The sequence below is a fragment of the Vicugna pacos genome, chromosome 21 (genome assembly GCF_048564905.1).
Source record: "Vicugna pacos chromosome 21, VicPac4, whole genome shotgun sequence".
Taxonomy (NCBI): Eukaryota; Metazoa; Chordata; class Mammalia; order Artiodactyla; family Camelidae; genus Vicugna; species Vicugna pacos.
Window position 1 is genome coordinate 3,206,705 of NC_133007.1, and position 255,484 is coordinate 3,462,188.

General features: G+C 41.5%; 2 protein-coding genes, 2 long non-coding RNA genes and 2 pseudogenes across 22 annotated transcripts; 5 read left to right on the forward strand and 1 right to left on the reverse strand.

Annotated features, from left to right (window-relative positions):
- The first annotated feature begins 5,184 nt into the window (after positions 1 to 5,184).
- Positions 5,185 to 134,736, forward strand: LOC140687922 (succinyl-CoA:glutarate CoA-transferase-like). 18 transcript variants are annotated; one of them, XR_012062545.1, is made up of 7 exons: positions 5,185 to 5,354; positions 10,774 to 10,845; positions 17,137 to 17,234; positions 46,931 to 46,982; positions 116,125 to 116,219; positions 127,941 to 128,091; positions 134,240 to 134,736. XR_012062545.1 is itself a non-coding variant. In XM_072945862.1 (6 exons), the coding sequence occupies exons 1-6, from the start codon at positions 5,235 to 5,237 to the stop codon at positions 107,492 to 107,494; spliced, it is 429 nt and encodes a 142-aa protein (XP_072801963.1). In that variant the 5' UTR covers positions 5,185 to 5,234; the 3' UTR covers positions 107,495 to 107,693. The 18 variants fall into 18 exon arrangements, 15 of the variants coding, with proteins under 15 accessions (XP_072801963.1, XP_072801960.1, XP_072801969.1 ...); XR_012062544.1 differs by lacking the exon at positions 134,240 to 134,736 and having other exon boundaries at positions 127,941 to 128,281; XR_012062546.1 differs by lacking the exons at positions 127,941 to 128,091; positions 134,240 to 134,736 and adding an exon at positions 120,627 to 120,987.
- LOC102544701 (lamin-B1 pseudogene) lies at positions 125,313 to 126,566 on the forward strand (annotated as a pseudogene).
- A 4,061-nt stretch (positions 134,737 to 138,797) lies between the features above and the next one.
- LOC107034321 (uncharacterized) lies at positions 138,798 to 200,521 on the forward strand. The gene is made up of 12 exons (XR_012062642.1): positions 138,798 to 138,986; positions 147,100 to 147,189; positions 148,697 to 148,844; positions 150,054 to 150,782; positions 155,707 to 156,506; positions 159,186 to 159,334; positions 167,659 to 167,849; positions 182,917 to 183,002; positions 184,553 to 184,700; positions 186,118 to 186,222; positions 186,917 to 187,038; positions 200,145 to 200,521. It is a non-coding gene; the product is annotated as an uncharacterized lncRNA (long non-coding RNA).
- On the reverse strand, positions 197,380 to 223,600 carry LOC140688001 (uncharacterized). Of its 2 annotated transcripts, XR_012062644.1 has the most exons (6): positions 223,506 to 223,600; positions 221,346 to 221,506; positions 209,312 to 209,397; positions 207,763 to 207,851; positions 198,406 to 198,551; positions 197,380 to 197,945 (listed from the first exon to the last, which is right to left on the reverse strand). It is a non-coding gene; the product is annotated as an uncharacterized lncRNA (long non-coding RNA). The 2 variants fall into 2 exon arrangements; XR_012062643.1 differs by lacking the exon at positions 207,763 to 207,851.
- LOC116284894 (U1 spliceosomal RNA) lies at positions 198,398 to 198,542 on the forward strand (annotated as a pseudogene).
- A 153-nt stretch (positions 223,601 to 223,753) lies between the features above and the next one.
- On the forward strand, positions 223,754 to 229,813 carry LOC140687926 (spermatogenesis-associated protein 31A5-like). The gene is made up of 4 exons (XM_072945874.1): positions 223,754 to 223,939; positions 224,693 to 224,744; positions 225,317 to 225,377; positions 225,653 to 229,813. Exons 1-4 carry the CDS (start codon positions 223,754 to 223,756, stop codon positions 229,752 to 229,754), a joined length of 4,401 nt encoding a protein of 1,466 aa, XP_072801975.1. The 3' UTR covers positions 229,755 to 229,813.
- Positions 229,814 to 255,484: the final 25,671 nt, after the last annotated feature.

Sequence of the window (255,484 nt, forward strand, 5' to 3'; positions counted from 1 at the left end):
CGGGGGAGGGGTGGGGGGGTGGAGAGCCAGAGTGACAAAGGCATGGAGGCCTGAACCTGCCAGGCATTTGGTTTACGGAGAGGATGGGGGTGCAGGCGAAGGTGACAGAACCTGAAGCTAGACAGGCAGGCGGCAGTCGGAAACTGGAGAGTTTGCATGACTTTGCCCTAAAGTTCTGATGAATCACTGAAGAGTTTTAAGAAAGGGGGTGGATAGCATGATTAGATCTGTGTTCTAGAAAGATCACACACCGTGGCAGCCAGCACAATGCACCATAATGGGAAACGAGAAGATCAGAGGAAAGGAAAACTTCTCAAAGGCCCCAGCAAGGAAAATTCTAAGGCGATGGTAGTGAAGATGAAAAGGAGAATGAGTCAGAAGGCAGATTCACCTGTTTTAGTCGACCAAATAGATGTGGGGGTTCAGGAAGTAGGAGGAATCTGTTTATTTCTGGGTATCTGGTATAGTCCAGGATGTGGCCCTCATACTGAGATACACAAATACATACGTATATAAAATCACTATATTGCATACCTTAATATATGTAACGTTATATGTCAATTGGATGTCAAAAAAAGCTGGAAAAATACTCAAAATATGCTCAGGTAGACACTAGTATGATTTCTATTGTTAGGACATAATACAGAATTGGGATTTACCCCTGGGGAAGAAATAAGCAACTGAGTAATTTTTAGTAGCGAGTGGTCATTCTGACAGCAGTAGGGAGAGTAAACTCTAGTTTGGTAAGAGAGAGCAGGCAGGGGCAGCTGGTGATAATCATGGGGGCTTTAGACACAGGAGTGGTGAGACTGAAGGTCTGCCTTGAAGGAAGCGCCTCAAGTTATCAGTCAGAAAGGAAACAGAAGAACCAAGAATGGCTCCTCATGATTTTGGGTTTGTTTTTTTGTTTTTTTATATTATCCTGAGAAACCATGAGCCTTTTCAGTAAGATATTAATATAATGAATGTTTATGAAGCATTATATATATGTATATATGTATTTTTTGACTCATTTCAATCTCACTTAACCCTGTAGGTTAGCATTTTTATTACTCCTAGTTCCTAGATAAAAAAACTTAGAGCGGTTAATAGCTAGTCACTAAATCAAAGAACATTCTTATACTTTATATCATTTTGATTTAAATTCTCACATCAACTCTACAATGTCTTTAATGCAGATATTATTATTCTTACTTCAGAATGAATCTAACTTGTCCTCAAATTGATTAGGACAATTAACCTGAAAATCAGTTGCAAAGATGAGATTGTAATTAGAGTTTCTTCAGTTCATATTGTTGTCTTTTCCAAGGGCTTTAGATACAACATTAGAATTGAGAGTTCTGTTTGAGTCTTATACATCCAGGTGGCAGCATCATGACTCAACGTAGCTTAAATGTGCACTAGAGTATCTTAATGCATGATTCCTGAAAGTTTAAGGGGATATCTGACAATACTGGTTGAATTTATGGTTGGTTGTCATGCATACGGAAGAGACAGGGCTAGCCAAACTCGATCCCCAATCACGTCTACGACACCCACAGGTTCTCAGTAGGAAGGAGTGCCTGACTGTGGAGCCTAGGCACGGGTAGCTTGTTTAATTCCAAATTCTCAGCCTTGGCAAGTAGCCTGGGCTAGGGACAAGCATTGACCTTATTTTTCCTTTTTTTAAACTTGAGAAAATAGTTCACACAATACCTTTCTAGCAATGCATCCCATCCTGATTGAGGGAGAAAATCATGGCTCTTTTGAAGTTTTTCTTCTAGGCAGGTTTCCTTTCCTGTTAAAAACAAAGAAACAACACAAATTTAATTTTAAAGAAGATGTGTCCAAAATTCTCTTTTAGGAATGAGGAAGTCCTATGTTACAGTTCCACGGCCGTGCAGTCCAGTTCTTGAGAATGTGAGCTTTCACTGCAGACCTGGATTTTAGTCCCAGCTCTGTCACTTGGCCAACTGGTTAACCTTTCAGAGGCTCAATTCCCTCGTGTTTAAAATGGGAAAACTAAAATTCAGCTATATTTTATAGCTGAATCTGCAACTAATGTCTTCTTTGTTTTGTAAAAACTGAGCAAAAAAAAAAGGGAAAGGGGAGAAAAAGGGAGCCCAGACAGCAACTGAATGGAAACCTGCGCACCTACTTGGCGAGGAGGAGGTGCTATCAGGAATCTTAAGTTTTAGTTAATGCTAATAAGCACATCTTGTTGGATTGACTTCTTGTTTATTAGCCAAAGATAATAATTGCATTTTAAACTAAAAGTGTATTACAACTGTCATTAGCCTTGTCAAACTGCTAAATTTGAAAAATGCTAATACAATTTTCACTTCAAAAATCACGTTATCTCCTTGATCCTTCCCCCACATCCTTTCTCTTTACTGCTGCTTGCTGAACGGCATACTACCTTTTTAATTCTGCATCTTTGTTTCATAGCACTCTCATTTGTATTCCTAAAATCAGATGTTCCTTTCACAGAACACAATATCCTAATTAAAATATTAAAAGATGCTTTTTGAATGAAGAGAATTCACACTGCCATAAAAAATGCTCAGAGTGATGCAGGATTTTTCCTTTTTATATTTCAATGATTCTCTCTAAATTATTTCTAGTTATGGAATTAACCCTCTTAGCCTTCAGGGTGCATTAAAACTGTGGAAGAGGAACAGGCAGCAAAATGAATTCAAGCAAAAAGAAAGTGTTGAAATCATAGTAAAATTCTGAAAAAATATTTTACATTTTTATTTTCTAATTAACCCCCACCAAGGTGTCTTATTGTTTTGATTGACTGTTTCATTTGGCCTCCTTCAATTTGCAGGGCACGGCTAAGCACATTTTGGGTTCACAGCTCATTGTTTTTCTATTTGTGGAAATCCAGTCCCTTGTGTCATTTGACTTTCTTTCCTTTCTCCATTCTCCATTCTCATCCCACTCACTTTTACTGAGGTGTTTGAAATCCTTACAATTTTCTCTTAAATATCTTTTGTAATTATACATATTTTAAGTTAGCTAAATGATGCCTTATTCTGTTTCCTACTCTCGACTCAACACTATGACTTTGAGGTCTGGATATTATTGCTGAATGTATCTGTATATTCTAGATATATTTGTGAAACATTTGTAGACTTTTTTTTTATTCTGTATTTTACAATTACCTCTATTGTGTCATTTTATAAATAGAAATTTGGTGGGTTTTTTTTTAAGTCTAAGTTATCCTTTGTCTTATTTAGTTAATACTTCCTTATATGGTTAGACCTCTGGGTCTTCTCACCCTACAAGTTGACTGTGTGGCCTCAGCCAATCAGATATTTTCTATTTTCCTCTTCCTTGCTCTTTATTCTTTATCCTATAAAAGTTTCTTGCCTTCTACCCATTTTGCAGTTCTCCGCAATAAGACAGTCCACTTCATGAAATGTGAAATAAAATTTGTTTATATCATCTAAATTGTCTTCTTTAATGATTTTAACAGCAGAATGAAGTAAAAAGAAACAAATTTAGTTTAACGTGAATCTACTGTATATTATAGACATTACCTAGAACCTTTAAATGATTTCACCAAGTACTATCTTGTTAAATTTGAAAGAAATTTCAAGTCTGAGTAGAATGAATAAAACTTTCACTGAGGTCTAGAATCTCATAATGCCAATTAAAATAAAGTAAGTAGAGAGAGCAAATCAAAAATACCTGTGGGGAAAAATATCTTTCTTGGTAGATTCTTCAATTTATTTGGACAAGGGTCAGGCAAAATATTAACCTGTAGTATGTGGGTTTTAATTTTGAGGTTTCAGATTCATTCAAAACCACAGTAATTTACAAGTAAGAGGAGGAAAATATATAATTCTTTTGATGATTAAAAATTTATGAAACAAAGTCAAGAAAAATACATAATTAGGCCTTCTAAACCAACTGGAGAAATTTAATTCATTATACTTCCTCAGACATTGAGCAACTTGTTATAAATCTGATATTAAATCAAAGAAAAAACAATAATATATTCCTTTATAATCTTAATCTCCTTCTTATACTCCCTTTTTTGGTTAATGTTACCAAGTCTATTTAGGGAACCAGACCAGAAATAAGGAAGCACTTCCATTTCCCAAATCATAAGTATCTTTTAAAATGCATATTTGAAATAGGTCCTCACTAAATCACACTTGTTAAACGAATGAATAAATAAATAGAAGTCCATCTAATTCTACTATTGGAACTAGATGAAGACCAGAGAAATAGTCTGTCATTTTTTTTAAATTGCCCCAAGAATTTGAGAATACATAGACCCACAAGAAAATACTTTCTTCCTCAGTTGAGTAATTAAATCAGGTAATGTATGTAAATCAACGACTACCTTGTCTGTGCGACATTCGACCTCCGTTCTCCCGCTGAATTTGGCGCCGAAAGCTCGGGATGGCGGCAGCTTGGGCAGCGGCGGCGGCGGCGGCGGCGGCAGCGGCGAGGGAAGCAGCGGCGGCGGCAGCGGCGAGGGAAGCGGCGGCGGCGGCGGCGGCAGCAGCGGCGGCGGCCGCGGCCGCGGCAAAGGAGGCGGCGGCGGCGGCAGCGGCGAGGGAACCAGCGGCGGCGGCGGCGGCGGCGGCGGCAGTGGCGAGGGAAGCGGCGGCGGCAGTGGCGAGGGAAGCGGCGGCGGCAGCGGCGGCGCCCGCGGCCGCGGCAGAGGAAGCGGCGGCGGCGGCAGCGGCGAGGGAAGCAGCGGCGGCGGCGGCGGCGGCAGCAGCGGAGGCCGCGGCAGAGGAAGCGGCGGCCGCGGCGAGGGAAGCGGCGGCGGCAGCGGCGGCGCCCGCGGCCGCGGCAGAGGAAGCGGCGGCGGCGGCAGCGGCGAGGGAAGCAGCGGCGGCGGCGGCGGCGGCAGTGGCGAGGGAAGCGGCGGCGGCAGCGGCGGCGCCCGCGGCCGAGGAAGCGGCGGCGGCGGCAGCGGCGAGGGAAGCAGCGGCGGCCGCGGCAGAGGAAGCGGCGGCCGCGGCGAGGGAAGCGGCGGCCGCGGCCGCCTGAGCGCATGCGCGCGGACTCCCTCCCCCGCCATCGCGCCTGCGCAGTCGCGCCGCCACAGCTTCTGGAAATTTTCGTCTCACCTGCAGAGGGAGCGACGCCGGGCGGAGTTGAGGAGAATCCGTCCTCGCAGTGTGGAGGGCCGAAGCGGACAGGAACCGCTTCCCTTTGAAAAACGTCTCAGCAGAGTACTGTGACCCTATTACGGCTTTAATGAAATGTCGTGAAGGACTGGGGAGAAAATGTACTTTCTTTCTGTGAGGAAACAGCACGCAGGAGGAGCCCGGAGGGGAAGGCGCCGACATTTCAAAGGAGCCGAAACTCAGACGGCCTGTGGGGGAGGATGCGCTGAGCCTGCTGAGGTAAGACGCTGCTTTTCTGTTCTGGGTTCCTTTCTACTTTGCACTAAAAGTACCGTCACTAAGTTATATACGTTCTCAGAGAACTCTTTGGAAAGCAAAATCTTAAGTCTTAACAAAGTTCATTTTGCTACAGACTCTTATTTTTTGCTGTTTAATTAGAAGGTACTTCTGACACATTTGATCCAAAGCTCTCATTAAATACCAGCAGGAAAAGCTTTAATGCCAATCATGCAGAAACCACGTGGTTTGACAAATTCTTTTTAATGATCTCCTAAACATATTAAAAGCAGTATCATGGCCAAGAAATGTAAATAAGATGAACCAATTTATACTTACGTAAACATATCATAAGAATTACATTAAAAATTAAACACCATTAAAATTATTTTTATTAGTAAAGTTATGCCCCTTGTACATTGAACTCAAAGAATTATATGTATTTTTCCTACCAAATGTTTATCACTGTTCACAGATATAAATTAGTAAATTCCTGTGGTTTAAAACTCTTAATTAAACTTTAGGATATTTTCTTCTTTTAAAGTTTAATATAAAGTGATAAAAATGTACATATATACAAAGAAAAATGAAATTAGCTATAATTTTGAAATTATAATGCATTTTCTTGGCTCTCATCTGAAAAATATCGTGGAATGAAATATTTATATCAAAATAGCAACACTTTCCTCCATCGTTTATTTCGTCAGGTATATTTGTGGCCCAGTAATTCAACCTTGAGACATTTTTCCAATTTATGTATGTAATTTAAGGAGTTTAAAATTTACCTAGTGACTATTTCAATACTTGTCACTTTATGAATTCTGAGGTGATTTATTTACATGGAAAGAAAGTTGGTGAGTCATTATATTATAAAAGCCGTAATTATAAACCATTAACTTAAAAGTAGTAAGTATAACTTATTCTTTTGAAAAACTTTAAGAATCCCTAATGTACCACCATCTTTTAAAAAAAATTAACGAAGAACATTTTTGAGATAATTATAGATTCACGTGTATATTTAAGAAAGAATAGACATGGTGCCTGTGTTACCCTTAATCCAGTTTGCCCCATTGGTAACATCTTGCAAAACTACAGTATAGTATCAAAACCAGGAAGCTGGCACAGACATGACTGAGATACAGAACAGTGTTATCACCACAAAGATGCGTCTCACTCTCCTTTTTTTAAAATTAATTTTTTAGAGCAGTTTCAAGTTCTAAATTGAACAGTAGGCATAGAGATTTTTCCATATACTTCCTCCCCTACACATGCCCTGACTCCACATGTACAATTGATATACCACCTACATTGACATGTGATAATCACCCCAAATCCATAGTTTACTTTCAGGTTCGCCCTTGGTGGTGTCCTTTCTGTGGACTTGGACAAATGTGTAATGACATTTATCCACCATTATAATATCATACAGAGCATTTTCACTGCCCTGAAAGTCCTCTGTGCTCTGCCTGCTCATCTCTGCCTCCCCTCAGCCTCTGATAACCACTGATATCTTTTTGCTGTGTCCATAGTTTTGCCTTTTCCAGATTGTCGTACAGTTGGGAATCACACAGGATGTCGCCTTTTCAGATTGGCTTCTTAATAGTTTGCATCTAAAGTTCTTTCATGTCTTTTCATGGTTTGATACCTTATTTCTTTTTAGCACTAAATAATATTCCATTTTCTGGATGTATAATAGTGCATTTACCCGTTCACCTACTGAAGGACATCTCCTTATCACACGGTCACTTTGATGTACGCTTAGTGTTTTTTTGTTTTTTTTTTTTTTCTGACCATGCTTTCTCATTTTTTATAATATGGATAAGCTGAGAATATTCCAGGTCTTTAATTTCTGCTTCCTTTTTGCTTGTCTTTAAGTTGTTTCTCTTTTTTTCACATTGTACCATAGTCAGGAGAAGCCAAGTCGCATCTTAAACATTTTGCTTAGAAATAGCTTAATTTCATCACTTACAAGTTCTACTTTCCACAAAACACTAGAACATGAACACAATTCAGCTAAGTTTCCTGCCACTTTGTAACAAGGATAGAACACCTTTCCTTCAGTTTCCAATCACATGTTCTTCATTTCTGTCTGTGACCTCATCAAAATGACTTTTACCACTCATATTTCTACCAACATTCTGTTCAAGATTACTTAGGTATTCTCTGAGAATATTGAGGCTTACTCTACAACTCTCTTTTCTTTCTGAGCTTTCAACAGAATTGCCCCTGCGGGTCCAATGACAGCAGTGGACTTTTTCTAACATGCATTTCAAAACCCAGGCGTTACCCATTGCCCAGTGCTAAAGCTTCTGCCCCTTTTTTAGGTATTTGTTACAGCAATTCCCCACCTCTCAGCACCAATTTCTTAGTCCATTTGGGATGCTATAACAGAATATCATAGACTGAGTGGCTAAAACTGCAGACATCTATTCCTTGCAGTTCTCAAGGCTGGGAAGTCTAAGATCAAGGTACAGTAGGTTTAATGTCTGGTGAGGGCCCACTTCCTGGTTCAGAGAAGGGTGTATTCTTGCTCCTGATACCTTCACATTGAGGGTTAGGATTTCAACATATGAATTTGGGGGGGGCTGTGTGTGGATAAAAACATTAAGTTTACAGCAAAATGTAGTACTTAAAAAATTCGTATTTAAATATATTTGTTAAATAAACACTGTAGCAATAATAACAGGGATAAGTAATAGTTTAAAGAGCGCATAATCTTACCTTCATCTTAACAAATCTGTTTGGAGAGCCTTAGTCTAATTATATTCTGGTGGCTGAGCTATTATTCAGTATGTACTTTCCTATGATCATTAGTTATCTCTGCTCAAAATTAAAAAAATAATTTATATCGGTGAAATGTATATTTCATCTCATGGTTCAGGCTGAAGGAAGAAGCAGGCATTTCTTTATTAATTAAAAGGAAATGAACACCCCCAAAAACATAAATTTGTTGAATGTGTCACTGATCCAAAATTTTGAAAATCGTTCTTCATGTTATCCTTGGCAACACACGTTATTACTTCACATTACTTTTCTACTCCCCAACTCACGCTTCCCGGACAAAAAAGCAAGCAAACAACTTGTGTAACTTCATAATTATCAATGGTTTGTTGAGACATCTCTGCTCAGAATCTGTGTCCCTCACTCACAGCTTTGTTGCACATTCCCTTTCTGTAGTTTGAGAAATACTGATGCATTATGTACAACACTAATTTTGCTTTTGCCTGGTGAATAAGGGAATATAAACATTTAAAATAGTTTATGTAATATCTTAGTAGCATTAATTTCCAAATCAAGCAAAAATGTAAATAGAATAAAACCCTGTTATAGTGTTTTGCTTGAGATCCATCCATTTTAACCTCTACTCTATTATACGGATGCAATCATTTGAGTGATTTATTAACATCTTACAACCATTTATTAATTGCTTCACATTCTTCAGATGCCACGTAGTAGGAAGAATAAAAGGAAAAGTACAATTTACCAAGTCCAGTCTACTAGCCCTGTACAACACAACTGTCTGTGGAGATGGAAATGTTCCCCATCTGGACTCCCTCACGTGGCAGACTCTACCCACGTGTGGCTATTGAATGCTTAACATGTAGCTAGCGGAACTGAACTGTTAATTTAATTTTTTTTAATAACAGCTTTGTTGAGATATAATTCACATACTATACAATTCATCCATTAAAACTGTACAACACAATGGTTTTTACTGCATCCACAGAGTTGTGCAGCCATTACCACAATCAATTTCAGAACATTTTCATTGCCCCAACAAAAAAGCCGGTGCTCGTGCAGTCACTCCAGATGTCCCACCTTCCACACAGCCCTAGGCAGGCACTAATCTTTCTGTCTCCATGGTTTTGCCTATTTTGGATATTCCATATAAAGAGAACCACAATTTGTAGTCTTTCGTGACTGGCTACTTTCATTTTATTTAATGAAATTTAAATTTAATACTCACATGTGGCTGGTGGCTAACATAAGAAGCAAGTGAAGTAAGTAAAAGACCAAATACAGATGCTTAAGTAATGCTGAAGGCTAGGAGAAGATAATCCTGTAAAAGGGACATGTGGAAAACATGTCATAGAGATTGGAGATGAACCCAGACGGAGCCTAGAGATAAGACAATTTCCTGAAGGAGGCGATGGTTAACAGTACCAAATAATACAGAAGGGTCAAGAAAGAATAGTTTCAATGTGGTGATAGGAAGGGAATCCTGTTAACAAAGCACATTGATATATAGTACTTGATGAAGAATTTTATACTATTTAGAGACTGAATGAAGGAAGAAAATTTCAAGATCACTTAAGAGGAGTGTCAGGATTGATGTAAATCTTCTTTTGTTTCTGTTAATATTTTTGGTGTAGGAATGAGCTTATATGTAGGCAGAAGAAAAGGATCCAGTGGAAATGAAGAGATGAGATGATTGAGCAGCGTTCTGAAGAGTGTGAGTGAAGGCAGTACTAAGGTCATTCATTAGCTTAGGAGTAAACCCTGCCAAGGAAGATAGATGTTGTCTTTCTCAGAGGCAGGAGTTAAGTGGAGAAAAAGTAGGTGAAGATACAGAGCAATTTTTACACAAAATGAAAGGAGACTAAAGGAACTCATTTACTTAAAGAAAGTGGGAATTAGGTCTTCTGAGGGTCAAGTTTTGTTCCTTCCACCATCATTCTAATCAGATGTGGAGAGGGGAGTGCTGAAAAGTACTCCAGAAGGGCTAGGACTATGGCAAGTAGAAGCATCACTTTCTTGTACATCTGTGGGTGCCCAAATGAACATGTCTCCTAAAAGGAACAGACATTTTCAGGTACATAAAGCCACATGAGGTCCAGCGATCCAGATGTGCCATTTTTCACTTACTAGAAAGTGAAAAGTATCCAAAAGTTTATATGTGAGATTTTCAAGGACAAAATATCACTCCATTACTCATCTTCCCTCCCTCCCACTCTCTTTTCTTTTCTCCCTCTCTCCTCCCTCCCTTCTATCCTTCCTTTTTCCCGTCTATTTTTTCTTACACTTTGTAGAAAACAATGTACCATCTTTCTCTTTGCCCTGCAAGAAAAACTGGAAGCAAATAAATCACAAAGCTTTGGGAAAATCCAACATTAATCCATACTGTAATGAATATAGAATTTCATGTTATAGGTTGTAATAAAACTTTAGTATTCTCTTTATTTTTCTAAGTCATTCTTTTTTCACCCTGCCTCCAGTTTTATAACAGTTAGTGGAAGAGGCAGTAAGTGCTTTGAAAACCTGAAATGGCAACTATGCAAATATAAGAGAAAAAGATACTAATTAGTTGATATTGATTTAATTAATAACATTACTTTAGAACAGGCTTTTTATATAAAAGTGTGAGAAATTAAAGCCAATTTTTAAGGTATTACATATTTATGCATGTCTTTATTTATTTTAGGCTTTTAAAACCCAGGATGGATATCTTGTAGTTGGAGCAGGAAATAACCAACAGTTTGCTACTGTGTGCAAGGTAATCTGTAATATTTGGGTGGATGGATAATATATACAACAACTCATTTTGCACAAAGCCAGGAAAATTCAGTTTTCCCTAGGACAATGTTCTGTACTCACCTCAAGACTCCTTGCATTAGCACCTACAAGTATGCTCTTTTTATACTTACAAATGCGAAGGACAGGGTCTAAATTAGCACTCTGGTTTTATTTTAGTTGAGGTATCTGGCTGTATTTTGAAGAATTATAGTAGCTTAAATTATTCTAAAACTTGACCTGTCTACCAGCTCAAACAAAAAGGGCAAAAAGATCATTTTAAAGGGATTTATTTTTAACAAATTCACATTTTAACTTTTTAGCAATGGTCATATTAATATATGTTGTTCCTTCACTAGGCCTTAAATATAGGCCTTAAATATAGGCCTTGGGATCATTTAAAGTAATTTTATGTTGAAGATATTCTCAATTTTTAGCATTGCTTAGACTTTTTTTTATTTGATGTTTTTACCATTTATCTAGATTCTGGTCTTTTGTTTTCATCTAAGACTTTAGGTTTTGGTTCTTTTTTTAAGAGTTCTAATCCCAGGAGTATAATCTAGTTAAAAATATATATAGTTAAGTTTTGATTTTTCATATATAGGGAAAGGCCTTACCTGTTGAGGACTTTTTTGTGATTGGGAGAGGTTTTTTTTTCTTTTCATATTAACCACACTACCATGAGCTTTCAATTTGATTAAAGATGCCTGTGAATTCCTTAGAGGAACCTTATTTATTGCAGTTAACTTATTATGTACGAACATTATTTATTACTGTGCCTCTTTTGTATGAGAGGTTAATGAGCACAGCTAAAAACCACAGCAAAGGGGTGGCAAGTACCGCAGAGAAGGTGACAAGTGGAGATAGTTACAATTGCAGGAAGGGCTGGAACATCTGAGGTGGGAAAGAGGGGAACTTTTATAATGGTGACTCTGAGTAAGCGTAGAAAAAATTGATTCAAACATTTCATCTGGGATCAAAGAACCTTTATTATGAACGGTCAATGTTAAAAATATGAAACATACGGAAGCTGTTGCCTGTGAAGTCACTTGCGTACTCTCGCTGCAGAGATGTAAAAGCCAGTTCATTGCTATAAATGAGTGCAGATTTTCTTCCTGGGCCATATGTTTTGGAGTTTTCTCTCTCCAGAATTGGGGTGGGGAGGGGGTAGAAATTACTGGTTGAGATATTCTTCACTGTTGAAAATAACTGTACTGAGTTCTTTTTATTTTTGATTCATACTGCTGATCATTTTGAAACTTTGGAACCTCCTCATAAATATCCATAAGACCATTTTTTCTTGAAAAAGATTTTTATTTCAAAGCAGAATATTTGCCATAAGTTTTAGTACTAAAATATGACTTTTTGTTATGGTGTGTTATGACACATTTTTTAAAAAGGAGACCAGCAGAGGGCCTTGGAGAATGGCGTACTTGACCTTGTTTTTCCCATATGTGAGTTAGGAATGATAATCCCTGTTATGCGCCATTAAGGCAATGTCTATAAAACTGTGAGATCCTCAGAAGAAAAGTTTTATGTGTACAGGATTTTAATGCTATCTACATACTTTACTAGGCATCTTGAGCAAACGTTGGAATCCGATAGACTTTTTCATAATTATATCCTTACATATAAGCTCGTCCTAAAAATCTTTTCTTCTAAACGTAAATGTTTCTGTATTTGATTCAGGGTTCTCCTCCCTCCCATATATACTGAGTTTTTTCTAAGTATTTGTGTTCACATCTATCTTTTACTGAGGGTGCTACAATTCAATCTGGCCGTGTAGAAGATGAGGGCCCCAGGTTTTGACAGCGAGACTCTCAACTTGTTTTTGTTTTTGTTTTTTGCCAGTAATGTCCATCATGAAAGACAGGGCAGTTCTGCCTCCTGGGGAGAAATGTAGCAGTATTGTTTGCAATGAATGAGTAGAATTTGTTTCTGTCCAATCTGTTTCCAAAATAGAATTTGATAATGCTGGTTGCCTAGTATTTCCTGGGGAGGGGTCCCATTAGGATACTCTTATTGTCAGGGATGAGAGTGAGAGTAAGAACCTTGGGTTCAAGGCTTGGGGTTCAGAAAATCTTCCTGCATATAACGTGAACCTTGGCTTGTAACAAATCCTATTTTATATTCCTTAACATGATACAGAAGAGTAGGGAATGTGAGCATATGTAAGCTATTTTAAACTGATTGATGCCAACACTAACGGGTATTCCTATCTGAAATACATGGACATCCTTTTAAAAATCATATATACTGAAAGTTCCTTTTTTGGAGGCAATATACATTGGTTCTCAACTTCAGCACACACTGGAAATCTCCTTGAGCCCCTTTCCCAAAGATTTTTGACTTACTATGCGAGGTGGGGCACAGGAAACTTCAATTTTAATAAGCACTGTAGTTGGTTTTGGAGCAGGTGGTCTGAGGGCATTCTGTGAGTCTGGAAACCAGTCAGGTGATCTCTGGCGAGGTACTTCATCGTTGCTGAACATCTGCGCCTTCATGATAAAATGAAGATTATGATACATTACTCTACTAATATGTAACTTTTGGGGTTTTGTAAGAGTCAGAAAGGTAAAACAGTACAGTCCTGGCTCACAGTGTGAACTTGATAAATGGGCTTTCTAACAGTTAGGCACAGAGATTATGATTCTGGGTAAAATGGAGTAAGCACGCTTCTCCCTGTCTCTTCCATGGAACACAGTGATGAAACTGCTCAAAATGTGTGGCGCATCTATAAGAGGACTCTGAAAATGAGCAGTAGCAGGAGAATTGGGGAAGAACACCAGAATTTGAAGTACTTGTAAACTGGCAATAAATTGACCATTTTCCCCCCTCTGATTATTCCTTTTCGTAAACACAGTGGAAGCCTGAAATCTGGAAATGGGCACAGGGGAACAGAGCTGAGCTCCAGGAGATGCCCTTCCTTCCTGGTGTGAGAAGCAGGAAAGCGAGCTCTGTCTAACGTCAGAGTGTGGAAATCCTCCATTTTTTCCTTCCTCCTAATTTCCTTACACCGCAGCCTATAAGCAGTCCTGTAATAGCAGCAGATGACCAGGAGCCAAAACTCTGAGGAAGGGGAGCTTTCTTCTTTATCACTGAGCCGGGATCCCAAAAGAGAGGGGTGAATCCTTGTTGCTTTTTTCTCTGCCCTCCCACTGACTGGCCTTTGCCCTGGAAGTGTGCTGGAAAGTGGGGTAACTAGAGAGGAGCACTAGGGAACTGGAAAGAGGTTGTACAGAAGGAAGAGCTTCAGAAAGCGGTCTTTAAAGTTGTTTGTGAACTCCTGTGCTCACCCCTGAGCTGTGCGTGCATTGATCTGATCCTAACCAGGACACCAAAGATGCTGAGAACTGTGTTAGCAAACAGACGACTGCCCAGGCTGCAGCATGACCACGAAGTGGGGCACAGGTGGGCCCGACTCAAAAAAGCACTGCAAAGGCTTTGAAAGCTGAACTAATCCTAGAACCAAAGCACACAGAAAGTGGGTTGCGACTTGCAGCCTGGTGAACTGCTTGCTAAAAACAATTACAACAAAAATTTTCTGTAGGATTTAAACAAGCCCCAGAGGCTTGTAACATAATACTCAAAGTGTCCAGGATACAATCCAAAATTACTCAGCGTATGAAGTACCAGAACTTGTATGAGAAAATACAATCAATAAATGCCAATGCCACGAGGGCACACATGTGGGAATTAACTCAGGAAAACTTGAAAACAGCCACTATGAAAATACTCTAACAACCATCACAGACCCTGTTGAAATCATTAGAAAATGTCCAGCAAAGAAATAGAAGACATGAAGAACAAAGTGGACATTTTAGAACTGAAAAATACAACCGCCAAATACAGGAACAAACACCTCACTGACTGAGCTCAATAGCGCAAAGGAGGTGACAGAGGAAACAGGGAACATGGATAAATAGAAATTACTCAGTCTGAACAACAGAGCGAAAAAAAGATAACCCCTTCCACAAAATGAAAGAGCGAGCAGCTCTTCAGGGACCTATACGGGACGAGAACAAAAAAAGTCTAATATTTATGTCATTGTTGTCCCAGAAGGAGAGGAGAAAGAGAACATACTGAAAACATTGTTGAAGAAATTATTTCTTCCATTATGGCTGGAAACTCCCCAAATTTGGTGAAAGATAAAAACCTACAGATGTAATAATTTCAGCAACCCTCCCTCAAAAGATAAATCCAAATAAATAACATGCCCAGACATGTCAGGATACTACTGCTGAATGCTGAAGACCAAGAAAGATACGAAAGTACCCAGGGGAAACGATGTGTTACTTTTGGGGGAACACTGACTCAATTGACTGCACACTGCTGGCCAGAAACTACAGAACCCAGTGAGGGGTAACACAACATGTTTAAAGGGCCAAAAGGAAGGCGCTCTCAACCCAGAATTCTGTATCCAATAGGAAGATCCTTGAGAAATGAAGGTTAAGTGTATATTCTCCCTTACCCTTCCCACGCTTTCCCATCCTCCCTTTTTTTTTTTTATAATAGAATTTTTTACTTTGCATTCTTTTTTTATTGAAGTTTGGTCAGTTTATAATGTTGTGTCCATTTCTGGTGTACAGCATAATGTTTCAGTCGTACATATACATACATGTATTCCTTTCATATTCTTTTCCATTATAGGTTACTACAAGATATTGAATATAGCTCCTTGTGCTAGACAGTATAAACGTGTTGTTTATCTAGCCAGCCTTTTTTGAACAAACACATGCTTTCTTATTTCTGTTGGCGGGGAGGATAGTGCCCACTTGGAATAATTCACACTTATTTAGTGCTTAGTATGTTAAGCACTTTTACTTGCATTGTTTTATTGGGTCCCAAGCAACACCCTTTTTCCAAGTACCTAAAGCACAGTTAGGACCACAGCATTTGAAACAGTCTCCCTAGAAACATTTTGAGTGTTGGCAGAACTGAAGACAAAAGGCTGATTACTTTGACCCACTATTTAACACCAACTTTCAAAAAGAAAGGAGGTCCAGTTAAGTCCAACTTAGTGCATCACAGTCACCACAGAGGGCAAACACTAAGTACTCTTTTTGTAGCTTATAGTATATTCAGGGTGAGACCGCGTTTATAAAGTTAACACGCGATCTACTGAAGGCACTTGCTTTTTCTTGAAATGACTTATTCCCTCGTAGGGAGGGAGAGTGGGTTTTGATTCCTGGATAAGCCGAGGCCATTTCAGGGATCAGGCATGGTGACAGGGAGGTTTTAAGAATGGGCACTGTATGTGGTGTCACTTTCTCTCTCCTTTTTAAAATGATTAATGGATTGATTTCATTTAAACTGTGGGAAACAAATGAAACCATGAAGTGTTCGTATTTAAAGCTAATACATTAATAGAGGTAGAGAAGCTTTCTGTAGGCCACATGGCCTGCCCTTAGCCCATAAATGCTCCTTCTGACTTCCCAACACAACTGCCAAACACTGCCTCCACGCGTTCTTTTTAAAAGTTCTTTTCCATCCCAAATCCACTTGGTACTTTCATTATGGTCTTGTTAAAATTGCAAGATGTCCACTGGGGCTTGCAAGATAGATTTTCTCTTTATTGAGGAGGAGCAAAAGAGGAAGTATATAAAAGCTTTTCTGTTTATTACTCCTTCAGGGAGTCGTATTAAAGAAAAATAGTGACACTTCTGTAGGAAGAATATCTTTTAATTTGACATTGTTTTAATGGTGAGCATTTGGGGCAAGTGTGTATGTGTTCCCTTTATTTTAGCACCTTGCACAACATCCCGGATAGGACTACTGGGACAGATAGTATTATTTTATTTACATGTGGAACAAATAAGTGAATGTACTTGCAAAATATATGTTGATCATGGGCTTCATGTAAGTGCAGACATGCACTTATGATTTGGACTCTTAGAATTAGGTCAGTTTTACCCACTTTTGTATGTCTATCGTATTTTCTCTAGACAAGTTACTGTGGGAATCTGGTAACTCTTTCCCTATATTCTTATAAATGAGTACAAGACATTTTGGGGGCTTGATAACTCATTTTCTGTGTTCCTAGATACAGACACATGCTTAAAAGTGGTAAAAACTTATCAGTGACAAACCTCGTTGCCAGCATGACCCATCCTAACTGCATGATCCTTCCCTCTCTCTCTGTCCCTTTGCTTAGAAGTATAAAGACCAGCAAGGCATGGTCTTGGGGATGGACTGACAGGCCCCGAACACTCGTGCCCACAAGCAGGGACACAAAATTTGTGAATTACACCTTCAAATTATTTTTCTCTTCTAGATCTTGAATTTGCCTGAGCTGATTGATGATTCCATGTATAGAACTAACCACCTTCGGGTACAGAACAGAAATGAGCTTATTAAAATACTGTCTACACGGTAAGCTTGGCTCTGCTATTTGTACATTGCAGAATTAATATGTCATTAGCATTTATCTGGTATTTTGTGGTGTTCCTTTTGGCTTATTTACATTAACTTATTATTTTTCATTTCACAAAACTGGTTAGTGGAAATATATTTTAAAGCTATGTTGTTCTTTCTTGAAAGCATTTTATATGTCTTATTAAGTACTGAATCATAACGATGATATAAATAAGAAAGTCATAATTACTTAAATTTCGTTTCTTCTCTGGGCCATGTATGTGTTTGGGTTTAGTCTGCCATAAATACTACAATAATAATTTAACATCTTTGTGTTACATTTACGGTAGTAAATGCTCACATACTTGACCTCGTTTAACTCTTACAATCATTCTGTAAGTTCTGTTATTCCCATTTTACAGGGAAGGAAACTGAGACAAGGGAGGTTCAGTCAAGAGTTTGCTGGCTTTTCTGAGCCTCCCCTGCGTAGCTTGTGATTATGATGTTTTGAAAACTGAGTTATGGGTCATAAAGTATTAATGCTAATCAATTAGAGCATTTGATTGCCAAATTATTCCATCCATATCAGGTTATGCTTTTGTTAAAACCTGTACCAGTTTTTCAAGTCTGCCTCAGTAAGAGGTAATAAATCTAACTCTTTCCTATCAGTTTCACTTTTGTTTACGTCTAAGCTTCTCAATCTGTGGAAATAGGCATTGTGGTTTTTGTGGATCTAAATGCCCACATGAACTGTCTTTCAGTGTGGAACTTTTGCTCTCATTGCACCAAAAAATTAAGCACTTTTGTTCAAACATTATATCTTGTCTTTTGGCAAGCATACCTATCTATCTATCTATCTGTCTGTCTATCTATCTATCTCAAAGTTCTTAGAAAATAAAATTCTGCTGATGGTACATTTATTTCTGTTCCCTTCATGTTTGTGAATCTCCACATGAGTCACCATTCATTACCTACTCTCTCTTGCCTGGATTTTAAGCACTTCTCTACGCTGCCTGTATCTCCCCCTTCAGTCAATAGGGGCTCTGTGTGTGGGGCTTTCATGCAGAGGAGAGGGGAACAAGTACTGGGCTCCCCTCTTCTGGTCATCAGTTAAATAAAACTCAGATTCTGCTTCAAAGCCAGAGGGCCCTCAGTCATTAACCTTTCTCCACATGAGAATTGGCCACTTATTTCAGCTTTTTGCCTCTTTGCCTCTCAGGCAGTTTTTAATTCATTTAATTCATTGATACGACTTTTTCCTTTGACACCAAGGTTATCAAGTTTCAATAACAGGCACTAGTAAGAACCTTATCAAAAGCTCTTTGATGGTCTAAATAAATCATATCCATGCTGTGAGAAGAATGGACCCAACAAAAATACAAAACCCAGGCAAGATACAAGTGTCATCTTGTTGTTGAGTTGCTGGGACTTTTATACCTTTAAGAAGCACAAAGTTAAGCAATTGGTTTCATGTCCTAAAACTTGTATTCCTTGCTAAATTCTGTTATAGAAATCTGCTGTGGAAAGACTTTCAGTAGCATCCGTAGCAGGTTAATTTTTAATTTCTCTCTTTGGGGTTAATCAGATAACCTGACATTTTCTTCTTTCTACTCTTGCATACCCAGAAGTGAGAGCGTCAGCATCTTGCAACCCATAAGGTCCTATGTCTTTGTTCAGACTTAAGGAGTCAGACTTGTAAAGAAGAGACTAAGGGTTAGTTTTAAGAGAGGAAACTTGATGGGGGAGGCCCCATCATCATTTGTCCTGCTGTTAAAACACAGACCGCAGAGAGGCCCTCGGTTGCTTGTAGGCCAGGGTCCCAGCTCTCTTGCCCTGGGGTGTGGGTGTGCTGTGCTGTTGTCTTGTGAGATGCAGGTCTTCAGTCTCCTCCAGCTCAAGTCTCTTCTCCTCTGTGGTGGATGGAAACAGTGATGACCAGGGAAGATCTGGGTGTTGATTCAGTCCCATTGACAACCTTATCACTTGTTTTTCTGAACACAGTCCCTGGACTCATTAGTACTGTTAAGTGCTCGGCTTAAGTCTGTTAAGAAGTCTCTGTGAATATTGTAAAATGTATCGTTTTCATGATATGATTCTGTGTTTTTCCAATATTCAAAATATTAGTGGCTCTGTGTTAATCATAGGATTAAATCTGATCTTTTTAGTCTGACTTCATGGCCTTCCACTATCTGACATGACCTTTCTCTTCCATGTTTTCTCAATATAGAGAAATCATATAGGGAGTTGGGTCTAGAGAGAGAATAGGGAAGGGCTGGGAAGGCAGGAAAATCGTGCTGTTAAAGTTATGACGACTTTATTATAAAGGAGTTTCTTAAACTTGTGAATCAAAGGAAATTTTTTGGTCATAAAATGAGTTTGCTTATCAGCAACTTTTATTTTCTATCTAACCTGACGTTACGTCTTTCTTTTTCTTCTAGTTTTATTGAGATGTAATTGGCATATAATATTGTATTAGTTTAAGCTATACCATATGGTGATTTCATATGTGTATCTATTCTGAAATGATTACCATAGTAAGTTTAGTTAGCATCCATCACCTCACAGTTACAAATCTTTTTTTTTTTCCTTTGTGATGAGAACTTTAAGGATCTACTCTCTCAGCAACTGTCAAATATACAATACATTGTACAGTATTGTTAACTGTAGTCACCATGCTGGACACCACACCCACAGGACTCACTTGTCTTATAATTGGACGCTTGTCTTGTTTGACCGCTTCCACCCATTCTCCCTGCCCCGAAGAGACATCTTGAAGGGAACACTCTACTTGGTAGAGTTCAAAAAGTTTTCCAGCAGCTTATAGTGGGCAAAACTTCCTCACCTGAAGAGACTTGAGGGCCCCAAGAGTTCCAATGGTATATGCTTCTCATTTGTTCATTCTCTTCTCATCTGTTTAACAGATATGTATTGAATACCTACTATGTGCCAGGGACTGGTGTGAGCACTAGGAAAGGAGCATTAAAAAAAACAACAAAAATCTCTGCCCTCCTGGACTGCCATTAGAGCAACCCTTACACCTTTTTAGATTTTTCTTTTAGACTTTTTCCATAAAAACATTTGTTTTGATATGCCTAAGAAGTTGTCCATATTTTTCATATAAACTTTTTGTAAATTTTGCTTCACAGATGTATTGCAGCTATAGGCTGTGCCTGTTAATAATTTATGATCTTTTTGTCTTTTTTTTTTTTTGAGGATGTTACAATGCACATGCTACAATTTTTGGGTGTGTGGTTTTCCAGTCATTTCTATAGAAAAGCATATTTTTGGTAACAGTAGCTGTATTGCATGTGAATATACCATATTTTCCCTGTTGTCTGCATTAAACATTACATCATAATACTTTCCTTTAATGCTCATGGACAGTTTCCTTGGCCTACATTTTTATTTTAGAAAATCTTTAAAATATGTAAAAATGTAGAAGGATTTGTGAGTGAATTTGCACTGCAGACTTAAAAAAAAAGACTCTAGGAATGATGGACTTACAGTGTTTATTTAAAAAAAAAACAACACCTCTCAACCCTTTCATCCAAAAGTGAAAACAGAACCATTTATGGGTTTTTTTGGGTATATATGTATTTTTATTTAAGTCTAGTCAGTTTACAATGTTGTGTCCATTTCTGCTGTACAGCATAATGCTTCACTCAAACCATTTATGGATTTTTACAAAGTCTGCTCTCCTAAATACACATCAAGTATTCCTCTTGTATTTCAAAGTCTTCCTTATAGTATTTTTCCGGAGTAACTTTTGCTTAATTTCCTGAGTAATTTCCCGAGTAATTTCCCGAAGTAACTTTCCTGCCCATGGCAAGAGTTCATTAAAGTGTTTTAGAATCAGGTGATTCTCTTTGCGTTCTCCTATGAAATTCGTAGACTCTTTTGAAAGTGCCTACCAGAAATGTCAGTCACTTACCTCACTTTTCAGTTATTCTTGCTAAATTCAGTTTGTTGCTGCTGTCTGAGAGCAGGCTGACTCACTCAGGAAGGCAGCTGCATGTTTTTGTCATCAGCTGAGCTTTCCACAGCCAGCACACACACATTTCCCCTCAAGTGCTCTCAGGTGTTGCTATTCCCAAACCATGGCCGGGAGCAAGTGTTTCTTTCTTTCTTTTTTTTTTTTTAATTTAAAGGTGGAAGACTTTCCCCTTGAGCTTGACATTTCATCCAGGGTGTTGCAGAGAGTCTGTTTACCCAGCTGCTAAGACCAAAAACCTAGGCAAAGCAAAAGCACGTTAAAAGTCCCCAGCTAAAACCCAGAAGAAGAGATATAATAGAGACTAATCCAGGGCCTGTTTCAACAAACGCCTTCTTTGCAAGGCTGAGGAGCAACAAACGCGTCATGCAGTGCTGTTCGCACACGGGGCCAGCATTTTTGCAATAGTTAGGACCTCTCGAGGGAGAGACTGAAAATCATGATGTGCATTGAACTAAGAAGAGAAGGATTAAGATGATATATTAGTAGTTGGGGAGAAATAATAGGAAGACATGAAATGAGGATGAAGGAAAAGAGAAATAATGGGTTAAATAGAAATACAGTTCATCTTATTCCTCCCCTTCCCCTCTTCATCAATGTTAATGGCCACTAACTGTGCGCCTTGTCCTGCAGATACAGAGATGAAAGATGAGGTCGATTCTTAGTCTAAGCAGGAAAAGAAACAAGTAAAGCAATGAATTAAGTAGCATGTATGAAGTGCAGCTGTAAACGTTCGCACAGGGTGCAGGGAGCCCAGAGAAGGGGCAACTACTTCAATCTGGGCGAGAAGGCTTCCTGGAGACAGTGTCACCTGAGGTGAGTCTTAAAGGACAAACAGAATTAGGCAAGTGAAGAAAAAAGACAGTTCAAAGAAGGAAATATTGAACTGAGTGTAATTTTATAGGGAGAAAAAAATTACAGAAGAAGAAAAAAAAGTAGCTTGGAAAGAAACTGATGACAACTTCTAAACTGCTTTTTGAAAAATGCTATACATGTTAAGGAAGTGAATGTCAGTATCGTCCTAGTGAAGGCATTGCTAAAAAGTTGGTCACACGAAGTTGTCATAAATAAAACCAACAGAGTAAGATACATTTACCTTTAAAAGTACTGTGGCCAATCCTTTAGTAAAATAAATAATTACTTTCGGTTTTGAATGATCTCAGTTTTTCTTAAGTTTCTGGTAGGTAATTGAATATTTACTTTTGGAGTGTACTATCTTAAAATACTGTGAAATTAAATGCCTTCTAAACAGGACCTTCTAAACATAGGTGCTAATAAACAAATATTTGTTGAATTGAATCCAGAATTTATTAAAGAGCTTCATCTCTTCATTTTTGATGTCAACTTATTTTTAATAGGCTTGTTCAGAATATTGGAGAGTTGGACCTAGAGCATTTTGGGCTGTTGATGGAGGGGTTGTGACTTCAAAGCTGCCTAAATACAATGTTAATTAAAAAAAAAACTGCCATTTTGGTACCATCAGGCAAATTTGGTCACTCCACTTCCCTGGCTAGGTCTTTCAGGGAGTCTCCATAGCTTTGAAGATAAAGTTTAAACCATTTATCTTAACACATGTAATTGCATCTCCCACTTTTGCCTTTGAACCACCTACAACTCCTTATAATTTGGTCTGGTCTTTTAATCCGCTGTGTCTTCCCACATGCTCATTGCTTTTCACTAAAATGATGAAGCTTCTTTGGCTCACTGGCTGCTACCAATCCTTTAAAATGAGCATGAGTTTTGGGAGGTTTCCCTATCTCATTTGTGTATTTTAAGCAGCTCTTCCCATGTTGCTGCATCAGAGCATCTGTTGCACTCAACTGTCATCGATCGTCCTCCTTGACAAGACAGTCAATTTCTTAAGGCAGAGACTATCTTTTTGTTTTTAAAGACATTTTTTAAGAAACCCCATGTCGGGTCAAAATAAAAAAAGAGGAGAGAAGTGATAGCTGGAAATGAGCACTTTTTGCAAAAGTAACCCAGGAAGCCTGTATTATGATCTCCATAATGTCAAAAAGACCTGAATTTGAGATCAGAGTCTTCCACTCACTCACTCTGTGGTCCTGAGCGAATCAGAGGAGCACATATAACATATATAAATCAGAGGATTTGCTCAGGACCACATATAACATATATAACGTATATAACAGTGCATATAACAATACCTACATCACTGTCAGAATTAGAAACCAGATCAGGCATGAAAACAGCTAGCACAGCCTTCAGCATAACAACAGTGCCCACTGCATTTTAGGAGAATCTCAATCCTCAAGAATCACAAATTACAGCTTGCAAAGTTCTCCTGTATCATTTTTTTAATTCATGGATGCCATGTTTTTGAGAGATTTTTCTCTCCCAAAGGGTAATTATTATATGAATTAGTGTGCACAATTTTTATTCAATTAAGTTCTATGTAACTGCCAATCAAATCCCAATTAGGATGATAGAAACAGTGTTATTGTACTGATTTGATTTAATTCTAGCAAGAGTAAAGCACAACATTCTAGTTGCCCTCTGTGGCCTTGTTGCAGCTAAATAAATGATTTCTGTTTGAATTTTTTAACAAATTAAAAATAGCTCACAAGAGTTAGGAATACATTTAACTTTGTACAGTGCCCTTAATGAAGGCTATTAATAGTGCTTAGTTTTTTTCTTTTTTTAAGCCCAAAGTGGACCTTAATGGCCCATGTTCTATTCCCTTTCAAGAAACACTATTTCTCAGTGTGGGCAGTGAATTTGGAACATGCGAACATTCCGCGTAAGCTATTCCATGCATTTGTGGTTGTGCCCTCATAAAGAATGAAACACTTGAGTGTGTTCCTGAGCTGCTGCGCTGTGTTAATAGCCTCTATGAGAAGTTTTAGTCAGGACCTTTGAACTCTGAAGTAAAACACATCCATGAGTTCTCCTGTGTCATTTTTATGGTTACATTTTTCAAAAAGTTTTAATGGGTATCTCTGGCCTTCCTGAAAGCTGTTGACTTTACTTTTCTCTTAAATAACATCTATAATATCCTTAATTTTAATTTTTAGTAGAAAATAAAACTACCTCATATTTCATCTCTGACAGCCCCCTGTCTCTTGCCCCTCTTTCTTAAATCTGCATTTAAGTCCTCCCTCCTGCCGCTTTCCACGGCCCCATCTTCCTGTCCTTACCCTGTGTTTCATAATTTGAGCCCTACTGCAATTAAGTAAGTCATGGCTATTATGGACCAGCTTCCTGGCTGGGTTTTACCTATTTGCAGGAAAGCTTCATTGAACAGGTGGTTTGCTTAGAGATCCTGGAGGCTTTTATCAATGGCTGTCTATATGGTATAATTTAGAAGGACTGGAAGGCACCTCTTGTGAAGGGAATATAACCCTTCCTGACACATAGCTCGCTGATTTCAGAAATTCTGCGATTATAGGTTTTAGGGGCTTGAAAGTGTGTCCACCCTTCAGTTTCAAATAGCACAGGGGGAGTTGAAGCACTAACTCTTTGAGTAAGTAAAATTCCCCCAGGCCCTTTCCTCAGACTAGATTTTTTAACTGGAGAAATCACCAAAGCCCTGGCTGCCTAAGGTGGGCGAGGAGCAGAATAAAAGGCTGAGAGCAGTCAGGGGCCTCAGAGGTTAAGCTGCCCTCACTGACACTTTTGCCAGGGCTGGAAGGCTGGGAAGTCTCTTTTAACTCTGCTTAATTCCTCCCCTCTCTCAGCCTGGCAACCTTCGACTCTCCCATGTCTACATGGTTTTAATATACATAGAGAAACTTACTGTTTTCTCCCATGGAAACTTTTTTTGTTGGTCTAATATTCTTTTTCCCATATGATCACATTTTAAAATCTCTTCTGCCAGCCTTTCCCCCCTCCCTGCTGACTTCTATTAGCATCTTATGAGGCTGCATTTCATGTGATTTATATATATCCTCAAACTACATATTTAGTTTATTGTAACCTCCCCCCAGACTTTCATAATGCCTTGAATCATATCATTGTAGGTTTATCTGGCATCCACTGCAGAGGGCTGATTTGGATAAATGGGTCTGACGTTCGGCGAGGGTCACATTTGTTTTCTTATGCATTCCGTGGCAGCTCTGCCATTATCAGCTAATAGATGGTCCCTTGTAAAATGTCTACATTTTATGTGGTACATTTTTCTGAATGTTGGTTCTTTGGAGATAGATTTAAGTGGCTATGTGTTGTTACTATAAAATCAGCCTGGAGGGAAAAAGAATGAAAGAAACCCAGCCCTGGGATGCATCCCTTTGGCTTACAGAATGCAAAAGGAACCACTGCAACTCCAAACAAGCTCCACATGACCAGGGCTCTTTCCACGCTGTTAAGAGAATTCTTTGTGACTGAGAATCAAGTGATGTCTTTAAGTGAGTCAGGATGGAATGGAATGTCATCCCACTCCGTCCCTCCCCCTTCTTTTTTCCAGGAGGGCTATAAACCATTCCACACTGCCTTTTAGTAGAAAGAATTAGGTGGTAGTGGTGGGATATTTATGTGCATGTGCAGGGGGGGATGATGGTGGTGGGAGGCAGTCCAGTAAACTCTGTTTCCCTGGATAAAACATTTAATACCTTTGGTTCTCCATTGGAACTTAATGTATATTTTTAGATTTATAGAATGTTAGAGTCCTAAACACTTGGGGAGCTGGATAGAACTTTGTATATCATTGAACTTAACCCCTTCCTAAGTGTAAGAACTTAGAATTTAACAGCATCATAGCCAGAGACCCCTTGAAATCTGGTGGGAGTTTCCACAAAGCCAACTCGAAAGGCCTTCCTTTTGGGAGGGTGTGGGCACAGCTCTCCAGACTTTGCTGGCTGACCTGCTTTTGCTCTTGACTTTTGAATTGGCTAGAGAATCTGGAGTTTGACTGGGTCTCCTGAGACTCCAGTTTGCTTCTCGGACTCCCAGACTCATTCCTGCCCTGCCCAATTTCCTGCCGGCCTCTGGCTTGGACTGAGTTCTGGTCTGCAACTATTTCCCTGCCCCACCACCCCCTGACCCCACTTGGGTTCTATTCTTATCTTTTAACTTCGGCTTTCCAGCTTGGGCCATCCTTGGGCTTTTGATCTTACATCAACTGATGTTTCTGGTGAGAGCTGACTCCACCGCTCTCCCAGTGCTGACAGCTGACATCCCTGCTGAGTCTTGATTTCCACCAGCTGTCCAGCATCCTGGAACACTCCCTAGTGATCAGCTGCTCCTGGCCGTCTTCACCTGGACAATCCACAGTAGTTTTGGCAAGCAACTCACTGCTTCCAGTGCCAGACTGGACCTACTTTCGATCTTGTTTAACATGCTTTCCCCAGTATCACATCAATCACTGGTAAGGCTCAAATTGGAATCTTCTGAATATGAAGGCGTTGTCCACAGTACTCACAGGTCAGATGCTTATTTCTCTTTTCTCTAACTATAAATTTTGTGTTTAGAATAATCCTGGCTAGGAAAAGAAAATGGGTGAACATTCTGCACCTCCCGTGCCACCACACACACACACACACACAATCTCTTAATCTTTCAATTTATAAATTTGCATTTTTCTTTCATAATGATTTTTCTTTCCCCTATTGTGAATTGTTTTTCTTTTCTCATTTGCTAACTTTGGAAAAAGAAAAATCCAGACATTGGAATGTCTGCGTTTGTTTAAGTCACAGTACTCTGTTCAATTTAATGAAGGGAAACAAAAAAAGGAAAATCAGAATGCTGGCCTAGATCTTTGTGGCTCTGGGATGGCCCCTTTTGGTGGCCATTGATATATACTATATTTGGAAAATAAAAGTAATTGGTGGTTCCACGCTATTTTTAAACACATCAAAGTACAGAAACATGTTCTACAATAAAAAAAATTTAGATCTATGAGAAAGAGAAATTGTGAGTAACATAACTGTTTTGTAGTGATTAACATACTATTTTCTAAAATAGTTAAATAAAAAGAGGATTTATTTATATTTAATGAGGTGGCGGTAATAGATATATGTCACACGGCATACTGTGCCAACAGAGAGCTTTTTCTAGGGTCTATAGAACATTTACAAGCACTGATTACAAACTAGGCTACAAAGAAAATCTTAGCTTCAGGAAAGAAAACTAACCACAATGAAATATTTTAAAAATTAATAACAAATTAAAATATTTAAATATAGTCATAACTACAAAACATAGCATGCAAGCCAAAGAAATTTAATATGGGGTGAAAATTTAAAAATCATAGTTAACTATCATGGTGTAGTAAACCATCCTAAAACTCACTGCCTTAAAATGTGTCTGAAAACTTTTTCTGAAAAAATGTCGATAGTAAATAGGCTTTGCAAACTATGTGGTTTTCCTTGTAGCTACTTAACTCTAGCACAGTAGCGAGATGGCAGCCATAGACAATACTTAAATGAGTGAGTGTGACTGTATTCTGAAAGGCCTTTTTCTATGTATATTGAAGGTTGAATTTTCATGTTTTTCATGTTATGAGATATTATTCTTTTGCTCTCTTTCAACTATTTAAAAATGTTACATCCATTTTTTGTTGTTGTTGAAAACTTACAGGATTCGCTCTGTTAACAATTTTCTTGCACATTATACAGCAGTGTTAGCTATAGTCATCATGCTACATCCTTAGTAAAAACTTAAGTATTTTATAACTGGAAGTTTGTGCCTTTTAACTATCTTCTTCCAATTTCCCTTCCTCTCATTCTTCACCTCTGGTAACCACAAGTCTGATCTCTTTTTCCTATGAGTTTCTGTTTGTTTGTTTGTTTGTTTTATTTTTTATTTTATTTTTTTTTACTGCCACATATAAGTGAGATCATATAGTATTCATCTTTCTCTGTCTGACCTACTTCACTTAGCATACTGCCTTCAAGGTCCATTCATGTTTTCACAAATGTTAAGATTTCCTTACTTTTTAAGGCTGAATAATATTCCATTGTCTAAGTATACCACAACTTTCTTATCCATTCATCTATTGATGGACACTTAGTCTGTTTCCATTCCTTGGCTAAAGCAAATGATATATATTCTTCTGAACATGGGGATGCAGGTATCTTTTTGAGTTAGTGTTTTTGTTTCCTTTGGGTATCTTCCAGAAGTGGAATTGCTGGATCATGTGGTAGTTCTATTTTTAATTTTTTGAGGAACCACCATACTGTTTTCTGTAGTGTAGCACCAATCTACAATCCCACCAGCAGTCTCCAGCAGTTTCCTTTTCTCCACGTCTATGCCAGCATTTGGTTAATCTTTCCTATTGTTTTTCTGTTCCCTATTTCATTTGTTTCTCTTCCAATCTTTATCATTTCCTTCCTTCTGCTATCTTTGGTCATGGTTTGTTCTTTTTCTAGTTTCTTAGGCATCGAGTTACATTGTTTATTTGGAATCTTTCTTGCTTTTCAATGTAGGCATTTATTGCTGTGAATTTCCTTAGAACTGCTCTTTGCTGCATCCCATTAGTTCTGGTATGTTGTGTTTTCATTTTCATTTGTCTCAAGAATCTTTTTTATTTCCCCTTTAACTTCTTCTTTGATTCAGGAGACTGTTGTTTAATCCCCATGACTTGGTGAATTTTCTAGTTTTCCTCTTGTTACTAATTTCTTGTTTCATGCCATTGTGTCAAAGAAGGTACTTGGTATGATCTCACTCTTTTTGAATATGCTAAGACTTGTTTGTGGCCTAACGTATGGTCTATCCTAGAAAATGTTCCATGTGCACTTAAAGAGAATGTATATTCTGCTGTTGTTGGATATATTCTGTATATGTCTGCTAAGTCCAATTGGTCCTTAGTGTTGTTCAAACCTCTTGTTTCCTTATTGATTCTCTGGGTAATCTATCCACTGTTGAGAATGGGGTATTAAACTCCTCATCTATTGTTCTATTACTTTTTATTTCTCCTCTTAGCTCTGTTAGTTTGTATTTTATATATTTAGCTGTTCCAATATTGGTCACATAAATGCTTTTAGTTGTTGTAGCTTCTTTGATATATTGACTTCTTTATCATTATATAATGACATTCTTTGTCTCTTTTTATCATTTTTAGTTTAAAGTCAATTTTTTTCTGATAGACGTATAGCGACCCCTGCTGTTTTTGGCTACCATTTGCTTGAAATTGCTTTTTCCATCCCTTTACTCCCAGTCTACATGTGTCTGTAAGGCTAAAATGAGTCTTTTATAGGCAGCATATTGTTAGATCTTATTTTTTAACATTTAATTCAGTTATTCTATATCTTTTAATTGGAGAAATTAATCTTTTTACATTTATGGTAATTATTGATAGGTTAGGAATTACTATTGCCATTTTCCTTATTGTGTTCTGGTTGCTTTGTAGATCTGTTGTTCCTTATTCCTTATCCTGCTATCTTTTTTGCATTTTGATGTCTTTTAGTATCAGTGTTATTTGACTTCTTTATTGTATTCTTTTGGGTGATTACTACTGGATTTTCCCTTGTGGTTGCTATGAGCCTTACATAAATATCTTAAACTTACAACACCCCATTTTAAACTGATAATGACTTAACTTCTGTAGAATTTATAAACTTTACAATTTACTTCTCCTTCATCTCTCATTTTAGGTAATTACTGTTACAGTTTACATGCTTTTTATACTGTGTAACTAATAGATTATTGTAGTTATGGTTGTTTTTACTATGTTTTTAAAAATTTTTTTTAAACTAGCCCTTGTATGTGAATTATGCACCGCTATTACCATATTGCAGAATCTACCTATGACTGTATATTTACCAGTACCAGTGAGATTTACACTTTTTGTGTTTTTCTGATGTTAATTAGTGTTCTCTTACTTGCACTCGAAGAATTCCCATTAGCATTTCTTGTAAGGAAGGTCTAGTGGTAATGGACTTCTTCAACTTTTGTTTGTTTGAGAAAGTCTTTATCCCTCTTTTGTTTCTGAAGGACAGGTTTTCTGGGTATAGAATTTTTGATTGGCACTTATTTTTCTTTGAGTGTTTTGAATATGTCATCCCATTCCCTCTTGGTCTGGAGAGTTTCTGTTAAGCAATCCAGCTATACTCTTATGGGGGTTCCCTTGTATGTAACTTCTCTCTTTTCATTTGCTGCTCTTTAAATTCTTTCCTTGTCTTTGACTTTTGACAATTTAATTGTAATGTGTCTCAGTGTAGTCCTGTTTGGGTTCAACCTATTTGGCGAATTTTGGGCCTTGTGTATCTAGATATCCATTTCTCTTCCTAGGTTCAGGAAATTTTCAGCCATTTTGCTTTAAGTATACTTTCTGTCTCTTTCTCTTTCTCTTTTTCTGGAATTCCCATAATGCAAATACCGTTTCTTTTCATTCTGTCCCATAATTCCTATAGGCTTTCTTCACTCTTTTTCTCCTCTGACTGGGCATTTTCCAATGTGTTATCTTCCAGGTTGCTGATTTTTTTCTTCTACATGGTCAAGTCTATTTTTGAAACTCTCTATTAAATCCTTCCCTTTAGTAATTATATTTTTTAACTCTAGGATTTCTGGGTTTTTTTGGGTTTTTTTTTGGTGGTTGCTATTTCCTTGTCAAACTTCTTGTTTTGTTTATGCATTGTTTTCCTAATTTTGGTTAGTTGTTTGTGTTTTCTTGTAGATTACTAAACTTCTTGAAGAGAATTAATGTTGGTATTTGTGCATTTGTGTAATCAAGGTCCTTTTCCAGACTTACACACATTAGCTTTGGGAGAGATAGTTCTTCACCTGTTAGCTCAGTTTGGGTTTCTGAGTGTGTCTACTGGTAATGTTCTTGGGCAGGTCAGTCTTGATATTATGGTCTGTTTCAAAATACTCATCTTGATGCCCTAGTAAGTATCTTTAGAGCAGTCAAGATAAGTACACTTGCAGAGTTCTTCACAATAATGATATACTGCCAAGCCCATAAACATCTAGCATTAAGAAAATAAGTGAATACTTTGGCATATTGTACATTCATCAAAAATTAAATTTACTGATAATTTTTCATAGGAAGGAAAATGCTTGTTACGTAATATTAATTTGAAAAGTCAAAATTATAAACTGTATTAACAAGGACAACATAAAGGAATGGCACTAAAAGAGGAAGTACATTTGACCCTTGAACAACAGAGATTTGAACTGTGCAGGTCTACTTATATGTGGATTTTTTTCAGTAGTAAATACTGCAGTACTGCATGATCTGTGGTTGGTTGAGTCCACAGATGCAGAACCGAGGATATGGAGGAATTGCGAGAGCCCTGCATCATACTGCTTTGTGAAAAATAAATATATCCATGCATTTATACATACACACATTTAGGCGCAGTCTGACTTGTTCTCCAACACCTTCTGAAGTATGACTGGTCTATTTTTAGTTCAGGGTCTCTATCTGCATGATTTGGAGATAGTAGAGTGTGGTCTGGAGGTCAGAGCTCACCTCTGTTAATTTATATTTTCCTCAAGATTATCAGTGTAACTGTTATGAGATAGGCAGCTGGTAAATAGAGGACCTATAAATATGAGCCATGAGAAAACAATCATGAGATATATTGATAAGGGTAAAAAGAGGAAGATAAAGAAGAGTGGTCATTACTGTGGCATTTGGCTTCTAGATCATAGATCATGGAATGTTAGACCTGTAAGGAATTTTAGAGATTACTTAGCCCAATTTCCTCTCTTACTTAAATGGGAAATGAGGTTCAGAGAGATTGTGATTTCAAGGTCACATGGCTTGGTTAGCGGCTGAGTTAACACAATCACCCTCATTGATTTTATTGTTTAACTATTTTGAATCAATGTTTGTTAATAACACATACAGAGAACAAATTCTGAAGCCAGACTGCTTAGGTTCATATTCCATCTCTGCAATTTACTAGCTGAGTGACCTCAGGCAAGTCACTTAACCTCTCTGTACTTCAGTTTCCTCATTTGTAAAATGGAGATAGTAATAGTTACAGGATATTTGTGAGGATTAAATGAGTTAAAATATGTAAAGTGCTTAGAACAATACCTGGCATGTAGTAGGAGCTATATATTTGCTATTTATTTTTCCTGCAGAGCTCAATGGTATTAGTTATCTACAGAGTCCAACCTTATTAGTTAATATTAGGTTAACAGTATTTTTGTGAGAGAAACTGAGCCTCAAATTTTGTCCCCCTGGGATTGTCCAAGTTAGAGTTTCTTGGAATGTGGCTTTGTTGATTTTAGCTCTTACTCCTGTTGTTTGTGATATTTATATTAATAAATTGTCTGTGACCTTTTTATATAGAGGAAGAAATCCAGGTGGGAACAATTATATGGTTTTGAAATAAATTAGTTCTTTTTGGCTACTTGTAATTCATATTCATTTCACTTATAGACTGCACCTGTGTATTCTTTTCTTTTTTTAAAATTGAGGTGAAATTCACATGTGTATGTCTAAATAGCTAAAGTGAATCATTTGAGTATTAGTGGATATCTAATTTTAATTCTTTACAGTTTTCTAATGGACATTTAAATTTTAATACAAGAATTGGTTTTAGAGTTGAAAAAGATCTTCTCAACCTCTCTGTTTCACAGATGAAAAAATTGAGGGCAGAAAGGCCAAGATATGTGGTCAGAGTCTCACAACTATCTGATAGCAGAGCCTGGAATAAGAATATTGACCTTCTGCTTACTGCTGTTACCTCCCTGAGACTTATCACTGCCAAATAAAATTTCTTTGCTTTAAATTATAAGAATGAATTTTCTTTGTGAGAGTCTATATGAATTTAAATGTTCTTGTTAACAATTACTTAAACACTCTGCATTAATATATTTTTCTGAATCTAATCCATTAGTTCATATTAAGAACCTAAAATAGTTCTTGTGTGTGTCAATTAAAAGACTGAGTAAATTAAGAGACTCAAACCTTAAAAGTACTGTTTATTCAACTACAGAAAATTAGCCATTGCCCTGTCTAGGTAGAAACCTATCTTAGGTGAAGAGATAGGATCTAGGAACTATGATAAGGCTTGAGGAGTTAGGTAGAGATGAGAGTAAGAGTCAAGAAAGCTGAAAAATCATTTGGTTATTTCTCTGTAACATATCTGTATTTGAATGTTAACACAGGTGACATGTTACCTGTAGATGAAGAGTATATCTCTCCATCTCTTAACACTCTGTCAAGCCAATGTCAGGGCATATCTGACTAGAGAATACCAGAATATGTATTAAACCAACTCATTAAGTGTTCATGAGTATCCCCTTCCTTTTTATTTTTAATTTTTAAAATTTTATTTTTTGTACAATTTTTAAAGGTTATACTGCATTTACATTTATTTCAAAATATTGGCTATATTCCCCATGTTGTACAATAAATCCTTATAGCCTGTCTTATACCCAGTAATTTGTCCCTCTTACTCTCTCATCCCTATATTGCTTCTCCCCTGCATTAGTAACACTCGTTTGTTCGCTATTATCTGAGTCTGCTTCTTTTTTCTTATATTCATTAGTTTGTCATATTTTTTTAGATTCCACATATAAATGATATCATACAGCACTTGTCTTTCTCTGTCTTGACTTGATTTCACTTAGCATAATGCCCTCCAAGTCCATCCATGTTGCTGCACATAGCAAAATTTTGCTCTTTTTATGGCTAAATAGTATTCCATTGCATATGTGTACCACAGAGTGGCTATTATCTAAAAGAAAACAAGTAACAAATGTTTGCAAGAATGTGGAGGAAAGGGAACCTTTGTACACTGTTGGTGGGAATGTAAATTGGTCCTGCCTCTGTGGAAAACAGTATGCAGGTTTCTCAAAAAAGTAAAAATAGAACTACCATATGACCCAGCAATTCCATTCCTGGGTATATATCTGAACAAAACAAAAACACTAATTCAAAAAGATACAGTTACCCCAGTGTTCGTAGCACATTATTTACAATTGCCAAGATATGGAAGCAGTCCAAGTGTCTATCAACAGATTAATGGATAAAGATGTGGTATATATTATATGTATGTACCTGTATATGTATACATACATATATATATATATATAAATAAAATGTCCTGTTCCTTTTAAAAAAAATAATAAAACAATGATGAAAATAACACAGCTAATGTTTATTGAATGTTTCTGGTGTGCCAGGCATTTTACATTTAATTCTTACCCACTAAGGTAGGTTTTGTTAATCTCTGTTTTAAAAAGACACTGAATCATAGTAGGTTGCCCAAAGTCACATAGCTAAAAAAAAAAAAAAAACAAAAACAAGAATTCACACACACAGGTGTGTCTTATTTCAGAGCTTCTAACATGGTGTTATCTGGTAAGGATTGTGTAAGGAGCTAGTGATGTAAAAAAATAAGTATACACCTGTCCTATCATACGCCACCTATCACAACTTGGGTGGTCTCCTAATCATAGTATATTGTGATTGTGTTACAGAAGAATGGCCAATTGGTTTTGCTCTGGAGGTTGTCAAAGGTATTTATCTTGAAAGCTTTCATAGAGGTGGTGTTTGAACTGGGTACTAAAGATTGAATGGGGTTTGATCATATGGTGAAGAAAGTACAGGGCATTGGTAGCAGTGTAGGCAGAAAAGGTCATATTGAACAAAGGTATAAATGGGTGGAAGTATCCAAACATATTAATAAAATCTGGTTTAGTAGGTAGGTCGGAGACCTGATAGTGTGAGTTGGAAAAGTTGCCTGGGAGGGTTCAGGGGGTGAATGGCTTTAAATACTATGCTGTGGAGTTTATTATTTTCTGGTTGTGAACCATTAAGGATTTTAAAGAGATGGGGAGGGATCCGTGCAGAGTGAGATGCATAATTTAGATCTTGGAGGATGCATTAGAGAGACCAAGAACAAAAACAGTAAAACCAAATAGTATAATCAAAAATAATGAGAGCTTGAATTAGTACCTTATTTAATCAGTTTTAATATGTACTTTTCCCACATTTTAACATCTGTAATCAGGATACATCTTATAATTAATGCTGTGCCATAGATTTATTGGCAGACATTTTTTTTTCATTCTTAGAAGCACATGAAATAGTGGTGTATATTACTACTAGTGGCATCTTAGATTTGATGAAATATGATAATAATAATATATAATATTTACTGAATGCCCACTGTGTGTCAAACAGAGTGAAGGAGAGATTCAGAAATGTATGGTTGAAGGCAGTGAATGGAGAAAATAAAAGTTCATGTTTACTCCCTACAGATTGTGGCTAAAACCCTGGGAATCAATTACTTTGGTATCAATTTAGAGAAGTTGATCTTATTCTTTTGTTTATTCAGTGAGTGCAGATTTAGACCTTTTTACTTAGTTTTATGTAATACCCTCAAATGTGATCAGTGATGACAAAATTGAGACGATACTCTTTCCCTTGTTTTTCAAAATTTGTATAACAGCATATAACAAAACTGTTGATAAGCAGGTGAGTAACTGCCTCTAATCACAGAATTTAAACATCTTTTGATTAAACCTTTCTTTTTGTATTTGAAATATGTGTATTTCAAATTATGCTGCCATCAGCTATTTGCTAAAGAGGATTGCTAAATATTTTCTCCAGAATTTGTTTGCTTAGCATTGTGGACTTTCAAAAATTCAATTCTTGATAGATTGAGGAATTAGAAAATATGTTGACTTAGAGGCCACTGAAATTGAAATTATAATGACCCTGTGAGTTTGGGCAAGTCATTTAGCCTTTCTGTGCCACAATTCTCTTGTCCTTAAACTGAGGATAATAACAATTTCTACTTTAGAGGATCACGTGAAATAAAATGAATCAATAATTGAAAAGCACTTAGGACAGTAAGTATCATAGTAAGTATTAACCATCATTACAAATCTGTCCCTAGTGGTTTGAAACTAATAATTGAGCGGTATCTTACTTGATTCATTTCCTCTTTTTTTTACGTTTTTTTTTATTGAGTTATAGTCATTTTACAATGTTGTGTCAGATTCCAGCATAGAGCACAATTTTTCAGTTATACATGAACATTCATTTCCTCTTGACATAACCGAGGTAAGGAGTCAGTGACACAGTACCTAGGTAAAAATGACTTACACTGTTTATTCATTTATTGAACAAATGGAAGTTGAAAGAATTTTTCCTTTCTAAGAAAGTCTGATATTTCATAGAACAGAAAGTTTATGTTACTATGTGTTGATGGTTATTGATGAAAGAAAGAGTTTACATCTTTGAAAGTTTCTTTGGTTTGTGGTAGAGAGAAAAAAACTGGGAATAAAATTGGTGACGTTGTCCTTTTTTCTTTTGCACTTTCATTGTAGAGCCTTACTAGAATTTCTGGATTGATTTGTAAGTCTAGAGTATTAGAGAAGAAAATGTTTTAGGGAAAGAGATTACTATCAAATGCAGAATTTTGAAATTCCCCCTTGACCTTTCTTACTTCCATTTTAGAGACAATATTATTTAACATAAGATCTATGTAAGAAGCACTTATTAAGCCATTGTTTAATCAACTTAAATTATGATTTAAAATTTTAAACAATATATCAATAATTAATAATACTAATTTAATGCATATTTTGTGAACCTGTCCTGTTAAACACAGAATATCTTGTTAAAGTAACATCTCCCTTCCAAGTTGTATAATTGGAGGCATACTTTTAGTAGTTAGATCTTTTTTCTCATTAATATTTGAAATTAAATAAAAATATCATTAGTAAATGTAAAGTAATACTATTAAACATTTTTTAACCTATCACTTTCTGTTGCTTAGCACAGTGATTTATGTAGGTGCTTCAATATTTATGCTTTAAATAACAGAAGTTGGATGAATAGCCAGATATAGGGATTGAAGAAGGGAAGAATTTAATATAGTGATTTAAACTTAGGGAAACTGGTAGAGAATAGCTACTTCTGGAGATGGTAAATTCATGAAATTAGATTTAAATATGCTGATTTCATGCGTGAAATGTCTATATGTGGAGATAAGTAGGTAGAATTAGAAAAATTATAAAAAATTTATCAAAGATAGGATTTATTATAATTGAGATAGTAGTTAAAGAATTAATTCACTAAGGGAAGGTATATGAGGCAGAAAAATAGAGACACAAATAGAGGAAATCTTGTAAAAAACACTGTCACAAGAGTTAAAGATCTTAAGGGTAAATGGACCATCAGCAGTTACATATTTTGTAGGCAGGTCAGTGAGAATGAGGATTAAGGATAGGTCTTTGGATATGACAAAAGTTGCTTATTAGTGAATTCTGAACATAAATAAATTGTCTTCTGCTAACTTTATTCTAGATTTTAAGAGGTTAAAGTCATTGAGACAATACATGTGTACTTTTCATTTGAGAAATTTGACTATTAACAGAGTGAGGAAAATAGGATAGAACCTTTAGGAATGTGTAGGATAAAGTAGAAGATATTTTGAGGATATATGGGGTCCATTCATTTTGAAGTAGAGAAGGAACCTTTAATTTTATCTGAAATTTTTACTTGAATTGCATTTCCCTTATTTATTGGCTGTGAGACTTTTAAACAGTTATTTTATTTCTCTGAACCTCAGTTTTCTTGTGTGTAAAATGGGGGTAATATTTACCATTCAAGGTTACTTTGAGAATTAGAGATAATAATATATGAAAGTGCCAGCAAGGGCTTGACCTGTAGAAGATATTTTTGAGTAAAGTACCTGTTAATTTCTATCATCATTAAAAATAAACCATAAGAGTAACTTTTATTCATTTATTCAACAGGCATTTATTTTAGGGTGTTGGTATTCAGTCTTTTAGTATAACAAGACCCTCTTTTCAGTGTCATGAAATTTCTTGGAAGCCAGGTGATGGTAGCCGAACTTTTAGAATCCAATGCTTGAGAAACTACATTTTGACCAAATGAAAGACTGTATTTTATAGATTCAAAGATGCACATTCCCTGTTCCTGCATTCCAGCATCTTTGAAACAGATTCATTTTAGACATATCATATGGTTAATTGGTAATGTTTTTCTTAACGTTCTGTGAAATAATGATGCATGTTAACAACTGATGGTATCTTAGACTCAATGAAATATGGTAGTATCTTAGTAAGTACAAATATCTTCAATTTTGACAAATAGGAATATGTATGTGGGAAACATTATTTAGCCTGTACGGAATACCTAGTTTATTTGGGTTTTACAGTATCCAAACTGGAGCTGTGAAGTGGTCTGAGACTCATGAATTAGAATTTTTATAGATTTATAGGAGACAACACTGCAGAACCTTTAGGTTCCTTTTTGTTTTCTTTCAGATAAGCTGGCAAACTGTTACTAACAGCAGAGTGAGAATTTTATGTTGCCATAACTATTATATTTGGGAAGAATTCAACATGTTTTTACCTACCTGTATAAACCGTATATATTAAAGAAGGCTGGAAGCCAAAAGCACTAAGAACTTTTCTTGGGACAGTAAATGAAAGAGGTTTGAGGTTTTTGTAGAAATAAAAGGTAATGAAAATTGGGAAAAACAAGAAAGGAATTCACGTTTTGATATTTCATGACAGTAGAAATGCTATAAAATAGTTCAGTAAAATAACAATAACTAACACTTAAAAAATTAACTGATGTACTGACTTTAGATATTTAGGTTTTGTATTACAAGGTCTGTGCAGTTTACAAACATATTTTGAACTTGTTCTGTGCTGGATGCTATGGCCTATAAGAGCTGACCTGAGATTGCTCTCTGCCCTCAGAATTTACATCTGTTACCACAATAAATGTAAGAATGAGAATGAGCCATGCAGATTTAGTTAGAAGACAGCATTTGTTACCAGCTTTTTTTTTTTTTTTTTTTTTTTTTGTCAGAATAGGATCTTTAGACAAGGAAGATGCTGCTTTATTCTGTCAGACCTGTTCCGGCTCAGAAGTGCGGCTGTATGACTTTAAGGGCGTTCAGTGTAACTTAAATTACAATGTTGGTGACTGTGGGAATACAGTTTTGCTTATTATCGCTAAGTAAATCAGTTACTTGAAACCTTGTCGTAGTCTTCCTTTCCATAATTTTTGTATTTTTATAGGAATAAAAATTTTAGATACTTTGAACAAGACCAGCCGAAGATGTTGGTTATTATTTAATAATGTTATATTCTGTAATACAAAAATGATTTTTGAATCTAACCTCATGTATTAATTGTTTATTGCTATATAAAAAGTTACCCAAAACCTAGTGGCTTAAAACAATAATAAATGTTTATTATCGTACACTGTTTGTGTAAAGAGTTTGGAGGTAGCTTAACTGGGTGGTTCTGGCTCAGGATATTACATGAGGTTGAAGTCGTAAGATGTCAGTAAGGGCTGCAGTCATCTCAAGGCTTGAATCAGGCTGGTCTGATTCTAGGATGACTCATTCAGATGGTTGACAGCTTTGTGCTGGTTTTTTTCAGGAGGCCTTAGTTCCTTACTACTTGGACCTCTCCATGGGGCCACTTCAGTTTTTTCATGGCTGGCTTTCCCCAGAGTGGGTAATCCAAGAGAGAGCAAAGGTGAACACTGCAGTGCCTTTTATGTCCTAGTCTTGGAAGAAGTGCTCTTTCATTTATGCAATATTCTATTGGTTATGCAGTGATCTGTATGAGAGGGAATTGCATAAGAGCATTACTACCAGGAGGCAAAAATCACTGGGGGCCATTTCAGAGGCTAATTACCACACCTGATATAAAAATTTAATGGTTTAGGAAAATTTTGGAAATAAAAGGGAGAGTATCAGAAAATTGAGAGGCCAAAAGTAGAGGTAAATCTTAAAAAGTAAGATTTCACTTGAAATAGAGGGCCATGTGTCTTTTTCTCAAAGAAAGATGGATTATAGAATGAGTAGTACTTGGGTAAGATACTTTAATAATTTTCACATCTCCAGTGGTAAAATGAGAATCATATTTGCATCAGAGAGTTATGGGCCTCTATTAAAGTAGTGTGTTTAAAATACTCTAAACAATATCTGATAGTAGGCATTCAGTAAAGGTAACTGTTACTACTTTTATAACTGACCAGTATTTGTGGCCGTCAATCTTCAGCACTCATGTGTACTCAGCCCAGTCTAACCTAGCTTCTGCCCCATCACTTGACTGAAACCATTTTTTTGAAGGTCACCAGTCTCTTCTTGATCTCTAAGCAGATTTTTATCTTTCTTCCCTTTAATTTAAGATTATATTCTATTACTCTTACATGTGGATACTTTAAGTTATAAGCTCTAAAGTTGAAAGTCAGAGTTTAGGCATTGTAATGTTAGCTATTTTTCTTTCTTTGTAGTTCAATTGCAGCATTCCAATTAGATAGATAGATACACAGATAGACAGACAGACAAATAGGCATCTATATTCACCATCCAGCTCAAGAAACAGAACAATTATTAGTATATGGAATCCTTCCTTGATTGCTGTTTTAACTCAAATGTTCTTAGTCTTTTTTAAATCAAATTTTCAGGAATTTTATCAACATTATCAGTGTCGTGATGATGAACAGTCTTTTTAACTTTCCTAGAATCTTCCTGTGTACAATTCTCAGGTCGTCTTGAATGCCAGGTTTCTCTCTATCATTTCTCATGATAAAGCATGCTTGAATACCATTGCAACTGAAGAAGAAACTGTTGGTAATGCATATTTAGATACACAAAAAAGTGTGAGGACTGTTTCTTTCTTTCTTTTCCTTTTTTTCTTCACCCAAATCCTGGACTTCCAAAAAAAAAAATTTCCCCAGTTTTATTGAGATGTAATTGACATATAACATTGTTTAAATTTAAGGTGTATGGTATTTGATGTATTTGATACATTTATAGATTACAGATCATTACCTCTGTAGCATTAGCTAACACCTCCACCCCATTACATAATTACCATTTCTTTTTTTGTGGTGAGACCATTTAACATCTACTGTCTTTGCAACCTTTAAGTATATAATATTGTATTATTAGCTATAATCACCATGCTGTACATTAAATGATCAGAACTCGTTAATCTTGTAACTGGAAGTTTGTAACCTTTGACCAGTACCTTCCCATTTCCCCCACCCTCTAGCCTCAGGTAAGCAGCATTCTACTGTTTCTTTGAGTTTGGCTTTTTTAGATTTCACGTATAAGTGATATCATACAGTATTTGTCTTTCTCTGATTTATTTCATTTAGCATATGCAGGGTTTATGCAAGTTATTGCAAATGGCTGGATTTCCTTCTTTCCCGTGCCTGAATAATATTCCATTGTGCATGTGTATCTCACAACTTCTTTATCCATTTATCTTTTGACCGACACTTAGGTTGTTTCCATGTCTTGGTTATTGTGAATAATGCTACAGCAAACATGGAGGTGCAGCTATTTCTTCTCTAAGCAGCTTTTGGTAATTTTTAATATATCTTCCTTCTTGAAATGCTCCTTTAATTCTTGTGGCACTGCATACATCTGATTTTTTTCCTTATTGTCTTCTCTGTTGTTTTGTTTCCAGAAGATTCAGATCTTGGCCCACTTCTCATTTCCTGAAAAATTTCGTTTACTTAGAGCCTAGGCAGTTTCAGATCACCTTTATATGGATAATTTCCAACTCTTAACCACTAGCTCTGACCTATTTTCCAAATTGTAGGTATCTGTTTTCATCTGTCTGCTGGCCATCTCAGTTGTCCCCTGGATACCTAAAGTGGTTTGCTAACCCAAACTTCTATTTTCTCTTTGCCCTAGTTTTTTCTTTGGTTTTTTTGTACCTTGGTTAATTGTATCACTAACCATCCTTCTCGTTACCTAGGCTCACAATCTTGGTGGTCTTTAATTCTTAGTTTATGTTTAGTTGCTTGTCTAATCTTTCTATTTTGCTTCTTGGTAGCCCCTTCTTTACTGTATATCACCTACTTTTTTCTTTTTTTCTTTACTGCTACACGTTAGGCCTTCAATATGCTTTGATCATTTTTAAAATATTTAACATATTGTATTAAAATTTATCTATGTATATGCCTGTCTTCATGTTTTATTCTTCTTTCTTTCTTCCTTTCTTTGTTTGTTTCTTTCTTTCTCTATTTTAACCATTACTTTTATTGTGGTGAAAAAACATATACATAAAATTTACAGTCTTAACCATTTTTAAGTGTAAGTGTCAGGAAAACATAAGTGATATCCAGATGATGAGACAAATAAACCCAGTACAGGAGTATTAAATATATGCACACTGTTCTATAACAGATCTCCAGTGCTTTTCATCTTGGAAAACTGAAACTCCATACCCATTAAACAGCAACTCCCCATTTCCTCCCTCCCCCAGCCCCTGGCAACTACCATTTTACTTTCTGTTTCTAAAAATTCGACTACTTTAGATACCTCATATAAGTGGTATTATGCAGTATTTGTCTTTTTGTGACTGGCTTATTTCACTTAGCATAATGTTCTCAAGGTTCATCAAGTTGTAATATATGACAGACTTTTCTTTTTTAAGGCTGAATAATATTCTGTTGTATGCATATTCTCCCCCCACCTGCAGTTTTACTGAAATACAATCATTACTTCTTTAGAGCCTGGCATAGTGCACAGAGTAGATATCCAACAACATTCATTGAATTAATAAAACATAGGGAATTCTTTCATGATGATATGAAATAATGTAGAAATATTTATAACGTGACTCTTTTATACGAGTACAAGCAAGGTGGCTAAAACCCTGACTTTATAGTCAAATGGGGAACAAGTGACACAAATAATTAAAACATAAGGTGGAAATATTAAGTGCTATAAGTGGTTTCAAATAGAGTACTGCTCTAAGTACTCTTCATATATAATCATGAATCATAATTAATATGAGGATTTGTGTTTTAAGTTTTTAATTCTCCCAATAGACCTGTGAGGCGTATGTGATTACTATTCCTGTTTTACAGATGAGGGCACTGAAGTATAGAGAAGTTAATTTTCTAAAGGTTACACAGCTAAGGTGGTAGCTGTGGCAGCGCTAAGTGTCTAAGCTGGTAGAGTTACGCACACCCCCTGACACCATAGCTCCTTACCAGTGTACTGTGTAGCCTCACGGTAGTTCCCGTCTGACGCAAAGTCACACAGGCATTCCAAACTCAGAACAGGTGAATTGGCAGTCAGCACTGTATTCCTGTTACCAGTTGAGATTTTGTTTCAACAAACATCTTCTTTCCTGCCATGTGAATGTTGTTGATTGAATAATACTGGTTTTGTGGTTGTGTTTGGATTTAATTTTTAAGATTTTACTGTTTTATGCATTGTTATGAGCGCTAAGAGTTTTGTCCTAGTTTATATATATATTTCAGTAACATTATAAAAAATAATTTAATACTCAGAAATTACAGTAGAGATGCTGATATAAAGGATTGCTTTGAATCCTTTGGAAATCAAAGAAATCTTCTATAATGCACATGAATACATACTGATTTGCATGAATTGAGGAAATTCTTCGAATTTGTTGTTTTGTGTATTTGGAGGTACTGCTCTCAACCTAGGCAGGTGTTCTGGGTGACTCATATTATAGACAAACAGTCCATAGGTACTAATACAGACAATACTTTGTAGGCTTTTTCCCCCCTAGTTTCCAGTTGGGGGGCTATTCTCTTGTCACAGGCAGGGAGTGGTATCCTATTTATGGAGTTCTCTAGAGACTGTTACTATGAAAAACAGAGGGTTTCTTTTCAGAGGAAAACTCGTAATAAGTAGTAAAAAGAGTTGTCTCTGATTTCACCAAGAGTTGTCTTGATTTAAATGAAATTATGATTTAGTTTTATAATCAAAATGAAGACTATCATAATTTTTCATTTTATAAAATTTAAATCATCTTTTAAAAACTTAATTTGGTAAGCCTTCCTTTTGCAAATTATTTCATTTTCATTACATATCAGAGATTCTTAGTGTGCTTTTTCAATGTGCTTATTAGTAATCATCTTTAAAGCAATTTTCTCCAAAGAAGAAACCCTCTTGAATTCAAGAACTATTTATTGAGCTCCTACTGCATACAAGCCACTCTGCTAGTCATTGGTGGTTTATTTGGTTACTGATAATATTACTTGATTTTGGTACACATGCCTGTCAGATTTCAAAAGTAGAAGAACTTCATTCAGACATTTTGAGTCTCTGATATTACCTACTCCAATGATAGATTTATTTCCTTAAGTGTTCTTTGGCTGGAGTTTTTTGTTCCTTCTTAAATTTTTCTGCTATTATAGGTTTACTCTGCTCTAAGCAATCTATTCAGTTACCCCCTTAAAATATTCTATGGAAGAACTATAACATAACCACCACTCTGTACTTGTATAGGACTTTAATATAAAATTCCAGTCTGTGAGCTGAAATAAAGACTTTCTGATGTTTGATAAGATCTTCTGAACTAAATTCTTTTTTTAGACTAGATGTTAGTGGTCCCTGAAACACCTGAAATTGTAAAGAAAATAGTGAGTGTATATACATGTTTCTTAAAAGAAGTTCTATACCTTTGTCATACTCACTTAGGGCTTTTGCAAACACATAAGTTTAAGAATTAATGGTCAGTAAACATGAGGCTGAGTTGCAAACGTAGTCTTAGAAAAGGTGTGGCCCACCATTAAAGGTTTTCCAAAAAGATTTCTGTTTGGGTGTTTTCTGTCACCGGTTCTGACACCAGATGTAGTTCTTTTTTTCTGACACCACTGACCATTTCTCTGACAACAATTGGGTGTCTTAATGCAGTTCAGTTCTGACACTCTAGAGTGTCAGTTCCTGTCTGACCCCGCAGACTAAGGGCTTAGCCTCACAAGACTGCCCCAATTTAAGGTGCCAGTTGCAAATCGGGTATGCAGACTACCCACACTTCTGCCTGGCTGATTACCAGTTTGGAGGTTCCCATGAGTCTCCCTTCCCCAGGTTTGATAATTTTCTAGAATGACTCACAGGATTCATGAAAGTGCCATACTTGGTACCAATTTATTATAAAGGATACAATTTAGGAACAGCCAAATGGAAGAGATGCGCATAGGGCAAGGTATATGGGGACAGGGGTGGCACAGAACATCCGGGTCCTCCCCCAGCACATCAATGTGTTCATCAGTTTGGGAGGTCTCTGAACCCTGAAGTTTTTTGGAATTCCTATGGAAGTTTCATTATATAGGCATGATTGTTTAAATCTTTGGCTGTTGGTGGTTGAACTCAATCTTCAGCTACTTTCTCTTTCTCAGAGATCTGAGGGGTGGGGCTGAAAGTTTTAACCATCTAATCACATTAATCAGGTGGTTGGTTTTCTGGACAGCAACCCCCTTCCCCCTATCCTGAAGTTATCTTAAGGAACCCCTCCACCCTGTCCCCACACCATGAGTCATCTCATTAGTATACAAAAGACAGTAAATTGCAAAGATTTTCAGAGCTTTATGCCAAGAACCTGAAATAAAAAGCAAATATTTTTTATTATACTACATTGCATTACTGTATTGCCTCAACTTCTATGTAGTGAATCTTACTGAATATTTTTGGATTTAGATGTGTATGACATTAAAATTTTTATATGTACATAATTTCCCTATAAATTTTTTATAAAGCGTGGGCTAAAATTAACAAAAATGCATTGACTTAAAATTTTTAATTTTCCTTATTTCATTGGAAGTCTTTTTGACTTTTTATTGTCAGACTTGTTAGGGTTAGTCATGGAACTGACAGGTTGGCCACTAATTTAAAGTAAATGATAAATTCACTTCGAAAGAATATAATTTACTAGACTTGAATACAGAGTGGGTTACCCTGGAGGTTTATTTCTTCTTTTTTGGTTTTTATATGCTGGAATGACTCTAGGCCAGTATTTCTGGGGAAGGGTGATTTTTGTCTCCCAGGGGACAACTGGCAGTGTCTGGAGACATTCTTGGTTGTCACAGCTTTGATGGTGAGGGAGTGGGGTAGGATTGCTTCTGGTATCTAATGAATCTCTAAATGCCAGAGATAGTACTAAAAATCCTGTTATGCACAGAACAGCCCCCCACAACAATTATCTGGCCCCAAATGTCGGTTGTCCCGAGGTTGAGGAATGCTGGAGGCCAATTCAGGAATCACCAATGGTTAGATGGTATTTGAAGCTTTGAAGCTATGGGGCTGGATAAAGTAACCTAAACTTATGACCAGCTCTTCTGGTCTGGAGCTTATCCACTTAATTGATTCTTCCATTTTGATAGGTTTGGAGAAATGCTTTTCATCCTGTCCCAGAAACACTTATTGAGAGACCAAACTGCTACCATTTAACTACCTAAATATGGTTGTTAATTAATTTACTGGTTTGGAAAAAAATAACCTGTATCTTTACGGTCCTAAGCTCTCATGGAGGACTTTCCAGACCTCCATTAAAAAGTGTTTATATCTAAGATAAAGAGAGTTCTGGAGATTGTCTACACAACAGTGTAAATGTACTTAACATTACTGAACTGTATGCTTGAAAATGGTTAAGATAGTGAATTTTATTTTTATGTATATGATATCACAATTTAAAAAATCTGTATCCAGTGTTTTGTATTTTCTTATGCAGTGTTCTGTTGTATTCCTCTAGGACCATTCTCAGTTTCTGTCACTATTTTTTTTTTTAAGTTAATAGAGTTTATGATCTCTCAGGTGATTTTTCATTCTTTTCCAAATGCCCCTTAATTTTTAAAGTGTGCACATTAGCCCTCATCTTAAAAATGGGACAATACTAGATTGATATGAAAATACAATATTTGGGTTTTAGCTTATTAAAGTTAATTGAAGTTTTAGCTAAATTCTTAGTTTAGGGACCCATATGTAGTCATTGTCTGGATATTAAAAAAGAAGTAATTGTTTAGCTCAGAGTGCTTGTATTGTAAAGGTTGCTCATGGTTTTATGTATTTCTTTCCTTTCTTTCTAATAGGCTTTTAAGGATATGCTGTATTCAGCTCAAGACCAGGCACCTTCTGTGGAAGGTAAGATGCATTAACTTCTACGTTTAGCCACATAAAACCTCTTTTTAAGGAAAGATATTTTAAACTGAACAGTATAAAACTAATATAACCTGCCTGATTATATAAATCTTTTTTGTTTTTTTTATAATATTTACTATGATTACTTTATATTTCAATAAAAATTTTGTTTTGTTTGTTTAGCTCATGTTTACCCTACAGTGGATCTCTTTTTATGTCCTTAAATCACCTTAGCATTGTGAATCACAGATAATGATTTAGAGTTAAAGTTCTTATCTGTGTCTTATTCCATCTCCCCCAACAATGTATTTTTATATCTGTTTGTCTATTCATCCATCCATCCACCCATCTGTGAATCCTTAGTCCATAATTCGTCTGGGCAACACAGATTTGTCTTTCTATTTCTGTCTTGCCTTTAGCCTGGGACTAGTAAAACAATGGAACATATTTGCTCTAAGTGTGTGTGTGATATAAGCATGTATATGTATGCATGTGCACATTTTGGCAGTTATAAAATGACTGATCTAAGGGCAGTGGTTATCTTTCCAGTTATCTTTATTTATCCTTCCTTTTCTGTTACCTCAGCTTATGCTCACCAGCTCATTCTTTATATTTCACCTTTGATAGGTTTGGAGTGTTGTAAGTTAAAGTTGTAGGAGTTTTTATATCAGTAAATAATTAAGCGCTAATTCAACAACTATTTCTTGAGGGAGTGTTCGTATTCTTTTAAAAATTTGCATAACATTTTCAGGAGAGATGACTATGCAGTTATTTCTTAAAACTATAGATCTATAATTAAAAACTCATTGTCTTTAGTGACATAGAAATGTGTGTCTTTCATCCCTAACCATTCTGAATTCAAAATGTACTTCGTTCAGCATCTCAAAATCTTTACCAGGGTGTTGGAACTTATGTATTAGTTTTGTAATTTGTCATTGAATTTTGGATTATCATATATTTAATTCTTTAATATCTAACAGAAAACACAAGATTTATCAGACTGTTTAGTTCTTTATTGGTTTATTACCTCTTTATGTGTCTTAAAGAGTACATCCTCAAAATATTTTAAGAATGTAAGAAAAATGGAAATTAAACTGATTTCCTCACTCTGTGTAATGTGCTTTAATATTGATTATTTTAATTTTATTCTAAGGTTGGTCTACATATCCTTAATTTTTTTTTTAAGTTTTGCTGCCTGGTTTATAACAAAGATATACTGAGATGTGTTGAGCTTTATAGTAATATTTATTCATCCTTCCATGCTGGGTCATGTTGCTAGTAATTCTTCTACACGTTTAGCTGACATTAGAGAAAAACTGAATTCTGTCAAAGTATGCTAAAATGATAGGTATTTATAATTAATAGCTTTTTCTTTATCTCATTGCCCAGAGACATTAACTTCTTTGGACCCTGTTATAAAGGGAGTATTGTAGGCTGATCATGAAGATTTATGTGCTGCTTTCCTAAGGGAAATATTCTGCACTTTTTCTTTCTTTCTACTCTGTAGATAAATAGACTAAAGCCATGTAGTTTTTATCTTCTTAAAATGAATTTTTCTCTTTAGAGGCACTGAAGAATTGAAAGTGGTTTACAGAAAGTGGTTTACGGAAACATTGTTCTGTGTAGTACTGAGGTTAGGAAAAGTTATTAAAGGAACTGTAATTTATCTCTTATTTGCATTGTAATGCTATGTTAATTTACTATCTTTTATATGATGTCAAATCAAAGTAATAATCATTTCTGTCATTCCTTTATTCTTGCTATTGAGTTTCTATTTCTGGGTTTTTATTTAGCAGTTATCTATAAAGTAATGCAATATGAGCAGATCACAAAGTCCAAGATAGGACTTTCAACTTTTAACATTTTTAAGGAAAAAAATGTTTGCTGGACCTTGATTATTTTTTGAATATTGTCTTTTCTTCACTCTCCTTTTTCCTATACCTTAAGTTTTAGTAGACTTAAGACCTTTGGTACCAGCAAGCAAGGCTTTTCTTTTTTTTTTTTTTTTAAATCTTAAACTGGAGTATACCATAAATTGGTGATTCTAAAATCTGCTGTACAATTAACTTAATTTACTTGTGTTTTGTTTGTATGTTTGTTTTATAAATACTGATACTTGCTACCCATCTCAGACCAAATAAAATAGGAGCCTAGGCATTGATAGTTTTATAGATCCCCAGAAACTGAAGTTGAGAACTCTTGCCATAAATAACCTTTAATAATTTTAGATCAATATGGTTAATTATAAGTTTTTTTAAGGCAGTAATTAGCCAGTAGGTTTATAGGCTTCTTAAGTTTAATAGTTTAATAATAATTATTATTATTATTTTCTTAGCATCTGTAGGATATTTATTATTAAACTGTTCATTGCATTGAACTGCATATAAGTAATACCTGTATGAATTATTTACATATATTAAATGGTTATAACTTAACATAATTATTAGTATTAAAAACATTTTTGTCGATTTAAGATGAGTAGAAAATAAGTAGCTTATCCATATTTCATAGTATTTTTGTTTAACATGGAATGGGTTTATAATTACAGTGAAAGAAAAGTATCTTGAAATGGATTCTTAAAGAGTAAAGTGGTTTATTTGATAAAAGTGAATTAGATAAAAGGCACAGTATACGAAAACTTTTGTTGATAAGGAATTGACTGCTACGTTTTACATTAGTGGATTATTTTCTTCTGATTTCAAGATAGTATCTTTTATTCTTCACTGATGAGTTGGCTTTTTTTCCCATTTAAAAGTAACCAACCAAACAAAGTAATTTCAGTGTCTTAAGAAATTAAGGAATGTTTTATTATTCAAATAAATGAACATTCAGATTCTTGGTTATTTTGCTTCATTCATCCTTTGAGGATGAATTTCATGAATCATTTATTTCTACATTGATTCATGGAAAATAAAGGGTTTCTACATTTATTTAAAAATAATTGTCTTATGATTGTAACTAGAAAGTGCTGATATTGTGAAATAATATATATAAAATGCTTAAAGACGTATTCTTAGGCATTCCTTATCAATTTATATCTCGTCTCCTTTGATATATATTATTACCTACTCTTCTGTGTGACTTCTTTTATTTTTGGTAGCCATTTACATTTGGAAGTATATGACTAAGAAAGGGACTTAAAATTCTATGTTAAACTTTATACCACGTTTTGATTTTTCAATAATGGCGTAATTAATTAAAATGTCTACTATTTTTCTGCAGAAAGAATTGTAGAGCATACATGACAGTAGAATAAGGGTATTAAAGTGACTAGAATTATGTATTTTTTTTTTAATGTGGAGAGGCAGACACACACTTAGGGCCCTTAGAGTCAGTCTTTCATGGAATAATGTTTTGATAAATTTTTGGAAATAGTACTAAAAACCTTTAAACTATATAAGCTTTTTACAAATCCTGGTCTCAATGAAGTATTGGATATTTGGGACAGATTAAATTAAGCTGCAGACTTTTAGAGGTCCCTAACATCAGTGAATCAGTCCAATCTTAATAATCAAGATTGTTTTGAGGCAAGATAATTTGTTATAGATATGAAAACAGAACTCTTAAATTGTGGTACCCATTTGACATAGTCTAATTTTGTCAAATTCACTTGGGTAAATATTCACGTCTGTTTTGGGGGAAACTTGCCCCTTCCTTAGGATAGTTTTGATACTTTTGATACATAGGATTTTATATATATATATATATATATATATATATATATATATATAAACTTGGACACTTTATACATTATATTAATCAATCTATTTTAGTTTATACTCTGAATTAGTTTCAAATAAAGCTTCAAACTTTATTTTACCATCCTCTTTAAAATTTATCTTATTTAGAAGCATTAATGTTTCCACTCTTTGCTTGTGGTGGAAAAATGAGAATCTGACAGTTAGCCTAGGTCATAGAATTAAGAGATCGATATTTCTAATTGAAAGGGATTATAAAAGATCTTTTTGCCTCACCCTCATCTTAGATTTGTGCCATCTGAGACCACATTAAGGTTGCATGGCTCAATAAGAACAATCAGGATTACTAACGCTGTATGAGACAACAAAAGGAGAATTCAAGAGATTAAACTAAACGGAACGTTTTACTAAAACGTGAAAATACTTTTTTGTATTCATCTTACATTTTTATCCAAAATGATATCTTTGAAAAGCATTTTTAATTGGACATCTCCTTGAGTCTCTGTATTTTTAAAAGATTTATAAAGTGTTACTACATTGAATAATACTGCACTGATTGACTTGGGAAAAAGCTAATTGTGTCTTCCAAGAAATATCTCTCTACTAATTTTTTTATTACTCCAGAAGTATTGGGAAGGGTGTATAGAATTAGATAAAATGTTTTAGATAACAGTAGTTATAGAGGTTAGAAAAAGAGGAAAATAAAGATAGAATAGTGAGATAAAGTTCCAGTAAATTTAATATAGAGAATAGATACCATAAAGACCCTGGAAGAAAAAGAACATTGGGTAAAATTAAGGAATTCTGAGTAAATTATAATATAATTATGTGTAATTATTGGCTGATTGTGTCAAATGTACCATATTCATCATGTAAGATGTTAATGATAGGGGAAACTGGGTGGGGGATATATGGCACTACTTTCATAACTTTTCTGTGTATATAAGACTACTTTAAAATAGAAAGTTTATTTTAAAAAATAGATGCCATAAGGTTTATACAGTTGCCAGAAGCTAATAGTAAATTCAGCGTTGAATTTGCTGGCGTTCGGAGGATAAAGAGCATGATTAATTTCAGAATTCATATCAGGTAAATTTATACCAGTTCCTCAGAAAAAGATCAGCTTTTACTGAACATGAGATTTGAGAGAAATTTTTCCTTTGGACCGTCATGAAGAGCATGGTGTGCTGAATAGTATCCCTAACAGCTATTTTATGAAAAGCATGACATTAAGTTTCATGAGGCTGCTGCTTCTGATCCAAGGATATAATGTAAAAATGTATTGCTCTGACTTAACAAGGCCCTAAATAATCTGGTGCTATGTCTGTTACCTCACCTTCTGCCATTTTAACCCTTCTTTACTAGACTCCAGTTACATTGCCTTTCTTTCTGTACCTAAATCATGTCAAGCTTGCTCTTACAGTAGGATCTTAGTTCTTACCCTTTTTTGAGAATCATTAGATTATTTCATGGTTGTGTCCTTCAGAGACCTTCTGAATACCCAATCTTATGTAGCCACTTGGTCACTTTATATTACATCACCCTATTTTATTTATTTCTTTGCATACAGTTTGTTGCTTTTAGATATCTTGTATTTTTCATTGATTTATTAATTCTTTTGAAACAATGTAAGTCCCTTGAGACCAGAGATTTTGTTTTGTTTTTAATACTGTTTTATACCTAGTATCTAGAATAGGCACATACCTTACATATTTACTGATCACATGGAGTAGGAATTAAAATGAATCTTTTCCCTCAATCTTCCTTGAAGCCAGAGTACCATTTACAAAAAAAAAAAAAAAAAAGAGTGAATTAACCTAGCTTCCTCCTTTATTTTTATTTTTGTTTTTTAATTTTTAACTTCTCCTGATCTTTAGATGCAGAATTTTACCTGCTGGTTAGATGGCTAAGCATATTGTTTGTTGTCATTTCATGATGCTGACTGTAATTTCATAAGATACAGTCTGAGGTGACAAACGTAGCATTTCTTTAAAACCAGTAGAGAAACAGGTGATATGAGACCCTGATACAAAGATTTTCTTGGCATTGTGTTGTCTTGATGTCAAGCATAGTTTCCTTTGATTGCTAATGAATCATGTTTTATAAGCTATTGGGTGATTGTATATTTCGTGTTAAGACGTTAAACCACTTCTTTTTGTTTTGGTATGCGTCCTTTCAAAGGTACATGAAATAGGCATGGATGTGAAAAAAATCACATATGAATTGTTGGAGAATTTTTTTCATTTATGTCTACTTAATGGAATATATGTTTTTGATTATTTTGATTAAAAGACCTACAAATGCCTTAGTTGTTTTTCTTTCTAATTTTGCCTCTTTTGTTATCTTATAAAATATTCCTTTTGATGGGGAGTACATGTAGCTAATGTTAGCCCAGTTTAGCTCTCTGATTCAGTTAGCTTACTACAGCTGTCTGACTTTCTGAAACGGAATTAATGGGTATAGTTAAGGAGATAGGTCACTGACGACTACTGCACTAGTCTCTCCTGTTTCTGCCATTCCTTTTTTAGTTCCCCAACTTCTTCTCCAATCTTATGAACTGGTTTTATTGGATCATTTTTGCTTAGGTCTCCTCTGCTTATTCAGCTTCGTTAGCAGATGTATTACAGTCTCCCTGAGCTCCTTAGAATTCAGCTCTTAGTGGCACTGAAGATGAAAGTATGCTTGTAAATTATTCATTCTGATTATATGCTTGAATGGACAGAGTCCACTTCAGGCATCTTCTTCCATCCCACCTCTGTTCCCAGGTCTTTGTTTTTTTGACAGATGTGAGCTTGCTTTTTAAGTTCAAGAGGATGGAAGACTTGAATTACATTTCTAAAATTCATGAAGTACTTTTTGCTTGTATAGGATTACTGTCAAATCTATGCATTCATAATAAATTACTTTTCTCATGTTATTTATAATCTTGTGTCTCCCCTTCCCCCAGTTTTCCATTTAGTTATCCTGTATCGCCGTTTCTTTAAAAAATTTTTCTGACCTAGAAATAAAATTATTTGATATTTGTAGTAGGGAGAACTATAATGCTACATTTTCAGCTGGGCAGTAGCAGGAGATTATCTTTTCCAAGTCTTACTTTGCTATTACTGTTGTTTTGTTTAGTCATTTATTGTCGATTTTCAAAAATCCTTCTTCTTGTAGTGGGTTAATTTACATGAGAAAACTGTACACCAGGGACTAGTAGAGAGTTTAACCCCCAAAATGAAATGCTATATATAGCTGTAGCCACTGTAACCTTGTTTTGAAATCAAGGAATACAGATGACTAAGAATGGAAGTTGAGACACGAGCCAGGCCAACAAGATAATTGTCATCTCCTTAAGAATGATGTATTTTCTATTCTCCATTAAGACTTACTTTAGAAAGGATCAAAAGACCTGACTGATATTCAAAGACATGTAATGAAGTTATTTATTTTGATGGGTGTGCTTATTTCATGTGTACATTGGAAAACGATTGCATATTCACTTGTATCGTGGAAATTACAGCTTCTAGATAAAAAAACACTATTGCTCTCAGAAATAAACTTGTGTATTCTTTAAAGATGCCACTAATTTCAAACTAGTTCACTAATAGGAAAGATGGGCTTCTGAATAATAAATAGCATTGCTATTCTAGTTGACAAAATACCGACTTCTCTTTCATAGGAGGAGATTAAACAGAATTTAATACTGTTAGGACATAAGATGATGACATAAAAAGGTAGTAAAATTATGTGATAAAAATATGGATCAACTTTGAGTAGCATACAGGTAGAAAGTTAGAAGAAATGCTTCAAACAGGCTTGTAATCCTTTCTTTGTGATAGTGCAGACTATTTAAAATATTTTCAGTATTTAAATTTTTTCTTTGTGAGTAAAAATCAATAACACATAAAAACATTGTGTCATCACACAGTGTTTTTTCTGTTTTATTAGAAAGTTTGAGGGAAAGTCATAAAGTACAGAAGGGATAATTATAAAACATTAAGTCGTGAAACAAAAACGCTCTGGGAATTATTGGTATATACTCTACATTGTATAGGAAAAGGTAACATACCACATTGAGGAAAGTGATGATTTGAGATACAGTTTCCTAAGTTAGCTATTTGAAAACTGGAACAATTGTTAAAGGTTAAAGTTGGCAGAATTTAAATTAAGGGAAATTCTCTACTCTTTTTGTTTTCTTTAGGCAGGACCACTTTAGGTGTTTAGTGAAAGAATGCCAATGAGAAAGGTAGAAAGAAGCATAAAAAGTTATGATCAGAGAGTAGTTTTCCAGCATTAGGTATATATCATTGAATAAAAGAAATAAGAATTCCTGCCCTCAAAATGGAAAAGAAGCTCTAAAAGTCATTTAGATTTGCATTAACTTCTAATTATTGAGGCAGTATGAGGAGGAAATAAGGTATTCGATAACTGAAAGAGTAGATAATCCCTTTTGTTATAGTTTCCTGTGGCTGCTGTAACAATTTACCACAAACTTGGTGGCTTAAAGTAAGAGAAATTTATTCTCTCACAGTCCTGGAGGCCAGAGTCTGAAATCAGTGTGTTGGCAGAGCGGCACTCCTGGAATTTTGGGGGCGTAATCTGCCTCTTCCAGCCTCTAGTGTTGCTGACTTCCTTGGTTTGTGGCCACTTCACTCCAATCTCTGCCTTTTCACTTTATCTTCTCCATATATTCTCCTATGTGTATCTAAGGAAATTTGTCATTGGACTTAAGGCCATCTAAGTAATTTAAGATGATTTCATTTCAGGATCCTTAATTATGCTGTAAAGACCCCTTTTCCAAATAAGATAACATCACAGGTTCCAGAGATTTGACAAGGATATCTTTTGTGAGGGTGGGCTCATTTTTGTTTGAGCATATCCCTAAATCTAAATTGAGAAAATGCATTGTAATTAATGTTCTTTCTTCAAATTTTGAGCCAGAGCTAGAGGTACAACCAAGGCATTTGCTTTCATATTCTAATCTACCCACTTTGAAAGGAACAGTCAAATGAGTCAAAGAAAAATTCAAGTATGATACTCAGAAAGTGAAAAATTGTCCAATGGATAGTCAGACTTGAGTGTATAAAATATAGTATAGGACTGTTTATTTATCTCTAACCAAATTATCCTTCTTAAGAATTTCTTTTATATGTTTAGTATCCTTTCTGGGAGAAACAAAGAGACGAACCTCCTCCTAGCACACAGGTTAAGTGTCCTCTCCTCCCCCCATAATTTTTATTATAGAAAATTACAAAGATATACAAAACTAGAGGGAATGTATACAGAATCTAGTTTACCCATCACGCAGCTTCAGTGTTTATCAATATAATGCCTAATTTTGTTTTATCCCCCTTGATTATTTTGAAGCAAATTCCGGAAATAATATTTTATCTGTAAATATTCCTAAAGGATAGCTTCTGCTCCCATTACCAAAATACAGTTATCACATAAAAATATTAATAGTAATTTCTTAATATTGTTAAGAGTATCAGATAGATATTTAATACTGTTAAGAAATTACTGCTGATACATATTTTTAAAGAGTTGTTAGTTTGAATAGACTCAAACAAGTTCCATCATATATATTGTGATTGATTAAATTCTCTTAATTCTCCATTGATCAGTAGCAGCAGCATTCATTACAGTACCCGTGAGCCACAAGTAGCTGTTTAAATTTAAATCAATCACGATTAAAATGAAATAGTCTGACCTTCAGTCACACTACCTATGTATCAAGTGCTCAGTAGCCACATGAAGTTAGGGGCTGCCACAGTGGGCAGCACAGAGCATGTCATTCATTGAAGAAAGTTTTATTGGTTAAAGCTGATCTGTATGTTTCCCCTCCAACTCTTTTATTTTTCTTGCATTTTCTATTTTCTTTTAAAAATGTTTATTAGTATTATTTGGTGGAACAGACTATCTCATTTGTTTTTTGTTTTTTTAATTTATCTCCCAGAATCTGGATTTTACTGCTTGTACTCCTGTGGTGTACTGTAACATGGTGTATGTTCTCTATATTTCTGTGAATTTGTAGTTAAATCTAGAGATTTGATCTAATTCAGATTAAATATTATGTATATATACTTTTTCCCAAGAACACTGTGTAAGTGCTGATGTGTACTTCTGTTAGGAGGGGTCTGTCACATCGGATTGTTTCTCTTTGTGGTGGCACTAGCTATCGACGACTATTGCCTGACCCTAGATCCATGAATTTGTTAAGGTTTACAAAATGGTGATATTCTAATGCTCTTGTGTTCATCAGCCAGAATTCTATAAAGAGAAACTTCCCTTTGTTAATTCTTTGATTGTCCTTAGCTGCAGACTGTATAGGAAGGGTAGGATGATTGCCTAATTCTTTTATTTTAGTTTTCAAAATAATATTGGTTCGCTAACATTTTCCAAAGATGACCAGTGAAATGATTTTAAGTGTTTTAATGAATTAATATGTTTAAACCTGTTTAGTATGTTATGGTCCAGAGTAATTTTTATCCTTATTAATGGTCAGATTTTCAACTTTGACCCAGCAGAAGCCTCTTCATGTGGTTTCTCCATTCCTTTTGATATGACCCTTGAAGTCTTTGATAGCCTCTTTTCTGTTTGGTATGACCATATTTTCCAGACTTATCTAACATATTTCCAGCCTGGTACCCAGAATTAGCCATTTTTCTAAGAAGTCTTGATTCTTTTAGTGATAACCAACAAGTCTTAATTCCTTTAGAAGCCACACACTGGCGCTGCTTTCAAAGTATCATTGCTACTGAGTTATTCATTGTTTTAGACTATTTCTTTCCATTGGGAACAAATGCATATATGTATACCCACACATGCATACATATACACATGTATGTATGTGTGTATATATTGTTTTTAAGATAAAAAGCTTAGATTCTTAATATACTTTGAACTTGAAAGTGTCTGCTCTAGCTCAAAAGGTGAACTGTGATGATTTTTAGAATTGAATGATACTCCTAGGCATGGTAACCACGAGTACACTCTTGGGGATTAGAGTGTTGGGGGTAGGGAATTTACCTATACTGATTAAATTTTCATTTTCTTTACTGAAAGTTGAGAGGTGAAACATACTTTATCACCTACAAGACTGCCAATTTGTGGTCTGTGATGAGAAATTGATCAGCTATGTTCTTGTTACAAAAGGTGTAATCAGTGAGATTGGAAAAGGAAATTGAACTTATATTGGTATGTTATCACATGCAATTAATTTTACATGTACACCCGAGACACATGAATCTTATTTGAGGTTGAAATATCTGACTTTGAATCAGGTCATTGCAAACCTAGTGTGATTAAGTATACTAAAGAGTTTCTCTTTGTTCCACAATTGCTGTGCAATTCAAAAATATGTTACTAGGCTGTTCACAAAGGAATCTTTTGGTCATTATAATGAGAAACAAAATAGTTAAATTTGTGTATACCTTTTACAAAGGATGGAACAGAATAAGATAATTTATATTGTAAGATTTATTATTTTTATACTCTTGTTTTTTATGTATGAGAACTCTGTCATCTTAGTAGTTCAATAGGTTGTTATCTTTTTAAAAACACTACAACCTACGACTAATCTTTCTTCTTAAGGAAATATACATAATTCACTCATGACGTGGTAAATAAGTTGGGGTATTTACAGCAGAGAGTAATTTTTAACAATACAAGAATAGCACAGTACATTAGGCAGATATCCTCAGGAGCAGTTTATCCACATTGTCCACAGAAGAACCTTCATAAATGAAGCAGTAACAGAATGATTAATGGAGGAGGTGAGATTTGAATTGGGTTCAAATTCAAAGCATAGTTATAGCTGATGGAGAGGGCCTTCTAGCCACAAAGAAGCAGCAGGACAAAACCAAAAGGGCACAAGTACATAAGATCAGGGGAGATTAAGTAGAGCACTTTAAATGAAGCAGAAGGTTATTACAGTAGAAGAGTGAACTGTAAGGATGAGGCCAAATTTCCAAAGGGCTTAAATTTTTTTAAAAGTTGGATTTTATTTGGGAGACCAGTATACCTTAACATTTGGGGGCTGTTAGTTTAATGCACTTGAGGATTTCAAGATCATTGTGAGTTCTTTTTTTTCCAGTTCTGCATCTTTCCAAAAATAGTCTTGGTGCTATTCTGAGCTGATTTCACAATTAGAAGTCCAGAAGAATGCAGACTTTAGGTATATGGTACCATCCAGTCTTCAGCTCTGCTATTTTTGTGATTCCTATAGTTGTCCTCTGACATGTTGGGGGTCTTCCAGCTGTCTGCCAGCAACAGTTAGGGCCACATGCTCCCTTCTTCAAGAGTATTGGAAAAAGCAGATTCATAATTTTTTAAAAATTGCTATTGAAATATAGAGATATACAATATTGTGTTAGTTTCAGGTGTACAGCATAGCGATTCAGTATTTTTGCAGATTGCATTTTATTATAGGTTATTATAAGATAATGCCTATAATTCTCTGTATATCCTTGTTGTTTATCTGTTTTGTATTTATTAGTTTGTGTCTTCTAATCCCATACCCTAATTTGTCCCTCCTTCCCTTTCCCCTTTGGTAACCGCAAGTTTGTTTTCTATAGCAGATTCATAATTTTTAATTAGCTACGTGACCTGGAATATGCACGGAAGCATTTCTTATTTTCTTTTTTTAGATAAATTGACATAACATTAAATTAACAATTATAAAGCGTACTAAAATTCAGTGGCATTTAGTTTACTCAGTGTTCAACTATAACTTTTATCAAGACAGCATTTTAAAGTAGAATTTACTTAAACTGAGAATAGGGTTTTCTATAAAGTAATTTTGGCATATGTTTTTGCTTGCTAATTTTTCAGTCAGTCTGTATCATTTGTAGAAATATATTTCTTTTTAAATTCTTCCTTGCATTCATATTTGTTTTATAATTTGGGGGAATCAAAGAAATAACTGTCAGGGTAGAATTTTTCTTGTTTTTATAGGAGTTGGAAAAGTAAACAATAAGTTCAGAAAACCTGAATAGATTTTTTTTGTTGTTCAATTTTGAATAGAATGGAGTAGTTTAACTTACTTAATAGTGGAATTGTTTTTCAAATTAGAACTATGCATAGAGGCATTTAGATTTGGGAAATTCTGCCTTTAAAAAGAGTGCCTGTACAACACTTACCTGAATAGGGCTGTGGGATATAGGACTTCATTCTCCCCTGTTCCTAATTATACGTTGTTTGTTACGGATCTAGAAGAGTGAAGGTAGTGGTTCCTGATTTTAGTGTTCTTTCTCTTGTTTTTAACCCTAACTCCCCAAAAATCTACACAGTGTTTATTTGGAACATCCCAGTAGAAAAGCAAAGTGTTGATTGTTGCAAACATAAGTTCTGGGCATTTATGCAAAATATTTTAGATTTTAACTTTTCTTTCTTAGTAAGAAGTCTTTCAGGATAATGATTTTGCTCATAAATATCAATCTGTATACTAGTTTTTTCCCATGGTCTCTTATTCTGTTTGTGGAAGTGGTGGATGGCAGTGGCATTTTTAATTAGTGTTTGTTATGTAGGTCTTTTAGAACTCCTAGTGAGAAATTAGAATAAAAGAATTAGGTCAAATTAATTTAGAAAAACTAAGTAGACTATTTAAGGTACTATATTCAGTCAGTATGACACTTTTTTAGACTAATAAGTAAAAATGCAGTTTAACTGAACATGTATTACAAATACGAATTTTCAGAATTATCACATGGGTTTTTTTCACTAGCCAGTAGTTTTTGCCTATTGTTCTTGTGAATAGTAGCATCTGAGTTTCACATCATCTGTGATTTACAATACTGGTTTTAGAAGTATCTTTAATTTCCTGCTTTTGCTCATGAACACTTAGTGATTATCTACTATGTGCATATGACGTAATGAAAATATTTGGAAATAGATAATGGTGATGGTTGCACAATGTTGTAAACATACTTAATACCACTGAATTGTACACTTAAAATGGTTAAAATGGTAAAATTTATGTTATGTTATTTTACCACAGTAAAGAAAGAAAAATCTAATCAGTAAATACATTTTTCTGGAATAATTTCTTTGCAGTTATGACATTTTTTAGTGGAGGCTTTATTACAAGATGATTTTTAATCCTATACTCCTGGTCTGACTCCTACTTTTAGGTATAAGTATTTATAAGAAAAACAAGAAACTAGAATCTAGTTATGACTTTTCTAAAATTTTTAAATGAATTTATTATTCAAAATATCATGCAATGAAAAATTACAAACTATTTTATAAAGATATCATTTAATTTTCTGTGTTACAAAATTAAACATTTATACAGAAATGTCCCTCCAAATGGAATGAAGTCTAATTTGCATTTTTAAAAATATAATCTTCTAATACCTGTAGCCTTACAGGCATGTAAAATGACAGTTTTTCTCTTTTTCCTGATTAATGTATGTTTTTAACAGCTCTATTGTGGTATAATTGATATTTAAGAAACTGGACATATTTAAAGTTTACAATTTGATGTTAACGACATTTATATACACCAATGAAACCATCACTATAATCAAGATAGGGAACATATCCATCACTTCCAAAAGTGTCCTCATACTTTTTCATAATCCTTCTCTCCCACCCCATCCCATCCAACCACTGATTTGCTTTTTTTCACTATCAATCAGGTTGCATTTTCTAAAGTTTTATGTAAATGCATTTACTCATACAGTATGTACTCTTGTTTAGCTTCTTTCAGTCAGCCTAATTATTTTGAGATCCAAAGTGATTGTTCCATCTTACATTCCCACTTACAATGTATAAACATTCTGTTTTCCCCATGTCCTCACCAGTACTTGATATTTATTGTTAGTATTTAATGTTAGCTATTTTAGTAGGAACATAGTGGTATCTCATTGTAGTTTTGTTTTTTTTTTTTTCTTGATTGAAGTATAGTCATTTACAGTGTGTCAATTTCTGGTATACAGCATAATGTCTCAGTCATGCAATATTCTCATTGTGATTTTAATTTGCATTTCTCTAATGACTAATGATCTTGAACATTTTCCTTGTGCTTATTTGCCATTTGTATGTCTTCTTTGGTGAAATGTCTGCTCAAATCTTTTGCCCACTTAAAAAATTAGGCGTTAGTTTTCTTATTCTTGGGTTTTGAGAATTCTTTTTATATTCTGAATACTAGATCTTTATCAGATGTAACCTCTGCAGAGATTTTCTCCCAGTCTGTAGCTTGTCTTTTCATGCTCTTAAAAGTATTTTTTCCAGATTGGAAGTTTTAAACTTTTGATGTAGTCTAATTTATCAGCTTGTTCTTAAATGGATCAGATCTAAGAATTGTTTAATTCAAGGTGCTATGGACTGAGTGTTTGCATTTCTCCCAGTTTGTGTGTGCTCATCTTCTAGGAGTACATATTGGTTCACAAAAGCAAATTGTGCCAAATGTATGTAATTTTCTTTTGCAGTTAGTTCTCATAATTGAATAGGAGAATGCCGTAGGTGTAAAATTTCAGGAAGACAGTTCTTTTTAAGCCTGCCATGTTATACTTGTAAACAGTGGGAGAATGTAAGGTGTATGATAATATAGTTGGGAGGATTTGTAGCTAACTGAACTACTTATAATAAAGAGTATTGACAGACAGCTTTGTGCCAGCTGTAAGGGGAAGTTTTAGTTTAATATCTTGTAATCAGTTTAATGAAAACAAGGCTTGGTTTAAATTTTTTCTTTCATGAAGCAATTTAAAAAGTGTGTTTCTCTTGACAGAAGACACCTCAAAAAAGATCTTGATGAGTTAAAACAATGGCTTGGGAGTGTACCTCAGCACCACCTGGAGTTTGTTAAAAATATTGAAATACTTGAATTCCAGTCTATTTACATACTATATCTCAAAATCTTCAGGGTTCAGTGGGTTGGGAAATATATTTTCAAAATGGGGTTCTAAAGATTGTGGTGGGAACTTCTGGTTAAGAATGATGAGTTACATTTAGTAGCCTGCTGGAGCTGTCTCATCTAGGTTTGTGATGGTTATCTGCATCTCTTCCCAACCATGTGTTCAGTGTTGGTAGCTTGAAATTGGCCATAATGGGGGTATTTACATTACAGTAATTGGTAAATGCTACAGATTGGTTCACCACTTTGGAGAACATTTACCAAAATGCTACTAATTAAATGTAATGGTTTGGGATAGATGTGAAGTTTAAAAACGTGTAGGAGGAAGAATGGGAGCATAGTTACAGTTAACATAAAAATCCCTAGGGATTTACTTGTTCCTTTGGTATGAGCCAATACTAAAATACAACTTTCAAAAAAATTTAATGCTCTATATTAAGTTGTATACAATGAAAAAAGTGATAATACTAATATGAAGCATTAATCAGACCATGTTTTCCCTGGAGTATTGTGAATGGTTATAGGTGCTGTGTTTTTAAGAGGATGTTGAACTTTTCTAGCAATGAACCACTGGTATATATGGGAATGAGTTTGAAAATTGTTGCAAGGGTGAATGATGGAAGGAGGGTTTAGCATAGAGTACTTAGAGTAGCTTTGATGATGGACAAGAATAAGAATTATATATGACTGGATACGGTAGAACTTGAATCAGTGAGTATGGAGTGGCATGTTTTGCTTATTAGAACTTTCAAGTAATTAAAACTGTCCCAAAGTTAAACTGATTGAGCTGTAGTGACTTTGGGAATTGGTTGTCAGGTGGTTACTACACAAGGATGTTGAAGGGAATTTTTGCATTTGGTAGGAAGCCAGAGCAGATCAGTGATTTTTAACCCTGGTTGCACATTAGAATCACCTGGGGAACATTAAAAACAAAAACAAATACCAAAAAACCCTCAGTGTACGGGCTGCTTCCTAAACTGACTACATCAGAATCTCAGGACTTGGGCATCTGTATATTTTAAAGCTCTTCAGCTCATTATAATGTGAAGCCAAGTCTGAGAATCACTGGATTAGATAAACTGTAGTGTATTTTCCAACTTAATTTTACAACATAATTCTGACCATAAGTTGGAAACACTTTGGTTTTCTGGAATAGATTTTGAATAATCTACATTTGTAAAATACTTAGAAGACCTGGGATATATAGGTGCTCAGAAAATGTGTAGACATAGAGTCTAAGAACAGAGGTTCTGATTCTGGAAACACTACTTAAACTTTTGTATGATAATTTCATAATGATTAGCAGTAAAATATTTAAAGTCCAATATGATTAAGTCAAAATGCATTTTAAAATTATGGAACAATAAAGAAAAAAGCTGTGAATGTATTTAGAATTATAGTTCTTAATGGTAAAAATGTGGCAATGATATTGGCAAGATGTTAAGAGTTGTTGAAGCTAGGTATTGGGCATGTTGGGACTTGTATTGTTCTCTACTTCTTTCTTTATTAATTTTGAAATTTCAATAAATAGCTTAAAAAAAAGACCAAACTAATGCTTGTCTTACAATATGCTGAAAGGGTATGCATAGCTGGTGTGTCCTGAAAATACAAGGCCTTAGAATTGAATAGTTTCCTCTTTTAAAATTGGTTCCTATGTAATTTTATGTGATTATAGTCTTTCTAAGAAAAATGAATTATTGTTACCTTCGATTGGTTGCTTGAAGCAGAGATCCTTAGAAGCTCACAAAGCTATGAAATTCTGTCAATGAGAATATTAGTATCTGAAGTAAAAGAGTGTAGCTTGTATTTACTAATACTATGCAGAGAGACTGTGTTTCCCCTATGGCCATAAAAGCCCCTGGAGTGCAGAGCTCAGCATCATTAAGAATGGTTGTGCTAATTCCTGGGGTTTTTTTTACACACTGGTAGACTGTAAGGATCATGCCTTCAAGTAATGAATTGATGAATAAAATTCCTGTTCCCCTGAGTGGAGGGGAAGCCTCTTTTTTCCTTCCCCTTCCACCCTCCCTAAGTTCCTTTCTTTCTTCCTGCCTGCTTTCCTTTCTGCTGTCATTGTGTGCCCACTCTGTCTCTCAGTCTTTTTCCCTTTTCCCTGCCCCTTCTCTGTCATATCTGTGTAACCTTGCCTATCTTTCTTTCTTCCTGATAGTTTCTCCTTGTATCTCTCTCACTCTTCCCCCTTAATCTCTCTGTGTCTTTCTAATGCTGTCTTACCTTTCCTGATCCTCTCTTCTGTGTTTACCCCCATATGTCCATCTGTTTCTGTCTGTCTGTTTCTTTATCTTCAGTATCTCCCTGTCCTTGACTGTTGGTCACTCTGTTTCTCCTTTTCTCTGCCTTTTGGTCTTTCTCGCCATCTGTCCATTTGTTTCTCTTTTCATCATTTTTTTCTCTCCGTATTTGTCTTTCTCTCTCTCTTTGTGCATCTATTTCCCCCTGACCATCTGTCTCTCTCTCTTCCTGTCTTTGTTTTTCTCTTTACTGTTCTCTTTGCTGTGTTCTGTTCTAAACTCTCTTGCTTGCTCACTCTTGTTCTGTCAAACCTCCTGTCTGTCCCTCACTCTCTTTCTCTCCCGTGTTCATTATCTGTTACTTGTTCAGTCTCTGTTACTACTCTGTACTACTACTACTACATTGCTTGACATCTTTTGGAAACTGTTCAAACTACTAGCACTAGGTAGTTCACAATTTCACTGTTAGATCTCCCTACATCCCTTTTGATGTTATATATTTACGTAGATAAGTTTTCAGTGGCTTTTGAAGTAAAATGCAAGTACTGTATGAAAAATAACTGATATCAGGGAATGAAGATGGTAGTGTCCAGTGTGATTTCAGTGTTTGAGAAGTTATGCATTGCCCAGCAGGACATAAATGCTGTTAAGTTATTTTGACCTAACTACTTAGTAAATGCAAATTCTAGGTGTTTTTCTTGGCCTGAGATCACCATGAAGAAATTAGTGGGACAGATTGTGTTGTGATGTAGGTAGATTCTGAAACTGTGTCCCCAGAGTAGATAAAACTGAGGTATATTATGTGACCAATGGTTATAAGAGAGGATTAGATAAAAGCATAAATTCCTTGTGTGGAGGACACTTCAAGTTAGAGGTGAGAGTATTTCCTGAATATAGTTCCTAAGTAGGAAAACCCACTTCTGTGTATCTCTCCTTTACTACTGACCCAAAACACTTCATTTCTGACACTTCTGGTCACAAATGTGTAGGGTTTTTTCCCCTCACCAGGCAATTGTCTGTGACACCGGCTAGGTGTCCTATTCAGTTATGACACTATCTGCGTGGAGTTCATGTCAGATCCCGCAAGTTAAGGGCTCAGTCCCACGAGACTGATCCCCTACTCCTATTTCAGACACCAAACACAGGTTGTTATCTCCACCTCTGACTGAACGGCTATAAATTAGGATTTCTGTGACCCCCTCCTTGGGCTTCATAATTTGTCATAGTGGCTCATAGAACTCAAGGAATCACTTAATGTTTACTGGCCTAGTATGAAAGGATATAATAAAAGATACAAATGAACATCCAGATAGAGGAGATATATAGGGCAAGGTATGGGAGAAGGGTGTAGAACTTCAATGCCCTCTCCCAGCACACCACTCTCCCAGCAACCTGGAAGCTTTCTGAATCTTGTACCTTTGGGGGTTTTATAGAGGTTTTGTATCATGTAGGCATGATCGATCATTAACTCAATTTACAGTCCCTCTCCCCTTCCTGAAGGACAAAGGATGAGGCTGAAAATTCCAGTTTCTGATCATGGCATGGTCTTTCTGGTGACCCACAGCCATTTAGGAGCCCATCAAGTATTGCCTCACTGGAAGAAATGTGCTCCTGTCACCCAGGAAATGCCAAGGGACTTAGAAGCTCTGTGTCAAGAACCAGGGTCAAACAAACATTAGAACAGAAGATGCTCCTAGTGCTCTTATCACTTAGGAGATGCAAGAGTTTTAGGAGCTCTGTGCCAGGAACCAAGGACAGAGCCTTGTATATATATATTTTTTCCTGTTATTTCACAGTTCTTTAAATGTATCATCTTAAAGTTTTTCTGTTGACTTAGAGTAGAACTTTGGTAGTTCTATGACTCTAAATTGCTCTTAGTTCTTCGAGTACATCTATTTTTTTTTGGTTGTGTATGTGATGTGCTACTCTCTATACCCAAAGATTTACAGCTGCTTTTCCCCAGTAAATGTCCTGGTATACTAACCATCAGCAGTGGTTCTCTTTGGATCAGCTCTAATCAGACACCAAATTTAGGGATGTCCCAGTGCCTGTGTGGCTGTGGAATAAATGTGTATCACCACCATTCTTTCCTCTTGGTTATAGTATTAGACTGTCTTTTTTCAGGTGACTCTCCCAATTTTGTGTTCTTTCCTTTTATGGCTGTCAACCTGAGCATATCTGTGTTATACTTACAGCAGCTTCTTTAGTTTTACACCTGAAATCTTTCTCTTAGGATAAAAGGTTTCTACTGGACTTTTACTCCATCAAATTTTATTAATTTTTGCAAGTTCACATCAGCAGTCATTTGTTTGGCTTTGAGATTGTGCTTTATGTATTATAATTAAATCTGAGCTGCTTTCCAATTATATAATTTATGATTTTATGATGGCAGACCTTTAGCATTTGCATTTTTCTAGAAACTGATAAATATTAAATTTTTAACACTGATGATTACAGAATGTATTCTTGCATTATTAACTCTAATACAATACAAATTATTGTTTTTATCGCTTTCCCAGTAGAATTTTAGAATCTTTGACTTTATCTTTCACCCTCTGTTTTTACATACTGTTTTTATATATTTTAGTTCTACATATATTTTAAATTCTGCAAATAATTGTAATTTTTTATAGTTAATAGTTATTTATCCCATATTTATCCTTTCTGGTATTCTTCATTTCTTTCTACATTTCTGTTTTTCCACCTGGGATCATTTTCCATTTTCTTAAAGAATTGCCTTTAGTATTTCTTTCACTGGAAATCTGCTGGCTGAGAATTCTGTCAGGTTCTGTTTGTCCAAAAACCATTTATTTCACCATCATTTTTAAAGGATGGTTTCACAGGAATATAATGCAAGGTTCAGGTTTTCTTGCAGCACTTTAAAGATGTCATTCCATTGCTTTCTGGATTCTTACCCCTGTGGATCTATAGTGGTGAAGACAGTGGTATTGTCAGTTTAATTCTGAGGCAACTAGAGGGATCCTTCTATTTGCTGTTCTGTCTGTATTCTCTGTAGGGAGACTCAGTCCAGCCACTTATTGTTGGGAGACTGGGGAGCTGTGGAACACTACTGCTAGGCTGATGTTGATCTTCTCCTAGGATTTCACAGTGTTCTAAATGCTGAGTGGCCTAGTTTTTCTTCCTTTCCTAAGCTCCACAATTGCATAACCTGCCTATGAGGGAGAGGACCACTCCAGTGATCTCTGCAAGGATCTCAACAGTTATCAAGTCCTCAGTTACCCTTAATTGCCCATGGGTCACAATAGTCATATGTTTCAAGAAGGTCAGCTTGGTGAAAAATACAATATATGAAGTTAAGAATTCAATAACTGAATTTAATAGCAGACTGGACATGGAAGAAGCTAGGATTGGTATACTGGAAAACAGTTCAGTAGAAAACACCAAGCGTGTTAAGAAGAGAAAATGGGAAAAAGTGTTAGAGATGTGTGAGGGATGCAGAAACTGATAGGAGCATCCAGCTGTCTTAGATTAAGCCAGGCACTGATGAGATTTGAAAAAATATAGTGCTACTATTCTCACTAAATTTCTTTTGTTTTGAAAAGTAGAATTATTTTTCATACAACATTTTACTTATGTCAACATGTTAATGGGTTTGTTATTTTTTTCTTTTTAAATTGAGATATAATTGACATATAACTTTGTATTAGTTTTAGGAGTACAATATAATGATTTTATATTATACGCGCGCGCACACACACACATACGCACATGCCCATATACAGTGAAATAATTACCACATTAACTTTAATTACCATCCATCACCATATTAAAATGAATCAATAGCTAAATATTATTAATGTCTGTTTTAATTTCTAGTATGGTATATGTCCATAGATATGATCCATATAAACAAAAGGAGTTTGGGGTCATCAGTCATTTTTAAGGGTGTAAAAGGGTCCTGAGACCAAAGAGTTTAAGTATCACTGGCTTGGATGATGTAATGTAGTATCCTGTTTAGGTTTTCTAACTTTGCCCTGTTGCACTTCCCAAAACCAATCTTACTGCTCTCTTGCTCAAAAGCTTTTTATTATCTATCAGATAAAACTCATACTTGTTTACTTGGCTTTCAAATGAGTTTACCCCAAATTAACTTTTTAGCCATACCTCAGTATTCTCTGAAGCTAAACTAGATTACTTGCTGTTCCTTGAAAACTCAGCATTTTTTTAGTGAGTTGATTTTTTGCTTATGCTATGTCTTTTTCCTAGAAGGAATGCAGTTGTCTCCCTATATCTGCCACTAGAAATTTTGTCCAAGTTTATAGATTCTTTAAAATGTTACTATTTCCCTAATGCTTCCTTTAGTACTCCTAGTCAGAAGTACTTTTCCTAGTATTCCTAGTGTTTGTTTTTCTTCATGGCACTGACCGAATTCTAATTTGTATTATAGTTAACTAGGTAAATGTCTTATTTCTTTTAATAGTTTGTAAGATATTAAGAGAAAGATAGATTTGTACTTCTTCCCAATACTCCCTGCTTGTATGTAGTAGGTGCTCAACAAATATTTATTTTATGAAGACTGTTACTTTATGTTGATTATAAAAGGACTTTTTTCTTCAAGCCTGATAAATAATTTCAAGGTTTGTTTTTTTTCTTGTTTTTAACCTCTTAAATCACAAGTTGAACATATGTCTTGGTAAGTGGCTTTGAATTTAGCTAAACATGTTTTAGAGCAGTATTTCCTAAAATGTGCTAGATATACATGATAGGATTATTTTAAGTAGTACATTCTTAAACATTTTCTATTATAATACTTGCATGTTAATTGAATTTGCAGCAGAAGAAATAATACCAACACATCATGAATTCATTGAGAGTTGTATATTTTTTTTTAAACAAACGAGTTCCAGAATTTATTAATAGTTTTAATCAGGTTTATCCTTTTTTTTTTCCAGCATACGAGGGTAAAGAAATTATGGCAAAGAAATAAGTATTTTATGATTACCATATTTCCTTAGCATATCAGACACTTTAAAAAGCATAATACATTGATATGAAACAGTACAAACAAGGAAGAAATGTTACCTTTTGTTTTAAAATGCTTGCTTATTATTATTATCTCTATTGTCATCCCTTCTTTATAGAGCAGGGAAACTGAAAGGGCGTTACATGTAAGAATGGAAAAAATGTCATATTTCTTGCAGACTTTTACCCTTCTTCATATCAGGTACTTTGCTCTGTAAAACTCATTGCAACTTTATTCCCTAATAGTCAGATAAGACACATGTGGTTTTTTTTTTTTTCCAGCTCAGTGACTACAACACTTTCTTCATGATGTGCAATGCATTTGGTAACATACCAGAAATTGTTTCTTTTGTTTCTTTAGTTCTTTATTAATGTGATTTAATTAATCTCCTTTTGCTCTATGAGGTACAGACAGTGTTCCTAAATGGACTATACAGAATAGGTTAAACTCATATCAGAAATAAATGTATTGAAACAACTGTATGGCAACAAATTGGACAATCTAGAAGAAAAGGACAAGTCTAAAAACATGCAGTCCACCAAACCTGAATCAAGAAGAAACAGATCATTTGAACTGATCAATCACTAGATGTGAAATAGAATCCACAGTAAAAAACTTCCCTGCAAACAAAAGCCCGAGACCAGATGGCTTCACTGGGAAATTCTACCAAACATACAAAGAAGAACTCATACCAATTTTCAAACTCTTCCAAAAGACTGAAGAGGAGGGAATACTCCCAAACTCATTCCATGAAGCCACCATCACCCTGATACCAAAACTAGACAAAGCCACTACGAAAAAAGAAAATTACAGGCCAGTATCATTGATGAACATAGACGCAGAAATTCTCAACAGAATATTAGCAAACAGAATCCAACGACACATAAAAAAAATCATACACTATGATCAAGTTGGACTCATCCCACGGACACAAGAATGGTTCAACATATGGAAGTCAATCACCGTGATACACCACATCCACAAAAGAAAGGACAAAAACCACATGATCATTTCAATAGATGCAGAAAAAGCATTGATAAAATTCAACATCCATTTATGATAAAAACTCTTACCAAAGTGGGTATAGAGGTAACATATCTCAACATAATAAAAGCTACTTATAACAAACCCACAGCCAACATAATACTCATTGGTGAAAAGTTGAAAGCCTTCCCACTAAAATCTGGAACAAGACAGGAATGCCCACTCTCACCACTTCTATTGAACATAGTATTGGAAGTCCTAGCTGTAGCAATCAGACAAGAAAAAAACATAAAAGAGACCCAAATTGGAAGAGAAGAGATAAAACTGTCACTATATGCATATGGCATGAATCTATATATAGAAAACCCTAAAGGCTCCACACAAAAACTACTAGAGCTGATAAAAGAATTTGGCAAGGTAGCAGGATACAAGATTAACATACAGAAATCAGTGGCATTTCTTTACACGGCAATGAAATATCAGAAAAGGAAAGTAAAGAAACAATCCCTTTTAAAATCACATCCAAAAAAAATTAAATACTTAGGAATAAACCCGGCCATGGAGGTGAAAGACTTATCCATGGAGAACTATAAAATATTGATTAAGGAAATTAAAGATGACTTAAAGAAATGGAAAGATATTCTATGCTCTTGGATTGGGAGAATTAATATTGTTAAAATGGCCATGCTACTCAGAGCAATCTACAGATTTAATATGATCCCTATCAAATTACCTAGGACGTTTTTCACAGAACTAGACCAGTTATTCCTAAAATTTATGTGGAATCACAAAAGATCAGAATTGCCAAAGCAATACTGAAGAAAAAGAATGAAGCTGGAGACATAACCCTCCCAGACTTCAGACAACACTGCAGAGCTACAGTAATCAAAATATCATGGTACTGGCACAAAAACAGACACATGAATCAAAACAGAGAGCCCAGAAATAAACCCACAAAACTTATGGTCAATTAATCCTTTGACAAAGGAGGCAAGAATATACAATAGAGTAAAGACAGTCTCTTCAGCAAGTGGTGTTGTAAAGACTGGACAGCCTCATGTAGATCAGTGAAGTTAGAGCACTCCCTCACGCCATACACAAAAATAAACTCAAAATGGCTTAAAAACTTAAACATAAGATTAGATACTGCAAACCTCCTAAAAGAAAACATAGGCAAAACATTTTCTGACATAAATCTCAGCAGTGTTCTTCCAGGACAGTCTACCCAGGCAATAGAAATAAAAGCAAAAATAAACAGATGGGACCTGATTAAATGTATAAGCTTTTGCATAGCAAAGGAAACCATAAGCAAAACAAAAAGACAACCTACGGAATGGAAGAAAATACTTGCAAATGATGTGACTGACAAGGACTTAATTTCCAGAATATATAAACAACTCATACAACTTAGTAAGATAAAACCAAACAACCCAATCCAAAAATGGACTGAAGACCTAAACAAGCAGTTCTCCAATTAAGACATACAAATGGCCAATAGGTACATGAAAAAATGCTCAACATCACTAATTTTCAGAGAAATGCAAATCAAAAAAGGTATCACCTCACAGCCAGTCAGAATGGCCATCATTAAAAAGTCCACAAATGATAAATGCTGGAGAGGGTAGGGAGAAAAGGGAATCCTCCTACAACCCTCCACTGTTGGTGGGAATGTTGTTTGGTGCAGCCATTATGGAAAACAGTATGAAGATTCTTCAAAAAAAACTGAAAACAGACTTACCATATGATCTAGCAACCCCAGTCCTGGGCACATATCTAGAGGGAACTCTAATTTGAAAGGATACATGCACCCCAGTGTTCATAGCACTATCTATAATAGCCATGACCTGGAAACAACCTAAATTACCATTGACAGATGACTGGATAAATAAGTTGTAGAATATGTATACAATGGAATACTACTCAGCCATAAAATAGAATAAAACAATGCCATTTGCAGCAACCTGGATATCGTCATTCTACGTGAAGTAAACCAGAAAGGGAAAGAAAAATACCATATGATATCACGCGTATGTGGAATCTAAAAAAAAAAAAAGACACAAATGAAATTATTCTCAAAACAGAAACAGACTCACAGACAGAACACATACTTATGGTTACCAGTGGGAGAAGAGGGTGGGAAGGGATAAATCAGGAGTTCAAGATTTGCACATATTACTATACATAAAATAGATAAACAATGTTTCTTTTGTATAGCACAGAGAACTATATTCAGTATCTTATAGTAACCTATAGTGAAAAAGAATATGAAAACCAATATATTGTATGTATATGTATGACTGAAGCATTATGGTGTATATCAGAAATTGACATGATATTGTAAACTGATATACTACAAAAAAAAAGAGAGAGAAATAAATGTATTGGCTCTGTTTTGTAACTTGGTGCATTCCCATGTTTTTTCTCTGATCTTAATAGGTGAACTGAGGTTTTACTCTCACCTCATAAACGTTATAAATAAATTTATATCAGCTATCACACTTACTAGCTTTTCATGTTGGAGATGCTGTCAATTCTTATTTTATCCTGTAGTGGTTTTTTTGGCTTAGTTAGGTGTAGCTAGTTTGAAGACAGTAAATCAAGAATTACTTCATAGTCAAAAGAGCCCTTAGTTTAATCTCAGCTTCGCCTTAAACTAGCTGTATCACTATCAGTGGACCTCAGTTGCTTCATCTGTAAAAATAAGAGGAATGGATTAGATGATTGATAAAGTCCATTCCAGATTCAGAATTTTATGTTTTAACTGTTCCATCTGGAGAGCTGTGAGGGTTGTGAGTGTGTAGTTCTAGCTATAAGCCTTGAACCTCTTAATCCATAATAATTATAATGAGGACCCTTATTAAGATTGAATAGCCATCTGATTGTAGTGCACTGGCAAATATACATGTGGGCATGACTGACTTGGTAACATCTTAGAAATGACCTGTATAAATTAGGTATAATTTAGAGAAAATGGTAATATAACAATAATAGTAGTAATCGTAGCTTATATATTTAGCCATTCTATCTCACGTTGAGTTATTATAAATATTCTCCTTTGATCAGATGAAACAGGAAGTTTATAAAGGTCTCTAAAGTTTTGTTTAAGTTATTGCTTTTTTATACCTCCTCTCATATACATATTTCTTTCTCCTAAATTTATTTTAAAAATAATTTTCTCTTAGCCCTCAGATGACTTATCTGCCATGAACACCCCTAAATAGTCATCTAAAATGAACTGAACTGTAATACCACAAATAAGCTTTTGCTCTAAGGCTACTTCTTAGGTTTTATCTAACCAGTGGATGGTGGAACTTAACAAGTTCCTTGAATACATTCTGGATTTCTTCACCAACATTAATGTAAAAGTTTTGGGGAGATGGGTGCATTTGAGACATGCTCTACCGATACAATAGAGTTTTATAGTTTCCTCTGCAATAGGGGGTGATCTTTTAGTTTTTAACTTCTTTACCTTTAGAAAGGCATTAATTTTTGTTAGGAACATTTTATCTTGGTGATAGCAGTTAATAAGGCTAGGAAGCTAGTAAAGCTGAGGGGCTGTAACAAAAAAGAAAAGAAAACTAGGGGGAAAATACTTTTCTTTTAAATTAAAAAAGACTGAGCAAGAGTAACACTGGTAAAAATAATTTGGTCTTTCCATAAGGTGCTGTGTTAGGATATCCTAGTGTCCTTGCTGATACTTGCACATCTTAGATAGCATTTTAATTTTTTTACTCCATGTTGGTTTGTATGTTTGAAATTAATTTCCCCTTGAGGAAAGGTTTTTTTTTTAAACCAAAGATTAAATGATTTTGATGGTTTGAATCAGAATAGGTACACAATTGGAATTGTTCCTAGTTCATATTTTCTGTTATCTATATAGCAAATGGGGTGTGTGTGTATGTGTGTAATATAATTTTCAAGATAGTGGTACTCAGGTGACTATTGAAATGTTTTGACTATTACTTTATTTTGGATCAGCATAGTATTATGGGACATGATGGCATAGGTAATGTGGCTTAAAAGTTAAGATTTGTTCTCTACTAGTGGAATCAGTCTGTTCTATTACAGTATTAGTTTTTCTCAGTTTTATTGTTGAAAAATTTACTTTGTCTGCATAGGTCTTAGAAGTAAAGCCCTCATGAGGGGTTTTGTTATATAGTGTAGTTCTGTTTCCAATATGAATGAAATATTATATGTTCTTTTTAGTAATAAACATTGTGTAAGAAATGATTTTCAAATGAATTTTAAATGTCAGAATGTATCATCTATGTCATACTGTACGTAATCTACTGTAATATTGAACATAGTGAAGGAACATTGGTGAATTAATAAAGGCTATTAATAGTTTCACGTTGTACTTAGGACAATGTACAGTTAAGCTAAATTGCTGGGAAATTGTAGAAAAGGATTTCTTTAATTTCCTGAACATTATTGACCATATTACTATCATTAGTGCTAGTTTTGTATCATATCAACCCAAATTTCAGTGACTTAACATAATGAAAAGTTTCATTCTCTGTCATACAAAATCTAATGTGGAGGTATACCCGATCAGGACATTCTCCAAGACAAATTTCTTCCAAAAAGTGATTTAAGGATCAGGCTCCTTTCATCATGTATTTCTACGATTTTCAACCTGTGACTTCAAAGATTGCTGCAGAAACAGAGCGTAGGATATTGTGTGGGAGATTTTTATTGCCCAGGCCTAGAGTTAGAATATATCACTCCCATCTGCATTCTGTTGATCAGACTCTGTTATTTGGCCCCACCTAATTATGAGGAACAGGAAAATATTGTTTATTTTTGTCCCAGGCATAAGAGGAGATAAATTATATTGGTAAGCACTAACATTCTCTTCCACGTTGATATTTAGTAAACTTGTTAATTTGTTAAAGTTGTGATATTTAGTAAACATTTATTACACATCATCGTATATAGAATATAGTTTTCTTTAAATGAAGAAATCAAAGGAAATCAAAGAACTTAATAGTTTTTTGGAAAACAAGAAAATATACACTGAATGACTGAAAAAAGCAGTTTTTTGAAAGATATAAAACCATATAATTCAAACATAATGTGTGTTTGTAGATCAAAAATGACTGGAATGAATTGAAGCGTTCAGGGGAAAAAAGAATACCTGATTCAAGCTGTTTTAAAGGCAATGCTAATTGAAAAAGGAGAGCATAGAACTTTCTAGTTGTGAAGGATGAAGTCTGGTGGAAAGTTAGCAGATAGACTTCCAAGAACAGGGATTGTGTAAGAAAATCTGAAAGATATGGTGGGAGAGGTTTGTTAGGGTCCTGTCTGGTGTATCAAAATGTTTGATTTTGATATTTAATAAATACTGAAGCATTTTAGCATCTTTCTAACAATTTTATTTCTTAGAGATCAGTAGAAACAGAGTATGGTTATGAAAAGATAAGTGATTCTGACAGAGGAGAAAGTGCTGGGAGATAGGAGAGGAGCTGCTTTTTTATGGTAATAAAGTTTATTAGATTATCTTTCAAGAAATATTAAAAGGAAAACAAATTTAATTATCCAAACCAAACCTAAGCTTAGTGTCTTAGAGAATAAGCCTGATTAATGAGGAATGGCAAATGTAATTGTATAGTGACATAGGATAGAATTTCTGAAGACTTTCAGGTTCCATTGTCTTAAAGCAGTAGGTGATGTGATAGACCTTTAGCCTTTTTGTTAACTTTTCTTTTTTGGTAGAAATGAAACGTAGAAAAGACTTGAGGAAGTAGGTCTCCACAGTGATTATCTATGATCCAGTAAAAGAAATTTGAAAACTGTTGGCATAAAGTAACATTTATAAATTAATGAGTTAGAGCAAACTGAGATACGATTTTGTGTGTAGGAAATGAAAATGCATATTTTAATTTAACATTATTGGATCAGTGAATTTCAAAGTATGGTCCCTGGACAAAGAGCATCAGCGTCACCTAGGCACTTGTGAGAAATGTATATTCTAGGGCCTTACCTCAGACCTACTGAATCAGGAAATCAGGCTTGGCCATCTGTTTTAATGAGCTCTTTATGGGATTCTGATGCATGCCAAAGTGTAAGCGCCACAGACTTAGAGTGTTATTGTCCTTTCCTGTACCAGCCAGTAAGCAAAATTCTACATGTGTTACTCTGTTCAAGAGTTGTTACACTCTCCGTATCAGTTACACTATCCATATCAGAGTGTTTAAAAGGTAGAACTGAACAGAGTAAAATCAGAGGTGTGGTTGCTAGGTGTCATTAGAATTTAGAAGGAATTTCTCCATTCAATGCCAACAGGTTGTAAGATTTCAGTGTTGTTTTTCTTTTTGGTACCATTTGTTTTCATTTAGCCAATATGTATGGGAATGCTGAGTTTGATAGACTGAGGGTAGACTTAGGTAGCTGTTAGTAATTGGTCTGGATTGTTACTTGGGATAGTATCAAAGTAGGTGAGGTGAGGAAAGGATTTGTGCCTGTCTTAGGTTAGGCAGGGGTTGGATGTCATTTTGCCATTGGTTATGTCAGTCATAATTTGGAAGTCGTCTTAATGTAAGTAAAATATGTCTTTCTAAGACACATTATTAGGGCTTAGACTTTTGTTATTATACAGTAAGCATCTAAACAGAAACATTTAGAGGAGAGAGTTAAATCTTAAACTAGAAACATTTAAAATGTTACTTTAATTAATAATTCAGTTATATGTTTCATATTATTTTAGAACTCTCGTTTTAAGATAGGACTAAATGAAATTTAGGATTCGTTGAGAGATTGGCCTATGGTGTAAAATGATCTGATGTATACTGTAACTTAATTGAACAAAAATGTAATTTTATTTTGTTTTTAACTGATTAGTTCATTTATGCATATTATCCTGGGATTTGACTGTTCTTTTGAAAAATTCTGCCTAAGAAAGCTAAATGTTTGAGCATCAAAACACTGGTCCCAAAATAGAGTTCAGACTGTTTTTCAACTGGACACAGTTGTCTCTGTTACTTTGCTTTCTCTTGAAATGATGTTTCCATTTTGGGGATGGGAAGAGCTATGATTATTTATAGACTAGTGTGTTTTGGACAGGTGGTGTGTTTACACAGATCATTGGAATTATCAAATGTCCCCCAAGACCTTTAATGCGAATACATTTAATTTTATCATCACTCTTTGTATTTAAAAGAAAATAATTATGTTTGGTGGATGGAGAACATTCTCTTTAATTTTATATTTTAACACAGCAGGTGTTCTGTATTAGGAATTTTTCAGTTTTGGAATGATCAAATTTCTGGTAAACTATGAGGCTCTGTCACTGAAAATTTTTAAACACTTCTTTTTTAATCTTCTTGAACATACAGATTATAAACATCTTTCCCCCTTTTCCAGTTTCTAGGGTTTGACAGGAGTTTTTTAGGGAGTCAGACCCTGTAGGAACCTAAAGCATTCATAAATTATTGAAGCTTTCCATTTCATATAATTCTAAAATTACAATAAAGTCATAAAGTAACTATTGGTAATACTACATAGCAGAAACATTACAGCTTAAAAAAACTCCTGAAGTTTAGCATATGCACATATTTTTCAGCTCTAAAACTATTGTTATATCATTTATGTAAGTAACCTTTGAGTCAATATTCCAATTATTGTACTAGGGCCATTGTGCCACCAAAGGCACCAAATAAAATTCAGTCAATGAATGTATGATAGCTGTCATCCCTAGTAAGAGTGTGCATAAGGAACTGCTGTCACATTCTTCTTGCAGAAGGCAGGGACTACGTTCATTTTATTCCTTTTTGAGAGCCCTTACCTCTTGAGAAACTACTCCTGTCTGCTTAGAGAGACTGCATAATATAATACAGCCCCATTCAGAAAAATATTGATAGTAAAACAGTCTCCTCCTTTTTTCTTCCCCTTACCTGTCTTCAACTTGTTTCTGGAATCTCTGTGTTCTATATCCATTAAGCCCTGATCATCCAAAGCCATCTTCAGTTTTTTATGTTCTTCGTTATACTGAATTAACAAGTCACTGTAGGATCATCCAGGTACTTTGTCTGTGAGTAGTTACCATGCCTCTTGAGACATTGGCTGTTTCATGATCCGCCATCATGTGGTTAAAAACCTCTTTTCTGTCTGGTTATTGTGTGCGACCATGATGCTCCATAGTCTTTTCTGTTCTTACATTTCCTATTTTACCCTTCTTTCTACAAACATGGAGAGAAGAAGAGTGGATTCTGTCTTGACTATGTTAACAGTTTAATAAAAAGATCAGAATTGGTTTTTTATTAACCAAACCAAATCCTGGTGGTGAGGGGTAACAGTGGGGAAAAGAAAGAGTAAGCCATAGTAGGAGAGAAGATTCTTAAGTGTCTAATTCAACAAGCTAAATATTATAAAGAGAATCAATTGCTATGAAAGTAAGAAGGTTACATTCTGCCTTGAGGCCAAGTTTGGGAGGAGATCAGAGAATATCTAAAATGGGTGACATTGAAGCAGAGCCTTGAAGTAGGGCTGATTTATCCATTAGGCCTTGTGAGGACGGTGCCTAGGGCCCACAGTTCTCTGAGGAGCCCACCAAAAAATTTGTTTTAATTTGTTTTAAAAATCAGAATAAGAAGGAGTATAAGAGTTGTAGTTATGTAGTAATTAATCCAGCCTGGATTATATTCTATTTCTACTAATGCAGTTATAAAATATAACTTTCTGTATTTTTGTAAATGGAGGTAGTGACTTACCAAGGCAGAACTGTCTGGGTAGGATTTGCAGAGTTATGGCCTGCCTTGAAGGGTTAGTAAGGGTTTGTGGGTGCAAGAGACTGATATTAGCAAAATCTTGAGTAAGAAATTGATAATTAAGCCACAGATTCACTTTAAGGAACTTTAATAAATATGATTTCTCTTACCTATGCTGCTGCTAGTTGAAGTGCAGTGATGACAGAGAAGTAAGTAGTACTTAACTAGAATAAACATCACTTGATATGCTAAACCCCAAATAAAGATGCTATTAATTAGTCAATGAAATAATCATTATGTTGAGAAGGTAAGATCTACCTTAATATTTCCTTAGTTATCATCAATTTAATATCAGCTTTTCAGAAAAGATATTTTAAGATGTACACATCATTGATAACAGAAATGTGGTCAAAATGTGATGGTGTGGAAAATACGCCTTTGATTCTAAGAAGCACTGTAGTTTTTTGGTTTCACAAACCCATTATCATAAAACTCGCATCTCAGCATAGCATGAACCTCCCTGGTGAAATTAGGATTTACCATTTCAGATCCTGATTTTACTCACTGTTATGAACTATAGCCTATAGGTGTGGGATAGTTAAAATTATTAATTCTATTTTACAGATGAGAGAAACAGTCAAAAAAGATTGGAATATCTTATCCAGGGTCAGACATTTAATAAGAAAGAGGCAAGGCAAGGATTTCAACCCAGGTAGTCTTGACTCCAGAGCCTTTGCCTCCTAACATGATACTTCCAAGTTGCTAAATTCAGTTTTGGATATGTTGAGTTTCAGGTGTTTGTGGGAAAGCCAGTGGCAGATGTTCAGTGTGGTGTGTAAGTTTGGAGCTCAGAAGTAAGTTGTTGTTGAACCCAAGTTCACATACCCGACACACAGTGAGACCAAACAAACCAAAACATGGAGTTTAGAGTGGAGAAAGGCCCTTGCAAGGAGAGTGGGGTTCAGAGTGAAGCAAGGGCCATGCAAGGAGAGTGGGGCTGCTCATGCTCAAGGAACAGGGAAGAGTTTTAAAGGGGAAGGAGGGGAGTTGCAGGGTGTGTGTGATCAGCTTGTGCACAATTCTCTGACTGATTAATGGTGAGGGTGGTTTCACAGGGGGTTAACATTATCAATCCTCAGGCTCCATCCAGTAGGTCTGAGGGCTACATGCTCAAGGTCATCAGGTCGTTCACTTCTTCGGTTTGGAGGGGGTTTTAGCGTCTATGAAATAACAGTTCTCCTGGCCCACCTGCTGTTTTTTGTCACTACATGTTCATGTCCTTTCAGTCGTTAATTCTTGAGCCAGGCTGTTGTGACTCAGGGGAGGCCTGGGAGGCTACAGCTTCTCTTCAGACAAGAGGCAGGCAGAGGACGTGTGCGAGGCTTCTGTTGCAGGAAGGCCTCACAGGGTCCTGCTGGGTTACATATGGGCCAGAGATAAGGAGTTTGGTATTTTAGTCATGTGGGTGGTAGACTTTAGTAGGAAGAACCAACCATGAAGATCAGTATCTTGGAAACCAAGATGGAAGGATAGGTTGTCAAGAACTATGAGTGGTCATCATTGTGAAATGCATCAGAGGGAGTCTCATAAGATAAAGACTGAAAAAGACCTATTGCCTTAGCAACAACAAGGATGTCATCGGTGGCTATGGAAAAAGTTAAAGTTTTCTTTAATCAGCACTGCCTCTTCGTTTTAGAGGGGAAATTGGAGCACAAAAAGATTAGCTTCAGAATGTGACCTTATTTGGAAATAGCCTTTTTGCAGATGTAATTAGTTAAGGATCTCGAGAATCTTGTCTGAAATTCTGTAACTGAGAATCTTGTCTGTGATGAGCCAGTGAGGAATGGCAGAGATGTAACTTGGTTGCCTTGACTACTCATAAGGGAGAGTTGATCTTTAATGTGTTTTTATTGTGGCTTCATTGAATAATGGCTGTTGAAGTGCGGAAACACACTTAGATTTGGAAATACATACTGTCAGGCAGAATGTGTCTGTTCTGTATTTAATGGTCCAAGTCTATTTGAAAACTGATCAAATAGTGTCTTTAATAAATGATTTTAAACAGATTTGGGTACTACATTATGACTCTCTCTAGACATTTAACTTGTTTAGACTTAAGAAAAATTGATTTCCAATTAACACCAGATTTCATGAGAAAGAAAATATTAGCTAAATAATTAATTCTATGAAATGACATGTATTCCAAACAAAAACAGGCAACATCTGTTAATTCAGTTGGGAGGACAAGATTGAGTTTGGTTCTTTAATTTTTAAATTAAGTATTGTTCAGAATTTTTATTTTAAGCTTATTTTAAGCCGTTTAGTAACTAGTACTGTGTCACACCAGAACTTGAAGTGTGTGATTTGTGACTAGTCATTCAGTATTTTATTGATTGATCAAAGGGTGAGAGCTGGTCAGCTGATACTCTCTTAACTTGAACTCCCTGTTAATGATTCCCTTCATCTACAATACGATGATAATTAAATTATCTGAACAAAGTAACTCTGAGGCACTACTGTTTTTTTTAATTGACTTGTAAATAAGATGGCATAAAATAGATTATGCTGAAAATAGTTTAATTGTATGTTCATTTGTATTCTAATTATTTGAAATTTTGGAATTCACATTATAATAAGATATTTCAGAGGATTTTGAAGGTCCTCTACTTTCGGCTCCCATTCTCTGTGTGAATCCCATTTACATTATTACTGAGATGGTCCTGTAACCTTCTTTTCACACCTTCAGGGATAGGGAGAGCATTACCTCTCAAGGCATACAACAACCTGTCTTGTGTGTCTACTGTTTACTAGACACCAGAGATACGACATGGCAGAGAACAAAATAGACACTTCCCTGTTCTTCATGGAGTCCATAACCTAGCAGTGACTGAGTAAGTAGTGGAAAGTAATGTAAGCACTGTGAAGAATGCAGAGTGCTATGGAAGAGTATGACAAGAGAATGTAACATAGTCTGGGAGGAACAGACAATGTTGCTTTAAGGTATTAATACTTTAGCTGACACTTGTAGGATAAATTAGCCTGGGAAAAGGTAGGGAAGTTTTTCAAATTGAGGAAACAGCATGTACCCAGATCTTGAGTTGAAAACATGACATATTCAAGGAACCTAAAATGATTATGAAGAGGACATTCTTCTCATCTCAGCAGGAACCTAGCATGTCTCTTATGTATTGAGGACTAAAGGAATTCTTTAAGGATTTGCAGGTTTGGAAGTTCAGCATTAGCAATGGTGAAGCACTTCCGTTAAACGGCTTTATGAGAATCAGACATCAACAGAACAGGGACAGGATGTGAAGAGCATAAGAACACCTGTGAGACATCTGTGGCCTCCCATAAATAACTGGAGTTGGGAGTGGGGTGGGGAGTGGAGGCCAAAAGGAGATATGAGACATTATACAAGTAAGGGCAACAAGCACTGAACAGTGGAGTTACCACTAACACACTTCAGGCTGGTAAGGCTGGAGAAATACAGCATTTTCTCAAACAAATGATTAGACTTAAACTGTTCCTCTTTGTTTCATTTCCCTCTTTGCTGGGAAATGGCCTCTTGCAGTAGTGTCTGTATATAAATGAATATTGTCATTTGATTGCTTAACATTTTAAATTTTATTTTTTAAGTTAGCATTATAGTAAGGCTGACTTTTTTGGGTATACAGTTCTATGAATTTTCACGCATGTGTAAATCCATGTAACTATCACTGCTTTTGGAGTACAGAACAGTTCCATCACCCCAAAAAACTCCTTGAGCCATCCCTTTGTAGTCACAGTCTCCTTCTACACATAACCCTCATCAGCCACTGATCTGTTTTTCCATCACTATAGTTTGTCTTTTTGAGAATGTCATATACATAGAATAATATCGTATATAACTTTTGATACTGGCTCCTTTCATACAGCACAGTTCCTTTGAGATTCATGCAAGTTGTTGCATGTATCAATAATTTATTCCTTTTATTGCTGAATAATATTCCACTGTAATGGATATATTACGTTTGTTTCATTCACCTGCTGAAGGAAGTTTGGATTGTTTCCAGTTTTTGGTGACTATGGAAAAAGTTGCTTTAAATATTTGTATACAGGTTTTTGTGTCAAGTTTTTAATTCTCTAAATACTCAGAAGTGAGGTTGCTGGGTCATTTGGTTAGTCTATGTTTAACATTATAGAAACTGCCAAACTGTTTTCCAGAGTGTACCATTCTGCATTCCCACTGGCAACATACGAATCTGAATTGTTCTGCATCCTTACCAACACTTCATATTGTTAATATTTTTAATTTTAGCCATTTTAATATGTATTTAAATAGTATCTTGCTATAGTTTTATTTTTTAGTGTCTTACTATTATTTTCTTACTATTGAGTTTTGGGAGTTTCTTATACATGTATTATGGATACAAGTCCTTTGTTGATTATGTGACCTGCAAATATTTTCTCTAAGTCAATAGCTTGTCTTTTGAAAAATTTTCTTAACAGTGTCCTTTGCATAGCAAAAGTGTTGAATTTTGAACCCATGGGGTTGGGGTGCACTACCTTCCTGGCATGTGGCATACTTATTTATTTATTTATTTTTTAAAGGAGTCCTGTAGATTGAACCCAGGAACTCTTGCATGCTAAGCATGTGCTCTGCCACTTGAGCTATAGCCTCCTCCCCTGAGCTAGCTTTTGATTTCACTCATTTCTGTTAAATTTTTTTGTTTTCAATTTCAGTGATTTCTGTTTTTATTTTTTCCTTTTTTCTGGTTGCTTTAGGTTTATTTTGTTCATTTTTTAAATTACTTAATATGGAAGTTTATAGATAGTTGATTTGAGACCACTTTCATTTCTCATTTGAACATTTTATACTGTAAATTTCCCTCTAAGCACTGCTTTGTTGTGTCGCTCAAATTTTGACATGTTGTATCTCATTTTCATTCAGTTCAAAATATTTTCTGATTTCCCTTGATACTCCTTTTAAACCTATGGGTTATCTAGAAGTATGTTTAATTTCCAAGTGTTTGGAGATTTTGCTGTTATCTATTATTGATTTCTAGTTCTTTTACAGTTTAGAAGAACATACTTTGTGTAATTTCAATTCTTTTAAGTTTGCTAAGGCTTATTTTATAACCCAGGATGTGGTCTCTCTTGGTGAATGTTTCATGTACATTTTGAAAAGAATAAAAATGTATATTTTGATGTTAATTGGGTGGCGTGTTCCCTTTAAATTGCAAAGACCCAGTTGGTTGATGCTGTTGTTCAGTTCTTCTCTATTGTTGCTGATTTTCTGTGTACACATTTTATTTATTACTGAAAGAGCTGTGTTGAAGCCTCTAACTGCAATTGTGGATTTGTTTATGTCTCCTTTCAGTTTTGTAAGTTTTTGCTTCATGTATTTTCAATCTCTCTTGTTAGGTGCATACACATTTAGGAATTGATGAATTCTTGGTGAATTGACATATTTTTTTTTGTGTGATGTCTCTATCCCTGGTAATTTTCTTTGCTCTGAGTTTTACTTTGATATTAATATAGCCACTTAATCTTCCTTTTGTTTAGTGTTTGCTTGGTATATCTTTTTCTGTCCTTTTACTTTAAAACTATGTCATTGTATTTCAAGTAAGTTTCTTATAGACAACATATAGTTGGATCATTTTTTAAAACCCATGGTGACAGTCTGTCTTTTAGCTGATGTGTTTTAGATAGGTCATTTACATTTAATGTGACCATTGTTATGTTTGGATTTAGATCTATCACTTTATTATTTGATTTTTGGTTTTTCTTTATGCTTTTCATTCATTTTTCCCTTTCCTGTTTCTTTTTGGGGCAGATTATTTGAATATTTTTACCATTTTGTTTTAATTTATCCATTGTATTTTTTTACTATATTATTTCTACAGTTTTGGTTTTTTTAAATGATCACTCTAGGAATTACAGCATGTAAACTTTGCTCTTCGCCACGTGCTTAGAATCAGTATTTTACAGTTTTACTTGGAATGTGGAGACCTTAACACCAAACAGTTCTCTTTCCCTTTTCCCCTTTGTGCTGTAGTTGTCTAATTTATTACATCAACACACGTTGAAAACCCCTTCAGACAAGGTTGTAATTTTTTCTTTGAAGTGTCAAATATTTTAAAGAGCTCAGTAGAAGGATGGTTTATTACATGTACTTGGCTATTTATCACTTCTGTTGCTTTTTCTTGATTCCTCATGTTGTCATTTTCCTGATGGTATTATTTCTTTTGTGTCCAAAGAACTTCCTTTAGCCATTTTTTTCTGAGTAGTCTGCTGCTGACAGATTCTCTTAGTTTTTCTTCTGTTAATGTTACTTTTATTTCACCTTCATTCCTGAAGAATATATTTGCTGAATATATTTCTGGGTTGACAGTTAGTTCTCTTCTTGGTGTGCTTGAAAATATTAACCCCCTCCATGGCTGGTCTCTCTGGTTTCTGATAAGAAGTCTGCAGTTATTCAAATTATAGTTTCACTATAAGAATCAGTTGTTTTTTTCTCTGGCTACTTTTAAGAATTTGATCTTTAGTTTTCTGCAGTTTAATTATGGTCTGGGCATGGATTTCTCTGAATTTATCCCATTTGGGGTTAAAGGAAAACTGTTTTTCTACTCACAACTCCTGTCACCAAATGTTTGGGTTTCCCCACACCAAGCAATCCTCTAATTCTTTGTGAACACCACTGATTCCCAACAATTTAATTCAGTTCTGACTCTACCTACGTGGAGTTAGCACAAAACCTACAGATAGGGCCTTAGTCCCACAAGACTGTCCCCACTTCAGATATCAGTAGCAGGTAGTGGGTCCCCAGGTTACCCACACTTCTGTCTGACTTGACTACAAATCAGGGGTCCCCACAACTCCCTTCTCAATTTCAATAATTTGCTATAATAGTTCCCAGAACTCAGGGAAGCACATTACTTACTATCACTGCTTTATTATAAAGGGTAGTATAAAGTATTCAGATGAACAGCCGGATGAAGTGATCATAGGCCAAGATCTCAAAGCATCCTGATCACAGGAATTCCCCTGGGGTTGGGGTGCACTACCTTCCTGGCATTTGGATGCATTCACCAATCTGAAGCTCTCCAAACCCCTTCATTTGGGGTTTTTAAGGAGGTTCCGTTATAATGACATGTTTGATTAAATCATCAGCCATTAGTGATTAGTGCCCAGTCTCTCCCCATCCTAGAGATCAGGGGTTGGGTGGAGTGAGACTGAAAGTCATAACCCTCTAATCACATGGTTATTTCCTTTGGCATCTGGCCCTAATCCTAAAGCTATCTGGGGGTCAGCTACCAGTCATTTTATTAACATAAACTCAGGTATTGTTGTAAGAAGTTTGGTATAAATTACAAAAGATGCTCCTCTCACCCCTGTCACTCAGGAAATTACAACAGTTTTAAGAGCTCTGTGCCAGGAACCAGGGAAGAAGACTAATTCTTATTATATTCTTACTATATCACAACTTCAGATATATGTTTTTGTAACATAATTTCAACATCTGTGTCATCTTGGAGTTTGTATCTGTTGCCTTTGCCTTTCCTATGTGTAGTGGGATTTTCCTGGTAATTTGTATGCAAGGTAATTTTGGATCACGTCTTGGGCATTTTGACCATTATGATGCTTATTATCCTGTGTTGAATGATATTCCATACAGAATACTAACTCTTTCAGATTTAGACACAAGTTCTAACTTAGCTTCTGTGGTTTGTGATTTTTATGTTAGTGCCTTTTTTAAAGCCTTTGTTGTGCTGTTCAGATATGTTCTGTATGTATTGTCAACCAGTGGCCAAGTTGGTACCTGAACTGTTCTCAACGTGTGTGGTATGCTGTTTAGGTTCAGATCTCCACACATACAGCTTAGAAGTGATCCGAGAAATTTATAAACAACTTTATGGGCTTGCCTTCTCTTCTCTCCATACATTTTCCTTGGTTCTTTTCAGTTCTCTAAAGTGCCCCCTTTGGTCCTCTTGCCAGATAATTAGGGCTTTATTTACCACACTCCGCTGAGCAACTTCTGTGACTTCATCTGCACCTGGGGCAAAGTAGTGGAAGATCAGAAAGAGAGAAAAATAGCAGCAGAGGTCCTTTCTTTCCTCAGTGTTTCAGGTTCTACAAGTCCCTGTTGTCACCATTGTCACTGCTGCCACTACTACAGAATTTCTTAGGGACTAGGACTGCAAGAGAATGGATGAAAGGAAAAGAAAAGCAGGGATTTTCTCTACTGGATGTTAAGAGATCCCTTTCCTTCTCAAATCAGATTTAGAGGATTTTTGGATCTCAATGTGTCTAAATTGATGCCCACTTTTGGGTTTGGGGTTGCATTGAGTCTTAGGTGAGTGGGTATCGAAGAGGGGAAAAATGGTAAACTGACTGTTGGTTTGCTGATACTTCAAACTCTGTGCTTTCTCCAAACTGTCTGCTCCTGTTTAACTTTTCAGAGCCCTTCAATAACTGCTGCACACATTCTGTTTAAGTTTTATAGATGAATTCAGTGAGAGACAGATGGTGTGTGCTTGCTACATCTTACCAAAAAACAAAACTTTGTTTGCTTGATTATTTAATGGGATGTTTAAAAAACTATCCTCTTCGGCTCTAAACAAACAAATAAAACCCCAGACCTCTCTAGAACTGAGCTATTCTTTAATACATTTCCTTAGGTACTCTTCATAAGTCTCTGAAAGAGGATTTTTTTGTGTGTGTGTGGGAATATGAGTAGAAGAGTTACTTAAAAGTTTGTTATTTTGTATTTAAAATGCCCATCTATTTAACTGGTTTTAAAATTTATTTTATGCAGCATGACTGAAATCAGCTTTATGGTTCATATTTCAAATTGAAATCTAATTATATTTTTAAATGACCAGTGGTCTTTTATTCTTAATCAATACATGCTTATTTGCAACAACTATTTCTTCACTCACAGCCTAATTAGTAGATTTGATGAAGGAATCTGTTTTGTAATTTCATTGCCCACATCCCAAGCTTAGAAATTGGTGTGTGTCTGTGTGTGTATTTTTTATTTTTTTAAGGAATACTAGTAATCTTTTTTTTCAGTGGAGGTACTGCGGGGTTGAACCCAGGACTTTGTGCATGCTAAGCACATGCTCTATCACTGAGCTATTATCTTGCCCCCTGAATACTAGTAATCTTAACAGTTTAGCTTCATGGGGTTATTTTTGTTGCCTATAAATAGCTCTTGTCTTAGTTTTGTCTTCACTATCAAGTTATGAACTGGTTTTCACAAGATACAAAGAGTATAAGGGAAAAAAAGAAAAACTGATTTTAAGGCTCTTATTGTTCCTAGATCTTATCTGTTCACTTGATAATGAATTATTTATTTGTACTTTTAGCCCATAACAGTTACAAGTGAATCCATTATTTAATTTATAATTTAGTTTGCTTTACTATTAGATTTTTAATGTTCTCATATATAGGGAATATGTGTTGTTTCTTTAATACTAACAATTTCCCACTCAGTAGATACTCAGTGAATAAGTTATCTAGAATTTGGATAGGTTTTTTTTTAATATATATATATAAGTTAATAGGGAAGGCTTTATTACTTATTAAATGAGATAATATAGAAATATTGTGATTTTAATTGAACTCTGCAAGGCAAAGACAATTAGATAATGCAGGTATCTGTAGTGTGAAAAAAGCACAAGTATATAGAAAAAGAAAAGAGACTATATAGCCATAAGAGATAAGACTGGCCAGTCCCTCAGTTGTCATGGCTTCCCAAATCCCATGAGGCACACCTCTATCAAAGATTTTAATGGGTGGGTCCCTAGCTTTTCAACCAAAACTCTTATGTCCATGCAGCAAACCTTCCTTTATTAAAGTGATTAGAATGTCTGTTCTTTGAAATCAAAAGAACATACCAAAACCAGATTCCCACTTAAGAATTTGCAAAAAAAAAAAATCCTTGTACGAATTTTAATATTAAAATTTGATATAAAGTATATCTCTGATAACTTGGTAAGATAGAGCATAGATTTAGAGTCAGTCATATCCCATCTTGAATCACAGTAATTACCGTTTACCAACTGTGAGATCTTGAACAAATCACTGCTGAATTTTAGTTCCCTTGTCTGTGAAATACCTGTACTGTATCCAGCCAATAGTCTACTGGAGCTGGCTTATACCAGATCATAAGAGTCGAGTAAGTTTTTAGAAATCTTATGAGCTGATTGTTAAATACAGCCTTCATTATAAATTAAATTATATGAATTTATAATTAAATAAATTATATTAAAAGCAAAGATGATAACTGCTCAGAACTCATCACTTCCCGATTATTTTGCTACACCATGCTGTTACTTATGTCTGTCATATCTGGTGAAATATATAATGATGTGCTATTGCATGTCTCTTCCCAACTGTGTTTGGTGCTTTCATACTGATAGCTTGAAATCTGTCGTGATAGTACTTATACCATGGAAATTGGGAAATACTATAAACCAGAGCTTAATTTATTGTTTTGTTGATTGTCTGGATTTAAGAAAGTGATAGAGAAAATGCCAGTAAAGCAGATTTAATTTTAACAGTCTGTTCCTTGTTGTGAATAGCACAAAAAATTAAGGAAATATTTTAAACTATTATCTAATTCAGCAAAGAAGTTGCTCATTTCATTGAACAAGAGTGAGGTTATGACATACATCTTTGTTGTTTCACTTTCCTCCTATTTCACAGAAATGAAAATATCAGACAACATTAAGGTTGTACACTCATTTAACAGTTGCAACCCTAGGTTGGCTTCTCATGACTTACAAAATCAGCAAGAATATTTTGTCAGAATCATTTGGCTCTATAGAATTTACAATAAAGAGTATTGTATATTTTATTATAATTTTAAATTGTGTCCTGTACATCCTTTATATTGGTAAAATTTATAATAAACACATATATTTCACACACACACACAGACTGAGAACTGATTATTATTTATTAGCACAATACTGTGTCTGGCACAGAGCAGACATTCGTTAAACACTACTTTCCCCTTTTCTTTTCTCCCCTTTGGCCTTTTCAAACAGAATCAAAATACCTGCCATACTTAGTGTAATCAGGGTTGTTGAAAGAAAATCTTAACACTGGCTTTAAGTTCAAGGCTAGTGTGTCCTCCGGTATTATCACTTTCACCAGTATTAAAAACATACCTTAGTTTAAAGGACAAATGAAGGGATGGTTTTCTTTTGAATTCCGTATGCTGGGAGCTTTCAGGTCTACAAATATCAATACTCCATTATATTTCAAAGAGGGGCATTAGAACCTTAAAGAATATAATATTTATTGAATATTGAAAAACTACAATGAATCATAGCACTTAGCAACATTTTCTTGAAAATGTTTTCCCAAGAAATGGGAGTAATTTAAATTTTGGGTTTAATTTTGAAACTTTTCATTCTTTTTTATCCTTTATCCCCCTTCCGATATTAATAAGGAAAGATTTTATAAAAAACATTTTAACGGTGGGTACAGCACAGGCTGATTCTCTTTTTCAGTCATTCCAAAGATATATTATGGATTCTTTGACAACATTACATTTTCCATCATTAAGATGGCTTTTCTTTCCATTTTTTAATCTGGAATAAAACATTTTTAAAGCTCCTATTTGACAGGGTTTTGTTTTTTTTTTAAATATGTGCATTCAGAATATATCCTAAGGATCATGTAGTCAGTGTTCTCATTTCCCCTACCTTTCTCTAGTTTAAATAAGAGAAAAGCAGCTGTATTTCTGTAGTGCACAGCTGATTGCGTTCCAGCTCCCCAAGGAGAGGAACTAATTGCTGAACACAGAGAAGATGAAACATTGAGATACCTTTCTGTGTGGATTTAATGTGTTACTAATCAGGGAAAACTAAGCCGTTACACGTTTTAATCCTATTATTTCCAAAAGAATAACATGGAGTAATATTGTTTCCTCCTTACGTATGTTTGAAAATATATACAGGAAGGGTTGAATTATATTGGTATCTTTTTGGAAAACCAATTAACCATACATATGTGGGTCTATTTCTGGGCTTTCTGTTGTGTTCCATAGGGTTTGTCCTTAGGCCAGTGTAACGCTTGTCTTCATTACTATAGCTTCACAGTAAGTCCTGAAGTTGGATAATATAAATCTTCCAGCTGTTTTCTTCATTTTCAAAATTGTTTGGCTATTTTGGGGGGGATTGCACCCCTAAATACATTTTAAAATCTACTTGTCAAGTTTTGCAAAAAATCCTGCTTGGATTTTGTTTGGGGTTGCATAGAATCCATAGATCATTTTGGTGAGAATTGACATGTTAATGTTGAATATTATAATCCATAAACATGATATATTTTTCCATTTATTTAGGTCTTCTTTTCTTTGTCTTTGCACTGTTTTACATTTTCCACATAGTGTTAGTTTTCCACATTTGTATGTTAAATATCTTGCGTATATTTCACAAAGTTTATCCCTAAGTATTTCATATTTTTGGTGCTATCATAGATAGTAATGTTTTAAAATTTTATTTTCTAATTATTTGTTGCTAGTATATAGAAACATAATTGAATTTTGTATATTGTCGTTATAATCTAAAACCTAATTAAGTTAACTTATTTCTAGCAACGCTTTTGTAGATTTCTTAGGATGTGGTCCACACATATTATATTATCTGTGAATAAAAACAGTTTTAAGTTTTTTCATTTCTGATCCATATGCTTTATATTTTTTAATAATTGTTAACCGGTAAGTTACAAGGCATTTCTTATTCATTTGTGTATTTTATCTAATCATTGGTAGCTTCCTTAATTTGAGAGCATATGACCAGATTTTCTTGATATTAATAAATAGAGGAGCTGTTTGGTATAGCTTTTCTAATAAGGACAGTCATTCAAAATATGACTTTCATATTAGTACCTAATAACTAATACTTAGAATGAACTTATTAGAAAATAGAGGTTTCTAATTTTTCAGAAAACTGAGGCTCTTTTAAGCTTCTTTTAAGCTATTTTACCTGCTACTGTTTAAAATTTTAAGACATTTTGTATTAGATTTACTTTGTGAACATTAACATTAGTTTTCTATATAAAATAGAAATAAAAGGGAAGCCAGATCTGCTGATAACATTTTAAAATTTTGTACGTTCTTCCATAGTGTTATGGTTGTCACAATGCATTACCGTTTTCTTCATTTCCTGGAAAGTTAAATATAGGTCACTTTCAGAGGTAGAATAATTAAATGAACCAATAGTTCAGTTTGCAGTGGCAGACCCTCTTTTCTGTAGAATAGAAAGAACAGATGGCAATAATCATTGAAATAAATCTCACCAACATGTCTATAATTTTAAGTGTGTAAGAGATGGTGAGCTCATCTTTCACATAGACTATTGAAAATTGTTTCCATCAAGAGGAAGGAGAAAGGAAGAGTTAATGTCTAAAGGGAATAAATGTGTTGCCCATAAGTCTGGGGTTATGAGCTTGGACCCTTATAAATACAGAAAGCAATGTAATGATAGCATCATCTGCGACACTTAGTAATGGAAAAAGAGGAAGGAGATAGTATGAGTATGAGTGAAAATAAGATTGACGCTTCAAGTGGAAGTTGAATGTTTATGGCATTAATTAACATTTACTCGAAGACTCAAACACTCACCATGGCTGGCAGAAGATATAGTGGATTGGAAAAGGAACTTTGGTTATAAATAAGAACAGAAGAAATGTAACAAAACAAAGGGTAGTAGTTAGCTTAGATGACTAAATTTTTAAAGGATTATTTATTCTTTTCTCTTTTTGGAATTGTATGGCTAAATTTCATGTTCTCATTGGTATAGTTTCATTGTAGATGCTAAAATTATTTGGGTATTGAAACCCTACCAAAAAACATTAGGCAATATTAGTATCTCCCTATTCTTCATCTTTTCTGAGGGTTTTAGCAATAGCGACTTTCACCAAAGTTTTATATGCTTGATTTTTGGCATTTGAAACTTGCCTGATTTTCATTTTTGTATGTAATTATTACTGTCATTTTTTCTTTGGAGTTTTTAGGAATTTTCCCATTGCTCAACTATACCCCTTGGTTAACCAACTTGATTGTGGTGAAGAGTCTTGATTGACTGTAATTTTAACCGAAGATTAACTAATTTTGATTTAACAGATCACAGAGGAAGAATGCTCTTCCATGAACTGCCTCTGAAAAGTCTGTGCAGGAAAATTGAATATTCAGTTATTATTTTTTTGGAAATACAACAGTTTCCAAATCACAGGTCTTCTGGCTCTCACTAGATCATCATAGATGGTCTCAATGTATTTTTAAAGAGTACTCAAAAATATAGAGGTATGGTATACTGATAATGATTTTAAATAGGTACTATGAATCATAGAACTAAAAAATAATTCTCTAATTTGATATTGAAACATTAACTCTCAGAAATTTGATAGAAATACATAGTAAGTAAGCAGCATGTTTCTAAAACTTGCTTTTAATGATTTTAAGAAACAAAGGCAGAAGATAGTTTTGCTGTACATTATGTGGAAAGAATATTGTGCTAGCTGCGGAATCTGAATTTGAATTTCAACTCTGCTTGACTTTTGGCAGATCTCTTTGAGCCTAACTTTGCTCTGTACAAAACGATAATTGGAGTTCTGACAATTCAAGATTGTTGTGTACACAGGCCCTAGCACAGGACCTAGCAAATTGTAGACACTCAAATCATAGTTGAATCTCTCCTAAAAAAAAAGAAGTAGAACAATTAGAAATTACTTGTAAAGGTAACCATCTTTAAAGAGGCAGTACTGAAAATGTTAGAACTGTTATTTAAGTTGTACTGCTAATAAATAAGTGGAGAGGAAAATGAATTTTCTTTTTTTGTGGTAATTCAGTATTCATTTCATCACTTAATTATGTATCATCTTGTATTGTTATCAATTTGATATATGGCTAGAAAATCAACATACTGTATTTTGGCTGAGAGAAGGAAACGTCTTCTACTTTTAGTATAGTTCTAGCTAGCACAGTCCTAAACATATATTCATATATGTGTTAACAAATGAATGAGTATGTTTTTGAAATTGCACTTTTATCTCCTCAGCTTTCGCAGTTGCGTTTCCTGTAGCTCTCTCACAGTACTGTATCTCACCACTGAAACCTGTCTGTCCTCAAACATCTCACTCTTGCTCTAGAGCCTTTGTATTTTCTATTCCTTTTGTTCTCACATCTTTGCAAGGCTAGCTCCTTCCTATCATTCAGGTTGCAACTCAGATGCCACCTCTTCAGGGATTGATCTGTGACCATCCATTCTAAAGTCACTGTCCCTGCATGTGTTATACTATCACATTACCCAGTCTGATTTTCCTCCTAGCCATTATAGCACTCTGAAATATCTTTTTTATTTAATTACTTGGTTATCCTTTGTATAGAGAATGAGTTCTTTAAGAGCACATCTTATGCTATATAAATGACCCCTTGTGGAAAAGTATGAATGAATAGACGTGGATATTTATGAGATTTTTAGTAATATTATAAAACTGACACTTCAATTCGGTGGACTCAAGTACTGGAGTAATTAGCTTAATCATTGGAAGACCTGGCACAGTGTCCTCACTTTTGACATTAAGTTCCAGATAATTTTTTAATGAAAAAAATAAAACGGCAGAAATAACCCAACATGATTTAATCTGTTCAGACACTCAAGCGAGAAGAACTTTCTAAAAACCTTTTGGAACAAAGACCAATAAGAGCAAAGGCCTAGCAACTCAGCAAGGCCAGAAATGCCCCCTGTAAAACAAAACCAGCCCTCGCCCAATCCTCTCTCACGGACCTGTACTGCTCTCTGATACTTTCTACACTTTCTTCTTCCCTTTAAAGTCCAGTTTCTTGGAGAAGTGCTTCCGCTGATGACTCCTCCAGGGCTCAGAGCCCTGCATCCCCCACAGCCCACACCGCAGTGCTGAGACAGGAGTTGCCCTGCAGGTGGCTGCGTGTCTCAAACCAGTGGGCATTTTCAGCTCCTGTTTATTTGATTACCAGGTAGCTTTCGCCGTGGACAAATATTTTTCTCTCAGTGGAATGTTTTCCCCCATTAATTTTTGTTTTACTTATATAAATTTAAAAAGCCCAGGCAGAAAAGTCTGTGTGCATATGTGCACACAGAGCTGTTTTTTAAAGGCTACCTTAGTCCTCCTCCTCCTTTTCCCCAGTCTTGGCAATTAAAGGTGGGCTTTAGCCCTTGCTTTTTTTGCCCCGCACACCCCCCTTTCTCACTATGCTTCTTTAAGTCAGTGTTCAAATCCCTCTTAAGCCAGGTTACAGCTTTCTATGTGTTGCCTCAACTAGTTTTCTCCCAACTGCTCTGCTGTTCTTTCTCTTGGTGGATTTCTCTTCTCCCATTTGCCATGTACATGGCCCTTTTCCCCAGGGCCTCATCTTCAATCCTCCGCCTGGCAGGACTGAATCACCCCCACGGCCTCACCCACAGCTCCTCTGAGCTCCTGACTGGTGACTCCAGCTTAACAATTGACATCACCCCTCAGATGTCCCATAGACACTTTGCACTCAAAATGCCACACACAGAACCATCTCCTCGAAACCAACTCTTCCCCTTAAACTCCCCCTGCAGATCCGCTCTCCGGATGGGTCCCTGGGAAGTCACCTCAGCAGCTCTGTGGCCCTCCACCCCAGCCCTGCAGTCCCCTCTACAGCAGTCACCTCTTCTGCCGCCCATGTCTCTATCCCTCTGCCCAGGGCCTCTCTGCAGGCGTGTGCCACTTGTTGTGTGGGTTACCTGGGGTAGTCCACGAAATATCCTTTCCCCCCAAAATATGGGCCTCCCCCCCAAAATAGTATCTTCCATTCTGCTGACAGAGTAACCAGATCTTCTTCAACATAAACATTATGCAATTCTCTTGCTTACAAATATTCCAATATATCCCTCTTTCCTTCAGGATACATTCAAGTCTAACTACACAAGGCCCATCGTGACAGAGGCCTTGTGCACCTGATATTCTCACCTATGGATACTTTGTTCTAGCCCTACTACTTGTTCTTCAGTCTGGTCAAGCTGCTTCATGCCGTGTACCCTTATATGTCTCTACCTCTCTGCATGAAGTGTCCACTCCCTCTACCACAAAATAGAGAGCTAACTTCCATTCACCTTTCAAGATCCAGTTCAAATATTTCCAGCTCTAGGAAGTCCAATTTGTGTTCACCTGCTTAGCAATCCATCAACTCCTCACAAAGCCCCGCCTGGCCTGGGGAGTGCAGACACCAAGTCTTACCTATCTTGGTCTCCCCAGCAGTTGATACAGTGTTTGGCATAGCAGGTGCTCAATGTTTGTTGGATAGATAAACAAATGAATCAATAAAGAGATGAGAGGTCTACAATCCCCCCTCCCAGTTACTCAGCTGCCATTTTGGAAAGTTCATTCTGCGGAGTTAAGGAAATGTCAGTGAGGGTGGTGGGCAGACAGAACAGAGGTGAGGGCGTGGGGGAGACAGGCCTGATCCTGGAGAGTGTAGGAGAGGCGTGGGTGGGAGAGCACTGGAGAGAGAGGGAATGGAGGGGGCGGGTGCAAGGAGATGTTGAAGAACAACTGATATTAACTGCAGTAAATTAAATGGAGAACACAATATATGAAGAGTAGATCAAGTTAACACAGCAAGAGTGGAAGAGGCAGTCAGAGACAAAGAGTTCTCACTTCATCACTCACTGCATTTCACTTATGGCACCTGCCCTCTGGGAAGGCAGCGTCAAATTCTTGAGAGACTGGTGTTTGTGCTGTGGGTGCTCTAAGTACAAAACGGTATCTTATGGCTTCCAGATTTTAAGACTGATAGATTATTTCTCTTATGTCCCATTTCTGAGTTCTCAGACAGCAGGATCTTTCGCTGGTGGGGGGAGATCTATTGTGGTTAACAACTCAGGGTTACTCTAATAATCTCAAATGACAGTGGGGAATTCACTAAAAGAAATAAAAGAGAAATTTCACTCAGAAAAAAACATATGCCCTATAGAAGCTTGTGGAGGCCTTGGGGGCAATGTTACATCTAACAGTTGTATGTGAGTGTGCTGAAACTCCAAGCTCAAGTCACTTTAACACGTATGAGAACCAGGGTCCAGGCTGTGGTGCTCCAGACATGGACGGGAAGATGAAAAGCCTGACTACTGCCTCCGACAGAATCAGTCCAGCCGGGGAGCACAATGGACATGGACACGATCACGCACCATCAAGACAAGAATCAAGTGCAATTCATGCCTAGAAAGGAGAGTAGAAAATCTCTAAAAAGTGGAAGGGTTCCTACCAAGGCTTGGCAAGACTCCTTCCAGGCAGAAAAGCAGAGAAAAGTACTTCAGCCGAAGGAGACTAGGGTTGGTGACTGGGTGTGAGGTCTAACAAAGCACGGGTGGAGGGTTCCAGGGTCATCTACCTGTAGCTGTTCCCCTTCAGCAGCTAAGAGGCATAACTTAAAAGGCAGGTGGGGTGTCATTAATGATCATGGGGAAAACTGGCAGGAGGAAACGGAGGTCAGGAGATCACCCCCAAATGCACATTATTTTAGAGGAACAAAAATAATTCAAAAAGCACTTGGAAATTTTATCATCTCCCATGAACGAAAAGAACACAAAATAAGTTTCACTCCAGCATTGAATACAGAATAACAGACTGCCTACTCTCAGAAATGGATTGAATTTTCTAATTCGTTTGGGATTATTTAGATAATAGGAAAATGAATAAATCTGAAAAATCTCTCTAGAAAATCTGTTACTCCATCCTGTTTTGCAGGGTAGGGGGAGGCTGAATTATTTAATTGGTATTTTAATGAGACTATAAAGTTCTAAAAGTCCTATCAATTTCTCCCAAAAGTGTACAACTTTTCCTTTCAATGACCTTTATTTGACTTAACTAGAACAATAACTTTTTTCCAAGGCTTTCTTCGTGTGTGTTAAAATACCAAATGATAGGCTGCCCCCAGAATGTTGTTGTTATTATTAATGCTGATAATAGCCCCAATAAGACATATTTACAATTATGACTCATTTTGGAATAACAGGTCATTGGCTTATAGTCCTTTTGAAAATAAGCAGAATAAACGAACATAACTTCTACACCAGGGACTGCAGCTGCAGCCTTAATGAAACTTGGTCATGAAACACAACAAAACCAAAGATGAAACTCAAATCAGACTTAGGCCACAAAGCATAGCTGACTGAAGACTCCACAAAATGACCTTTCACGCACTGAGGGAACCAGATGCCTTTCCATGTATAATGTATATTTTTAAAAGCAATTATTTTATATATAGAATGTAATTTAGGGAAAGAAAAAACTCCCTCTCTCTGTAGACTTATAAACAGGAAGCACAAAAGGTGCCTTTGCATACATGAACCCGCATGCATACATGCAAAGCATATTGACCAAAATCCTTTCCTGTCTCCTAAGCTTAAAAAAAAAAAAACTAATTCAAGACAGTGGTGAGCTGAAAAGTCTCAGATACAAAACGTGCACATCATCAGCCTTCTAGTAGATAAAAGTGAGCCATGCATAATAGAATAGATAATGTTTCCTATGGAAATCTATTTTGAGAAGCAACCATTTAAAGGCAACCGAGAGCTCAAAACCAAGTTCAACCAATGAGAAACAAAGGCCAAGCAAATGTACAGAAATGGACAAATACATTGGAGAAGGTGGGGATCTGTGCTCAACCGATACTCCAGATCAGCAAACTCATCCTGAATTCAAGCCAGTGATGTGCCATGAGGTCGCTCAAGGAACCAGGCAGAAACCATCGGCCAGAAGAAATAGCAACAATGTCAAAGGCAGGTGTGAGATGTGGAAGGGATGACCCTGTGAACCTTGCTGCCATGAGGCAGGATGCTCTTGCGGGCTTTCTGCACAGGCTGGCTGGCTCACATGACTGTTTAGAAGGATATCAGCCAACAGCTGTGCCACACGGGCTACAGCCCGAGCTGAGTCACATCTAATAACGGTTCTGAGTTCATCTTTAGATGACATGACCAGAAGGATCTGAGAATCAATGGTGGAGACGTACCTGAATGAACATTCCATTTCATTCCTTGGTGGTAAATCTTCAGCTTTGTACAACATAAATATTGACAAAGATACACACAGGCACACTATTTGAAAGCCTGACTGCATAATTGCACCTAATGGACAAAAGCGGGCTCTGTTCCTGTATGATGGGTCATTGTTTGGCTTGGTAACCAATGCTTCTGAGACCCAAGACATACTCTAAAATAACCGACAGCACCGAAATCTCCACTGATGACTTGCTCATTTCAAGGTATTCATAAAATAACCCCAGTTTGCCCATGGGATACAGATGGTTGTCCAGTTCCCATTGTGGGGTGGTCTGTTCTGCTCCTGAAACTGTGGCACCATTAGATTCATGACCCAGCTGCCAAACAGATCAAATTATAAGGCAAGATATTATCAGACCAAGGTCATAAAAGTATTACTGATATTTCAAGCTGAACACATCATCTTCCCAAGAATTTAATTTCTTCTTTTCAGGATAAATTTCTTTTTATTGCTGCCTACCTACCCCCAAATATTGTGAAAACTTGTCCTGACTACGTACCTTGGGTTACCAAAATTGTAACAGCTATTACTTTATGTCCTACCTCCTTTTCAGGTGAGCATTTTAGCTTTTAGAAGATACCTTCCCTCATTTGTCTTTTTTCCCCCCGTTTCTCTGCTATTATCCACCATGGTCTTTCCAGTCTGAACGTTGTCAGAGAAAATAAGTAAAAGAAAGATATACAGGGTCTGTGATCTGGTGATAAGTGCTGTGGAGGAAAATAAAGGAGGGCGAGGAATATGTGGCAGGGAGGAGTGGGGATGGGGCAGTGACCTTTGAATAAGGCAAAGATGGAGGCAAAGTAGTGGGCAAAGGAGGGGCAGAGGGAACAGTGATCACAGGCCTGGAGGTCCCTAAAGCTGGACAGACAGCGTGCAGACTGGTGTGGGCCAGAGTGAATAGGAAATAAGTGGTGGGTTTGGGGGTGGAACCTAAGAGACTGCAAGTGAGGATGTGGGCATTTTTCCCTCTGAAGGAATTGCGGAGCCATGGAGGGTCACCAAGCAGAAAAGTGATACTCTAACGTTGGATCAAACAGGTCCAAGACCCTAATTTAAGCTGAACAAATCAAGGGCCAAAGAAGTGACATGCCGCCTCAAAGTCAGTGCAGAGCTTGAAAGAAACACAGCTTCGACTCGCAGCCCAGTGCTCTGCCCCCTCCTGGATGCTGTCTTAAAAGGTTATCTTTTTCATCACTCAGAGGCTTATGGGCCAACTGAATACTTTCCCTTTTTCAAGTGGCAATTTGTCCTGAAATGAAATCAGAGTTGGCAGTGAAACAAGGCATGGGCCTGTAGCCTACAGAGCTGTCGTCCGTGAAAGCAACAGCTGGCAGGTGGTTTACTCGTGGAGTTCAGCAATACAGACAACGTAGCGTCTGGTTGAGCTTCGGCTGACTGCACTGTACGTTTGGATGGATTTCAAATTTAGACTGTGAGGCAGCTTCACACGAAAGGCAGGTGTACACATCATACATGCCCACACGTCTGTATGCACACACACATGGACACACACAGAGTACATGATGTGACTTGTGAAGAGCTGCCCTTGCTAGGTTTCCTGCTGCCTCTGATCTCAGCGTTGATCTTTCACTGGCCATGCTCCCAGGTTTGCTATGAGATTTCTTTGCAATGGAACATGCCCTTCGCTTCACAAACTTTCCCCACCTCTTTCAGTAACATTAGGGGAAGAGCCGGAAGCTCTGGGAAGTGGTGGGGATATGGACTCGAGATACCCCTGAATCTGAATCCACACTTCATGGCTTATTTGTTATTTAACTTTATTCTCATTCCAAATGCAATTGTTGCAGATCTCAGAAGATGATTTACACTCTCTGCTATGGCAGAATGTTGCGGTTAGTAGACCCACCACTGGATCCTCTTAATCAACACGTTCTTCCAATAATTCAGATATTACTGTATCACAAATGCCCATTTCTATATTTTGATATCTGCTTTTCAGTATAGTTATCTTCCTTCTTTATTCTCTAAATCTTATGATTTTAAAACATTTTTCTGAGAAGTGGTCCACAGGCTCTTTACTTATGATAAGTTGATAAAGAGATCCTGGAGATCTAAACCAAATTTAAATCCTGAGATAAACTCAACTCTGTCATACATGGCTAGGTTTAGTCTGGAAATACTTTCTTTAGTAATTTTTGCATCAAACATCAAGGTCCTACTGTATAGCACAGGGAACTTCATTCAGTAACTTTTAATAGCCTATAGTGAAAAAGAATATGACAAGGAATATATATATATATATATATGTATGTATAAGTGAATCACTATGCTGTACACCAAGAATTAACACAATATTGTAAACCAAATATACTTTCAACAAAAAAAGTTGAAATAAAATTGGGAGGTGAAACTTCCACTGCCCAGGCTGCTGTCAGGTGAAAGATTCAAAGCAGGCCAGGTATTAGCAACCCCCCTGACACATCAGAACCCCATGTGGGATCTTCCTTTTGAGCAGCACAGGCTAACCGGCTGTGCTCACCTGTAAATAGGGTTGAAGTCACTTAGACCCTTGGCTTGGAATCATCGTGGCCACAGGTGTGGGGGTCACTGCAGTACCTACGAGAATGACGGCGACAGCCTGCTGTTGAAGCCGTTCCCCAGGCCGCAGCCCGGAGCGCTGCAGGCAGGTCTGAGGTTCGGGCAGGAGCGCGCAGCTCCACAGCCCCTGGGAGCCCTGTGGTGCGGGTGGCGCTGGGCCCGCGCTCGTCCGTCACCCTTCCTGGCACCCAGACTCGGGAGTCTCCTGGGGGAATTTTTCTGTGCCTCATACTTCCTGTCTCAGCCTCTTATGGAATCCGGTCCATGCCTCAGGGAAGCAGGGCTTTTACCACCCTGGACCTAAATCCATCACGGTATGGATCCAGGTTGAAACTTCCATGTTAACTCACCTGGCGCTCCCTTCTTGTGCTGAACTGCCCTCCCCCGTTGATGGCATTAGGTAATATTAGAAGTCCCGACTTGCTTGTCCTTAGCTAAGACTCTAAGCCTCTTGTTCAGTCTTCCTGAGTGGAACCACTCATCTGTGGCAGAAAAGCTTGGGCTGTCGTCTACCTATCATTGTCCCCGGTCTTTTGGGTTTTCTGTTGGGTTATGGTTCTCGGGCAGAACCAATTTGCACATGAGAAGCACCGGTAGACATTTTAAAAATATACAGACACTGGATTCGCCCCCCTTTCCAGCCAAGGCTGGAAGCTTTCTCCCTCTAGCAGGGGTTACACAATCATTTGCTTGGGACTTGACCACACATATTGGCATAATCATAGTAAATTGTCCTTTACTCAGTGCTTGCCACGTGGCATTTTCTACTTCATGTTGTGTTTGTACCTGCATTATCACATTTAATCCCCGCATTATGGATTATCACCATTTCTGTTGAAGACACTCCCACATGCTAATCTTGAATACAAGTATCTTTAATTTTCTTAATCTATTTTATTCCTGAATTTCCTGTTCCTGAATTTAAAGAGTGAATTATGGACATATGTATTTAAGATTCTCTTATTATATATATCTGACTTATCCTCTAACCAAATCATATCTGGAGAAGAGAGATTTTCTCTTTTATACATTTGGTTTTTCTTATTATATAGTAGTGCATACACACAGTGGAAAATGTAGAAAACATATAAAGTAAGAAAATTACAGCCATACATTATCTAAACACCAAAGGACAATGCTATGTCATTTTGGGCATTTAACTGTTTTTCTTATTATTTTATCATAAAATTTCCCCAGGGCAAGTTGCTTAACCCTGGAATTGTACTAGCCTTTTGTCAAGTACAGAATAACATTCCCAGAAATGACCCCAATATCAAAATAGTATGTGAGGCTGGGAAGGACACAGGCTCTCAGTTTATTCTCTGAGTCCTACAAAGAATGCTCTTATTTCACTGATGTTATGCATTCGATGCCTGTGAGTCACTCACTCACTCAGCTGGCTCGGACTGAGACCTACTTTATACCAGGTGCCGATCCAAGTGCTGGAGAGACCCCAGAGGGTGCCTGGATCACGGCATCACTGTCCTTCTTCATTTGCTCCCAGAATCCTATTCAAGAACCCCACATGGGATTGGGGGGTGGAGGCAGATAAGTTATGGTGAAATTCATTTCATTATGTTCCTTTAGACATATTTAAATAGCATGAAAATAGTCGCTAAGTTTGATAAGTTTTCTTTTCCCTTCCTATGTATTTTTGAGGATGGGTATAGTTTTGGTGCAGCAAGAGTAATTGATAGATATTTGGTATGTTAGGATTTTATATGAAAATTTAAGAAGGAAACTGGCACCTTATACAAAGAGAAGAGGCAGTGAGGAAAACACAAGCCACCCTCAAACTTGGCTACCATTCAGCATTCCTGGTTTTCAAACAAGGGAAACATAATTCAAAACATATTCCCTAAATATTTTAGCCCATAGTAGAAATACATGGAGGTAAAGTTCAGCTCACTGGAACCTACAACAATGTGTTTACTTAAGCGAAGTTATAAACAGACCACAGATACTATAGTGCACCCTTTACTTTAAACTAGTTCATATGAGCAAGTTTCATTTCACATGAATTGCTCAGTACCCATTTAGGAAATATGTCCTTCTCCTTGATTGGTAAAAATAGCTCACTGATAAGCAGATTCAACAAAATTCAGTGTTAAATAATTTGCCTATTTCCTTCAGAAAGTGCTTTTGAGTAATCTGTGTTAAGTATTTTCTCTATCTTATCTATTTCTTTTCACAGAGAAAACTAGTATTATTTGCACATGAGCTACATTTACTCCTCTGGAAAAATCTGACTGAGCTCAGTGTAAGAGTTGTCCACTATACAGTAGGGAAAAAAAAAGATTCATTTCACAGCGAAGATCAGAATCTTTTTTTTTTTTTTTGAGGGGCATGGTGGGCTGGGGGACAAGGGAAATGCCTTTGTTTCGAGACAGACCCCAGTAATCCATACTGAAACTGATAGATGAAGCCCTTGTGAAGAAATGTGGAAGGACACACTGACACGCAAAGCTGTTCACTCTGCAAAAACAGAAAGAAAGAAAGAAAGAAAGAAAGAAAGAAAGAAAGAAAGAAAGAAAGAAAGAAAGAAAGAACGAAAGAACGAAAGAACGAAAGAAAGAATAATTTAACTGCCCTATAAAGAGAATGGACAGAAATTTGGTAATAAGGGAGAGAGAAGGAATGTTAGGAAAGGGAGGAGAAACAATGAAAGGGAACTTGGATGTGGTGGGCAGAATAGCAAGTTTCTGGAGCCTACAATGAAGGATGATAAAAAAAATAAAGTTTAAAAAAATTAACAAAGTTTAAAATAGTTTAAAAATTAAAAAACAAATTTAAAAAAATAATTTTTTATAGTGGTACGGAAGATTTTAAAATGATGCAGGTTTTTTATTTCAAAATTCAAGTTGTTTGAGTTTCTCCTCCATGCTTCAAAAAACAGTAAGGCCTGCTTGTGTAAGTGGTTTTGGGGGACACCACTGAGAGGGGTCAGCTCTGCAGTTATGTTGGCCAGAAGCAGAATGCTGGTGTGGAAGGCAAGACAGAAGAGAGATCAAGAGTTTCATGAGAACAGAAACTCAAAGCCAGAAATTATCTTAAAAACGTTAGTGTGGTAGGCAGAATAATGATTCCCCCCCCAAGATGTCTATGTCCTAATCCCCAGAATATATGAAGAGGTCAGGTTCCCTGGCAAAGGGGGCCTATTGTTGCAGAAGCAGTTAAGTTTGCTAACCAGCCAACTCTAAGAGAGACGAGCTGGATTATAGAGGTGGGCCCAGTGTGATCACCAGGGTGGTTAAAGGAGGAAGAGGGAGGCAAAAGAGGGGAGAGAGGAGAGGAGATGTGACCACAGAATCAGAGTCAGAGACACACAACCATGCTGACCTTTAGAGAGAGAAAATCTGTCACAGGCCAAGAGATGCAGGTGGCCTCTGGAAGCCAGAAAAGTCAAAGATACAGATTCCCCTGAGGCCTTCAGAAACAGCCCTGTCAATACTATGACTTCTGCAGGCTTCTGCATTCAAGAAACCTACAAGGTTAAATTTGTGTTGTTTAGTGGAGACTTTTCCTTTTTTCTTCCTACTACCATGACGTTTGGGGATACTTGTTACAACAGCAACAGAACGCGAATACAGTAAGCTCCTTGAAATGTTCAGAAATTGCAGATAACACTGGACTGTCCACTTTGATGTGGGATTGAGCTTATGTGAAAATCAAAAGGACAGTGTGACCTTTGCTAACATCTGCTTTTCTCATTTTTAGGAAGAGAACAGTAAGTCAAAACCTCTGTAGTTATTATTTTAGAAGAGTGTCTCTTAAAACATTATGTAACCCTGTGCCTTAGGACCCCAAGACAGTCTCTGTTCTTAGAAGAACATGCATTCAGAGAGATAGGGTCTTACATCTGAGTCCCACAGTGGTCTCTTATTGGCAATGAGAGCTTAGGCAAATCATTTACCTTCTTTAAGCCACAGTATCTTCATTTGTAAAAGGAAGATAAGAATAAGGATTGTTTGTGTGATTAAATTGTACACACACGCACACACACACATATATGTAGAACATTTAATACAGTGACTAGCACATACTAGACACTCAGCAAATTCCTGTTATGGATTTTTAAATGCATGTATAAAAGGAGGAGAAAGTTGTGGGAAGTTGTGGGAAAACTTAGTTCACGGCCCCAAAAATGCCCATCTCTCAAAGGGCTCTGATCAGTCAGTCCTCAGTGATGGGCTAATAAGCAGAAACTATAGCACTTGGGGATTTAAATTAAACAGAAAAAGGAAGGTATTTAAGCATAATTATTAAACAGCAGGTACGTTTACACTGTTGGCTGGATCACCTTATCTGGAGAGCTTTAATAGGCAGAGAGTCTCCCCTGTTTTAGAGATGGGCACGCAGGAAAATGACATGGATGGGTGGGCCGTTCTCACCCCAAGATCACATGACTTAGTACTCACGAAAGTAACACCTCTTGTATGTTATTCCAGATGGACTGTACTCCTATGATTATTGTCAGCTGTGTCATCAGTTCAAGGAGACAGCCACCTGGGTCACACTGGAATATTAGAAAGAAAATCTCATTTAAATTTTATATAGCTCTAACATGAAATTGTCATTATTTTATGCCTTAAGAAATCTAAGGAAAAGAGAGTAAAGACACTCTTCATTGGGCAACTAAGAGAAAACATGAAACAGGTTAGACTGTCAGAACACAAAGCTGTATTCACACCTCTTAATTTCTGTATTTTCAGAGCCAATACACCAGATCTCCTGGATAAGTCACAAATCTGCCCTTAAAGAATGTGATGTAGAAGCACGAGGAGTAGTAGTTGACAAACTGGAACAAGAACACCTCCATGACTAGCTTGTTCTCATAGTCAGTCTGGTCCTTGGGAGCTCTGCAGCTAGAATACAGAAAAGTTAAGTCTGTAAAACTGTGAACGGCTTTGAGACCCTAATCAAAGCCATGGACACATGAGTTAACATGGTAAATATGTATGTATGTGTATATAAATATATATATATATATATATATATATATATTTATACACATTCACACACACATATATATATACACAATTCACACTGTTTTCATTTAAGCTGTTTTGAATTCCTTAACATAGCTACTATGTTAATTCCAAGTGTACACACTGTTGTGTTTCTCCCACTATGAACGCAATATCCCACAAGGCAAAAAAAAAAAAAAAGTCAGCCATTCCTTAAAATTTAAAAGCACAACAGTATCCAATGGGCAAGAACTGTCCTCTGTCAGATGTAAATTGACAGAAAGCTACTTTTAAACATCCTGCTAAATGATACTCTCTTGTCCCCCTGAACGGCAGTAAGGTAGGACTATTGAGGAAAATACAAAACACAGGGCAGCTTGCTAGAAATATTTGGGGAACATAAAACGGGTCATCCTCCTAGTTCAGAATTTGAATTGGTCTTGGTGTTTTCAGAAGATGACCACGGAGCAGACCACTGGGAGAACGACCCAGCCACATGCAGCGTGTGGGAAGCACTTAACTTGGGCTGCTAAGCCGCTGGCTGGGATACAAGCCAGACAGAAGAAACATTTATTAGAGAAGCCACAGCTGATCAGAATGGAGCTACACTAACAGGAACAGCATGAAACACACATAAGACTGTGATTACTTGTCCTCTCCATAATGCACAAGCAAATCAGCCACTGGAACCACGACCCTCTTCCACTTATTTGCAATACAGAGACTATTTACTTTCAACAATAGCGTACATGATCTAATGTAATTGAAATTATTATTAGGCACTGACCAGTTTACACAGAGCTTGGACATTCTAATGCTACCTTTGTCCCTTTTACTAATGCAAAGCTGGAGCTAATTCACTTCTCACATAGGCTAGAGAAAATACACTTACACTTGAAGTTTTCTAAAGACTGTAATGTACTGGAATTGAAGTGCTAAAAGATACAGTCTCTGTTTAGACCTGGTTCTAAAACTGGTGTAGAAATGACCTCAGCTGCATGAGGAGCTTACCAGAGTCAGTCATCATGATTGCCACTTTCTCATATATGGCGCTCAGGGTCACGATGATGATAAAACTGATGAGGGAAGCAGTGATGGGCGTGGCCCACCTGCACAGTCAGGTACTTCTGGATTGGATCTCTTCCATTCAGGTTCTTGGGAAGTTTTGCAGAAAATACAATGAACACTGAAAGTCCGTAGACAGTGATCCCAATAACTGAAGCAATGGTCAACAGGACCTGACAACCCAAGAACCCAGCAGCATGAGACTCACTAATGATTGTATTTCTACACAGAAACTTGCCCCCAAACCACGTTTAAACAGACAACATGCATGTGCTGTAAACCTCACATAAACGTGAGAAGTGATGTAAATCGCACATAAATGCCACAAGAGATGTGAATATCAGGCATGTTAAACTTTAGGGGAGGAGGAATGAAGGATGTCAAAAAGAATGAGTGCATCCACTAATGTAACATGCTGACAGCAGAAGCAGCTGTGTGCAGGGCATAGGGAATATATGGGAACTCCACTTTCTGTGAATTTTTCTGTAAACCTAAAACTGCACTAAAGAAGGAAGCCTGTTAAGTGTATCTTTAAATGGGTGAAAATGGAGTAACTGGTGGCATGTTCTTTTGGAGACAAATCTGTGATAGCAGAAACAATGAAAATATCCCTTCTACATCTATAGAAATATTTAGGTTATGGACTAGTTGTAACCCATGAAGGGGATACGCTTCCTTTCAAGGAAGAACCTATCACTGATTCAGGTGTCAGCAGGTGCTAGCTGTCATCTTCATTCTGAATAGGACCAGTGAAGCTGTGGACATGCCCTGAGGGAAACACTGGAAGTGACAGCAGATCTCTGCTGATGAAAGTTTCACATGCTTTTCATACTCCTTGAGATCTTAAAATGGCAGGTATTCCTACTCCCTGCATTTGCACAAGTTTCATGTTCCTGATCCACTGTAGTTCTGACTGTATGGACCCAAGGGCAGCGGGGGTGCCTGAAGCATAATTTGCACGTGGCTGATTGGGTTTCAGTTCCTCACTAGGCAGGTTTATTTCTGGCCACTGAAGAATGCACATTAAAGATCCCATTTTTAAACTGTTTTCCTTCCATCTGCCTTCTTGGACATAGTCCAGAAGCATGTACGCAGTGTCCCTGGCTGCTCCTGATGGCTGCCCCAGAGAGAAAGCTACAAAGAATGTGAATTTCAAGACTAAGTGAACCACATCATGTTATTTACAGTAAAAGTGGGCGGCTAGCTTGCACCTGCAAGGGAGAGCAGACTGAGTATCTAAAGCCCCTCCAGGAGCCACTCTCCTGCATCTGGATACCAGCTCCAATGCTAGCTGTGGGGCCTTGTGCAAATTTCTTAGCCTCTAGGGGCTTCAATCTCCTCACCCATACAATGGCGGGTTAATAATAGCAATTTATAGGACTATTGTGATAAGTCAATGATTTACTAAATGTGAAAACAATTGGAACATTAACCACAGGCATGTGAAAAACTCTACCTAAGCATGAGCTATGAATATGGTGACCAAAGTCTTAAAAAGTTGTTTTTCTTAGTTTGTAAGCCATCAGTTTGTAGAGAAAGCATTTTATTTCCTCCTCTACTCTCTTTCATCATCCTTTTCTTCACAGTTAAGGCTTCATGCTTGTGAAAGGAATAACTTTTTGGTGTGTGTGTGATTAAATGTGAAAATTAGTTAACGCTGAGAAAAATGTATTATAGAAGGTATATTAAGCCTTCCTCTCTTGTATAGCACATATAGGCCATTTAAATAGTATGCAGTTTTAAAACGTCTGCATAATAATTTTTAATTATGTATTAAGTAATCATAACAGTTAAGATTCTTTAAATGCTTACTATTGCTTCAGCACACATCTATTTTTTCTAAATCCTTACAATCACCCTGTGGGAAAGGGAATATTATATCTCTTTTACAAATCAGGAATTAGAGCCACGTGGAGATGATGCAATTTGCCCCAAATGAAGCAACTATTAAGTGAAAGAACTGAAATACTCAAAGAGCCCAAAGACACACTAACTGTATAGCACTGCCTCCTACATGGTCTGTGAAATCAATTCTAATTCATTTCAGAACTTTTACAAACTTGACACATTTCCATTTTTCTTCCAAGCACTTAATGGGTTCAATATTTCTTCAGAAACAGGAAAGCTTTCCATTCTCCTTCCTCAAGTTTCTTCTTACTTTTCATCTTTTCTGATCATATATTTAATATTTGCTCATTAAAGAAAATTTGAAAATACTCAGTAGTGGACAGAACTGTTGTCCTGGATCTGTCCCCAGTCTTAGAAGAGGACCCAGATTTTGCTTTAGGATAAATAACGTCCCTTCTGTTTTTAGTCCTGTGATTTAAGCTCGATTGACCCACTCTTTCTGAAGCACCATAGGTAGATCTCAGTTGGCTTAAGACAAATAATATCCCTCATTCTATTGGCCTTGCACATGATTTGAGAATTGGCAAATAACCTAGTAAGAGCCACTATTATGTGATGAGATACGTGCTGGTGCCCATGTGAATGATAAGCTTCCTCTATCAAGAGAGGAAGCTGCCAAAAGAGACCTCTCTTGGTTTGGATTGATGTGTGATCTGGGATGCTGAGTGCCTAGAAGCAGCATGCTGAGACATCCTTGGACACAGAATGAAGACAGGACAAAACCAGCCCTTGACATCATCTGGGCTACAGTCTCTCTCCTTGACTGAAGCCAGACCTCAGACCTGAGGTTTTCATTTACAGGTACCAATAAATCCCATGCATCCCCATTTTTTGGTTGTTGTTTAAGCATATTGGAGATTGATTTTGTCACCTACAATCAAAAGACTCCAACTCTGAAAATGAATAAAAAATAAAATAAGAAAAATGCTTCTTCCTGTAGACATAATTCCTTCAGAACTGTGCATTGCTGTTATATTACAAATCATTTTATATATTAATTTTATTCTCAAGCTTATCATAAGCATAACACTTTGACATGTCATAAAATATTTTCATGGACACAGTTTTTCATGGCTGCAGAATATTCTACTATGTGAAGGGTGGAAGAATATTTTGGCTGAGATTATATGTATATATATATATACACACATAAAAGTATGTCTGTGACTTGCGTCCATATTGACTTTTCCCTGCCGTTTTGAAATACTTCCTGATTAAAAGTTTTTCAAAGCTGAATTAGTGGGTTAAAGCATATGAATATTCCTGACTCTTGAAATGAACTGCCGAACTGCTTTATAAGAAGGCTGTGGAGAACACCAGAAATTAACACAGCATTATTAATAAACCATACTTCACAAAAAAAGTCCAGTAACCTAGGCTTGGGATTGGTGATCACTGGCACTTCATCCTCATAAACAGACCTGTGTCACCTGAGACGTGGAAAACTATTTCATTCTGATGTGAACTGACTGAATTACCATTGGTCTGTGACATCTATTTTTTCCTTTGTGAAGGTGTGTTCATCTTCTCTGCCTTCTACACTCCTGAGATTTGTTGATGTTACCTTTGAAGTGATCTGAACTCTCTGTGCATTGAAGGAATTAGCCCCTTGTCGGATTTGTAAACAAATAACATCCTCTGGTGTTTTGTTTAAAATTAGGATGCTTCTGATGCATGAAAATCTTTATATATTTTCCTCTGAAACTTACTGCTTATCTCGAAGTTGTATATTCATCCATATTTATTTCTAGTTTTTTTCTAACTGTGTTATTTTTAAATGTTTCTGGAATTTATCACAATATATGGTTCACTGTATGATTTCCGTCTTTTCTTTTCCCCCCAAGTAGCTAACAAGTGTTCCATTTACAGAATAACCTTTATTTATCTCCCTGATTTGTAATGCCATCCATCTCTTATATTAATTAATTATCAATATCAGAGCCCATATCTTGACTTCCTGTCCTATTTTCTAATCTGGCTATTCTTGAACTAGTAAAATTTCATTATCTTATTAATTATTATATTACTAATATGATTTTATTCACAATAAACCCCAAATCAATTTTATAACTTCTGATATTTTAGAGATATGATCTTTTAATCTGGAATCGTGTCATTAAGGCATCTTTTATATTTTTCTGTAGTTTTTATTTTTATTTTTTTGATAGTTCCTACTATCCTTTTGTTAGGCTATTCTTAGACATTTTACCTTGGTTGTTATTCTTGGAAAATTTTAATTGTAGAATAGATAAACAAGATTACACTGTACAGCACAAGGAAATATACACAAAATGTTATGATAAATCACAGAGAAAAAAATGTGACAATGAGTGTGTATATGTCCATGAATGACTGAAAAATTGTGCTGAACACTGGAATTTGACACAACACTGTAAAATGATTATGAATCAATAAAAAATGTAAAAAAAAAAAAAAAAGGAAAATTTTAGAATTCTCAATGCCTCCATCCGGTCTCTTAATCACACCCTGGAGAGTCCTAAACCACTGATCTGATTTGAACAAATGAGGTGAAAAGAATTGGGGGAAGCACTGTGAGCAGAAGAGACTGTGGAACCTCCAGAGCGGTGCCCTGCGTTGGCCCAGATGTTCTCTGGAAAAAGTTTTCTCTACGAGACTACATAGTTCCCAGCTTGACTTTCAGTTTTCTCAGCATTTCACATTAGATTTTAAAAAGTCTGTGGCAGGTTCTTACCCAGAAAAAGAGCACTTGCACAAAGGGTTATATGTATACACTTTCCCCAGGTGGTAAATGGAACACACTCTTCTTCCTAATTAAAAAAACAAGTTAAGTCAATCAAGGGATTACACCAATGAAATGATTTTTCTCCTAACTGCTCACTAAATCCTAAACATAATTTAAAAAAAAATAATAATTTTCAGACATAGCCTCCTTATTTGTAACTGCATGGGTTTTTTTCCTTTTTTCTTTTCTTTTCTGTTAACGATGTCAAACACACAACAAAATACATCTTTGGGGTAAGATTTGTCTTGCTCATCAGGTTAGCATCCAGAAGTTACAGGCTCTCTTCATCCTCTGGAAGTGGTCCTGAGTGGGAAGAGGCCAGGGCACTGTACAGCATCTGACCACCGCAGGGAAGCAGGTGACACAAGAGGGTACAGCCAAGAGACTCACTCGGAAATTCTAAAGGCTGTACATCTCTAAACTCATCTCATTCTGCATCCTCCCACAAGACTGTTTAGTGGTCTTCCTTTGTGTTCTATTAAATTCATTTCCATTTATTTTCTAGCTTTCATTTTTATTATAAAATTTATTTCTACTTATTTTCTAGCTTTTATTTTTATTATAAGTGGGGTAGTTTTCCATTTAATTTCTATTGATTGATAGTTTTAAAGCTATTGATTTTTATTTATTTTGTGTGAAAAAATCTCTTTTTAATTCAATATTTTTTAAAAATTTGGTCTATGATATTTTCCAAGCCTGCAACCCTACCACCTACAAATAAAGATAATTTGATCCTTCTGTTCTGACATTAGTATAACTTATTTCCTCTTTTCTTATTTTTTACATTAGCTAGACCTTCCAAAATCATGTCATTTAATCATGATGCTAGAGGGCACTGAAGTCCTGTTCCACGTTTTGGTTGCTTAATATTTCACAATTGGACATGTAGATTTTTGATAAATTCCCTTCATTATGTTACAGTAGTTTATTCCTAGTCTTATATTACTTAGAGCTTATGTTACAAATGACTAAAAATTAAATGTTATTTTAAATCTGTTGATATAATTATATAGTTCTTTAATGTGTTTATATAATGAGTTTGCAAAGCACGTTGAATCATTTTTACATTTCTTTGGAGTAAATGCTACTTGGTCAAGCAAGATGTTTTTAATTCACTGCTGATTTCAATTTGCTAACATTTTAGAGTAATTTGGATTTTGCATCTACATTTACAAATGGAATTGATCCATAGTTTTCCCTCTTATTTTATTCTCTTTAAAGTCAGATTTTGGTATTAAAATTATAATGAGTGAAATATAAAACAAATGAAAAATTTTCTTCATTTTCCATAATCTGCCATATTGAGTAATAAAAAACTACATTTTATTAATTGAGACATGTCCTCTAGCGTCACCAATCCCTACTAAATGAAGTGATGTACTTCCTGGTATACAGAGTACTGCCAAAGTGTTCTCTTGCCTGAATAAATAGCTTCTTTGAAGTCAGAGAAATAACATTGACTTACGAGGCCCATTAATTGTAACATTTAAGAAAAACATAAATTTAGGAAAAGCATTCCAACTCCTCTAAAAATCAAATAATATTTTATGCCCAAATTATATTGTCAAATCAGTATTATTATTCATGAGAAATTTATTACTAAATGGCTTCACTGACAGATAAAAACACACTTTAGAGGTGATGAAAATTGTAACTTGTAAAGGATTCACATAGACCATCACAGTGACCAGAACCACAGAAAACCATAAAACTAAAACTGTACAGCTGAAATGTATGAGAATAGCCCAGTTCACTGAGCCTAAGGAAATGGTCATTTGATACCAACAATCACTCATTCCTTTCCCACTTTACAATGATACAGTAAAGATAAAAAGGTTTCCATGAGAATGCTTCAGAGTATTTCAAAGGAAGCTGCATTTGCTATATAATCACCATTATTTTTGAGACTGCCAACTTAAAAATGAGCTATTTCTGGGAATGCAGTTTGGTGCAGCCACTGTGGAAAACAATATGGACATTCCTCAAAACACTAGGAATAGACTTACCATATGACCAGGAATCCCACTCCTGGGCATATATCCAGAAGGAACCCTACTTGAAAATGACACCTGCACCCTGATGTTCATAGCAGCACTATCTACAATAGCCAAGACATGGAAACAGCCTAAATGTCCATCAATAGATGACTGGATAAAGAAGATGTGGTATATTTATACAATGAAATACTATTCAGCCATAAAAATGACAACATAACACCATTTGCAGCAACACGGATATTCCTGGAGAATGTCATTCTAAGTGAAGTAAGCCAGAAAGAGAAAGAAAAATACCATATGAGATCACTCATATGTGGAATCTAAAAAAAAAAAAAGAACATAAATACAAAACAGAAACAGACTCATAGACATAGAATACAAACTTGTGGTTGCCAGGGTAGTGGGGGGTGGGAAGGGACAGACTGGGAGTTCAAAATTTGTAGATGCTGGCAGGCATATGTAGAACAGATAAACAGGTTTATACTGTATAGCACAGGGAAATATATACAAGATCTTTTGGTAGCTCACAGTGAAAAAGAATGTGACAATGAATATATGTATGTTCATGTATAACTGAAAAATTGTGCTCTACACTGGAAATTGGCACAACATTGTAAACTGACTATAACTCAATTTTAAAAAAGCAAACAAACAAAAAACAAAATAATTCAGATCTAGCCACACTAGTCATCCCACTCCCCAAGCACGGGGGCCTCCCATTTTCTGCTTCCTCTGCCTGAAATCATTTCTCTCCAGATCTTGATATTCCTTACCTTCTACTTCAATAAAACCTCAAAGTAAATGCTATTTCTTCAGAGAGGGTGTTCTTGTGAAATAGATTCCTCTTCACTGTCCCCAGTAAACATTTTTCTGGCATTTCGTTGGAGATCAGTAAGTATTTATTAAATGAATGAATGTGAATCTGAATCCAGTTACTTAATAGGGATGACAGGGCTGTCCCAAGGGTGAGCAGGAATCTGACCAAATCTAAATTTAAACATTTATTAAAAAACAAAATATTTTAAAAATAAAATATAAACATGACCTATCTCTGGGATGACAAAAAAGTATAGCCATTTATGTTATTTGCAAGAACTTCAACTATGAGAAATGATTATTATTCTTGGCTCCATCACAGAACAGAATTATTCAATAGGTACCATGTGCCAGAAAACAGTAGGTTTTTCCAGAGAGCTCTCAAGCTGAAATTAGATGATAGTTGTCCAACCTGAGACTGGTTTTTAAAGGATACATAATCATATTACTAAGTCATCCCAGTTGAGAAAAATTCACATAATTTTACTAAAACTTGAAGGCTCACATAGAATGATGTTGTTTAAATTTATTGTTTTGTAGAACATGAGCTGATTCTCAAGATGAAATTATTTGCACAAGGTCTCATTTATTCTACAAATAAATAAGAAATGGTACAAGATGTTCAGGAAACCGTGGTGAGTAAGTAGAAACGATACTTGCTGTCAAAATATTCATAGCTTAACAGAAGAACGTAAAGATCAAAGAGGGTAATCAGGACTGGTAATCATGTGAGGAGACAGTATGTTGATTACTTGACTGTAGTCATCACTTCGCTATCTTTTATATATCAAATCACATGTTGTACACCTTAAATATATATAATTTTTGTCATTAAAACAAGAATTGTTGGACCCCTACCTCATCAAATACAAAAATTAACTCAAAATGGATAATAAACCTGAATATAAAAGCTAAAACTGTAAAACAAAAGAACTGTAGAAGAAAATATAAGAAAAAAAACCTTCCAATTTACTAGGACTTATTAGTTTTAGAGAAAAAAAAGAATATAAGAGTAAATCTTCATTATCTTGGGTTAGAGAACACTAAAATTACAAACAACAAAAGAAAAAACTAAAGGAATTAGAATTCAACAAAATTTAAAACTTTTGTGTTTCAAAAGACACTATCAAAAATTAAAAAAACAACAACAACAAAAGAGGGTAATGTATTTGCAAATCATACGCCTGATAAGGGACTTGTATCCAGAACATATGAAGAACTCTTACAGCTAAACAATAAAAAGACAACCTCAGTTTAAAAGTGGGAGCTGAACAGATTTGTTTCCAAAGAAGAAATACAAGTGGCCAATAAGCACATGAAAAGATGCTCAATGTCATTAGTCATTAGGGAACTGTAAATGAAAACTTCAATGCAAAATCCACTTCACACCCACTAGCACAGCTCTTAAAAAAAAAAAAAAAAGACAGACAACAAGTACAGGCAAAGATATGGAGAAACCAGAACCTTCAAACATTGCTGGTCGGATTGTAAAATGGGATAGTCACATTGAAAAACAGTTTGTAAGTGCCTCAGAAAGTTACCATTTGATCCCTCAATTCTACTGCTAGATATATGCCCCATAAGAATTGAAAACAGGTATTCAAACAAATATACGGACATGCATTTTCATAGCAAAATGGTTCACCATAGCCAAAAGGTGGAAATGGCTGAAACATTCATAGAGGAATGAATAAACAAATTATGGTAAATACATACAATGGTACATTATTAAACCATAAAAATATAAAGTCTGATACATGGTATAAACATTACTCTAGCTAGATGAACCTTGAAAACATTAGGCTAAATGGAGAAGCAGCCAGTCACGAAAGGTCATATACTGTACTATTCCACCTACTTGAAAATTTCAGAATAGATAAATCTATTGGTACAGAACTCAGGTTGTCAGTTTCCAGGAACTGGGGAGGATGGGAGTCACTGCTCAATGGGTGCAGGGTTTCTTTTCTTTGGTGGACATGGGGGGGCAATGAGAATGTTTTGGAATTAAATAGAAGTAGTGATTGCACAGCATTGTGAATATACTAAATGCCACCCAGCTGTGCGCTTTTAAGTGGTTAATTCTATGGGAGGTGAACTTCAACTCAACAAATTACTTTAAAAAATACAGATAATCATGTGACGAGTTGCTGCTGCTCCTGCTGTAGCACCTGCTTTATTTAGGTGGTCAGCGCCCTCCCTCTTATCTTTGCTCCTCTCTTTTCTACTAAGTTGTATTTGATGAACTCGGCATGTCCACATAAAGGGAATGCCTAAATCGCCTGCATACTGGCCCCTGATTAGCAGCCACTGGCCAGCATCAGCAAAAGAGGGACAGAGCAGCAGAACCAGTCCCCAGAGACCAGGTTAAAGATGAGTGCTGTCACCTCCCAGGTGTGCAGTGCCCTTGGGGCAGAGCCCTTCATATGGCCTCCACTTCCCCCTTCATAAACAAGGGTCATAATGCATTACCCAAGTCTTGAGACCACAGGGTGTGAGAATTATATTCATGCTCTTGTAAGCTGTAAAGCACCAGGAGGGTGTAAATTTTGTATTTGATTGTACCACATGAAATTTGCAGAGAGTCAATCATTTTGATCTCAGTTGCTGTCTTTTTTTAGGTTGAAAATGATTAACCCTTGGCAATTTCATGTGATTCAACCTAATTTTTAGTCCACTATGTAGCAACAATCTCTTGCATTAAAAATGCAAGATAATAATCTAGTTTTATAAATTCTTAGGTAGCACTTCATCCTATCCCATCACTGACCCCTTAAACATGCTAATCTACATACCTTACAGAGCTTAGTCACATACAAAGAGGTTAAAATATTAAAGTATGTTGTCACATAGAGGTTCAGAGCACAGGTGCTGGAATCCCATTGCTTGCTACAGTTCTAATCCTGTTCTAGTACCCCCTGTGTGACCTTGAACATGTTGCTTAACCTCTCTGTGCCTCAGTTCCATCATCTGTAAAATAAGATTAGTAATAATAACTACTCCACAGAACTGTTGTCAGGAGAACACGGTAAAGACTATCTAGTCATTCAATGTTATTATTATTGACTTTCACATTTTGGATTTAATTCCAGAAAAAAATAGAAATGGAAGTCACCCTTTAAATGCTCTGTGAGTTTTTATGTGCCTATAGGTCTATCTCATTTAAGAGGAATAAATGGCAGTCAATTTTGTAGAGATTCGATAAATCATTTGGCCCTAAAAACTCCAGAGTACATGACCCCTACATAATCTCATAACATTGGAATTCTGAGAGTCTCTTTCTGTGCTTCCATAGGAAGCCTCAGTATTTCTAGCCTACTAGCCATGAACTCTAACTTTTGATCCAAGTTTAATAAGATACTACACAGGAGTTCATATGTGATACACTTAGGGTACTTACCAAAGACAAATTTTGTCAGCATGTTAAGAAGATGATTCTAACATTTTTCTTAACATGAAAAGCCTGCCTTTATTCTTAAATTGTCTTAACATATGACTTTTTTCCTATTAAATTATGGGAAAATTTGATGAGAAAACCCAGTGCTTTCTTAAATTATATCCATGTTTATCCAGGAATGTTCTGAGGAATAGTTGCATCAGAGTCACTTGGAATATCTGTAAAAACACAGATTACTAGACCCTACAGGTTTTGAAGTGAACAGAAACTGAATTTAAATTAATGGTGTTATTAAGTAATTTTTAAAGGAAGCCTGAAAATATGATCAAGGAACAAGACACTATAAATAATATCTGCATAGCCTTTAAAAGCACAAAATAATTTCTAGATGTAAAAAAGCTTGGCTTAAATTAAAGCACAGTGAACAGATAAACATTAGATTATAGTCAATTAGAGAGAGAATTGGGAGAGGGCTGGAGGGTAGAAATAAATCAATTATCCAGAATACAATCCAGAGAAATAAAGTAACAGAAAAAATAAAAGGTAGTTAAGAGATGTGGATGCTCAGTGCAGCCATTAAGGAAAACAGCATGGAGATTTCCTCAAAAAGCTAAAATTAGATTTACCATATGATGCAGCAATCCCACTCCTGGACGTATATCAAGGGAACTCTAATTCAAAAAGATACATACACCTCAGTGTTCACAGCAGCACTATATACAGTAGCCAAGACATGGAAACAACCTAAATGCCCATAGACAGATGACTGGATAAAGCAGTTGTGGTATATTTATACAATGGAATACTACTCAGCCATAAAAAAGAATAAAATAATGCCATTTGCAGCAACATGAATGGATCTGGAGATTGTTATTCTATGTGAAGTAAGCCAGAAAAATACTATTTGATATCACTCATATGTGGAATCTAAAAAAAAAAACAAATACAAAACAGAAACAGATTCACAGACATAGAATACAAACTTGTGGTTGCCAAGGGGGCGGGGGTTGGAAAGGGACAGACTGGGATTTCAAAATGTAGAATAGATAAACAAGATTATACTGTATAGCACAGGGAAATATATACAAGATCTTGTGGTAGCTCACAGCGAAAAAAAAAGTGACGATGAATATATATATGTTCATGTATAACTGAAAAATTGTGCTCAACACTGGAATTTTACACATTATAAAATGACTATTATTCAATAAAAAATGTTTAAAAAAATAAATTAAGTGTACAATTAATTAGTTAAAAAAACAAATTTCTTCTGTATAGCACAGGAAACTATATTCAATATCTTATATTACTTATAATGAAAAAGAATAGGAAAATGAATATATGTATGTGTATGTATGACTGAAACTTTATGCTGTACACCAGAAATTGACACTTTATAATTGACTATATTTCAATAAATTAAATATATATGTATATATATATATATATGAGATGCAGATGCTCAAGTGAGCAGGTCAAATATATGTCTAATTGGAGTTTGAAAGGAAATAATGGAGGATGATCTGGAATGGTTTTCAAGAGTTGGTTGCTGAGAATTTTCCAGAATTACTGAAAGACACCAATGTTCAGATCCAGGAAGCTCAATAAACTTCCAATATAAACTTTAAAAAATCGTCTCCACATATAGATATATCGTAGTGGCATTGCAGAACAGCAAAAGAAAAGAGAAGATTTTATAGGATCTCAAGGAATGAAACAGATCATCTACGAAAGAACTGATAGTAGCAACAGGATCCAGAAGACAGTGGAGAGGAATTACCTAAGTTGGACACATTGCCAATAAGAGATCTTGAGATACCACTTCACACCTTCCAGATCAGCAAAAACATAAAGCCTGATCACACCAAGTACTGGAGAGAATGTGAATCATTGGAATCCTCATCACTACTGGTGGAATTGCAAATCTGTTCAGCCAGTTACATGTCGCCTAGTTTGGTGAAGTGGAACATGAGCACACTCTCTGACCCATCCATTCTGCTTCTAGGGCAGCACTGACAAACATGCTCCAGAAAGCATACACAGAAGGTTCTAGCAGTGCTGCTGATAATACAAGAAATATGCAAGTAACCAAAATGTCCATCATTACTACTAAGAAAAATAAACGTTGGTTATCATTATGGAAATTTGCAATCGAGTGATCCATAGCTACATGAATCAAAGTGGATGAATTTCAACAACATGATATAAACAAAAGTAATCACATAGAATATATATAGTAGGATTGCATTAGTATAAAGTCCAAAAACAAGAAAGCTTAGGGATAAAAATTAACGCATTGTTAACTCTAGGTATATGTATGTGTGAGTGTGTGCATATGTGTGTGTGTGTAGTAAAAGAACACAGCCATAGATATACACCAAGTTCAGATTAATGTTTACTCTTTAGGAGGAAGAGAAGAGAATTAGAGAGGGATAAGAAAAGGGCTTCCGATGTCCCTTATCTGTAACATTTTATTTTAAAAAATAAAACCCAAAGCAAATATAAGAACATGTTATCATGCATTCAATATGTGTGACAAGTTCATAGGATTTTTATATTATTATCTGTAATTTCCCCCATATTTGAAATAGTCCTTAATTTTAGAAAGAAAGCAGACTAGTATACATAATACATAAAGAGCTCACAAAAACTAAGAAAACAAACAACCATAAAAATGGGCAAAAGATGTGAACAGATACTTCACTAAAGAAGACACATGGATGGCAAATGAGCACACGAAAGCTCAACATCAGCAGTTAGTTAGGAAATGAAAATTAAAACTACAATGAGACACCACTAGTAGAGAGGATAAAATTTAAAAGACCCTATCAAGTGCTGTTAAGGATGTGGAGCAGCTGGAACTCTCTTACATTGCTGGTGCAGATGTACAATGACACCATTTTTTTGAACCTCACTTAGGTAGTTTCTTAAAAATTAAACTTAGAATATGTATAAATATATAAACTGTATAACCCAGTCACTCCACTCTTTGGCATTTATCTAAGGCAAAAGAAAACATATGTTCATAGAAAAACTTTTACACAAAGAAGCATAGTGGCTTTATTTGTAATAACCCCAAATTGGAAGCAATCCAAATGTCCGTTGACAGGTAAGTGCACAAACTCTGAGGTAGAATATTATTCAGCAATATAAAAGGAATACATTATAGGCTACAACAAGGATTGCTTTCAGAAAAATTACATCAAGTGAAAGAAACCAAGCAAAAAGAGTATATGGTGTGTAATTCCATTTATTTTTAGGAAATGTAAACCAGTGCATAGCAACAAAAAAACAGTTCAGTGATTGCCAGCGGATGAGGTGGTGGGGAAAGGAGGGGTGGACTGGAACAGAGCATGAGGAAACTGCTAGGACCAATAGGTGTGTTCATTATCTTGATTGTGGTGACGGTTTTACAAGTGTATTCAAAATCTGTCAAACTGTACCCTTTAAATATGTGCATTGTTAAATATCAATTATATCTCAACAAATTATTTTAAAATATAAATAAAGCATAGGGAGAAGTAGTAACTGACTACCAAGGCAGATGAAGGCACAAGCCATAAAAATGCAGAGAATTCCAACAAAATTGAGCAAATTCTCCTCAAAATACCAGAAAGTTTCAGGGATTGGATGTCCCAGGGATGTGGGAAGGTATAAAAGAAAGTCACTGGATGAAAAGGTTTGCAAACCAGCAGGTCACTTTCCCTGTTCCCCAGTTAGACACTGACACACTCCCCATCCCTCTCTGCCCTCTGCTGCATTACCGCTGGCTACTCCCACCGCTCTGCCCCTGGCGTGCTGGCAGTCAGGCTCATCCCGGCTCACTATTGGTATATTGGTCTTCAGGGAGAGGAAGGGCCCCCCTGAGAGATACACATGGACTTCACTTGTCATGTGATGCCTCCCGCAGTGCAGCCCTCATAGGGTACAACCTGCCCCTGAAAACGTCATCTTTCTCTTAACTGTCTCTTTAACACAAATAGATAAGGGCTTCCCAAGCTTGTAAGGAAACCTACCAATATGAAAGAGAGAGCCAAAAGAAAGAGAGAGGAGAGGTGGGGAAGGGAGGGGGAGCGAGGAAGATTAAACCAGAAAAAAAAAATGGAGACAAGACAGAAAACAAAACACAACCTTAAAAAAACGGTCACTCATGTATTTAGAGAAATAATATAGCCATAAATGAAGAATACTTGGCATACGAAAGAGCAATCACAGATTAAGAAATGATCCTGGGAATTAAAACTATGATAGCTGAAATAAATGTAGAATTTACAGAAAGGGGATTTGGAGGAAGAGTATGGAAAATGAGCAGAGCTGGTCTGAGCTGGCCAGGAGGGAGGAGGAGGATGGATACAAGCAGGACAGCCAAGAGCTCTGAGCTCTGGGACACCAAACTCAGCTCACGCTCCAGCTTTTTGAGGATTTCATCCTTTGCCAACTTGGGTGGAGGATGAGTGTGCAAGATAACTGAAGGGCCACCACGCAGGGTGTTCCGTTTCTGCCCAGCCACAGGGCATTGGGATCCTGACCTGCTCTGGGTGCACGGCTTGGGGAACCAAGGGAATGAGTCCCCAGGGAAGGGGGCCTTTATAAAATTGACACAGAAGAGCACAGTGGGCCAGAAGGGCACCAGCACAGGACAGCTATTTGTCCCACAAAGGAGCACGGACCTTTGACAGCAGGTCGTGGCCCTGAAACGTGACTGGGGCACTTCGCTGTTGAAAGGCTGTCCCCAAGCAGGCACAGCTCCCGCTGAGCTCTCTCCACACAGCATCCCCGCATCTGTCTCCCAGGCTAGCCTCTGCAGTCCCCCCACCCCAGAGCCCCTCTCCCCGCAGAGGCAGCAGCATCCTGCTTCCTTTGTGCGCCCCTCCCACAGAAGGACGCTTGGGGGCAGTCGTATGACACTGCATACACTTCATCCTCTGGGAGGCTGGTGCTCAGGCTCCTGCTCACCCCGAGGATGAAGCCTTTATCTCGGGGCTCCAGGACGCTCTGTGACAACTCCGAGTCTAATCCCCAAACAAGACCGCAGATGACGATGCTGGAACTCAGCCGCTGCGGTCTAGCCAGCCTGCACTCATTCACGTCACTCACTGAGGTGGATCGGAAGGGCTGGACAGCCCCGCTGGCAGGACTCATAAATCACAGGCCCTGCTCGGGCTCAGTGAGTGGGAAGGGAGAACAAATTGAGAGATGCGCTGTTTTAAGTAAATTAAGAGAAACACACCAGCATACAACTTGATTTCCTTGTCATGCTCCCTTTCATTCCCTTAACAGCCCTGCCGCACTTGCGGGAACACTTCCTCTCCATGGAGACATGTACAGATCCTATGTGATAAAATCATTAGGTCTTAAGCAAATCAAAAGAGGGGCATAAAACAGACCGAAAGTGATGTTGGGGAGCGCGGCGCCGCGATCCGCGCCCTCCGCGCCGCTCCCGCCGCCGGAGAGGAAGCCAAGTGCTGCGGGCGGGAGACTGCGCGGCGGCGGCCGCGGACTCTGCTCGGCCCTCCGGGCCACCTTCGCCCCGTACTTCCCGAGCGTGTGTGCGTGCTTTCTTACAAAGGGCGTTTTACGATTCATTCGTAGTCCGCCCCCTTGGTCCTTTGTGCTGTAACCCCTCTCCCGCCACCCCAGGTGCTTCGTCTTCCTCCCCACGCCAGCCTCCCCGCGAGCGCGGGTCGCGGGTCGTGCCGCCCGTTCGGCTTCGCCCCTCCGCGTCCCGGCGCTGCCCTGGCCTCCGCGCTCCGCTTTCCGCGCCGCTCGCCGTGGCGACCGCGCCCCCCGTGCCGCCCCGGACGGGCATCCCCGCCTGCGGCCCCGCCACGCCGCTGAGCCCCGCGCGGCTGTCGCGGCTGCAGAAGGAGGAGCCGCGCGAGCTCAGCGACCAGCTGGCCGCGTGACGGACAAGGTGCGCAGCCCGGAGCCGGAGGCCGGCGCGCTGCCGCTGCAGTGACGGGGCGTGAGGAGGCGCGCGGCCCCGAGCTCACCGGCCTCCAGGCGCCCTGCGAGACCGAGCTGGCCGACGCGGGAAGCGCCAGGCTGCAGATCGAGCTGGGCAAGTTCAAGGCCGAGCACGACCAACTGCTGCTGCATTATGCTAAGAAAGAATCTGATCTTAATGGAGCCCAAATCAAGCCTCGAGAATACGAAGCAGCTCTGAATTCAAAAGATGAAACTCCGGCTACTGCGCTTGGTGATTAAAAAAAAAAAGTTTAGAGAGCGATTTGGAGGATCTGAAGGATCAGATTGCCCAGTTGGAAGCCTCTTTAGCTGCTGCTAAAAAACAGCAGATGAAACTTTAAAGTGTATTTGGAGAATAGCTGTCAGAGCCTTACTGAGGACTTGGAGTTTCGTAAAAACATGTTTGAGGAGGAGATAAATGAGACCAGAAGGAAGCATGAAACTCGCTTGGTAGAGGTGGGTGTTGGGCGTCAGACTGAGTACGAGTACAAGCTGGCTCAAGCCCTCATGAGATGAGAGAGCAGCACGATGCCCAGGGGAAGCTGTACGGGGAAGAGCTGGAATCGACTTACCACACCCACCTTGAGATGCCCGACTATCGTCAGAGAGGAAGTCCTCCACTGTCCGCAGTGCCAGGGAAGAGCTGATGGAAAGTCATATGAGGATTGAGAGCGTCTCATCTCAGCTTTCTAATCTACAGAGTCTAGAGCGTGTCTGGAGAGGATTCAAGAGTTGGAGGACTTGCTTGTTAAAGAGAGAGACAACCCTCGCCGCGTGCTGTCTGACAGAGAGAGATGGCGGAGATGCAGGATCAGAAGCAGCAGCAACTGAACGGTTATGAACAGCTTCTTGATGTGAAGTTAGCCCTGGACGTGGAAATCAGTGCTTATAGGAAACTCCTAGAAGGCGAAGAAGAGAGACTGAAGCTCTCTCCTAGCCCTTCTTTGCGCTTAACAGTAGCACGCGCGTCCTGCAGTCGCAGTGCGCGCACGACTAGAGGAAAGCAGCAGAGAGCGGACGTGGAGGGGTCCGAGGGCAGTAGTCCTGTCAGCGTCTCTCGTCCGCTTCGGCCACTGGGAATGTCTGCATTGAAGAGATGGGAAGTTCATCCGCTTGAAGAACACTTCCAAACAGGATCAACCAGTGGGAGGCTGGGAGACGATCAGAAAAATTGGAGACACATCAGTCAGTTACAAATATACCTCAAGATACGTGCTGAAGGCCCGCCAGACTGTTACAATCCGGGCTGCAAACGCCGGTGTCACAGCCAGTCCTCCCACCGACCTCATCTGGAAGAACCAGAACTCGGGGCACTGGCGAGGACGTGAAGGTTATATTGGAAACTTCTCAGGGAGAGGAGGTTGCTCAAAGAAGTGCAGTCTTCAAAACAAGCATACCTGAAGAGGAGGAGGAGGAGTGGCCGAAGCGGCAGTGGAGGAAGAGCTTTTCCACCCGCAGGGAGCCCGAGAGGTGCCCACGGAAGCTGTGCGATTACGTGAACAAGTCCGCTGTCTTCCTCAGAATAAAGACGTGTGGGAATCCTTCCCACATGCGGTGCGGAGCCTTCTCCAACGCGCAGAATAGTTTTCTGTTTCCTTTATGTGAATTTTTAAGCTGCGAATCTGATGGCCTTAATTTCCTTTTTTGACACTGAAAGTTTTGTAAAAGAAATCGTATCCGTACACTTTGTTGCAAGATGAGAATTATAGACACTGAACTGTGTACTTACTGTTTGGAAAGTTTCCCTCAAGCTCTTTGACATTTTTTATGTGTTTTTTTTTTTTAAGTTCTTATGAGAAGGGGAAGGGAGGGTGAATAAACCACCGTGTGTCTGGGTATCATTTGAAGGTTTCTCCGTCTAGGTGAGCAATCTGCTCTTGATTATTCTCCGCTATGTATAACGGTGCTGTGAGGGAGGGGAGAGGCATTTTTCAATATATTAAACTTTTTTACTGAATTTTTTGTAATAAACAATCAAAGCTACACTTTTTTTTAAAATAGAAAAGAGAAAATTTGTAAGAAGATACCATGAACCTAATCATGTAAGCACTCTGGATGAAGGCTTCCACAAAACTTTGCTTTATGGCTACTTCTCTTCATTCCTGAGGGGAACAGGGGAGAGGAATGAGGGCGGAGGGGAGGGTAGCTCCTAAAATGCATTAGCTGTGTTTTTAAGATAGCATAACTTGCTTAAATTTCTTGCATGACATTAACAAATAAAAAGCTGTTTTAATATTAATCGACTGTCTTTTTAAAACTTTCAACATATTTTGAGGGGAGAAAAGTATTGTTTCAGTTTTACCTTTGAGAAACATAATTTGGCTTCTTGTTTGAACTAGATTTTTCTTTAAAGCTCTGGCAGTGAGGAAGATAAACACAAACTCTTTTGGGGTCTTGCCCTGTTAAGTACTCTGTTGTCATTAATAATTGCGCTAATAACAGTAATAAAAAGCAATTCTAATAGCTAATGTTTTGAAGCCAGACATCGTGCTCAGTGCTTTATAGTTTTTAGCTTACTGACAATAAGACCTTTCAAAATCTCCAAGTAGGAGCGCCACTTGGGAACATAGCAGGAGAAGGCACTGGGAAAGACACTCCTTCTAAAGAAAAAAATAGAGGTAATATTTCTAGAATCTGGTTGTACTATCTTTTAAAATATGGAAGAGAAAAATTAACATTTTAGAAGAGTAAGGCATGAGTGACAGAAAATACAGGAAAGTGTGCGCTGTGTGGTGTGGTTACATACAGTGATAATGAGGGTGTCATTTGTTAGGTGTTTGGAGAATTTTTATCTTGTGATTGCTTTAGCTGAGAGAGTTCACCTTGTAGAAGGTAGAATATTCAAACCATCCCTAGAATAAACTGATGATAACAGTTCAGAAGCAAAAAAACAAAAACAAAACAGCCTGAAACTGCAGCCTGCGTACGTCCCGCAGCACTCCTCACTGGAGTTTGGGCTTCTTCCTTCTTCATGTCTGTGTTTCCCTCACGACAGGATTTTAATTGATGGAAACAATACCCGTGGAAGGATTGTGAGAACCTCAGGACTGGAACAGTAATAAACAGACAACATGCGTACAAATGGCAAGTTCAAGAAAGGCAGTCCGGGTAATCAACGAGCAAAAGTTCAAAGGAAGCTGAGTGATGTAAGATGTATGCGTGTGACCCACGTATGCGGCATTTGAGATGGACTTTCACGAACAAGGGGTGGCCAGCAGAGTCTGCAGGAACAGCTACAAAGTCCCCTAGCCCAGCCCCAGGTGGGGGTCCTTGGAAACCCCAGCAGAGGAGGGATTGCCACAGGGCTGAGACCCACAGGCTTGCTTGCAAACAAAATGACCCCGCGCCTGCTCTGCCATTTCTGAGTGGCAGCTATCCCACGTGAAGGCATTCCAACCCCGACCATTGTGCACTCCACGTGATTCCAAGCTGAGGACCCCACCTCAGAGGGGTAAAGCCAGTTTTGTGAAAGAGAAACTGGGTTCCAACTGGAGCTTGGTGTAGGTTCCTTCATTGTTCTGATGAAAACATCAGATCCACGCCCACCTGGCAGCCCAGAAGGAAAGAATGTATGAATGTGTGTTGCACGTGTGAGAGTGTATGAGGGTGTACGTGTGTGCACAAAGACACGTGGCCACGGGCTCCAGATGGTTACAAAAAGTCCTCTGTACTGAAGAATTTCAGACTGGTTGGTTGGACGATTCATTTAGGGGAATTGCTGAGAGCACACGAAGGAAGGGAATATGTGCACACATATGCTGTCCAAGTTTCACCAACTGGCACCCCTGACTGGGGAAGTTCACTGATTTCAGGTTTCACTGAAGAGGAGACACTGAAGGGAGGGTATAGCTCAGTGGTAGAGTGCGTGCTTAGCAGGCACAAGGTTCTGGGTTCAATTCCTAGTACCTCCATTAGAGAAAAAAATTCTACAAAGGAGATGCTGAAAATCGAATCCACATACTGAGTACCATCAGACAGATGTTGGAGAGAACACAGGAGCCAGAGAATCATCCCAGTTCAGGAAGAGGAAACCTTCACAGGAGTCAGGGAAGTTTTTTATTTCTTCTGCCCTCTTCCCTCTGGTCGGGGGGTCCACCTGCCTTCCCAGGCATCCAGGCTTCCTGCGGTGACAGTGGGTGTAACACACCAGTATCTCTGGCTGCCTGGGCTTCTCCTCCATTAATTGTATTTCTTTGGGGGGATGATGACCAACTCATAGGCCACCTCAGGGAAGCAGACAGCCCAAGAATTAGGCACCGTCAGGACAATGAGAGGTTAGAGTCCTCCCAGCATGGAGTGGTCCTGCACCTGTGGGCTGGACCCACCCCACGCAGGCCTTCCATTGCCCACACACATGAGCACATGAGCACAAACATACCCTCACACCGCCATACACACTCACATACACACAAACACACGTGCTTACATATGCACTGACATGCGTATACTCACACACCTTCAACAGCACCATACACACACAAAAACACACACATACACATGTCACACACAGTCACACACTCACCCCTTCTCACACACATGCATACACATGCTTGCATACCTACTCACATTTACACATACACACTTACAGTTACCTGCCTACATTTACACAAACATACATGCATACTCACACACACCCTGGTTTCAGGTGAGACCCCCCAGCCCCACACCACCCCATGCTACAGACCCATGACCCCAGGTCCCCTGCTGGCTGGATTATCAGGTGACTCTGAGCCCTGTTTCGGGAGACTCAGGCCAGCTCAGGGGCAGCTGCCCCACTGTTCCTGCCCTGCAGTGCCCCGCCCGCTGGCTGGACGCCCTGCAGGAAGGGACCAGGCTGCTGCACTGCCTAGGATCACACTTCCCACTTCTCTGTCTTCTCACCACGGCTTCCTTCCCGTAGTGTTGAGGTCCACAGAGTCTTTTTTTGGCCTCTTATTTCCCTCAGGACCAACAGAACTTCCAAACAAGTTGTGTGCAGCCCACGTGATCCCACTTGGGAACCACTAGTCACTCCTTTGATCAGAACTGATGGAGGCAGGATTTCTCCAGCCTGGGATAGCGGGGCTTCCTTAACATCCTGGCTCATCCATGATGAGCCAGATCCAAAGCCGTCCCACCCTTGTGACAAGCTCTCATCTGAACGGCATGTCACCATGAGATGCAGCAAGGAACATTTCCATACTATCTTTCTGAATGCCAGGCCAGCCAGGGTTTGGGCTTCTGTGAATCCATAATCACCTAAAATTAAATTGTTTATGATCAAAACACTATCCTCACAAGGCTGATTGGAATACCAAAAGGTGATTTTTGCCAACCTTCTTTCTCACTAAATAGCCATCCCATGTTTGCAAACGTCTCAGACGTTGGGTATCCACAGCGTCGTACGTAAATGGAACCAGCATCAAGTTGCCTTAATCGGACTGTACGTTCTGTTTCCTCATCCAGGAAAGAGTTCCAAGACCCCACCCTCTGCACACTGGTGGGCTCAGGTCTGTCCGCTGATGACCGTCTACACTCGCTCTCCTGGTGCCCAGCCAGTCTCTGGGCTTGAGACAGCTGCCCTCAGGTGTCTCTAGACTGACCCTCTCCCCCAAACCTCAGAACCCCGTACCCAGCGGCCTGCTCAGAATCTCCAGGATGTGGAACACGCCCTCACACAGGCCATGTCAAAGATCAGTCTCACAATTCCCACCCACCTCTTGGCAAGGCCTGGTTCAGCTGCTAGAAACCATCTCCACATAATACAGGCTTAAGCAAGAGAAAAATTTATCTTTTTTTCTCCCTTCCTTTTTTGCCAAGTCAGGTGATTTATCTACATTTCTTTAATTTAAGGTTTTACAGACAAGGTACAAAAGTAGTCTCTATACGGCCTTCCCCCAAGTTTCCCTGCCGTCAGCATCTTACATAACCACAGGGCAGTTATCAAAATCAAGAAACCGGTTTTGGTAAAACACTGCTAACCTGTTAACCAAACGCTAGACTTTATCCAAATTTCAGTCACATCCCCATCAATGCCCTCTTTCCTTCCAGGACCCCAGGTTGCGTGTTGCTGTCAGCTCCTTGGTCTCCTCCAGTGGGGACAGCTCCTAGTCTCTCCCTGGCCCTTCTGGGGCGCCCTGGCCAGGTGTTTTGTAGCCACCCTCCGCTGTGTCTATTGGCTGCTCCTCCAGGTTACATCAGGCTGTGAGCCAAGGCTGGCTCCGTTTCCCTTGTGCCTCCGTCTCCAGGGCAGCTTGGTGTGGCCTGGCCACTGATGGGTTTGTTTGACCATCCCGGATGGTTTTGCATTACTATTGATTTTTTAAAATACTGCATTAAAATGTTTGGCTCTAAGGCAGGCCCCTCTCTTGTCTCATCCTAACCCCACCCTGTGTCATAGTCAAGCCCGAGTTTTGGGGAGGGAATAGCCTGCTGCCGAGGGATGGGGATGGTGAAGGCTGTCTTTGGAGACAGCCTCTTCTGCTCTTTTCCATCGCTTTCCGGGGTACCACAGCTCTCCTCAGGGCTCTCTTTTCCCCCATCCTGCTCCAAATGCAGAAATGCTGCACTACCTAAAAATGACAATTCAGCAGAGGCAGGGAGTCAAGCCCCAGGTCGCCCTGAGGCCCTCCTCAGCAGGCACGAGATGCTGGGCCCCCAGGAAGGAAGCTCAAGGAATGCTCTGGGAGCCAGGATAGGGCCCGGGAGGGAACAGAGCAGGCGGGCTGCTAGGACCTTCTTCCCTGGTTCCTACAAGAATGTTCTGTTGTGCATTCTTCTCCATGAAGGCACCACGTTGTAGGAACAATAAAAGGGGAACTAAAACCTGGATGCCAGTTTGCCGCCTGCAAAAAAGAACCCACGTGGGAAAGAGGCAAGCATGGCCACACCATCCCCGTGGCCAGCTTCCACGTGGGGTGTGTGCAGAGGGACCACATGGCTGCCTCAAAAGTGCTCATGGGCATTTACCAGCCCCCCTAGAAAGGTGCAAAGAGCTGCTGACATCACATGACATGGGACATCATTCTCTAGACTCCTCCCCCAGCCACAGCAACCTCACAGCAACTGCCCAGAATCCTCCCCTCCTTCCTGCCCTTCTCACTCACAGTCACCGCTTGCTTTCCCCACTCCCTTCCTGCCGCCTTCTTTCTTCCTTCCAGGAATTTCTAAAGTCAATCACCTTTGTTCCTTCTATCCCACCATTCTCCAATTACGCTGCACCAGTCCCATACAAGACCCTCCCCCTCTGCCCCTCTGTCTCTCCCCTCCTCCTTCCCCCTCCCCCAATTCCACTCTGTCTCCATCCCCACTACCCCCTCTCCTCCTTCCCTCTTCTCTCCCCTCCCTTTCCTTCCCTCCCCCTTCCCCCTTCCCCTCTACCTCCCAATTGCTTCCCTTCCTCTCTCCCCCATCTCTCTCTTAGAAGCAGACTCTTCACCCTGGAGTGTAGAGTGACTTGCCCAAGGCCACAGACGCAGTGAGAGGTGGAGTTGCCACCCAGCTCCCAGGAGAGCACCGCCTCTGGGTGGGACGCCCCATGGCAGATTCCAGGCAGCAGGGTCAGAAGAGAGAGCTCAGCCCTCCTTCCGCTTAACTGAGGGGGCTGGACAGATTCTTTCCATTCCCTTCCTGATCTGTAAAATCTGAAACCATTTCCTGTTTCTGGCTTGAGTCTCAGACCATGAGTGCTATCTGAGAGAGAGTACAGAGAACACTGGGGGAGCCCCTGCTCCCTGCCCCCTTCTCCCTGGTAATGAAATGCTTGCTTCAGTAGGTGGCACTGTGGTGCATGCGCTGAGCTTGAGGGATGAGGAAAATGCCCTCTCTCCTCCATTCTAGTGTTTTCCTTCACTAATAAGTTAGGAGACCTTGGGTGGTTCTTTGAACCCCTGGGTGCTTTCAGCTTCCTTTTGTGTAAAACAGAGGTAAGCATATCTGCCTTTCCGGCCCTGCAGGATTATGCTAAGGATCAAATCGTGTGACGCACACGATGATGCTCTGGAGTACACAGAAGCTCTTCATTTTGTATTTCTAGGTATATTTATATTAATTAGGTTTAAAAACTAACATGAATGATGAGCTCCTCTAAAGGCATAGAAGAAGGACTCTTTGTGTCTTAGCTGACACAAAGAATGGGGCGTAGGGAAGATTCTGAAGTGGCCACAGAGAAGGGCAAGTGTTCAGGAGAAGAGGACATGGGAGATGTCCCAGCACATGTAAGAGCCCCGAGAACCCAGCTGGGGACTTGGGCTTCATTTTATAGGAAGCAGGGCACCCCAAGAGGATTCCTGAGCAGAGAATCGTCATGATGGAAAAGAGTCTGGTAGACAGTGGAGAGAAAGCATTCTGGATGGCTTGGAGAATAGAGACTAAAACCAGAGAGGCTAGTGAGTGAATAGTAGCATTTCAGGAACACGGTGATGGGGACATGGACCAGAGCACCTGCAGCTACTGTAAGGAGGAACAAGAGATGTAGATGCTGTGGGAAGGAAAGTGAGAGTTTCAAACAGCGTGCAGTGGAAGGGATGTCCTGTGTAACGAGGTCATGTCTTTTGTTGGTCCAGGAACATGGCCCAGAGGAAAGGAAGATGGAAATGCCATCAGAATTGCAATCAATTGATTTATGCAAACGTTTAATTTCCCCTTTGTCTTCCCAAAAGGGAAGACTTATAATTTGCACAAAGATGTTATTAATATCTAGAGCTTGGGAAAACAAAAACAATGTTTAAACTTCAGACTTTTAAGTCTTCCAGTTTGCTCTGCTCTCTGCCTTACTAAATTCACTGCACTGGGGACTGATGTTCTGCAAGCCTCTCTCCCCACTCACTTTTCCTCTCGACAAAACATTAAATCAGTGGATTTCCCACCCCCCATCCCTCCCTTTTCCTCTCTAAAGAGTTTTTCTGATAACCGAAATTCTGTTTAAATATGATAGAGTTCTGAAAGGAGCAATAGCTGCAGGGGTGGTATTTCAGATCGTTAGATTTTGAGACTTTAAGTGGTTAAATAGGTGCCTATTAGAGTTTATAATTCAAAATGCTTTCCTCGTGCGGGCGTGGGGCAGACACAGACGGAGGGCAGGTTCACTGAGGGGTGAAGAGTAGGAGTTCGGCAGGTAAAGAAGAGGAAGAGGATTTAGCAGAACGAACAGGACATGGAAATAGATGAAAGGCAATGAGGACGTGGAGGTACTTACTTCCCGCTTCAGTTCTCCCTGGCCTACGCAGACAGTTGGAAGACCTGCAGGGTTTAGTGCTGGACCCTTTGTAGTGTCTGTTTATTGTATCCACTGAAGTGAGCTCATTCTTTTCACAGAATCCTTCTACATGTTGGTGATTCCCAAATGTTTATCTTCAGACCTGCCCTGCCCCCCGCAATGGAGACTCATACCCAGCTGCCACCTGACGTCCCTGTTTGCCTGTCTCCCAAGCAGCTCCAAAAGGGTCTGCAATGTCAAGTCTTTCTTCCCAACTCATACTGCTCCTGCTCAAGTTTCTCCTCCTCTGTGCCACCACTGAGAAGCATCTCTATCTAACAGACTCTTCAGTGAGAAACTGCCGTTCTAGAGGATTACTTCCATTTCTTCAGTCTCCACCTCCCATTCATCAGCTTCCTATCAGGTCTTCCTCCAAGATGCACATCACTCCGGCCCTCCCATCTCTGTTGGAAGGGCCATATCAGTTAACAGCTGACAGCAGGGCTTTGAAACTGCTTCATTTCCAATCCCAGCTCCGTCCCTACCCTTGCTTCAGTTTCTCATCTGGAAAATGGAATAGAACAGTTCTTCCTTCCTCATAAAGTCATTGTGAGGATTAAATAAATTAATCCCTGTGGAGGGTTTAGGACACCAACATTGAGCATTGGCTATTATTCTGATCATGCCAATACTTGTGTTCAAGTCCTTCTCATCCCTCATTTGCACTATTACTACAGCTCCTACCTTGACTCCGATTCCATCCTTTGCCCCTGAGGAATCATTCTGCACACAGGTTTCATACTTCCCATTGCACCTAGAGTAACACCCGACATCCTTACCACACTCCGCAGGCTTTGCAATGACCAGCCTAGTCTATCTCTTCCATCTCCTCTCATTACCCCCCTTACTTACTCAAGGCCTGTGCTGTCCAGCACAGGAGCCCCTGGCCGTGAGTGGCCACTCAGCCCTTGAAGTTCCAAATTAGGAGGTGCTCCAAGTGTAAGATATACGCTGCAATTGGAAGATTTACTATCAATAAACCATATCAAATGTCACTATTTTTGTTTTAAATCTTTTGTGTGTGTGTGTGTGTGTGCGCGTGCATGTGTGTGTGTATAGTGAAAGGTTTTAAAGGATTTATCAGCAAAGGGAAAGTACACCTAGAAGAACAGGAGGCAGGCTGATCCAAGGGTCTTGTTTTAAATCTTGATTGCATGTCAAATTGACAAAATTTTGGATATGCTGCGTTAAATTAATTATGTAAATTTTACCTGTTTATTTAGTATTCTTAACGTGGCTACCAGAAATTACATGTACATTATGTTGGGTTAACCAAATTATGTTAATTTCACCTGTTTATATAATACTTGCCAGATGTCAGAGACTCCGCTAAGTGTATTGCATACAATATCTTATTTCACTCTCATCTCAGTCTTTGCACTGGGGTTTTTCTCTACTTAGAATGCACCCACCCTACTCTTTATGTGACTAGTTTTTCTCATCCTTCACCTGAAGAGACCTCTTCTGACTATCCACTTATTTCCCTCTTTGTACTAACTGCTGCCTCCTCCCCAACCTTTCCCACTAGAAAGTAAGCCCCATGATTCAGGAACCGTTTGTCCTGTTCACTGTTGTAACCCCAGGACCTAGCCAGGTGCTACAGGTATACGCAGTCCATCTCGAATGCACACCTGTGGAATAAATGTGGAAAAGAGAGTGGTTCTTTAAAAAAGACATTTCTTCCTATTTATAAGGTTCTCTGAGCTCTGTGGAGGGCAAAGAAATGGAGGAAAGGGGCGTTTTAGAATCTGCTCCACTGAAGACAGGGATGCACAGGAAGTATATTCTAAACACCAGGAGGCAGAAAACGCTGAAGCGAAATGTAACAGAAACTGAGATCTCACAGAAAATGACTGCTTATGTATGCAAGAGCCATCACAGCGGCCCAGGGCTGGGGGTGAGGGGAACTTACCTGCAGTCACAATTGTCTGTATGTCTCTAGGTAGGAGTTAAAGGGTGTTGGAACTGAGCCCTAGAGTCACACAGACACCCACACAGTGTCACTGTGCCTGAAATGTTCGTAGTAGCTAATCATTACCACGGGCCAGAGACTCCGCTGAGCGTGCGGTGTGGGATATTTTATTTAATTTTTACCATCATCTGTGAAGGTAAGTTCCAGCTCTGTTTCCACTTTCCACTAAAGAAACTCAGACAAGGCAGTAATTCATCTCAGGTCACATCATTAGTGAGTGATGGAGCCAGGATGAGGGCCCACAGTTAAAGACCAGGATAAGAGGCTGTGCAGAACAGAGCAGGATGCCGGCTTGAGTTCCAGTTCCAGTTTGCCATCACCTGGGCAGTTTTAGCTTAGTCCAGAGCGCAGGACCTCAGGCTCAGCTCTACCCCAGAACCACTTACCCTTCAGCGTTTCCTGCTCATAGAGTCCCTGGAGATGGATAACTCGGTTAATTCACCCTGGAGTTAGGTTTGACCTGTTTCCCTTCTAAACTCCTACAACCAGTCACTAAGTCAGATGCGTTGTTTCTACTTACAAAATGCTCTGCCACCTGCCCCGTCCCCCCCACCTCTGCTCTCCCTGCCTTGGACCAAGCCCCACATTTCCCACCTGGAGTAGTCCCACGGGCTCCCTACTGGCCTCATCTCCAGTCTCCCCCACTGGAGTCCTTCTTTCTGCTGCTGCCAGAGTGATCCAATCTACAATGTAAATCTAACTGCATCAAATACCTCCCTTCCCCACCCCTTCAACATGATTAGTTGCTTCCCATGACCCATAAAATAAGGCACCACTTCCTGGGCTGAGCACATAAACGCCTCCATAACGTGCCCCAGCCTGCATGTGCTAGGTGAGAGTCTGTGGTGGCCCCAGTGATCCCCTCCCTGCTTCTGTCATTCACTCTCTGTGTGATCTCCTCTCCTGACTCACTTCTAACCAGTAGAATATGGCAAAAGGAATGGAATGTTACACCTAAGATTAGGAAAAGACTTTGAGATTCACCTTGCTGGCACTCTCCCGTGTATCATGCTCTCCTTAAGCTTTGCTCACCTGGATGGAGCCGGCAGCCATGCTGTGAGCTTCCCCATGGCGAGGTCCACATGGCAAGGAAGTGAGGGAGGTCCCAGGCCAATGGCCAGTGAGGAACTGAATCCTGTTAACAGCCTTGTGAGTGAGCTGGGAAGTGCACCAACCCCTGGTAGAGCCTGGAGATGACTTTGGTCCTGACTGCAGCCTTGTTGGAGACAAGACCCAGAGCAAGGGTGCACAGAAGCTGTGAGATAATACATGTTTGCTGCTTTAAGCTAAGTTTTAGGATGGCTTATTAAACAGCAATAAATAATGAATGCACTATGTGTCAGACTTATCTTGTAGCAACTTCTACTTATACTCGCAATATTCCGATCACAGTGAACTTCTGATTTGTCCCAAACATGTCAAACACGCTTCATCCCCAGGCTTTTGTGTATATATATATATATTTTTTTCCTACTCTTAATGCCATTTCTTTCTTTTCCAAAGAAGCTATTTGAATGGCAAATAAGCAAATAAAAAATGGCACAAAATCTTCATCATTAGGGAAATGAAAATTAAAATCATAATAAGACACCACCATACATCCACTAGAATGGCTAAAATTCAGAAGCCATCCACACCAAGTGTAAATGAAGATGCAGATCAACTAGAACTCGCATATGCTGCTGGCAGGAACTTAAAATGGTACAAGCAGTCTGGAAAACAGTTTGGAAGGTTCTTAAAAAGTCCGACAGATACCTGTCATAAGTCCCACCAATTCTACTCCCAGAAATGTAGTCAAGAGAAATGAAAACATGTCCAACAAACACATGTACTTGAATGTTTATAGCAGCTTTATTTATAACAGCCCCCCAGTGGAAACAGCTCAGAAGTCCATCAACAGGTAAATGGATAAACAAAGCATGATATCTCCATACAATGGAATACTACTAAGTGATTAAAAAATAGAGGATGATTAAGATGCATGACAACCTAATAGTATAAATAAACCAGATGTTGACAGTCAAATGAACCAACTTTAGTAAGAGCCATGCAGTGGAGCACCATAGAGCAATGAAAACAATGATTATTACAGGCAGTGATATGGGTACATATACAAACATAATAATGAGGGGAAGAAAGCCAGACACAAAATAATAGGTTTTTATGTATATAAAGTTTTTCTTTTTTAAGGTAAAACTTATCTATTGTGGTAAGCCTTTGGGGTAGTGATTACTTTGGGGAAAATGAATTAGTGACTTAGAAGGGGCATGAAGTGAATTTTGGGGTGTTGAAACTGGTTTATTTCTTGATGTGGGCGGTGCCTTTATAAATATGTTCATTTTGTTAAATTTTATTGAGGTATACATATGTTTTTTTCCTTTTATTCTAGTTCTATTTTACTTCACTAAAATAATTTATTTTAAAAAGTTTAAGAAGAAACTAAAAGGGTCTGAATGATCTTGGTTTCTGACTGATATAGACCCACTATTACTCTCAATTCTGTTTACACACATGTCCCCGCCCTGAGCGCACAGCCCCGCCCCCAGGCCACGAGAGCCAATCCGCGCGCGCGCTGCCCGGCCCCGCCCCAGAGCCCTCCTCTGCCACGCCCCTCCCTCCGCCCACCCAATGGTCAGTTCGTCAGGCGGCAAGGCGGTAGTTGCTCGAGCGGGCGGCGGCTCTGCGGGTCTTCCCAGCTGCGCCGGCCCTGCTCCCACCCGCCAGCGGCGGCGGCTGCGGCGGCGGCCGCGGAGCTTCGTGCCCAGCATGGCGGCGGCGGGCGCGGGCCCCGAGGTGGTCCGCCCTCCAGCAGCCTGCTCCCTCGGCGTAGTGTGGTGAGTGTCCGCCCCCGTCCGGCCTCGGCGGACGCAGCTGCGGCGCCGGGCCCGGCCCCGAGACCCCAACGCCGACCCCAGCCTCGACCCCAGCCGGGCCGCCCCGCCCCCAGCTGGGCTGCCCCGCCGTCCTTGCCCCGCGGGTCTCGGGAGGAGGGGGTCGGGGCCGGGCCGCTCGCGCTGCGGCGCTGCTCGCGGTTCTTCCCTGGCGGCCCTCGCTGGGCGCGGGGATCGGGAGGGGCGCAGGGGTTGGGGTGGAAGCCCGGACCCCGGCACCCAGGGACCCCCCCGCAAAGGGAACAAGGCTCCCCAGCCCCAGGTGCTGGCCGTGCGGCCTAACCCTTGACGTCGACTGTGAAGCCGCGAAGTCCTTCAGATGCTTGCAGCGGCGGCCGTGGTCTGGAAAGCGGTTGGCAGCGGCGTGTGTGCACAGCCCTGAAATCATTGTCTTGTTTGCCCCCCTCGCCTGCGTTTTCCGCGAACGGCTTTGGTTCAGCACCTTCCGTGGCGCCAGTGGAAATTGCCCATCACGTCTGGGCCCTTAGAAGAAATTAACGCTTAAATGTGTACTGAGAAAAGTCCTTAGTTTCATGACACGCCAGTTGAGAAGTTTTTTGTGTTTTTTTGTTTTAATCTGTTAACAATTTTTCCTAGCCTGAAGTTGATTTAGATGTGGTAACTTTCTATCATGGCTGTCAACTTACGTGACATGTCTCTCTTAGCTGAAATGTCAAGTCTTCTTTGTGTAATTTTTTTCCCTTTCTTAAGTAAGACCCAGGTACAAATAATGGATTGGAATCCTGGGTCCAGATGATAGCTTTTAATCTTCAGGTTGATGATATTTAATATAAGTTTAATCTATATTGTGCGTTATTAGTATTTAGTAAATGTTGGTTAACAGTGCTGGGTTTATAAAGGATTTCTTGATTGAGATATTAATGATATTTAAGTAACTGATATATTTATTTATTTAAAATTTTTCTAATTGAGATGTAGTCAGTTACAATGTGTCAATTTCTGGTATACATCATAGTTTCAGTCATACATACATATACATATATGTATATTTGGTTTCATATTCTTTTTCATTAAAGGTTACTATAAAATATTGAGTATAGTTCCCTGTGCTATAGAGAAGAAATTTGTGTTTTGTCTCTTTTTATTTTTTATTTTATCTTCTTGATTTTTTGATTTAAATATTAATAATATTTGAATCACTGATTTTTTTAAAGCTTAATGTTTCCAGAAGGACTTAAATCTGATCCAGCTTGGGCTAGTGTCCAGCACTGGTCTGGGCACCTGAGGCCCAGGTGGAGTCATGTGAAAAGGCTGGACCTCTCTAAGTTGGCACAGTGAGGTGGGGGTGGTCATGAGCTGTCTCCCGCTGACCTCAGACTTACCCTGGTAGTTCTTGGTGCTGCTTCCCCTGCTCTTGTGCTGGGCTGAGGCCTGCTGTTCGGGGCTGAGGGGAAGGAAGGAGGGGAGGGCAAAGTAGTTTAGGTAGGGGAGGGGCTTTGGGTTGCTTTTAGGGCTCTTCTGCCTTCCTGTCTCTGGCAGTATGGGGGTGGCAGCCAAACTGGGTGTCATTCTTTACACTTTATGTAATATTGGATACACATATAATATGTGAGTTATGCAGCCTAACAGTAAACACCCAAGAACCCACCACACACTGACTGACTTCAGAACTGATTATCTGGGAATCCTTTGCCGCTGTCCATGTGGGTCAGGTCACGATGCCCCTGTAAAACCCCCAACAAAACAAAGGTTGTTTCCTATTCTACAGCTTGTTATCTTTATAGGAGTGCAGAAGTGCTAACATCCTTAAAGGTCAGAGCCCCAAGAACAGGCTCTCCTGTCTATTTCAGGCTAAAGGCAACACTGTTTTACAAAAGGTGCAGAGCTGGCAAGACTAAGCCTAGCAAACAGGGCACAGGGTTAAAGGAAAAGGAACAGATCTAGTATGAAGTCTGGTGTGTTCTTTTCTACTACAGTGCCTTTTGGTGAGAGGTAAGAGGATATGTCTGGGTGGGTCCTCCTCTGCCCCAGGCTGGGGTTGGGGCAGGAGCCCTGCCAGGTTCACTGTAACTTGAACCTGATCTCCCACAAAGTAACGATTATAGGTGATTAAAATGACCTGTCAAAGTCCCTTCAATTACCTGTAAACTATATGAGGGGGAGGAGGGCAGGGGAAGTCTCATTGGCCAGTCACAGTCTCTCGGGATGCAAGGGACCAGTGTCGTGGCGGGTTCCAAGGTGGCCAGGCCAGCACAGCTGCCTGCTTGGCTCTCCAGCTGTGGGCTCCTAACATGGACACTTTTAAATCTCCCATCCCTCTTCCCTCTGTCCCAGGGTGAATGAACAGGGTCTGTGAACCCACCTGGGCTGAGCCCAGGCCAGGCACACAGCCTCATGCACACAGCCCACCGCCTGCTGTCTATCCCCTGGGCTCAGTTGCACCCCCCACCCCCCGCCGCCGCCGCATATCCGTGTGCCCAGTGCCTCCACCCTAGGGGTCCTGATCACCATCTGGGCCATCAACCATCCAAGGCCCACAGGCCAGTGATGGGCAACCAGGGACCACCCTGACCCGCCATCTTAGACAAGGCACAGAGGGCCAGGATCATGGCGCCCTCTCCCGCCGCTGCCCTAGGTTCGCAGCACACTTGTTTCCAGGTCAGTGGGCTCCCGGGAGTCAGGGGCGGTGCGGTTAGAGGGCGGTGGCGGGGAGGGGTGCTGTCCTCCCCTAGCAGGTGACTTTCTCCCATCTTTACCAGAGCCTGACTTGGGGGCAGCCTCCGCGACCACAGGTTAACTGGTCCGCATGTCTTCATGTCAGCCTTCTCCTGGGAGGAGGGCGCAGTGCAGTCAGGGGGCAGCGTCAGCAGTGGGCAGGGACTTTGTGAGGACCGGGCTCTAGCCCAGGATAACTAACTCTCCTTTCTTCTCTTGCTTCCTCAGTTGGTGGCTGTAGCAGCTTTTCCATTATAGGTCATTTTCAGATACTGAACGTAGGTTTCTCTGCTATACAGAAGAAACTTTTTTTAAAATCGATTTTTATATGTAGTGGCTAACACTTGTAAATCTCCAACTCCCAAATTTATCCCTTCCCACCCCCTTTTCCCTGGTAACCATAAGATTGTTTACTAAGTCTGCAAGCCTGTTTCTGTTTTGTAGATGAGTTCATAGTGTCTTTTTTTTTTTTAGATTGTACATGAGTGATATTATGGTATTTTTCTTTCTCTTTCTGGCTCACTTCACTTAGAATGATGATCTGTAGGTTCATTCATGTTGCTGCAAATTGGCATTATTTTATCCTTTTCTATGGCAGAGTAGTATTCCATTGTATAAATATATACAACTTCTTTATCCAGTCATCTGTTGCTTCATTGTGTTGGCTATTGTATATAGTGGTGCTATGAATACTGGGGTGCAGGTATTTTTTTTCACAATGGAGTTCCCTCTAGATTTATACCAAGAAGTGGGATTGCTGGATCATAGGGTAAGTATTTTTAGTATTTTGAGGAATTTCTGTAATGGTTACACCAAACTACATTCTGACCAGCTGTGTAAGAGGGTTCCCTTTCCTTCACACCCTGTCCATTTATCTTCATGAACTTTTGAGTGATGGCCATTCTGACTTGTGTGAGCTGATACCTCATTGTAGTTTTGACTTGCATTTCTCTGATAATTAGTGATATTGAGCATTTCTTCCTGTGCCTATTGGCTGTTTGTAGTCTTCATTGGAGAAATGCTTGTTTAGATCTGCCCATTTTTGGACTGGGTTGGTTGTTTTTTGTTACTAAGTTTTATGAGCTGTTTATGTATTCTGGAAATTAAGCCTTTGTCAGTGGAATTATTTACAGATTATTTTCTCCCATTCTGTAGGTTGTCATTTTGTTTTGCTGATGGTTTCCTTTGCTGTGCAAAAGCTTATAAGTTCAGTTAGGTCCCATGTGTTTAGTTCTGCTTTTCCTTCTGTTGCTTGGGTAGACTGCCCTAGGAGAACATTGCTGAGCTGTATGTCAGGTAATGTTTTGCCTATGTTTTCTTCTAAGGTTTATAGTGTGTTGTCTACATGTTTAAGTCTTAGCCATTTTGAATTTATTTTTGGGTATAGTGTGAGGGAATATTCTAACTTCATTAATTTACATGCAGCTGTCCAGTTTTCCCTACACTATTTTCTGAAGAGATTGTCTTTACTCCGTTGTATTTTCTTGCCTCCTTTGTCAAAGATTAATTGACCAAAAGTTTGTGGGTTTACTTCTGGGCTCTCTGTTCTTTTCCGTTGATCCGTATGTCTGTTCTTGTATCAATACCAGGCTGTTTTGACTGTAGTTCTGTCGTATTGTCTGAAGTCTGGGAGGGTTATTCTTCCAGCTTCATTCTTTTCCTTCCGTAATGCTTTGGTAATTCTGGGTCTTTTGTGATTCCTTATAAATTTGAGGATAATTTGTTGTAATTCTGTGAAAAATGTCCTGGGTAATTTGGTGGGGATCACATTAAATCTGTAGATTGGTTTGGGCAGTGTGGCCATTTGAACAATATTAATTCTTCCAATGCAGGAACATGGGATATCTTTCCATTTCATTAAGTCCTGTTGAATTTCCTTACTGTTTTGTAGGTCTCCGCATATGTCTTTCACTTCCTTGGTCAGATTTATTCCTAAGTATTTTATGTTTTTGGATGTAGTTTTTAAAGGAATTGTTACTTTCGTGCAAAGGAATGCCACTCATTTCTGCATGTTGATGCTGTGTCCTGCTACCTTGCTGAATCCTTTCATTAGCTCTTACAGTTTTTGTGGGGAACCTTTAGGGTTTTCTGTACATAGTACCATGTCATCCGCATAGAATGACACTTTTACCTCTCCTTTTCCACCTTGGATCCCTTTTCTTTCTTTTTGTTGTCTAATTGCTATACTAGGACTTTCGATACTGTATTGAATAGAGCTGGTGAGAGTGGGCATCCTTGTCTTGTTGGAGATTTCAGCAGAAAGGCTTTCAGCTTTTCACTGTAGAGTATTATGCTGGCTGTAGGTTTGTTATAAATAGTTTTCACTATGTTGAAATATGTTCCCTCTGTACCCACTTTGGTAAGACCATGGGCTCAGTGCAGTCAGGGGGCTGGGAGGATGGTACCAGCAGCGGCGGGAGGAGGGAGGCTGCCCCTTTGGAACTACTCATTTGCTCCCATCTCCCCTGTGGCCTGGCCTGGGGGTGGCCTCTGCTGCCTCAAGTTGGCTGTAGGCAGGTCCCCAGGTCAGCAAGCTCCCAGGAGGTAGGCGTGGTGCAGTCAGGGAGCAGGGGGCAGCTGGGGGAGGGCGCCTGCCTTGGAGGAGCTGGCCTCTTTGCTCCAGTCTCCCTTGTGGCCTGGCTTGGGGGTGGCCTCTGCTGCCCCAGGTCGCGGGACCACGTGTCCCAGTTGGCCTGCTCCTGGGAGGTGGGTGGGGTGCAGTGGAGGTGGGGGGCGGGGGGTGGGGGCCACCTGACCGCTACCAGCTGACCACATCTCACCAGCCTCCAGTAAGCAAACTAGGAAATGTGTGTGCCGCTACTGGGGGCAGCAAAGGCTGCCCGCAAGCCAGGTGTGGGGGAGAAGGGAGCCTGGGGCAAATCCACCAGCTCCGTAGGGCAGCCCCCCTCCCCCCACCATTAGCTCTGTATTCTTGCTTGATTTAAACATCTTGTCAATCTAGTGTATGTGTAAAGATATATTATTTCATTATGTTTTAAATTCACATATCCTTAATTACTAATGAGATTGGTAGCCTTGTTATATTTGTTGACCATTTAAATTTCCTTTCTGTGATGTGCTAATTCAAGTCTCCTGCCCATTTTTCTGGTGGAATGTCTCTTGTCCTCATTGATCTGTAGGAGTTCTTTACGTACCTGGATATTAAGTCTTTCTGTCAGTGATACCTGTTGCAAATATCTTCTCTGTGGCTTTTTTCTATGGTTCTTTTTAATAAAAGCTTTTTTTTCCCCAAGTCAAAATAATTTTCTTGTTTCCATGTCAAAGGAGAAGTCTTCCTCTTTTTTTTTTCATCTTTAATTCTTAGATCCATCTGAAAGCGCTTTTGTATATAGTTTGAGGTGGAGGTCCATCTAATTTTTGGAAATATGGACACCTGGTTCTCCCAGAAGCAGTTGTGTTGAAAGGTTGCCTTTCCCCATGCTCAGCAGTGTGGCCTTTCCATGAGTGTATCAAGGGTCTACATACTCGGTCAGTTTTTCTGGGCTCTGCTGTATTTGATTGATCTTTGTCTCTACATCAGTACCACACTGTCCTAAAAATTGTTGCTTTATAGTAAGTCTTGATATCTTGAAGAGAGCATTGGCTATTCTTGACCTTTGATACTTCCAAACACATTTTGGAATCAACTTGTCAAGTTCCCCCCAAAACCTTTTAACCTTATGTTTCTGATAGGGATTGTACTGAATCTGTCATTCAATTTCAGTTTCAATTGACATCTTTACATTGTGAGTCTCCTATTCAGTGACCACTTAGCATAACCCTTTATTCAGTTATCTTTCTATAAAGTTTTATAATTTTCTCTGTATAGATTTTTCATCTCTAGATTGTTAGATTTACTGTCACAACTTTATATTTTTTAGCACAATAGTGCTATTGTTAATATTTAACAAATTTTTATTTCTAATATGTGTGGTATTTACTATAATTTTTTTATGGAAGTCTCCTATTTCTAGTATGCTAACTGTTTTTCTCAAGAGTAAATTTTATTACCTTTTTCTCACTTATTATATTTTTGTTGTAAATTTTATGTGTTGAACTCTGGGTAACTGTAACTTGATCTTTTTTATACATTTTGGATTTTGTTTTTATTTAGAATGTTTGTACCAGTGTTCACGATTAAGATGGATCTGTAATTTTCCTTTTCTTTCTTGCCTTCTGTTGGATTTAGGTATCAAAACTTTGTTAGCCTTATACAGTGAGCTGAAGAAGTTTTTTCTCTTCTATTCTTTATAAGAGATTTAATGTTGGAAATACTCCTTCCTTATATGATTGCTAGGACTTACCAGTGAAGCTGTTTGGGCCTAGAGTGTTCCATGTGGGAAGATTTTTGACTGTTTATTCAATTTCTTTAGTGGTTAAAAATCAACACAGGTTTTCCATTTCTTACATTAGCTTAGTAAATTATATTTTTCTAGGAATTTACCCATTTTGTTTAAATTTTCGAATTCTGAACACAAATTAATTCATAAGTTTCTTTTTAATGTCTGAAGATCAGTAGTATTTCTTTTTCATTTGTGATATTACCTTCTCTGTTCTGAGGTGTATTGCATAAAAGTGGTGTAAACTGTAGTTATTTCTGTTAGCTAATTATTCATCTACAAATACTATCACAAAATTACTATTCATGTCATACATTTTGCAGCCATAGTAACTTATCTTATTCTAATTTGACAATATAATATGTTGATCTGTAGCCAATCTTTGCATTTTAGGAATAGAACATGCAATTGAAAAGGTGGAATAGGGTCACAGAAACCAAGTATGCAGAGAGTTTCAAGAAGAAAAGGAGAGCCAGTGGTATCTAGGGAAGTTCAACGGGAGGGCAGATTGAAAGTCTTCGATTTGACAGAAATAGGCCTTACGAAGAGTGGTCAACCTCTTCGAGTTAGGACCTTAAGTTAGTTTCTTAAGACACTCCTGATTTCAAAGTCCACCAGGCATCAGAAGTAAAATTTCAGAATTCTTAGTCAGAGAAATCACAACTCTATTCTTGTTTTCATTTCTTTGAAGTTACTACTTTGATATCAAGGGTGAAATTCCCTGAGGGGAGTTTGGGGAGGTGTGTTTTCCTTTTCATCCTGTAGGTGTCATCGCCTAAGTCCTGAATGTTTAGTGCTTTCATTTTCTAAGAATTCTGAATTATGTTTTATATCAAAATCTGATATTTTGAATGGTACTTTCAAAATCTTGTTTATTTGCAATTTGCCTTTCATTAAAATTGAGGCCCTATATTGAGGTCTCCTGAAAGGCAGTGTAAAAGCTCATGAAAATTTTGAAGTAGGTGCTCATGCTTCACATCTGTGGAAATTGTAGTTAAATTTAGCATTAAAGATCATTTTATCTTTGCCTTTCATTCCAGGAACTTGTGTCCCTGAAGCCTGGTAAAGCTGCTGAGCTGGTTTCCACTCACTTTTCTGAACAGATTGAAACAGTCATTTAAAAACTTCAGGTAAATTTTGCAGAATATATTGGGAAGAAATATCTAGCGGAGAGACAATTACTGAACATCCACAGAAGAACTTTTGATTGTGATGATTTCTTCAGTTGATAGTTCCTTTTAATAGCTGTTTCTACACATTGTGTGTGTGTGTGTATTTGGGAGCAGTTGTGGATCTCTGAGTCTGGACATCAGGGTGCTTGTCTTTGCATAAGAAACACTAACATCACAGAGACATTTCTGGAGCTGTAACCTGCACTCACCCTGGATAGCATCACCGCAGAGCGCCCCCCCCCAATATCTTCTCCTGTAGTAGCTGCAACTGTATCACTTTGGGCTTCACGTTATTTGTTCAGACTCCTGTCATCCTCAGAAAGGGTTAATGATGACTAGAATTTTTCTTGGGAAATCTTCCCTAGAATACAGCTGTATTAATGTTGAGTAGGGAGAGGCCCAGGTGGAAGTACTGTGTCATGGAGCTAGCATTCCACTCGTCACCACCATGACACTGCTGGGAGGGTGCTTTGCTCACTACCATTATGCCCACGAGTGATAGCGGTAGGGTGTAGGACAGTGACAGGGACACGTAGCACAACCCAGGGTCCCCACGTGGCAATAATAGTAGTACAAGACACGTACACAGGATGGAAACCAGAGTGGGAGTGGGAGGCAGCTGGCCTAAGAAAAAGAGATATGGAATTCATTCATTCACACACTTCATTTCGCACTACTGTGGCCCCCCATGCACCACAGTACGGTAGGCTCTGGGGGGCACAGCTAAGTGCACAATGTTTTCTTTCAGTTTTTCATATGGAGCAGAGAAGCACTTATGTAAGCACAGTACAGTGTTAAAAGCTCTTCACCAGACATACGGGAAAAAGTGCTACAGGAACAAGAGGATAGAGGGATAGACTGTGTGAAGGAGTCAGGAGTTCCCAGGTGCACGTGAACTGGGCTTAAATAACTGGTGTCAGTTTTCTAGGCAGGGAATTGGGAAGGGGTCCTAGATGAAGGGTCCTGGGTGTGCAGAAACCTAAAGGAACAAAGCAACACGCATATTCAGAGGATGACATGGTGGGGATGATGGCAGAAGATTAAGCTATATACATGGTGTGTCAGGGGGAGGAGTTAGAAGTATAGAGACTGGAAAATAGGGTTTGGGGGCTTACAGTGAACAACTTAATATGTAAAGCTAAGAAACAATATACTGAGTCGTCTGTGTACTGGAGAACGACTATAAAGTTTTTTAGGCAAGGGAACTATACCATTGGATTCATTTTATAGAAAATTAACCCTTGTAGTGTGAGTATGACTTAGAAGCGCCACCACTGAATATTGTTACTGAAGATTGTTTTTCCACGTAAAGTGAGAAATAATGTGATTTAGAAGGTCTCTGATGTAATTTGCATTTTTTTCTGGCCAGAAAGTGGTCTTGGTTTTGAGGTAACATACTTTTTACCTGTAGCCTTAATTATAGATGTGATTACATAATGTTGCTCTCTTGTCTCTTTGTTTTCAGAGAAGGTGTTCATGTAAGTCAAGAATTGCTGCAAATGTCTCCATGTGTCGCAGAGCCGTTCACTGAGCTGTTGTGTCCATTCAGCCCCATCCGGGTTATAGAGATGCTGCCAGGCCTGGAGTGCTGCCGCCTGGGAGAAAGCATTCAGGTGAGGCCAGTGGTGCAGAGGAGGCAAGAATCAACTTTCGTTAATCATTCACCATTGTATAAATGAGCAGAGGGAGACTCACACATTAAATTACCTGCCTGTGTTTATACCTGGTAAGTGCTAGCACCTGAGATTAAACCCAGACAGACTGACTCCGTGGTGCATGGGCTCCATTGCTGTGATGAATTTCTTCTCCATTTATTCCAGTAAAATCAGAAGCAGCACAAGTCCATCATTGTTATCAATCAAGGTTCACAGCCATTCAAGTCAACTTGATAAATGTAGAAAAAGGAATATCATGAAAATACTAAAAGGCAAAAACAAGCTCTTACTTGCAGGCACTGACGGTAGATGGTCCTGTTGTGCCGGGACTTACAGGCTGAATGGCAGCTCAGGAGCCTTAGCACAGGTGTTGCCTGGATCCTCTTTCCTCTTTTCCTCCTGTTTCCAAATGAAAATGAATGTGTGTCCAAATGAATGTGGGAGGGGGTAGAAGGAAGGGAAGCTTCCTGGCAGGAGCTCAGGTGGGAGGCTGAAGGGAGCATCTGAGGGGCCATGTGACAGGCAGCAGAGTGGGTGGGGGCAGAGAAGAGGCAGTTGGATGTCAAAGTCACAGCGAGAGACAGAGGTCTGACCCCACCCTCATCCCCCGAAGAACCAGTCACTCCTGCTGTGAGGAGGTAGAGATGGGAGGGTTCTGTGCACCCACATGGGCTGAGGTTCAGAGGGTGGGGCTGCAGGGAGGCTGGGGGATGGCTGGAATGACCTTTCTCATCTGCTCCCCTGTCCTGCATCCCCTCTGGCTGGGTTTGCAGATCCTTCCCTGAAAGATGGGGTTGGAGAGAGGGGTGAGATCAGAGAGGACCAGAGTGGGAATGATCTCTATGGCCACCATGAGCCCTGGGGCCCATGCCAGTCTGTCTGTCGAGCTCGGCACAACCAAAAACCCTGCAGCCTATGATCCTGAATGGGGCTGCCCACTGCTCCCACCCACACCTAGATTGGGGAGAATGTGCCTGGACCCCTGGTTCCCTTCCCCCCTGGACACACTGGCAGGTGGCAAACAGACAGGTACAGAGAGCAGTTGCCTGAGAGCAAGGCCAAGGCCTGTGTCAGGGCCCCAAGCCCAGGGTGGGCACTGCCCCCAGCATACCTGAGTCCAAGACACCCCACAGGGCTCACAGTCCTCTCTTCTGCTTTCTCTTCCAGCCTCTGCTGGCAGCCACAGGCCGGTTTCAGGGCCCTGGATGTTAGAAGCCACTGCTGCCCCTTCGTTCTCCTGAGCCCTCTCTTCCTCCTGCCTCCACTCAGAGCCCCTGTGCCCCAGCCCAGCCCCACTCACCACCAAACGCTGGCATGTCAGGGCCTGGTCCGCACCTGCCTGCCCAGCCCGTGAAACCCCGGCGGCCCCACGAGCTAGGATGACGGGCCAGGCGCCTGCTTAGGGCGCCCTCTGAATCTTTCTTCTGCCGCTGCTGGGGCACGAGGCACATGTCGCTGTGGAGGCAGATGTGGGGCCGGGCCATGCGCCACACTGGTGCAGGGCAAGTTCTTGGGTACTTTTTGGCGGCTTCTGAGTTCCCTGCCAATGCCTCGCACTGCTCCTGGACCCTGTGCAGCCTGGACACGTGACCCTACATGCTCTACATGAATGTGACCAAAGCAGCCAAGCCCGCGTCCGCATCTACCAGTTTGACTCCTTCCTGGAGTCCATGCACACCTAACTGGGCCTGGAGAGCTTTGACGAGGTGCTGAGGCTCTGCGACCCCTCGGGGCCCCTAGCCTTCCTGCAGGGCAGCAAGCAGTTCCTCCCACCCTAGTGACAACTTCTCCATGGAACACCTGGCCATGGGCAACCGCAACCCCAGTGATGTGGCTGGTGGCCCTGAGAACTGCCTCAGCAGCCTGACCCAGGACCAAGGCCAGGATGCGCTCCAGGTGAGTGACCACTGGGGAGAGGCCCAAAGGGCAGCCCTCTGGGCAGAGGGAATAGGGAGAGGGTCTCCTCTGCAGGGCTGCCCTGGCCACCCATCCATGAGCGCTCCCTCAGGGATGTCAGTTGCACTGAGAAATGTTCTCTGCAGGCTCACTGAGTGGATAGGGACCTTGGGTGCCTGCCTGTGGCCCCCAGGACCAGGTGTGGTGCCGGCACACTGGGAGGTCCTTGCTGAGTGGTCAGGGCAGGATGGGTCTGGTTTCTCCCAGGATGAGGGAGTTTTTCATTTTTAGCTGGGGAAGATCCCTCCTGTTTTGCAGGTAGGACGATTCTGATGGGCCAGCAGGCTGCCGTGGCCTGTGGCAGGGTCTGCAGGGGCCTCCTGGGACACGGGAGAAAAATGAGAGTGGGCTGTCGGGAAGCGTGGTCAGGAGATGCAGTTTGGAGGTTGCACTTGTTGTGGCCGCACAAATCCTTACCCAGCAGCTCGTTAGTTACCCAGCTCCTGGGAGGTGTTCTGGTGCCAGGGACGAGGAGCAGTGAAGAGGCACAAGGAAAGTCCTTTGTGTCCTAAGCTGCCTTTCCAGTGAGGGTAGGGAAGAGGCACTAACAACCAAACATAAGATGCGGTGGGTGGGGGGAGGTGGGGCCCCTGGTGTTGGGCTGTGTGTCACCCGGAGTTAGGGGCTCATTTGGTCAGGGGGCCGTGTTCAAGATTCTGGGAGAGGTGCGGGCAAGCCTTGTGGGCGTCGGCGACAACGGCGGGGGTGCATGTGTGCTGGGTGGGAACCCGGTGCGGGGGGGTTGGGGCACTGTTCACCTTCTTAGCAGTTTGGTTTCCTTGGTGGGCGGGGCGCCTGCACAGGAGGGCATGATCAGAGCGCTGGGACACTGGGCCGGGCTCCATGGCAGCAGGGCAGGCGGGGGGCCTTGCAGACCCTTGGAGGGGAGCCCTCCTTGCAGGAGGCCCAGGGAGTCACTGGAGGCTGGGGCCGCAGCCAGGGCAGGCAGGGCGGCAGGGGCCAGGCTGGGCTTTCACGCCAGCGGGTCATCGCGGGGCCAGGTGACGAGGTCCAGGGCTCTTGGCCCCTCCTGAGCTAGTGGGGCTGATGGATTCCACAAAACAGCATCTGTAGAGGCACCAAACAAGATACGTGGGGTTACAAAGGAAGCTGGTTATCTGGACCTGATTTTGTTCATAGGCCCAAAGCCGAGGATCAGGAGAGGAGGGAATAAGTGGCCGGAGCCCTGGAAAGTGGGACAGGTGTGGTATCCAGGAAACCAACAAAAAAAACCCATCTTTAGGGTCCCCAGTGCTGGGGCGGGAGACCAGGAGGGTAGATCTTTGGGGTTGGCAAAATGGAGGTTAGCTCCCCCTCCTTCCCCCAGGCTGGCGTGCTGGTGGCAGTTGTCCTTGGCAGGTGGGGAGGAGGTGAATGGAGCAGAGTATGGAGGGCTCTTTTGAGGAGCGGAGATGCAGGGCATTGGCGGATCTGGGAGGTGGGAGGGTGCAGGAGCTGTCCATGCTGGTGGCCTGGGCCCCTAGCCAGCTCTGCCCCAAGATCCAGCCAGAAGAGGCAGAGCGGGCCAGTTCCATGATGCTCAAACTCATAGTGGGACCACCTTCTGGCCAGCAGAGCCTACCCCAATGCCCAGGGCATGGAGTGATTTGTGTTCTAGAGGACGGTCCTCACTGTGGAGTCCCAGGGCTCCAAGGAACCCTGTTTGAGAACTTCATGTGTGGGCTGTTCTGGGCTGTCTTCTGGCCCCAAGAGCAGGTGAAGTCTCACTCCAGGGTCTCAGTCCTAGGGGTGTGGCTGCCAGACGGGGCTTTGCCCTGTCGTGCTCCTAAACTCCCTCCTCATTGGTACCTCCCGCCTCCTCAGGGTCCAGGCCAGAAACGGCCCCGCCGGCCCCGCAGCCCAGCTGGGCCTGAGGTTCTCGCTCCTGTGTCCTGAGCATCTTCCTCCTGCTTCCTTCCTCCCCGAAGGCCTGCCCCCCTGCGCCGCTTGGAAAGCTTGGTGGGCTCTCCAAGGGGCAGTTGTGATTGGGGTGCTGTCCTGCTTCTAATGCTCACTGCCACCTCTTGCCCTCTGCAGGACAGCGGGTGGGCCTGGCTCCCCCGACATGCGCTGAAGAGAGGAGTGAGCTGGTGCAGATGAGGCCAGCCCACAGGGATGCTGGGAGGGCCTCGACTCGGTCCAGCTCCCCTGGGCCCTGGGACACGAGCAGAATTCAGATCGGTGCTGTCTGCCCTGGGGCAGTGCCAGGCCGTGCAGAGGGCAGGGACTTGTCCAATAGACCTGGGCTTGGATCCTGTCTCGGGCACCAGGACCTGGGAGTCCCCACCAGGGTGGCTCCTCTGTGGCCCCCATGTGCCCGTCTGCAAAGTGGAGCCGCAGCAGGTGCCCCCGGGACTGCTGCTTCGAGGACCCAGCACCCGGCACAGGATGGAGCCCAGTGGTGGTCCCCTCCCTCCGTGAGCCCTGCTCTTCCCTCCAGGCCCGCGAGTGCACAGCATGGTGGAGGCGGCCTGGCCCTCACCTGCCTCCACCACCTTGTCATCCCCAGCACACAATCTGAGCATTTACTCTGGGCTGTACCTGCTTTCCAGACAGGAGGGCTGTGGGGTGGGCTGCCAGGGGCTGGGATGAGGAGGGGAGAGTGTGGGCCCAGAGACTGTACAGGCCCCTCGGGGGAAAGGTGCTGGGTTTTGAAATAGCCTTGACCCCTGGTCAGTGGGGACAGGGCAGAGTGAAGTGGCTGTCACATAGGGTGGTGTTGGGGGAGGCACTGGACTGTGGTCAGATTTTCTTCTGGGGTTCTCCAGGACATCAGAGAGGGTTGTTCCGGGGCTGGGGCCCTGGGTGATGGCAGCAGTAGGTCTCAAGTTGGGTGCAGGGGAGGGCGTGCTGCAGGTGGGGCTGAGGCTCAGGAGAGATTTCAGGTCGCACTGCCACCCTGCCATCAGGCCGAGTGGGCACCCTCCTAGGTGTGTGATTGGCCGTGGAACCTTTGCCCTGGTCTCTGTCCCCAGACGTTGATTAGGAGTCCAGGGCAGGTGGCTCTGCCCACCACCACCACCAAGACTGTCCCCGGAATGGTCCGGAGGCAGGGAAGAGAACGGACTTCCCAATGATAGGGGCCAAGTACAAGTTTGCCCAGTACTGCTCGAAGGGGCAGCATGAGGAGTTGGCAAGTTCCCTCCTCAGAGGACATGAACACTTGCCACTGAAGAGCCCCCACAGGGCCGCCCCTTGTGACCTAGCATCCCCAACCAGCCTTTCTCCCCCTGGGGTCCCCTCCTGCCCCATCTCTGGGTAAACCAGCAGGTCCAGCTCATACCCTTGTGCTGAATGCGTGAAGCCTAACTCCCACCTTACAGATGGGGACACTGAGGCTGGGAGGTGAGGGACGGGCCCGAGCCCACACAGCCACGAGAGGGGCAGCCCAAGTGTAGCTGTCCTGGCCCAGATCACTCAGAGCCAGAGGCCACCCACGCCCAGCTCTTGTCGTTCCTACAGACCTGTCAGCACGGACGCCAGGAGGGGACTGCAAACAGTGACCAACCTTATGTCACCGGCCAGCTGGGCCCAGGCAGCAAGAAATGAGTCCCTGTGGGCAGGAGGCCAGTGTGTGCACAGTCCGCAGAGCGGAGGTGCCAACACCAGGAGGCTGGGCCAGCTCTGGTGCACAGACTGCAGTCTCCCTACTCGCCCGCTGGCCTCGCTGCTGTGTGGGGCGATGGCCGGCCACAGGCTTTGGGAAGGGTAGGAAAACCGAGGCTTGGAAGCAGAAGGAACTTACCAGGCTTCACGTGGAGGCGAGTCCAGGAAGGGCGGTGCTGGCTTCCTGAGGCCAGGACAGCTCTACTGCATCCCCGCTCACCTGGGCCAGGAGCTGCCTTCCTCCACTGGGTGTGAGTGGGTAGCACACAGCCAGCACCCTCTCCTGGAGCAGGGCAAGTGACCCCAGGGTCACGGGCATTGGGGTCAATCTGGGGTTCAGATGTGGGTACTCCCACCTCCTTACTGTGACTTTATCTGAGCCTCGGTTTCCTCGCCATGAAATTGGGGGGTGGCAACCTTGCCGACCTGGTCAAGGCAGGATGCAGGCATCTGTCCAGGCAGAAGCCTGGACCCAGTGGCTGCAGGAGAATCTGGGTTGGGGGTAAAGGAGGAGGGGAGTTTCCTGTTGGGAGCGCAGGTGGGAGGCTGAAGGGGGCACCTGAGGGGCCCTGTGACAGGCAGCAGGGTGGATGGGGGCTGAGTGGAGGCAGTCGGATGTGAAAGTCACAGCCAGAGACCGGGGTCTGACCCCACCTACAGCCCCAAAACAATGGGTAAATTTTTATGTGAGGAGGCAGAGATGGGAAGGGAGTCTGCACCCACATGGGCTGAGGTTCAGAGAGTGGGGCTGCAGGGAGGCTGTGGGATGGCTGGAATGACTTTTCTCCTCTGCCTCCCTGTCCTGCATCCCCTCTGGCTGGGTTTACAGATCCTTGCCTGAAAGATGGGGTTGGGGAGGGGTAAGGTCAGAGAGGCCACAGAGGCCCAGAATGGAAATGATCCCCATGGTCACCATGGGGCTTGGAGACAGGCCCAGAGCAGGGTGGCCATGCCAGTCTGTCTGTCCAGATGGGCACAGCCGAGGCCCATGTGGCCTGTGGCCCTGGCCGGGGCTACCCACTGCTCCCACCCAGGCCTATGTGGGAAAGGACGTGCCCTGGCCGCTGGCTTCCTGCCCCTCCCGTCCCTGCAGGTGAACACACTGGCATGTGACAGACAGGTTCCTAGAGAAGGTGCTTGAGAGCAGGGCCAGGGCCTGTGTGAGGGCCCCAAGCTCAGGGTGGGCGCTGCCCCCAGCACGCTCAAGTCCCAGCCTCCCCACGGGGCTGACAGTCCTCTCTTTTGCTTTCTCTTCCAGCTGCTGATGGCAGCCCAGGCCAGCGTCCGGGCCCCGGATGTTAGGAGCCACTGCTGCCCCCTTGGTCGTCTGAAGCCCTCTCTTCTTCCTGCCTCTGCTCAGAGCCCTGCGACCTGGCCCTAGCCCAGCCTGGCTGTACTGGCCGCCAGACCCTGGAATGTCAAGGCCTGGCCCATGCCTGCCTGCCCAGCCTGTGGAACCCCGGTGGCCCCGCCAGCCAGGATGAGGGGCCAGGCCACTGCCCTGGACGCTCTATGGATTTTTGATCTGCTGCTTTTGTTGCTGCTGGGGTGCCAGCCATGTGTGGTCTCAGGGTTGGACGTGGGTCCTGGGGCTGGGCCGTGCCCCATGCTGGTGCAGGGAAAGTTCTTCGGTTACTTCTTGGTGGCCACTGAGTTCCCTGCTGATGCCTTGCGCTACTCTTGGACCCTGTGCAACGCAGACCCGCACCGCTACAAGGTCTACGTGAAGTTGCCAGGGTGCCTGCCTGCAGCAGCCCTGTCTGCGTCCACATCTACCTGTTGGAATTCTTCCTGGAGTCCACGCCTAGCTACCTGGGACTGGAGAGCTGTGATGTGCTGAGGCTCTACGACTCCTCAGGGTCCCCTGGCCTTCCTGCAGATGAAGGGACAGCAGCTGCCACCAGATGATGACCCTGGCCCCAGGGTGCGGCCCTCCCACCCCAGCGACAGCTCCATTAATTACCTGGTCATGGGCAACCATAACCCCAGTTACTTGGCTGGTGGCCCTGAGAACTGCCTCACCTGCCTGACCCAGGATGAGGCGGGGATGCACTCTAGGTGAGTGACCATTGGGGACGGGCACGGGGGAGAGGGTCTCCTCTGCAGGGCTGCCCTGGCCACCCATCCCTGAGGGCTCCCTTGGGGAAGTCAGTTGCACTGTGAGTATAGGGACCTGGGGTGCCTGCCTTTGGCCCCCAGTGTCGGGCATGGTGCCAGCACTCTGGGAGGTGCTTGCTGAGTATTCAGGGCAGGATGGGGCTGGTTTCTCCTAGGATGAGGGAGGTTTATACTTCCGGCTAGGGGAGGTCCCTTTTCTGCAGGTAGGGCAATTCTGATGGGGCAGCAGGCTGCCGCGGCCTGTGGCAGGGTCTGCAGGGGCCTCCTGGGACATGGCAAAATGCGGAGAGTCGGCCTTCTGGATGTGTGGTCAGGAGATGCAGTTTGGGGGTTGCATGTGTTGTGGCCGCACAAATCCTTACCAAGCAGCTAGTTCCCCAGCTCCTGTGAGGTGTTCTGGTGCCAGCGATGAGATGCAGTGAAGAGGCACAAGGAAAGTCCTTTGTGTCCTGGTGCTGCCTTCTGGGTCAGCAGAGGGAGGAGGTGCAAACACCAAAACACAAGTGGGCGTCAGGTGTGGGGTGAGGGGGTTCCCTGGTGTTGGGGCTCTGTGTCACCCCGAGTTAGGAGCTCATTTGGTTAGGGAGCCGTGTTCAAGATTCTGGGAGAGGTACGGGCATCGGCGACAACAGCAGGGGTGCATGTGTGCTGGGGGAGATCCAGCAGGGAGGGGTTGGGGCACGGTTCACCTTCTTAGTGGCTTGGTTTCCGTGGTGAGCGGGGCGCCTGCATAGGAGGGCACGATCAGTGGGCTGGGACACTGGGTGGGACTCCATGGCAGCAGGGCAGGTAGGGGGCCTTGCAGACCCTTGGAGGGGATCCCTCCTTGCAGGAAGCCCAGAATGTTGTGGGAGGCTGGGGCCTTAGCCAGGGCAGGCAGGGCAGCAGGGGCCAGGCTGGGCTGCGCGTTCATGCCAGCAGGTCATCACGGGGCCAGGTGACGTGGTCCTGGGCCCTTGGCCTCTCATGAGCCAGTGGCACTGATGGATTCCCCAGAATAGTATCTATAGAGGCACAAAATAAGCTAAGTGCGGTTAGGAAGGAAGCCGGTTATCCTGGACCTGTTTCTAGTCATGGCCCCCAGGCCAAGGACCCTGGATTAGAAACGTGTTGATGCAGTGATTTGCTGGAGAGGATCAGTAGAGGAGGGAACAGGTGGCCAGAGCCCTTGGACGAGGGTGCAGGTGTGGCATCCAGGAAACATTAGAAAATCCCGATCTTGCTTCTGTGTATCAGGGCCCCCAGCGCTGGAGTGGGAGGCCTGAGGGCAGATCGTCGGGCTGGGCAAGGCGGAGGTCACTGCCACCTTGGCTGGGGCAGCTCCTTCCTTCCCCGAGGGTGTTGTGTGCACAAGGAGTGTATGTGTGAATGTGTCAGTGCATGGGGCATGCGTGTGCCCATTGTCATGCCTACCCCCTTCCAGCATGTCGGTATGTGTGTGTGCATTGCGTTCTTCTGTGCGTGTGTGTGAGGGTGGGAGGTACTTGCATCCACTGTGTGTGAATGTGTGTGTGTAGGCCGATTCCAGCAGTTGTGACAAAGTGCGTTGAGGCTGTGTGGCAGGGCTGGGGGCCTTGTGGGAAGACAGAAGGCAGGGCCGGTGGGATGGGGCTGCCACTTTGTGAAGCGGGGAGCTTGGCTGCAGGACAGGACACGGTCACCTGGCCCAGAGGCAGCTCAGACTCCCATATGCGTGCCTGGGTCTCTGAAGGCCTTGATGCTCTGAGACGTTGGGAGTAAAAATCATCTTAGTGGTGGTGACGGCAGCCATGTCTAAGTGTCTCTTTTGTGCAGGAAGCACCGCCTGTCAACCAGTTAACTCCTCCCAGCATCTCGGGGATGGCTCCTCAGCGAGGCGGCCATCTGTGCAGGGCCTTTGCACAGGCAGTTCCCTGGGCTGTAACACTCTTACCCAAACACCCACAGGGCCCCTTCCCTCAGCTTGTCGTGCCCTGGCCATCCTGACCCCCTGACCATGCTGCTTCAAGTGGCAGCAGCCCCAGTCGCACTGTGACCACACCCCGTCTCTTTTTCTCTTCCTACACGGTGTCATCTGTGAACACTAGATAATTCCTGTGCCCTTTTCCTCTGTCCTGCCATGATGTACCCCCGAACAGGGCAGAGGAGTTTGCCCTGCTAGCTCTCAGGTCCTTGCTCTGGGGAATCCCGCTGCCCTGTCATCTGACCTCTAAGCTACGTGAAGAGGCCCACGTGGAGAGTGTAGTCGGTTTGAGACACAGCAGCCCCCCAACCCCACATTCAGGTCCTTCCCAGACCCTCAGGATGTGACCTTATTTGGAGATCAGGTCTTTGCAGATGCTGTTAGTTAAGGTGAGGCTATCCTGGGCAGCGTGGGCCCATAGTCCAGTACACCTGGTATCCTAGGGAGACCGGGAGGAGGGACACAGGAGCACATGGGGAGAGCCTGGGTGAGGATGGCGGCAGGGCCTGGAGCGACGTGTCTGCAAGGCGGAGCGCTCAGTGTGGCTGGCACCCCCAGAAGCTACGAGAAAGTCACGGGCCAGATCCTCCCCGGGATCCTTAGGACCCTGGCCCCGCTGACACCTTGATCCCAGATTTTTAGCCACAAGCACTGAGACAGTAAATCTGTTTTTCAAGCCACCAAGGACGTGAACCTTTGTACGTTGGCCCCAGGAGATGAACAGAGAGGTGAGCCGAGCCCCCCGCCCGCAGCGCCAGCTTGCATGCCGCCTTGGACGCCTCCTCCCGCTGCAGATGCCGTCTGCTCTGCAGCCTCGTGACAGACGGTGAGCCAGAAATGCCAGCTAAGTTGCTCTTCAGTTTCCCACAGAAGCAGACATGTTTATTATGATTTTAACTGAATTTTGAGGTAACGTGGTACACAGCTAAGATGAACACTGCAAGGACCTTGGGGGAAGGCCGAACCCTTGGATGAATACATTCACTCCTTTATTTTACAGTTTGTTGACTCTGGTCTGGATCTATGATGATGGTTTGGAGACTTGTCCTGAACAATCAACTTAAAGGTTATCAGACTGAAAAGGTGGTTTTGGAAACAGTGTGGCCTTCAGGGTGGTGGAAAGACTGTGCTTCCATGTTACAGAGTGTGAACCCCGAGCACTTCACACTCCGCCTTCCCCAGAGCACACACCTTGTCTCCCTGGCCCTCCCACAACACGGGCTCTCCTTTCAGCCCTTCCTGCCCAACCACTGCTGCAGGTCAAAGCCCTGCTCTCCCAGGGTTCTTTCCAGACCACTGTAGACCCATGGTTCCAGTCTCAATTAGAGGAAATTTCAAAAAACACCAAAGAACAGAGATGAAGGTAATGAACTCTTAGGCACCCATCACTAAGTGCCCCCGCTCGGGCTTCTTAAAAACACTAAGGCGAGCACAAAACCCCTGCCTGGTGGCTCCCCACCCTCCACTCCAGCAGAACTCCCCACCCGTTCCATTTCTGTTCATTTCTCGGGTGGTCTGTCTCTCATGCTCATCTGAAAGGTATCCACAGGAAATGCTGGAAAGTCTTACCCCTGGGTCATCACCTTGGGGAATCTAATACATACGAGAGACACCACCTGCCAATTCCCTGTTTGTCAATACAGAAAACACCCCACTTTAAATATTATATAGAGAAGCAGCTGCCATGTGCCCTCACTCAGCACAGCCAGCTCGTGCTCATGGACGGAGAAGGACTTCCGCTCAGAACAACCTGCCCCTGCAGACAGCAAACACCGAGACACATGCAGACATTACAGAGAGCTGGGCACGGAGAATCCGCGTGCTACACGGTGAGGGGAGCGCTGGCACGGAACGCTGACAGGACGGCTCTGACTCACACTGACACGGGCCCGTGAAGGTGTCTGTTCCTCCCTCTTTCAGGATTCACAGTTGGTTCTGTGTCAGGCAGTAAGCAACCTGGCGGCTTCTGGTCCAGCTGGGTCACTCAGTAGTCTTTCTGCACCTTTGCATCCCTCTGTGAAGATCCAAGTTCAAATGCTGGAAACCGTGATGTCTCTGGGACCAGGACGTCTGACAGAAAGCGAATGGGGCAAGCCGTGCCTGCAACGTAAAACGCAATCCCTTATGAAAAAGGGTGTGAGACTGGTGTCCAAACCAAGTGATCATTTGGGGGGGGGTGTTGGATTTCACTTCTTTTAACGGAGGTAGTGGGAACTGACCCAGAACCTTGTACATGCTAAGCATATGCTCTACCACTGAGCCACCCCCTCCCCCAAAACCAAGCGACCTTTAATCACTGCCTTTACCAAAGCTGTAAGGATGTGGGGGAAAAAGTGGTGAGGACTGTAAAAGTAACTTCAAACAAAAAAAGGAAATCCCTGTATTAGCACCCAGCAGGTAACACCACCAGTTGTCTTCACTACCTATTTAAAAAAAATTGGTTTCTGTACCAATCTTGTACCTTGATGCTTTAAGATGGTTGCACAGAATTGCTAACAAAAACGTTAAGGCACTGCTACTGTGATATTTCAACATGTAAACCTCCTCTCAGAGCCTTGGTTTTTATTCCAAACAGAAAGTTGGATTTTATACCTAAGGAGACTTTCAAAACGTTCCTTTAAAATGAACTTGTCAGAATCCCCGCAGCAGACACGGCAGTGGCTCAGCACTGGCTGCAGCTGCTGCATGGGGCGTGCGCAGGGTGGGTCTGGCGGCCGCGGGCGCCCAGCCTCTCTTCAGTCTGAAGGCCCCGTCCCCTGCTGCTGGCTTGACATTTTCCTTGTGACGTGAAGTCTACACAGAGCAAAACACACAAGTGTTCAGTGTACTTCCGTGAGTTTTGACAAATGTGTACCCGTGTTAACCAAACCCTGATCAAGATGCAGAACATTTCCATTACCTCCCCTAGGAAGTTCCTCCCAGTCTGACCCTCGGATTAGTGTCGCCTGTTGTGCACCGTCACACGAGTGGAACCAACAGGACGACAAGCCTGCTGTGTCTGGCTTCTTCCCTCAATGACCCTAACACCAGCATGAGGGGCCACAGAGCGGCCACGCTGAAAGGACCCGTGTTCTTGTTTGGGGGTCGGGGCAGCAGGCCTCCCCGAAGGACACCTGGGCAGGAGGGACCCCTCCAGAGAGGGTCACGGGTGCTGGCGGCCCTGCCAGCCCAGTGGCCTCAGCACACGTGCTCACCCATCTGACAGGGACCTAGTGTCCACTGCCTGGCGGAGCAGATGGAAAGCCAGAAAGTAAGGAAATGAATGCTTCCAGAGGAAAAGCACACTATGCATAAAGGATGACGAATTTCTCAGGAGCAGCGGAGGCCACAAGACAGTGGAGCTGTATCTTTGAAGTTCTGAAAGGAAAAAAAGAACTGTCAGCTTAGAACTCTACTCCCAGCAAAGTATCTTTAAAGAATGAAGGGGAAATAAAGACAAATGTAAGATAAGTGAAAAAATCAATGTGTGGTCACCAAACCTAGATGATAAGAAACACTAAAGGAGGTTCTTCAGGCCGAAGGAGAGGACACCAGATGAGAGACTGGACCATCCGGAAGGAATGAAAAGCACTGAAAAGGGGAAATTTACAAACATATCAAAGACCATCCTTTTTTGTCTTAATTTCTTTAAAACACATAGGACTATTTAAAAAGCAAAAATTATAAAATGGTACTGGGGGTTTACAGCATTTGCTGACACGTCTGACAGACGCAGTGAAGATGTACAGGATGCAGTCAGACAACAGGCGCCTGGTCCTTTCTTGCAGTTCCCGTGAAGTTGCAGTGTTAACTCTGAGCGGATTGGGAAAAGTTAAGAATGTATATTGCAATCTGTATGTTGCAACATTAAAGATGCATGTTTAGCAGCCACTAAAAATATGTACAAATAGATACAGTTAAAGAGTCAACAGAGAAATTAAAATAGAATTTTAGAAAATATCCAATTAATCTCTCCTACCTCCTTAAAAAGGCAAGAAGGAAAAAATTCAAAGACAAAAAAGAGTCCCTGGATGTAGCCAATAGAAACCACATGAAAACATGACTGAGCTAAATCCAACCATATAAATAATTACATTAACTATATGTGAACCACACATGCCAAATTAAAGGCCGAGACAGTCAGACTGCCTTGCTGGACAAGTCCCAGTGAAGAAGAGACACACATTAAATATAAAAACATCAAAATTACAAAATATTACTGATGCAAGTGAAAGAAAATATAAATAAACAGAGAGATATATCGTATTTGTGGATAAGAACACTCAATATTGATACCAGTTCTACCAAAATTGATCTACAGATTGAATGCAATTTCAGTCATAATCCCAAAAGGCCTCTTTTCTAGACACTGACAAACTAATTTCTAAAATTTATATAGGAATGCAAAGGATTCCAACATAGAATATTTAAAACAATTCTGGAGAAACAACAACAACAAAGTTGAAGTCTTAAATTACCTGACTTCAAAACTTACAATAAAGCTAGAGGAATCCCGTAAGCGTGGTACCGCGGTGACAGGTGAACAGGCCAGAGTCTCAGAACAGGGAGCCCAGCAATGAACCCATGCTTACCAGCTCACTTGATTTTGACTTCGTGCCTTTATAGGCACCAAAATCAATCAAACGGGGGAAATAAACATCTTTTCAACAAGTGATGTGGGAGCATTCAGATATCCCTATGGTTCAGAGAAAAACCTCACTCCTTACTTTACATAACATACAAAACTGGGGAGAGAGGGCACACAGCTCAGGGGCAGAGCGCATGCTTAGCATGCACGAGGTCCTGGGGTCAATTCGTTAAAATAAATAAGTAAATCAATAAACCTAATTACCCCCCCATAACATATAAAAGTAATCTGAGACATCACAGTTCTAAATGTAAATCTAAATCCATAAAGCATGCTGGGGAACATTATTGGTGTAACGTGGGGGCAAGAAAAAATTTCTTAGACAAGATACACAAAGTAACTGCCATTTAGAAAAACAACAACACTGATAAGATAGACTTTATCAGAATTAAAAAACTCTATTCATATTCATAAAGACTATAATTAGGCCAACTACAGACTGGGAGAAATCATTTCCAAAACATATACCTACCAAAAGGACTTGTAACCAGGACATGTGAAGAATTTTTACAACTCAGTAATAAAGGGACATACAGAGAGGGCCTCTCTGTATGCCTCAGATTCAACCCACCCTGGACTGTGTGGTACCATAACTGTACTGACTGAAAAATATCCGCATAAAATGGCCCCACACAGTTTAAGTCCATGTTGTTCAAGGGTCAACTGTACACTCAGCCCATGAGCACAAGCAAAATTGCTCAACATCATTAATCATCAGGAAGACGCAAATTAAAACCATGATGAGATACCCACCAGAGTAAAACCACGGAGACTTCCAACACCAAGTGTTGGCAGAGACGTGGAGCAGCTGGAACTCCCCTGTGCCACTGACGGGACGAGAAACAGCACAGCCCTCGGAGAACAGGTGTGGCAGTGTCTTATAAAACTAAACAAGCTACTTTCTGATTTGGCAGTTCCACTCCTAGGTATCAGCTCCAAAGAAATGAAAACATATGTTCACTGTAGCTTATTCAAAATAGTAAAAGAGCAGATACAGTTTAAAAACAAAGGGGTAAATGGTAGCATGTTTACAGATGATGCTTAATATCGGAAGGTATCAGAATCTTGAGGAAGAAGAAGGCATAGTTAAAAAAATCTCACCAGGTGACTCTGATATATACACCACCTAGAAAGACATTCCATGTTAGAAAAAAACCAACTTACAAATGAGCCTTTGGAACATAACTTGTATGAAAGTACTTTCTGATGTACAGTCAGCAGTTGCCCATCAGGACACATTTCGAACACAGCTCTATTCTGGGGATGTCAGAGCAGGCTTGCAGGTGCGGGGGCGGGGGGGCGGGAGGTGTGGTTCCCTCACACATTTAGCCCAGAAGCAAAGGAGTCCACTGGTACCACTTTGGTGTGACTTAACATGGTTTTCTTGGGCAACATATTTCCTTTCCAAATGTAATTTCATTTGACCAACATGAGCACTTGTTTACAGTGCCAAGTCCACGAAAGGTGCTAGTGTCCGAGGGCTTAAATGTGTGGTCAGAGGAAGGTAGAATTTGTTACCATTACCTGTGATTTGCTGGCAGATAATCAAGAACTGCCTGTAATTGTTCATCAGAGTAGCTTCCAGCTCTGAGGTCCCCAAATGTAATGTGCTAGGAAATCATTTATAGTTAATAAAGTTCCTACCACAGTACAGAAATATTGTTAAAATCTTGACCTTTTCCCCCAAGGCTATCTAAAATACTAAATAATTCAGAATAATGCAAAGAAGAGTAAACCGTAGCTGAAATGTGATTAGCATCTATAGGAAGGCAAAACAAAGTGAGTGAATATGGGCTCAACTCACAGTTTTATTTGTGAAAGATATTAATACTTTTTCAAATACTTGAACAATTTACGCCTTCATAAGTGTTCCTGAAGAACTTACGTCTTCATGTGCCAGCATGAGAAACTGTTGAAAACTTGTTACTACACAAAATTGAAACACTTGCCAGTTCTAGAGATGGTCTCAATGGACGTGGACCCTCTCAATCTGAGTTAACAGTAACTTGAGAGGAAACAGAGGCTAGAGCTGCGTTTCCCTAGCTGCGCCACCCCCTGCCCCGGCCAAACGCAGACTGCGCACTCTCCTCGCTGACTTACGCTCGGAGGACGGAGTTTCACCTCCAGTTGTAAAACTGTTATACACGCGTCTCCGAATTCCCCTTGGTGCCTCTGCCCCCGAGGATTCTGCTGGGCTTCCCCTTCCTCATGTTTGAGAGTCTTGATGTAAGAGGACAAAATTAAGTTTTACTGACGAAGTACAGGATGTTAATGTCATTGTCCATGCTTCCTAGAAAAGAGACATTGCTGTTTTGTAATCAGCGGGGTAGGGACAGTGTCCAAACGGTCCGCGGAGCCGAGTGCTGGAGGCAGAGCTGCCCATGCGCCTGCTCCCTGGTCCCCAGCCGCGGCAGAGACAGGTGGCGGTCACTGTCAACAGACAGGTGGAAATGAACTGCTGCGGACAGAGGGCCCTTTGGGGACCCTGGCTCCTGACCACCTGCTCACAGCCCGTGGCTCAGGTGCGGAAGCAGGACTGGGGAGACCCCCGGAAGCCAAAGTTACCCGCCACCAGGAGCACCTCCCTCTACAGATGATCCTCTTTAATGTGAAAGAGAAAAGGAGTCTGACAAACAGAAGTTTTCACTTTTAACAAAGTCATGTGTCTGTTCTGAATATCAAAGGATTCCTGTTTGTGCTGTCAATACTGTGCTCTTAGATATTATAGTTGGGTAGTTACAATATTACAGATTTATCTCTGTGTCATTGAAGATACAGCAATTGCTCTCAACTCCAGGAAATGGGAGGCAGTGATGTAAACAGAATCCTGCTGTAATTAAAAAGCTGAGATATTGTCAGCAACATGAATCACTCAGTTATTCTGATTTCCAAAAAATATACTTACTGTGCTTCCTTCTCATCAAAATCATAACTTTGTGTTATTTTCTTGAATGCTTACACGTGACTTTTGTATTATGTGAATATTTTTGGTGTTATTGTTGTAGGACTAAAAACTTCTGAGAAATTAGCCTAACTCATGAGATTATTCCCCACAACCTTTCTAAGTAATTTATTATAGTTACTGTTAAAAGGAAGATAAAATTTAATCAGGGGCCAGTTCTTCTGTAATTTTCAGGGAGACATATGCATTCTGCTCCAGTGACTCCAGCTGTTTCTGCAAAACTGAGAGACCCGGCCAAACACTGATCAGTCGTTGTGGTGCCAGTTACATCCTTTTGTGTATAAGCAACAATCTCCAACAGCAACTATTGCAAATAAAGATGCACTCAGAGGAAAAAAAAAATTGCAAAAGAAGCGTTGTTTGCTTTCAACTTACATGATAATTCAAAGTCCAGGAGAGAAATCAGCAGTATTCTTAATGCTGTGCCTGGACAGATCTCGAACTGACTATAATTAATCAGTAGAAGAACTGCCTGTTTTCCTGTAATACCCCATATGTATGAAAATGTGAATGCCACATCCATCTCTTGTAAATAATTTTATAGTAGTTTTTAACTCAAATTTTAAAAAATCTTTATAATATCAAGGAATATAAAATGATGCAAAGTCAAACAAAGAAGCATTTCGCCTATAATATTGCCTATTGCCTTATTGGCTCTTCATACTTAACTAGAATAAAAATCATTAGTATGCTGTCATCTTAGTTTTTTTTTACACATGAATAAAATTCCTGTTAAAACACACACACGTACACTTAGAGCTCTAACCACAGTGATGAACAGTGAAGTAAAAAGACTTTGTGTAAAAACATTAATTCTGAAAGGCTGTATGTTTGCAAGCAAATGTGCTTACCAGAACCAGACTGAAAACTTAGTAGGGAAAACCGCCTCTGCACACATGGATGCTAAGGACACAGGCTGCACGGACCTTGTACACCCCATTCAAAGGACCAGCTCGCCCTTTCTTCAGAGAGCGAGCAAAGGAACTTGTTACTTGTTTTCACTCCCAGTAAAGCCTTGTCTGAATTTCTCATCTGGCCTCTTAGCAACTTCTATTGCTTAAGGAGACTAAGAACCCTGGTCAGGAGCAAGTTCATGGCTCCCCTTTATTCCCCACTTTCATGCCGTTTCCCTTTACAATTGCCACTGTCATTGTTGGAAAATATGATTTACATATTTTAATGCATTTTAACCTTCTTCCCCCTAAACTGAACTATACAAGGGCAGGGAGTATACTTGTTTTATGTACTAAGAGAATATCCAGTGTTTTCCCGTAAAACCTCAGTGCTTAGAAGTTCTTAAATGTGAACCAAAGTGGTCTCCCCTCTAGAGTCTAGCTCTGCTTTTTGACAGCTACTTGGAGACAGCTCTTGAGCCCTGTAAGGAAGTTCTTAGTTCCAAGCCCAGTGGGCAGGGTGAACGCTCCCCTGGTCCCTCCAGCCACCTCCTAGCACCTTGGGGATCAGCAAGCAATGGCTGAAACCCACTCTGGACTCTGTGAACAAGTCTTTCTATTGGAGATCAGATTTCTGCCCCTCAGAAAATGAACTTTCCATCTTTCAGAAGATGCCAGACTTTGCTGGGGAGAAGATTCTGGTCTATTTCCAGTCTGTCTCTCTGAGGAAACACCCCATGTGGAAACGCTAATGAGGATGAACATGACACTGTTTAATTATAGCCCAGCAAGTCATTTATAATTACCTCTTCATCTAATGCTTCTGGGGAGGAAGGAGTGAACTATGTTCCCGTTAGAGGTGAGTGAACTCTTTCTGGCTCCTTATTGCAGTAGGAGCTGTAATTTCCCAAGCGTGACGCTTGCAGCAAAACAGTTCAATTATAATCCAAACACAGGCAGTTTACTTACTGGTAGGATGGGTGCCCTTGGTTCATACTTAAGAGGACTCAAACATCAGATGGAGTCGTCTCTGTTCTGATCGCCGGTGGGGTGGCCAACATTGGTGGGGAGGGGTTGAGACTTGTGTAGGGTTCAGCACCCCTTATAAGTGAGAACTCATCCATGAGGTTGAAACGGCACAGCAGGGCATAGCCCCACACTGCTTCCTCGCTAATGGCTTGGAAACCGCAGCTAAGACCCCTGGTGCAGATCTGGTCTTCCTGCTCCTTCAGTTCCAATCTATGGGGCCTTGGAGAGTGCAGTGTGGTGCTCTGAGAACACAGTTCCGCATCTGCGGTCACAGCCAGGCCTATGTCTCCATGGAGGCTGGCACAGAGGAGTCCTGGGAGACCGGTGCTGTGGATAAGCAGGGCGGGAGGAAGGCTAGGGGGCACGGGCCTTTTGGCAAAAAATGACACATATCAGAAAAATGCCTTATGGCAAGATTTGGGCTGGGGACTCAGGTCATTGATCCAGTGTTTTCTGTCAACATCTGTGACATAGTCTCTCCTTAGGGAAAAATGTGTTCAACACACCGCATATGGCTGCCTGGAAAAGGGGTAGTTCTCACAGAGCCCAGGAGCCCCTGGGGCAAAGCACTCAGCTTCCCTGCAAAGTGGCCTTTGGCGTTGCTGGGGATAGCGCCGGAGAGCTTTCTCCCTTCTCTCTGGGCAGAAGAGCCAGATGACAAACGCAGTGATAGAAAGAGTGCAGGCACGACGGTTAGGGTTGCAGGGACATGGACGGAGGTGGCTTTGGCCAGGCGTGGAATCGCGCCTGAGGGTTTCTCTGATGGCACCTCCCCTGCAGCTGCCTTGCTATCAAGGAAGACCCTCTCCCTCCAGAAGCCTGGGATTTGGATCAAAGGGATGGGAGTCGAAGAAGCAGGAGCTGGGTGAAGGCTAAGGCGGGAACCGTCTATAGTGATCAAGCTGTCACCTTGGCTCCTCCCCACGACCTGGCCACACCCAGGGGCAGGGCCAAGCCACGAGCCCCTCCCATGCAGGCCTCTGCGGAGTTTGCAGCTTCCAGAAGCAGCCGGGCCCTGCTGGTTTCTCACCTCCCCCCCCCCCAGCTTCCGGCGTCTCCTGGTATCTTGTTAAGGGGTGGGGGACAGCTTGCACTTAGATTTATTTGTTTCTTGCTTTTCGTTTTGGGAGATTGCCTGACACTGGGAATAATGCGCAGAAATCTGACGATGTGCTGTGAGTTTCCTTTCTTAGCAGACAGTCCTCTGCTCAGAACACCCCATCTCGCCCCAGTGTAAGGCTCCATTTTAGCGCCGTATTTACACAGCAAGTGTCTGGTCCTCGGGTGGGAACTGTGACCACATTCCCCCGCAATGCCGTCACGTGGTTCTCCGCAGGGCCTGGGAGTGAACTGAAGATGCCCCTCCCCGGACACTCAGCCAAGGTGTTTATCAGAGACTCTTCTCTGTGCGTTGAGGGAAGTGAGTTCAAGTGAGCCTGAAAGCACGGTGGGTGGGAGGGGTCCAAACCCACTGGTTTGTGCTTCAGACTTTTCAGACTTCGCTTTCTCTGGGGCATGAAGAAAAAGCAGGCAGTAATCCCCTGTCTCAGCTAAGGACGCAGGCCTCCATCACATTCCCTCATGTGTCCGCCCGCTAGGGAACAACGGGTGGTAAAATGACAGGTGTTTCAATTGTGAGTACTAATGTTTTTAGCTATTTCATTCTCTATGAACAAAGTAGAAAAATCAGAGCGAATTCTGCTTGAAAGTAAATCTAGAGGAGTGGTGAGCTTTCTCCTCAGTTTTTGTGTGCCAATGGGAGGCAGAGACTGCTAATCCCTCCTCTTTTCCTTGGTGCCAGAATTCCAACTGTATTCTACAGATCCAAGTACCAAGTTAAGAGAGTACGGCTTCCAGTTTCCTTGAGACTAAGTCCTGGCCAATGAATGAGTTGTGAGCTGAAGTCTGGTGTGGTACTTCCTAGAAGGCTTCTTGAAGGGAGTTGACTCTACCAGGGAGTTTTTGCAACATCAGCTCTCTGCCTTCTTATAGCCTGCAATCGGGACACAATGGCTGGTGTGACAGCATCCATCTTGTGGTGTGAGGTGATGTTGAGACTGGAAGTTCCATGTTAGGTAGATAAAGCAGAACATAGGGGGTCTGGGATCCTGAAGATCATGGTACCACCAAACAGTCCTTCCTTTGGACTTTTGCATGAAAATATAATGAATAAGCATCTTTCTTGTTTAAGCCTTGGATTTAAAAATATATTTTATTTCTATTCTGGATGCCATTTGGTCCTTTAAAGGATCAAGTTATCTGTGAGTGATCCGTATGTAATCTGTTCAGATAATGACTTCATCTGATTACAAGTAGTCTTTTTACTAATGCTACTCTGGCCTGGGGGAGTTAGCAGTGCTGTTTTATTGGCAGTAACCAGTCCATTCATTCTAGATAAGCTGAAAATAGCCTTTTGGTTGTTCCTGGCTGTGATCTGTCACTTTCTGGTCCAGCCCTAACCAGGAGGTAGAGCTTCCTGCAAAAGGAATGCCAGTGACCTTTGTGCCTCTCATTTTCTTTTAAGACTCTTGACTTAATTTCTTCACTTGCCACAAACTAGGTACCCTTTATCATCCATGCATCTCAATATTTCTAGCAAGAATAATAAAGCCAAAACTATAAAAGGCCATGTCAGTATATTTGACAGTAGTGATAGGAAATTCTACTAGTCCTGAGTATTTATCCATGACTGTGGTGACACAGCTCATGGGTCAGCAAATTTCTTCTCTAAAGAGCCCAGAGAGTAGATATTTTAGGCTTTGAAGGTCACACGTTCTTTGTCACAGCTACTCAGTTCTGCCATTGTAGCTTGAGAGAAGTCATAGACAGTTATATGAACAAATGATTGCATTCCAATGAAACTTTTTTTATAAAAACAGGTTACAGGGCCGGATTTGATCCCAGACTGTAGTATGCCAACTCCTGATCTAAAGGAAAGAATTTGAAGCAAGGGGTCGAGTGAATTTTCTGGGTTCCTCTTGCTGACTGAAAAAAGACACTGGTGGAGTGACAGGTAGAGGGTACGTGGCTGCTGCTGCGATGACGGAGGTTGTCCATGTAGAGGCTGGGATGTGCTCTGGTTCTGTGCAGTGTTGTGACTCCAGGCGGCTGTTGGATCCCAGCAGTGACGAGCATCTGCCATGAGTGGACAACAGAAGACTTTTTTTGGAGGAGGGTAATAAACAAGCAAAGAAATTTGTGTTTCTTCTGAAAAGAAGAGTAAGAGCTTTTACAGATCAGAGTAGGACTCAGCCAGAACTTGAGCCTCTGTCAGGTCGAACAGGTGTCCAGGCAACACCCGCATGCTTGAGACCTGTGTGTTGGGACAGTGGGGGCTGGCTGACAGAGCCCTTCCTGTGGCAGTTCCAGGGCCAGTAGCTTCTCCCACAAGCCGAATATGGGGAACTGCACAATTGGGAACAAATCCTTCCTCTGCAGTAAGGTGACCATGTCCTGGCTTGTCTGGGACTGAGGAAGTTCCTGGATGTGAGAATTTCAGAGCCAAAGCTGGGAAGTCCTGGGCAAACCAGGGCGTTCTGACCACCCTACTCTGGAATAAACAACCAACCATTCTTGGGGGCCCCCCTCTTGATCCTAAACCCCAATGGGGACGTGGGAGTCAAGGGAAAAATGATTCAGGTCAAATACACATCCTCATGGTACTATTGGAAAAGAAGTCTCAATGTGTCTCCTGGAAAACACTCCAGCCTGAAAGTCAGAGGGCCTTTCTCTCACTTCGGCCTCCACTTCTAGCCTACTGTGGGACCCCGGGCAATTTGCCTTATCATCCTGGCCCTCGTTTCCTCCACCAACAAAATGAGGAAGGTGAATTTGGTCATTTTTAAAGGTCTTTTTAATTCTCAAATTCTAGATCCAGGTGGCTTCTGCTGTTGCCATCTGTGACTTTGTGCACCTGTAGTCAGAAACAGGTCATTTTCTTGTACGCCCTAATTTCTTTAGGTTTGGGTACACATCTGTTGTGACTATCAAGAAATAAAAAGATGAATTTAATGATACAGCTCTGTTAGATCTGATGGTCTATGAAAAGTCACAGCAAGATCACGTTGGCCATGAATGAGTGAATGACTGTGGAAAAACCTATGGTGAGTCGTTTGTGCTTCCTTTTGTTGACTCTTTTACAAACAGCAAGGCTGAAATTATCCCTCTCTGGAGGTCTAGCTTACTAACAGCCTGCAGTAAGTAAGGCTTAATCCATAGAGTACTTTGTGTTACATTTCCAGCCTTGTTGCTTGTACGTATCAGGCTTCTGCTGTGAGGCTGCCTGGGGTAAGAGCTGCCGAGATACCAAAAGCAGCCCGGATAGTTACTCATCTCAAGGAATTTATCTGAGAAGGAGCTGAGTTTTACTCACATGGCAGATAGGATAGAAAAGTACATGAAAAGTACAAAAGGAGGTATTCAAGAAAAAGCAAAAATGTATAGTTCTATGAATTTGCTCTTTTTTGTTTAGTCCTTCTGTGAGGACTGAACACATCCTGTCTTTTCAGGGACAACAATATTGTTTTCAAATACTCTGCCCCTTTGTCCCTACTGAAATACCCCAAGCATAGCAGCATTTTGATAGCACAGTAGAATTCAAGCTACAATTTCATCGCTTCCCATACTCAGAAGTAGTACAGAGTCTTTCTGTCAGGTTGTGTTCTGATTTTTGATACTGAAATACGGACCTGATTAGGAACAGAAGTGATCAGTATTGGCAAAAGTGATAGGAGTGTCTTCAAGGGAGAAGTAAGACTTAGATTTAGAGAGTGTGAGACCTGGACGAAGTTTCAGAAATTATGTAGCCCAGCCCATCTCTGTACAGGCCGGGGAGATGCATGGACCTGTCCAGGCATAATTCTAAGGAGGAGCAGAGCCGAGGGTGGAAAGCAAGGCTCTTGACTTTTGATACAGGGCTTCCACTGTGTGTGGACAGGCCACCCCCAGGATGGGCTGCTGTCATTCAGTCAATGTATAGTGACTCTGGGCTTACTCCCCTCCTGGTAGGATGAATGGTGAGCACACAGCCTTGTCCTTCTCATAAATAATGACAACATGCAACAGTACATGCTAAGGATCTACATGGGGCATATTTGGAAGATCAAGAGGTGGGAATGAGTGGTGTTTGGAAGTGAAAGGATACATAGTGGGGAGGCCAGCGAGTAGAGAAGAGTGGATGGTGATTGCAGACAATGTCAGCTGGAATGGAGAAGCCTTACTGGAATCCAGGACGAGGAACTGGGGCTGGACTGCCGAGGCAGGGTGGCGAGGCCGACTGGCACAGATGGAGTCAAAGTGTCTGGGCTTAAATCCTGGTTCTGACCTTGGTTTTCAGACATACTTTGCTTATCCATCAAAAAGGTATGATAGAGGTATCCTTCTAAAGGAGGATCTGATGAAAAACTCTATGATGTGGCATGATGCTTGGCACGTAGGAATATTCAGTGTTTATGATCACTATGGTTATGATTGTGATTACTAAGTAGTGGCAGGATTTTACCCTTGAGCAAAGGATTTCTCATGACAAAAATCAGCATGTCTTGGAAAGATGTGCCTAAAAGCAAGCCCAGTGTTTCCTAAGAGGCAGTTGGTGTGATCCTTAAGAAGAAACGGTATGAAATGTACCAACTTGAAGATTCTGTAAACAACCAGAGTGGAGACTAGGTCCCCCCAGCAACGTGGATGAGACGGCTGAGTAACACCAGGTGACGTGGAGGGAACGATACAGGGCAAGGGGAGTGGAATTAGAGTTTGGTGAGAGAATGGGGCTTCCACGTGGGCCAGCAGGACCAACCCATACAATATTGCAAAGGACACGGATGCCAAGCAAGGAAGATGAATATTCATGAGGGTTTGGGGCAAACAGTCAAGCAAATTCTGGGATTAGAAGATTAAAAGATGACACGACCCTCTGTGGAAGCCAAGTTCTGAAGTCTGAGCGCATGGGCTTGCCGTCACTCATTCACAAAATCTTTGGCAGCTCTTAGGAATCTAGAGGTTTCCCCAAATCTAGTGTGCCTGTGACCTCCTGTGGTTCTTGTTAGACACGTGGGTTCTGGATTCCAGTCCTGCAGCTCCATGGTGAAATCCGGGAGTTTGTGCCATAAGAACCCCCCCAGGTGGATCTGATGTAGGCATTTATTGGACCATCTACAGAATATGGGTAATGACATCACAGCACCCTACCTGTTGCAGGTCACGTTGTGTCTCTCCAAAAGATATGTTCAAATCCTAACTCCTGGTGTCTGTGAATGTGACCTTACCAGAAAACAGAGTCATTGAAGATGTAATCAATTTCAGACAAGGTCGTACTGAATTACAGTTGGTCCCAATACAATGACTTGTGTCCTTATAGGAAGGGGAGAAGCCACATAGACAGAAGGCGGCCACATGACGATGGAAGCAGAGATTGGAGTGATACGTCTCTGAGCCAAGGGTAGTCAAGGATTGCCTGCAAGGACCAGATGCTAGAAGAGGCAAGAAAGTCTCCTCCCCAGAGCCTGCAGAGAAAGCGTGGTCCTGCTGGCATCTTGATTGCAGGTTCTGTCCTCCAAAGCTGCGAGACAATAGATTTCTCTCAGTTTCTGGTGCTTTGTTATGGCAGCCCGAAGAACTGAATACAGTAACTCAAGGGTTGTCAGAAGAATCAACTGAGTTGTTACAATGTAAATTAGTACATTATAGCTGTTTTTTTTAAAGAATGCAGAAAGCATTTGTTTCATTATTTGTCATACATGTCCACTGTTACCATGGGTATTTCCCTAAGATAAAAATGAATTTAGGGATCTTGCAATATATTGTAAAGGAGGCTTAGGGAGAATGACAGCAGTTTTGAAAGAACATTGGACTAGGCATCCAAGTTCTAGTCTTAGGTCTGCCATCCACTGACCTCTGACCATGGGCACGTGAGTCAGTGGTCAGACTGCCACATCTCAGTTTACCTGTGGAGATGAGGAAATGCCCTCCTTCCAGGGCTGTTGGAAGATCAACTGATTTAATGAATCTAGAAAAGCTGTTAATAAACTCTGAGATGCTATGTAAATGGAAGGGATTATTGCATTGTCTTTTTTTTAAGTTTTCAATAGGATTGTACTTGGAAGCTTACTGAAGGACTTGCTCTCAGAATAACACTTGATCTGAGTCTTACAAATCATGGCTCCTTCAGAAGAGGAGAAATTTCAGAGTGGGTGGATTACACCTGGGTTCTGTGAGTGATGGGGAGAGAAAGTGTTTTTGGTAAAGGGGCATTTGTGCCCTTGAGGGGAGGGGATTTGGAGACAGCGTGGTGTCTGTCTCTAAGATCTGTGAGTGGGTCTCAGAGCACAGGCAGAAGCAGAAATGACAGGGGGCAGGGGATGTCACATGCCAGCTCTGTGAGATGTTCGGACCGGTGTGCCAGGAAGTGGTGCTGAGGGGCAAGGGACCCACTCCAGCAGGGTGGCTATGGCATAACGTGTCATGGGCGCGCAGCAGTTCAGGGGTGGCCCTCAGGAAGCAGAGCCAGGGACAGTGGCACAGGAAATGTGCTCACAGGCCGGCCCGTGAGTGTCCAACCAACCACAGGTCTGGGGGAAGGACAGGAGACAAAGTGAGTGGCACCAAGACGGAAAGCCTTGTCCAGCAACACTGGTCCAGAGATAACTTGCTAGAAAAGGTTGGAATCTGGGGCAGAGTGTAAATGGGGAGTGAGGGAGAGTGGGCCAGGGGAGGCCGTGTCTGGTGAAACTGCTCTGTCTGCGCCCATGGCTGTGGCTGAACTGTGCCTGCAGAAATCTGCCTGTTGGAGCCCTGAGCCCAGGGGACCACAGACTGACTGCATCTGGGGAGCGGGCCTTTAGAGCAGTGACTGAGGTAGAATGAGGTCATCAGAGTAGGTCACCACCTGACTGGTGTTCTCAGGAGAAGAGGAAGTTGGGACGCACAGACGCCAGCGATGGGCACGCGTGGAAGAAGGACCACGTGAGGACACCGGGAGGGGGCAGCCTCGGAAGAAACCAGCCCTGCTGCCACCTTGCCCTCAGGCCCCCAGTCTCCAGGACTGCAAGAAAATGAACGTCTGCTTTGTAAGCGGCTCGGCCTGTGGTGTGTCGCTGTGGCAGCCTGAGTGGACTCAGTTGCCACTTCGTTTTATTCTGTTAGCGTCTAAGGGAGATGTTCCTCTCAGAGAGAAAAACCTCTGCAAACAACGGCGGGACCGACGCCTTCCCTCTCCGCCCGGGCCGCCTGCGCCAGGCCCAGTAAGAGGTGTGGGCCCTGGTAAGCACTTTCTAATCTGAAATAGTGTGGCCAACTCGACAGTCAACATGAGCAGGAAGGAACTTCCTGAATGCTTTTAGAAAGACACATCTCATACCCCTTGGGACAGACGCTGTGAGTTTCATCTCCAAATCTGCTGCTGGTGCGCGCTATCTCTGGTCACCTCCTCTCAGAACCAGCTCCCACTGGGAAACGACAGGTGACTCTCTGTCTGACTTAAGGGAATTCAGAAGCACCCTTTTCTAGGCTCCTGTGATAATCAAACCAAAAAGGAACCTGGGACGTTGCCTTTTGCTTTTCATCTTAGAATGTCATCAAGGAATACATCTTGGAAAGATGACCCCAGCACCAGAAGTAAAGAGGAGGAAAGGGAGAGATGAGGAAGCAAGTCAACTGAGGTTCTGAGGTTCTGTCAGCGGGCTGTTTTCTGCTGTGCAAAACTGGGGCTCAAGCCTTCAGGGGCCCGCTGAGGCCCAATCCCAACCAAAGGATGGAGGTTGGGTGTTCATTCACCAAATCCCAATGGTTAAGGATGCCATTGGCAGGTTAACCTCCCTGTGGGACCAGGTTACGCCTGAGCTCAGGCTCTGTGGCGTTCTCTGGTTTTAGAGACAGTTCCATGGTAACCAAGCAAGGGGATGTCATGGTACCCTCATGATTTAGATGTTGATGACATACATGGACCTGCCGATCAGAGCTGTGAAGTTAGGTGGGCTGAGGGGATGGGGCAGGGTGCAGAATATTCCAGGCAACACAAACCGCCTGTGCAAAGGCCCTGAGGTGAGATCATGCTGAAGGCATTCAGGGAACACCAGAAGGCAAGTGGAGCTGAATGGAATAAGCAAAGGAGGAGAGTTGTAGGAGTTACAGTCAGAGAGACAATGGAGGGGAAGGGAGATGCTCCTCTGAGAAAAGTCTGGCTTTTACTCTGTGAAGATGCGTGTAACATAGTCTAACTGATGTTGAGGTAAGAATGGACTTGGGTTGGGTTTAGAATGGGAGTGGAGGCTGTTTCAAAATTCCAGGCTAGAGATGCTAATGGCTCATACTGGGGTGGAGACAGTGGAGGAGCAAGAAGTAATATATATTCTCTGATTCAATAACCCAGCAATGTGATTTTCATTTTTAATCCCAGAGTTTCCATTTTCTGGGAATTTGAAATCTGTCAGTTTATAGGTAAGTTACCTGTGAATCCTATAGGTTAGGAAACTCATCTAGTTTCTGCCCCTAATAAGGGACAAAACTGGGTCCTGAGCCTCCATTCTCTCCAGCTCTTCCCCCAATGATGTCAGAAGAGCTACTTACTCTTCACATCCTGTCATTAAGCACTGGGTATACTTACTGACAAGAATGAACAGGAAGAGCAAATGAAAAGCACAGAAAGTCCATACTGTTTTTCGAAAAGAGAGCCCCCTTTTCTCACCACATTCTAAAGTGCTGAACAAACTAGATGCAAGATCTCAGAAACTATAGAACAGCAGATTATTGAGTTGGAAAGCAATAATTAGAAAGGAAGTGAAGAAAATGGACATTGGGGGTCTTAATGTGAAACATGACATTGATAAATCGAAGGAAGCCTTGAATTAGAGATGTGGACATTTTGGCTGATTAGCCAAGAGAACTCATATACTCCATGAACCTCCGTCATCTTGTTTTGCCTTTTTGAGGACAAAGAGAGCTTTGCCAATTGCCCGGCTCCAGGGTTGTGTCTCCCAAATGTTTATTCAAAGAGGGAGGGGAGGAAAGGGAGAAAGCAGTCGAAAAATTATTTGCTTGTTAAGCAGCCCAGAGGAACGTTCTCCTTTCCACTGAGCCTGGTCTGTTCATGGGAAAGATAATAAGAGAAGCTCATGACAGATTTTGACAGTGAGATGAAGGTATACAGTCAGCCCAGGACAGAACCTGCTGGGTTCCCGCACCTTGACTTTCGATATTCATCCTAAGAGGTGAGTATAAACAGAGTGTCCCGTGACTGTGTGGAGAAGAGAAATCGCTCAGCTGCCTTCCCTTTCCCGAGATTCCAAAGCAAATGGTATTCATTTGGGGGACTTTGTTTCTCTGTCTGTTTTTCTTTCCCCTGAGAAAGATGCCATGGGGACAAAAGGCATGTTGGAACATTCATATGAACACATGTCCCCAGATTGTTTTGATGTGTTTGAAAGTCTAATGGAGACCACAGAGGTGGGAATGGAAAAGACCGGATTGGATTATTTCATTTCAGCCACTCCACCCTTCCCAGCAGGAGAGGGTCCCGCGACAGGGGATGTAATGCCTGGCCTCAGCCAAACGTCCCAGGAGTCTGGAAACTGACAACATGACAGGAAATTGAACGGGAGCCACAAGACGCCTCACAAAACCCTGTGGGTGGAGTAAAAGGGCTGGATTTGTTTTGCATGCGTGTGTTTCTCGGGCCTTTCATAAATGCTTTGGTGCTTAGGTTATGGTGGGCGAGTCCCTGGGGAACCCCTTTTGGCTGTTTTCCAGACCTGTGGCTGCTCCCCTGATCAGCTGTGGCTTTTACAAGTGGAGCTGCCTGATGCCAGGGCTCGCGGGAAGCAGGTCTGATTTCACTGGGGACCAGCAACCATTCAAGTCTTTGTTTCTGACTGGCCCCGGGGACCAGGCCTGATCTGGCAGCAAGCGTGGGGGCCTGAGGTCCTCCTGAGCCCACACATTATGCCACCAATCATAGGATACCAGTCGCCTAAATGGCCTTTTACTTTCCTCCTTGTTATTTAAAATCCAAAATATATGTGTCTGTCTTGAAGAATTGTTCTATATATGTTTAACCAGTGTTGAGAATTATGTAACCCATCATTTTTTTCCCATTCTTAATTTGTTTAAAAATTCAGGGTTAAAAGTCTTGCTTATTTTTCGAACCCTCTGAGATTTTTACTGATGTATTTGCTTCTTGTCATTCTTTGACATTTCTATCTTATTTCCATTTTGAGTTTTAAGGATATACATCATTTCTTATAAGCCTTCTTACTACATTTTTTTATTGGAAACAGCAGAGATGGAACACAAAAATAATCATATGATATGGTTTACTTTCCTCAAGACCCATTTTAAGTAATCAAGCCACCAAATCAGAAGTCAGCATGGTGGCTTGCAGTGGGCATCCTTGGCCATCTGTCTGTACAAGTGTGCCCACCGCAGGAGGAGGGTTACAGTGAGGGGGCACGTGGCTGCTGTCTAAGGACAACAGGCATTCTCCGACCATGCTGCTTGGGTGCATCTGCTAATCCCCTGGTTCTCAAAGCTGGTCGCCAGACCAAGAGCATCAGCACCATCTGAGTACTTCCTAGAAATGCCACTTCTCAGGTCCCACCCAGGACCTACTGAATGCAAAGGTCTGAGGAGGGGCCCAGCAATCTTGTTTTGCCAGGTCCTCTGGTCCGATGCAGGCTCAAGCCTGAGAGCCTCTTGCCAACCCAGATGTTACATGCCTGCAGGGATCATTTGCCAAACCTCCCTTCTGATTCTTCCTGCCCACTGTGAAGCTTCATGTCCTGGCCACTGAGCAGACAGGCTTTATTCCTCCGTGTGCTTTCTTGCTCAGTCCAAGTCTCACTTGCTCCTTTTCGTTCCTTAGAGGGGAGTCATTTCTCTGCGTCCCTTCTGTCCGGCCCACATGATTGAACAATGACCTTAAGTATCTCCTTCAACCCAGAAACTTGCATGTTTCCTTCAACTTGCAGCCTTACTAAGACTTCGAGTGCATTTTTCATTCCCAGGCACATAGTCCTCATTAATTCATTCCCTGGTGCCCCTGCTGATTCACACTGTTGTTACTCACTGTTCCTGGTTTTTGAACTTTAACAGAGGGATATGAACAGGCAGGGAACTTCCATGTATGCGGCCACTAAGCACTGAGCAGCAAAGCCTCAGCAAGGCCATCAGTGTGAAGATGCGAGCGGTGTCCCTCCCGGCCCAGAGCATCCTGCCCCGGGCGCAGGAGACAGCTGCTGAGCAACGGGTTTCTGCAAAGTGAGGGAAGTTCAAGTAGCACTCAGCCTTGAAGGCAGCTCTTTCCTGCCTAAAACCAAGGGTGTTTGTAAGACCTTTCCTACCACATAAGGGTAAAGAAGAAGCCTTGTACTTTTTCAGCAGACATTTGACGGAGAACAGCCCCGAAGGAAGGGCCTCGGGCTCTCCACTGATCACACGTGGCTCAGGCATGCTAGGAAGCTCAGTACTTTATGTGGGGTCCTGGACAAATAGGTACAGATAACTGAAGTGTATTTGGCAATCAAAGACGGAGATAGATGAGGCCTGTGTGGGGGAAGGCGGCCAGGTGGGAGGCTGGGCTCACTTGCCACAGAGCAGGGCTGTCGCTGTGGGCTTCACATGTTGCCAGCTGTGAAGTCACCGCTCTGGTCGCCTGTGGGGTTGACTGTCCCCCTTTTGGCTTCGCATCAGGCCCTGTCTTCCTCCCCATCATCAGGTATGTCCATTCCTGTCCGCACATAATCCACAGGCCACAGTATTCTAGGTGGCTTGATGCCAGCTCTGTGGTGCGGACACGAGAAGTGTACTGTCTAGTGTTAATCGACACAAGTACAGTTAGTCTCCAGGCAGCAAGTTGAGACAGAGGAGCATTCCCAGCTCACCTGACTAGTCTCCTTAAAGGCTAACCCTCGAAGCCTCGGTTTCCTGAGATGTTGCCACTGTCACGCCTAACTCCCAGGACTTTTTTATTGAAGGGTCGTTGATTTGCAATGTTAGTTTCAGGTGTACAGCGAAGTGAGTCAGTTATACATGTACATACATACGTACTTTTCTTTTTAGATTATTTTCCATTGTAAGTTATTACGAGAAATTGAATGTAGGTCCCTGTGCTGTACAGTGGGTCCCTGTTGTTTATCTCTTTATTATATACTAATGTGTGTATCTTAATCCCCAACCGCCAACTTATCCCTCCCCACCCTTTCCCCTTTGGTAACCATAGTTTGTTTTCTATGTCCATGAGTCTGATTTTGGTTTTTAAATAGAATTTGTTTCTTTTTTTGTTTTAGATTCCACATATAAGAGATACCATATCATATCTGTCTCTCTCTGTCTGACTTCCTTCAGCATCTTTGTGAAGTTTAAATGAGATAACATGTGTGAGGGACACCCACTGCCATGCCTGGTGTAGAGCACGCCTGGTAAACACTACATCCCTCCCCTCCAGTCCTCAGCCATCAGGCTGCTGTCTGCATGCTCCTTTGCCAGTGATGAAGTCAGAGGGGCTGAGGGGCACTGAGGCCCGCGGGTCCGGCCGAGGGGCCACTAGGGGACATTTCTTTGTAAACTTGGCACTGACCTCCCCTTCACGGCTATTTTTCCTTTTAACTGTTTTCATTCCAGACTCTCAGTTTTACAAACACATCTAGATGCCAAAGGCAATATTTACTCTCTTTTTTTTTTTTGGCTTATAGCTTTGCCCAAAGCAATCTAAATAGTAGTGAGAGGGAAAAGGAAGCAGCTCCTTATTTTATTTAAGGTTCTGAACAAATAGGCATCAAGGTCTTAAGCACTGATGTAACGTCTGCTCAGGCAAAAAGGTGGTTAAGCAATCTCGCGCAGTCAGGACGCCACCGCTCCTCTTGTTAACACGGGCAACAGAGGGAATAGAATGTCCGTACGCAACATAGCAAAGGGTCAGAGATGTGGCCTGGTTCTGAGCTAAATATGTACATCACCTTTCTTTTTTGATATAAAAATACTCATTAAATATTTGTTAGCAAATAGGCACAAACTAGTCTACATAGTCTGGTGGACTTGATGACGTTGGTCTGACTAGAGACAGACAAGTCAGCATTCCAGAGTCAGGATTCTTGACCTGAATGTTCATCAGGCCAGTAGAACTCCCCTTGAGTCAATGGCTGTTCACAGGATGTCAGGCAGAAAGCCTTGGGTACCGTCTCTCTGTTATAACCTGTTTCCTCCCATCTCTTCTAAGTGAAACTGCTTAGCTCAAGAGTCCTTCATTGGGCAGTCACAGGTGGGATTTCTGTTTCATGGATGAGGAGAGGACGTGGGAACCCAGGGCACCTATTGCCTGGACTCATCAGGGGCTTATGAAACGGTTTACTGTGAGTGGAAGAGCTGAGACACTGCCACGCCTTCTTGTACTAGGAACACGGAGAATGCGGTGGTGGCCTCATTGCTTCGATCAGAGCTGAAGCTCACAGAATCCCATTAAAAGGGAATGCAGGGTGGCCATAATGAGCCCTATGCAAAACAAACTGACCAGAAACAGAGCAGAGGCTATGCAGCCCAGAAAACATATAGAGTAGAAGGTATAGAAGCCAGCCGATACCAGGACAGGGAGTAAGAGACGCCCAGAAGTTCTGCACTGTGCAGTGCGGGAGCGCCTGAGCCCAGGAGCGGACGCCTGCTGCGGAAGTCTTCAGATCATCCTTAGACCTGGGGACCCTTCAGGTCATGTGTCCGTGAAATTTGCTCTAATGGTAGCTCCTGGTTACCCACTCCCCCCCTGTTGTCCTCCATGAGAATTTGTCCCCCTTCTCACTCCATGCCATGCAGTTGAGCTGACTTGAGTGAGTCCCAGACACTTGCAACCAAAAAAGTTAACCATAACGTATTTCTTCTCTGTCTGTCTGGCCACACTGAAATACTGACTTTTATCACAGATTTAGCCTTTGAGCTCTCCCCACCTTTTTCTGTGAAATAAAGAAGAAATGCTTCTCTTGGCTTCTAGAAAGAAGCATAACAAAAGGTAACTGAAAACCCACTTTTTTTTCATTTTTCACAAATAGTAATCTCCATTTTGCCATTCTTCTGTAAATTGGGATTCATGATTTCAAGTTTCTCTGAGAATTTGCTCTGCTCTGGCTCTGACTGGTCCACATAGCTTGTTAAGTGACTCAGAGCCCCTCTGTCCTCAGTGTCATATTGACTCATGCAGAGAAGGACCACAGTGGAGTTAAGAGCTGCCTTGGGACTGTAACTTTTAAAAGAAATGTCTTATGTATTTATATGTTCTTATTCTGAAAGTTACATATGCTCACTGGGAAAGAATGGAGACAGCAGAAGAGTAAAAAGAAAAGACACTCACCTATAAACTTGGAGAAAAACAAATCACAGTTAAAATCTATACATGTCTTGTCTTCATTGTCTTTGCATGTTAAGAACCAGTTGAGGTCACCTGGTACAGACATTGCTGAAACCTCACAGCTCACTTAGCGTTACAATGTAAACATCTTTCCAAGCTCTGAAACAGCTCTTTGCAAACATCAGTTTTAATAGCTGCCCGCTAGCCCAGCAAATGGAATTTCATCACTCCTATATACCTAATAATTGCACAGTGTCCAACACTTGTTTACAATGTTTGGCTGATATAAGTAACTATGTAGTGGGTATTTAGTGCATGTTTTGGCTGATAGTTTGCAGATGGATTCCTGAATGTGCAATCACTGGGAAAGAGCTTTCTTTAGCTCATTTTTTAAGGCCCCTGAAAGGCTTTTGTCAAACTTGGAGACTTTTTAAATTAAACATCTTGTCCTCTTGGAATCTGTTAACTCTCATGAAAATTCGATCGCTGGGTAGTTGTCAGGAAGCCTGGCTGTCAGAGCTCCTGATGACTAAGGCCGCCTCTGTGCCTAGGTAACTTTGCGGTTTGGAAATGTCACAGAGGAATAACCTGATTTTCTCCTCAGAAAGTTTGACCAGATGAGTGGTCTTGGCTAATCTCAAGTAGGAGTTTGGTGGATTAGACTACTGGGTTGGGTCTTAACCAGATTGTTATCAAAAGTAAAAAAAAAAAGTATCAGTTATATACACACTCCCATATACACATGCGTATGTACAAAATACTCCCCTCCACCTTTAAGACCACCTGCTTGGCAGGAGATCAGAGTTGGGGGTGGAGAGCGTGAACTGAGAAGGAAACACTGCTCATCCCACCCCCACCTCTGCTTCAACAAGAGGACCTACACTTGCTTCTCTGTACTTGCCCTCTGGCTGAACCATCTTTTGAAGAAATGATACTTGGAGAGTGGGGGATGGAAGAATTCAAGGGCACCAGTCTGGAGGCTATAGGTTTGCGAAAGAGACGCTGAAAAGGGTTGGCCTCCTTCTGAATTTGTTGTAGTGTCATGACTTTGTTTGAAGTGCAGTACATTTTTAAACTATCCAGAAAATACGACTGTTAATGCATATATTGAAATCCAGAAAGGGAAACAGAAATGAAAGAGGATTTATTACTTGTCACTTAATTTTTTTTCAATGCCCATGTTTAAATGATGTTTAAAGTATTCTGTGTTATAGGTAGGGGACCTTTAAGTCATACCGCCAGGAATTCCGGAAGGACTGAGCCGTTACGGTGCTAGGAGGCGTTTAGGACTATTGTTCTGGAACAACCAGCTGAACAACAGACCGACCACCCAACAAAACCTGTGAATGAAGCAAGACAGAGGTAACAGCAGCCTCCCACAGAAAACAAGCCACAGAGGTTGGGGTGGCTCATCCATTCAGTCAGCAAATCCATCCTGAGGACCTTCTATGTGCCACATGTTGTTCTGGCCACTGAATATACAACATTGGCCAAGGCCCTCAGAACTTACAGCCTAGTGAGGAAACACGTACATCAAAATTGAACATGCTGCAGGATGAGTGTGAAAATGGAGATGTCTGCAAGGTGTAGTGAGAATAGAGGAAAAAATCTGCATCTTTTAGGGAAAAACATGGGGAAAGTGTCAGAAAATGGAGGTGAGGACTGGCCATGTGAATGCTGCCCAAACCCCATGCTTGGAAGGGCCCTGGGCTTGACTTAATGCCCTACTCTTGCCATTCTGAAATTCTCCATAATTTTTTTTAAACAAGAAGCCCATAGCTTCATTTTACACTAGACCCTGTAATTATGTAGCTGGTCCTGGCTAAGGGATTTTCAGGTGATGAAGTGGGGGAAGATGTTCCAGCCAAGTCAAGTAACAGAGTGAAAGAAACGGACGTGAGGAATGGGAAGTGTAAAGTCTACTGAGAGTCACACAGCCTGACACAGGCTCACCTTGGGGAGAGTCTGGAGGTGTACGTGCCCATAAGGTGAGACAAGTTGTGAGATCTGAATCTTGAAGGATCTTGCGTTGGTTGCAGTCAAGTTTGGATTTTATGCCAAGGGCACTGCAAGTCATTCAAAATTTAGACCAGGTGAGCAGCAAGAGAACATTCTCATACCTGTGAGGTCACTGAAATGGCAAAGCAGAGATAAAGTGAAGGAGGGCAGCATCAGAGGTAGGTAGACTAGTAAGACTTACTCAGAAAACGCCCAGGAAATAAAAGCTGAACAACAGTAAAGGGGATTTTTAAGATACACAGGAAGAAGGTGGATAGAGACATAGGAAGAATGGAAAGAGATGGACACTGGCTGGATCGAGGATTTCGGGAAGAGGGAAAAGTGAAGAATGAGTGCTTGGTTTCTGACTTGAACAAAATGGATAGGATAAGATGCGGTCACTTGTGATGGGGGATGTAGAGGGATAACAGTGGCAAAGCAGTGATGATGGCTTCAGTTTTGACTACTTTAATCTTGAGGCAAACACAGTCTCCATCCTAGCTGGGCATGCTGGTGTGAAATTTGGTGCCGTGGTCTGACTGAAGAACTGGGAGTAGGTCAGTAGGAACTGGGAGTATGGGCCTGGAGGTAAGGGAGTACACTCACAGGGGGGCGTGCAGGGTGAGGAAAGGGGCAGCAGGGCCAGCAGTGCACTCTGGAGAAGGTTAGAGCACAAGGCTCCGTCAGGGGAGGTGGAACCTATAAGGCTTCTCGCTCCAGAGCGCTCAGCCCCCACTCCATGCCGCCCACCCACTGACATCACTTATTTCCCCCGAATCAGCCACATGTTGATGGAGCACATGCGGGCCAGCCAACTGCAGCCTCAGGAGACGCTGATGGCCGGGGCGGCTCTGGGGACCTAGCTACATTGCTCCCTCACTGACAGGTACATTAGGCGGATGGGTTGGTGTTTCTGAATCACTGAAGCTGGAGGTGGTGGAGCTCAGTGCTTGTCCCTGGTCCCACGGAAAGGGGGAATACCCAGTGACGTCATCAAAGGCTCACTGGCCATCATCTCCCAGAGCGAGGGAGGATGCAGGACACAGTGTTAGCCAGAGAGGATGCAGCATACGAGCCAGAGAACACATTTCAAAAGGGAAAGGACAGTCAGTAAATGCCATCAGGGAAAGGGGGGCTCCTTACTCTTTTCTAGAAGCCAGTGCAGCTGCATATTAACCGTGTGACTTTGCCCTCGTCTTTTTATTTTATTTTTTCTCGTGCTGGTTTGAACGCTGGACCCTGGTTCTCTCTCTCACTTACTCAGACTTCGTATCAGCAGCTTCCTGGCTGATGTCTGGCTCTTGACCACAACACAAGCCCTGGTTTCCCTTTGCAAGTCCAAAGTGGTGCTTGACATGCTGAGGGTGCTCCACCCTCCAATTGGCACTAGTTGGGCAAGGATAGATGACAATTCAGAATGGAGGGGGACTGACCGCCTTTTAGTCACGATGCTGACTTCAAACCAGACCCAAACACCCAAGGGCCACATACCTGGCTTCACACCCCTGTGCGTCCATGCTTTGTGTTGATTTTCTCTCCAGTCTTCCCCTCATCCCTGACATCCTGCTTTGTTCCCCCAGCTCCCTGCTTCCTGGGCCTCCTAGTCTTGTAATCTTTCTGTGCTCGCACTTTGCTTTTGGACTTACTGGCAGAAGCAGCTTCCCCTGGTGCTCCTCAGGACATGCGTGGCACTCAGCTTCTGGTGAGTCGAGCCCTGTCTGCTATGGTGATGGAGAATGTTTTGATCTTGGCTGTTTTACCCCAGAGTCGAACTCATCATTTTAAACCAATAATACAAGAGTTATGGGATGCTCTTTTTTCCCTACCCTTTGACATTCTCCATTGGAAGGTCCTTTCTGGAGTCCTTTCAGATGACAGCTTGAGACTGAAGATAGTGAGGTTGCCCTGACTGTACTTGGGGTAGGACTTCTATGTAGTAAATGGTCATCTTGGCTCCATCATCTGAGTTCTTGTGGGATTCTGCTGGGTGAATCTCCTTTATAGCATGTACTCTTTTATGGACCATTTCTCAAGCAAAAAAAAAATGCATCTCCAAATGCTTCACTTTAAAGCTTCATGTAACACTTTAAGCTTTACTCATACCTGTGCTTTAGCTATGAAGTAGATCATTTCAGGAGTCTCTATTTCTCACATACTTGTTTGGGAGGAATGTTAAGGGATTCTGCAAACAGCTTCATCGAACACAGATCCAAACGGAAAAAAATAAATAAATAAAGAGGAAAAACACTATAGAGAGTCCTGGCGAGGCGTTAGGTCACAGGGGCCTGATCACCGTCTGCGTCTGGATGCGATACAAAGTCTGCCTTCCTAAAAGAGGAAGGAATGCAAGACCAGCTCTTGGTCCCTTAGTTTGGACAAGCTGCCTGTTTGGTGGTTGGAGCCACGCTAAGAAGCTGTTTTGAGAGCGTGCGTGCGTGTGTCAGGAGGACGAAGGGCCAGGAAGTGGGAGAGGGAAGGAAGGACCGCAGGAGTTACTACAACGACAACGGGGGATTCGCTGGGATTTGCCACGAGGAGCCTCAGCTGGCGGAGCCTCCAGAGGTCGTACGCGGGGCAGCTGCTTCACTGGGTTTAGGACAGCCAAAAGGCTATGCTCTCTTGATTATTACTTACCTTAAAAAGAGAGAGAGAGCGCGCGCTAAATCCTGGCTGATAAGAAATAATATTTCCTAGTTCTTTCTATGACTTAAAATAGAAGGTCAAAATAGAGAAAACTCCATCCAGGTTTTCTTTAGCTTGACATTTTTGGCTAATCGCCATTGTTCCCAGGGGCGTTTTCTAGCAGCCACTCGGCCAGTTACGGGGCCCTGGAAGGGTGTGCGGAGAGGGCTAGCAAGTGCCCCTGGGGATCTGTATCAACTGTCCCCTCAGGGATAGCAAGGGGCACGTCCGTCCATCCCTGCACCCGGAGCATCTCACTGCCAGACTCCTCTCTGGACCACAGGACAGAAGTGTGCCTGACCTGCAGGGTGTGGGCCACCACCTCTGGCCCTGATTCCCCTTGTCCTTTCAGTCCTGGGTTTTCAGTTGCTCCCATGGTAATGTCTGGCCCTGATACTGTATATCCTGATCTCACTGAACTTCCAGTATCTTTTGTACATTCATTCAACAAGCTATTATTAGGCTCCTACCACGTTCTCAAGGAATTCATGATTTAATTTGAGTAAATGGGTAGATAAGATATAAAGTATTGGTAGAGCTTAAAAGTCATGAGCCAAGTGACCCTTCACCAATGAGGTAACTTCTATAATCTGGTTAAAATATTTATTTTGAAGATTGACGGGGAATCACTGAACTCATGCAGATAAGTAGGTTGGTTCTCAAATTACTTGTTGTCCAAGTGGATTTATTAGCCCCCTTAAACGTACTTAATAAATGGCCACCACGGGCTGAGCTATCTATCTTGAAGTTTTTCTCCCTCTGATTATATATTTATTACAGGCTAATGCCCATGGCAAAAAGATAAGGCATTCTCTTTGGGAAAAAGAAAATTTATTAATATTTTCCACTCACTGAATTATCAAGAAAGACTCCCCCAATGTCTGCTCCTTGTTCATGGATGACACAAATCACAGACAAGATTATAGATGGACAGTGGAGGCTCCCCGCTCAGTTACTAACAACTAATGGCTAAACTCAGTGTCCTGCAGGGAGCCTATTTCCCTTTCTACAACATGGAGGGCAAGATGGTTTCCATCAATTTTAAGTTCCTTTTAAATTCTCAGTTGAGGAGTACTGAGTTCGTGCAAAATGCCTACCCAAAGAAAACAAAATAATGACATTTGCAGCAACACGCATGGATCTAGAGATGATCATACTAAGTGAAATAAGCCAAAAAGAGAAAGACAAATATCATATGACATAGCTTCAGAGTTCTTCTTGGGGTTCTTTCATTATGTGACTCCGGGCAGGCGAGCCCAGCGAAGCCCAGACAGGCATCACTCCCCAGCAGACAGCTCCGTCTAGAGCCACCATTTTAAACTATCCCCAAGGCTCCTGTAGTCAACCTTTACTTAAAGATCACTTCTAGGAGGCATCCAATGTCTGGGCTGCCCTGGGCTGCGGCTTAAGACAGGCTTCACCTTATTTGCTGTTTATAGTTTTGAGCTGACAGCCACTTAAGGGCAAGAGATTTCAGCTGCCGCTACCCGTTACGGCTTTTGCCACCAACGCATTTGCCAGATAGCGCTAGCCGGAACTTTGTGGAAGCCCGGAAACAACTTTAATACGGCAGAGGGGACAGAGTTCAGATTCGGAGTTATTTTCCTGCTGTTATCTGCCGTGTCCTCTCTCACACTGGACTGTGGGGAGTTGTTACTGTTGCAGGAAAATGGCACCAGAGAAGATGGTCGTGTCCCAGGTCTCCGGTGAGTCCCTGGGACGCGCCCCACCAAGTGAGGGTCCTTGGCTTCTCACGGGAAAGAATTCAAGAGGGAGCCATAGCAGAGTGGAAGTAGATTTATTTAGGGAGACATACACTCCAGAGACAGAATGCAGTCCGTTTCAGGAGGCAGACTGACACCAGGGCTTGGGGTCGTCTAGGGAAATCAGAGGGGCCCTGGGGTGTTTCATTTTTATGGGATAGGTTATCTCATGGGCTAACGAATGGGAGGATTAATCCAACTATTTGGGGTAAGGGACAGAGATTTCCTAGAATTGCCCCCCCACACCCACTTTCTGGCGTTTTATGGTCAGCCTCAGAAGGGCGTGGGGCCTGTGGGTGTGCCACTTAGCTGCTAATGCATTACAGTGAGCCCACACCGAGGCTCGGGTTCTACTGGGAGTCAAACCTCCTGCCATCTTGGGCTGAGGTGGTTCTAACCATTAATGTCTTCTTCTCAATTGCTGTGTCATTCTTTTAATAGTTGTACCCTGCCTCCTTCCCTCCTATCAATGGCATCTGTGTGGCCTACAGTAATAATTATTTATTCATCAGGCATACGAGGTGCTCAGCTCTACTGAAGTCACCCACATTATGGGCTAGAGTGACTGGCATGACTGATCTCTGCTCCCCAGACTCAGCCTCAGGAGGCTAGCCTGGGCATGTTATCCCAGTGAGGGGAGAAGGTTAGCAGAAACCCTCGTAGCCTCTGGAGGACTAGGCTCTGACCTCATGCACTGTCAAGTCCAAACTGTTGGACAAAGAAAGTCTCGAGTTCAGTTCATTTTTAAGACATTGAGAAAGGAACTCTGACAAGAACTGTCAAGTCCCAAGACACAGAGATGGATGGGTACAGGGAGAACTGAAGCATTGACATTATCCGTGCAACCGACCACAGTTACTTGCGCCCGTCCCCTCTTCCCTTGGAGCTCTTTACCTGTGCCTTACTCACCTTTCTGCCTGCCGGTTCCTAGGACAGCACTTGTACGCAGACAGTGCCCAGTAGGTCATCTTGTGTTAGTCTGAATGTGACTGTACCCAGAATAGGCTCTGACACTACAATGGCAGTTTAGACTTTTCCTTATAACCACCACATCAGTCCTAGGGAGGCCTCCTCGCCCTCCACCCACACCTACCTGGGCATTTTCTCTCTACATTTCCCTAGAGTGTGTCTAGGTCTGGATTCTTTGTATTTATCTACTCAGCATTCATTAGGGCTTTTCATGTCCTTTCTCGTTTGGAGAAAATATTTAACCGTTTTCTCTTCTACTGTTTCTTCTCCACCATGCTCTCTAGTCTCTCCTTCTGGGATGCTGAGATACCTGTCAGATTTCTCGTTATAGCCTTCACGTTCCTTCACTCCTCTTGTACGTGTATCAGCTCATCATCCTTTTTATTTTCTCTCTTTTTCTCTGTCTTAAGCTATGTTGTTTGTTCTTTGTTATCATCATCATCATCGTTATTTCTCTCTTCAGTTATGTCTAGTAATTTATTTAACAATGTACTTCATGGTACTGGCTGCATCTTAGAACTACTCAGCAGATTAAAAAATATATAAATGCCTGGCCCTGCCCCCAAAGTTCCTGGTTTAATTGGTGTGGGTCAGGGCATGAATATCAGTATTTTTAAAGCTTGAAGGTGATATGTAACTGGAGTTAGCAACACTTGATGAAAATGTTCTTGGAATTTTTTCTCAGTGATCATACTTTTCACGTCTAGTATTTCTACTTTTTTTTTAAATCCACTGGATCTTATTTCATAAACCTTATTCTTGTTTTGTGGATGCCATTTTTTCTTTAGAACATTTTAAACACTCATAACTTGAGTCTCTTTTACATTGCTCTATTCTCTGTAACTCCTAAGGTGTCAGTTCCCCCAGTGGCTATGTCTGGCAGCTGTCTATCATGGTAGTGAATCTCCTCACAAGCTTTGTAATTTTTGACTGTGAGTTCATCTTGCATCTTGCGCCTTAGGATGGGATGGCCTCCTAATGAGCTCTTTGCCTGTGCCTGGTCCTGTGGCTTTCACTGGCTCCAAGTCAATTTTTATGTAAGTGTATCTTCTCAGGGTTTATACTGTACATACAGCTCAAATTCAGGGTTTGTATCTAGCCACACAAAGGCTTGGTGTTCTGAGCTCAAGCAAGTGGCAAGTGACACATTTTACATCCGTTACCTAGTGCCAGAGGCTAATTTTCAGCCTAGAGGATGAGGGTATCTGGGATTTTGTTTGGGAACTTACAGTATCTTCCTGGCTCCAGTTCACATGGGAGCCCAGTTCCGGTTCCTGGCTGGTCTTCCTGATGGGCATCTTTGCGTCCAACTCCTGTGCTTTGCTGTGGCCACACGTCTTCAGCTCCTGTGCACAACTGTGGATTTTCCTTCCATTTTTCTCACATGGAAATTTCCCTTTCTTGCTCCTAAGCTAGTGTATGTATTTTCTTAATATAAATCTTATTTTATTATAGCTTTATGTTTAGGAAAATGTGCAAAGACAGAGAGTTCCCATACACCCCACCTACAGTTCCCTCATTGCTAACCGCTTATATTAGTATGGGACTTGTGTTACAACTAATGAATTAGTATTAGTACATCGTCAAGTAGCTAGAATCCATATTGGATTTATATTTGCTTAGTTTTTAACCTAAGTCCTTTTTCTACTCAGAGATCACATCCACAGTACATTTCATTTTGTCATTCTGTCTCCTTTGGCTCTTTTTGGCTGTGACAGTTTCCCAGGCATTTCTTATTTTCGATGACCTCAACAGTTTTGAGGAGTACTGGTCAGATATTTTTATAGACTGCCCTTCAGTTGGGATTTGCCTGATGTATATCTCATAACAAGGTGGGGTGATGGGTGTTTGGAAGGAAGACCACAGAGATATCAAGGATCACACCATATCAAGGGTACATACTATCAATATAATGTGTCAGTATTGATGTTGACCTTGGTCTGCTGGCTGAGGTTGTGTCTGTCTGGTTCCCCACTGTAACATTACTCTTTTTGCTCCTCTCCATACTGTCCTCTTAGGAAGGAAGTCACTTTGCACAGCGAACATTTTAGGAGCAGAGAGTTAATATTCGATCTCCTTGAGGGAGGAATAGCTGCATAAATTATTCTGAATTTTGCACAGAAAATTGTGTCTATTCTCCCCGACTGATTTATTTATTCAGTCATTTATTTATGTCAGTATGGCCTCATGAATATTTACCTTATACTTTGGGTTATAATCCAATATTACATTACTTATTTTGTTGCTCAAAGGGCTATATAATTTGGACTATTGGGAGCTGTTTTCAGGTGGCTCCTGTGTTTCTTGGGAATACCATCATTGCGGTGGGTTTTTTTTTTTTTTCCCTTCTGAGAGCTTACTCTCCGGCACCAAAAGATGTTCTGGACTCATCTCGTATACTCTCTGTCTCTCTGTCTTAGTCTTTGAGTTAATCATTTCCCCAAATACCCCTCATTTCTTCTATTGGAAAATGGCATTAGAAAGTCAGATCTGGGGTGCTCAGGGTACTTACTGGTTGTTACTGGAGTTCGTTGCTTCTATGCTCCTCCCAGCTGACAAAGCAAGGAAACGTGTGTGTATACTAATCTCTGTGCATACACTTACCCCTAAATTTTTCTGTATGTATCTGTCTCCATGTGTATTAAACTAAGCATGAGTCTGTGCTCTAATCCATTGCTGTGTGGTTCTGTAGCCTCCTCTTGCATGTCTGTGCCTCCTCCCTGATTCCTGCCATCTCTTAACCATACAACTCCAGTGTGCAGTGATTTCAGAATTGCTAACCCACATCCCCAGGGAAAGAACTTTATCAACAACACATGTGTACAATTCTCATCGGCTTTAGCCTTACTGTCTTCACTCAGGTCCAAAGTTACTGAGGCTGGCACATTCCCCCCACCCCCATCCACTTCAGTGGTGGTCTATGTTGCGTTTGCAGTAGAGTGAGAATTTCTGTCACAATCTGCACTCTCTTGCTGGGATCCCAGGTATCAATGTCTTGTTTTTTCAGCTTGCATACACGGAGTTTCACTCTCTGTACTGTAATGTTGTTTGTTTTGAGAAATTCAGAGTCATGTATCCACCATTACAATGTCATGCAGAATAGTTTTCCATTTGAAAAAAAATCTTTGGGCTTCACCAGTTCAACCGTCTCTTCTATCCATGCTTCAGGCCACCACTGATCTGTTTACTATATCTGTAGTTTTCTAGAATATCATATCAATGGAGTCCTACAGTATATAGCCTTCTCAGGTTGGCTTCTTTGGCTTAGTAATTTGCATTTAAGATTCAGCTATATTTTCATATAGCTTGATAAGACAAATCAAACACCCTTTTTTGCCACTGTATAGTATTCCATTGTAAGGATGCACCACAGTTTTCCCTCCACCTATTGAAAGACATTTTCATTCCTTCTAGTTTGGGGCAATTATGAATAAAGCTTCTATAACATTTGTGTACAGTTACTTTTATGTCTGTATGTATAAAATGTTTCTATGTTTTGAAATATACACATATTTGCTTTAATAGCACTTGTATGTAAACTTATGAGATGTTATTCTGTGTTCAGTCTAGCATCTCCATACAGAAACCATCAAGAATTAGCCCGATGCCCAGATCTTGAAGGCTTAAAAGAGTTCCTCAGTACAAAAGTAATTGGACCTGAAGTGGCAGAGAGTACCCTGCTTAGATGGGGAGAGTCATGCTCAGGGCTGAAGTTGCCGCTTTGCCACCCACATACATGAGGCCACGCTGAGTGAACACAGTCCTGTATGCAGAGAAGGCAGCTCTGCACTGGGAAAATCACAAGCACACAAGGAGAGGCGAGACAGAGAGAGAAAGGAACAGAGAAGGCGTCTCTGTTTCAGTTTCAGATCAGCGTTCCAATCTCTATCTCATTTCCTGTGGTGTCCTGCTATATTTTCTGTTTAGATTCCATGAGATTCCTTTTCATCCATTCAGTAATCTTCCTTTTTTACTGGAGCAGCCTGGTTCCTTGAAGCCCCACTGCTCCCCACAAAAAAAGCAAAGCAAAACCTTCAGAAGAATAATTCTATTGCTTGTGTTTTTGATAAAAAGAGATAATGAGAGAGAGATTACTGGAACCCCAAATCTCCCAACCCTTACCAGCTGCTGCTTGCTGTGGCTTAGTGATACCCCACCAGGTCTCTGAGACAAGCTTGAGAGACTCCTCCAGGGCCTCCAGGATCTCTCTTAATAAAAATGAAAGCGTGCACTACGCTGTACACCAAAAATTGACACAACATTGTAAACTGACTATACTTCAATAAAAAAATACATATACCAAAAAAAAAAAGAAAGAAAGCAAACAGGGCCTTGAATACCTCAGTGGTCTTCTTTCCTTGTTACCTAGCGTGCACTATGTTGCACCTCAAGAAATTGATCCCTACACCTGCTCCATGCTCCTCTTTCTGGCCCCAAACTAATTCTATTAGAACTTTTAAGGACAGGGAAACTTTTTTTTTTTTTGGCCAAGAAAAGAACCCAGTCCCTTGACACACAGCTACACAGATGCTGCAAGAATGAGCAGCAAGAGTCAGTAAAAGGAACCAAGAGGGAAAAGAGCTTGCTACTATAGTAATCTCCACCCCTTGAACACATTCTACTCTTTCTCTTATTTTATGTATCATTTTATTTTGTACTGAAGAATAGCTAACATGAAGTGCACTCATCTTCAGTGTATAGCTTGGTGACTTTTTACACATGTATACATCAATGTAACCACCACCCAGATCAAGATTTAGAAAATTAAAATCAGAAAGTTTTCTGAACTTCATATAAATGAAATCCCATAATATGTACTTTTTTTTTTGCTATTTCATCTAAGTTGTTGCACATATCAGCAGCATGTTATAATTTTGTTGGCTGTGTAGTATTCCACTATATGAACCACCACAATTTACTTATCCACTCTTCTGTAATTGTATATTTGACTCTCGTGAATAAAGTTGTTCTGAGTATTCATGTACAAGTCTTTTTTTTTTTGTAGGCACATGCGATCATTTATGTTGTATACTTACCCAGGAGTGGAATTGTTGGGACAAAGTGTAAGTGTGTGCTTAGCTTTACTGCCAGTTTTTCAAAGTGGTAGGACAAGTTTATACTCTGCCATTAATGAATGAGAGTTCCAATTGCTCTACATCTTTGCTAACATTTGTACTCTAAGTCTTTTAAAATATTTTAGTAGTTGCTTAGTGGTATTCTTTGTTTTTTTGTCCTTGATCCGTAGCATGACTCTTCCTCAGATTTGGTTCTTCCGAAAGTTAGCAGATTTGGCAAATGGGGTTCTTCTTCTATGATAATTTCCTTGTCATAATAGTGGTTTCTTGGAAGGGGCACTAGAAAGAGAGATGATTGATTAATGATGCCTTTCACCAGCCCAAAAGGAAAAACACTGGAGTACATACAAAATATTTATCATCCTGAGATTAAAGTATGCCACCAACAATTTCTGAGGAGCAATGAAAGTGACCACTCATCTCCTCCCCTCTGACAGATGAAAGCATACAGTCAGCTCTACATCCACGGGAACCTGTTGGATTAGTTCATGCACATCTCACGGATATACTCTGTATTGAAGGTTGAATCATTAATACGTGACCTCTGCCACTGTCAGGACACTTACTGAAAGAAGAGTTTTGAAGTTTCCAGCAATAAATTTTCCATTTCTCTTTTTCAGTTTTTAGATTTTTGCTTTTCTTAAAGCTGTTTTTAGATACATAATATTTTAGAATTTTTATGTTTTCTTGATAAATCGACCCTTTTATCAATATGTAATGTCTCTTTTTATTCCTGGTAATTTTCTTTGCTCTGAAGTATAACTTGTCTGATAATAATATAGCCACTTCAGTTTTCTTTTGGTTAATGTATGCATAGTACACCTCTGTCCATTCTGTAACTTGTAACCTAGGGGTGTCATTGTATGTGAAGCAAGTTTCTTGCATGTAGTCCTTCTGACAGTCTCTGTCTTTCCACTCATTTCATGACTTTTTAAAGAATTTTTATAATAGTTGATTTAAAATCTTTTTCAAATATTATCAACATCTATATCCTTTCAGTGTAGGTGTCAATTGTCTTTAACATGAGTTGAGATTGTCTTGATTATTTTTATGATGAGTAATTTTGGATTGTATCATGCACATTTTGAATATTATGTTATGAGACTCTGTGCTTTATTAAATCCTATAGAACATGGTGGTTTCTTCTGTGGATTGTGGGCTTAATGTCAGCTCTGTTTTTAAAGCTTTTAATTTAAATTTGTCTTATATGTGTGCCACTCATTGGATAGCCTGGGGCCTGTGTGCTGGTCTGTTGCTTAGGGAAGTTCTCATACTATTTGATATGCTGTTTAATATCAGATCCATACACCATTAAGTGCTAGAGTGACCCCAGAAGTTTATCAGCAACCTTATGGGGTCACCTTCCTAAGGTCCTCTCTCTCCACTTTCTCTCTGGTGTTTTCCAGTTTCCTGAGGCTCCCTCTTTTAGTCTTCTAGCCAAAAAGCTGAGATTTTAGATTTAATGGAAAAGAAAATATGAAAACAAATATATGTATGTGTATGTATGACTGGGACACTGTGCTGTACACCAGAAACTGACACATTGCAATTGACTATATGTCAATTAAAAAAATAATTTTATTAATAATATTAATATTCACCTCTTCAGTTCCCCCCTCCTTTCTTGCTCTCTCTCCTTCATCTTTAGAGGAACCAGAAAGCCCCCCCTCTGTGTGATGTGCACAGAAGTTCCAGCCACATGAAGATGCCTTGGAATATCAGCTTCTATTAGCAAGTGTGTGTTTGTGTCCATGCGTGTGTGTGTGTGTGTGTGTGTGTGTGTTGTAGAAAATGCAGTTTTCTTTCTAAGAAGAATATGGTGACATATCTTAATTTAATAGTACTTTAAGGGCATCTTCAATCTATCTACTTGTTTCCTATAGTATCTGTATTCCCAGATACCATACTATCTTTGTAATGGGTTGGCCATGACCTTCTGCCCATGGCCCCCCACTGACCAAGCAAGAACTGTAAACAGTTCATTACATAAGTGGAGCGACCCAGCTGCCCTGGTGGGCGCAGCCGGACGGGCAGGAGTCCTTGCTGATGGCTCTAAACCTTCCCATTGCTTGTTCAGATCAGCACCTTGGGAAGCTTGAACAGCAGACTCTAGAAGACAGCTGGGGGAACAAGAGATAAACAAAGAGAAGATCGTAAGTAGCAGCCATGATGTAACAGAAGCCATGAGAAACAGCAGCCCCGAGGTGACGAAATCAGTTCGTGTGGATGAACCAGCAGGTGGCTACGTGCTAGCACAGAAGGGCACGGAGCAGCCATGACTGACCACTGGGAAAAAAGGCAAGCAGAGAGCCAGCTTGCTGGGACGGGGTGACTCCTCAATGCTGGTCCGCTTCTCTAGAAGGCCCGAGTTCCAACGGCAGGTGCCTCTCCTACTCTGCGAGACCCAGCTCTAAATCTGCTGCCTTTATTTTTCTCTTAGTTTAATTCCCCTACATCCTGCAACCTGACTGTTACAGGAATCTCTCTCTCTCTGTCCTTTGCAAGAAAAAAAAAAAAAAAAGACCTGATTAAAGCAAAAAGAGGACAGCTACTGTGATTCAGAAATTCAGAGATACTTGCCTGGCAGAGACACCATGATCACGAAGGTGGTTTTCCCAGGGTGAGGCTTACCCATTGCACTCTTGCAACTTCCCCAAATGTGCGACACTTGACTCCATAATTTGTGGTGGTGGGGTACTGCGTTTGTGCTTCCCCATCTCCCAAAACTAAGAAAAAGGAAAAATTCAGAGACGTCTGTCTGTTCCAAGTGTTTCTGGTTCTCTAAATGGAGTCTCTCTCTCTCTCTTCCTCTTTCCTTAGAAGCAGCCTCCCCCCTCTTCGTTTTGACGCCTTTCTCCCCTGGTCAGGTGTGATGGGAGCAGGGATGCCCCCTACCTGGGAAAAGCCCCTCCTGTCACTTGCTGTGGTTTTATCCTACAATTATTCAGGTTTGAGGGGCAGAGTGTGACCTCTCTCCAGAAGCGGAGCAAATGCTCTTCCCTTTGTGCCTGTCCCAGGGCCTGGATGCTCAGGCTCTCACGTCTGCTCCAGGATGGGATCTGACCGCTTGAGTCAAACTGGTGGCGCATAAATGTTCTCTACACCCCCAACCCCAAAACATAGATATGCACCCTCAGGTCCACGAGCTCAGGTTCTGGGTCCCTTCCCTGCAGCCAAATGTTCTCATCCTGGGGTCTTCAACTCTGGGGTCCTCCTTGCTGGTCTCTGAAGCTGCTGCTCCTCTGCGTAGCTCTGCCAGGCCCTGTCCCCTCTACCCGCCGGCCCTGCTGCTACTCTGTGGCTTCAAACCGTGCTTTCCTGGGACTTCCTGCTAAATTCCCATCTCCGCAATGCTGACACCTTTATTGTTCCTGGGCCCACACAGCGCAATCACAGCCCCGCAGTGGACTGGACTTCACCAGAGAGTGATGACTCCTTCAGACAAATAACCGAAGCTCATTTTATGTGGTCAGCGAGCTCTATGCAACTTTACGTGCTACTCGGACTTGTAAGAAGTGCCCCCTGTCCTCCTTCCACTCCCTGAGTCCTGTGTCTGAGACTGCTTGGGCAGCTCCCCCGGGGAACGCCGTCACCCCGTGCACACGGCGCGGGCGCAGGCCTACTCAGCTGACGCTCAGCTTGCCAAGTCGCTGAAGCCCTTGGGATCCTTTGTCTAATCGAATTTAATAGATTTTTCTATTAAATTTTATCAAATAATTTTTATTTCATATTTATTTATTTTAATAAATAACAAGATTATTTTAATAAATATTTGCTTATTTAATATTTATTTTACTAAATAACGTATTTATCTATTTAATATACAAATGCTTATTTTATCTATTGAATTTTTATTAAATCATTTTAAGAATTTTTAAATACTTCTTTAATTATTAAATTTAAAAAATTAAATAATTTTCGAATCTAATCTAAGTTGCTATTGCTCTTCCTAAGGCCTGGGGTCCTATTTAGATAAACCTCAGGAACCTCATTATGACCTTCCCCTGCCCTTTTCTCTGAAGGGCTGGTATATTTAGTCCAGTCAGGACTGTTTACTCATGATCTTGTCTCAAGATGCCACAAGCGATGGATTTCACATAAATCTCTAGTCCAGCTCTGCTTCATAGGACTTAGCAGTCATCTGAGTTTCTTTATAAAATGTTTTTTTTTGCATAACAACAAAAAATAGAAGGTATGTAAAGGCGGAAAGAATCGGGATTCAAATGGATCCAATGTGGTTAGAAAAGTTTCTGTAACATCTCAGGAAACTCAGTGCTCTTCCCCCCACACTCTAATTTCTACCTTCCATTTTACTACAGAGGCTGCATTACTGCTGTCACGCCGCATGACATTAAATTACCGCTGGAAGCTAGCCAGCTAGGCAGACGCTGGAGTCTGGATGAAACGCCAAGTGGGTAAATATTCCAAGCTTCAGGAAAAGCAAAGGCAAACGTGAAATGCAGTGAACTTGAGTTCAGGCATGTTTATTTTGGCTTACAGTCTGTACAGAATGGAAATTCCATATATGGGTCCTTCTCACCCTTTGAGCTCTGCCAGCTAAAAGGCAGACCTCACTAACTCATCAGCCTACAGACTGTCTTTGAGGAGGGGAAATGTGAATAGCGGACACTCGAGAAACTCATAATGCTACTCACTCCTTCAGCAATAAACAAGGGCAGTGGCCTTTTAAACCTGCTTTCATGTCCAGACCTCACCTGCATTTTATCTGCTAACTAAAGTACCAATGATGTAGCTGATCACTACTCATTTTCAGGTTCCAGCTGAAATGCCCCTTCCTCCAGGAAGTCTTCCCTGACAACCTTAGTCTGAGTTTGCTCAAACTTCTTGCTGCTTGCTCTCTTAACTCGATGGATTTTCCTCTTCTTATTAGCCGTCATAGCCCACTTAAAAGTATGCCATTCAGACCAGACTGCAAGCCATCTGAGGTTAGAGCCCACGTCTGTTTTCGTCATTGGTCTTGGCACTTGGTAGGTATATTCTGTCCAATTCCGTGGAGATACGGGTGGAATATAAGGGACTGTCTCTTGGGAGCTTTAATTTATTTTCAGAATCAGAGCACACAACACTTGGAGAGGACCTTGGTGGAGAGAGCAGAGTTGGTGTGGAGACAGGGAAGTGACGCTTGCAGAATACCCACCTGTTCCAGGCAGCTTGCGAGATACTTCACACATCTTGTCTACTTACTCTTTACAGCCACCCTCAGAGATCACCTAATCCAGCTTCTCACAGATGAGAAACTGGAGAGGAACGTTTTCAGGGGCAACATGAAATGTCCCTGTTTATGCACGTGCGTACGTGTGTATATTTTCACGCCCTGTTGAATGACACCAGGACTTCTGTAGCTTCCTAGTCTGACGTGTCCTTCATGTATTAGTCACTCACAGACTCACACTATCCTTCAAAGTCCAGTCCAAGCATTTTCTCCACCTTAAATCTTCCTAGGAGAAGCCTTCCTACTCCACCACTAACCCTTTCAATCAGAATTAAGAATTGCTTCCTTTGAATCTCTTTTGAACCAGAGTTTCTATCAGCTACATGAATGTAGTCGTTCAGTGCAGGGGCTTCACACACAAACTCTGAGCTTAAATACTCCTCCCCCATGCATTAGCCCTATGCCCTTGGACAGGACACTTAACCTCCCTGGTTTGTTTATGCACTTGTATCAGTCAGGGTTCAACCAGGGAAGCAGAGCTGGAAGGAGATACATAATGAGAGATTTTTTACCAGGGATTGGTTTATGTGATTGTGAGGTCTGAGACTAAAATCTGCAAGGCGAGGCTGTCAGGAAAAACGGGCTGGAACTCTAGGATCGAAAGCTGTAATTTCTTCTTCATCAGGGGAGCCTCAGGTTCGATCTTAACATCTTTCAACTGATTGAATCAGGCCCACCCAGGTTACTGGGGACAATCTTTCTGACTTAAAGTCAACCGATAATGGGCTTTCATCGTATCTACAAAGGATCATCACGGCAACACGTAGAGCAGTGTTTGGCTGGATAACAGGGGACTATAGCCTAGCAAAGTTAGCACCTCAAAAGGCGATCATACTAACGTAGCAGGAGGGGGGTGATTTGGGGCAGGGAAGTAACAATAGAACCTCCCTCCCAAGGCCATTGTAGAGATTAAATGGGTTTATCCATATCATGGATTTAGAATAGTGTTTGGTAAGTGACAAGATCTCAGTAAATGTTGACTCTTAATACAGTGTTTTTTATATTATAATTACTTTTATGCATCCACTTTCCCTCCTAGACTTTGAATTTTTTTATTCATACTTGTACCCAAAGCTTTGTATAGAGCCTGACTTACAGCACAGATTGGTGAAATGTTATGATTGAATAATTACTTTTCTTTCAATTCTGAAATGGCTCGCAGAAAACCCAGAAGGCGGCCACAGAGGGACCCATTAATATTAAGACTGCTCTGCTCGTCTTCATGGAAGCTCTTTCTTGCGCTGGAGGGCTACAGGGATATAATATTTTGGGCCATTTTCCAAAGAAGGAAAGGACTATGATGGTTCCTACCAACTGAATTCCACAGCTTTTTAAAAATATATATATACACTTCTAATTGTATACAAAATGTTATAATTTGGCAGCAGGCCAGATTAAGAGAAGGTCCACCAAGTGGTCTTGGGATTTGAAAATATATGGAGACTAAGAGGAAGTCATTTGATTTTCTGCAGTCACTGTGTAAAGATTTTGAAAGGAAATAAACAAACAAACAAAATTTTATTTTCATGTTCCAGAGAGAAGGGCATCTCACCTGAATGTTACACCATGAAGAAAGGCTTTCCATCTGACAAAGATTCAAACAATGACAAAGGTCTAAACTCACATAACTCTAATAAGATAAGAGAAATAAGGTAAAATCCGCAGAGGTGTCCACATCTTGTGAAGCAGCACTTCCTGCATCCCTTCTGCCCACTCCTGGAGGTAGATTTGTTTTTACTTTATTATTTTGGGGTGGGAGGAGGTAATCAGGCTTGCTTATTTATTTATTCTTTAGAAGAGGTACTAGGGATTGAACCCAGCACCTTGTGCATGCTAAGTATGTGCTGTACCACTTGAGCTATACCCTCCCCGCTTGATTTGTTTTACATAGTGTAACATAATACTGTAGGAGGTGGAAACTCATCAGTAATCTCTTCTTTTATGTGGCAAGGATGTTGCAATATCTAAGATCCAAAAAGTATGGCTGCAGGAGAGAGATTTACATTAACTTTTAATTTTCGCTGTCTCTGTTTTTGTTTTTTTTTAACCTGTAGAAGTTACTTAGACTTGGCACCCGTGTGTGAATATCACCCTTAAGCAGGGGTGCAGGGAAAACTCGCTGGGGTGGCTTTAGAATGATCCTACTTGGAAGGCTAAGTGTAAGCAGTGTTGAACATTTAAGAAATGAGGATCAAATTCAGGTCATGGTAAATAGTTTGTGTGCTTACGTGAACTAAAAGATCAGAGGAAAATGTACAGTTAACTTTTCTTTTTATTATCCAACAGTTTGCAGCATTCAGACAGCATGCATACATTCTATGCCAATTTAGGAATGAGTTGTCACTAAAGGATTGAAAACACAGACACATTTTGTTTAACTTATATGTAAACTCCATCCTTCACAAAACCTTTGCATACTATATACATATGAATAACCAAATGCATAAAGTGTGATACAATTTCTGATTCTCTTTGTCTTAAATTGCTTTTTACAAAAACATTTTCAAGGTGGCCAGATTCTTACTAAAACTTGTTTGAGAAAGATCATTCATGACGGACCTACATTTGGTGCTAACTAGATGAACAATGGATCCTTCATTTATTCATCCACATGCTAGACGTTTATCCAGTGCTTGCTGGGTGCAGGCAATGTGACAGGCATCAGTAATATAAACATAAACCAGAAATTCTCGTCTAGCAGACAAGCTGCTCAAATGGTGTTAGGGAAAGACACGGTGACAGGGAGGACATTAGAGGGGTGCCCAGATTCTAAATGTTATAGAAAGCTTCTTGGAAGAAATCACAACCACACTGAGATTTTGAATGAATTCATCATGTAAAGTATGTATGTGTGTGTGATTGTGTGTCAGTGGGGAAAGGCAAATTCAAACTGTTGCAAAGAGGACAGAATATGTGGAGCTTGGTGGCCAGTAGAAGCATGGCACATTCCCATTGTACTGTATTTAGTACAATTAAAATGCAGAATGCTTACGTAGACTTGTTGTTACAGGAATGGGTGGGACCATGAATGGCAAGAAGACTGGAGAAGAAACCCAACAAAGGAGAGTGGTAGATGGATTCAAGAGATATTTAAGAGTTATATTTCAGAATCGTAATAAAGATAGGATCTCTACGGTGAGGGAATGAATGAATCAATGAAGGCATTGAGAGTTCTGCTGTGAATAAGTGGGTAGATGGTGACACCGTTTACCTAAAGAAATGACCCTGGGAGGAGGCAAGGTTTTCAGGGGTAGATGACACAGCTGGGTTGGATTTTTGAGTTTGAAGTGGAACAGTTAGGTATGTGGCTCTGGCTCTCAGAAGCCCCCACTGAAGACTCAGATTTGTGATTCATTATCATATAGACGAGGGCTTCTCAGCCTTGGCACTATTGCCTTTGGGACCAGATAACTATTTGATGTGTGGGCCATCCTGTGCACCGGAGGGTGTTCAGCAACATCACCTGCCTCTACCCACTAGATGCCAGTATCACCTCACCCAAGCTACTACAACTTACTATGCTTCTAGATACTGGCACATGTCCTCTGGGGGACAAAACTGCTCCAGCTGAGAACCACTGATGGAGATGGTACCCAATCCATGGGCATGGATGAGCACAGAAAGTGAGAGGAGAGGAGATCTCAGGATAGAACACTGAAAGACACCAATTTAGGGACCAAAAAGGGAGAGAAAATCCCATAAGAGAGAGAGATTGAGAAGACATCATAGAAGTATGGGAAAAATACAGAAGCCAAGGAAAAAAAATATTTCAATAAGAAAAATGTGATTCCTCAGGGCAAATGTGGCCAGGAGGTTAATCCAAATGAAGCCTAAAAAGCAGCCCTCTGTTTAGCGGCAGAAGGCTACTGACATCCTCCCTGGAAATGACTTTAGTGGAGCAGGAGACAAAAACTGGAGGGCAGTGGAGCGAGAAGTAAATGAGTTTATATTGTAATATTTCCTCTGGCCAGACATGGCAGCCTAGGCAAGGGACTATGGCCAGTTAAAAAGGTCTTGGCTTGGGGTTTTTAAGAGAGGTCAAGGGATGGTTCAGTGGTAAACGGAAGCTGATGCCATTGGCAAGAGACTGGTTGAAGTGGAGACACATGAAATATAAAGTAGATGGTGAAAGAAATGAGTACAAGAGAGAGCTGAGGGGTACAGACAGAGACCTCGGACTCGAGGGCTCTGTGAGCGTAAGGAGTAGGTAAAGTGCGAATCACTGAGGGGAAAATTTGGAAAGTTCAGCAGAAGAAAAGTCATCCAAAGTCAACCAAATTGGCCTTTGGTTTCTTTGTCGGTAATTCCAGGGGCTTAACCTAGATGCCACCAACATCCTTGCAGACTTGTTTTAGTCTTTCTGAACCTTAGGTGGTAGAAACAGGACTCTAGGAAATTAAAGATAATTGTATCTTTATGCCTGTGAAAGCTTATTGATACAGAAATTTTTCAAGATACAATTGTTTGATTTGGGGCCATGCTGATTTTGATGCTATAAATTTGATGCCGTAAGTTATTTTATTCCCAATGATTAGGTCTAACCAATGTTGATAGATTCTTTAATTCAGAAAGAGGAAACCATAGGTATATGAGATAATTTTTGGTGGTTCAATGACTTTACTTTGAGAAGAAGTATAAATTCTTAAGAAATACAAAGAGCACGGGACCTTTGTATTTGTGGGCTTTCTTCCTTGTTAGCATACTTTTGTGTGATTTCCCTCTCTCCCTATAACCTCTTCTAGTAGATTAACAATAAAGGCTTAAATTGTGTGTCTTATAGGAAAATGAGAAGGCTATAAACCAAGGTCAGAAAACACAGGGGGCATACACCTGTGTTTTGCCTTCTGACCCTCTAGGCAGACATCACTAACTGATTTGAATGCTCCTATCTCCTAATTGTGGACATGCGCTTACTGCCATGATTCTTACCTCTGGCTGAGCATCAGAATCATTTGTAGGCTTCATCCTAGATTTACTCAGTCAGCATCTGATGTACTCTGCCTAAGACTGATTTTCTACACATGCTCCAGGCAGACAGATTGGAATTGGCATTTGAGATGAAAGACACATTATCTCAGCTGGAGAGTAACTGACAACGCTCACCCTCCTCCCTATAGTCCTACTTCACAAAGTGGAGATGCATTTCACTTAAAAAGTTGTCAATTCTGCATTGGAGTAAGACTTAATTTGTAAATGAGCTAGAGCAAGACTGGAAGTAATTCTTGCCAAACCCACCCCCATCTAGTTATTATCTAGTTATTATCTTTAAAGGTAGTAGCATTAATAAGCTCAGGGAATAATTATTCCATTGGGAGTTGATCATTGATTCATTTATTCCAAAAACATTTATTAAGAGCTCATATAGTCTAAAGATGGCATGTATTTCAGATTGTAAGTGGAGCAGATGATAAATCTGTATAGTGAAGCAATTAACTAGCTCCAGTGCTCTTGTGTTTGTGCTTTCCCAACAAGGCAAAAAAATCTTTAAATAAAAATTCAATCATTAGGCTTTTCCTAAACAAGGGACATACAAAAAGCAAGAGTCAGAAGTGAGACAAAGTCAGATCATCTGAAATTGTGTCCCAAGAAGACTTTTGTGAGAGAGCCAGGATCAACATGGTGGGGTAAGAAGACCCTAAGCTCACTTCCACCTGCAGAGCACCACAACCACAACCACATATGAACAGACTCTCTGAGAATGACCTGAAGACTAGGTGAACAGCTCTTCTACAGTTAAGGATGTAAAGGAAAAAAACACCAAGATGGGAAGGAAGGGAAGAGGAGCAATCTAGTCAGGTGATCCAAAAGAGGGAGGGGTGTCACAAACTCAGAGGTCCTCCTTAAGAAAGAAGACATCTGAGCCCCACACTGGGCACCCCCACACTGGGCACCCAACACTGGCCATTGGCACTGGGAAGATAAGCTTCCCTTAACTAGTCTGAAAGTCAGTGGAGGGCGTGGGTGGTACAGCTCAAGCGGTAGAGCACATGCTTAGCATGCACGAGGTCCTGGGTTCAATCCTTGGTACCTCCTCTAAAAATGAATAAATAAATAACCCTAATTACCTTCCCCCACCAAAAAAAAAAAAGAATTAAAAAAAAAAAGAAAGTCAGTGGGGCTTATGACCTGGAAAATCAGAAGACTATGGGAAACCTGGACTCCACTCTTAAAGGGCTTCTGCACAAACTGACTTGCTCTGAGATCCACTGCAGAGGCAGAAGGTTAAAAACTGCCTGGTACTCTAGCTGCCTGCCAAGGCCACTCCAATGTGCCCCTCACTCCCTGCCTGCATTCAGCTCCAGCTCTAGCACCACTACCAAAGCAGCAGATTCTAGTGTGAACCAGGAGAAGCCCTGACCTGTACCCTGTTCCAACTCTATGCACCCTCATCAAGGAGAAAGGCTTGATGCACCCCAGAAAAAACCCCAGTCTGCACTCACTTCAGCTCCCAGCCTCCTGTCAAAGCCACTGGGTACACAGTCTGCACAGGGATGTATCCACACAAGGACATACCATCAAGCTATCACCTCTAATTTAAAGACAAAAAAAGAAAGTCAAACAAAATGAGAAGACCAAAGAGTATGTTCCAAACAAAAGAACAAGATAAAAACCCAGGAAAAAAATCCCGAATGAAATGGAGATAAATAATTTACTTGATAAAGAGTTCAAAGCAATGGTCTTAAAATTGAACTTATACTCTTTACCTAAGTTCAGTCTGTACAAAACGGAGTGAAGTACTGATACGTGCCACGACATGGTGAACGCTGACGGCATTTTGCTAGGTGAAAAAAGCCTGTCAGAAAAGACCATATACTATAGGATTCCATTTATATGAAATACTCAAAATAAGCAAAACCGTAATAATAGGTAATGCGTGGTCCCCCAGGGATGGCGCTGAAAGGCAGGGCTGCTGGGAAATGGGGAGTGCTCTAAAATTGGTTGTGGGGATGGTTACGTAAGTGTGTGACTATACAAAAAAACATCAAATGATACAATTCAAGTCCATGAATTATATATGTGGATTATATCTTAGCAAAGCTGTTTTTAAAAAGTCACAGCAAACCTCAGCAGTACTTCTGCTGTATTCACAGTCTGTCTTCCCTCCATTTGGAGGACATTCTTTCAGAATGAAGCTTTCTAATCAGACATTTGAAGTTAATGATCCCCTTGGCCTTCTCCCTTAGAGATGACTCTAAGGGATAAAGGGACCAGCTCACAATTACACAGCTAGGTGGCAACAACTAGCACCCAAATATTCTCCCCCCTTATCAGGCTTTTGCCAATATCAGCCAAGTTTCTTGCTTGCTTCTTCTGAGATGGATTTGTACCTACTGTAAGTATTCTCTGACAGTCATTTTGGTATATTATGACCAGTTTCTTCCTAAAATTTGTATTACTTATTTTTAAAACACTTTACAATACAATATATTATAATATAATACTTAGAATAAAATATACAAATTAACTATCTTCTTCCTTGGACTTTTTTTTAATGGAATAGTCTCACTTTCTATGTGGTATTAAGGGCTTGTACATTCAAAATCCAATCATTTTTTCAATTTAGGTAACTAAAAATTTTAATATCTTTATAACAATTAAAGTATGTCAAGAAATGATTTAATTTATAAATATACACACTATTTTTTTTCTTTCCTTCTTTGCTTGCTTAAGAACAGTCCTTTAAGTAATTCGTGCTTTAAAATTTTTTTCCAGGTATCAATTTGAAAGTAAATATTCATGTCATTTTGACTAAAGCTATGTTTTTCGGTTTTTTTGTTTGGTTTGGTTTGTTTTTTTTACATTTGGTATGTGAATCACTGAAAGCGGTTTATCCGGGGTCACCCTTCCTGGATAATACCCCTGTGGGAACTGCAGTTCTCCTACTGGTCATATCCTGATTGTCCACTGAAAGATGGATCTGTCCTCCACCCCGAGAAACTCTTAAGTTTTCACTTTCCTCTTTAATTCTTCTGAGAACAGCTTTAATTCTGCCCCCTTCTGCTTTATGTTAATCACTTGACCTCTCTTACTTCCCCCCTACCCATCTCCTAAACAGTCTCCCTTGGCGGACTTTCACCCCCTGTGAGCAATCCATCTTAGCTTTTACCTAGAACGCGTCGCAGTTTTCTCCTCGAGATATTGAGGAGTAACTGTATTCCACATTCAGAAATAAAATAACTGAGACACAAAGATCACTGACAACATTATCCTGATTAGTTAACGGTAAGTCCAAACATAGAGCCCAGTCCTTACCTGAAATCTACTGTGGACGTTCAAGTTACATTGCTTATACGAACTTAAGAAATCAGGCTTGGGTTTCACCAAATCAGACAGAAACACTGAAAAGCAATTGAATACATCATCATAGTCTATAAAACCTATTACAACAGTGCATGCTGTGTACAATATTTTTTTCTTTGTTAAGGTTACTCATAATTAGGATGCATGCATTTTGAATATTTATTGAAAACGTGTCCACTAACCCTGGTATATTTGGCAAAGTCATTTCAGGTGGAAGGTATGTCTCCTCTTTGACACCACACTGTGTTGTCTATCATGGAACCTAGCATTTTTCTGCCTCATATTTTATGTATGTTTTGTCTCTTTTACTAAAAAAATAAAAATTCTTGAGGGTAGAATCCACATCTGAGTCCTTTTCTCAAACCAACGATCCGAGGCAATTCACTGTCACCCAATAAAACAGTATTCGTTGCAGGAGGACGTGTTCCTGTCCTCTTCACAGCCTACGGAGATGTTACAGAGCTGTGAAGTACCCTCCAAAGTTGCCACTATTTTTGAGTTATGAGAACCTAAATTATTTTCCCTCTTAACTAAATTAAATAAGAATGATTGTTGTTGTCAGAATTAGGGGAGAAACCCTCTCTTTGCAATTTTTAAATGAAACCCAGTTACGACAGAGGAGACCTCTGCAGGTCCAGAATACACTGCATCCCGTCGTTTGTTCAGTGCCTTCCTTATCAAACTTGCTCTTCAGAGGCCACATGAAACAAAACGGATCCATGCACTTCCCCCGAATGGGAGACAGCGCGGACCTCAAGCGAAGGGCGGACAGTCAGTCTACAGAAGCACCGCCATTCATGTAACCAACACTCAGACTTGTGGGGAGCTCAGTAATCCGTGAGAAAAAGCAGCTTTGCCAACACAATGCTACCCTTTCCTTAAAGACAGATTTTTGCTTCAGGAACTCCACAGACTTTTCATACCAAGAAGTTTCAATGAAAACGTGTCAGACAAGACGGTAAGAGCCTGACCCAACACAGAAGGAGTAAATATACGCTTAAAGCAAATAATTCAATAAAGCTCATTTTTCATAATTTTTCCACAGACATGTATTTAAATATATTTAAATAAAGGACTGTTACCTATTCTAATTCTCCCAAACAAATTTGATTAATAAAGTAGAGTAAGGGGTATACATTGCATTAATAAACTGAACTCTGATATCAAACCTACATTTGAATTCCTGCCCCACTACTTATCAACTGTGAGACATCCGGCAAACCCAGCAACCTCTCTCTGCTCTATTTCTTATCTGAAAAATGAAGTGAATAATTGTACCCACCTAATAAGGTTATATGGCTGAAAAGAAATACTGCTTATAAAGGGTTTAGTAGTGTATTGGCACATAATTTAAAATTCTAGATATTTTTATAACAGAAATATCATACAATAACATGGATAACTAATTTTTGATGTTTTCTTTATTTCAATTGCCTGTTGATGTTTCAAAAACAAAAAGTGTACTATTTACTAAGAGAATCTCAAAGTGTTACTATTTTAGAAAATAATATCTCATTATAAGCAACACACTAAAGTTTTAATTTTAACAGAACATGATTCACTCAGATAAGACCCAAAGTTTTAATGTTGTCTTAGGAAAGAGGCTACTTCCAGAACCCTGGGTAAAGAACAATCATCTATACTGAAGAACATGCTATTCATCTGTTTTACCCTGTCCAACAGGTTGGTGGAGGGAACAGGGTAAGGAGTGGTCACAGAGAAGATATGCCACCCTCCCAGGCAGCCAGATTAGCCCATGAAAACCTCTGTATCGATCTGGTCACCAAACTGAAGCCTTAACTGCACTTCCGTCTGAACTAACTTTGAATATATGCATAGAACCTGTATTTTAATACCAGAAGATTCAGATGATTATCAGCAATTTGAAGGCAGAACAATTTCTCAGAAAGCGGCAGGGATCCAGTTGTCCAAATCAAGTTGAGAAGTAAAACTCTAGTCGTTTGGAGGTGAAAGTAAAAGGGGGAGTGAAAACTGCCCGGAACCCAGCTCTGTGGGGACCCCGCATGCGGGCCAGGGCAGAAACGCGGACACAGGGGAGACGCGGAGTTAGGGTACGGACCGGCTCTTGGGCTAACACCCCCAAGGTCATTTGATGGTAACTCTCAAAAACGGAACCTTTTCAAATTCCTCCTGCCCGAGATAAAAAATAGTCCAAAGACAGCAACCGAGCTACTCCTAGGGGTGAACGCCGGATGGCTCCAGTTTGAGAAGACAGACCTCAATGTGGGATGACTTGCCCAGGAAGGGAAAGACTTATTTGCAGAACACTGAGCAATGGAAAGGACACTAGCAGCACCTGGTGGCCTGCCTGTGCATGCGCCCCTGGGCCAGGTCCTAGGGCAGGAGCGAGATCCATCTGGTGGCCTGCCTGTGCACACGCCCCTGGGCCAGGTCCTAGGAGAGACAGGGTGAGACCTTAAACCAACACAGTGAACTCATGAAGGACTTCAGTGGATTTCTTATTTCTGGGGGAGTAACAGTGGGAATAGGGCAGCTGTCTGATTACTATGTTCAAAGCATCGTGGGGAGCAAAGAAGCATAAGCTGTCCCAAGAGTTTAGTGTAACTGTATCCGTCCTGCACAGCTGACCCCGTTAGACCCCAATCAGTGAAACATAGCTAAACAGACTGATCTTTTCATATTCTTGATCAATCAATAAGTAGAGTATTAAAATAATGAGGAAGTAATTTCAAGAAAGTAACATGACACATGACGAATTTCCTGCTCTCAAAGTAGATACGGCTTTAGAGCTTACTTAGATTCGACCTCTGTACCTATACCTGGCATTTTAAACCACCTTCGCGCAGGAGCAGTTCCATACTGTTACATTAAATGGATGATCAGTTTTTCACTATTTGCTATTCACCCACCTGTCTAAACCATTTATCCTATGTCTATGGTGATCAAACATTGTTTGTTCTAAATAGTTCTGATGCGCTGCTGATGTAAATCATTTGGAAGAATTATTGTGTCACGGAGAAAACTCTATGACAATTTTGCCAAGTATCTGTGCATCAGAGGATACAGGTATACTTTTTTCAAAGGAACGCACATTTAGAAAACTGTCAAAACAATCTTAAAGGAATGAAAGCAGCTTCTTAGAAAAGAAGTGTCTAATAACTGAAAAAAATTAATTAAGCTCTCCTTTAAAGGTAGAAAAGAAATGGACATTACCTGAATTCTCATTCACTTGACTGTTTTTAAAATATTAAGAAGTTATTTAAATCTTGCCCCTAAGTATTATATTAGAATTTAGCTTTGACAACTAAGAACCACTCCTTTTCTGAATGCAGCAGAGTTGCAAGTTTCTCTCTAAAGTCTTTTACAAGGCAGTTCTTTTATTCACAGCTCACTTCTCTTCTTAATTAGTAGCTTGAATGTGGTTTTCCTTTTTTAAATTGTGCAGGCTGTGTAGCTAAACGGTGTTTTTGACATTCCTGCACTGGGGACAGATTCAAGATGAAGGCAGAAGACAATAGAGATTGGCTACACACTTCCCGGCCCCAAACCGAGGAAAATGCTGGTCATTCCAGGAAATTGACAACACTTCGTCTCTTGGCGTCTGTACTTGGAAAAAGCAATGAAAGAATCATGGACTCCTATGACATGAAGCGTGTTTATGGAGCAGAATATCTTGTTAACAGTGAGCACTGCGGAGAGATAAGCACCACTTGCTAATTTTAAAATTTCTATGGACTGTGGCAATTAAGCCTACTAATTCTTTGAAGACTATAACAAAGATGAGTCCACTCTGCACTGCATTTTGGAGAAAAAAATAAGTAGGGTGCCAACGTGCAGTTTGACAGTTTACCGCCTGCGCCGTTTTGTGCTTGTCCTAGCTGGTATGATTTGAAAACGGAGACATCTCCTAACATGCTAGTCTTAAACTTAAGGATTTCCTGAGTTCACATTTTTCTTCTCTGTTATTTTTTCTTTTTTTGTTGTTGTGGAAAATACTTTTGGGTGGTCTTTTGTACCTTAGATGTTAATTTTATAGAGTGTTACACAGAACACCATAGGTGGCCATCAGGAGACAGTAAATCTAATTGAATAATTGACTATACTGTTTCTTCCAGGATAGTCATTTTTCCATTACAGATTCTTTCCAATAACAACCAAAAAAAGCCACTGATTGTTTTTAGTCTTTTGATGAAAAACTAGGGGAAGCTCGTTAGAGCCCTGAGCAGAGCAAACCATCACAGCCCAGGACTTGCTAACGTGGGGTTTATTTTTTAAACCCTTGTTTTGTTTTTTAAGCTCTTTATGCCCTTCTGTTATGTGCATTTCTAGAATCTCAAAAATTCAATACTTCAACATGAGACCAACTGACTGAAAAATACAGAAAGCTCTGATCTCTTAGACTAAGGGAAGGAAAAGGAGCAATCCGTTCATGTCTGTGCTCCTCAAAGCCCTTCCTTTGTAGTTAATTAGAAAACTCATCTTTTCGTGAACTTTAGAATCAAAATAAACATATGTGTCTAGGGTTAGTGTACCAACAGTGGGTGATCTGTCTGCCAGAGCGGGTGGGGGAAGCAGCTGGACCGTCACTGCCACGCCGGTTACTCGAGGCCTCCCCCAACCCTCCGCAGTCAGCAGCCCCAGCACCACTGGCTTCTCGAAGGTAAAACTACTCTGCTGTTCAATTTTCTACCCTCGGTCTTCTCTTTGACTCAGGACCTCTTGTCACCATCCCAATTTGATGGAGGTGTTTAAGATTTTAGGCTTCCAAAAATCAGTTTTAAAAAAAAGAATAAAATTTAAAGCCTACAGAGAAACCACATCTTTTGAACTTCAGCGCTAAACTGAGAACCCGTGTCCGCCAGATAACGTACAGGTGGAAAAGGAGTCGTAATATCATTATTTCCCTTGAAGGGAAAAGTGTAATCATTTCAAAAGAAACGAGAAACCACGTGCTGTGGAAGAGAAAGCACAGATTCCGGTAACAGCGGGGCTGGGGCCACATTTGCTCTCCGTGGGCATTTCTGCTCTTACCAGCCCCAGCCTTGTTGAGTTCTGAATCTCAGAGCTAACCATCGAAATAATAATATGCCAGGGACACACGGTTGAAAATAGATACAAAATACTTTAGAGAGCTGGCATTTTGTGTCCATAGGGATGGAAGCAAAACAAAGCAGTCATTCTTGTAACATTTTCATCATTAAGGTTACCTGTTGTCTCCACTGCATTGTCTGAGGCATGCAAGGTATTCGCACCGAAACACACACACAACACACACACAAATTTACTAATGGATTAAGATTTAAGGGAAGGCAAAAGTAAAATAGGAGATAATGAAATAAGTACATGTGGCACCACCTAGCATCAGATTTAAAGTGGACCAATTTATTTGACGAAAATAATGAAACTACAGGCCATCACTGATGTTAATAACTTACTAAATGGATTATAAAGCAATTCTATTTTTCCATTCTGAAGATTATGTTTGACACTGTTGTAAACTTAATTTCCTCTTTCTGTTTAGGTCCTTCATTTCTTTACGTCATGATTAATTTTCAGGGGGAATTCATGTCATTGGAGTACAGTGTTTCTTTTCCTGAAGTTGATAGATGAAACACCAGACAACCACAGGAACGTTCCTGAATTTTCACAGAGCAGATACATTGGTAAACTTGGACTGTTTTGCATGTAGATGACAGATGCAATTCAAACCCGCTGCAGCAAGAGGGGCGTCTCGGCTTGTGTAATCAATATGCTCAAGACCAAGCTTCAGGTTCAGCTCTATCCAGGAGACAAACAATACCTTAGATTAAGTCTTGCCTCTCTATCCCCGCCTTCCTTGGGTTGGCTTCATTTCTTCTGTTTTTTGCAGTGACGTTTTTCCTTATTTTTTGTGTAGACATTCCTTAGTTCCTATATATGTTGTAGGCGAGCGCCTGGGGTGAGGGGCAACATTGATAGGGAGCTAGTGTCTGTCTCCTGAGCCCAGGTGGAAACCCCACTTCCCTGAGTGAGTGTGGATTTGGACAACAGGGCCTCAGCTCTGGGTATCACGTGGAGAGTTTAGGCCAGGCAGGCTTTCCATTGGGGTGAGGAAAGACGGCTTTCCTCTTTTCGGAATGTGGACGAGGCTTTCTGACTCCTGAGTGTCATCAGGTACCATCAGGTGCTGCCCTTTTCTAACCCAGGTTACCTTCCTGCGACAGCACCCATCGCTCTCCCACCATCCACAGGCCCAAAGTCTTGAAGGAGCCCTCACTTCCCCACCTCCCACTCACCGTCACTCACTCCCACTGGGCTTCTGGGCCCCCCACCCCGGTGAGCGGCGCTCGCCACGGCGCCCTTGGACTTGCTGCTGCCGTGCGTCCCCAGTGGGTGGAGTCCAGCTGCCACTGCGCTTGACGTCTCAGCCGCGGTGTTGCCGGACGACAGGTTCCTGCCTCGTGCAGGAAAGAATTCAAGAGCGAGGCATAGTAAAGGGAAAGCGAGTTTACTCAGAGACACACACACTCCACAGGCAGAGTGGGGTCCGACTCGCTCAGCAGGGAGGACAGCTGCGGAGATACGGGCTCCAGAGGCAGAACGCGGGCCATCGCAGAAGGCCAGGGGGAGCGAGGCCCAGAGGGGCGGGGTGTTCAGAGTAAAAGCAGACACACACTCCATGGACAGAGTGTGGCCGTCTCAGAAGGCAAGAGCGAGAGTGACCATGGGGTGCAAAGCTGTTAGTTTTTATGGGCTCGCTAACTTCATACGCTAAGAGTAGGAGGATTATTCCAACTACTCTGAGGAAGGGGCGGGGATTTCCAGGAATCAGGCCCCCCCACTTTTGGACCTTTTAAGGTCAGCCTGTCATGGTGCTGTGGGTGCGCCATGAGGCTCCAGGTCTGCTGGAAGTCAAATCTTCTGCCATCTTGGTTCTAACCAGTTTGTCCTGTCCTCCGCTGCGGAGTCAGCCCTTCAGTGGTTGTGCCCTGCCCCCTTCCCTCCGGTCTCCGCAGGGACAGCTGTGACAGCTCACTCCTCCTTAGAGCAAGAATATTTCAACTCCCTCAGACCCCAGAGCACAAGTCCCCTGCAGGGCTCAGCCCTGGGCTCTCCCCTCTCCTCACCCCCCATCCGCACCCCTTCCTGGTCCCCTCCTCTGCATACAGAAGACACAATACACAGAGGCACTCCATACACGTGAGTCAGAGGAGCAGGTGGATGAATGAATAACAAATGAATGAACAAGCTTCCGGGCACTCCAGCATTCTGGGAAACTTCCAAGCCTGGTGGGCACTGACCTGTGCAGGACCACTTGGGAAACCACACCCCAGAGAGCTCCCCTGGGCGTGGCTTTGCCCCTCAGGGCCTGGAGGACCTATTCCAAAGCTTTTCTGAATCTGCATCATCAGTCCAGATGTGGGATGATGATGAAAAACTCGCTGCCGGGGGTTCTGTGAGTCCTGGGTCCTCGCAGAGAACCATTCTTTCCCCATTCTTCCTCCATCGACCCACTGACAGTGTGAGAATAGCCTTATCTGAAAAACAAAGCAGACTCATTCCTTCCCATATCAGCATCACAGCTTTCCCTGCTGGTCCCTCGCAAGTTGTCAGAGCGATGCTGGCAGTGGTCCCCGCGGCCAGGCAAGGACTGCTCGTTCCCTGTTCAGAGACATGGCACCTAAGAACATGACTTTAGTTGAGTACTTGAATGACAGCACTGAATTTCCACAGACTTATCATGGCAGCATTTTCCTTAGAAATGAACAGCATAAAGATGTGTTTGATTTGGGGGGTTATTTTTAAAGTAGAAATGCAAGCAAATGGATGCTAATAAAATCTATTGAAAGCCAAGGCTTTTTGAGTTTTGCATGACAACAGAACAATATTAAAGTGACAGAACTTTCCAAAGCCATTTTGACATGGAATGTTACCTTTCCTGATAGTCCAAGTTATGGATTTTGTAATCAGTGACTATCCAGAAAAAAATAGATAAGTAGGTAAACTTCATTGCTACTTTTTTGGTAGTTGAGAAAAACAGAAATATATGTGGAAAAATCAAATGCTTTTTTATGACAAAAGAGGTCATTTTTTTCTCCTGGTAACTACAACAGTAAGATTCATATATTTATGTGTATATACATGTATGTGTGTTCTTTGGCTTTAGGTAATACTGAATTTTCCTTTTAAAGTAATTTTTATTTCTATATAATTTACATGGAATTTGAAACTCAAAATATTAAATAGAGAACAATGAATAACTCCTGCTGGAATAATTTATTTTATTGCTTTTGTCTTGAGTGTTTTGGTCATATTTACTCTCCAGAGCTTTGATGCAGACATATTCAGAGGTGCCCACCTCCGTGGAATCCCGATTTGATTTTCCATTTTAAAGTCTCTGGAACCTAGACCTGCATTGCACAGTGTAAGACTGCTACCTAGTGGTTACTTCATTACAAGCAACCCAAGATGAAATTCATATTGAAGATCTTTCAAAAAATCATAACCATTGTAGTTAGATACATACAACACATAAGCAAAGACAGAAGGACTAGACATTTCCATGTTTATAACACATTGGGTTCATTTTAATATTTTGTGATGTGTGGGTCTTTATATTCCTGAAAATATAAAGCGTTCCATTTCCCGAAGTTAAATTCTGACAGATTTTGAAAAGAACATGACGCAGAAAAATATTAAATGCCTCTTAACCTCCCCACCAGCTCTGCTTTCCTAAGACCTACGGGAGGCTCTGTGAGTGGGGGGGTTTAATCATTGCTTTTCTGTTTATAAAAACTATACACGGTCATTTCAGAAAATTTAGAAATTACAGAATTTTATTCTTCTGGTTCCAAGTCCACTGGGAGCATTTCCTGTATTGGCGGTGATGGGAAGGGATGATTTCAGGATGCCCTGCACACTGGCTTTCCTCTCCCACGTGCGGGTCTCAAGGCCCAGGCTGGGCAGAGGGGACTGGAGATGCTCCCACTCTGGGGTCCACAGTCCTTGCCACATTCCCGTGCGCCTTCCCTCCTGCTCCTGAGCCTGACCTGGGCTCTTCATCAGTGAGGAATGAGGGTGACTTCCAGAGCTCAGGGCAAAGGCTGCTTCAACTTCAGCCAGTCTGAAGGAGTAGGAACTCAACTCACAAACTGACTTCCTGATGCTAAAAGTGTTTGTTTACTGATTCATCCTTTACTGAGAATAGCTTTAACCCAGGGGCTATGCTCCAAGAAGGAGGTAACAGACAGATAAGCTCCAAAGACTGGACGGACCCACTAGAGTCCCAGATTCATCGAGGTTAAAAGGAATGCAGCACACTGTAAAATGCCCTAATGGGTATCACCTTTTCTGTTCCATCCAGTTCTTCTATAAAAACTCAAGACCCCGACCCCAAGACAGATTCACAGCCTCTGAGGCACTAGCCTGCTCTGACTCTCCTTTGGCTGGCAAAGCAATAAAGCTGCTCTTCTTGGATTCTCCCAAAACTCTGCCTCTGAATCTCAATCCACCTTTTGGAGTGCAGAGGCCAGTTCTGAGGCAACAGACTGGCCGCAGACTCAGTCACTTGGGTCTGTGCAATACTCAGGGAGAAAAAGGCACAGACCACTGCACCAGAGCTGGCGAGAAGCTGAAATGGGATTCTTTCACTCATTCGACAAATATTTGCTGAATTCCAATCCAACACCAGAAACCACGTCTAGGATACAGATGGATGAGATGGCTGGAGATCTAGAGCTGAAATCACTAAGGTGACGTGATGCTACTTAACCACAAACCATCAGAGATAAGGTGAACACTAACATACAACAAAGCAGAAAGAGAAAGAAATATTAATCTGTGCCAAAGTAGCACTGCTCAGTGATTTGTGACCTTACTAATTGCCGTGAGGCATAGCAATTAGGACGCACACCTACACTTTTACCCCTTCCAAAGTGAATTTTGCTAAAAAACACTGCACAATGAAATACATGAGTATTTCATTTATGCCTGCTCAGGTTTGCTGTTTCATACTCATGGGATGTAACTCATTGCCAAATTAAGAGAGAGCTGGGGCAGCGGGGGCGGGTATAGCTCAGTGGTAGAGTGAGTGCGTGCTTAGCAGGCACAAAGTCCTGGGTTCAAAAAAAAAAAAAAGAAAAGAAAAAGACAAATGAACATAAATACAAAACAGAAACAGACTCATAGACATAGAACACAAACTTGTGGTTGCCAGGGGGAGAGCGGGGTAGGAAGGGACAGACTGGGAGTTCAAAATTTGTAGATGCTGACAGGTATATATAGAATAGACAAACAAGATTATACTGTACAGCACAGGGAAATGTATGCAAGATCTTGTGGTAGCTCATGGTGACAAAGAATGCGACAGTGAATATATGTATGTTTATGTATGACTGAAAAATTGTGCTCTACACTGGAATTTGACACAACATTGTAAAATGACTATAACTCAATAAAAAATGTTTAAAAACAAAGAAAATAAAAACAATGGAAAGAGTAGAAAACTTCACAACATTTAATTATACCAATACACATATTTATGTCGCCCCAGTAAACGGGAAACTTGGATTTTCTCCAGTCTCTATTTGCTTGTTGTGTATTAGTAATCCCCTTTTTTTAGCTTCTTAATTTATGTGAACAAGATATCTTTTACATAAAAACCTGAAAAGCTTCTCAATATTTAGATGATTTCCATTGGAAGGTTGGAACGGCTGGCCCAGCCCCCCCAGCCCCCCATGCCTCCCCCACCTCCGCCTGCTCTAGACCCCACAGTGGCAGTGCCCAGCCCTCCGCCTGTGTCCTAGAGAGACCAGAAGCTGCATTGTTATGCAATGCTCAGATCTCTCAGATGCGTCTCATTGAGCTGTGTGCTGCTGCCAGTTCCCACAATGTTCCCAACAAAGCAGGAAAAAAACACAGCACTTGAATCCAGCCCAAAGTCACCCAAGACACACTGGTAGACTGTGCCCTGGTTTGTCTAGGTTTGTGCCCTGTTTGATAGAGTTGGTCTAACAGGGGGAGAGTTACAGACAAGCGCTGTGTCAGAGCAGCGGCATGTTGGAAGCTGAGCCCAGGAGGCCGGCACTCCCTGTGGGCAGAAGTTCAGGTCCCGGGAGTGTGAGGGCCGGGGGAGTCCTCGACCAGGGCACGGAGGTTGAAGACATACCTAACATTACCCACAGTTAAACCGCAGAAGGCAGCGTACATTGTAGTTCTGAACACCCTTAAGCTCATGCATGACTTAAAACGCCAGTGCTCACCTCAGTTTACCCAGTCACACACTGGGATGAGTTACAATCTGCCACCAATGGAAAACCATCGCATGTAATAAAAACGTTCTCCACATATTATTTAAAATACATTCTGTACCAGCAAAGAGCTAAACGTCCACCAAGGCACTTAGCATAACTCAACTATTAAAGAAGAAATAAATCAGTGTGTTGACACTAAGCACACAGAAGTGTCTTCATCACTGTCTTGCCATCAAAATAAATAAAATACACTGGGAATGCCAGGATTTCAAAAGAGTGACAGAAGGTGTTGTCTCCCCTAGGCATTACCAAGAGATAGTTGGCAATTATGGTATTTCAACAATTAAGACATAACACTAATGGTTAGATTAAACACTTAAGTGCACAATAATATAACAGTCACAAAAGAGCTTAGGAAATATTATTAGGTACATCTATCTACCTAGATGGGATAAAATTAAAGATACTTTTTAAGGAAACAATTTGGAAGAAAGGGTAAGTACTTCTGCCTGATGCCCAGCATCCATCTACCAGCTGCAAAAACTACGCACAGCCAGCAATGGCCACACATACGTCACCATCATGAGAACAAATCTGTTTACACTGTCTTGTTTCTGAGCATTTGCAGGTTAAAAAGGCAGGTATTTCTAAAACATGCAAAACTGCTAGGTGAGTGGTGTCCTCGCCTCCTGCTTACAGCCTTGGACTTCACAGAAAAAGAGATGGGGGACCTAGAACTTTCTGCCCCAGGATTCAGAGTGAGTGAAACTCACCTGAGCAGGCACTTGCCAGGTGTCAGGTGAGGCCGGGCTCCTCCAGGCCTCCGGCAGATTGGGGACAAGCAAAGAGTCCATTGTTGTCACGTCAGGAGAGGCCACAGTTATGCGTCCAGGCCCACTGGACAGTATTTCATAGGACCATGAATATCTGGGACCTAATCAGTCATATCAGAGGAAAGAAACAAAGTGACCTCAGGTTCAGCAATTACAGATGAGCAGTTAGGAGAAGGAGCAAATATCATGATAAATTCCACCCCAGGCACTGCAACACATAATTGGGGAAAACCCAAAACTAGGAGATTCTCCCGGAGGAGTGAAGGGTGTGAACCCCACATCAGGCACCCCAACTTTTAAGACCCGCATCTGAGAAATGAGTGCCCAAAATTTCCAGCTTTGAAAACCACTGGGGATATTGCATCTGTAAGACCCCAGGACTGTAGTGAGCTGAGAAGCAGCTCTTACAGAGCACATCCACTGGACACGTCTGTCCAAGGGCCCAGGGCAGGGGTGGCCCGTGGTGCTCGGTCTGTAAGTGAAAGAGACTCATTTGCATGTATTACAGCATCGGCCCGAGGAGCAACCATCTCATACGCACATCTCAGAGCCTGCTGGGACCCTTGGGGATGGGGACTGGGGGCACAGCAGCTTTGTGCTCTCCCTCAGCCTTGCTCTAGACAACAGGTGCTGTCTGGTTTTTTTCTGTTTCTGTTGGGGACCATCTTCACACGGCACTCCCGCCTTGCTGCAGGCAGCAGGCAGCACGTTTGTGTGCCTCCTCTGCCACCTCCAGAGCACCAGTGTCCACCAGAGGGAAGCTTTTATAGGCATCTGGGGCCCTCTTTCTGCAGCTAGGCTCAGGGAAGCCCTTGACCACCTGGCTCTGGAGACAAGGCGGGGCTTGCATTCCTGGGTCTCAGTCAGAGAGACACTTCAGCAGGCTACTGCCCCCAGGGCATTGCCCAGACAGCAGACTAAAAGATGCCCCAGTCTTTCTTTGAAAGAGGCCTATTTGCTGGTCCAGGAGCTTCGGCCTGAGGGAGAAGCTTCAAGTTTGGCAGACACTTAAGGGTCTGCAGAGCTGATCTCAGGGAATGTTGATCACTGGACGCCATATCGGCATTCTCCCTCTGCCTCACAACAGCTGGCCAGCATCTCCCGGAAACAAGCTCACACACTTTTCTGGGGCCTTGAGTTTTGTGGCTGCTGCTGGGAAGATGCCTGCAGCTCAGTGGCACTGGTGGCCAGCAGAGCGTGTGCAGACAGTCCCACAGGACTGGACACATCTGCATTCTTCAAATGCTGCTGCCTGGGGGTCAGATGTCTAAGCAGCCTAAGTGTGGGTCCTGGCTGAGACTCTCCCCTGCGGACACTGGCAGGTCTTGGCACAGCCTCAGCTGTTGAGAACTATTAAAAATAGAGCAGGCTATTTGAACAATCACAGAGATTTGAGAGAAAACCGAGAGCTCGGGCAGGGTTGAAGAGCAAGTTTCATCTCCTATGAAAGGCCAACGCTTCAAGACTAGGAGGAGATTTTAATCTATCTTGAAACAAAACAGTATGTGAGTTTACAAATTTTAAATAATAATTTATTTTACCTCGGAAAAAAATGATCAAAAAGAAATCTAACATGCTATATTGTTCACCACAATAGGACACGCCCCTTCTCACCCTACTATCAGAAATATTATGATTAAAGTAATTATATTCTCTTTTTTCTATTAAAATGATCTTATAAATTTACAATGCTATTATTAGTTTCCAAGACTCAGAAGCAAAGATGTTAGAAATTTATGAAAAATATACTTTGAAGGTTTAACTATTTGAATTTGCTTTATAATTCTCTAGCTCTATACATTTTGAATACTTACTAAGTTTTAAGTCCCTGTAGCTCAATATAGTGAGGATTAGCTGAAACTTTTAAAAATTTTTGAAAGTTTTCAAAAGTCACATGGCTCAAGAAGAATGAAAGAAGTTTAAGTTCTATGTCTGGGTTGATGCAGGGCACAAACAGACTATGTGGAAAATGTGGAGTTACAGACAAGGCCATCCTGAGTAAAGATTCCCGAGAATTAACCAAAATTCCAGGGACAACTCCAGATTTTTAAGAGCTATGAATGAAATTCAAGTAGAGATCTTAAAGGAATCCATTGTTACCTGGGTTCCAGGTGGAATTAAAAGAAAACTGGCTAACGCCTGCCTCAGGGTGAGAAGGTGGTGTTGGATGGCTCAGAAGGATGGATGAGTGGAGCTGCCAGGCTGGGTGGTTGGGGTGTGGTCCAGCTACCTCCCCAGCTCAGGAGCCCTTTGTGACAAGACCACAGCTGTGATGCGGGCCTAGGACTTTAGTCCCTACATACACCCGCTGTGCTCAGTTGCCTAAGGGCAGCAGTGTGATTCAGACGATGGAGAATTATCTCTTTTCTCTGAAAAGCACTTTGGACACGTTCCTGAGCTCCAGCTGCACGTTTCGGGTGCCTGACCTCATCTTGGGCATCCTGTGCGGACTGGGGCTCTTCTTCCTAATAATTTCCTGCTTCCAGGATGGTCCACCCGCACCACCTCCTAGGAAGCATGGAAGCTTCAGTAAGGTAAGGAACACTTGGCTCGGCCCCAAAAGCACATGATTATCTTTCTTTTTTCCTACTATTATTTCCACTTTTGTGATCAAGGAGAGAGCCTCCTGAGATGGGAAAGACTAGGACATCTATTCTCGGGGAAGAACAGAACAGCAGCCCTCAGGGACAAGCCAGGCTGGGCAGGGGCTGGACTGGGCACTAGGATTTCTAGCCAGAGAGCTCAGGCCAGTCATCCAGGGAGGGTAGAGGGCTCCAGGGCAAGTCCCAAACACAGTGACCGGTGGCCGAGGACTGGATGCTGGGAGTTCAGCCTCAGCCAGAGGTCAGGCCCCTGAGCCCTGGCTCACTGGCCATGAACAGGTGTCTGGGACAAGACTTTCCCCGGTCAGGGCTGATCTGAGGGCAGTGCTGAGGCCCCCAGAGCCTCCGACTGGGGCTCCGGGGGTCCCTGGCCTCGGGAAGCAAGGCCCACCTGACGGAGCCCAGACGCACCTGCAGGTCTGCAAGTGCGTGCTTCCTGAGCAAAGGAAATGTGACGGAAGAAATCCGGGGTGGGTCTCGCGTGGAAAATCCTTCATGTTCTCCGATGAAGGAAAACCGAAAATACTTTTATCCACTTTAAAAAAGAGGGAAAGGGAAGAAAGCCCACAGAGCCCCGTTAGATGCAGAAAGCTGTGCTGTGCGTGGACACGGGAGTCTGACGCCTGCCGGGAGAGGGCAGAGTGAGAGCCAGGCCCCAGCCCCTTGTTCCCCCTTGTCTCTCAGCATCCACCGAAAGGCAGGGGCAGGAGTCGGAAGAGAAATGGAGCTTTGGAAGGTAAGCTCCATTCAGCCCCATGTGCCCGAGAGCCAGCCCCCACCCCCCAGCCCTGAGGGCCCAGCTCCACGGTCTCCAAGGACGAGGATGCCAGTGGTAGAGTTTGTCCCTCAGAAACCAAACCCTCAGGGCGGCTCCTGGGAAGGAGAGCAGAACCCAGATACTTTCCAGAGTCCATGCTCAGAACGAAGCTGTGAGGGGCCTGGGAAAGGGTGTGGGCCGCGGGCGTGTGGGCTGCTGGGGACCAGCAGTGCCTGGGCTGGGAGGTGGGACCTCCAGGTGTAACTGTGCTGTTTAACTTTGCTCAGATTCCTCTGTGAGGTGACCCCTGCCCTTTAGCCCCCACAGGGGGTTGTCAGGGCCGCGGGGGGGATGGATGTGGAAGCTCTTTGTAAATGATAAACCCATTCGTGAGCTTTCTCCATCACTGTCAGGGACCAGGCAGCCTTGGGTGCTGGTGCTTGGGCTCCAGCCTCCCAGTGATGTCCCCTAGAGAGGGACATGGCACTGAGCCTGCTGTGAGGCCCCTAGGCTCCCACCTTCACTCCATGACCCAGTCTCCTGATTTCCAGCTTACAGAGTCTGTCAGGAAAAGCTGGAAGAGGTTCAGAACCTGGTTTTACTTCTGCAAAGGTAATTTCCCCTCCTCTCCCAGGTTCTCCTTCCTCCCAGAACCTATGGGGTGACCCCAGGGCTGCAGGCAGCTTGGGGCTGACCTGGGGGGGGGAGCCCTGGGGATGGGGGATGGCTAAAGCCCTGGGGGTAGGGAAGGACAGCAGGAGCATTATGAAGTCGTCACCAGGACTGTAGAGGGCCATGGGCCACAAATGCCCACCCCTACCTGGTCTGCCCAGCCGTCCTGGCCCTGCCAGCTCCTGGCTGCAGCCTGTGCCTCCTGTCTCCTGCAGCCACCTGGGGAGGTTCCTTGACAAGGGCGGCTTTCAACATCTCTACTGCCAAGAGCCACCTGACAAGGTGTGCACAGCAGAGCCTGCTGGAGCCCAGCAGCCGTGCAGGGAAGAGGGCATTTCCACCATGTTCCCAGCTCCTCTCACCAAGCACCTTCCACCTCTGGCCTCCGCCCCTTTGCCAGACTCAGTGATCGTGCCAGTTTCCATTCATTTGGATTTGCCCTCAAGTGCTTGTCCATCACCAGAGCCTTTCCTTTGCCTGGACAGCCTTTCATCCCGGCCACTTGCTCTTTCCCCTTTGCCCCCATCTCCTCCTGATGCCAGGGCCTGCTCGACCCCTCTGACAGCCCCCTCTGCCCCACTGCTGCCAGACTCCACTCCAAGACCTCAGCGTGACCCGCTGGCACTCCCACGGGGCACCACCCCACGCAGCTCGTCTCCACGCATCACGTGGGCACCAGGCATCTCAGGCCTCGACGGCTCCAGCTGTCCCGTTCCAGAGCTGCCTTGGTGCCAAGTGGCTTCCAAAGCCTGGAGGGTCTTCACCGTGACACGCTCTGAGTCCCAGCAAGGGCTCCTGTCTCGTCACCCACCGGAGGCCCCGTTCTGGGAAGACCCCACAGGCAGACAGGTAAAGGCTAGTGGCCTGCCCTTCGTCACCCCAGATGTCCAGAAGCTGCTGGAGGTGCTAATCACCAAGAGGGCAGGACTGAAGATTCAGAAGGAGAAGGGAAAGGAGCAGGGACCAGGCTACCACCTGGATTCATCGGCGAATACGTTCAAGTCCCTGGACCCCAGGCATCGCCAACACTTCTGGAGCATAAAAGGCCAACCAGCGGAGCTGCTTGGTCCTGAGAAGGCCGCATATCTCCGCACTCGGGGGGCCCAGCTACAGCAGACATGCAGCCAGCTCTTCTGGGGTCTCCCCTTTCTGCACAGTGAGTCTCTGGTGGCTCCTGTCATAGTTGCTGATTCCTCTCCAAAGTTACCGTCTGTCATATTCAATGAACCCTCTAATGCCAAACCACTCCAAAATCAAGCTAAAGTCACTTCACTTCTCTCACTGGCTCAGCCTTTGCCCTCCCCTCCAGCCCAGGCCCAACCACAACCCTTGACCCCAACCAGGCCCCAAAGTCAGCCCCCACCTCTGGCTCAGGCGGAGACCCAGGCCCGACCCCACCTCTTGACACCAACCAGGCCCGATTTCCAACCTCCACCTCTGGCTCGGTTTGAGATGGCCCACTGCATACCCTCTTTCCCAACCCTACCACCTTCTTCTCAGCCCCAGGGTAGGTACTGTGATGTAGCTTGCCCTGCAGTCCCAAATAAGGCACAACCTTTCACCTCAACTGCAGTGCAAAATCTGGAAAGTCACTTTTTGAAAAAGCAACTAGAAAGGGAGAAGAATCTACCCTCTGTGGTTAGAAAGTCCCAGCAAGTCTCTAGCCAAGCCCCTCTCCGCCTCCCCCAGGGCAGCAGGGCCTCCCAGGCCCACAGCGCCTCCTCCGTCCCTCCCAGGAATTTCATCAGCCCTGGGGTTCGGGAGAAACTGGAGCAACACCTCCAGCAAAGGTTCACGCCACAACAGAGCACACCGCCCTTCAGAAGCCAGGTGTCTCAGAAACTGGTGGAGCCTCAGGGCACATTCCCAGGGCCTTGCCAGGCACAGGGCACGATGGGTCCCTCAAAGCCCTCTGCGTTTATAGGCCAGGGGAGCTGTGATGCACAGAAGATGGGGTCCAGCTACCCCACAAGGGCCCCACCAGGGAAGGGCCTGTACAATGATGTAGGCCATAGTGTGGGAAGGATCCTAAAAGATATATATGTGACCTCAGCCAGCCACTCACCGAAGGCTCCAAGCATGAAGACTGAGTTAAAAAGTCACTTGAGCATGAAGACTGAGTCAAACAGAGACTTGAGCCTAGGCAGGAAGCACCCAGAAAATGTCTTGGGAGTCCTTTTGGGCAGGATGGCAGAGCAGACCCACGAGGGTCCCATCCGTATGAATGTACATTGTTCAAGGCCTGTCGCCAACCCTGTCTTAGACCTTCCTGAAGAGTCAAATTCTCATAAGGGAGCAGGAAGTCCAGAACCCCCCCAGGATTGGGAACCCTGCATGAACACCTCCCGTGAGTCTCTGGTCCCTAGTCCATGCATTCAGCAGGTGCTGGAAGCACATATCATCAGGTTTCGGAGGAAGCACAGTTGGAGTTTACTACGCAAGGCCCTCAAGTTCCTAAGTCTCTTTAAGTTGAAAAAAGCTCACCCCATGGCTGTTCCCAGCTCCACCGTGGAAGTCACCTGTGAATCTGGGGACCTCTCAAAACCCCAGCCAACCGAGGTCTTGGAAAAGCCGCCTCAGCCCCAACTGGAAGAGAACGTCAGAACCACAGAGTCAGCTTCCACCCTGCTGAGTCCCCTCCTTGCCCCTTCATGTCCCTGTGAGAAACTTCCAGGGGACCTGGGAGGGAGCCCACCTGGCAATGTCCATGAGCCCCCTGAGGCCTCTCTGATTGGACAGGGGGACAAGTCACCTTCTCAGCCTGTCACATACAAGTTTATAGGCAGAATCTGGCACAATGAGTCTGTCATGGGGGCTGAGAAAGGCAGCCTGCAACAGCCCAGTCCGAGTCCATCAGTGGCCAGGGATAAGCCAAGGGAAGAGACTGGGGGACGGGCCTCATCAGACTCCTGCAGTAGCGTAACAGCAGTGGACCTGAACGCATGGCCCCGGTCTTCCAAGGCCCAAGACACAGACCCTGCTTGGAAAAGTATTTTGGACCCTGGTATGATGATTAGGTCCCAAACCATGAATGTGGATCAGAAGGGGTCCTGGTCTCCCAGGTCCATAAAAAGCCTTTCATCGAGTGCACAGTCCGTGGAACTAACTCCAGAAGATGTATACTCGGACGCACAGCTTCGGAAGCTTGAGGGCCAAAGGTTCGCAAAACCAGAGCAACAGCGCATGAGAGTGCTCCTTCAGGACTGTGAAACTGGGGTGCTCCTGCAAGACTGTGCCACCAGCACCCTTCTTCAAGACTGTCACTCAGATATGTACCTTGCCGCAGACATCTTGGCTGCTGAGGCATCTCTGTCTCATTCCCAGTCCTTGTCCAGTGGGGACATGTCAGTTTCCCAGGCGCTCTATGACCTGAGCTCCAGTGGAGGGAGCAGTTGGGGACCACAGGAGCCCTGGGGACAGCAGGCCCCATCAAAGAGCCAGAGGAAGAAGTCTGGCCCCACTGATGCGCGAGAGAATGCTAGGAGGCCCAGGCCAGGACAGCACAAAAAAGGGCTGGCGGAGCGCAAGGCCCGCCAGGCCCGGGGGCTAAGCCGCCCCAGCCGGAAAAAGGAACCAGCAGACTCCCAAAGAAGCGAGGCCCGCCAGCTGACGCTGAGGAAGGGACGGGCTCAGTTGGAAAGCTCCTTCAGGAAATACATGAAGCTCTTTCTCCAGTGGGTTTCCCCCAGTAAAGACAGAGGACCCAAAAACCCCCTGCAAAAAGGCAAACCCGCTTCAGCCACTGCCCGGAGCCCAGACCCTGCCCAAAGCCGACCGTTTACAGACAGCACGGTCGCCGAGGCGGAGGCTCTCATAACGGCTGTGGGGCAGATCCTCGAGGAGAAACTGGCCCTTCACCCTGGACACGGACCTTATGCCTCAGAGTTAAATTGGCACGAAGGAGACCCCCAGGCCCCAGCGGGGCAGCGTTACTGCTACCACAGGGTTGTCTCCTACCAAGAGCACAGGAGAGTGATGAGAGAGAAGCCCTGCGATCCCCGAGCTACCCGCAAGGGCCACAGCTGTCATGGCAGGAGTAGGCGGGCCAGTCCCAGCCACAGAGACGGCAAGTGGGCCTTCCCGCCCGAGGAGCCAGGGCCCCCAGGCAGACGCGGCCAGCACGGGCCGGGAGCGGCAGGCATCCCCGGCCACCCCGCCCACTGTCCGAGGCACTGTCTCCTTCGGAACTGCGCCTCTCCTGCGCCGTCGCGGTACACTCCCTACGTCCTTCCCAGGAGGGCGACTCTTCTCCCGGGAACAACCTACACCATGCAGAGAGCTTTTTTCTCTCAGGTTAGCACATCCCCTTTGTGCTAATGGCTTCTTCCTACCACAATTTTTATTGTTTCCCCCAAACATATGTGTTTTTCCCATGAGAGGTGTGGCATCTGTCTGTGTCCTGCTGGGGAGAAGTGTCCAGGCACTTGGCTTCCAGAAGGGACGACGGGGCAATGGAGGCAGGCTGACCCCAGCGTGGAATTCTCACCCTCGCCCCAATTCCCTCATTGCTCCTTAAAGTCCCACAACTAGCAGCGTTACAGAAACAAATGGAAGCATACAGGGCCTGTCACGGAGAACAAGGCCTAAAGCCCTCCCCTCTCCCAGGACCTGGCTCAGCCTTGCTCCCCCGCATGCTCTCTACCTTGAACTTGTGCAGCTCGAGGGGAGGGCTTTGCAGAGGCTGAAATTCCCCTCAGTCTCCAGAAAGTGTCAGAGACAAGTTCATGTGGCCGATTAAGGAAGGGAGTCAGGGGCAGCACTGTCCCCACGTCCAGAGCTGGGAGAAACCTTGCCCCCCACCCCCGTCATGTCTTGGTGGGAAGAGGTGACACCTGCCCTGAGCCCTCCCCGCCCTGAAGCTGGGTTGAGGTGGGCCGGGAGCCGCCCCTCCCTCTGCGTTTCGGGACCTGGAGCAGTGGCGAGCACGAGGAGCGCGGCTCCCCCAGCTCTGGGCGTGTGCGGCGGGCGCCCCGAGACCCCCGAGGGCCTGTCCAGCCTGCCCCAGAGGAGGGAGCAGCCCTACCCACAGCGCCCACCTCCCCTCCCAGGCCGTGACTCTGTGCAGTCACCTCGCCGCCTGACGGTGGGACACTGGGCACCCGGGGAGGCGGGGTGGAGGGGGCGGAGGCAGGTGGCGCAGGGTGCTTGTAAATGCTGCAGTGACCAAGGAGCCCCCCGCGTCCCACCACCATCTACAGGCCCAGAGGGGAGAAGATGGGGCTGGGGGGCTCACCCCAGAGTGTCCACCCTCCTTCAGCTCCCTGAGCCCAGACAGAGGGCAGCCACCTGCAGCTCCTACTCGGAGGGCCAGGCTCACAGAGGCAGCAAAGCCTAAAGCAGGAAAGTTCGCTTCTCCACAGAGTATGTAATAAGCTCTCACAGGACAGGGAGCTTGGGACAGACTGGCAGTCCGCGGCCTTTACTTACACACGGGGCCCAAGGAGGCTCCCAGGGGACAGACAGGACTTAAAAGGCCCGGAGACTGTCCCGGGGTCCTAGCAAGTCTCACGTGGCTCTCAGCCTTGCTTACCTCAGAGCCCAGAGTGGGAAGAGGCCAGCAGACAGGACCTGTCACACAGCGGGCGGAAGTGACCTGTGGGGACTGGGGTGCCGTCCGGCCTTCCTCCCCGGCCCGGCCACACGGAAGCTGGGAGATGGGGAGCAGTGCTCCAGAGTGATTGATGCTTCATATCAGTCACTCCTGCGATGAACAGCCCTGCTCCAGGAGGGGCCCCTCATCCAGGTGACAGCAGGGATGGCCTTGCCTCCACGCCAGTCAAGACCAGTCATGGGACCAGGACCCAGAGGGGAGGGGGGAGCAGGCACAGGACTGTGGTTTCTCCCTGGAGCCAGGTCCCGCCTCGAGCCCCATCCTGCAGGGTGGGCTCAGGACCAGTGGGAGGGGCTGGGACCCAGGCCAACAGAGGGCCCTCGGGAGCTCAGGGGAGGGTGGCACAAAGTGGGGACCCTGAGCCTGGCTGCCACTGCATCCTCTCAGGGCTAACAACAGGTGAGTCCTGGGGTGGGGGTACCCCAAGGCTCCTGTGGGGAGAAGCCACATGGAGGCGACACTGTTAGAACAGCAAGAAACAGGAAGGGGCAAGTCCCTCTGCCCTTGTCCTGCGTAAAGTGCAGTAAGGCCAGCAATGGAGGCCCCCCACTAGGGGTCCCCACACAGAGGCTTCTGACAGAGACCCACACGGAGAAATCCCAGCCAGAGATCTCCGACAGGGCACCCCACAGAGACCCTCCTCAGAGACCCTGAACACAGGCCTCACAGGCAGGCTTTAGGATCTGAGTCGCCACCCATTGTCAGCCTTTCTGGTGGACCTGATGCCACTTATTAACAAATGGGCAGCACAGGGGAAGGACCAGGGGCTGCCTCTCCTCCCCAAGGACTCCCAGACTCCCAGACCTTGTCAGTGTTGCCCCAAATGGTGGTCTCTGCTTGGAGAAGTACTCATGAATTTTGGTCCTTTTGTAACGTCGCTGCCTCTAAACGGGAATTACACACGCCACATGTAGCCCTGCAAATTTCTTTCCTCCATGGGTTGTTGTTAGCTTGAGCTCTGACCCCTAGCTTAGAGAATCACAGATTTTCAATGTGAATAAATGCTGCCAACCTTCAATGAGAGAAAATACTTTATTTATCCAGTCTCAGTCATCTTCCAGGCCAATGGTGTCATTGTCAGATTTCTAAAAAAATTTCATTGGGGACAAGGTCTGAACTCCAGAGGGTGGGTTTCTTTATTTTGGAAGCAAGGCAAAAGCCTGCAGCCAATGGGCTCCAGGAGTAAAATAAACCAACAGAAAGGCCTGTGGCGTCTCACTCACCCGCCGGGGGCCACGCCACTGGAACTATTTTGTACATGACAACTTGTGTCAGGTTTGTGGGCTTGTTTTACTTTTAAATGAAACAGGCTAACAATCATGTGAAGTTATTTTTCACAAATGAGTCCTATATCTGACAGTATTCAGTTTTTTTGTCCTCTGGCAAAATTATACTTAATTTTTTTTTCTTAAAATGGGGCAATGCCCTCCAATGGTATTATACCTGTTTCCAAGATGTGATGGAGTCCTAATGTTCAGCCAACTGAACTGATAGACTATTTAGGAGGATTCATTTTTTAAATAATTATTTTAAAACAGACATTTTCCAAGACTCAAACAATGGGGCTCCATTTCATATTCATTATAAGGCTTAAAAAAGGACCAAAGAGTATATTTCAGTGATGCTATGTACATTTCTCATTGCTCATAAGCAACTAGTTTTCCTTGTCTTGTTAAAATCAACTGCAACATTAGTTGTCAAGCTTGTGTCATTGGTGGAGCCTCTCAGGTTACCCATCAGAATGAAAGGGTTGCAGTCCCTCCGCTAAGAGAATTGCATTGTCAATTTCAATTTAAAAATTCCCTTTTTCTATTCTTCATAATTTACAAATTTATAACTAATTTTCTACTTTACTCCCTCACAATATCATTGAATCACAAAATGATGGAAATTGGTCCAGGATGTCCTATAGTATCCCATCTTTTTTGTTTGTTTGTTTGTTTTTGTTTTTTGTAGTGCAACTTATGCAGGTAAGTTTCATGATCATCAAAAAATGGGACCAATGAGGAAAAACTTTATACAAGAAATGCTTTATAAAGAGTAGTATATTCTTTTCAAGTCAACTATTTTAACAGAATTAGAACAGTATTCAACTGAGGGATTATTATCCAGTCCTTTGAATTAAAGTTGTACGGGGTAGCCATGAAGTCCAAAAACATAGACAAACGCCATAATAAACAGTTTATTTTTATGACATGTGAATGTGTTGTCCCTCACTAGCAATTTATAGCTCAATAAGCTGTGAAAAACTGCAATGAACAATGTGCATTAAAGCACCATTCCCATCAGCCATTGCACATGTCTCTGTCATATGTTCCCTCCAACGATGTGTGTGTCCAATTTCCATGGCATAAGCTTGCACCTTTACCCTAAATGAAACAATCAAGGGGGTTCAACTTATTAAAAAAAACATTGTCAATATTTCCAGACTTTATGGCCACCCGTATTTTATTTTTACCAAGATTCACATACAGCAAATCTTATAAACATTTTACCATTAATATATACCAAACAGAAATGAATCCCCAAAAACAAACTAACAGAGAAAATTAAGAAAAACAAGTCCTTTGTCTTTGACATCTTTCTCATGAGAACATTTTGCTGGAAGTGAACTGATTTTTAATCTACAGATAAAAGGGCTGTCTGCATGATATTCAGGACGTATTATGTTTGGGTTTGAAACTGACTTATATTTAAAACAGTTCTCACACTGATTATAATAAGCCAAGTATTCTAGAACAAAATGTGGAGGGCAGCAATGATGTGATGATTTATGAATACTCCAAGGGGCAAAGCTTTTTTCCAAGTGGACAAAAAAAAAAGGTGGGAGGGGGTAGAGAAAAAGTAGTCAGTCTACAATATTAACCTGCGAAAGCTGTTCCTTTTGATAGGTTACAATCCTGTTTTCAGTTTCACACATTTTATAAAGAACTTCCACAGGCAGTGTTCTGGAAGCATTCCCAAATATATACAGCTACACTTTCTGCCATGCTGACACCACGGACTCAGTAGGGAGCATCCAGACCCGGATGTTCCAGAAGCTCCACAATGACCCTAGCACCTTTGAGGTCCATCAGGTTCATAATCATTCGTGGAACAGGATCAGTCTTTATGATTGTGCCTCTGCCTCTGGCCAAGTGAACAGCTGCATTTCCCAAACAGGTACACGATCTGGTTACTAAGGTTTGCTGGGATGCCCTCCTCTCCACCTGTGGCAACTTTACCCTCAATGAAACAGTCAAGGGGGTTCAATTTATTTTAAAAAAATATTGTCAGTATTTCCAGACTTTATGACCACCCATATTTTATTTTTACCAAGATTCACATATGGCAGATCTTATAAGCATTTTACCACTAATATATATCAAACAGGAATGAATACCAAAAAAAAAAAAAGCTAATGGAGAAAATAACAAAAACAAGTCCTTTGTTGATGCTGCAAATGACATTATTTTATTCTTTTTTATGGCCGCATAATATTCCATTGTATAAATATACCAAAACTTCTTTATCCAGTCATCTGTCGATGGACATTTAGGTTGTTTCCATGTCTTGTTTATTGTAAGTAGTGCTGCTATGAACATTGGGGTGCATGTATCTTTTCAAATTAGAGTTCCCTTTGGATACATGCCCAGGAGTGGAACTTCTGGATCACAGGGTAACTCTATTTTTGGTTTGACTCCAAGCATTTTTGTGTTTTCAAGTTTCCCACCCTCACTCACTGTAGTGATGTCTGTAGCTCTTCATTCCTCCTCTGAGTCCAAAAGGTGGACTCTCCACCACCAGCTTCCTGTGGTTTCACAATCTCTGCCATTTGTTTCCAATGAACCCTGCAACCAAACAGCTCTCTCCCAGCTCACATATTGCCCTTAAGCATCAGAAGCAAGACCACCATCTTCCTTTTTGATTCCTGCTGTAACTTTATGCTGGTTACACTTTACATGCCTACTTCCAATGCCAATAAATATTTCATAGGGTGTATAAATTTTTCTTGCAGAGTATGGTCCCTGGAGTAAGAGAAACTTTCCACCTACCAGTTCTGTGACTTGGGCGAGTCACCCAGTGCCTCCCAACTCCGTTTCCTTGAGTTGGAAAATGGGGCTTAAAGTTAAAAGTGTTACAGTGAAAGGGAAATGAGGTAAGATAGTAAAACATCACATAACTAGTACTGAATCGTTTTGCTATTATCATTTGTATTATTATTGCCAAGTTAGTTTTCATCTGTTAAAGTACACACAATTAGTTATTTCTTACAAAATTCAGACGTAAAATTTTGTAGCACAAAACCTAGTGTTTTAGATGTGTTAAAAATTTTAAACCCTCTCTAAGAAAATAAACTGAATATTCTCTCAAGTGATTTTCCAATCATTTTTTGCCACATAGTATTTAGCAGGTTTCTACTAATTTCTTTTGATTTTGGAAGACTCTTTCTGCAATTCCAAAGCCATTGCGTCTTTTTACGTTGAATAAGCTAGACTCACTGGGTGCTTTGACACCAACACTGTTTTCTCCGCCTGCCTCTTCACACGTGCTTCTTGGTGAAATCTGCGGGTCCTCTGGTTACCTCCAGTAGCAAGAGGAAGCCTGATTTTGGCAATTAAATCCCACAGTCCAGGGTAATGGTCAAAATCCCACGTTGCATTTCCCTCTTCCTTCCCCCCTTTTTGTTAATGGAGGTTCTGGGGATTGAACCCAGGACCTCCTGCATGCTAGGCCAGTGCTCTGCCACTGAGCTATTCTCCCCACCCCCTATGCTTTGTTTCAATGCAGAGCTTCTGTGACCCCGGAGAACAGCCTGCCTTAGCCATTGATGGGAATGCTGCTGTGTGGGGCCAATGGAGAGCACGTGAACTTCTCCGTCTGCACTTGGCACTGCTCCCTCTTCTTCCCAGCCCTGGTCCACGGGGCTCTTCTGCTTCCCAGATTACTGATCTTGAATTCTGACCTCTCTTAGTCCAGCAAGGGGAAGGTGGGAAGGAAGGAAGAATAAAAGAGCAAAAAAGGCTCGTGTCACCTGCCCAGCACTGCTGCAAACCCACTGTGGTGCCGCACGGACTTGGCAGGGGTTCCCAGGGGGCTTTCTCTTGCAAGCATTTGATGCCATTTCCAGGGGCCTCGCCCTCACAGAGCCTTGTTGCAGGAAGGGGAGCACCTTCTCTGGTTGGTCCCCATGGCGCCCATCACTTGGCAGTCCTCATGCTGCTGCCATCCCCTCCCCTCTCATGGCAGGCCTCTCAAGCTGGGCCACATTGGAACAGCGTGGGACCCCTTCAGCCCTGAGGCTGGGAGAGCACGTACTCCTGGTGTTTCAGCCAGCCCCTACCCCATGTCTCCAGGATGGTCCTACAGTCATGCCCTGCTCCCCTGGCTTTAGGCATTTCACTCAGAACCTGCCTGCATCCCCAGAGTTGGTTCCTGGGCGCTCCCTATTGGGGGTGCGCTCACAGAACCCTGAAAACCCTCTCTGAAATCCTAGCCCATGTTCACCTCCCTGGGCCTCCCCCACATTCCTAGAAGGCTGCTGTGCTGCGGTCACGGGAGGTGCACCTTCCATCGGCCCCTCCTTTCCAGGCGCTGCTGGGGTCGCGGCAGGCTTGGTTTTCTCATCAGGAAACCCTCAACTCCTAGGGTTGGGGTTAGGCCTTTGAGCTGCCGTAAAGGTATCTGAATTTATAAGATTTTCCTTTTAATCTTCAACCAACTTTGGCACCAACTTATAGCAGTTCATTGGAAAGAGCATTTCTCATCCCCAGGAAAAAGAATTAAGATGTAAGCTTATACATTTTTATATAATTCGGAAATCAAAGAACTTAGGCTAGGCTATTATTTATTTATGTAATATTGGCATTTAAACCTAGAAAGATATTTACCACTTTTTCTTCCCTTTTTCCAGTTTCAAAAACCAGAATATATGTTAAGAATGAATTGGGAAAATGCCAGTATCTAGGGGGGTTTTTACTTGTGTGTTCATTTCTATGTCAAATTTTCTATTTTCACATCACTAAGAAGAGGGAGTTCTTTGGGAGGGGGGAGTCAGCCTTAAGGACATACCAGGTTGAAGCACTTAGACGTCAGGGTCCCCTGACCTTTTCAAGATGCTTCTCATGGGTCAGTGAAAGGTCCTAAAAGCTCAGGAACAGAAACAAGTTGAGAATTAAAAGCCAGATCACTGAAGGGAAGACCCTGTGCCAAGTTTCTGGCAGTCTCCTGCACCTCTGATAAGCGGGAACAGCTTCTGTGCAGAGAACACGGCTCTGGCTTCCTCAGACAATCCAGCAGGACAGGGCATCCCCTGTCCTTGAGGCTGGTCCCCTCCACAGGCCTTCTCACCGAGATGCTTTAACACAAGGGTGACAGATCTCCCAGAGCAGAGCGACAGTGGTGGCTGTTACCACTGCTGTGGCGCTTAGCTGTGTTTTCCTTCAGATAATAAATATGATCAAGTTTAGTTGCACAACGGGGGGAGGGATAAATTAGGAGTTTGGGGTTGGCAGATACAAAGTACTATGTATAAAATAGATAAATAATAAAGTCCTAATCTATAGCACAGAGAACTACATTCAGTATCTTGTAATTACCTAGAATGAAAAAGAATAAAAAGAGGGGGAACTACAATTGATGGGACAGGGATGGGGATGGGGCGCCTTAGGGAGGTCTGGAGTCCAGCAGAGCCAAGGTCATCCCATAGGGTCAACCCCTGAAACCATAGACACATCCCGGCAAGTATGTTGTCTTGGTAGTCCTTGGGCCAGGGCCCCACAGGTCCAGGCAGGGCCACGCTCAGGGACCCAGCCCAGCCCTGGCTCCTTCCTACGTGTCCTAGGATCTGCTCCAGTCGGAGTCGATGAATGGGACAGCAGACCCACTGACAAAGATTCTCTCTCTGTGTAAACTTTGGTCAAGCTTTCCTGAACAGTCTTTTTCACTAGGCTCAAAGTTGGACTCCCGTGTCCTTCCTTGCAGAGTCCAGTTCCAGCAAGAATCCGGCTGGGTCAGTTTAGCCAGAATCCCCTTCCTTGGTATCTGATCAGCCTTGATATCTGATTGGTTCATCCTCCCCGGTGGTGTCTGATCACGCTGGCCGGCCTTCAGCAACATTCCTGTTAGGTCAGTTTAGGTAGACTCTTCTTTCCTCCTAATGTTACCCCTTAGTGGTTTTCCATCCACAGACTGCCACCTTGCTCCTTGGCTACAAATTCCTACTTTTCCTTATTGTATTTGAAGTTGAGCTCAATCTCTCTCCCCCACTACAAAGCCCCACTGTAGTAGCCGCCCCCTTCCCTTCTTGAATAAAATCAGCCTCACAAGTGTCATGAGTAACTGTTTCTTCATCACTCCGGGGTCCCAACACAGGCTTTCGCCCCTTGCCATGAGGCCAGGTCAGGCCTCAAACGAGCTCATGTGTGTGGTTCTGTTTCTGGCCCACAACAAGGGGTGGACCTGCGCCCAGTCCCTTTCGTGAAGGGAAAGGGCCACCCCCGGGAACTGCTTGGTATACAGATGGTTCTGTTTCTGGCTCATGTGTGTGTGATTCTGTTTCTGAAGAAAAGGAGGTGAGGGGGTTAAAAGTGCCATGGGGTACAGATAAACAGGAAGTCAGCCCCTCCCACAGACTCCCCTGCTACTGATATTTTGTGATACTGTTGTGGGTTTTGTTTTTGGCCAAATAAAGACATAAAACTATTTAAAATAAAAGCAAAAGATTAAACTGTCTCGATGACTTTGATTGTTTAAGTCTGTGGGAATGTTTGCAGTCATTCTCCGGGTGATGTGGGGTGGGGTTACAGGTGGTTTTATTGCTTACTTTATCCTTCTCGTTTTCCAAAGTTTCTACAATGAATATTTTTTTCCTAGGGGCTAACACATTGCTAAGACGAATTAAAAAACTAATCATAGTTAGGTATGATGGATAAATAGGTACTCATAACTAGAGACCAATTACACTATTTTCCACACTTACTTTGATAGATATGGTAGAAAAACCACAATGTTAAAAAAAAGAAAGCAAGCCTGCTCTCACAGGGTTTATGAGATAGTCACATAAACAGGAAGTCAGAAGGAATTATTCCAAGTGACATCAAAAATACTACATAAGCTAAGAGTGTATACTTGTTACTTTTCTTGATAATTCTCTCCAGGCATCCCTTTCTCTGGCCCTAAATCTCTGAATTTTTTAGAGCTCATATAAAATTGAAATAATATTATTCAACTCAAATTTCTGAAATTAACCAAGTACACTCAAAAGTTAAAATACTTAATTTGATTTTGTAATGTTTTCACATTTTAAACATTACACAATTTCTGTGAGACATAATTTAAAAAAAAGAAAAAGCTTAAGAAATTGAAATGTATCAATTTACCTATGTTAATGTTAATTTATTTCTTTTTTAATCACACTAAGATAAAATGATACAACATACTCCCATTCTAATCAAACATGATTTCCAACAAATTCTTTTATTTTCTTACTTAGATTAAATATATTCTATTATTATATTCAATATATATAGCAGGATACTTCAAACACATACTTTCACCAGTATTAGATAGCCAAGACAAAAAAATACCTCCCCAGTTCAGACATTATTTTTAATCTTCATAAAATTTTAATGGTACAAAACCTGAATTTCTAAATTATAAACTATTTTATGAAAAAATTGACTGTATATTGGAAAGCACAGATCCTCGAACATATTAGCTAAACTATCCAGGATTTGGTTTTCTCAATTATAAAAATGGGGTAACTCTGTTACTGAGTCCAGACTCACTCTGCTCACCACAAGACACGCCAATAAATTGGGAGACGAGGTGCTGGGTCAAGAAATAGCGACTTTATTCAGAAAGCTGGCAGACTGAGAGGATGGCCGACTAATGTCTTGGAGAATCATCCTACTCCAGTCAGAATATAGGCTTTTTATAAAAAAAAAAACAAACCCAAAAAACAAGATGTTAACAGAGGTGGGGGTGTGGTTGGTTGTTGCAAACTTCTTGATGTAGGAATTCTTTGTTCTTGAAGCTGTCAATGTGGTTCAGGTCATGGTGTCCCTGAAAATCTCCAACAAAACAAAGGTTATTTTCTGTTCTGCAATTTATCTTTATTTAAGTGCAGTGGTGTTAATCTCCTTAAAGGTCAGAGCCTCAAGGACAGGCTCTCCTGTCTATTTCAGGCTAAAGGCAACATTGTTTTACAAAAGGTGCAGAGCTGGTGACACTAAGTTTAGAAAACAGGGCACAGTGGTTAAAACTAAAGGAACAGAACTAATATGGAGTCAGATTTGTTCTCCTCTGTTACAGCTCAACCTTAGAAATTTATTAGGTTGGTTAAATCTGCTTACATATATTAATGATTCTGTTACAAACCATGAATAATAGCTGATTCCACCAGCCCAGCAGGGAGACCCCTAGCCTGCTCTTGCAAGTGACTCAAGTCTGGGTCACATTCCACTAGCCCTGCAGGAAGAACATAATCCTGCTCCTGCAGGACACCCAGAACTGGGTCCCATTCCACCAACCCTACAGGCACACGCTGAGCCTGCGCCTGCAGGAAACAGAAAGCCAGTAACATTACACAAGCCCTGCAGGGATACCAGTTCCTGCACGTGGACAAGACCCAGAACTGGGACCAATTCCACCAGCCTTGCAGAAAGACGCTGAATCAGCTCCTACAGGAGACCCAGAGCCAGGTCACATTCCATGAGCAATGCAGGGAGACTCAGAAACTGTACCTTCAAGAGACACAAGACTGGGACCAATTCCAACAGCAGTGCAGGGAGACTCTGAGCCAGGTCCAATTCCACTAGCCCTGCAGGGAGACACCAAACCTGCTCCTGCAAAAGACCCAGGACTGGGTCCCATTCCACCAGCTCCGCAGGGATAAACTGCCGGCTCCTGTAGGAGACCGACAGCTGAGTCACATTTCACCAGCCCTGTAGGGACACCCCAAGCCTGCTTCTGCAAGAGAATCCGAGATTGGTCATATTTCAATAGCCCAGCAGGAAGACCCAGGGCCTGCTACTGCAGGAGACACAGAGCCAGGGGAAATTGCAAAACCTTGCAGGGAGACCCTGAGCCTACTGCGGCAGGAGAACCAGGATGGGGTCTCATTCCACTAGGCCTGCAGGGAGGGAGTGGCACAGGGAGAAAGGCACCCTCATGCTGGGATGCCCTCTCCCTAGCGGGGAGGTCAGCAGGGACAGAAGCAGGGCTTCCAAGGTTTGGAGGAGACAGTGGCAATTGCATGGCAGACACAACTGAGGGAAACTGACACACAGGGTCCCTGCGATCCCCGACCCTAGACACGAGCTGACAGGGATGAGCGAGGACTGGCTGCTGGAGATGGGAGAGGAGCCCGGGCAAAGGGATGGGGCCCACTGCACAGAGGCAGCCTCAGGAGGCTGGAGGGCGGTGTGAGCTCTGGCTGGGGGTGTGTGGAACAGAACAGACTGGAACTCCCATAAAAAAGCACCACTGTTGGTGTCGGGGGAGGGATGCAGCACAGCTGTGCCATAGCTGCTTTCTGTTTGGCTCCATTGTTGGTGTGATCTCACGAGAAGAGAAATGCGGCTTGGTCATAGCCAACCCTGCTGCACAAAGGTGGAGCTAAAAGATGAATCCATACCCTGTGGCACTGCAACTTCACGGGCAGAGAGGTTGAATTTGCTCCCTCTGGTCCCTTGGTGGACCTACACCACTGGGCCTTACAGGCAGTGAGTGGAGTTCTGACTCCCAGGGAGGGGGGTGGCCAGTACAGGTATTTACAACAGGCTGGTGTCTGGTTCCACATGTGGAGGCAGGGCAGGGGTCTCAGCTGACCTTGTGGTGGACCATAGATTCAAGTGTGTGACTGCACGCTTGCTACAGTAGGTCCAAGCACCTGACATTGGCAGATCAGCACTGGTGGTTCCTGGGGCTCATAATCTGGGGGACAAAAGAGTATGTAGCTGACATTCCCACAGCTAAAGTGGGGATAAAGCCAACATCAACAAAGAGTACTTTGTAACAAGTGACATACAACGCCACAGAGGAAAGTTCCCAGTGAGTATCTTCTGCCTACTCTTCTTCACAACTGAAGTGTTCCTACTCTGCCTACTACACCCCACAGCTCAGAAAACTGGACAGCAGCATGTAAATCAGTGAGGTTAGAACACTTCCTCACATCATACACAACAATAAACTCAAAATGGATCTAAGACTTTAACATAAGACAAGACACAATAAATCTCCTAGAAGAAAACATAGGCAAAACATTATCTCACATACATCTCAGGAATGTTCTCCTAAGGCAGTCTACCCAAGCAATAGAGATAAAAACAAATAAATGGGACCTAATTAAACTTACAAGGTTTTGCATAGCAAAGGAAACCATAAGCAAAACAAAACGACAACCTACAGAATGGGAGAAAATTTTGGCAAAAGATGAAACTGGCAAAGGCTTGATCTCCAGAATATATAAGCAGCTCGTAAGACTTAATAAGAAAAAAACAAACAACCCAATCCAAAAATGGGCAGAAGACCTAAACAAGCAATTCTCCAGTGAAGAAATACAAATGATCAATAGGCACATGAAAAAATGCTCAGTATCACTAATTATCAAAGAAATGCAAATCAAAACTACAATGAGGTTATCACCTCATACCAGTCAGGAATGGCCGTCATTCAAAAGTCCACAAATGGCCGATGTTGGAGAGGCTGTGGAGAAAAGGGACCTCTCCTACACTGCTGGTGGGCATGCAGTTAGGTGCAGTTATTGTGAAAAACAGTATGGAGATTCCTTAAAAGACTAGGAGTAGATTTCCCGCATGACCCAGGAATCCCGCTCCTGGGCATATATCCAGAAGGAACCGTACTTCAAAAAGACACCTGCACCTTGGGGAGGCCTTCACCAGGCACTGAAATCAGATGAGCCAGGGTGCTCCCCTTGTGTTCCAATGTTGCAAATCTACATGCCTCTTGCTTTTTTTTTAACACCCTGCTCCTCCTTTAGGTCTCCCTGCCACCCTGTTTTGGCTCCAGGGTTGCAAAAACAAAGAGCAAGGAGCAGTCAGACACAACAGCGGCAACAGGGTGGAGTCTGAAAGACGCAGGACAGAAGCAGGAGGCAGGAGCAGGCAGTGGGGAGGGAGCCATGGGAGTGGGAAGCAGGCAGGCCCCCTCGCAAATCCCCCTCCCGCCCCACATCGCATCGCTGGTCCGGCCGGGGAGCGGGGAGCAGGTGGAGGATGGAGCTCGCACTGGGCAGCGGGCTCGGCGGGAGAACAGATGTCGGAGGATTGGAAAAGAATCGAAGAGCAAGGGAGGTAGGGGTAGGGTAGGAGGACGATCTCTCTACGGGGACCGGCGGCAGTGTAGACACCAGGATCGGGCGCTGCAGAGCTCGGCTAGCTTTCAGCCAGCGCTTGCGAGCTCCAGCCCCTCGGGGATCCACAGATGAGTGCAAGCTGGGGGTAAACATACGCAAAAGTCAGCACGCCCGCCCAGCCAAAGGGAAAAAGAAAAGAAAAGCTCTCTTCCTGTTCTTTTTTTTTATTATTATTATTTTTTATTTTCCGTGCAGTCTCCAGTGGGGTGGGAGGAAAGGGGTGAGGATGAGGCGCCCAGAGATGGCGGAGGGGCCAGGTGAGGCAGGGTGACCCGCGAGGCATCAGTGCTGAGGACAGTGACAGGTGACCGCTCAGAGCCGGCGAGCTGGGTGGATGACGGCGGGGCGGGGCGCAGGGCGGTGGCGGCGCTGTCAGCTCGCGCGCCACTCAGCTTCCCCATCTCCGGCTCTGGCGACTTGCCCGAGACCCTGCATCGGCTCGGCTCCTCAGCCCGCGCACCCCTCCGCGGTGGCCTGCGCCCGCACTCAGGTACCCGGCCCGTGGCCCCGGCGCCGCAGGTTTCGGGAAGGAGGCCGCTGCTAGTGGCTGCGGCGCCGACCTCGGTGCGCCCGGAAGGCCTGGGGGGCCACGCCGGGTGGCTGGAACCCGCTCCCGGAGAGGCTTCTCCGCCGGAGCCCTTGCCTCCCGCGGGTCCCAGAGTGTACGGAGCAAAGGAGATTTTTTTTTTTTAAACTTGCACGGAGGGCATTTTGTAGGGGTAATTTTTTCCCCGCGTATGTGCTGGCAGGCACCCAGGCAGGTGGCTGAGCGCCCCTTAGGGGTGGATGCAGGCCAAGCGCTGTTGGAAAGGGGGAGGGGCCGGCGGTGGCAGCCAGGGCGGGCTGGCAAGGAAGCCCCCTAAAAAAAATTAAACTGCATTTTAATTTTCTCTTATCAGTTTTCTCTCCTTCTTGTTATTTTTGTATATATACATAAATATTAAGTATATATATGTATATGTGTATATATACACATACTTAATATTTAAGACAATATTTTTGGCACCACAATTTCCAGAGTCATTCAAAGTTATCTTCTGATTGATGTACGCCTTTGTAATAGTGTTTATTATCCCATTAACTATAAGAATTGACTAAATGATTGCTGGTAATGTATTACTGAAGGAAAAAATGGCCCGTTTTTATTCAGCATAATATTTCATGGTTTTGTCAAAACAAAATTAAACTCTTAATGTAGGCACGTAAGGAAGTATGACTCCATTGCAGTTGATTTAGCTTGTTGATTATTATTTGTTTCCAAGCTGTACCTTCAGCATTTCTGGGAACACTTTGGAATCCTAAGTCTTTACTTTAGAATTTTAAATAGTAGGTCATTGGCAAATGTCCAGTGTTCAGTGGGGTGCTGAAGGATTCTCGGTAGCGTGTCCTCTCCGTGTAAGTTTCTGACAAACTCCGGCTGATGGCCTTGTCACATTGCCTTAAATATTGCCATCTCCACCATGTAGATCACAAATACTGACTGAGGAATGAGTGATCACTGAAGACCCTCTTCCAATTATGACACTGACAATGTTTCCTGCAGTGAGAATCCTCACATGTCCTGGAAGAGTCACTGTGTGAGGAACAATTCCAATGTGTGATTGACTGAATTGATTTTCCGTTAGGAATTATTTGGCGCAATCTAAGAGTTTTCTTCTCCAAATAAAAGAATCTATTCCTTCTTTTGTGTTTTAGAGATTATTTATAGTTTTCTTGTGCACACCAGGGCTGAAGCTTAGATAAAGGTTTACCCAGAGTAATTACAGACCTGTCGTTGCTGGACAATGAGAACGTGTTCTTATGATGAACGAGAGCTTTTTTTTTAAACTTTTTTTCATTGACTTATAGTCATTTTACAATGTTGTGTCAAATTCCAGTGTAGAGCACAATTTTTCAGTTACACATGAACATATATTCACTGTCACATCTTTTTTTCGCTGTGAGCTACCACAAGATCTTGCATATATTTCCCTGTGCTGTACAGTATAATAGATACTGACAGGCATATGCAGAATAGATAAGCAAGATTATACTGTATAGCACCGGGAAATGAGGGATTTTTTGTATTGGCTGTAAACTAAAGTTTCTCTACCATGTGAGTTCTTTGGTATGAATAAAGGTTAGCTCTCTGGCTACTGCTTTTCTTACATTTGTTACAGTTATAGGCTTTCTCTAGGGAGGGCTGGACTTGGGTATTTCAGGGCAGTTATGTTCTGCTAAATCCCCAGTTGTTTACAGTCTGGTTAATAGTTGCTCTTGAGGGCAGGCCTCATTAAGAAGAGGGAAATGTTGTGGGCCTATTTCAAAATAGTTACTTTCTTTTTCCCCTCCTGGAAGTGAAGCACATTGTCTGCAACTGTCAGTGTGAGTATCTGGTAGGATCCTGAACAAAAGGGGGGCCCCCTGGAAGTGTTTACCTCTCAGACTGGTGCATTGAGCCTCCCACAGTTTGTAGATTCTCATTCGGGTTGCCTCCCTGGGGTCCCCGGAGGTTTCTGCTTGAGCGTTTCTGCTCTGGTAAGTGAGGGTCTTTGTGTCCACCTGTCTGTCTCTCCAGTTTGGGGGATGGCAGTGTGCCCTCTGACCTCAAGTTCTCTAAGGCATCTAACAGGAATCATTGATTTTGTTTTAGCTTTTACTTGTTTTTAGAGTTACAACTTTCAAACTCTACATGCTGAACGAATGAATGAAAAGTCTAAATGGTCCTTTTTTATCCCTTTACTTCATTGAAAGTTTTGCTTTTAAAAAAATTATTATTAATAAAATATTCTTCATTTCATTCTTGATTCCTAATTATTTTTTAGACTTTTATTATCTACTTTATTTAAAATGATTTAAGCCTAATTCACTTGGGTTTATTTTCTCCTTCTTTTAACTTACAAAGTTGAACATTTAATTGATTTTAAAACATTTTTTTCCTATTAGTTTTAAAATCCAAGTTTCAGTTGCATAGATTTTTACTTTTTAGTGAATAACAGCCTTGGAACCTTGACAGGCGTTGGATTGAACATGACTATCACTCTGAGTAGCAGAATTATTTTTTAACAATAATAATTCTTCCAACCCATGAACATGAGATACCTTTCCATTTATCTGCATCTTCTTCAATTTCTTTCAGCAGTGCCATATCCTTTTATGTCTCTGGTGGTTGGGACTCTGAGACGGGAGTCGGGGCCAGAGAAAGGACCACCCTAGAAGCTGCCAATGCCACTTTCGCTTTGGGGACGCTCCCTTTGCCTCTCACCCGGACAGGCTTGGACTCCCTGCTGCATGGAAGTTATTTGGAGAAGAAAAGCAGCATCAGAACAGTCCCCCAGTGCCCCTGACCCCTGACCCAGGCCCTGGGACCAGCGCTGCTCGCCCTCCAGCATGCTCTGATTCCAGAGCAGTCCCAGCACTGGCACTCACTGGGTGTGGGACTTGGGACTGTGGCCTGGCCTCCCTGAGCCTGTTTCCTCACCTGGTAAGTGTGGGAAGCCCACTTAACCCCCAGGTTCTCCTGAGGTCTCAGGGCCATGTTACTTTTGTCCTCTTACCATTGCTCTCGCCCTCACTCCTCCCGGTGAGATAGGACAGAAAGCTCCATACCCTCCTTCCTTTCACTTCACCACCACTCCGTGAGGCCTTCACCTTTCCCCGGACGAGGAGACGGAGGCCCAGAGACGGGCAGCGAGGTGCTCAGAGGCCCACAGAGGACAGGCCGCACCCCTTCTCAGCCAGAGCCGCTGGGACAGCACCCCTCCCCCAGCCCAGCCCCACCACTGACGTGAGTCCTGTCCTCTGGGCTCTTGAGTAGTGACCAGGCCCCCGTCCGGGTGGGGCTGTGGATGGAGGGGACGTGGGGTCTCAGAGGCCTGGTCGAGTTCCCTGCCTGCCCCAGGCTGCCTGGAGTCTCTGCTGACTAGGGACCGGGTGAGAATCCTGACCATAACTGACCGGCACTGAGGGTGACCTGGGCATACTAGGGAGTCACAGAATGAACACATCTGCTTCTGGTCCAGCCACTCGGACCCAGGACCGGGTGGCCCGTACGTACACCTAGGGCCCTGCAGTGCTGATACCTCGTCAGCAATGACACAGGCTCTGGTGGCTCACGAGAAGTGTCTGGGAACTGGTGGGTGCTTAGTGGATCCTTCCTGGGTGACCCCAGAAGCTTCATGTAAAAGGATGCAAAGTGTCCTGTACTCTCCAACCCTGTGAGTCAGCAGTGGCACCTCCAGGGTCACGTTTCTGAGTGGATGAAGAAAGTCCGCTGTGCGGACCCGCTTCGACTGTGGAGGGGTGAGTGTCCGTGTCCATCGGGCCCGGGGTGTTCGCGCCCCGCGTCCTCACCGCCCGCGTCCTCCCCTCCCCCGCGTGATCGGAGGTGTGTCCGCCGCGGATCACCTGCGGGGACGCGCGGGTGTAACGTGAAAGGGGCTGAGAAAAGTACTGAAACAGTGAGAGAGAGGTGTATGAAAACACATTATGTTAACGTTGGTATTTTAAGTGTGTCAAAGTCAGAGTTTATTATGCTTTTACTTTCCTGTCTTTAAAGGAACACAATTATTTATTTTATACTTAAAATATGCTTCTCAGCTTATCTCGTTTTCAAGTCAAAATATTGCTACCCTTGTTTGACATTTTCTCATAATACAGTGACAGTCTTAAATATATGTAAATATAAGCTCATTGGAAAACTCTTTTGCAGCATTCCAGGGTGGCTAGTCTTGTTAAAAATAATATCCAGGCCACTACCAAGTTCTTAGAAGAACGTAATAAAAAACATTGTGATTCACTTTTAGAAGTTCCAAACACAGTGGCGATTTTTAAAATACCAACCATTGCATACTGCTCAAGACCACTTAAGATAAAATATATTCAAACTTAGAACTTCAGAATATTTAAAAGGCAAGACAGTGGCTGCTTTTTCATTGCAAATACATTTTCTCCTAATAAATGCAAAATACAAAGTTACTTAGCTTAATTTCATATCTCTATTCAAAAGGTGAAATTAGAATTAGAATGTCTATAATCTTATGTTTTTATTTTAAGCCTCTCTCCCATAAAAATTGGTATTTGTATCTGTAGAATTTTAATTGTCCATTCATTTCTTTTTTCTTTTGGTTTATTTGCTATAACAGTGCATTCCTGTGTCCCCGTAGTTTTTAATTCTCCTAATCTAGTTCCAAGTTACTTTCTGACACTGATAGTAAACAAGGGGAGAGGCCTTATAGTAAGTGTGCATCTTTTCACATAGTCAGGAGTTTTTCTTGGAGAACTTTCTTTACAATTTCCACTCGGTTCACAATGTTATCCCACTATGACGACTGAATGAAAAACTGTAATCTGTGTACACCAAGACGCTTCCGAATTCAGCACAGAGCATTTGCTGATACGATTTTACATTAGATATTAATATAATACAATATTTGATTTAACTTACATATTCTGTAGTAATACGTATGTTATATATGTGCACATACATGTGAATATCTGCTAAGTATTATTAATTTGCATGGGGTGGTAGCAGATTGCATTTGATCTTCTGACCATTGGCTATTCTTATGTGTGTCTAAAGTACTTCTTAGAACAAATATTAGAATATCACCCCTCTCATTATTCAGTATTTGAAAGGTTATCATATGTTGAATTATAGAAGCACAAATGTTGTCCAGTAAGTTTGTGAAATGATTAAGTCACAATTTGGCACAATCCCATTCAGTGGAGGAATGACGGCTTCTACATCTTTGTGCATCTGCCACAGTTGTTCCTGTATAGTGTCTGTCACCATGGGCATTTTTATGCCAGCATAATCTTTTTCCAATATACTAACAATCATCTGAGGTATATCTGTTTTTTCCTTTGATTTCAGTACAGTCAGTAAGGCTTTCCTTTGCAGGATGGCATTGTTTCTAGCATGAAGATACCTTGTCATCTGACATATTTGTACACGATGGGTTACTGCTCATGTACAAAGCAAGGACATGGATTTTCATGTGTATTCCAGATCTAATCTGATTTCTTAGGAGCATTTATAATTATTTTTAGTTATTTTAATTGTACGAAACAAAGAAGAAGAGATCACTTTTTATCTTCACCGACTAGTAAAATAACCACCAAAACAATTCCCGAATAGTATAATTTGTAGTAAGTAATTATACACATACTGTACTAATAATTGAACATGGACTATGTAGACTTGGTGCTGTTGGATTATGCATTATCCTGGGTTATTTCCTTCTTGCTGTAATAAAGCCAATTTTTAAAAATGAAACAGTACAACTAGGTGATGGGGAAAATTAATAGTAATTACTGGTCAGCCAATTTAAAAGTAATATATGTAGAAAAATAAAATTTTATTTAATACATTTTCATTTTAAAATAGTTTCAGATTTATAGAAAATTTGTAAGAATACTGCAGGATTTCACCAATAGCCCAGACTCAGCTCCCTGTCTTACTACCATTTCGTATCCTTAGGACACGTCGTTATAGTTAACGAGCTAGTGTTGATAGGTGATTACTAACTCCAGTTGACTCTTCAAGTTTTCTTAGATTTACCCTTTTATCCTCTGGGATCCCACTGAGGATGCCTCCCCCTCATTCCCTTTTGTCCTTATGTCCCCTGAGAGCACTGTTGGTGGTTAGAGTTTCTGAGGCATTTGTTTTTGATGACCTTGACAGTTTCCAAGAGGACCTGTCAGGAATCGCGTGGAACATCTTCCAGTTGGGATTTACGTGATGTTTCCCTCGTGCTTAGCCTGGGGTGATGTGCTTCTGGAGAGGAAGGCCACAGAGGACAAGTGTAACGCACGACACTGCCTATCAGGGGAACACGCTCTGAAGGTGACTTACTGCTGTTGCTCTTACCCTTGGTCACTTGGCTGAGGTAGGGTTGTCGGGCTCCCCCACTAGAATGGCAGTCTTTCCCAGTCCATTCACTTGTGTACCTTTCGGAAGGATGTCACTATGCGCAGGACACGTTTAAGGAGGTGGGAAGTTATGGTCCACTTTGCGTTAGGTAAGCATCTCTGTCCATTATTTGGGATCATGTCTGAGTGATTCCTATGCTCCCATATTTATGTATCCATTTTTTTTCCAGGAAAAGTAGCCACCTCAGTAATGGTCAGAGGGATGCTGGATCCAACATCTGTGCTTCGAATAGCATCTGGCACATAGTCTGTGCTCAGTAAGTATCTGAATGAGTAAGACTTAAAAGACGTGAGGAGCGTGTGCACAGGGGGCAGAGGAGTCCCAGGCAGGGGGAGAGGAAGGTGAAGGGCCATAAAGAAGGAGCACGCCTGGCTGTTTGAGGCAAGTTGGGAATGCTGGGTGGCTGAAGTGAAGTGAGCAAGGGAGAGAGGCCTTGGGGAGATAAACAGACTTGTTAGCCATTTAAGGGATATTGGCTTTTACTCCGGGTGAAATGAAGTGCCAGTGAGGGGTTTTCTGCAGCGGAGGGCTGTCACCTGACTTGCCCTGGCTGCTGTCCTACCAGCTGACTAAGGGGCAAAAGCAGAGTCAGGGCACCAGGTAGGAGACTGCTGGCACAACCCAGGTGGGAGCTCAGGCCATGACGTTGGCTGTGGAGATGGTGACAGGTGGTCAGTTTAGTTGTGGTTTTGCAGGATGAACCAGCACCAGCTTCATGGATGGGACACAAGGTCCTTCACTCAGACAAACCCATGGGTGGTTTCATGCTCTGTTGTATCTGTCTTGAATTTTTTTCTCCAGACTTACTGACGTAATTGATACACAGCATTGTGTGAGTGTAAGATGTACAATGTGGTGATTAGATGCAGGTATATAGTGAAATGATTACCACAGTAAGGATACTTCCATAAATTCATATAATTCCCTTTTGTGGTGAGAATTTTTGAGATCTAGTCTCAGCAACTTTCAGGTAAATAATATAGCGTTGTTAGCTGTAGTTACCATGCTGTATGTGAGATTTCCCAGAACTTACTCATCTTAAACCCGGATGTTTATACTCTTTGCGAAGCATCTTCTTATCCCCACTCCCAGACCCTGACAACCACCACTCTATTCTCTGTTTGTATGAGTTTGTCATTTTTAGATTACACATGTAACTGAAATTATGCAGTTCTACTTTTTATTCTTTGACAATCTGCAATGTGTTGATTTGATCCGTTTATATACAGCAATATGATCACCACCACAGCTTTCCCTAACACCCCTGTCATGACTCACGAATATAATTTTCTTTTGTGTGTGTGTGTGTGGCAAGAACATTCACAAGATAGTGTCTTAGCAACTTTGAAGACTGATGCAGAGCTGTTGTCTGTAATCACTGTGCTGTGCATTTGATCTACATGACTTATTTATCTTCTGGTTGCGAGTTGGTACCCTTTCACATCTCCCCAGTCCCTCCACCCCAGACACCGTTCTCCTCTTTGTTTCTAAGAGTTTGCTTGCTTGGTTTATGTTACACGTATATCTGATATCTTACATTTGTCTTTCTGTGTCTGGTTCATCTCACTCATCGTAATGCCCTCAAGGTCCATCTGTAATACCACAAATGGCAGGATTTCCTTCTTTCTCAATGTGGAATAGTATTCCATTGTATATAAATGCCATATCCGTTCATCCATTGTTGGACACTCAGATCGTTTCCACATCTTGGCTATTGGAAATAACGCTGCAATAACCATGCGAGTGCAGCTATGTTTTCGATATCCTGTTTTCACTTCCTTCAGGTGTACACCAGAAAGGAGGACTGCTGGAGCATACGGTAGCTCTATTTTTAATTTTGGGGTAACCTCCATAGCTTTTCCATAGTGGCTGAGCCAGGTTACATCCCCACCAACAGTGCACAGGGGTTTTCTTTTGTCCTCGTCCTTGCCAGCACTTGTCTCGTTTTCTTGGTGATGGCCGTTCTGACAGGAGGAAGGGGATATCTCATTCCGGTTTAAATTGCGTTTCCCTAATGGTTAGTGATGTTGAACATCTTTTCATGTACCTTTTGGCCATTTGGGTGTCGTCTTTGGAAAAATACAAATTTAATTTCACTGCCCATTTTTTATATTGATTGGCTTTTTTTTTTGGCTATTGTGTTGTATGAGGTCCACATATATTTTGATATTAACCCCTCATCCAGTTTGATTTGCAGAGATTCTCTCTACTCTGTGTTAGCCTTTATATTTTGCTGATTGTTTCTTTGGTTGTGCAGGAGCTTTTTAGTTTGATGTAGTCCTCCCACCTGTTGATACTTGCTTTTCTGGCTTGTGCTTTTGGGGACATACCTCAAAATTATTGCCCAAAGCAGTATTAAGTAGCTTCTTCTCTATGTTTTCTTCCTGGAGTTTTATAGTATCAGGTCTTATGTTTCAGTCTGTAATCCATTTTAAGTTATATTTGCAAGTGGTGGAAGGTAAGTGTCCGGTTTCATTTTTCTGCATGTGGTTTTCTTATTTTCCCAGCATCATTTGTTGAAGACACTAGCTTTTCCCCTTTCAAAATAGCATTAAAACCGATAAGATACTTAAGAATAAACGTAACTAAGTAAGTGAAAAATTTGTGCTTTGAAAACTATAAGACTTTTATGGAAAAAATTGAAGTCAAAACAAGTGGAAAGATATACTGGACCAGAAGTATGGTTAATGCACCAGAAGAATTAATGCTAAAATGTCTGTACTACTCAAAGCCGTTTATAGGTTCAGTGCAGTTTCTATACATATTCCAACAGCATTTTTTACAGATAGAAATCAATCTGAAAAATTTTTTATGTGACCACAAAAGACCCAGATATCTAGCCGGAACAATCCTGAGAAAATAAATTGGGAGTCATCATGCTTCCTGCTTTAATAGTGTATCACAGTACTGTAGTCATGAGACACCATGATACTGGTATTAAAATACACACGTAGTCTAAAGGAACAGAATAGAGAACCCAATAGTAAACCCCTGTGTATCAGGTCAGCTAATATTTGAGATGGAAGTAAAACATGTTCAGTGGGCAAAGGATATAGTCTCTTTGACAAATGGTGCTAGGACAACTGGATACTACTTTTAATTTTTGGCAGAACCTCCGTACTGCTTTTCATAGTGGCTGTGGTTAATTTACATTTTTACCAACAGAGCACAAGGATTTTCTTTTCTCCACATCCTTGCCAATACTTGTAATGGCTTGTCTTTTTTAACTGTAGCCATTGTGACAGGTGTGAGATGGTCTCATGACATTGATTTGCACTTCCTTGACAATTAATGATGTGCGCTTTTTCATTTGTATGTCTTCTTTGGAAAAATTGTCTTATAAATCCAATATTTTTAAATTTGATTTTCTTGGCTGTTAAGTTGTATGATTTATTCATATACTTGAGTAACTACCATTTATCAAAAGATCATTTGCTAATAGTTTCTCCCATTCCATATGACGCCTTTTTGTTTTTTCAATTTTTTTTTCTATGCAGAAGTGTTTTAGGTTGACTTAGTCCCACTTATTCTTTTGGCTTTTGCTTTTGTTGCCTGTCCTTTTGAGTCATAGCCAAAAAATCATATTCCCAAGACCGAGGTCGAGGAGATTTTCCTCTGATTCTTTTTTAGGAGTACTATAGTTTCAAATCATACGGTTGTCTCTATTGTGAGTTAATTTTTGTGAGTTGCATAAGATGGGGTCCAGTTTAATTTTCTTAACATCCATTCAACTGTACCAATTTACATTTCCGCCCAAAAAGTGCACAAGTTACCTTTTCTTTATACTGCAAACTTTTTTTTTTTTTTATAATAGCCATTCTAACAGGTGTGAGGTAATGTTTCATTGTGTTGTTTTTTTTTCTGTCAGGGACTTTTTTTTTTTAACATTTTTTATTGAGTTATAATCATTTTACAATGTTATATCAAATTTTAGTGTACAGCATAATTTTTCAGTTATACATGAACATATATATATTCATTGTCAGATTTTTTTCTCTGAGCTACCCTAAGATCTTGTATATATTTCCCTGTGCTATACTGTATAATCTTGTTTATCTGTTCTACGTTTTGAAATCACAGTCTGTCCCTTCCCACTCCCTGCCCCCTTGGCAACCACAAGTTTGTATTCTATGTCTATGAGTCTGTTTCTGTTTTGTAGTTTTGTTTTGTTTTGTTTTGTTTTGTTTTGTTTTGTTTAGATTCTACATATTAGAGATCTCATATGGTATTTTTCTTTCTCTTGCTGACGTACTTCACTTTGAATGACTTTCTCCAGGAGCATCCATGTTGCTGCAAATGGCATTATGTTGTTGGTTTTTATGGCTGAGTAGTATTCCATTCTATAAATATACCACACCTTTATCCAGTCATCTGTCGATGGACATTTAGGCTGTTTCCATGTCTTGCTTATTGTGAATAGTGCTGCTATGAACACTGAGGTGCAGGTGTCTTTTTGAAGTAGGGTTCCTTCTGGACATATGCCCAGGAGTGGGATTACTGGGTCGTATGGTAAGTCTATTCCTAGTCTTTTGAGGAATCTCCATACTGTTTTCCACAGTGGCTGCACCAAGCTGCATTCCCACCAGCAGTGTAGGAGGGTTCCCTTTTCTCCACAGCCTCTCCAGCATTGGTCATTTGTGGAGTTTTGAATGGTGGCCATTCTGACTGGTGTGAGGTGATACCTCATTGTAGTTTTGATTTGCATTTCTCTGATAATTAGTGATGCTGAGCATTTTTTCATGTGCCTATTGATCATTTGTATGTCTTCCTTGGAGAATTGCTTGTTTAGGTCTTTTGCCCATTTTTGGATTGGGTTGTTTTTTTCTTATTAAGTCGTATGAGCTGCTTATGTATTCTGGAGATCAAGCCCTTATCAGTTTTATCTTTTGCAAAAATTTTCTCCCATTCTGTAGGTTGTCTTTTTGTTTTGTTCATTGTTTCCTTTGCTATGCAGAAGCCTGTAAGTTTAATTAGGTCCCATTTGTTTATTCTTGCTATTATTTCTATTCCTTGGGTAGACTGTTCTAGAACATTTTTGAGATGTATGTCAGATAATGTTTTGTATGTTTTCTTCTAGGAGGTTTATTGTATCTTGTCTTATGTTTAAGTTTTTGATCCATTTTGAGTTTATTTTTGTGTATGGTCTAAGGGAGTGTTCTAGCTTC

Bases quoted from the DNA above. Each gene is read 5' to 3' on its own strand.
- LOC140687926 (XM_072945874.1), top strand. From the start codon at position 223,754: ATGGAGAATTATCTCTTTTCTCTGAAAAGCACTTTGGACACGTTCCTG. The intron at 223,940-224,692 runs GTAAGGAACACT...CTTGTCTCTCAG, and splicing joins AGCATGGAAGCTTCAGTAAG to CATCCACCGAAAGGCAGGGG. The intron at 225,378-225,652 runs GTAATTTCCCCT...TGTCTCCTGCAG, and splicing joins CTGGTTTTACTTCTGCAAAG to CCACCTGGGGAGGTTCCTTG.
- LOC140687922 (XM_072945858.1), top strand. From the start codon at position 5,235: ATGTACTTTCTTTCTGTGAGGAAACAGCACGCAGGAGGAGCCCGGAGG. The intron at 17,235-46,930 runs GTAAGCTTGGCT...TCTTTCTAATAG, and splicing joins ATTAAAATACTGTCTACACG to GCTTTTAAGGATATGCTGTA. The intron at 46,983-107,487 runs GTAAGATGCATT...TGGTGTTTTCAG, and splicing joins CCAGGCACCTTCTGTGGAAG to AAGATGACCACGGAGCAGAC.